The 260,888-nt window shown below is 39.9% G+C and overlaps 1 protein-coding gene and 1 pseudogene across 1 annotated transcript; one reads left to right on the forward strand and one right to left on the reverse strand.

The window, feature by feature from the left end:
* Positions 1–50,762: 50,762 nt before the first annotated feature.
* Positions 50,763–221,512, forward strand: LOC121520480 (cadherin-6-like). The gene is made up of 12 exons (XM_041803944.1): positions 50,763–50,875; positions 116,439–116,748; positions 139,058–139,352; positions 139,457–139,576; positions 141,642–141,815; positions 166,270–166,457; positions 170,334–170,584; positions 180,644–180,780; positions 185,517–185,638; positions 205,693–205,810; positions 209,086–209,337; positions 220,092–221,512. Exons 2-12 carry the CDS (start codon positions 116,530–116,532, stop codon positions 220,637–220,639), a joined length of 2,424 nt encoding a protein of 807 aa, XP_041659878.1. The 5' UTR covers positions 50,763–50,875; positions 116,439–116,529; the 3' UTR covers positions 220,640–221,512.
* On the reverse strand, positions 60,443–60,967 carry LOC121520261 (annotated as a pseudogene).
* Positions 221,513–260,888: the final 39,376 nt, after the last annotated feature.

The raw sequence follows: 260,888 nt of genomic DNA on the forward strand, positions 1-260,888 counted from the left end.
TGGTGCCTGATCATAAATTAATTTATACATCAGACTCATATTTAACCTTGCGAAGCAGATGAATTTGTGAATTGTAATTGTAAAATCTGTATCCTTTTCATTTAGAATTGCTTATGAAAGTTACCATTTCCATGCCAATAAAGCCTTTGAATTGAATTGAATTGAAAATGTGACCTGTGATGCTATCATTCTGATATCAGAGTTGCATGAATATAGCGGCCTATTCAGCATATTTTCAGTTTTGATTGCTCATATTGTGCATTTGTTCATGAGTTTAGAAAAAGGCTGGTATAATAGTTAAACCGCACTAAGTAATGAGACGGATGTGAGTAGAAATAATCAGAGCCATCAAATGGTAAATTAAGCAGAGTAGCTTTTTGTGTTAATCAACATTAATCCAGTAAATTTACTTAATGAATCTGCAATTTTATTACTGTAAGAATTTATATTTAATCAAGGCCTTTTTAGTTTAAAATATGATGATTGTGTCAAAGACTTTTTAAACACTTCTACTTTAGCAGGGATGTGGTTTACACTCACGTCTGACTACAAATCTAAGCAGAGTGAAAGCACACCATTAGATGTGTCTATGAGATTTACTAAACTGCACTATATTGCCAAAAGTATTTGCTCACCTGCCTTGACTCGCATATGAGCTTAAGTGACATCTAATTCTTAATCTATAGGGTTTAATATGACGTCGGTCCACCCTTTGTAGCTATAACAGCTTCAACTCTACTGGGAAGACTTTCCACAACTTTATGGATTGTGTTTATGGGAATTTTGACCATTCTTCTAGAAGCGCATTTGTGAGGTCACACACTGATTTTGGACGAGAAGGCCTGGCTCTCAGTCTCCGCTCTAATTCGTCCCAAAGGTGTTTTATCAGGTTGAGGTCAGGACTCTGTGCAGGCCAGTCAAGTCCATCCACACCAAACTCTATCATCCATGTCTTTATGTACCTTGCTTTGTGCACTGGTGCACAGTCATGTTGGAACAGGAAGGGGCCATCCCCAAACTGTTCCCACAAAGTTGGGAACATGGGATTGTCCAAAATCTCTTGGTATGCTGAAGCATTCAGAGTTCCTTTCACTGGAACTAAGGGGCCAAGCCCAGCTCCTGAAAAACAAGCCTACACCATAATGCCCCCTCCACCAAACTTTACACTTGGCACAACGCTTACACATCTGGAAGGAACTATCAATGTGCAACAGCAGAGAGAGGATTTAGAGCAACATATGCTCCCATCCAGACAACGTCTCTTTTGGGGAAGGTCTTGACTATTTCGGCAAGACAATGCTAAAGCACATCCGTCACAATGGGGGCCAATGTCTGATCAGGGGACCTTGCATTATAGATTCCAGTTTCTATTGAAAAGACTGCTCAGGTAAACAACAGAGGTGGACGGAGTGCAATGGTCCTTTACTACACAGTGGACTGATTCAGAGGGACCGTACCAAAACAATGGCTATTTTCTTTGTAAGGAAACACACACACACACAAAACACATGAAATAAATGTCATCATCCCCTCGCCCTTGCCTGCTGTGACTTTTAATGAACATTTCCTGCTGCCTTGACACATCACCCCGACTTCACATAGAAATCTTACCGAGAGAGCTGGCAGGAAAAAATCTGGGTAAAGTCTGTTTATTGATAAAGACCACCAACTGAAATTTACCAAACAGATTTAACTTGGGCTGCACATGTTGTTACTTAAATTAGAAGATTTGACATTAGTATTTTCTGTGCCCTTTTTTCTTTGTGTATTTCTTTCAGCTTTCTGGGCCCTAGCCAATCACAGGCTTGTCTAAAGTTTTCTTTTGAGTGAAGCTTCATAATCCAATTTGTCATTTTTCCAGTAGGAACACCAAACAAACAGCTCATGATTAATAAATCTGGAGTAGGAACAATACCTCCACAGCCCAAAGTCTCTGACTGATGGATTAAATGAATTAGCGAGTGGTTGAACTGGCTGGACTCAAAGGACTTCCCCAGATTACATGATTGAGCAGGAGCAGAGCATTAACCTCGGTAACCTTACCAGCAGCAGCCAGGGGAATGTGAACAGGAGCTAGGCGGGTGGGTTTGTCACCAGTGAGTCAGTCCATGTGAATCAGAAAATCTCTCTTTAGACCATGCATGAGCAGGGACGTATAGCTGTTTAGAGCATGTGGACACCTGCTTTGGTGCAATACAGCCTCCTTCATAATGTAAACCTCTTTTCTTAAAACAGAATCATTTTATTGGTAATTAACAGTGTGAATGGGCACAGAGAACTAATTGATGGGGAAAGACTTCATGGCTAGCCAAAATGTTCACAAATATCAGGAAAAAAAGTCGACGAAACTGAGAAAACTTTAATGGAAAAGGGTAGAATATTTGTGAAAAGAGACAAGAATGGGCTGAAGTGGCAGAGAGAAGTGGGAGAGTTTGGCAAAAAGCAGCAAATATGGGATATAAGCAAACATGAACCAGAATAGGTATGGGGGGGGGGGGGTTAAATGTGGCCAAAAGGTTTCATAAATTGACAAAAAATGGGTTAAAAGTAACAAAAATAAGTAGCTACAATTGGCTACAAAGAGTGGGCGAAAAGCAGAACACTATGGCGAGATGTCACAAAATGGGCAAAAGAGCAAAAATGGGTTAAAAGTGGAAAAAAGAAGTAGCTTAAATGGGCCACAACTGGCAAAAAGGTGGCAAATAATGGGCAAGATTGATAAAATGGGGGCAAAAATTAAAAAAAAAAAGAATTGGTAAGAAAAAAAAAGTAGCAGAAATTGGTTAAAAGTAGAAAAAACAAGCGGCAAAACGGGGAGAAAAGGGGTAGAATTTAACTAAAAGTCAAATTAGGGAAAATAAAAAAATTTGGAAAAGGTGCCAAAAAGTGGGTAAAATGGGTTTAATGTGCTAAAATAAAGTTGCAAAAATGGGCCACAATTGGGAAAAAGGGGCAAAAAAAGATTTATAAAGTGGTAAAAATTGGTTAAATGTAAGAAGCAGCAGGACGCACAGCCTAGTGGTCTAAGGCGCTACCCACATATGGGGGTGGCCTGTGGCCCTTTGCCGCATGTCTCTCCCTTCTACTCTCTCTCCTTCCTGACGCTATCCTAAATAAAGGTACAAAAAAGCCGAAAAAATAAATCTTAAAAAAAAAGGAAGAAGTAGCTGTAATTGGCTAAAAGCAGACATGGGTCAAAAGTGGGCAAAAACATGGGTTAAAAACAGGTAAACAGTGGAGAACAAGGGCAACAAGTAACAAAAAAATGTTAAAAATCTCAAAAATGGCAAAAGAAGTGTCTTAAATGAGCCACAACTGACAAACCAGTGGCAAATAATGGAAAAGAAAGATAAAAATAGTTCCAAAACATCGCAAACTCGAAAAAAATAGCACAAAATGGGTTACAAGTAGCAACAGCAAGTTGCAAAATTGGGCAACAATGAGATGAAAAATTGGATTTAAAGCTAAAATAGGGAAAATAACAGAAAATTTGCAAAGGCTGCCAAAAAGGAGGGAAAAGTGGGTGTAAAGTGCAAAAATACAGTAAAGTTGCAAAATTGAGCAAAAAGGAGATGAAAGTTAAAATAGGGAAAGTAGCAGAAAATTGGCAAAAGAAATACCAAAAAAAGGACAAATGTGGGTTTAATGTGGCCAAAAAGTTTCATAAAGTGGCAAAAATGGGTTAAAGTAGCAAAAAAAAGTAGCTACAATGGAGTAAAAGTAGCAAACATGGGTTGGAAGCAGGTAAAAAGTGGAAAGCAAGGGCAAAAAGTAACAAAAATGTGTGAAAAGTTGCAAAAGCAGCCTAAAAAAAAGGGAGCTTCATTTTGCCACAGTTGTCAAAAAGTTTGCAAAAGATGGAATAAATGTGTAAAATGGGGCCTAAAAGTGGAAAAATTGGCAGCAAAGATGGGCTACAAGTAGCAAAAACAAGTGGAAGAGATGGGGTTATAGCAACAGGTATGGGTTAAAGGCAACAGAACTGGTTAAAAGTAGCAAAAAGAAGAGGAAAGATGGGTCAAAAAGATGTCTAATAATAGGTTGACACACTTGTCAGCTCCATATGAAGTTAGCCAGAAGGCTAGCCGCTATGCTACAAATCCAACACACACATCTCTGTCTCCGGTCTGAAACAGAGGCCAAAGAATGAAATGTCAGGGTTAGAGGAGGGACAGAGTCAGCAGGAGGGTGAGTAACCCTCGACTGCGGGGCGTCACAGAGGGGGGAGACTGCAGGGGAGGAAGGGAAAGAGAAAGGATGGTAGGGGGTTAATAAGGGGGTGTGAATGGGGATTAACCCCCCTGCTGGATTTAAAGCTGTACACCTGAAAGGATGCACGTACTCTTAATGACACATCGACCACATTCTTGTTTCAGTTCTCAGGAATTTCAATCTTTTCACTTTATATTAGACGTCATAAACCCCCCCATCCCCCTCCTCTGTGTCACGCTTGTCTGAGTGAGAGGATTTCCCAAAGATGGACAAGACGGATAAAAAGGGAGGATTCTCCTCAGCTGCTCTGTGAAAATTCATCATCACCTTGTGAATAGTATCAGCTGGCAGTCACTGAAATGTGGCAGACAGCCCCGTGTTTGGTGGCAGGCAGGATGGGATTTTGAATCTTTGTTTTTGTTTGAGAGATGCCCCTCGGCTGGCTTTCAGTGCCAAAACATCCTCTCTGGCTTCTCCTGTAGAGCGACTGTGAGATAATCTGAGCTTGGCAGGGCTGAGTGCCCACTGATGATTAAATCCCAAATACAGGGCAATCAGATTAATGCCTTAAATAATGCCATTAATACCAGATTATGAAGTGATACGTCAGGATGTGAGTAAACAATGACATTTCCTGATGATGCAATGAAACACAAATGACTCTTTGTTGATTTTGTTGATGTCAGACTAGAGATGTATTTAGATGGAGATTAGGCCGACAACAGGATCTGGTAGAGGGGCTGGAAAAAAATGGATTCACGTCAGATTCATGAATCATATTGATTCAAAACAGCCAAAAATATTATTTGTTTCCTAAGTCAGCTTCTAAGAGAAAGTTAGATAACTAGGAGGCAGACACATCTGGCTGCAGATGCCGTGATTAACTGACAAAAATGGTTGATTTTTGTAAATATTTTCTGATGAAAATTCTTTTGAAGTGTCTTTAGATGGAGCTCAGAGAAGACTCTCTCTTTCTTTCTCTCTTTCACAGTCAGCAGTGTGGACGCTGCAACCCTCCTCCACTCCAGCCACCTCCATTCAGTTCACAAGCATGTAGTCCATATCCTCCTGTCTTCTGCACAGAGCCTGGGTCTGTTGAAGGCTGTGTGGGCCGTGTGGTAAGGTAGGTGAGATGATGTCTCCGTGTTGGCATGGTGGGTGGAGACAGCCAGCATGCTGGTGATCACTGTTTAGCCCTCTGGATGAAACACTGACAAAGGGAGTCCCCACTTGACAACCCTGATGAAGTTCTGGTTTCTTGCTACCCGTTGGTCTGCATGGTTGTCTTGTAAAAAGGCAAATAGTAATGGTGTAGGGATTTCTTCGAGTATCTTGAGTTTATTCAGAATCTCATCTCATCCTGCATACCACAGTCTCCTACTCCAAGCCCCTTAACTGGTTCCTGGTCCAGCTTCTCAGAAGTCTTCTCCTTATCTGATCCTAAATCCCTCATCAACACCACCACCAGGGTCTCGACTCAACTGGGGGGTTTCCTACTCCTGCAGTCTGCACCACAACCCCTTCAAATACATGAAGTCATCAGGATGGAACCTAGACTTTCACTTTTTTCATTTAATTTGTAAAATAATTTATTGTTAAACTTGTTTAAAGTCTCTCCTGATTAGAATGCATTTCTTTAGTGAAAAAACATTAACCTCTTTCCTAAATTCTCTCCTTTTTTGGCCTTTTTGTCACACAAATATGTGTTTGATCATCAAACAAATTACAACATTAGACAACCTGAATAAACACAGAATAATAATAATAATATCTTGAATGTATATAGCGCCTTTCAAAAAACCCAAGGACGCTTTACAGGAACACATAGACATGGACAAACTAAGTGAGGGGTAGGATGAGTGTAAGGGCTGGTTTAGTGAAGACTGTATGCTGTGGTGAACAGGTGGTGCTTGAGACATTTTTTGAAAATGTCCAGAGATGGAGCGCTGCGAATGTCTGCAGGAAGAGTGTTCCAGAGGGTGGGAGCTGCAGCACTGAAGGCTCTGTCTCCATAGGTTCGGATTTTGGTTTTGGGCATGGAAAGTAGGCCGGTGTATAAAGCATAAATGAGTGTTTCAGCCACAGAATCAGGGAGTGATGGTCGGAGTCTGGAGATGTTCTTGAGATGATAGAAGGCAGATTTGGTGACAGACTTTATGTGGGACTGGAAGGAGAGGGTGGAGTCCAGGATGACGCCAAGGTTTCGGACCTTGGAGGACGGACAGATGGAGGTCCCGTCCACATCGAGCATGAGATCTCCAACCTTCTGCAGCAGCGCTTTGGGGGCCACCACCATGAGCTCTGTTTTATTGCTGTTGATTTTGAGTTGGTTAGAGGTCATCCAGGCTTTGATGTCGTGGAGGCAGTTTACCAGGGAGTGGGGAGTGGATGGGTTGGTGCTGAGATAGAGTTGAGTGTCGTCTGCATAAAGGAGGCAGTTTTTAAATGATGGTTTCATTTGTTAAGGGAATAGTCATCCAAACCTACCTGGCTCTATGTGAAAAAAGTCATTGCCCCCCTAAACCTTATAACTCCATTACAACCTTCATTTAGTTTTTGTAAGAGGTGGACCTGCTGGTGTGTTTGGATCATTGTCCTGCTGCATAAACCAAGTGCTTGATCTTGAGGTCATGAACAGATGGCCAAATATTCTCCATCAGGATTTTCTGGAAGAGAGCAGAATTCATGGTTCAGTGGTCCAGGTCTTGAAGCTGCAAAGCAGCCCCAGACCGTCCCACTACCACCGCCATGTCTGACTGTTGGTATGATGTTCTTTTGATCAAATGCTTTAGTTTCAAAAGTTCTATTTCAGAAGTTCAACTTTGAAAGTTCACTAAATATTTTTCCCAAAGTCTCTGGGATCACCAGGATGTTTTGGCAAATGTGAAACGAGCTTTGGTGCTTTTTTCAGTCAGCGGTGGTTTTGGTTTTGGAACTCTTCCATGGATGTTATTTTTCCCAGTCTCTCTCTAATTCATCGTCCTTTGTCTAGGTTATTCTGTGATTTTATTTTGCACTAGGTTTTTAATTTACTTTTTACATTTTCATCCCAGTTTTATATCTCTGTGTTTTTATTTCTTTCTTGTTTTGACAATGTGCCCTGTGGGTTATGATGATGTTGGGGTTAAAATGCTGGCAGAGTTTTTCATGGGTTCTTCTGTTGTTGGGATTTTGTCTTTCTCGTTGTGTTCTTCTGCTTATGTTATAATGCTTTTTCCTATTTTTGATTCTGCTTATTGTCAAAGCACTTTGTAAACCTCTGTTTTAAAGGTGTTTTAAAAATGAAGTTATTACTATTATTATTACTGTTAGTAGTAGTAGTAGTAGTAGTAGTAGTATTGTTGTTGTTGCTGTTATCATTATTGAACCATGAATTCTGATCTTAAATGATTCAAGTGACACCTGCAGTTCTTCAGATGTTGTTCTGGGTTCTCTTCTGACCTCCTGGATGCGTCGTCGTTGTACTCTTGGAGTTATTTTGGTAGGCCTGCCACTCCAGGGAAGGTTCACCAATGTTACAGATTTTCTCCATTTGTGGATAATGGCTCTCACCTTGGTTGGCTCCAGTCCCAAAGCCTTATAAATGTCTTTGTAGCCTTTTCAAGACTGATTGATGTCCATGACTTTGTCTCTCATCTGTTCTCTTAGATGACACCATGATATGTTTCTTTTTGAGATCTTTGAGCCTACTTCACTTTGCCTGGCAGGATCTATTTAAGGGATTTCTGGTTTTGACAGGTCTGGTAGTGATCAGGCCTGGATGTGGCCAGTGACATAAAAGTTTAATCCCAGTTAATTCATGATTTGACAAGTGGGAAATTACTTTTTGACATAGAGCCGGGTAGGTTTGGACGGCTTTTCCCTTAACAAATTAAATCACCAGTGGCATTTTGTCCAATATTGGAATTTTTTTGGCGATTTCAGGCATTTAAATGTGACAAATATGCAAAAATTCCTTACTGTGTACAACTATTTTTGTTTGTCTGAAACATTCTTATATGTAATGATGTCTGTCTTGGCCAGAGGTTTTCAATCTCAACAAGGTTTTACCTGTTCAAATTAAGGTTAATAAGCCAGTTTGAGCACAGAAAACCCTGTGCTGGTATTTTCCTCCAGTGCACCCGCTCCTCCTTTCGCGGTTCAAACATGCAGCGGGGGTGTGTTGGTCGTGGCTCGTTAGCCATGCTGCTAACATTAGCAGTGTCAGCTCTAATAGTCAGTAATGTTTAACTAACCCACATACTTACAGAACACATCAGAGTTAGGACTCTTGCATGCTTTAAATTATGCTTTTCCCTTCGTTCATTTCATTTTTTCTTCATAAATGGTTCAAATGTGCTCAATTTAATTATTTAAAATAATCTATATGAAGCCATGTGCAGGTTCTTCTGCTCTCTGGACCCCCTACCTTGCTGTCTCCTTACCCTCCAGCCTTCTCATCTTCCTCATCACCCCCATAGCCCCCCACCCCCACCCCGCATGACACCCCGCAGTCGTCCCTCTCCACAGTCCCCACCCCCCTGCTGACTTTGTCCCTCCTCTAACCATGTTCATTTTGTTCTTTGGTCTTCTTTTAATCAATTTGGTTTTGATTTTAAAATCTCCTTCTTCCGCATGTTATAGTATTGATCCATGAGATTGCTAGGTTTAGCAGACATTGTACAGTCAATATTCTGACAATAACGACCGCACACACAAAATTAATCAATGAAAATAAAAGGATGACTCTTCCCACTCTGCACACTGTCCATCATTGCATCATTTATTTACATTTTTAAGATTCAGGAAAGTGCAAGCTCCTCTTTCAAACCTCCAGGAAACTAAAGCTTGATTTATACATCTGCGACGGAGCTGCCATTGGTGGCCCTCTGAGTTATGTCTACAGGCATACTGTGTGTACTTTGCTGTGAGATAGGTGGCTTCAGACAGTGGCACAAGTGGTCAAATCGACACCCAAAAAACCCCACCTGTGAGGCTGCGTGTCTGTATTTCCCAGTGCTGTGTTGAGAGGACCAACAGGGAGGTGGTGCAGAAATGAACCCAGCTGTCTCTCATTCTTATCCACGTTTTTGATCAGTGCGTCCTGTACTTGTCAATGCAAATATTTGCATCATGACAAAGAACAGCACTGTAAATTCATGCAGCATTTTCCTGCATTTTGAGCAGTAGAATTGCAAGAATTGAATATCTTTTGCATGATTTCTACAGTCTTGTGCCAAGATCCAGTCCTTGTTCGTACATCTCAGATGTACGAGTGAGACATCAGTTCAAACTCACTTTAAGCAGCCAGACAGTTGCAGTGGAGAACTCTCTTCTGACTGTGAGTCAAGGCATCCTGGCACATATTTGACCCCAGCTCAGATATGAGGAGGAGGCGGGGCTCTTTGCTCAGTGAGTGTATGGGTCATCTCGGCTCTGCTCAGTCATACGGAGCAAGCAGAAAAACTGAATTGAATTCGTGCCATTTAGTGTCACAAAACGACTCCCTTGGGTTACATTTTTTTTACCCATCCCAACTCTGCTCTGATGTTTCATCTCTTGTCTTCTTTGAAGTGCAATCAACCGATGTTCATATTTATCAGCTCCAAATCCAACATGTTCAGTTTCAGTTACCATGGTTTGCTCTAAACCAGTGGTTCTCAACCTTGGGGTCGGAACCCCCTTCAGGGTCGCAAGACACTGAGGAGGGGTCCCCAGATTCCCTAAAAAATAATAAGAATATTTTTTAAATTACACTGTTGCCACTTTACATCAATTTTAACCCATTTTCATCAATTTTCCCATCAACTTTAACACATTTTTACTATTTAACACCTATTGTTGTCATTTTAAACCCCTACCTCCAATTTTTTCTGCCTGTTTTTGCCACTTCTAAACCAATTCTCACAACTTAAGCCTAATGTTGCCTCTGTTGACCCATTAATGCCACTATTAACCCCTTTTTACCACTTTTTCATACCCAGTTTTTCCCATTTCAGCCACATTTCACTATCTGATATGTCATTTTTTTGCAATTGAATTTGATTGCAATTGATTTCTTTTTTGTTGCCATTTTTATGTAATTGTTCCCACTTCGAACCCATTTCTGCTACTTTTAAAATCCCAATTTCACTACTTTTTTACACCTTTTCCTTCCCATTATTAACCCATTTTTATCCCATTTAATTCTTTTTTTTTCAACAAAAGGGATTTACATTGTTGAGAAGGCTATTTACTACACAAATGATTAAAAAGGATTTTTGTTTGTTTGATAAGAGTGGGTATTTTGTTAGGTTAATTAAAAAATATGGCTATCACAGCATAGCTTTACAGTGGACCATGGTGTTGGTGACCTCCATGTGCCCCCAGTTTGGCTGGGTGCCAGAAAGCTCTCCCATTTATCCTACTTATGGACGGCCTTGTCTGCAGATGACTATCATGATTGTTCATGGCTGTGTTCAACCACCTTCAAGTACAGTGGGGGTCCTCGGTCTCTGGTACCTTTATTTTGGGGGTCGGGGGCTGAAGAGGTTGAGAACCACGGCTCTAAACAAACAAGCAGGAAATGTGAGCAGAGTAAAGTTTGAGGGGAAAAGTGAGGAGCAACGTGGATACACTCACTGGCCACATTATTAGGTACACCTTGCTAGTGCTGGGTTGGACTTTTTTGCCTCCAGGATTGCTTTAACTCTTTGTGGCAAAGCTTCAACAAGGTTTTGGGAACATTCCTCAGAGTTTGTTCCATATTGACATGATGGCATCATACTTTTGTTGCACATCCCTGATGCGAATCTCCTGTTCCACCACATGCCAAAGATGCTCTATTGCAGTGTTATTCAACCCTGATCAACCAAAGAGCCAAATTGTTGAAAATACTTTTGCAAGAGCCACAATCTAAGAGGTGAAAATGGGTTAAAGTGGCAATAAGAATAAGTTAAAGTGGCAAAAATGGGTGGCAAGAGGCAAAATAGGCATAAATTGCAAAAAATGGGTAAAAAATGGGGAGAAAAACTGGCAAAAATGGATGGAAAAATGAGTTACAGGTGGCAAAAATGGTGTAAAAGTGGGAAAAACATGGCAAAAAATGGGTGAAAAGTGACTAACTTGGGCAAAGAGCAGCAAAAGTGACAAAAACTAGATAAAAGTGGCATTCAATGTCAAAAGGCAGCTTAAATGGGCAAGAAGTGGCAAAGACTGCTGAAAATGGGGGGGGGGGGGGCAAAAAGTGGCAAAAATAAGTGGCAAAATGGATTTTTAAGGCAGAAAAATTGATTTAAAGTGTCAAAAACAACAAACAAAATTGGAAACAAAATTGCAAATAAGGACAATGGAAATATACAGACAAACAAATGAAAGTTGACTTTTAAAAAAAGCTGCACACAAGTAGGAAACAAACTAATTAATGTAGCTTGCAATGAATAATTTCTGAGGTCAAAGTTGACCTTTTTTAAGGTTTTCTGTGTAAAAAATATTTCAAACGAAGACATAAAAGAGCCATAAATCATCACAAAAGAGCCAGATGTTGTGTATTGCTGATCTAGTGGGTTGAGATCTGGTGGCTGTGGAGGCCACTGGAGCAAGGTAAACTCATTGTCATGTGCAAGAAACTAGTTTGAGATGGTTTGAGTTTTCTGACATGGTGAATTATCCTTCTGGAAGTAGGACAAGTAGGCACCAACAGCCATGCCAGCTTCAAAGTCACTTAAATCCCCTTTCTTCCCCATTCTGATGCTCGGTTTGGACTTCACATCTACATGCCTGACTGCACTGAGTTGCTGCCATGTGATTGGCTGATGTGTAGGTGTACCTAATAAAGTGACTGTTGAGTGTATATGGTAGTTACAATGGTGTAGGCCAGGTCAGGTATGGGAGGATATGCTGTTTCTGCACTTAACTGCACCCCATCTCTCCAGGTATCCTCCCAGATGACCTTTCTACAATGCATGCGTCCTCCCCCAACGTCTGGGCCCGCCCAGGTCCTGGGCACCGGGTATGCATTGAGCTGGACCAGGCGTGGGAAAGCAGCTGACCCTTCCTGTCCCAGCTCTCCTGAGCATGTCAGTATAAGAATCACAGTCTTGCCATTACTACCCAAAAATGTGCCAAAGGGAAGCTATTACAAAGAAGTCCAGCAGGCATCTCTGGCCATCAGTCAGCATCAGGGCCTCACAAGAGTACAGAAAGACCGGAAGGACCAAGGACCCAAAGACTCTGACTTTCATCCACGTGCTCCGATTCCAGTTTCAGGGTCGCGAACCCACACCACAGTTAGCTGCCCCTGTTACCCATCCCATTATCCAGTCCATACAGGTACTGAAGAGCAGAGGAGCTGAGATGCACCTCTGCCTCACCTCAGAATCAACTGGGAAGAAATCTGAGCCACCACACTTCACAGCACCAGAATAAAGGACAGACATCAGCCGAATGAGCACACGTAGGATCCCTGCCGAGTCGCTGCAACCTTCAATTGAACTCCTGAAAGCGCTCTGTGAGTGCCAGGATGCGGTCTACTGTAGAGGTGTGAGGCCTGACTGCTCAGGCCGCTAAGCGTAGGTCACTTAATGTAGGAGCATAAACCGGACTTCACTCTGTAAATGATGATGACTCCAGAAGGCAGCCTCTTTTAATCTCAGTCACCTCCTCTCTGCTGTGGCCCAACTGATTTAGTCCCCATGGATCTGAGGATACAAACCTCATGTCTAGCAGAATTAAAGTGTCTGCAACAGGTGACCTCTGATCATGAGCCCTCATGCTATTTTTGTTATCAGAGATGCAGACTCTTAGTTCCTGTTTGGAAGATAATTCCTCATGGATTGTCCTGTCTGGAAGAGCCCCGTTTCATATCAGCACTGATATCCTGTGAGGAGTTTTTCAGTTGACAACACCAGCCTTTTAAATGTTTACTTATATATTTGGGAGCCATTACTGTTGTAGTGAAGTAGTGAAATGCAACTTTAAACTAAAACTACAACAGCCGACCCTGCTGACTGTGCTCTGAGCAGCATACATTTATCTTACAGCTCCATTGGCTGTGAGCACAAAGAGAGGAGTGTTATTCAAAGACGAGGGGGATGGCAGTGTCCATCTGTAGAGTCAGAGGGGGGTCTCTAATCTCCGTCTCTGAACCCCCCCTCACCACAGTGCTGGACACAGGATGTACTGTAAGGGGGGTGGGGGGGCCTCCTCCAAAGGCTCAGTGTTTTTATGAGGGTTTAAGGATCAGGGAGGAAGTGCTTTGGGACGTCTGATTGGTTGGCAGAGAACAGCCACATTGGTGGAAACGTCTGCAGCACCGTCTCCGTTGGCAGTTTTGTTTTGTTTATCATCAACAGAGCGAGCCTCTGCTGATCTGAAGGGACAGACAGGGGCTTTTTATTTCTGTTACGAGGTGGGGTTAGTGAGGTCATTTAGTTTATTATTAGATTCATCAGATTCATTAGATTGAGTTTGAGTCTAACTGTAAATATATGTTCAGGATAAAAACACCGAAAACTGAGATTCTGTTCCATCATTTTACAGCTTTTAGAACAAATTTGCCATTAAAACGTGATATTTCTAGGATAAATTAACATTTCATCTATTATGTTTTTTTCTCCTGTTTCGTGGAACTTTTACTGAAAATGCATCCTTTATGATGACAGCACTATATGTGCCAACCTCTGCACTTTATTCATCTGCAGAGACCAGTGTGTTCCAGTTTCTTCTTTAGATTTGCACGAAACAAAGAGTCCATTCAGTCATCTCTTAGACGTCTAAGGTCTTTTTCTGAGAACACCAACCCCCACCTGAGGAGGAGCTGAAGCCTAAAGACTCTGATCTTGTATTTCATTGTATGAAGGATGCATCTTTTTCTGATAGCAGGATCTATGTCGAGCAAATGTCTCAATGAGACAAGAGTAAGTGTTTGAAGTGTACATCTACTATCAGGTACTTGTGTTAATAAATATGACATGATTAAATTAGCATGTTTGGGGTTTACTTCCAGTTGCTTTACATCCACTTCTGAACATCTAAAGCGCAGTGCATTTGGAAAGTACTTAGCGCCTGATGCTACCGTCATTTACATTAATTTTACATTAATCTACACTCAGCACCCCATAATGAAATAGTAAACAGAATTTTAGAAATTTTGTCAAATCTATTGGAACAAAGTTCCAGAATGACAACCACCGATTTGGGCCTTATGGCGGAGTGGCTAGACAGTAGTGGCCTTTCCTCCAGGAAGCCAAGGGAAGCACGGCTTCCCCAGTTTTTTCAGACCGTGACTGTTATTGTAACAATTTTCTTTGACAGTGTCAGTGACTTTTCTTTCTTTTTACTCCTTTCTCATCTTCTCTGTTTATCATTTCCCTCTCGGCCTAGAATAGCGCCCCTCTAGATGTGACAGGGTCAATGTGAAACTGTGCTAGCAGTGAGTGAGTTTGCTCTTTACTATCTCAGGGGAAGCCAGAGGAAGTTGGCATTCCTTCTTGAGAAAAAAGGAACAGAAAATTAGCCAGTCAGATAGGGATGGGAATTGAGAACTGGCTCCAATTGGTTCAGTCCATCTACATCATTTAAATTGAATCTTAATGGTTCCCTTATCAATGCCTTACTTCCATTTGCCTTAAAAATATGGTCTCGTGATACAAGAACGGAGAAGTCGCGGACATAGAACAGGCTGAAACGCCTTGACCCAGATGCTGTCCGGACTAATCAAAGTCATTTGAGGAGAACTAGCTATGGGCGGGGTTTAGTTGTACTGTGAGCAACAGCAACTTGGATGCTACTCGCTGTTAGTTCGGTGGAGTATAGTGGCAGTTTTATCAAAACTGGACCCATTTCTTTGTACACTAAAGAGCAAGAAACAGCACTGAAAGATGTTTCCGCCTTTCTGCCGACCTGCTTCGGCATTAGTTTGCAAGAGTTAAGGGGGAAAGAGAGCGGGGGATGTAGTGTGGGTTTCTATAATGGGACCTAGTGGAACGGTTAGCTCGGCTGTAGCATTGGTAAAGGCAGTTTCATCAGAACTGGACCACATTTCTTTATCAAAACAAGAGCAAAGAGCCACACTGTAAGCTCCTGTTGACAAGGAAGATGTTTTTGCTCATCTACCAACCCGCCACAGCGTTCAATCTGCAACATATAAACTACAGTAGCATTTACCAGTAGGTGTGTTGCAGAGCTGTGCATGCATGCTTTTACGTCATGTTTCATCACTCCAATTGGCCTGTGATGAATGTGACTGAGAGAATGTTTGTCCAATCATCTCCTGAGATTTTTTTGAAAGTCCTGCCCTTCCTCAGTGCCTTGATAGCTAGCTTTCTCAGATGAATATGAACTATGGATATACAAAACGGGTGATATTTGGCTGTGTGGATAATTTTACATGCAGTCATGGTGCTTTATAGCAACTTTTCTGGATTAACCTGCATGTGATAATAGTCTTACTGAAATAGATATTATACTATTGTGGTTGTGTGCAGAAATGAGCAGTTTCACTTGAAGTTGGGTGAACTGATGAGATTGAGGTTGTTTAGCCCCAGTAGGTGGGGTTGGCTATTTCTTGTCATTTAAGTTAAAATCCTTGTATTTTCTGTCTTGTTTGGAGTTTGTCAAGCTCTGAAATGAGTTTGTGTTTTTGATCACTTTCACTAACTTGCTGACAAGAAAAGACAGACAGCAAGAGAGTTTGCATGTCATCATGGTGTCATAAGTTGCAATAAGAGTCACAAGCCTAAGTTGATATTTGACTATTTATTGTGTTTTACCGCTTTCTTTATTCTCTTGCCCTGTGTTTGTGTTTATTCCTTTCTCCTGAGACTGGCATTTGTAGAAGTCATACTTCCTGCAGTTTGCCAAACACTCTGCTACCCTCTGATAGACTCAGAGTTACACTAGCAGCACGTGTCGGCGCCGCCCCAGCGTCAGTGCCTCATTAAAGCTGCTCAGGTGCAGGGTCACAAAGCCAGGTCATGTTGAGCTGTCCAGACCAGCCATGAACATGGGTTTACATGGGTCACTGCACCGCAGACTGACAGGTTTTAAACTAATACGTGACGTTTACCCCCCTCAGACCGGAGACCTCTGAGTCCCTGAGCTGACAGTTCCACTCAGACGGCTTCTGACTGGTCTCTTAATGACTTTTTAGGTTTGGTTTGGATCTAAACCACCACACATAACATTTTCATATTCAGCCAACAACATGCAAGGTGGCTTTATTGGCAGGTTTAACCCTTGTGTGGTACTCAGGTCTGCTGGAATGTTCTGAATGTTTGATAAAGGAACAATGACAGCATATTTAATTTCATCAACCTCAGACTTACTGGTATCGACTCATTTTCTGTGAAGAACATTCAGAGGAACTTATTTTTATTTTTAATTGATGCACACTGGAGAACTCCCTCTCTTAAAAGTCTACGCTCAGTTTCCCATCATGACAAAATGACAAAGACATTGTTGGGAATGTTTTGAAAATAACAACCTGAAATATCACATTGACATAAGTATTCAGACTTCCAGATGTCCCTCCTTATGTCTAATAGTCCTGCATTTTCATTACTTTTTACCCATCCTGCAAATTGAGACGGCATTCTGTATAGTGATTGACAGGCTCCAGCTTCAAGTGCACATTTTAAATCTGGCATTCATCAAATGGCTGTGTGGAGAAAGCAGGACATGGGCATAGGCGATTAAGGCGTTGGCCTAGGGTGCCATGCTGATGAGGGGGTGCCGTTGTGAGCCTTGAACAGCCTCACTTTGCTGCAATAAAATTCTCCTGTCTTTTTTGGGTTAAAACAAAAGCAACTTTGGTCAGCGGTTGCCATGGTAGCTGGTTGTAATCTAGCTGCGTGCATACCACCACCTGCTGTACCAGACTGAGTAGATACACATGTGGGACCAGGCACGGATCGATGTGTGGTTAGAATCAATCAGGACTAATGTGAAAGTACCCAAAGTCATTACAGACAACCTTGGTGCATTGGTATCCCATAATGTCCCACTTGAACATAGTCTTGTCCCACACCTGGTGAGTTGGGATGGTCACCCTAATCCAGACCCTCTTTAACAACAACTGAAGCTCAGGTTCCTTAACCTTGCAAAGCAGATGGATTCGCCCATTTACGTTGTTCTCACTGGCAAATCCATCTTGCAAAGCTCCTGTCTGAACCGTTTGGGCCCGGTTAGAAAGTGACAGGATCAATTAGCGACAAAGGGCAGTACTTTCAGGTGCGGTGGACTTGTGATGTAAGCAAGCAGCAACAAGAGGCTGGTGCAATTATGGTGGAAGACATTAGCATGGATGCTGCTTAAGCGCCAGTTCTATCAGAACTTTATGACCTTTCTTCGTTAAAAGAAGAACAAAGAACAGCATTGAGTTGTTTTCTTTTCAAAAACGACCAAAGTCATATACTGTCACGTCTTTGATGGTTCATATTATGAATTTCTATATAGAGTTTACACCTCGGTATTAGCTATGTTGCGTGTTTCTTGCTCTGATTGGCTTGTAAAGATGTGACAGACAGAACATCCATCCAATCACCCTCCGAGTTTTTCCATCCATTTCTCTGGATCATTGCTGAGATGTTTCTACACCTTGATTGGAGTCCAGCTGTGGTAATTAAATTGATTGGACATGATTTGTAAAGGCACACACCTCTCTATAGAAGGCCTCACAGCTGACAATGCATAGCAGAGCAAAAGCCAAGCCATGAGGTCAAAGGAACTGCCTGCAGAGCTCAGAGACAGGACTTTCTTGTTAGGCACAGATTCTTCTGCTGCACTGAAAGTTCCCAAGAGCACAGTGGTCTCCATAATTCTCAAACCAGGACTCTTCCAAAAGCTGGTGTTCAGCCAGACTGAGACACTGGGGGAGAAGGGCCTTGGTAAGAGAGGTGACCAAGAAACCGGTGATCACTCTGACTGGGCTCCAGAGATCCTGTGTGGAGATGGGATTAGATTAATGAGAATGAAAATGATTCTTTTTTTGGACTTTTCTATTCCAACATGACTGTGCCCCAGTGCACAAAGCAAGGATTATAAAGACATGGTTTGATAAGTTTGGAAGATCTTGACTGGCACAGAGTCCTGACCTCAACCCCATCGTGCACCTTTGGGATGAACTGGAATGGCAATCTCAAGCCAGAACTTCTCATCCACCATCAGTGCCTGCCCTCATAAAAGCTCTCAGAAACACTGAAATCTCGTGGAAAGCCTTCGAAGAAGAATGGAGGCTGTCATAACTGCAAAAGGGGACCAACTCCATATTAAAATACATTTATTTGAATATAATGTTACAACAGTTAATGCTGGTGTAATGGTCAGGAGTCTGAATACTTTTGTCCATGTAGCGTATGAACAGTAGGGACAAATAACAGTGAACACTAATGTTTTTTCACCTGCAGAATATTCTGGATCAAACAATCTTGATAAAAGTGTCTATTATCTGTAAGCTGTTGTTTATTTCCTCCAGGAGAATCAGTTTAAAGGCTGAGTCATGAAATTAATCCTGTTGTTCCATTCAAAAATGTGAGTTTGTAAAAATCTCACTGTTTCTCCCAGAAGAATCACAGACGAGGTCCGGAAGCACAGAGATGGTCTTGTTTCGTCCTCTTTTCCACAGCCTCAGGCAGCCCAGCCCCTCTGGACTCTGTGTACAGGGGGGGAATCTCTCAGGACATCAGAGGGCTCCAGGATGCTCCTCACAGTGATTAGCTGTGCTCAGCCAGCTCCACAGAGAGCCACTCAGACACAGACAGAGTCAGGCAGACTGGCAGGCCCACTTGTCACAGGCTTAGCTAAAGAACTGACAAGTGTGTGTTGGTGTGTAGTCTGTCTATATCCCACATGTTTTTATGTTCAGAACTCATTCTGTCTCTGTGTTTCTGCTACATTCGTTTGGTGTATGCAGGCTTGTCTGAGCAGCAGGGGTCTGTTGGCGTTCACTAATCTGCAGCCTGAGCGGGATCTCAGCATGCCGACTGATGCTGACAGTTGTGATAAACGTCTCCAGATCACGGTCCAACATTTCAAACATTACCACATAGGATGCCACCTCTATACCACCTCTTATGGGGGAGCCCACTTATGATGGGGGCTTGGCCAGAGGGGGGGTTTGTGCCTCAATGAGAGGCCTTAAGTCTGCTTTACACTCCCGTGTCAAATCTACCCCATAGCTGTGATAGAGATCCATGTAGTCCTGAACCCTAGACAGGGGCCTACACATGCAGCCAGTGCACCAAGACCCCCCCAGAGTTGGCTGGGCCCTCCCCAGTTTTGATTTGTTGATGATATCAGTGTGTGTTTGTGTGTGTGTGTGTTTTAGATCAGTAGCATTGGTACTAGCATCCTGGCTAACAGCTCCCTCATTTTGGAGCTGAAAAGTGTGCTGATCAATTATTGGGTTCTGATGTTAGAATGATTATTTGTGATGCCTTTTAACCACTTTCACCATTTTTTTCTATCCTTTATTGCCACATATTTTAGCCACTTTAACCAATTTTTGCTGCTTTTTGCCCTTTTTGACATTTTATCATTTTTTCTGCCACATTTTAATCATTTTTTTGCCCATAAATACAAACTTCTTGCAACTTTTGTCTACTTTAGCTGCTGTTTGCAATTGTTTTCCGTTGTTGCAGTTTTATGTTGCTTCTAAACAATTATTACCACCTTTCTGCCATCTTTCCCACTTTTTTATGTGCCACACTTTGATCCTATTTCTGCCTTTCTGCCCTTTTCCCAACCATTTCTTTCCCTTTTTTTAACCACTTTTGCCTCTTTTTTGCCCAATACTGCAACATCTTATTTCAACTTTTTGCCTATTGTAGCTGCTTTTTGCCATTGTTTTCCACTTTTGCAATTTTATGCTGCTTTTCAAAGAAAATTTTCACCTTTTTTTCCCACTTTTTTTCCCATCAATTTCTTTCCTTTTTTTAACCACTTTTGCCCCTTTTTTGCCCAACACTGCTACATCTTATTGCAACTTTTTGCCTACTTTAGCTGCTTTTTTGCCAGTTTTAGTCAGTTTTACAGATTTTTGCTACTTCTTCTTGCCACTTTCTGCTCATTTTTTGCCCATTTTATCCCAATTTTTCCTCTTTCACCCATTTCTGCCACTTTTTAAACTGTTTTCTTGCCAAAACTGCAGCATCTTTTTTTTTTACTTTTTGCCTACTTTAGTTTCTTTTTTCCACTTTTTGTAAATTTTTGCCATTTTATGCTGTTTTTAACCATTTTATTTCCACTTTTTTAATTCTTCCACTTAAATTCCATTTTTGCCCTTTTTCCACCCATTTTTAGACACTTTCACCCCTTTTTGCAAATAATGCAACCTTTTTTTTTGCAACTTTTTGCCTACTTTTGCTGCCTTTTGCCAGTTTCTGTCCATATATGCCACTCTCTGCCCATTGCTTGACACTTTTTGCCATTTTTTGCCACTTCTTCTTATTATGATTATCATGTTTAATAACACTTATTATTATTATAATTAAAAATAATAATAATAATAATTATTATTATTATTGAAATAATATTTTTTTAAAAAATAATAATTGTTATTGTTGAAATAATAATAGAAATAATAATAACAACAACAATAATATTAGTAATAAATAATAATAATAATAATAATAATAACAACACCAATATAAATAAAAATAATAATAATAATAATCAACATTATTTTATTAATTATATTATGATTATTAATATTGTTTTATTATTATTATTATTATTATTATTATTATTATTATATATGTACTTTAAAAAGGTAAATGGACTTGAGCTTGTATAGCATTTCTCTAGTCATCTGACCACTCAAAGTACTTTTGCACTACAGGTCACCACCTACCCTAATCCCATTTAATTCATCCATACCCATTTAAAAACCACCGACGGCACAGTGGCAGCAAACTGGGGTAAAGTATCTTGCACCAGGACTCATCAACATGTGACTGCAGGACCTGGAGATCAAACTCACAGCCCTCGGGTTGCGAGACGACCGACTCTACCAACTGATCCACGGTCGCCCAGTTTGTGTGTTGTTTGATTGGAGCGTCTTTTCTCCTTAGTGCTCTACCTCAGACACCATGAATTAAGGATGCAAGCTTGATTGCATTGTTTTGCATCAGTATTTTATAAAGAGAGTATATTTTGAAAACAATTGCATGATATTTTTATTCATTATAGGAAAAAAAAAGCATAATTGAAGTGAAATAACAGCACAAATCCCAAACATGTCTTCACAATTGTGAATTTGGCAGGTCAAATGAAATCAGGCTGGCACCCAAATGAAGACCAGTTGGGAGCCAAAAGGGCAGCTCTTCTCGGTGATCCATGCCAAAAGACCAGGATCACCAAAAAGAGCCAGAATTCCCACCACTCATTCCTAGGGAATACCAGCCCCAACAGTTGAATTTCACACATTATCATTGTAATGACCCCTCCACTCACACACACACACACTGTAGCTATTAAGCCACCCCAAAATTCCAAAACCTTGCTTTAAAGGGAGCTCCTGTCTTATGAAGAGGATCTGAGGTCCTCCTCCTCCACAGTTCATTCCGTGTGAGTACATTTGTATCAGATGAGTCTTTCCTTTGCTGCAGCTGTCAATAAACTGGATGCTTTATTTCCTCTCTCTGTGTAACATCAAAGGAAGTCAAAGCTCTGTGTCTGACGTGAAATCAGCCTTTATGTCGACAACGTCTTAGTCTTTTTTACAAGGCCCACACAAATCCCTGCAAGAGGATATTCAGCTGTTTGGTGAATTAGTCCAAATCACTGACTACACACAGCTACACAGAGCATCATCCACAGGAAGCTGGAGGTGTCGGAACACCACTGCGCTGTCAGCTGCTTCTTATCGTTCACTGCTAGGGCTTTCACAGTTGCTCAGAACTCCTGTAAGCTTGCTGAAGTTCAACATTTCACTCTGACCATGTATTCTATTGGAATGCAGCAGATATTCTAAATGGGACAGGATGTTATTTGTTGTACCCAGCACACAAATGGTGCAGATTTTAACACCCTTGTTCATGATTTGAGCTCCCCAAAGATGCCATTGCAGGGCTGATACTGCTGGAATAGTTCAGAGGTTTGTTCAGAAATATTGATATTGTGAGTACAGAAAGATGGATGACTGAAAATACCCTCCATGAGAATGAAAAAATGATGGAGTGGCTGTATGTGCACAACAGTTTAAAGAGTTAGATGACAAGGGAGAAGAAGAACTTTTTAAAAAATTAATAAAATGTAGTGCAATCCATAAAATGAATGGAGCAGAAAATCTGCATAAAATTTGCATTTGACATTTTGTGAGTGAGGCAGAAATAAGCCTTTAGTCAGTGTTAAACAGACTAAATAGACTTTGTTAATGGGCCTTGAGCAGCACAAAGGAGAACCCCACTGAGAAGGTTACACATAGCAGAAGAAATGAGCTGTTATAAATGTCAGTGTTGAGACAACAGACACTTTTTAACCTGGTATTAAAGTTTGACTCTGGATATCTCACCTGGGCTGTGAAAGTACATCTTAGATTCCTATCAGCTCATTAAGACCATATTTGGATGAGGTCTGGTTTGAACTGCGGGGTCATTCAGACCATTTATTTTCAAGAATTAATGTTCCACTTTGGGTATTTGGATTCTAAGCGACTCAAATTAAGTGGGGGTCCATACAAGGCATCAATAATACTGTATAGGCCAGATCTACTAAGATCCCAATTTGCATGTACTGATTTGCGTGCGCAAGCTAGAATTTTGCGTTTGGGGTTGGACTGCAGTTTGCGGGTGATTTACTAAGAGTGAATGCGCAAATGACAAGAGGTGCAAACATGTTGGAGACATGCCTATTTAAATTAGGGTTTTGCGTGTTTCATGGTTTGCAGCATGAGAGCTGAACACGCAAAAATGAAATTTGGCCTTACAGAATTAGAGGACTTGATGGATGAAGGCAAACACTGAGCTACAGCAAAGAAGCCCTCGGGGAGCCGGGGGTTATGCTTCCTGGATTTGGTTGAGATCGTCTTGTTTTTGTATTTTTTACCTAGTATACCAGTAATTACCGGTTATCGCATATTTTTGTTTTTTGGGTTTTTTTTTTTTTTTTTTTGCTGTGTGGATTTATTGTGTTTTTCTTTCCTGAGGAGACTGGTGGATTATAGACTTTTGCCTTTGCGTTTACATGAGTCATAGACATTTAAAGCACATGACGTTAGCTTATGTTCTGGGGAGGTGTTAATTAAATGGGAAGTACTTTAAAGTCATTACGTTCTCATGAGAGATTTATTGATTTTATTTGTTCAGAATTGTTGTTTAGTGCATTTTGATATATTCTTTACTTTTAAAGGTTTTCTATTTTCCTTAAACCCCCCCCCCCCCCCCCCCGTGTGTGTTTAACGCTAGCTTGAGAAAACTTAAGTGTTACAACTTCACACAGAACATCAGAAAAATGGGATTGGGAGATCCCAGCTGTGATAACTACTGTACGCTGGAATTACCCAGATGCAAAAAAAAAAAAAAAATGTAAACTTGGAGGACTTTTGTCATTGCAGGTATTGCGTGTGTGGCGCCCTGGTTATTTGTATCAGTAAGATAAAGCCCAGAATTGTTGCTCATCAGTTTCTGTTATCATATTGGTCCCCCCCTCTATAATTTTTCTGGTTAAATTTCATTTATTTAGATGCTTTTTGTCACTTTAAACAGGATAAACTCACCTGCTTGAGTCTAATGTACCTTCAGGGCGATATCCGTTTTGGCCAGTAGGTGTCAGTAGTCGCACTGTTTTGTTGTCAACTGACGCTGCTCTCCTGGCTTAGCAGGAAGTAAGCTCAGTTGTATTGCATTAGACAGTCTGTAAGGAAGCATTAGACGCCGGTTCTCAAACAAGACTGTCCTTCTGTTATGTTTGCAGTTATCAAGGCTGTAAATAAAGACCACCTTTTCTTATGGACCCACATTGCCATCATTCAGTGTGCGTAACACGTGACTCCTCCTCGTGGCTGGCTCCAAATCTGCTCTGAGTTCCTCCAGCGGCTCCAAAATGGCAGGGCTGGATAGGCGATATGTTTTAATGACTGGTTCATCATTCATTCAAAAAAGTTCACACAAGGGTGAAAAATGCGTTCTCTGCGTCTCCTTCTTGCCACAATAACCGCAGCCATGAGTGCGCAATTACGCATACAAACTGTTTGTACCTCCCTTTGAGACATGTTAAATATAGACACAGTTTCTACGAGCTAAATTGTTTTCAGGTTTGATAAATCACTTTGCGTGTGCTCAAATATATTTACATTTTCTCCTCCCAGCACACGCACAATTGCGTGTAAACGCCCCATATTGCATATTTATTGTGGCGAAGGTACTAACTGGATGCAGCGTTTGAAAGACAAACCCCTTAGCGAGCACTTTTAGTAAATCAGTTTGTACTTTTTTTTTTTGCGTGTGCAATGAGTTTGCACACGTTATTATACACGCAAACCTTTAGTAGATCTGGCCCTATGTCCTCAATGACGACCTGAAAATGGACTTTGTCTCTTCTCAGGCACAGAGCCAGGCAGCTGCATTCTGCTCATAAGGTCAATATTCAGATTGTAACATTTTTAAAATCTGAGAGGATGGGCTCCTCAGATGACTGCAGATGAGGGCGTGGCTTAAGATTGTTCAATAGACACGCCCACACCATCCTGGAGCAGATTTTACTGCCTCATTTTTCATGATTTTGAAGCTTTTTTTTTTTTTCAAAACTCAGAGATGTTTAGTTGACCGAAATTTGATTTAGGAGTTCATAACACAATGACCTATCATACAAAAAACCTAAATACAGATTTATTTTCACTTTACAGGGTCTTTAAGACTGGCAGAAATGTTGCAAAAATGGCCAGATAAAGTGGTGAAAGGAGGTTAGAAATGTCAAAATGGGTGATAAGTGTCAAAATGGGTTGTGGATTAGCACGATGTGACAAAAACTTGCAAGGAAAAGTTGTGAACAGAGGTTAAAGTGTTGCGAAAAATAGGTAAAAAGTTGAAAAAAAGGTCTAAGGGTATCAACAAGGGGTTAAAGTGGCAAAAATGGTGCCAAAAAGTAAAGAAAATGGTTTAAAACGTAGCAAAATTTGATACAAGACTGACACAAAGGGATAAAACATGCAGGAAAAGTGGTTTAAAAGGGGTGAAAGCATGGCATAAATTGGGTTAAAAGGGCCAGACGGGGCAAAAGTCATCCAAATAGATTAAAAGTGGGAGAATTATAGCAAATATACCCTGGCAAAGTAGTGAAAGGGTGTTAAAGAGTGACACACAGAGGCAATAATTGGCAGGAAAGTTGCCAAAAAGGAGTTAAAGACTGGCAAAACTGGGTTTAAAAAAATGAGTCAATTTTCCAAATCACAAGTGGGAAGTGCCCATTCTCTGGGATTCTCAGGGGTCCAGCCAATTCTGGAGGCAGGCCTGTCTCCTTATGGCCTGCTGCATTATTGATAATAAGGATAGATCCCACTGGTAATGTTTAAAAATGTCCTGTGTTTAGAAAGACGATACAAATAGGAATAGTGATAAATAAACTGCTGCTGTAGCTGTATCCACACTCATCTCTTCAGCTGCCATTGTTTACAGGCTTGCAGTTTCTTCAGCCAAGCTGAACTCTAAGTTTTTGCCTCTTTCTCCTTAAATGATGCTGACTGGTCCAGTCACTCTCAGAAGTTTCAGACTGCAGCTTTGCAGGATGGAGCCGGCTGATGATGGATTGGCATTTGGACAATCCATTGGCTTTGCAACTTTAAATAACATGCTAGCGTAGTGACAATCAGACATGCAGGCACTGGCAGCTCCCCCCTATTGGCTCCAACCAGTGACGTCTCTGTGACATTCATACTGAGGGTTAAGCTGTCACAGCGCATAAATATTCCACCTTGAATTGGTAGCCTGAATAGACCAATTGTTACAACATCTTACATGCTATATCCTTATTTCAGAATTTACACATTGTTTTGTTTTAACACCATCTTATTATTCCTGCAGAGGAGGAAGTGAGGAACAGCCTCTCTTGGTGCCTGAACGGAGAAATGGTTATTAATGGATACTCCCAGTGTTACAACTCATGCAAAAGAAACTGAAACGATGCCATCATGCAGTAAAACGTCCACCCCCGTGTTTATATAGCCTCAGAAAGAACCCAAATGAAAAGCTAATTTTCCCTCCGCATCCTTCACCCTCATTCAGTCAGAGCTCCCGGTTTTCACTTTGTCTTGGCAAGGCGCAGTAAACAGCACTGCCAGAGCCAGCCAGCCAATATGGTGTAACTGATTTAAGGCGGATTAGAGATTCCTGCGCTAAGCCCGAGAGAATCCTCTCAAATATTCACAGACGGACTGAATTAGTGAAAGAAACAATGGCCATTTTCAATGCATCTTATGTAAAATGTTTGCGTCCTGTGATATTTGCAGCCATTGTAGGTGGCTGACTTTAAGTCTCAAGAACATATGACATGATTATATTTTAAATCCGCTTTAATCCATACAATTCTTTATGAAATTTGAACAAGAACATGATTTAAAAATACACATCACTGGTTTGTCACAAAAAATAAATCCTCTCTGTTTACCTCAAGCAAGAAGTTTATACGCTGTGACTTTAACTAATTCCTGGAAAAGCTTTGGGCTCAAAGGAAGGGAAATTACTCCAAGTTTACAACTGTCAAATATGCTCAGCAGTATCCTGTTTTCCTCATGCAAGTAATCACTGAAAGCTTTAAACACTGCTGATGAATATGGAGATGGATGAAAAAAGAAGCATCGTTTATAGCTGCAGCATCCTTTACACCTTCACCTCAGACGAACATTCCAGACAGGAGAAGGGTGAATTTAAGAAATCATGATCCATAAAAACACTGAGGGCCGACACTTCTGCAGAAACACTCTTTAGTTGGGATGGAATCACATGCAAAGACTGAATACATGTTTTCTATTATTTTCTTACCAATAAACAATTCAATATTTTTTTTTTTTTCTAAGGCACCAAACCTGCAGTAAAGATCTCAGAGTGAGCCGACATGTTTAGAGACTTAAATCCATACAGACTGAGGAAAGAAGACAGGCTCTCAGTGTGCCAGGCCCTGCAGCAGTCTGAGCCTATAGTAGCATCACTGGAGCTGGTCCAAGTCTGAGTCAGCCCTAACTAGAAGCTTCTTTAAAAAAAAAGTAAAATAAGATGTATAATATAAATGATTAAAGTAGAGACATTTCTGCCTCAAGGACGCTGACTGCAAAATAAATCAACCGAAAGAAGCCTGATAACTGAAGGCTTGCCTCCCGTACTGTTTTTAGAGATTTACACCAACCACAGGTGAGCCAGGTAACTGGGAGAGTAATGTTCTACTGGGTGGGGAAGCTAAGGCTTGTATTTTAAACTTACTATGCTGAAATTATGAATCTTTACATAACATATTATACCCAAAAATCTTTTTAATTTAACTGATCTCAGAAATGTACCAGAGAACTCCAAAGACCAAAGATTTGCAATGAAACCAGCTGAAAGGGACTGAAATCGCCCTGAGACACCCTAAATGTCTGTCAGTTTACACCGCTGCAAATGAGGGAGACAATGCTTCCTTTTCATTTATCTATTTATTTTTATTTTAATGGTGAGAAATAACAAGACAGTCAAGTGATATTCTAGTAGTACATGAAAGACAGTGAGAGATGAAGTGGGGGAGAAAAAGAAGTAAATTAAAAAATATATATTTACAGTGCTTAACAAATTTATTAGACTACCTGTCATATTTGTCTCAGAGACCATCCAGCATCATGAAGTGCTTTAATGTGGACTCTTTCATTTTCAGTGAGCTCTCCACGTTTTACCATTTTGAACAGGAATGAGGGATTTCAAACTGAATTCACCCAAATTTGAGCCGGCTCCCTGGGCTTCTCTGAGAAGTCAGAAATGAATCAAGCATAACATTCAACCACTAAAACTCATTTTTCTGTTCAGGAATGCAAGTAAATAACTATAATTTGACATATTAATCAAGAAATATTAAAAATTGGGGGCTCGTCCGGGATTGTTGTAATAAACCTGATTTTAGCAGGTATTTGAGTTGGTCGCTTTAAAATCTTGAAAATTGGTGTGCTGCATGAATCATGGAGTTTAGTGTGGAGTCATTTGTGGATAACCCCACTTGGGAGGCACTTAACCTATGTAAAAAGGCTGATCTGTTGCAAATTGCTGGCCAGTTTGGCATCACAGTAAAGGCAGGCAGCAGAAAGGAAGACATTAAACAAGCTGTGGTTTCTTGTTTGTTGGAGAAGCAAATTCTCCTCGATGACTCTGAGGCCAAATCAGAGCGTGGTGATGAAGAAGGTGAAACTGACCCTGCTGAGGATGTTTCATTGAAACGATTAGAAATGAAGTTCAAGCTGGAACAAGTGAAATTAGTACATAAAAGAATGGAATACCAAGAAAGAGAGAGTGAAAGGCAGAAAGAGAAGGACATACGGTTAAAAGAAGTTGAACTTGAAGAGCTGCGAATAAAGTGGACTCAACAGTTCATGTCTGAAGATTTTGATCTTGCTAGTAATAGCAGACTTGTACCACCATTTAATGAAAAAGAGGTGGATGAATATTTCACACTTTTTGAGCGGGTTGCCGACTCATTAAAATGGCCCGAGGAGTTCAGGCCTTTGTTACTCCAAAGTGTGTTGGTAGGTAAAGCTCAAAGTGTTTATGCTTCTTTGTCTGTAGCTCAAAGTTCTGATTTTAAAACCGTGAAGGAGGCCATTCTCCGAGCCTATGAGTTGGTGCCAGAGGCATACAGGCAACAATTTAGAAAATTAAAAAAAGGTGAGACACAAACTCATGTCGAGTTTGCACAAGAACAACAGAGTTTGTTTGAGCGTTGGTGTAAATCACAAGAAGTGAAGGATTTAGATGATTTAAAAAATCTCATTCTGCTAGAGCAGTTCAAGCGTTGTGATGAGAGAATTACAACGTATCTCAATGAACATAAAGATGTAACTCTTGAAAAAGCTGCTGTGCCAGCTGACGAGTATATACTCACTCATAAATTGACATTTCCGCCAAAGTCACCAAACACCAACATCAAACGTACAAAATCCCCAATCACCCCTTTTCCAGGATCTACTATAACTTCAGAGTCAACCGCTCCAAGCCAAGTAGAATGTTACTACTGCCACAACAAAGGTCACATTGTTCGTGACTGTCCAGTCTTGCAAAAGAAAAATGAGAAACCCAAAACAGTCGCCTTGCTGGGAAGAGACAAAATCAGTGAAGCTTTGTTTGAGAAATTTGAATCTGTCAGAGAAGATGTGCCAGAGGAGTTTAAGCCCTTTACCTCAGAGGGATTTGTGTCTCTGCCTGGAGATAATGCTAAAAAGCAACCTGTGATGATACTGCGTGAGACGGCAGCGTCACAGCCAATCTTGTTGAGGGGTGTGTTGTCTTTAACTGAAGAAATGAAAAGTGGAAACAGTGCTCTACTGCGGGGGGTAGAGATGAACTGGTTTAGAGAACCATTGTTTAGTGTAAATTTGGATTCTAGCATTGTTAAAGGTTCTGTTGAAGTTGTGATTAGAGATGGGTTTTCCTGTGGAGGGAATCTCATTCCTCCTAGGAAATGACTTGGCAGGTGACAAAGTCACAAGTCATCTACCAAACCCTATTGTGTCGGAGGTACCTAAAATTGAAGAAAAGGAAGGGTTGGTGGAGTCACACCCTGAGGTTGTGTCTTGTGTTGACACTCGTGCTATGCCTAAGAGAAAGGCTGGTAGCACACATTCTGAAGATGTCAGAGATCACACTTTGGTTGATTCAACAATATACAAATTATGATAATAATAGGATATAATAGGATAAATAAAGACTGCATCTTTTTTATACTACAATGACTCACAGAGTCACTTAATTTAAAGCATTTTTTCTGAGTTTAATGCACGTACTGGCCATGAAAATGTTTCTTGAATTTCCTTTGGGATCAATAAATCTAACCATCCATCCATCCATCTAATGCAAAATAAATATGTCTCTAAAAGAAGTACAATATTTCACATTTGCTTCCCTGTATCATTATCACCTTAATTATGCCTGAGATCAGACTGTTGAACTCAGTTGCTCCTTACTGATTCATTCATGATCACCATTGTTAGGTCCCCATTCTATGGCACAGTGTCATTACACCCTCATAAAGTGGCAGCAAAAAATCACAGCACATGTAAACACAAAATGCTGTGCTAGCTCAGTGTTGTTAAAGCTAAGAGATAGTAGAGTTGACAGGCTGAGGTTTCCATGAAAAGGCTAAGCAGAAATAAGTTGTAAACTTGTGACACGTGTTTCGCTCCACAGCCAAGGTCAAGCTCTACGGCATGCTCGCAGACTACCGGCAGTTCTCAGGCCCTTGGGACGTCCACATGCACGACCAGTGGCTTGTGGCAACCCTACTACACGCCCCAGACGGTACCCTAGGCCAAGCTAACCCACCACGTCCACCCCTTATTTGCCTAAAGGAGTGGACTGTGTTATTTTTCCAACAAACTATTGTCCCATTCACCTTGTAATATGCAAGGACATCCAGAGCATGACCAGGGTTGTGTCAATCCTCTGTCCAATGAGATGATACCCTCAGGGTGCCACATTTTTGCCTCACTCCAGTCCTCGATTTTTGGCGCAAACAGGCTTTAAAGTTCTGCGTAGTACTGTAGATGTGAAAATTCAAAGCATGATTTTATCTAAAAAAGTATTCTACTGTTAATAAATTGTTGACGTTTACAGCCTTTCAAAACAAGATGTCTATGCATTTTGCTGGTTGCAACATCCTGAAACCAGCTGTCTGGATTTTCCATATCAGACGGCTGAGACAGACCTGCAACAGCCTGGTTCAGGTCACAACAGTCTCCTGTTCTACAACAGTCTGAAACAGTCATGAATCTTTGGTCTGAATTGGGCATAAGAGTAAACTTCAGCTGGCCTCTGTATGGAAAGTGTAACAATTTACTATGGTGATAGCATAATGTGGCCGAGGCTGAGCCACAATAGAGTAATCAAGTCAAACTTCAACTGTGGTATTCATTTATTTCCTTGAGTGATAATGACTAAATTCTTCTACTAGATATGTAAAAATGAAATAAATCTGAATGTTTTAATTTAACCATTTTTGATGATAAAATAACGAATCCCCAAAATGCTGAAGGCTCTTCTCTGATCATAAGTTGTTTTAGTGTTCTCAGTATCTCTGAGAGGCAGAGCTGCTCATGAGGCAGAAGTAATGTCAGTGTGGAAGTCAGAGCACTTATTCAGAGTGCAAGTGATTCAACTGGCAGGCCAGACGGCAGAAATAGAATTCTAATCAAAATATAGATAACATGTGGAAATGGAGGGAGCCGCGGTATGTCTCTGTGATTTCTTCGTTTTCTTATCAGAGCCAACTTTATCGCCAAGCTGTGTTTGAAAGTTTTACAGGAATCTTACCATCGTTCCAGACTCTGCTGGCCCACAGTAGAGAGGTTCAGTTCACACTCAGAGATTCAGGCTCATGCATGGACTCCTTCTACTGCTCCTGTGGCTGTGATATAAAGGCTCAGAGACGGTTTGTTTCAGGGCGGTCCATCCATCCACGGTGTTTTGAACACAATAGCTCATGAGCTCTTTTTCATCAAACTTTGCACAAATGTCTGCTCTGATTCAGTGATGAACTGATTCGATTTGGATGTCAAAGGTTAAGGTCATTGGACCTCAGGCTCATCCACTGCAAGATTTCCATGAATCAGAGCTGGACCTACCACTGTACCCCCATGTGGTTTTGTCTCAAAAACAAACAAAAAAAGGCCAAAACTACAAGGTCATCTTAAACCTGAGCACTGTATTTGTTTGGAAGATTTTAAAACCAGGAGTAAGGAGCATTTGACTGGTGGATGCATGTTTACATGTTTACATGTTGGTCTGTTGTTATATGTTTGGAACTTTTCCCTTGTTTGATCAGATATTTGTCTCTCAGTGGGAATACTCCTGGTTAAATGAAAAATAAGAAATTATTCAGACTTGGTTTGAACTTCAGCATGCCTAAATGAATTGCGATGCCGCCATTTGATCGGCTGATTAGATATTTGTGTCAACAAGCAACTGAACAGGCGTACCTAATAAAGTGGCCAGGTGGGTATATGTGCTTCTGTGTGTTTTGTGAGGAGTATGAAGAGCACAATAAGGAACAAGCTACTTTACATGGCCCATGAGACTTCAAAAAACCCGCAACATTTTTGATTTTTTTGTTTGGGCACGGCAGCGCAGGGGTTAGCGCTGTTGCCTCACAGGAAGAAGGTCCGTGGTTCGCTTCCTGGTCAGGGCTTTTCTGTGTGGAGTTTGTATGTTCTCCTCACCACCAAAAACATGCTCATTAGGTCAATTGGTGGCTCTAAATTGGCCGTAGGTGTGAGTGTGAGCATGCCTGGTTGTCTGTCTCTATGTGTCAGCCCTGAGATTGACTGGCGACCAGTCCAGGTGTACCCCACCTCTCCCCCAGTGACAGCTGGGATAGGCTCCACGTGACCCCAAACTGGATAGGCAGTGACGAGAATGGATGGATGGATGGATGGAAAAAAGCAAAAACCTGGGATGATTTAGTTGTTTGTAGTCATATGATCCTAATGCAAATGTCAGACATGAGCAGGATGTGAAGGACACTGGTAATGAATCAATGAGGATGGAGGAAGCGCATTAAAGCTCTACAGCACAGGTGTCAAACTCAAGGCCTGGGGGCCAAATCCGGCCCGTGGAACAATTATATCCGGCCCGTAAGATCATTTCATATTTGTATAATAACTGGCCTACCAGTATGAGGTCTGCAGGTTTCCTCCAGTATAAGTTGTTAAACCATACAAATCTGAAAAAGTAAAGAATGTGGGGAAAGAAATTAATTTGTGTTTATTTCAGATTTTCAATTTTGCATCTCAGGATTACGACTATCTTGTGATTTTGACTTTACATTTCATGCTTTGACCTTTTCAACTCATTATTTGGTATTTATTTGTCACATTTTCATCTTTTAGATTCCCACTGTTAAATTTTAAGTCAGATTTTTACCTTTTCTACTCCTTACTTTGGCTTTTTATCCCATATTTTGACTTTTAAAAACATGATTTCAATTTTATTTTCATATTTTGAAATTTTGAATTGATAATTTTTACTTTTTATATAATATTTTGACCTTTTACACTCCAAATTTTGAATTTGAATGATATTTTTAAACTTTTTTAGTCATCATTTTGAATTCTAGCTCATATTTTGACATTTGCAACTCCTAATTTTTGGCTTTTTAATCCCATATTTTGAACTATCAGACTCACAATTTAAAATTTTAAGTCATATTTTGACTTTTAAAATGATTTCAAATTTGAACTCATACGTTCACATTTCAAACTTCTGATTTCAACTTTCTCCTTGTATATTTGCTCTTTTAAAACATTATTTTTCTATTTTTTATATCGTGTTCTGATCTTTTGAACTAATAAATTGAAATTTTTATCTCAGATTGGAGCCTTTAAACTTATCATTTTAACTTTTATTAATTTCCAAATGATTTATCATCAGTGCTGTCTTTTCATATTTTATTATGAGTGAAAATGAGGTTGAGAGTTTATTGTTAAATGTTGACCCTGTTAGGCCCTCAGGTTAGACCTAAATCCAGAATCCGGCCCCTGCTGTGATTGAGTCTGACACCCCTGCTCTAAATGGCTTTGCTCACTGCAGTTATCATCTGGAAATTTCTACATGCATTGGCTATGATCCCTATACTTTATAAAAATGTGAATTTTCTCATGGGTTAACCAATTTGCCTGGTGTGTAGGTGACCAATATCACAGGTGACTTAACCCTGAAGACAACACGTCAAGCCAGGTGAAGGAGACAGGAGTCTCAAAGAGCCTTGCTGTTAGCTAAGAGGCTAGCTGAACCACTCTAACAGCTTTTCTTTCAAATTTTTATCACAAACATAACCTTGCAAAGTAGATGGATACGCCTGTTTCCTTGTTTTTCACTGGCGAATCCGTCTTGCAAAGCTCCCATCTGAACCATTTGGTTCAGTTAGAAAGTGACTGGACCAATCAGTGACGAGGGGCAGTACTTTCAGATGCAGCACAGTCATGACGTAAACAAGCAGCAGCAAGAGCTGGTGCAGTTATGGAGGAAGAGATTAGCATGGATGCTGCTAAAGTGCCAGTTTTATCAGAACTTAACAACATTTCTTTGTTAATAGAAGAACAAAGAACAGCACTGAGTTGTTTTCTTTTCAACAACGACAAAAGTCGAGTACTGACATGTCTACAGTCGCCATGTTTCACTTTATTCCTCAGTAGCTGTGCACACGCAGCTTGATGGCGGCTACGTCATGTGTTTTGTTGCTCTGATTGGCCCATACAGATGTGACAGACAGAACATTCACCCAATCATACTCTGAGTTTTTTTTTTTTCAAAGCCTCTGCCTTTTCTCAAACATTTCCCATTGAAGCTTTTCCAGATCTGGCATGTCAGGTTAGGGTCAAACTAATTTGGCAAAATATAAGAAAATTCTGGAGGACAATCCTATTCAGAGGACTGTTGCTCAGGAGAAGATTTGTTTTCCAGTAAGGCAATAAGCTAAAGCGTTAAATGAAAGCTACACAGAAATGGTCCAAAGACAACAAGGTGAATGTTCTGGAGAGGCCAAGTCAAAGCCAAGACCTCAATACAGTAGAGAATTTGTGCCTGGACTTGAAATAGCTGTTCACGTCTGATCCCTGTGCAACCTGACAGAGCTTGAGCATTTTTGCTAAGAGCCTCTTACCTATGCAAAAATCCCTTTCTTCTCCCTTCGCTGTGATGCAAACAACCTATTGTGATTGGTTGGTTGTTACAGCTGAGGGTAGGGAGGGCAATGGAGGTGACTTACGGTAAATGATAATTGCTGATAAATCTCTTATTTTCTAAAGTAGGACTTAAGAAAACAAGGGAAAATAAATAAAAACCTTAAAGAGACTAAAAAGCTGCATGCAGCTCTGGAGTTACAGGTTGATTGGCTCGAGTATAGTGAAAAGTGAACGGAGAGGGTTAATTTGGGTTGAACACTCCCAGAGACAGTGAATTTACCATTGTGTGAGGTGTGTTGTGACAATTTGCAAACTTTCCCCTGGTGTCAAGACAGAACAATCATTTTCAGTTCTGCAAAACCTCCATTTACAAAAATTGTTTTATTCCTGCCAGAGTTAAATTATTTCACCGATTTTTCAAGGATCTTGTCTCTTGGTTTCCCAAGAGAATTTCAAACACTCACATTGTTTCCCTAGCCTCTTTGTTTCCTGCTGTTTTGTATTTCCAGTTTTCTGTGTGATAGCGTACCACTCAGTGGCCTTTAGTATTTGATGAAGGTTGAGCTGAATAATTGCCCGATTCACCACAGCTTGATTCAGACATTTGGAAAAATGTCAAAAAAAGGAACTTGTCCTTCTAGTTGGGGAGCATGTGCACATTTTAAGTTTTGATATTCATAAAAGACTCAAAGAGAAGATTTCAACTTTAGATGGCCCCAAATTAAAATGATTTAAATCATCTTTCTGAAGAAGGAGCATCACGGCAGCAGTGTGCAAACTCTGAAGGCTCTTCCCTTTGAGAGGATGAACTCCCACCAAGAAATGGACTAACAGCATCATCAAACCTGTCACCAGTGCACTTAAAGTGGTATCAACATCAAACTGAAAGGATCCTGTGAGGGCTGCAGGTGCATTAAAGCTGCAGGACAGACGGCTGCTAAAGAGCTGAAATGGATGAGAGCTGTGGATCTATAACTGCCGAGGACTGTGTAGACTCAAGTGGCACTTCACTGGAAACTGCACACATAAAGGTCATTGAGTATGTTCGACAATGGACTGAAATATGGTCGCTTTTACACAGCATGGCTGCTTTCACTGTGCCAGCAAGGATATATGATTGAAACAGGAGAAAGAGATGGAGTAGTGTGTGTCAGTCTTGTTTCTATCTTAAAAAATAAATCTCTTCTTCTTCACTGACAGGATCAGATTGCTGCTATATTCCTGTTTTTATTTAATTTTTAAAGAGCTAAAATATCCCTCCTACCTCTGTGCTAGGAGGCTAGTGGTGCATCTTTAACCGCTTTTCTCCCAAACTACATTTTAACCCCTCTGGTACCCCTTGTGCCAGAAATGCACACTTAGTTGATATATATATATATATATATATATATATATTTTTTTTTTTTTTTTTTTTTGTTAAATGTGTCCTCTTTCACAGTTAATATTACCATGTGTTGTATTTTTTGTTCATTTTTGCATAATTTTCAAAATTCTGTCCCAGCCACAACAATCAGCCCAGCATAAATAAAGTAGACTTCTTTTATAGCATTAATATCCCTGTTGTGCAAAAAATCCCCATTGAAACCCATTCAAACCACTTCTTTTGATCTATACACCATTAAGACATGAATCATGCATTTTCTGGTTTCTGGGCTTCATTTGAGAGTTGGGGCTTTTACATTTGCACCTGGACCATTTTTTTATCCTGTGATCACTTTTACCATATGTGGGCGAGGGCAGAAAATACATGTTTTTTTCCACCAGATTTCAGTGTTATACTGCCCTTTGCTCCCCTTCTCACTAACTCTCTGAGGTTTTGTTTAAGTGCAGATCAGTGTGTGAGTCTCTGAGTGTGTCTGCGCAAGAATCAAAAAATAAGTTATCTAATTTTCATGTTGTAACTTGCAAAAAATCATTTTTTGTGTATTTGCATCTAAAAATGCAGTGACATGATCAATGAAACATGGCATTTAGAGGGTTAAAAAAATAAAATGAATGAGTATTTGACATTTATGATTAGGGCTGACTTTAAATTAGAAAAATATAATTCAATAACAGTATAACAATTTTGAAATGTATGATATTTATAACATGATTTAAAGGTGTGCTTTTTTGTGCAGAAGGGTGAAAAACGTGAGTATTTTAGAACAAAAAATAATAATGCATTTTAAACAATGTTGCTACTAATCAATGACATATGCCAACTTGCAATCATCCATAAATAAATTTTTCACTTTCAGTGTAGTATCTTGAAAAAAATCTATTTCTGTTTTTTTTTCATCAAAAAAATGTTGTTTGTTTACATTACAAACCTGGCAAATAAAGGGTTAAAAGATATGACAATTATTGAGTACTTGGTATTTTTGTTAATGGCACAAGTTGATGAAACAAGGAAAAAAAATTAAACAATTAAAAATAAACTAGTATAACTTTTATTTACAGTAATAACCCCCATGTGCATTTTTTGCAGACTAGGAGGAAAATGAGGCAGCAATTTGTAGGGATACCAGAGGGTTAAAGGAAACAATGAGGAACTATGTGGCAATCAAAGTGACTAGTAAGGCTGGACGGATGGAAGTAAGCCATGCTCTTTACTTACTGGTGGACTACTGTGATCACATCAGCTGTTTCATGCCCCGTCCACACGGAGACAAATTCAGGTGTATACGCAAAAGTTTTTTGTCGTATCGGCGTTTCATCCACATGGAAACGGCGTTTTGGGTGACTGTAAACGATACTTTTTGAAAACGGGTCCTAGCGTGCATTGATCCATAAACGACTACCGTTTCGTCTCCGTTGTGGATGGTTATCCGTATCTTTCTTGAACGGTTACGTCACATATTGGAGCTCTCTTATGGCACCTGCGCGGGTCCGACCAAAACAATAATGGCTGATTACAGGGTTGTGTTCGTGCTGCAGAAGCTACTGAGCTTGTTATGGCTTTTACAGCAAAATCTGATGCTCCTATATCACCACAGCGAAACGCACACACCATATGTTCTTAAATCCAAAGTGGAGAACAACCAGAAGGGCAACGAGAAGAAAGTTTGTGTCAGTTTTCTGTCATGTTCTTCTTCTCTTTTGGTGCATTTCCATGGCAGCAATACAGCGCCATGTACAGGCTTGGCATATGCACTACAGTGTGTTTGCTCGTTTTCAGTGGTTCTGTGGTTATGCGGATATTTCCTAAAACAGTCCCGTCTTTACGGAGAACTTTTTCAAAACGAAATGGCAATATATTGTTTTCATCGCCGTGTGGACAGGGCGTCAGTGTCATTCAATGTGTGGCTGTAACCCTGTTCATACATTGCACTGACAGGGATTTCTATTGGTTTTGGGCAGCAGATACCAAGCGGTAGTCCTTAATGCTTTGTGTGGACGTACCTCTTTATGTACTGAAATGATGAGGTGTTCTGAGATGACTGCCACATCCACCAGGGAACAAAGCAGGCTTTATCTGTGTTTAAAAGCCTCACTTGTAGTGATGGGAATTTTAGGTGATCCTAATCATTTGGCTCTGCTCAGTGAGTAGAGATTTTGGCTCCCAAATGCCTCCTCATTTGGTCCCTCTTTTCTCTAAATGAACACTCCATAAATCATAAATATGATATATAGATATAAAATGCACATATTTTTATTTGCCTTTTACACTGTATTTATTTTTATTCTTTCAAATTAAGAGATATAATATTTTAATTAGCATTTTTTTTTGTTTGCCTCTTTTTTGAAAGGGATCTGGCAACAGACTGTACATCTCTGATGGCCACTGAGACGCCATATAACTAAGAATAGAAATATATATTAAAGATTTTGAAACTAAATCGGATTAAACTTCCATTTGGTGATGGGATAAGGATTAGGACACCAACAATTAAATGTTACAAACCCGACCTGCACAACCTGATTAAAAAAAACGCTGAATAAAGCTGAGTAAACAGTCTGCTTAGAGCAGGGCTGTAAAACTCAAGGCCAAATACGGCCCGTGGTGTAGTTATACCCGGCCCATCAGATCATATGATATTTTTATTAGAACTGGCCCACCAGTATGAGGTCTGCAGATGTCCTCCAGTATAAAAATGTAAACTAAACCTCGATGATTGAAAATATCCTTGTTGAGTCGTAAACATTAAAAAAAGTAAGCAGTAAGAATAGTTTGAGAAAAGGGGGGAAAGAACTTTGTGTTGTGTCTATATTTTCAATTTTGCATCTTATAGTTATGACTAAAAGTTATGGTTTTGACTTTTTATTTCATAATTTAACCCTTACATCTCTTAACTTTGACTTTTATCTTGTATTTTTACCTTTGAGATTCATAATTTTAAAGTTTAGATCCTATTTTGACCTTTTTAAAGTCATGATTTTGACTTTTATCTCATGTTTTGAACTTTTTCAACCCCTAACTTTAACTTTTATTTCATTTTTTTTTGCCTTTTAAACTCACGAGTTTTAATTCTATTTCATATTCTGACATTTGAAAGTCATGATTTCAATGTTTACCTGATATTTTGACTTTTAAAAGTCATGATTTTGAATTTTATCTCAGTTTTTGACTTTTAAAATTTCATGGTTTAAGTAATTTATCTCATATTTTGCCTTTTAAAAACATTATTTTGACTTTAAAGGTCATGTTTTTACCTTTTAAACTCTTTATCTCAGATTTTGAGTTTTTTTACTTATTGTGTTCACCTTTTAAACGCAAAATCATTTATAATCAGTGCCAATTTTTTTTACCACCATAATTATTTACTGGTGAAAATAAGGTTGACATTTTATGGTTAGATATTGACCCTGCAAGGCCCTCAGGTTAGGCCCCCGCTGTGACTCAGTTTGACAGCCCTGATGAAGAGTATGGACTTATAGACGTGAAGTCACTTATATGGATGTCAAAAGCACATTGTTGATGCAAAGAGGTCCAGTATGCATGAACATCAACCATACAGAATCTCTGTATGCAGTCTGAACTTAATCAAACAATTTCTGTGCTGAGGTGCCTTCATGCAGCATCAAGAATCACCACTTGGTATCCAATTACCCAGCACAGGTATTAATGCTGGTGGAAAAAGGGTCATTGACTTGAGGCTCACATAATGACATTTACACATAGGTGGTAAAAGTGAGTCTGAGATTATCTGCTAATTAACTTCATCATCTATTTTCGGACCCGTTTTCTTTGAGCAGAAGAAATGACACGTACGTGCTGCCTCCAAAGATGTCTCCTCATGTGTGAAGTGTTTTAGAAAAACAACATGAAACACATCATCATCATCCTCAGCGTGAGTGACCGAGTGTAAAGAGCGCCATGAACTCTTCTGTGTGTGTCAGTGATGAGCTCCCGTCTGCAGGGAGACGTTCTTAAAGCCGACTCCTCTGATTTAAGTTTCTTACTTCCAGAAGGGGTTTGGGGAGAGATTAAAGAGGAAATATGGGTCAGGCTCCTAAAAACACTGGGTCCTGGTGGGCAGAGCTAATTTCACTGTGTAGTAGGGATTAATGCTGTATCTGTTAACTCATAATGACTGTACAGGAAGCCGGAGCCACACTCATTGAAAGAGGATAGGTTCCCTTATTTCACTGCAGATAGAGTGCTGTACATATTTTTCACACTTAAATGTTTCAACTCATCAAGTAAGATGTAATATTAGACAACGACAACCTGAGTAAATACAAAAATGATGATTTCATTCATTAAACCTACCGCCAAGGAGGAATTTCGTCCCACTCGTCTTTGCAGAATTGTTTTAATTCAGCCCCATTGGAGGGTTTTCCAGCATGAACATCCTGTTTTAGGCCACACCATAGCATCTCAGTCAGATTTAAGTCTGGACTTGGACCAGGCCACTCCAAAACCTTCATTTAGTGTTTATAGGACCTGGACTTTCTGGTGTGCTAGGGATAATTTTCCTGCTGCAGAACCCAAGCGTGCTTGAGCTTAAAGTCACAAACTGATAGTCGGACATTCTCTTTCAGGATTTTCTGGCAGATAGCTGAATTCATGGTTCCATTATTTATGACAAGAGGTCCAGGACCTGAAGCAGCAAAGCAGCCCAAGACCATCACACTACCACCACCATGTTTGACTGTTGGCATGATGTTCGTTTTATCAAATGTAGCTGAACGCACACCTACGAAAAAGTTCAACTTTTGTCTCATTAGTCCACAGAATATTTTCCCAAAATCTTGAGGATCATCGGGATGATTTTAGTCAAACGTGAGTTGAGCTTTTGTGTCCTTTTAGGCAGTGGGTTTGGTCTTGGAACTCTCTCATGGATGCCATTTTTGCCCAGTCTCTTTCTTATTGTTGAATCGTGAATACTGACCTTAACTGAGTCAAGTGAGGCCTAAAGCTCTTTAGACGTTGTTCTGGGCTCTTTTGTGACCTCCTGTTCTTGGAGTAATTTTGGTTGGCCAGGTTCGACACTGTTCTAAGTTTTCTCCATTTGTGAATAATGGCTCTCACTGTGGTTGGCTGGAGTCCAGAGCCTTAGAAATGTCTTTGTAACTGTTTCCAGATTAATAGATATCAGTGGTTTTGTATTTCATCTGTTGAATTTCTTTAGATGGTGCCATGATGGGTTAAAAAAAAATCTTTTAGCTTACTTCACTTTGTCAGACTGTGGTAGGTCGACTGGGTAGCATTTCCAAAACATGCCCTCATCCACAGCTGATCTGGTGGTCCTACATTTACCTCCTACATTTGGTGGTCTTAGCCCAAACCACCCCAGCCCTTAGGGTTTCTGATAGTATATACTGACGTTTAAAAACAGAGCAGCCTGATCGTAAAAATCAGTTTTAATAAACCTCACACCACAGGAAAATCTGGAACAATAATGTTTAGAACCATCAGATGGTCGGCACTTTGCTAACTTCAGTCTGAAGGGGCTCAAATTCGGCATGATTATTTTGGAGTATGCACCCTGCATAATTGAACAAGGTTCCTCTGATTCATTCATTCCCAAAGCAGTTTTTTTTTTTCAGTGTCACACTCTCTTTAAAGTGGTCTGTTTGGATCAGCTGTTTGGATCTGTGGCACAGAAATAAGACAACATTAAAAGCAGAAGGAAACTCAAGGTAAAAAAAAAACACTTGTTTTGTCAGTTGAGTCTGGTGCCTTTGAGGAGAGATCTAAAATACATCTGTTTCTATATGGATCATCTAATATTTTTGGACTCTAAAAATCACACTCTAAGCCTGTCAGTGTAAGAACCACAAGAACAAGGATTATTCTGCAGTCATTATAGCCTGAGAGAGAAAAGGGGGAGTCAGCCACTGATAATACCCGTACAGCAAAAACACTTGGATTAACCACCAGACAACTGGCCTTAAAACAACCATCAGATTGATCACGAGAGCAAAGTCCTGTAGTCCAGTACAGTGGGTCCCAAAGTGGGGGTCGGGACCCCCAGGGGGGTCGCAAGACAGTGAAGGGGGGTCGCAGCATGCTTTCTATAAATCAAAGGGAAATTTGATCCGAATTAAAATCATACATTTTATCTATTATTTTAAAAAATATTGTTAAAATGGATTCAAATTAAGATCCAATTGCAGTTACTAAGTGATGTTTGTGCTTAAATGCAAGTAAAAGTTACAGAAACTACTCAAAATGCATGTTTTGTACATGATGCTGTGAGCAATATCGAGCATTTTATCCCCCTCAAGGGAATATGGGGATCCTCGATCTCTGACATCGTTTTTTTGGGGGGGTCATGGGCTGAAAAGTCTGGGTACCCCTGGTCTAGTATACTTTGAAAGCTGTTCTAGAGAAAAGCTGTCATGAACATGGATCTAGCCATTAATCTTTAGTTTAAGAGAGTCCTTTTTATTTCATCAGCTTTAATTAATAAGGCCATTATGATTGGCTACGCTGCAGCTTGGCGAGAATACCTGAGTCTTTTGGCCTTGAAAACAATTACTTAGACTCTTAGACTCACCTTCCAAAGTGGATGGATTTACCATATTTCATCTTGCAAAGCTCCAGTCTGCACCGTTCGGTCTGGCCAATCAGCACGGAGGAGAACAAGGCTGTAGCTCAGGTGGGGTTAAGTTGTGGGGTTAAGGTGTGGCTTCAGCCCTCAGATCACATGATTCCTTTAAATGAACTTCACCTGTGTCAGTGTTTTGTACACGCCCTGATGAAGACCCTGTGCGGTCCAAAACCGGTCAGCTTTCTATGTGACTTTTAATTTTTATTAGATATGCCCTGAAATAATAAAGGCTTTTTACTTAAATCTTTTACTCAAGCGAGTGTGCCTGAAGATTGCCCTGGTGGCTTCTCCCTTTTTTTCGACTACACTCGTCACTCTTCAAGAGCACCTGGCTTCAATCTGGAGTTTACTACACAACGAGAGCACACGGTTTATCTCTCCCTTTTTGGGGGTTAAGTTGTACTGGAAGTGGCTGCCACCAATGTAGCATCTAGCCTGGATGTAGCTTTAGTATAGCAGCAGTTTTGTAAGAAACTGCCACATTTCTTTAAGAAATAAATAGCTAAATAGCTTTTAACCACATAAATCGCAGCCTCTTTCCTTTTTGTTCCTTCTTGAAGATAGCCGCTGTGCCATTTCTATTCAAGCCTGGAACCTGTGACTGTTCAGGCTTTTTAAAGATTAAATCCAGACCAGTATGCCCTCTACTGGATGTCTTTTAATCCATTTTGGATCGCATCACTTTTGTATTTCACAATGCTTTGTGATGGGTGTTGACAACCAATGGCAGGCCATTCCATCTTTCCCTCACGCTTTGTCGAATTGCACACGTCTATACTCTCATACCACGCAGTATCCATCCATCCAGCCATCTTCTTCTGCTTATCCGAGGTCAGATCACAGGGAAGCAGCCTAAGCAGGGAAGCCCAGACTTCCCTCTCCCCTGGCCACTTCGTCCAGCTCTTCCCAGGAGATCCTAAGGCGTTCCCACTAGGGCTGCAGGAGCTGCAGTACCTCCTTAGACAGGTATTTTGAATGTAATTCATCTGTCAAAAGAGAGAACACAACATAAGTAGAGTTAAAGATAAATTTGATTAATTGTCTCATTATTATTTAAATTTTTATTGATATCGTGATAATATCATTATCATGACATTTTTTGCCCACAGTAATCATGAAGTGAAAATCTGATATCGTGACAGCCTTAGTTCCCACCTGGGAGTCACAGTCTCTCCCAGTGTGTCCTGGGTCTTCCCCGGGCCTCACCAGGGAGGTGCCCAGATGCCAGAGCCACCTCATCTGGCTCCTCTCAACACAGAGGAACAGCGGCTCTACTCCCAGTCCCTCCTGGAAGGCCGAGCTTCTCACCCTACTCTAAGGGAAAGACCAGACACCCTGCGGAGGAAACTCATCTCAGCCGCCATGCAGTAGACAGCCTAAATAAGTCATAATGAAGAGGATGAGAGACAGAGAGCCTGTGATGTGGCCCTCTGTGTCTCTGTAGACAGAAAATGCTTTGAGTAATGACTCAAATACATATAAGGAAAAATTGTACTTGTATTTTTTGTGAATATGTGAATATTTTGTCATTTTGTTTTGGTCACAGAATGATTATTTTTTTTATTTTTTGTTCCCAAAGGAATGGGAGAACAAGTCTGTGCTAAAAAGTATTTCTGCTATTCGCATGGGATTAGTATTAGGGACCTCTGGCAATTTGTAATAATTGTGCAGGACATCTGTCTTTTTTAAATATGAAACAGTCTGGTGTGGCAGGTTCATCTTAGGCTGCAATTCCACCTAAAGGTCTGGATGAGTTATTTTTAATTCTTATGTAAAAGTTGGGAATGTTAAATGCTGAATTGGACAGCTTGCTTTCCTTAACCTTGAGCAGTTCTGGTTTGATTTAAATGACAACTAAATTCAAGATGATGATTACCGAGTGTGGAGTGATGGATCGTTTGCAGGTGAGTCGGTGCTTATACGTGAACAAAGGGAGTAACAATAGGTCTCCAGTTTGAGAGATGGTTTTTCTCATCTATTCTTGTGGTTGTTTCAGACATAGATAGGTGAGGAGATTCAAATGAAGAGCCGTTAGAGAGCTGAAAGACTGACTGTTATCACTGAGCTTAGCTGAATGATCCAGATCTCTGAAATGAGCAGCAATTTCCTTCATCGGGAGCAACGGTGGATGGACATTGGCTGTGAAAATGCAAGCAAGATCAGGGTGCCAAGTTGTGCCAAACTGCACTGAACTGCTCAGTGGAAACACACCACAGGATTACTCAGGTACAACCTGGACTGTGTGCATGCTGCCTTCTATAACAAATGCAGAGCTCCAGAATCCCCCAGAGAGCAGACCTGCTCACTGAGTCAAATGGCTTTGTCAATATAAGGTGCAAGCAGTCCTCTACTGAACTCTCCAAGCACTCAGTGAGAACCCGGATTGCCAGGATGCGGTCTACTGTAGACCTCTTAGGTGTAAGCCTGGACTCTTCAGGCTGCTGGTGTTGGAGCAGCATATTGTGGATCCTTTTACTGGTACATTGTGTGGACAAAAGTGTTTCGCCACACCTGTTAACTTTTGAATTCAGGTGTTCCAATCCACACAGTCTCCATTTGCAAACATTTGTGATCCTAAACAGGTCGTTCTGAAGAGCTCAAGTGTGCCACTGTGATGATGCCACCTTTGCAATAAGACAGTTCACAAAATTTCATCCCTGCTGGATATTCAACAGTCAACTGTAAATGATATTATCAGAAAGTTGAAGTGTGTAGGAACAACAGCAATGCACCCACAAAATTTTAAGCCATTACATTTCCCACCAAAATTTTTATATTGGATTTTTTTTTATTCTCTGTAATATGTGGGAATGATAAACTATTTCAATTTGGGCATATTCCCCCTCTAATTCTAAAATTATACTTTAGACATAAGACGCCACTTGCAGTTGGTTTGATCCACTGCAGAAGCTCCTGGACTCTCAGTGACGCTGACAACAGACACAGCTGTGTGGGTGAAGAGCAAACTACAGAGCATCAAGTTTTGCTTTTAAACATGTAAATATGAACTGTGACAAATCATACATCATTATGCACATGTCAAAGACATTTATTCAGTTGGTTTACTCCTCTGCCTTGGGATTTGGTACGTTCTTTTAATTTCCTGTTTAATACTGATAAAGCAAGCTCAGTGAATCCTAAAGTCAGAGTTCTAGCAGGTCATTCATTCAGGCCTAGCCACAGATTGGGCTGAGCCCCTGACAAACCCAGAGAACAGCTGTGATTTATAGCATTGATGCTAGCATGCGTCCTGGCTAACAGTTACCTCATTTTAGAGCTGAAAAGTCTGTTAAGGTGGAGTTTGATGTTGAAATTATTTATTTTTCACTTTTTGACCCCTTTATTAACTCACTGAGTGCCAATTACTTACATATACGTCATTTGAAAACACAAAGTGTTTTTCCGGCTGATGGCACAAGGGGGAGCTCTCACGCTCCCTGTGAGTAATTTTGGGGCTTCTGGGATACGTAGTCGGAACACTACAGTCGGAAGTGACAGTAGAACAAGCATCAGAGGTGGAGACCCTGGCGTCAAAGAGCAGAGCGATCGTTACGGAGGTAATCTAAGCTAAAAGTTCTAACTTAGACGCTGGAAGAAACTTTAAACTTTTGCCTGAGAAATCGCTTACTCACTGAAACTGACACTGAACTTAACGACAGTGAATCCAGGGGTCGGCGCTTTCATTGATCTGCCCTCAGCTGGCAAAGAGGCTAAAGAATGCCGCGAGGTTCACCCCCTGTGAGTCGGAGAAATAAGGTAGCCTCTCGCCAGCTGGATGCATACAGCGACAAGCAGGAGAGGACATGGGTGTATGGGGGGGTCCAGTGGAGGCCGTCCAGTTCCAGAGTGTGAATGGCATCACAGTGACTGGAAGCATTGTTATTTATTTTACAATAAAATAACATTTGTAATACAATTTTCAGATGTCTTTTATGTTATTGAAGGCAAATTTATAACATTCAAATCACTGTTCTGCTTGACAGACTCTCTTTCACAAAAATGACCTTTTCTCAGCTTTCTAGAGAAAAAGTGGTCTTTTTGGTGAAACTAGCCTCTATTCAACTTCAGATAAGCCAAGAACGGAACAAGATACAAACAAATGTTTTTTTCCATGATGAAATGGAGTTTCTTCTTTCATTTGAGCCATTTGGTGTTTTCAGAATCATAGTACAAAATATTCTGTGGGTCTTCAATGATGACTCGAAATGGCCAAAAAACCCTGGCACAAGCCACTTTCTATTTTATAAAAGGGCTGGCACTCAATGAGTTAACCATTTTTCCACCCATATTCACCACTTTCATATACCAATTTTCATCAATTTTGTGCACCTTTACCAATTTTTGCCACATTTCAACCCCTCTTCTTCACTTCTTCCCCACCCATTTTGCAACTTAAAACACACTCCTGCTTCTTTTTGAATCCCATCTCCCTGCCTTTTCTGCCCACTTTTAGAATAGAATAAAATAGAACATCTTTATTGTCATTGTACAAGTACAGTAAAATGAAAATTGCTGTCCTTTTCTTGCCAGTTTGATTAATTTTTTGTCACTTTTTAAACTCTTTCCACTTTTTTTCTGTCTGTGTTTGGCTAGAAATACTAGAAAGAACTAAAAATCTGTACAAAAAAACCTTAACAGCTTAATGCTCCTTTTTGAGATCAAAATAAAGATCTCTCCGTCAAACTGAAATCATGAACTTAGATATAGATAAACATTTCTTAAAAAAAAAAATCATTAACGTATTTTTTAATGGCAGGTAAACATGGAGGACTAATAATGATGACAACAGGATGATGGCGTTAACATCAGGTGCCAGATGAAGTCAGTTTGATTTTGGTATTTGATCAGGTTGACTTGATAATAGTAAGTTTATTTATATAGCACCTTTCAAGAACGGCAAAGTCACAAAGTGCTTTACAAAGAGATAAAAGAAACGCAGGCAATTAATGCAAAGGTACAATAAGAGAATACACATTACACAAAAGGAGATTAAGTGAAGTCAGACCAAACAAGTAGGTCTTAAGTTGCTTTTTAAAGGAATCAACAGTGTCTACTGATCTTAAACCCAATGGAAGAGGGTTCCAAAGAGTTGGAGTAATGACCTTAAATGCACAGTCTCCTTTGGAAAAATGTATTGAAGAAAGAGGACGAAATAAACACATTAGAAAAGCACATCATTACAGACGTATTTGCACACATACGTCTTATTTGAGAGCTGCATGGCGCAGAGGTTAGCGCTGTTACCACACAGTAAGATGGTTCCTGGTTCACACCTGGCCAGGGCCTTTCTTTGTGGAGTTTGCATGTTCTCCTCATGCATGAGTGGGTTCTCTCCGGGTTCTCCGGCTTCCTCCCACCACCAGAAACACTCACAGTAGGTTAACTGGTGACTCTAAATTGGCTGTAAATGTGAGTGTGAGCGTGACTGGTTGTCTGTCTCTATATGTTAACCCTGTGATTGACTGGCGACCAGTCCAGGGTGAATCCAGTGACAGCCGGGATAGGCTCCAGCCCCCCCCCCATGGGAGAAGCGGTACAGAAAACGGATGGACATCTTATGTTACTCACTTTTCCTGAGATAGCGTGGAAACTTTTGTAATTTCTATAAGAATTTTCTTTTTATCTCAGGTTTCTGTAGATCTGGTTTTTGGGGGACCCACTTTTAGGTCCCGACCCACCAGTTGATAACCACTGCTCTAGACCCCCACTCTAAGAATTGTTGCTTGCTCATTAATGCTCTACAGCACAGGTGTCAAACTCAAGGCCCGGGGGCCAAATCCGGCCTGTGAAACATTTATATCTGGCCCACAAGATCATATTTGTATAATAACTGGCCTACCAGTATGATGTCTGCAGGTTTCCTCCAGTATAAGTTAAGCCATACAAATCTGAAAAAGTAAAGAGAAAGAAAGATTTCATAAAAAGTCAAGAATGTGGGGAAAGAAATTCATTTGTGTTTATTTCATATTTTCAATTTTGCATCTAAAGATTACGACTCTAACTTGTGATTTTGACTTTACATTTCATGCTTTGACCTTTTCAACTCATTATTTGGACTTTATTTATAACATTTTTATCTTTTAGATTCCCAATTTTAAATTTTAAGTTACATTTTAACCTTTTCTACTCCTTACTTTGGCTTTTTATCCCATATTTTGACTTTTAAAAACATGATTTCAATTTTTTTTTCTCAGATTTTGACATTTTAAATTCATAATTTTTACTTTTTATATTATATTTTCACCTTTTACACTCCAAATTTTGAATTTAAATGATATTTTTCACTTTTTTAGTCACCATTTTGAATTTAGCTCATATTTTGACATTCACAACTCCTTATTTTTGTCTTTTTAATCCCATATTTTGAACTATCAGACACACAATATAAAATTTTAAGTCATATTTTGACTTTTAACCTCATGACATTTACTTTTCATATCATATATTGACCTTTTACACTCCAAATTTTGAATTTAAATGATATTTTTAATTTTTTAGTCATCATTTTGAATTCTAGCTCATATTTTGACATTTGCAACTCCTTATTTTTGGCTTTTTAATCCCTTATTTTGAACTATCAGACTCAAAATTTAAAATTTTATGTCTTATTTTGACTTTTAAAATGATTTCGAATTTAATCTCCTATTTTGACGTTTCAAACTTCTGATTTCATCTTTCTCCTTGTATATTTGCTCTTTTAAAACATTATTTTTCTATTTTTAATACCATGTTCTGATCTTTTGAACTAATAAATTGGAATTTTTATCTCAGATTGGAGCCTTTAAACTTATCATTTTAACTTTTTTGAATTTCCAAATGATTTATTATCAGTGCTGGGTTTTTTTTCATGTTTTATTCCTGGTGAAAATGAGGTTGAGAGTTTATTATTAAATGTTGACCCTGTTAGGGCCTCAGGTTAGACCTAAATCCAGAATCCGGCCCCTGCTGTGATTGAGTCTGACACCCCTGCTCTACAGAATGAGTGGACACACAGAAACTCTCCAGATTCTTGTGGAGAGCCCCACATGAAAAGTGGAGGCTGTTATAGCTGCAAAAGGCAGGGTCCCTGTTGGTGAACAGGTCAGGTGGCTGAATACTTTTGTCCATATAATGTTTTTCTGAATCATTCACGACACTGAGACAGCTTTTATATATTTTAGCGCAACCTCTCCCTCGTGAGAGCACTGATTCAGCAGTATAGATGGAACCATTTTAAAGTGTTTTAGCACAGACACTGGGACAAAATAACAATACCTGACCCCATGTGAGGACAGGATTATTTTTGAAAACCTCCATTTTAAAAATATCTGCCTTTGTGTGGTCTAGGCCTCAGACTTGTAGGAGATTTGGAGCTTATTGTGAGATCGTATGGAGCTGTGATCACTAAGGATAAGCCATCTTAATTATCCGGAATAATTCTTCTCTGCTCCACCTTTAGAGAAGTAAAAGAAATGTCCACCTTCAGCCCTGACACCTGTAGGCTGCTCATTAAAGCCTATCAGACATAGACTGTTCCACCATGGTGTGGGTTTCATGTGCTGAAGCCTAAAGAAGGCAGAGTTCTCCTTTAAGAGAGCACTCAGCTGGATCCTGATTGAAATGTCTCCAGTTTGGACGTGTGTGTCCCTTTAATCATCGCCGGCATTGTAATGACCAATCAGCAGCCATTTCAACTCTTCAATTTGTTGATTTGGTGAGTGGGGGGTTGGCGGAGAGAGGGAGGGAAGGAGGGCGTGCTCGGCAACGGCACAGAGACAGAGAGAGAGAGAGGGAGAGAGAGAGAGAGAGAGAGGCAGAGCGGAGCAGTGTGAGGACAGGAGAGAGCGCACAGACTCGGGGCGCAGCAGCAGCTCGTCTCCGGCTCCATCACCAGCTCTCAGCGGTAAGTGGTACCATCTCAGCGCGGCTTTTTTTCTCTCCTTGTGGGTGGTTTATTCTCCAGAAAACAACCTAAAAAAAAGCTGCATCTACATTTAAACATTTTCTGCCTCTTTTTGGATGTTGTTTCACTGGTTGGAGCTGCGTAATTGAACGCGTTCTCCGCCTGTGAGTGGCACTATGTGGACGCGGGGCACGGAGTTTGGCTGTTTTGCGGTAAAAGTGTTGGGAAATTGTGTTTTCTTTGAAACTTTTCTTTAAATCACGTCTTGTGGAAACTCTAGACTGTATTCAACATCATTCTTCCTCGGCGCCCTCTTCATTATTCCGTGGACGATGTGTGGAAGTTGCGGAGCGCAGTGTTGTTTCCACGTACGGAGGAACTTGTGTGGAAGTTATCATGTTTGAGTGAAATGAGAAATATTTACGTGTACATCTCACCTTTTTAGTGATGAATGCGGCTGTTTGTGTGTAGAGGATGCGTCTGAAACTTATTGTTGGGTCGAATAGAGACCTGGATGCCGAACAAACGAGGCTTCTGTGCGTAAAACAGCTCTACTTTCAGGCATGTGTGATAAGAATTGGAGATGTGTTCTTTCGCGTCATTGTCGGGGGATTTTCTCCCAAGTAAAATGTATTTTTATTATTATTTCACTGAATGTGACGGATGTGGTAAACTTGGTGTAGTGTGGGAGTCCTGACGGAGTTGAATCATTAATGTCAGGATGCTGCTTCGTATTTGAGAGAGAGAGAGACTCGGTGAGTGATGCTGATCCGCTTCGACTCATTTTCTCCTCTCTCTCGCTCTGTCTCTCTCTCTCGCTTGTCCTCTCATATAAATTGCTCATCATTTCACATTAGCAGTCTTTACGTTCAGGTCAGTCTCTTCTGGTTTATTTTAATTGTTTTAAATGTCTGTTGGTTTGATGATCTACTGTAACAGCCAGTCTCTTTGCTGCACAACTGTTGTGTGATTAGGGGTAGACTGAAAGGTGATTGTGCACAGTGGAAAAGAGAGGGTGTATATTGCATGGTGATGGTGCGCATTAAAAGGTTATGTTGAAGATTGAAAGGTAATGGTGCACAGTGAAAGGTGACGGTGCAGATTAGAAGGTGATGGTGCACAGTGAAAGGTGATGGTGAAGAGTGAAAGGTGACGGTGCAGATTAGAAGGTGATGGTGCACAGTGAAAGGTGATGGTGCAGATTGGAAGGTGATGGTGCAGATTGAAAGGTGATGGTGCAGATTGGAAGGTGATGGTGCAGATTAGAAGGTGATGGTGCAGATTGGAAGGTGATGGTGCACAGTGAAGGGTGATGGTGCACAGTGAAGGGTGATGGTGCAGATTGAAAGGTGATGGTGCAGATTGGAAGGTGATGGTGCAGATTAGAAGGTGATGGTGCAGATTGGAAGGTGATGGTGCAGATTGAAAGGTGATGGTGCAGATTGGAAGGTGATGGTGCAGATTAGAAGGTGATGGTGCAGATTGGAAGGTGATGGTGCACAGTGAAGGGTGATGGTGCAGATTGGAAGGTGATGGTGCAGATTGGAAGGTGATGGTGCAGATTGGAAGGTGATGGTGCAGATTGGAAGGTGATGGTGCAGATTAGAAGGTGATGGTGCAGACTGGAAGGTGATGGTGCAGTTATTTTGACAGTACAGTTTTGCCTGGTGTGTGTTTGATTTGACCTCCTAGCTCTGCCTGAAGGGGAGGGGTTGGTATCCAACATAGAGCTGATTATAATAACAGTCATTTTTTCATATTGTTAGTATTTCAGAGATTAATTGCTGGTGTTTAGAGTTCATTTAAATGGTTTACTTGAAACCTCAACATTAATGGATGTTAAAACTAACAGCAGGGTAATTTTTTTCAGTTAAGTGAAGGAAGCTTACCACAGATGTAAGATACTCTCATACAAGTTTAATTCTTAAATTTTATATCCTCTAAATCTTACTGATATTTCTGTGCAACAACCATGACCTAGATAGGTGAGGGTGGCGGCCAGAGTCAAGCGTGACACATGTCGGCAGATGTGCTTTGCTTCGACGGCAATGGTCAAGCTCAACGCCATTCCTTATGTTTGGGCCTTGGTGAGACACCCTGAGATCGCCACTGGTTTTTGGGCCCTTGGGACACCCACATCTTGACCAAGAGCTGAAGGCAAACCTCCTACCTGCCTAGATGGTACCTTATGCCAGTGGTTCCCTACTATTTTTCCTTGGTGCCCCCTCTATCTGTATCTAATAAATAGTTTCATTAACAAAAGGAAAAAGTCAACATGTTATTTTTACTTCCTAGTCTGAATCCCGATCGGACAGGGCCTTTCCGTTTGGAGTTCTCCCCGTGCATGCTTGGGTTCTCTCTGGGCACTCTGCCTTCCTCCCACAGACCAGACATGCTTGTTAGGTTAATTCTCTGACTCTAAATTGAACGTGGGTGTAAGTGTGAGCGTGCCAGGTTGTTTGTCTCTATATGTCAGCCCTGTGACTGACTGTCAGCCAGTCCAGGACAAACCCTGACTTTCACTCAATGGCTTCCAGTCTCAAGACCCCAGACAGCATGAGTGGAGTAAATAATGTATAGATCAATGTCATTCTTTCCAAGAGTCAGTTAAATGAACTATTCAATAAGTGTTTTATCATGACTGCAGTTCATATGTGCATAACCTTGAAGTAGACAAAGCCTCGTATCCGCTCTGTGATGTTTGGATCCAAGGTGCTAGGCCATGTTTACCCACCACATCCACACCTTACTCCACGCTAAAGGTGTCAACTTTGTTATTTTTTCACAAGATTATTTTCCCATGTCCCTGGTAATATGCAAGGACATCCGCCTTACATGTCTTACTTCAGCCTCTTTTTTTGGAAGCAGAAAAATTCAAAACGTTTTTTTTTTTTTTGTCACTGTTATGGGACACGTCTTCCTATGGGGGCCAAAGCAAACTACTCTCCCTGCTGAGTATTTACTGAATAATGAATTGATGTCTTGGTTTCATTGTTAAATTTGTCGTAATGAGGGAGAAAAGCTGTTCAAAGAGGCCTTCCAGTTTTGTGCTGCAAGTGAACCATAGATGAAGTGAAACCAATCAATTGATGTAATTATGACAAAAGCAAAATTTCATTTTAGAATAACATATTCTACAGGATGTCAGGAGAACTGTTAAACCCAAAAAATACTTTTCAGCCCAAAAAGGAAGAAACTTTTAGCCACTACTGATCCTATGTACCTGTTGATATTAATAAATCACACAGGGGACGGGCCCATTCACTTGGATGTTCAGGGGCCTGGCCATTTCTTTGGGCGGGCCTGTGTAGGTTGTGCAACTCCAGCTGGGCAAGGAGGGATTTCTGCACAAACAAGATCCCATGTTTCGTGCTGTGCACCAACGGTTGAAAATGTGATAATAGAAACATTCTCAAACTACTTTTGGGTGCTGATAATGTTGGCACATTCAAAAAGAGAGTAAAAAGAGAAAGAGAAAGAGGAACAGGGGGCATGACTCGCTTTTGGTTGGAGTCTGGTTTAGTGCAGCACAGTTTGTCACGGTTTCCTCAGCTGATGTCTGTCCAGCCTCGCTCGTTGTGTTGGGAAATCAATCTCCTTTTAAGAGATCTGGATCATTTGGCTCAGTACAGTAGAGTTGGTTGTTTGGCTCCTTATTTGGTGCCAGTTTATCTTTTTAAATGTTGATTTAAAATGGAGGAAATAGTGCTGGCTCTCAAAAGGGGGGCTAGCTACCGCGATTCACGTCAAGGAGCCGTTTCATAGCACAGGCTCGTTCTTGAACGGCACATCATTACTTGGTTGCCTACAACACGAGGTTTATTTGGCTTAAAGTGTATCAGTGTTTCCATTAAAATCATGTTTTTGTCAAAAGAAGGCCTTTTTCATATGTGAGAGGGGCTCAGCTAGCCTCTTAGCCCCTCAAGACTTGACCGCCCTCATCTGGCGACCCTAGACACATGACGGTCTGCAGGACTGAGTAATTTGTGATACTGATTGCCACCATGGCAGGTAAATAAGGATCATAGCCAGTGTATTTTGGAATCTTTTGCTGATAACAGCAGCATGCATGTCCACCTAAAGGACTGTCAGTCATTCCTAACGACTGTTCCTCACTTCCTGCCCTCATCTGGATCACATGACTGCAAATGACCTACATGTTGTTGAAATGTTTTCATCTGCCAAAGGGGTAGAAAGTTTGAGAACCACTGCCGATGAAGTCTGAAGCTCATTTATTCTAAATCTCACTCCATAATTAATTTCTAAATGCTCTTGAGAAAAAGCCTCCCAGTCCTTTGTTTTGACTTTTCTTACTTATAAAGTCAGTTTAATGTGCTAATTTCAGGCTGTTAAATCTCTCAGTGAAATAACAGGATTACATTTTCTGAATGCATTAACTTGTTTGACAACAAAACATCAAAATTGTCCCAGCAAATCCCGAGGCTTTAGCTGTTAAGTTGTTAAATTAATCTGGCTCTTTACTGCAGAATAGTTTAAAGTTTATCTGTGGAAACCCGGGACAGCCCTCTGGAATTTAAAGCCCCGCTGCTCACTCAGACCGCTCGCTGAGATCCATTGATTTATACTTTGTAGGTTTCTGGGGTTTTCCCAGCATGCATTGAAGGGTCTCAGAAATGTACTGCTTCCATCATTATTACGAGTCGGTCGTCACATGCATTCCTCGCTGACTCAGACGTGACCTCTGCGCTGTAAACCTACGTCTATCAGAGAGAGACGGCACATCCTGATTTATCCGAATGATTAGTCCTGTTTTCTGCTAATAATACTCTCCCTCCTCCAGCAGCAGCAGTTTATAGTTAACACACTCAGAGACGTCTGAATGTTCTAGCCTTAAAGCAGGAATAAGCACTTGTTGTTTCCTCGTTAACACTCCCAGTCTGCTCGCTCTGTCGGCGCTGACACTGACCCGCCGTGTCCGTGTGTACCAGGATGTATTGTTTGTCCCTCTATGCTCGACTCTGTCTTTACAATAGGAGACTTTGTTTCTTTAAGCTGAAGAGTTGTGAGGGAAACACGCCCCCGGGTGGTCCTGACCCTCACCTTCACTGTCTTTAATCCTGAGCTAATCAGAACGGGTCAGAGGTGGAGCCTGCTGGAGGAACGTGGTGATAACGGCGCTGTTTGAACTCTGACTGCTGACTGAGGAGAGCAAAATGTGGAAAAATGAATTATCAGCTTAGAAAAGCTTTAATTTAAGAAGACTTTATTGCCTTTATGGCCTGTGATAAACATGCACTGGTTACTTACAGTTTAGGAGTTCAGCTAAAGGGAAAATTACTGATGCAGCCAATAGGATCCTTTCATATTCCTCCAGATTTAACACCTTCCTTATTTGTTTTGTTCCAATATTGATGATTATTTATGGTATAAAATACCCAACTTTGGAGAAGTATTTTCATTTATGCAGCTGCTGTGTCTTGTTCAGGGTCCATATTGTTTGTTGTGCAGCGTGGCATGGAGGCGATCAGCCTGTGGTACTGCTGAGGTCTTATGAGGCTTTGATAGCGCCCTTAATGTCTCTCCTCTTCCTCTTCCCCTGAAGATCACAGAAACATGTTTTATAACTCTGTTTCTTCTCTTCGCCCTTTAACTTCAACTGTAGTATTAAGTTTCATTTCTCTCCTGCTGAGGCGTATCAAACTGGAATGGAGGTTGAAACCAAACTGGGCCAAAATGATAGTCACGATTTTTAATCACAATAACTTTTTTGACTTTTTGTGTTAAAAAGCTTGTAAAACATCAACCCTGTGGTGCACAGTCCAGCTCTATACATCCTTTTTTTCAGGACAACCTGAGCTTTAAGAATATATCTACTACAGTAATGTCACTTGAATTGTAGAAAAGTTACAGGACTCTAAAGACAAAGAAAAAAAAACAAATCTGATTTTGAAACTCACAGATTCTTATTGATAACACAGTTAACAATAGTGACTAAGACTTTTCTTTGGACAGACTTGTTCTCACATCTCTTGGGGACAAAACAGTGAAAAAATAAATATTCTGTGGCTAACGGTTTTCAAAAATATGTACATATATACAAGGAAAAACTCCATGCGCTTTTTTTGCAGTTAGATTCATTTGTGCTATTCCTCAAAGCAGTAGAGACAAAAATGGTCAACTACCCTTCCCACAATGCATTGCATGTCAACAAACATGGTGCGGTGTACTGAAGAAAGCCAAAGTACATGATCGAAAATGGATCAAAAATGGTTGAAAAGACGCTCATTATCGGATGTAACGCTGTGGATTTAATCTCCACAGACTCTGAAAAGTCACTGAAGTCCAGGGCTCACTACAATAGCGTCCTTTAGGGCCTTGGTTCCCAACCTGGGGTCCGGGACCCCCCAGGGGGGGCGCCAAAGATCTCAAGGGGGGGTGCGAGGCTTTGTCTGCTTTGAGGCTGCCAAAAATAGATGTGCAAATATTGACTACAACCATGATAAAACAATTAGTAAGTAGTTTATGCAAGGTCTTTAGATAATAAAAGCATTCATAGACCTCTTTTTAGTGTTTTATCATTGAAACAATTCAAATCTTTGTTGATTTTTGGTGTCAGTGTGTCACTTTTTCTTCACTCTTGGGTCCTGGGGGGGCTCCACTTTTCTTAGGTGCATGTAGGGGGGGGCTTCAAGGAAAAATGGTTGGGAAACACTGCTTTAGGGCAACGGAGAGCAATGGTCAGCTTTCAGGGGCAGAAGAGTAAGTGTCTATGACTTATGGTTGAAAAGTTATCAACGTCTTTATAAACTGTATTACTTATTGTTGTATACGTCAACGCTGTCTTTAGAGACCCCAGATTGTCGACCAAGTTCCAGGCTCACTAGAAAATGTTCTGTAAGAGTTACAAATGTATGGAAGACATGATAAGAAAGGCACAACAGAGAGCTTTCATAGAAAAAACATGTTAGTGCCTACGCCTTAGGGTTAAAAAGTTACCACGCAATTTACAAAGAGGTGCGCCTGCGGCACGTTAGCTGTGATTGAAACACCCGAAATAAAGAGTTAACAAGTGTGGCCAAATACTTCTGTCCATATAATGTATGTTTTTGCACCAGTGATCTGATGAAATGATCACAGAAATCACAAGACTCAACGGCAGTCTCAATAAGCAAAGACAGAGTTGATTTTTGGGTTTTGAAAAATGCAGAACCACGGGGAGCAGGTGGCCTAGTGGTCAAAGGCGCTCCCCATGTACGCGGTCGGCTGGGGTTCGAATCCAGCCTGAGGCCCTTTATCACATATCTCACCCCCACTCATGACCCTGTTTCTGACTCTATCCACTGCCCTTCTCTATCTAATACAGGCACAAAAAATGCCCAAAAATAAATAAATAAATAAATAAATAAATAAAAGCAGAACCAGGTCCTTACAGATCTAGGTTTGACAGTCATCCCTAGTTTTCAGGAGCAGCTTCACATGTCCAGCAGGAGAGAACTGGTACAGTAAAATAATGTTACATCACAGTTAAAGTTAGTCAAAACTTTATAGATTTTTAGGTTTTGGAAAATGCAGAACCGAATCCTAATGGATCCTGATCTCCATCCCACAGTGATGATGGTTTTACAGAAATCGATGTTGGGCAGAAATAATATCAGCGATGGTATTCACGGCGGCTTACTGCCCACTACTTTCACCAGTAATGAAAAGACGTTGATAGTAAAACATTTAATTAAACTCTTCAGTGGGAAGAACATTTGCTTTCTGAGCGTCCACACGTCTGTGTTTATTTTAAATGATTTCAAACACATTTATATTTTCAGGAAGAATCTATGCAGCGAGAGAGATGTGAATAATATAAGCTCACAGAGTGGGAAGATACAATCAAAACACATCCAAGATAACCAGAAGAGACATTTGATGAAGGCCTCAGAGGAAGCCAAGCAGGCTGGACGAGATGTCAGAGGATACAGATGTATAGTTTATTAGTAACCTTCACTCTCCGCTCTGCTCTGAGTCACTTTCAGCTCATTCACGTCGTTTGTTAACAGTGAAAAGTTCACAGAGATAACCTGCAGCCGTTAGCGCACGATCACCTCTGAGATCAGTGGAGCCATCATCAGTGACGGAGGACGAGGGGAGCTTTTCTCCTCACTGGAGGCGTCCTCTCTCTCCCTCTCTCTCTCTCAGCTGAAAACAAACAAACAGGCCGCTGCTGCAGCCGTTAAAGAGAGGAGAGATAAAGCTTATAATCCCCTGTATCCTCCAAACTCATGATGATCTAAGTATAGAAATGCTCCAGAGATGACCAGAAAAGCCTGAATGAACAAATATTTTAGTGTCATCTTAAATTAGGCCACAAACACGCCTAATGTTGTTTGTTTTTGAGCTGACTGCGGTTTGGCTGTTAACAGTGATCTCATGTATTTGTTTTATTTTTGTCTCTTGCTCTCAAATGATTCAGTTTGGTGTCGCAAACATGAGCTAACACACATTATTTTTTTGAATTTCTATTAATGTTTCGAAAGATAGACCTTTACTGTCATTGCAGAGCATGAATAAGGTGCAAGGAAGTTGGGTGGCTACCCCTGTCGGTGCATACGGCTGAGAAAGCAGACATAAATGAAGAATTAAAACTACACAATAGACAACAATTACAACGATTAAATAAGAGCACACAAGAAGACAAAAAGACATGGTATTGCACTTGCACCAACACTGCACATTGCACAGAACCCCATGGATCTTGCACATGACCCGTGCCGCTGTTTTTTTGTTCACTTTCGTGTTAATTGTGCCTATGGCTCTGACATAAAAACAGTTTTTGTGCCTGTTTGTCCATGCTTTAGTGGAAGTAAAAAGGCCTTCCAGAGGGTTCCAGCAGGTGGTGTTCAGGGTGGGATTGTTCATTAGTGATGGGAATTCCAGCTCTTTTCAGTGATCTGGATCATTTGGCTCGGTTCAGCAAAAAGAGTCGGCTCTTTAGGCTCCCAAATGGCTCTTCATTCGAGTACTAGTTTGGCTTCATTAGACCTGCCAATTTTTGCATTATTATAACATATGATGTATATTTGGGCAGGTATTTTACTCCAACTATAATAAATTTTAAAATTGCTGAAAATGTCATGTAATTATTATTGAAAATGTACGGTCTTCCCGAAACACCTTGCAGGTTAGATGAAATCTGCTCATTGGCTGGGCTGTATGACACACCTGAAATAAAACATTAATGTTACACCATCAAACACAGGTCCTTAATGCATGGTGTGCCTGTGGTAGAGGATAAAATATCATCCTTACTAGTCAATCAAATAACACGCACACACAATCTATATTTAAATTAAATTGGTAATAGTAAGAATGATATGAAATGGCTCCAAAACAGGATCCGGCTCTTATCGTTCACGTAAAAGAGCCAGCTCTTTGAACCAGCTCGTTCACCAATGACCCATCACTCAAGTTAAATCAGCAGAAACAAGCTACAACAGCGCTTAACAGGAAGTACTCGTATGAGGACATGGGACGTTTTGCTGATGAAGAATAACGAAATAGAGCATTGGCAGATTTTGGAAAGAAAGCGACTGTCCACTAACTGTTTCACATAATTATCTAGTGTATGATGTTCTTGTGTTTCAAATACATGGGCCAGACGTGGCCATCGAACAGGCCGGGTGGATCTGGCACCCTGTAGTTCCTAGAGCACCTCCTCTTTTTGCTTTCTTTATACGGGATGGAAATAAAGTAACGTTGGTTCAGTACGTTGATCAAAGGTTCATAGGTGTAAAGCAGAAAGCCTTCCACAATAAAGATGTGAGTCTCCTCCTCCTTAGTGTCAGACGTTGGGCCGATCTCAGCGTCCAGGGTGTTAATAACGCCATGAGATTTCTCAAACTTCAAAGGGTTATCCAACCATGCGTAGATCGTACACATCATGGTGTCCATGTCCAGCACATTGACGACTTGAAGAAGTCATCCTGATGGACCACACAACAGTTGGCCAGGTTTTCGATCAGTCTGTTGGTGAGGGTGGTTTTCCCTCCATTGGTTACGCCGCCGATGCCGATGATGTACTGCATGATTTCAGAGCTCGTTAGAAAGTTGCCGAGAGTTCAAAACGTTAATAAAACTGGTCAGAGATCGGAATGATCAGACTGGAAGAAAGCTTAAAAGGAGAAAATGCAGCAGGAAACATCAACTACTCAATTCCTCCACAGCACTTGAGTTGAGTGAGTAAGGGTGCAGGTTCCTCTATCTATTTCAAAGTCTCCCTATATTTCTCACCAAATTATTCTTTAGGTTCGTGGAAAGGCTTATATCAAACTTTATATGGAATAAAAAAAAAAAAAAAGGCATACGGAAATGTATACTGCAGAGACCTTCACTTCACGGTGGTCTGGCACTTCCTAATATCCTTTATTATTATTAAGCAGCAAATATAAGAACTTTGATGTACTGGATGAGAAATTTAAACGCCTTAGATACACATATGTGGCTTACCTTAGAAAATACATCCTGCAGGTGCAGCTTTATTATGAGCTGAACTCCCGCTGGTTAAACCCTTAACAAAGAAATGTCATCAGTTGTTGATAAATTGGTGCTCTAGCAGCATCCATGCTAATGTTTTCTGCCATAATTGCACCGGCCTCTTGTTGCTGCCTGCTTACTTCATGGCTCTGCCACCCGACAGTACTGCCCCTCATCGCTGATTGGTCCTGTCACTTTCTAACCGGGCCCAAACGGTTCAGATGGGAGCTTTGCAAGATGGATTCGCCGGTGAGAAACACGAATAAATGCTTACTGCATTTGGTACAAATTTGTCTGCACTGATTTTTATTTTTAAGGGAGCAATTTCTAAGTCTGTTGTTGCATCAGTTGGTAGAATTGCAGAAAAATGCTACACAAGCTCAAGTCCATAGACTAATGCCCAAGTAAAGGTGCATTACACAGTTTTAACTGTTACGATTTTTCTACAATGCAAGGCAGTGGATCAAGTTGCATCAATTATACCTCACATCTACACTGCATACCCGTATTTAAGCTAGCCAATGAGCAACCGTGCCATATCAACCCCTCCTTTTTCATACGTGGCACAGCTACAGGTGTAGGTCTGGATTTTTGTTTTTTGGGGTTCAAACATGCATGTGCTTCCTATAGACAGCCTCATTAAAGATCACCCTTCTTCATAGATATTTGTCGTATTAATTGAAACAAAATGCTGAGAACAGAAACATCATTAGAACAAACGACTGATTTGATAGGGATGACGCTTTTTACTTTTAATGTTCAGAGAGAAGTTTTGTGGTGTCTAATATAAGAGTCTGATCGCTGTAGACCTCAGGGAGGATAAATCCTGCCATGATGATGTTAAAAAGTTGTAAAACAGAGTTATGGAGCTAGAAGGTGTCAGGAATGATCAATCTGAAGATGGGATCAGAAAAGCTAACGAGCTGATGATTGAATCAGGAGACAGCGCTCCAGAAGCAGACGCATCAGGGGATTATTTTGGCTTGTTCACAAGACTTCAGAGACTTTTTTAGCTCTTAAATCTTCAATCTTTAAAATGTGAGATCACATTATGTCTTTCATTAGCTGGTGATTAGCAGCAGCTTTGTACTCGGAGCTCTGAAACCCCTCTCTCTTCATGTTGAAATCTTTCATCATCCGAGAGAACGCGCTGAACTGAAGGAGGCTTGTTTTTAGAGAAGCAACAGGGTCCAACTGTGGGGTTGCTTTTATTACGGTTAAAATGGGGCAAAATAAGAAACAAACAATCTGCGAGCTCATTCTAAGACTGACAGAGAAGGCTTATGACATTATCTGGGTCACCAAATCCTCTTTTTACTTCATTTTAGAGTAAAAAGAACAGGTTTAAAAAAGCTTCTTCTGTTTTAATTGCATGTTAACAGTTCCTGCACTACTGATGCATCAATATTTTCAAGTTTTTGTGCTTTTTTTAAAAAGTATTTTACACAAGTCCTGGCATGGCGAATACGCTGACATAACTGTGTGCAATCAGCATGCCCATCATGTAAATAAATAAATAAATAAATAAAGGCTCTTACCTCTGTAATGGGAAGTAAAGTAGTTTTCTTTTTTAAATGGGAAACAATAATTAGAAAGTTAGTTTTTTTGTTTTACTAAGCTAAGTTTGATATTATGGTTTTGCAATAAAATCTTGCAAGCATTGCTTACTGAATTTCAGATTGCCCATGTGACCATTTGACCATTTTTGCCTCTTTAACCCAACTATTTGCCATTCTCTAACTCCTTTAAACCAATTTTCTTGCCTGTCTTATCCCTCCTTTTTCCATTTTTGCCCCTTTTTGTCTATTTTTGCCACTTTTCATTACTTTTGTCACCATTTTTGACACTTTTCACATATTTTTGATATACTTTTTGCCCTTTTTCCTTTGACACTAATGGTTTACCACATTTTAACCTCTTCTCACCACGTTTCCTGCAAGTTTTTGTCCCTTTGTGCCCCACCACAACCCATTTGGATCTTATCGCCCATTTTTGCCTCTCTCTAACCCTTTTTCACCACTTTATCTGCCCATTTTTGCCAGTCTTAACACATTTTTTTTTTATATTTATTATTAATGGCTGACAAGTGAATTTCTGTAAAAACAGATAAAATGTGAAGTCATTCTAAAACTATTTGAATATTAATTGCTTTTGGAGTGGATTTAACAGCTGCAGACATTTAAAGCCAAAAGATACTCTTAAAACCACATCTTCTTTTCCTGCTTTTCTGAGTTTAATGAACTTCTGGGGGCCAGACAGGAAGCTTTGGAGGGCCTTCGGGCTAGCAGTCGATGATCAGTGACATATGATATACCCTATATAGACAAAAGTATTTGGCCACATCCATTTACTCTTAGAATTAAGGTGTTTCAATGAGACCTGTTCCCACGTGTATAAAATCAAGCACCAATCCATGCAGTCTCCACTGGCAAACATCTGTGATCCTAAATCCTTCTGAAGAGCTCAGTGACTTCAAGCAGAGCACTGTGATGGATGCTGCCTTTGCAATGAGACAGTCTGTGAAGTTTCAGCCCCTGTAAGTGTAGGTGATAGTAGAAAGTGGAAGTGTTTAGGAATAACAGCCTCACAGAGCGGGGTCAACGACTGCTAAGGTGCATGGAACTTCCACTGCCAAGTGTTGAATGGAGTGGTGTGAAGCAGACCGACACTGGCCTGTGCTTTAGCATACCAAGAGATTCTGGGCAATGCTATGCCTCCAACTTTGTGGCAACAGTTTGAGGAAGGCCCTTTTCTATTCCAACATGACTGTGCTGCAGTGCATAAAACAAGGCTTATAAAGACATAGTTTGTGTTCTGACCTCAACCCTGTCAATCACCTTTGGGATGAACTGCAGTGCATGACTTCATAAATGCTCTACAGAGTGAATGGGCACAAATTCGCACAGGAACACTTCAAAGGGTTGTTGAAAGTTACAAGAAGAGTGGAGGCTGTTAGAGCTGCAGAAGGGGGCCAAATGCATGTTAAAGTACATGCATCTGAACAATGTCATTACAGTCCCAGTAGGTGTAAAGGACAGGTGTCCGAACACATTTGCCCATAATCAGCAAAATGCTGCATAGCGGCCCTGATAAGATAATAATTTGTCAAGCCCTAGTTTATTGTACTGTACTGCCCTTTTAACACTTCAACAGGTGTTTGAATTGTAAAAAGACCAGGGCTGTCAAGACTAAAGACTTTAATTGCATTAATCTTCAAATTTCTGTGGTTATTTGTAAATCTTAGAATTTTTTTTAAATCACATTTTTAATGCCACTATTTTGAATTCAAAACCTATTTTGTTTCATTTTAAATTTTCCTATTTTCTTATTGATTCCCTGTTTGGAACCAGACCTACGTTTCCAAGGAGAAATGAACTGTTAACAGATTGTAAAGCAACTAAAGGAATAGTAAAAAATATATATTTTTAATAACACAATGTGCAGATGTCTTGATTTATCCACAGAGCTGTTTGTGAGTTTTTAAAGTGAAATGAGACTTTAAGGAGCAGTGGTAGATTATTTTACAAGCGGCAACCTCCGGTCCTGAAAAATGAAGCCGATGCCGAAGTGCAAAAAATTGCTATACCGTGAGTGTCCACTTGAGACTGCCTGCAGGAAAACCGTCTGCACACATGTTAAACAGCCGGTTTTGACACTAAAAATAAACTGGTTTACAGCCTGGTTCAAAACACCAAACGTGTCTCATTAGCTAGGGTCTTATTGTGCTCCCACTGTACGGGGGGTGAATTTTTTTGTACCACGATGGTTTGGATTATATTTAGGATAAACCTCACTTCACGGTGATTGGCACGTCTCATTTGATTGACAGATAGCTCGGCAGGCAGAGGCTCCGTTTCTGTCAACTGGAATGCTACCTAGCAGGCTGACAGGAAGTCGCACTTAGTGGGCGGGCCATTAGGTTGATCTAAAGTTCGGTTGAGACCGCGATGTCAGTATGGAAGCATCCACGAATGGGCTTCAAAGCCGTTTGAGTCCACCTATTGTAAGCTGACTGACGTCACACGGGGTTTGTCCAATTCTTTCTACAGTCTATGTTATTTTACATCTCCATGGCTGCTGACGCTGCAGAAAAGGACAAAAAAGCACGAGATTATTCACTATTTTAATAATGAGTGTAATAATGATCAACCTTGATGAATTTCAGTTCATGTAATTCATCCTGACGGCTTAGAAATTGCGTTAAACTTCATAAATGATGACTTTTTAAACCCAAGAAATCCTAAAATTTAATGTAAACTAAACAGTGATGTCTTAAATTGACCAGAAAACAGAAACAGATTGTTGTAATATATGGAAGGAAACGATTTTTTAAAAATATAAAAGGTCAAATGATAAATAAAAACAAAAATGTCATGTCTTATGAGGAAAGACTCCCTAATCCATGCTGTAAAGCCTTTAACTGATCTGATCTCTCATTGGATGAAAAGTGAAGCTGTCTCCACATGATTATAAGAGTTCAGGCAGACGAAGATAACTTCAGTTTAATTTAAAAGTCTGGTTCATTCGACCAGAAAGAGATTAATGACGTTATCAGCAGTGTCTCATTTCAGAGGTGAGTCATGAAACTACTCTGTGAAGTCATGACAACGCACGCGCTCAATGTAAGCTCATCCCGCCCCTCCTCCACCAATCAAGGAGCATGATTCACCGTCTAAACTCAGCAGACCCTCTGACACTTTCATTAAAGGAGCTCTGGATGCTAATGAAGCTCTGACACTCTCTGTGTGCTAATTCACACCTGACAGTGGGCTCTGTGTGCGCCGCTGTCTGCAGTGTTTGTGGAGGGTGATAACACTCAATGTGTTTACATCATGTTAAGGAGAAAGTTGATGCTTTGTGTTAGGCAGACTAAAACGGAGTTTGCACTAAGTCAGCAAGTGGAGCAGCATGTATGTGTGGAAAAAAAAAACTTTAGGCTGCAGGCAGCGCTGGCCGGGCCTTCGCTTCTTCCCGTCAGAGTTTGGCTCATGTCAGGGTCATGGCATTGCTGCTGCGGCCGTGTCTGTCTGACACAGGAAGGTTAAACACAACATGAAGAGAGAGAGAGAGCACACAGGGAAAAGTGTTAAAACTCAGGAAAGTGGTGTGTTTTGTTGCTTTCAGCGTGTGGACAGACGAAGGCTTGCTAACTTGTCTGATTGTTTAGACAAGTCAAGAAGGTTCAATAGTAACTAGCTGAAAGAGCAACCTACTGAAGCAGAGTCAGACATCTATCCATCGATACATTGATTTCCTCCTGGCGCTTGTAAACTGGGACAAGGACAGCAGTCCAATTAAGCAGTCTAATTGAGCTCTTACCTCAGCCTGACGTTTCCGTACATGTAAATGTTCTCGCTGACTCTGTCCAGAGGATTCAGCTGAGTAGATATAGCAGCAGCACCGTGTCTGAGGTAGAGATGCTTCAGAGCTTTTTTACAGACATCTAAAGTTGTCAGCCTTTTGGAGAAAACTCCAGCCGTCTAAGGGGAAACTAAAACTTGGCCCCCCTGGCGGATTTTGCAAAGTGAGGTACAAGATGACATCTGGAGCATCCAACACTTCAACACCTGCAATCTGGTAAAATGTCGATAAAATGTATGAGCGCTTGGAGGTTGTTTCAGGCACTGACGTTGTCTCTAACTTTTTATTAGATTCCTATGATGTTAAACCACAGCTGGAGGGAGCTGGTCATGGAAGCACCAGCGGTGTCCAAACTCTGGCCCGGGGGCCAATTTTTGTCCACTTTTGATTGGCCCACTGCAAATTTTGAAAATAAATTAAAATATGTCTCACATCAGAATATAACGCATTGCTTGACTGTATTGTATTTCTTACTTTCAATACTGTGCTACCATGTTAATTCTGTAAACAAACATTTTGACAAGAAGAATTTATTGATTTTTTTTTTTTTTTAATTTGTGACTAAACTAAGACGACGCTGTAAATGATAGACATATTGGCAACCAGAACAACAATGTTATCTTGAGTTTTAATGCCCTGTTTAGTTACTGCAGCAAATCGCAGCACCAGTGGTGTTCCAGGTGCGCCGCCAGTGGTAGCCAGGGCCAACCAGGGCTCCCTGAAAATCTTAACATTAATTGGCTATTTCGAGGTCAACCACTAACTAGCACACTGAGTCACTAAGAATGTCTTAATCTACATTTGACTGGTTTCTAACTTTAACATCCTTAAGGTCCGGTGTATGACAGTGGCCCAACCATTCTTATATATTTCTGTATCCTCTTAAGACCCTGAGTCCACATATGAGGACGTTACATTTTGGCTTCTCTACTTTAAAGTAAACATTTTTGGTATTGGAATTGATGAGGTAATTGTACAAAACAATGTCCAAGTTTAAGGTATTTGCTTGAAATGCTGGGACAATTTGCTGTTTGGATATTTTAGGGAATTTTCTTGGAAGTTATCAAGTTTTTTATGGAAATTAAGGATATATTGTATGTTTTGGAATGTTTTATTTTTGTTTGTTTTTTTGTTTTGCATTTTAAGGGGAATATGGGAAATTTATTACCAAATTTTGGGGGAAAGTGGATTGGGAATTTGGGTTTTGGGATTGTCCTTTGAAATTTTCAGTTTTTTTCTTTTTGGTGTTTCCATCATTTTAATGGAATTTTGGGGAATGTTTTTGAACATTTCTAGAATTTGCCAAGAAATTTAAAGGGGGAATTTGCTTTTATATTCGGCGAATTTGCTTGAATTTTTTCATGAATTTGCCAAGAAATTTTGGGGGAAATTTTTATTGGAATTTTAAGGCTTTATGAGGTAGTTTCCCTGAAAGATTTGGGGACTATCTAAAGGAATATTTGGGTATATTTTGGGTTTATTTTATGGAAGTTGCTTTGGTTTTGGAAGGGAGTATTTTCAGATCATGGAAGGTGAAATATATTTCTTTGACCTGAAATTTGTGACAAAATATTTATGCTATGCATGTAAAGTACCCATTTTTTCAGAATAGTCTATTAAAAAAAATCCTACCTTCATTTTTGTACATTTTTATTATTTAATATGAGAATGACAAAAACCCTTAAATGCAACACTTCATATCCAATGTGCAATATGAGTCAAAATCATCAGAATTAGATATTCCTAAAGAATTTTTCAGCCCTTGTTTAGGAATATAAGAGAGTTAAAAAATAATCACATATCAAATCTAATCGCAATATTAGAGAAAAAAATTGCAATTAGATTTTTTTCCATAATCATTCAGCTCTACTTGCAAATACATGCCGACAAAAGCCTGTACCAGTGGGATTTTTTTAATACTGTACAACCTGGCAAAATTTGAGGAGGGTATGACGGTATTAAAAATAAATATGGCCCAGTCCCAGGTGTGGACAAATCTCAGCAAAGATAGAAATAAAAGCCAAAAAAATCTTAAAACACTGCTGCTATAAATGTAAAATGTAAGGAAAAGTGAGTCAGAGTTTGTTAGTCGGGCTATTTTATGGGTTCAATCCCAGAGTTCAAGTAATTAAGTGAGTAGTCTGCTGTTCGGCTGACAGCTTGTGCTCGGAAAGTTTTGGTCTTTGTGAGTATTTTCCATGGAAAACATTTTTCCATCCTCACGTTCCTGGTGTTTGGCTTTTGTGACCTCCATCAGTCCAGATGAACACGCCGCGCTCAGATTGGAGGACCGCTTCCTCTCACCGTTCCTGTTAGAGACAGTCGGCGGCGGTTTGCTGTCGCTGCACGTTCAGCAGCCGATCACTGCGTGTGACTCCAAGCAGCTTTTAACACTCCGCACAAGCGTTCACATCACATGAGCAGTTTTCCTCTGACAGGTGTTCAGCCGCATCTCTCTGGAAGGATCCTGTGAATCTCTGGCTGTTTGAAGCAGCGTCAGCCTCCCTCCTCTCTGACAGCTCCTCCAATTACTGCTCCGCAGCCCACTGTGTTGTGTTTGCAAAAACAGAAAGTCGTGTTCATCAAAGCCGGGTCAGAGAGAAGGAAGAGACGTGGCAGCTTCTCCGTTCTGACTGATATCAGATTAGAGGTGTTTTTTGATCCTGCAGCAACCGGCGAGATTTCTAATTAGTGTCTGATAGAGAAGCGGAGGTAACAAAGAGGAGGACTCGGAGGAAAACACGGACCACAGACAGGGAGAGGCAGGGAAACCGTTCTGATCCAAGATGAAAAATAAGACCCCAAACAGGAGAAATTTTAGTTTTTGATTTTACGATGGCGCCCACGGGTTAATGTTGTTCTAGAATATTTCAGGAATGCATATGTGGCATTAAAATAACAAATACTCTCCTAGTATCAGCCAAGGCTGCAGTTAAACTGCTGAAAACTACTCATAATATCCATGGTCACCATCAGCATTTACCTGGCTCTCAAAGGAAGCTCATCAAAATTAAAAAATGTGTCCAATTTTTCATTTTGAGAGCTGTTGGGTTTTGAAGAGCTCTAAAAAGTTTGTAGCTTCAATACAAATGTAAAATTTAGGAATTTTTATGTAACAGGATTGACTTCTCTTCCTTTCATCAGCATGCTCAGTATGATAGAAATGAGTCATGTAGTCTAATTCTGGTCAAACTTTTGTCTGTTTGACTCCAAAGGGTGATAGTTAAACTCCAAATTCAGTGACGATGAATCTAGAGATGCCCGTATAGAATGGGAAATAATCATTATTGACTGATTTATATTTTGGTATGGTTGGTAAATGATATTCGTCCTTTGGCGTTGTGCCTTTAGGATACACCTCATTTATCAAACCTGTGTTGAAGCCAGCACAGATTTGGGTGTAGAAATCGTCTTACGAAAAGGTCCATGTGTGATTTATGAAACATGCACATCAAAATTTAAGAAATATTGCTTTTATTTTGTGAAAAACTAATAAAAAACCAGCTATGACACCTCAGTTTCAGGTATTTTTACTCATGTGATGTGATTGGGGCAGTGTTAATTTCATCGATTCAAACTATGACTGAAAATGTTCATCGACAGCCTTTTTTTCCATGACAAAAACTAGACTAAGACTAACAAAAATAGATCTGTGACGACTAAAACTGACAAAAAATATGTTCAGTTTTCGTCAAGATGACTAAAATTAAGCTAAAATGTAATGTAGTTTTCGTAGGACATTCAAAATCCATGATATTTATCCACTGTGGATAAATCTGTCAAAATACAATACAGCTGTAGCTATTCTGCCTCTCAGCTGTAGAAAGCAGGGACTCCAGGTTTACCAGGGTGCAGAGAACACAGTACCACGACTTGGTACCAGATTAAGGCAAGAAAATAAATGCTTGGACTAAAAGCAATGACTAAAGTGTGAGGACTTTTTATGGACTTGAAATCTATTCTCTACATTTTTCCATCCACAACATAATAGATTGACGATCACTTGGAAGCTGCAGCAAAAAAAAAAAAAAAATAAAGAAGATGCTATGGAGCCAAATTTGTGCCTCTGGATTGGTGTAAACTCGTTAAACTAGACTTTTCTTTTAGGCATTCCTTAAAAAAACTGCGATATATTTATGCGAACGTTGTCTGTCGACAGTATCATATTTTTAATTCACACTGCAGCTGTTACTGAAATAACAAGCAGCCTTTTTACGTGTAGAGACGCTGGACTGTTGATTTTGGCTCCAGAAAATATCGACCAAAGCGGAGATGAGAATGCACTAAAAATATGGTTTCTATTTTTAAGGGTTTCATGGCTTTTTCATCCACAATAATGTGGGAAACCATTTGGTGGTGACGATGGAATGAAAGTAAACAGTTCTCTTTATGTGTTTAAAGTCGGTGAAAGTGGAGGTGTGAGGATCTGACAGCTCACCTATGATAACTCTGAAGCTTTAAAGACATGAAGAGGAGGATCTTTGAGCCTTTTAACCCACGTGTTTACCTCATCTCGTCTCTCGGGCTGTGAAAAGCACAAAGACAAACGCGCTGAAAGGGTCTTGTTTGTTTGCTCTGAAGTGCTCCTCATCAGCTCGCTTTGTCTGCGTTAAAAGGCGGCGGGAGGAGACGGAGTGGACGTGCGGCTCTGATGGACTCCCTCACACATTAATCAGTGCTGTTGTTAATCGTGTTTCTCAGCGTGAGTCTGCAGGAGAGCAGCTGGATGGTCAGGCAGAGCAGAGAAAATGTTAAATTGTTTGATTTCATTCCTTTTGGTTCAGATCAGATGGAACAGGAAAAAGTGTTGTGAACATTAAACAGACTACGTTTCAAAGAAATCTTTTATTACTGAGCTGTGGAAGTCTGTTTCCACCATCCTCTAGCCTTTCTTTCATCTTCACTGTTTTCTGTTTTATGATTGATTACCAGAAGATTAACTAATGCAGCGTCTGATCTTTAATAAAACCTCAAATCTCGAGTCTTAGTGGGGTTTAGGGCAGAACATCAGGACTTTCTTTGTCTGTTATCATGTTTGTTGTTGATAATGCTATTATTAAGTTACAGTGGCTCTCATTTATCAATGTGAAGAAACCAGCACAGATTCGAAATCATCAGATCAAATCAAGACAAGGTCCATGTGTGATTTAGGATCTGGCCAATCACAAGGATCGTATAGATCCGTAGTTCTCAACTAGTGGGTTGGGACCCAAAAGACATGACCAGAAAATATATTAGGTGCTTGTATTTTGAAGGAAGTGTCTCTATATATTTGTTTTATTACATCCTTAACTGGGTCCCAGTTTGTTGTTCAGGAGGTGGTGTTGGTTTATTCATGGTTCAGCCGGCCTCACCCCCAGACTTTACAACACGGAGGTACATAATAAGGCAAAAAAGACTGCTCCTTTTGTTATTTTGTCAATTTCCCAGACATTTTAGCAGAAGAAATGAAATATTTGTTGTTTTTCAGCCTGAAAAGTGACATTAATGTGAGTTGAAAACACAGCATGTAGAAGGTAATCACTGCTGCTGTTAGCAGCATTGTTGCAGATTCAGCATCAGAGTTACTGGCATGGATTTAACCTTTAAATGCCCCGGATAGTCCCCAAAGTTCCAGGCCTGCTACAGAACGTACCTATAGGGCTACAGTGGCATGGAGAGCTTCAATAAAAAGGCAGAAGGGTCAGCTGCAAGAGGAAGAAAGTAAGTGGCTGTGACTTATGGTTCAAAAGTTATGATCTTTTTGAAACCTGTCTTCTTCTTGTATATGACAGCATCAGTCTCAGGGTTAAAACTCAACAATTAAAAAAAGTGTTTTAGCTCATAAAAGAAGCAATACTGAAACCAAAGGAGAGCAGTTGGACCCCAGCCTGACACTGTCCTGCACTGAAAAGAGATTATTATTGATTTAAGTGATTATATGCATTATTAGGACCCTATGAAATCTGCTTTACTTTTTGCTAAATTTCAAAAGTCCCTTTTTTCTTTTTTAATCTTTTGGAACTTTAGAGAGAGTGTGCTATTAAAGTTAGTAAAATAATGACTAGTTTGGATAACCTCAATATAAACCAATGATACCTGGAGCAACAGGGAGATATTTCAAACATTATAAGACATTCATTTAAAATTGTGAGAGTTTGAGTAGATCGATAATAACACTAACCTTGCAAAGCAGATGGATTCGCCCATTTCCGTGTTTCTCACTGGTGAATCCATCTTGCAGAGCTCCCGTCTGAACCATCTGGCCCTGTTAGAAAGTAACAGGACCATCAACGACATGGGGCAGTACTTTCAAGCGTGGCAGAGTCATGACGTAAGCAAGCAGCAACAAGAGGCCGGTGCATCTATGGCGGAAGAGTTTAGTGTGGATGCTGCTAAAGCTCCAGTTTTATCAGAACTTGACGACATTTCTTCATTAAAAGAAGAACAAAGAACAGCAGTGAGTTGTTTTCTTTTCAAAAATGACAAAAGTTGTGTACTGACATGTCTACAGTTGCCATGGTTCGCGTTATGTAGTTCTCTGTGGAGTTTAATGCTCGTATGGGCTTACCTCGGTAGCGTCTACGTCACGTGTTTTGTTGCTCTGATTGGCCTATAAAGATGTGACAGACAAAACGTTCATCCAATCATCCTCTGAGTTGTTTTTCAAAGGCTCTGCCCTTTCCCAAATGATTTCTATTGACAGTTTTCCACATCCATCTGGTGTGTCAGGTTATAAAGACACTGGGTCCTGGCTGATTAACGTAAATGAGGAAGTCCCTCTACTAGTGTTGCAGTACTGGAGACTGGTCTGAAGTCCACATTTTGATTGTCCTGGTCTTGTCTTGGACTCAGGAGCATTTTTACTCAGTCTTGTCTCGATCTTGGACTGGATGGACTCTGTATCTCCACTAGGGCTGGGCAATTAATCACAAATTAGATTAAATCACAGTATGGCCTGCTGCAATTTACAAACCACAAAAGTTGTAATATTTCTTTAACTTGAAGATTGTCAAAATACCAGTTTAATTATCTTTTGCAGCAGAGATTTTATGCACATAATGCAAACATTCATGGTTTTGATGAATAAAATTTCCTGCTTAACTAATGTACATGTTTTTCTTAATCAAATGAGGTTGGCATAAAAAAGATTATCCCTTCAATATAGCAATTGATATCAAATGCAATATGAGCCAAAATAATCAAAATTACATATTCATTTTAAGTCACTTTTCCCAAGTATATGATATCTAATTATTGTGTACATAATAATTTAGAATGATTTATTGCTTGTATTTATTGAAAAATATATAAAATAAGGAACCTAAAAATAATTGCATATTAAATTGCAATGCTGGGGGAAAAAATTGTACTTAGATTATTTTTGCAAATTGTTCAGCCCTATTTTCCATCTAGACTGGTCAATACCAGCACTGGTCTGCTATCCTTGACTTCATTAATGTGATAATAAGGAGCAGCACTTGCTAAAATGACAATGGTGACTTTTAATTTGATTTTAAAGGTACAGAGTCAGCCTGTTACTTAAACTTGTCTTTACTCTCACAATGACAGACATGACAGTGATGCTGCATGTTTAACTCCCAGCTGTCTCCTCCTCTTCTCTCTCTCTTTCTCCACGCTGTCTCTCTGCCTCATATCAACCCTGTAGGTTAAATCCAGACACATATTGGCTCATTAACCAAACAGGTGGTGGAGGAAAACAGGGAATTATGACTGACAATCATATGAACATTGTAAAGCCCATGGGCCTTCTGAAAAATTTGGAGTCCAGCTCGAGTCTGAAGTCTTTGAGGTGTGTTTACAAGTTAGCCAGAAGTCACCGCATTTATTACAAAATGGATCTACAGTTTTACTTGGCGGAGAAGTCTCTGCTCAAAAGATACTCTGTGTTAGTCAAGCAGCATGCTTTGACTTTCCAGCGAGAACATAGCTAGAAACCCTCATATGGATAGATACATGTATGACAGTTTATACTGAAAACAATGGAATTATTTCAGAGGTAATTAACCCATAGTGGCATGAATCTGAATGTGAGGGTGCAGCAACTGTTAAGCTATAGAGGAGGTAGCTGGGGTGGAGGAGGTGAAGCTTTGCCAGCAGCAGCGTGGTGCGTCAGCATTAATGCAAGCAGGGATTAGTGAGAAGTATGTCACATTTAAATACACCACTGTGTTGAGAAAGAGCTGTGATTGGCTGTGGGAGCTGGGAGGCAATGCTTGGTATCAGCTGACTATCAGCTGACCGAGGCTGGGGGTATGACTTCAACCAATTAGATAGAATAAACTAGGGCAGAGCAATGGAAGAAATAAAAGTGCAATTATTGTTGCTCATATTGCAAATTTGTTATGAGTTGCTTTATTCTAAGGCAGGGGTGTCAAACTCAATCACAGCAGGGGCCGGATTCTGGATTTAGGTCTAACCTGAGGGCCTAACAGGGTCAAGATTTAACAATAAACTGTCAACCTCATTTTCACCCGTAATAAAATATGAAAAAAACAGCACTGATAATAAATCATTTGGAAATTCAAAAAAGTTACCATGATAAGTTTAAAGGCTCCAATCTGAGATAAAAATTCCAATTTATTAGTTCAAAAGATCAGAACACAATATTGAAAATAGAAAAATGTTTTTAAAGAGCAAATATACAAGGAGAAAGTTGAAATCAGAAGTTTGAAACGTCGAAATATGAGATCAAATTTGAAACGATTTTAAAAGTCAAAATATGACATAAAATTTTAAATTGTGAGTCTGATAGTTCAAAATAAGGGATTAAAAAGTCAAAAGTTAGGAGTTGCAAGTGTCAAAATATGAGCTAGAATTAAAAATGATGACTAAAAAGGTTAAAAAATAACATTTGAATTCATAATTTGGAGTGTAAAGGTCAAAATATGAGATCAAAAGTAAATATCATGAGTTTAAAAGTAAAGATATGACTTAAAATTTTAAATTGTGAGTCTGATAGGTCAAAATATAGGATTAAAAAGCCACAAATTAGGATTTGCAAATGTCAGAATATGAGCTAGAACTTAAAATGATGACTAAAAAAATTAAAAATATCATTTAAATTCAAAATTTGGAGTATAAAAGGTCAAAATATAAGATCAAAAGTAAAAATGATGAATTTAAAATGTTAAAATATGAGAAAAAAAATTGAAATCATGTTTTTAAAAGTCAAAATATGGGATTAAAAGCCAAAGTAAGGAGTTGAAAAGGTTAAAATCTGACTTAAAATATAAAATTTGGAATCTAAAAGATAAAAATGTGACAAAGAAAGTCCAAATAATGAGTTGAAAAGGTCAAAGCATGAAATGTAAAGTCAAAATCACAAGTTAGAGTCGTAATCTTGGGATGCAAAATTGAAAATATGAAATAAACACAAATGAATTTCTTTCCCCACATTCTTGACTTTTTATGAACTCTTTCTTTCTCGTTACTTTTTCAGATTTGTATGGCTTAACTTATACTGGAGGTAATCTGCAGAGTTCATACTGGTGGGCCAGTTATAATACAAATATGATATGATCTTGCGGGCCAGATACAAATGTTCCACAGGCCGGATTTGGCCCCCGGGCCTTGAGTTTGACACCTGTGTTCTAAGGGATTTTCATTTTTATGTCACTGGCCTGCCCACAATCCCCTCAAGTACCAGAAAAACCCATCCCCCAGTTTTTCTATTTATCAGAAAATGTGAGCTAAAACAAGCCGTTCTCAGATTTTTCTCTCATGATGTCATGTGGGGAGTTAGCCCCACCCCCATGTGCGGTTGGCTCTGCCTGCTTGGTGAAAAGTTCCATCCTCCACTCCTGATTTGGTTTAAGTTTAGGACCACCACAAACAATTATCTTAGTAACTGGTTAATCAGCTGATAACTTTACTTCTAACTCTTAATCCAAAAACAGAAGTTACAGACTGAAGATGAATATTTGAGATATCAGCAGTCAGACTGTAGCAGCTGTTTGTGTTCAGAGTTTCAGGAAGTTTCTTTAGGAGGGCTGTGAGTTTGTCTGAGTTCACAACAAGTCTTTAATCCTTGAAGGCGGACACATAAAGCCGAGTGCTCTCCACTCACTGTGGCTTCACTAAAGAGAACATCCACTGTATACCCCTCTGTTAGATAACTCTGTGTAGTGGTCTCCTCTTTTAGACACCACCCACCGCCCGGCCTCTGAGCCGTGCTCTCTCTGATCTTCAGTCCTTTTTTTTTTTTTTTTCCCACTGGCTGTCTTCAGGGTCACAGGAGGATGCAGGCTATCCCAGCATGCACTGGGTGAGAGGTGGGGTAGGAAGCGGTATATATGATGAGATAAAGGATGTGCCATCAGCTGCTGCAGATCATTCAGAGGAGTGTGACTGATCAGAGGAGTAATCTTATCAGCAGACAAGACGTTTGTTCTTCTGAGAGATAAAACCTGACAGAGGTCAGCTGATATGATCACATGACTGCTCGTTTATTGTACTTTTAATCTGCTGTTTAGTTCTGCAAACGACAGTCAGTCATAAAGGTTGTTTGACCAGAGAGTGGGACCAAAGAAGAGCTCAGCACCACCATATCTCCAATGCCTTTATGGTTTGTTTTGATTCTTGCTGTGTTGTCTGGCATGGCTGGTGACATTTAGTTACAAACAATATGTTTATTTTTAAGCTTTATGAAGAAATGTGTCGCTCCATGGAGGGAGAAAAACGTGCACCTCTTTCCGCGGTTTTTCCTCCCCCACAATTCATGGTTCCATCAATTATGGCAAGTGGTCCAGGTCCTGAAGCTGCATCACATCACACTACCACCATCATGTTTAGCTGTTCTTTTAGTGAAATGCTAGTTAGTTGTACTCCAGATGTAACGGGATGTTCACCTTCCAAAACTTTTGTCTGGTCAGTCCACAGAACATTTCCCAGAAGGGTTTGGGGATCATCAGGATGTTTTTAGTTAAATGTGAGACTCTCCCATGGATACCATTTACTGCTCAGTCTCTTTCTTATTCTTGAATCATGAACTCTGACCTTAACTGAGGCCAGTGAGGCCTGCAGGTCTTTAGATGTGGTTCTGGGTTCTTTTGTGACCTCCTGGATGAGTCATTGATGTGCTCTTGGAGTCATTTTGGTAGGCCGGCCACTGGCAAGGTTCAACACTGTTTCAGGCAGGGTCGGGCAATTAATTGAAAATTGGATTAAATCGCAATATGGCCTGCTGCAATTTTAAAATTGCAGAAATTGTAATAATAATTTAACCTTAAATTTTCATTTAAATAATGGTTTAAAACTTTTTCTTTTTTTTTTTTTTTTTTTTTTTGCTGCGGAGATGTTATGCATAAGCATTCAAGACCCATTTTTGTAGACTAGTCTACAAAAAAATTGTACTTCATTTTTGTACATTTTTCTGATTAAATATGAGGATGACATAAAAATTATTATTCCTGTCAATTCAATAATTCATATCCAATTTGCAATATGGGTCAAAATTTTCACAGATATTTTTTTCAAAATTGTTCAGCCCTTGTTTAATCAAATATTGTGTTGATTATAATATATAATGATCTATTGCTTGTGTTTGTAGGAAAATACGTAAGATGAGGAACTTAAGGAATGGTCACATATCAAATCGCAATTGCAATATTGAGAAAAAAAATTGCAATTAGATTATTTTCCCAAATCGTTCAGCCCTAGTTTCAAGTTTTCTCCATTTGTGGATAATAGCTCTCATCGTATTTCGACATAGTTCCAAAGCCTTAGAAATGTCTTGGTAACCCCTTCCAGACTGATAGATGTCAATAACTTTCTCATTTGTTTTGGATATCTTAAGTTGGCACCATGATATTTTGGGTTTGAGCTTATTTTACTTCGTCAGGCAGGTTCTATTTAAGTGGTTTCTTGATGGTAGTAATCAGGCCAGGGCATGGCTGCTGAAATTGACCTTAGCTTAACAAAAACTGTGGTTTATCACGGTTGATTCATTATTCAGCAAGGGGGTCAATCTTTTTTTTAGGGCCAGGTAGGTCTGGATGGCTTTTTTGCCTTAATAAATTAGATCATCATTAAAACTGCATTTTCTGTTTACTCAGGTTGTCTAATTTTAAAATTAGTCAGAAACATATAACATATAAGTGTGAAAACATGCAAAAAATAAGAAATCAGGAAGGGGGTTTTGATGTTTTCACAGCTCTATCTGTCCGAAAGGAAAATACTGCAGTGTCAGATTGTTTCCCAGTGTTGTTCAGGCCTCGTATCGACCAATGAGAGTGAAGAAGCTCCCGTTGAGCAGAATAGAGCAGCTTTATTCTACATCATTTGGATGATATAGACTTCGTCACATCCACCCCCTCACTCATGTTTGAATCTTCCTGTATTTTCGCTGCTGTGTTCTCACATCAGCTCACATCGCCTTAATGTGTAAATTTTTCCGAGAGGCTGGCTGGAAAACGACGGTGTAAAGTGGAAGTGAAAATAAGATTTCAGTGTTCACACATGCAGCTCACGCTGATCATTTGGGAAACTTTCAGGAATTTTTTTTGCATGTGTTATAGCACCATTAAAACTTGTATGAAGGCAGGGAACCTCAAAAACGGAGCTGATTAGTGGATATGATGCTGTATTATGGGAGCTCGTCCTTCCTGTGATTATTTCTGAGGCCGAGAGCTTCATATCGGTCACTTCTGGATGTGACACAGAAACGAGTGGCCTGGAAGCACGAGCCTCCTCAACATAAATATTTGATGGAGGTTTCTGGAACAAGTGGAGTTTTCTCACCAGACTCCTAAAGTGTGTCTGACGGGATTCTTCCTTTGTAGAGGAGATTAAGATAAGAAGAACACTGATCCTCACAGTGAGAAGGACGATTGAACGTATAGAAACAGCCTGAAATGAGAGTGCAGCACGTTCAGAACAAAGTAAGGAAATTATACGGGATTATTAGACTTATTTAGGATGATAATTCAACTGGAGGACTCTGTTTAAACCCAGCCTCGTGTTGTCTGTATGTTCTTCCTGACACATAAAGTCTATTTAAGACTTAATTTCAGGGTCTCAGTGACTTCTAGTGCTCCACTTAAATCTTTCAACCTGAAGCACTTTTCAGGGCAACTGGTCAGATCAAAGTCTGACCATGAAAGCGTCTCTGACTCGGTCAGATACTTGATTAAGTGTCTGACATCATTACAGAGAGGATCCTTACACAGATGGGCCCTTTTTTAAAACACTTGTTTTAACCAGACAGACATGAAATCCCTCTGCAAATCCACCAGACTCCTTTTGACAAGACTAGTAATTTTAACCATGCAGAACACGGGAGTCACTGGACAACACTGCAAGTTTGCATGCTTTTTGAGTTTGTGCAGATAGTTTGCAATGGTGGGAAATCTGTCCATTAATCACCATTACAACAGTGCATATTTGCACATTTGCAATTTAAGGCCATAAAAAGTCTGATTTTTTCCAGTGAGAGATCTTAGATTTTAGCAGGCACTTTGAGTAAGACATGTCACATGCTATCTTAGTTTTCTAGCCATCCTTGTATGATTTTAATCATCTCCCCCCATAAATTGTTGCATAAATATTCTCCATAATTCAGGGACTTCAGTGACCCCTCTCTGATTCTGTCTGACTCCCTGTGATTTAATTAACTTGGTTCTGTTGTGAAACACTAGTCCAGCCCTCTAACATCTGGGCTACCAGATGGGCTTCTGAAAAATCCTTGCAGCCCACTCTTGTCAGTTCAAGTCCTAAAAAGTGTTTTTTTAAAGCATGTAGGAACCCTAAGTAGGGGTGGACATGCTCCTGACAACTGACTGTGCATGCATTGACCCAAAGACAGTCGTCCAGTTGAACGTCCTCATCCTCACTGAGCTAGCCCGACTGAGCTGAGCATGCAAACGTACTGACGCTGTCTCACAGTGAACAATGTGTGTGAAACAGTGGACAATGGTCTGAGAAAAAGAGTCAATACCGAGTCTCCTTCCCCTCCTGTAAACACTCACACTAACACAGAGGTCAAAGTGACGGGGCAGGCCGCCGCTCATTTACATAGTAATGCTCTGCTTCATTCCAGTGGAGAGTGACAACAAGCATTGTGTGAGTCAGTGTGTTCCCGCTGTTTCCCGGCTCTGTCAGGGCCGTAAAACTGGGCTCTCATGATAAAGCGTCCTTGTGAAGGAAAGCAGTGCAAACACAGAAACACTACAACGCTCCATAAACACTCTCACACACAAAGAAAACACACTAAAGCTTTAACGCACTGACTCTAAAGAGTGTTCAGAGTTTTACTGCAGCACTGGTTTTCTTTACTGGAATAACCCCCTTGTTCTTTTGTCAGGGTAAATCCTGGCGCGACAACTTTTTTATAACATGTCCAGCAGTGTCCCAACATCTCTGACCTATAGAGGATCAGAGTTTAGAGAAATGTTTTTGCACCAACCCTCAGCACATCTGTGTAACTAGAACAAGAGAAAGTCAGACAACAATAAGAGTTCGATAAACATCAAGAATCAGAACCAGAAGTCAAGAAGCAGAGGATGAACAAAGAAGACATGATCATCGATCAGCTGTGCCAAACCTCTGCCATCATTAGATCTCTGTTCTTTTATACTCATAGTGTTGATTGTTAGAGCTCTGTCCAGTCTTAGCTCATAAAACTTAAATAAATACAAACAGCTGATCATGTCAAGCTAAGTGAGGACCAGGCAGAGGTTGTGAAGCCACCATTATAAGTCTTTGTGCATCTTGTAGTGATTTCAGCCTGTTTATATGATGCATTAACGAGGATTTATTTCTGATTTTGGCTTTTGGATGCCATGTAAAGCTTTGTGTGGATGCACCTTAATGTGTAGAGAAAATGGTTTGATGTGTGATAGCTCAGACTGCATACAGAGGGGGTCTGGGATGTCTTCATCTGGACTGAATTGGTTGTAAACTGTAGACAGAACAAAAATGGCACAAATAGAGCTAATACAAAGAAGCACAAGGACTTTATTTGCAAAAATGTACATATTATTGAGGATTTTTGTCACAGAATGATTGTTTTTCCCTTTTTGGTCCACATTTGTACAAAAACGTTGTGCATAAAAATCTTTGACTGTTAATTTCCCTGTAGTTTTTTATGTTGTCTTTATATTTATGACTTCTTAAAAATTCATGTGACATTGCTGCGGCACACATCATCTTAAAATCTGAGTTGTCCCATGGTTTTACAAGCTTTTTAAAACAAAGAGTCCAGGTGAGAGAAAACTGTTAAAAGCAGCTTAGGGCTCAGGGGGTTGAACAATTTCTCTCATTTTTACTAGTAAACAATAGCATGACCTTATTTACGTCTGTCCAGCCTTGCTCTGAGCTCTTTTAAGAGATCTGGATTATTTTTCTCAGCTCAGTAATAAAAGCTGGTCTTTTGGCTCTAAAAAGAATTCTTAGTTTGGTGCCGTTTTGGCTTTTTATGCCTTTAAAGCAACAACAGAACTAGAGAGAAAGGATACCAACTCTCAGAGTGAAGCCTGACAGGCTTTTAGACCCTGCTCATCTTTGAATGCCACATCATGATTCTCTTGCAACGTGTCATTTTGACTTCTTGAGTTTCAATTGACACTGAACTCTTTGACTTTTTGCAAAGCAGTCTAGGGTCTATATGACAACTTAAGGGAGAAAAGCTGCTAAAAAGGCACCCACAGCCTCTTATTAATGCAATCAGGGGCAAAAAAGGGTACTGATTACCCGGGCCCACAGTAGGGAGGGGCCCTTGGGAAGCCTGCAATGAAAAGTGTATTTTGATTAATTTTTCTTAGTAATTATTAAATCAAAAGTGACTGAAGCAGTGATCCTGAATGCTCATTTAAGCTGCCCTGTGCAGATAAATGCCACTTATTTCCCATTTTGCCACTCTTTGATGCTTTTTGCCCATTTAAGTCACTTTTCACTCATTTTTTGGCCACGTTTTTGCCAATTTTTGCCACAGTTAATTCATTTTTTGGTCACTTCCCACCCATTTTTGTTACTTTCTGCCCTTTTATGCCACTTTTCCTTCCCATTTTTGCCACCTTTTCCCTCAATGTTTGCCGCTTTGAGCCCATTTTTGCTACCTTTAACTTATCTTAATTTCCACTTTTCTCCACTTAGATTGTGGCTCTTGCAAATGCATTTTTCAACAATTTGGCTCTTTGGTTGAGCAGGGTTGAGAATCACTAGACTAAATGAATCCATCAACAGACTGAAATTCGCATAAAATAGAGTAAAATACAATTCTGCTCCTGCCTTAAAAATGTCCAAATGGTATAATCAAGCGCTGCGAAATATTGCAAGTAAATCTAATTTGACCATAGTAAAAACGTTGCTGACAAATTGGGAAATAATTTTTCAAAAATACATTAAAATGCATAGATATTTGTAAAAAAGACTCAATGTTGCTTGTCTCACCGGTCAAGGGGGGTCCTGTGTGAATTCTTTTTGGGGGCCCAAAATCCCTAGCTACACCCCTGAATGTAGCGCAATGTGGAATGTTTTGGCGAAGTCGTCCCACCTCTGATCCGCCATCAGAGGAGTAAATTTGGACATTTCTGTACTGTTTTATTTTTTCACTATTTCAGTACAAATGAGTTCTTCAGCTGCTTCTCTTCTGCTTCCAGTCATTTTCTGTTATTATGTGCTACAATGTGTTAAAAATCATAAGTGGCCTTAGCTGTTGGATGGTGGAGTAGTTATTTATTAGAATTCTTTTCCTTCCCTGGTCAGGGCTAAGGTATTTCTGCATCCTTGAAGAGATCTTACTACAGTAGTGAGAGTTATCAGAGGAAAAACTCATGAAACTATGATAAGACACTTTGAGAAAGTTAATGTGGGTTTGTGGGTCATTGTTTTAAAGTCTCGGTTTCTCTTCGTACACATTTAAACACAAAGCAGAGTTTATCTACTGAAACTGGGTCAGCTGAGCTGTCATAAGTCTCAGTTTTAGAGGCCCTGGAGTGGTGTGGATGCAGGGCATGAATATAAAGTCTGTAATGTAATTTAAAAACCGTGTTCGTGTCGATGACGAGGAGAAGACGAGGACAGGGTCGGTTCTCCTGCAGAGTTACATCTCTGGAAGCTTCATGAGTTTGAAGAACCTGACTAAAGCAGTGAGATCTGACTGATCTGGTCCTCTTTAAGACTCCATTTGAACATTTTGGCTCTTTTTCAGTGATAGACAACCTCAGTTTCAGATTAAATATCATCTAAACGAGCTTCTTCCTGTCCTATCTTCATGACGTCAGCTCACAGGATTTCAGGTCACTGGTTTCCTAAGTGCCTCCTGCTGTGTTTGGGCTCTGCTGCTGATGTGTCAGGTCTCCCTCGGCCCCCCCTTGCCCCCTTCCTTCCCCCTCCGTCTCCTCACCCGATCCTCACCCAGCCGCTCCCCAAGCCCTCTCTGTGCTTACATAACATCACAAATCCCAAAGTACCATCTGGTACCAACAACGCCATCCATCACTAATTGTTGTTGATTCACAGAGCAGCTATCATTAGTGCTCTCTCTCTCTCTATCACTGAGAAATGTATTCCTATGAGGGCCTTTTGAATCTGAAACTACAGAAGATTCAGAACAGAAACACAGCAAACATGTAAAACTCCAACAAAGCCAAACAGACTCTCAGGCTGCAGTATGTTGAGGTTTTAGGAGCTAACGGCATATCTTTAAACTAAATATGGGTACAACGTTGTTACTCATTCAGACCTTTCTTAAAATTACAGTATGCACCGAAAAAATAGTACTCCTATGTTTTACACAGTACTGTGCAGAATTTTAAGGCATCTTTGGGCAAAGCTGAGGCTGAAGTAATGGTGAGTAAGCTGCCTGCTCTGGATGTCTTTGCATATTACCAGGGGCATGGGAAAATAAATGACAAAGTCCACACCTTTAGGGCGGTTAAGGGGTGGATGTGGCAGGTTAGCACAGTCCAGGGTGCTGTCTGGGTAGATAGAAGGGCTGCCATGAACCCCTGGTCATGCTGTTGATGTCCAGAAAACTGCCATTGGTCTCTGTGTGTATCCCCAGGGGGTGAAAAGACCTGGACCAAATAGATGCCATCAAGCTTGACTTTAGCTGCCAAGACATGTATGTCAACATGTGTCAAGCTTGACTCTGGTTGTCCTCCTCTCTAAAACTTATCCACATAACTGTATATCTTTAGTTGAGCTCTGAGAATACCTCAAATGTTTCCTAAAATTTTCAAAACCAGAATAATTCTAGATTTTTTCCCGATAATGAACATCTTTTATCCATATTCCAGTCATTCCTGCAGCTGATGCCATCTGCCACATTGTCATCCCAAAATGCATTGTGACCGGGAGGTGACAACCAATGGCAGGCTGTTTTATCGTCACATCATGCTTTGCCATGCACCGCGTGAGCAAACACTTTTAAACTGGAGAAGAGAGCCTGAATGACTCATAATGGAGAGAAAGAGACACAGAGAGGCCGTGTTGTGTCCCTTTATGTCACTGCGGACAGTAACTGCTTAGAATAATGGCTCAAATTCCCTAAAGTGCAAGGAGATTTTTGTAAAAATGTGAAGATTTTGAAGATTTTTTTTCCACTTTATGGTCACCAAGGAATGGGAGAACAAGTTTGTGCGAAAAACAACCCTAAAGTTTGTTGTTTATTGCACAATTTTTTTTTTTTTTTTTTTTGTCTTTATAGTAAAAAAAAAAAAAAATACACATATTCTTATAGCCCAGGTTGTCTGAAGAAGATAATTTTTAGAGCTTGACTGTGCGCCACAGGGTTGATGTTTTACAAGCTTTTTAAGACAAAAAGTCCAGGAGAGACAAAATGGTTAAAAACAGCATAGAGCTTAGAGGCTTAATACAAACACTACAGTAAAAGAGTAGACTGAAAGTTTGTGCATGATTTCAGATTGTTTTTTAAGCTATCAGAAGCAATGGTTCTAGGGAACTGCAATGGATTGTGGTATGTGTTGTTCCTTCACCGTCTTGAAAAATCCACACACACTCTTGCATTTGCGTTTTATAAATTTTCTAATGTTGCTTTACCATTGATTCAGATGATGCATGGTCCAGGGTGCTCAGGTAGCTGGTTGGCTCTTTTCTTGGGTTAAAAAATTGATGTAAAGGTTTTATGAAATTCCTATGCAGGAATTGAAAGGAGATAATTTTGTCCAGGACCAGAGCTGGATCTCATTTTAAAGTGTATAATGCTCGTGCTGTGACCACCATTATCATCAATCAACAGCATAAAAAATCCAGATAACTATCGCATCTCGACATTTAGCTGAAAAACATGTAAAGAACTGATTTTTGGCCCATATCCGTTCAGCTCTAACACATTTCATCATCTATTATCTCCCCTTTGTTCAGATTAAAGCAGCTAAGGTTGTGGCATGCTTTGTGTGTATTTTGTGTGTTAGTGTTTATTTGTGCGTGTCTGGGGGGATTAGACCGGTCGGGAGTTTGTAATTGCTGGGAGCGGGTCACCCGATGAGTGTGTGTCTATGTGTGTGTGCGTTGGGGTCAAACATAGGGGGCAGGGATTACATGACCCCCAATGTACACGTCCTGTTGTGCGCTCGTTGAACCGTTATGCTCCACTAAAAGCCTGCTGGGTAATGTCCTGGCTATAATGCACCAGAGCTTTAGATTAAAGCTGCAGGACATTTAGTTTGCATGCAGTTAAGATATTAATGTTCATTTACTCATATTGTCCAAACTAAATACCACAGATGTAGGTCACTCTATGGTTCACAGATGAGAGCTACTGCATGCACCCCCACCCCCTCATATGTTTGTTCCGTACCAGATGGGGTCAGGCGGGAAAACGTGGGTCTGCACATTTTCAAGATAATATTTGTGTTTTTATCTTGTGTTTAAAAGTAGAGTGACTCAAAACAGAGATGAGTAAGATCAGATCTAAACCTCACCTCGCTCCTGCAGCTTCCTTTGATATGGTGCAGGTCGACTGGTTCTTTTCTGTAACCTCGCTGTCTCACTGTGAGCGATCCATCAGAAAGTTCACTGGTTTCTAAAACACCAGCTGACCTCTGAGCCGCTGAGCTCAGCATGGTGACGGGGTTTCCTTCAGTGATGTGTCTTTTGTGAATGAGCAGGCTCTTACAGACGGCTTTTTATATGTGAACGGAGGGAGACAGATCTTCTTTGAGGATTTTTGTTGTAGTGCAATGGACAGAATAAAGGGATGATGATCGCTCTACAGTAGGGACACCACACACTGACGACTGGGGTGTCTTACAGCACAGCCAGTGAGTAGGGTTAGTCCAGAGATGGGGCATTTTGGAGAATATTTAGTAAATTAGGCACAATTTAGGTCAAATACATACAAAATCTTCAATCATAAGTCCAGATATTGCATCATTAGGCTTATTTCAAAACCAAATGTCACCAAATCAAGAGCCGTTGGTCCAGTTATTCTCTGACAAGCAAATCAGACTGACAAGATGGATTGGCCTGGAGACAGACATGAAATCTGGACAATGTTTCTGATTTGAAGGGTCATGTATGAATGTGCACAATCAAGTTTTTCAATCTGATTTTACGCAGAACTTTACTGCTGTGTTGGGTGAGCCGATGTAGAAATGGACAGGGAAATATTCCGAGAAATTCACCGTGAGTTTGGGAGTGGACGATGGCATTTATGTCCTACAACCAGCGTGGATGAAACCATATTTTTATTGGGCATTTTTTGGAGAGGACTGGGCAGTGGATAGATGGAAACCAGTGAGAGAGGACTTGGAAAGGCTCCACAGGTCAGACTCAAACATGCACCACAGACTTTGAAGACAAGCTTCCATACTGGTTTGTTGATGCCATCAATACATGGGGCGACATACACTATGTTGCAAAAAGTATTCACTCATCCGTCCAAAAAATTGAAATCAGGTGTTCCAGTCACTTATTTTTTTTACTATTTTTTTTACTGTTGGCTCAGGATGCTCCTACAAGTGTTAGGAGCTGCAGTAGCTGCTGCCAGCACATGCACTGCCATCTTAAATTGCTGCTTCGCCCAACCCCTCTCCTCTACATAGGCACAATCTCTGACTTTAAGGTGCATATGTGAACAAGCTGCTGATTTTACGTACTTTAAGTCAGTTAAATCTGTTGTTTGGTTTGCACAGTGATTCAAAAGAGATCGGTCCAGCTCCTTTTAGATTCTCTGTGTTAAAATTCATCGATTACTTTAGCCGAGTAAAGAAGAAACTCCCTCACACTTCATAGTCGCCTACATCAGAAATAAAATCAAGAAGCCTCACTTGTGCTGCACTGTTGCTTTTGTGCCTGCAGGTTGTTTCTTCTGCAGTCTGCAGCCGGTTTGATGTAGTGCTGGATGCGCCGCAGAAACTGCCACTGCTGCTCCGTCACTCTAGCAGAGATGGTGTTCAATATGTGGGGCTTTAGAATGACACAGTGGGGATCGGATGAAAAGTTGCAAAGCAGCAAAAAAAAAATCAGTTTAATGTTAAAGATTTAAAAGGAAGAGAAAACTGTCCTGTTGTTTTCAGTATTAAAACTTGGACTCGTTGTACCAAAGCGCCAGAGCACCAAGGGCCATCCTGCTTAAAAAGTCTCCTGGTCATTTATATTCATTGACTTTTGTGTTACCCTTGCAGATTTTAAAGCACATTTCAGCTCCGACTGAAAGCATGACTCCAGCCCTTGAATGTCTGATTTCTACCGCTTGTTTGTTTCTGTGTTCAACTCATCAAGTTCGCCCAAGGCGTTTTAAAGGACAGAGAAAATGCATCCTGAGGAGGAAATCACATAAAGCCATCATGAATGTAGTCTGTGAGTGCAGTGTAGGCGGCTGTATTAATCTTTGGATGCTCTTAATTGAAGGTTTTTGTCTGAAAACAGCACTCTTTTGCTTCTGCCTTCTACAGTTATTGTTGTCTGCACAAAAGCTGTGAATTTGTCAAAGTCTGGGAAATACTGCTGGCACAAAAACATGAATTCTAAATGTGTTCTCTTCAGTAATCATGAGTTGTAGGAATATTGTGTTGGATCCAAATTGCCAATTAAAAACCCAAAGCCCCATAATAATAAAGACACAAGCAACAGAACAGATCGAGGCTCTTACATCTGCAAAAGTAACATTTTCTGTCAACAGTGGCTTTAGGAGAGGGATGTAATGGCAGCTTTTATTGTAAAAAAGCTTCATTATCTGTGACGTAAAGGTCCGTCTCTGCAAGGATCCTTCCTGAGATTAGGTCCGGCACTTAAAGGTTCCAGCTGGTGCTTGTTCACTATCATTAGAAGGTTGTACATGACATCCCTGTTCTGCCTTACCTGCAGATGGTAATTTGCAGCATTTGAATGGTGCCAACTATTGGAGGCTGTGTCAGAGGCACAATGAGCAGCCTGTCCATAATGTTGTGTGAGTATGCCTTAAGTCTGACTCATACTTCTTTGTCGAGTCTACACCATGCTGTTGTGAGCTCTACATAGCAGTGCACTGGTGAGTCCATGCCGTGTTGCAATACCCCCCTAACTGCTTGTCTGCAGCACAGATTCTATGCTAGTCAAATTTTCGGTTCCCGATCCTGTCAGTTTTTCTGCCTGTTTGTGCACTGGGAACCATGTCAGCTGAAGCCAAATCAGTCATGTTGGAGTTAAAGCTGAAGAAAGAAGAATTAAAAAGAAGAAGCATTTGAGGAGATGGGATGCAAGTCTGCTGTTTCAGCTGATTCAGAGGACAGGGGGAGTTTTTGCACTTGTTTGGCCTCAGAGAGAGTTATAGATGTGGTAATGCTCTTCCAGCTTGTAGATTTGATTAACTCGTTCACCATCATCATTTAGTTCCTAAATTCAGATTGTTTAAATCAGGTCTGTCTGAATAAACGCTAACCCGGTTCATAGAACCGAAGGTGTGCCTCAAGGTTGAGTTTTGGGGACGCTCCATATATTCTGGTCCAGAGGGTGCTGTGAAGCGTGGTGACTCCACCTCTGACTTCTTCCCGGTTGATTCTGGGGTGAGGAAAGGTTGAGAGCATGGAAGTTTCATAGCAGTTCACCTTTTAGGAGCGTAATCCACAGCCACTACAGCAACCACAGACTTGGACTTGTGCATGGGGTGATGGGTTCGCTGTGTGGCGTCCCCGTAATCTGAGCATGGTCCTTCTGGTCTTGCTATACTCTTGTGAGACCTGGATGCTGACTGATGGCCAGAGGAGAGGGCTGAACTCCTTTGTGACAACTTCCCTTCTGCATATTTATAACCTACCATAGAACAAGTCAGCCAGAGCATATCTTTTTATATTTTAATGCTGTAGTGCCATTTTTTTGGAGTGTTTGAGTTAGCTACCAGCAATACAACCCTTACAACCCAAACTGTAATATGTTTGTTATAAGTCCATAGTAACAAATTAAATCGCTCAAAAGTGCAAAAGAAAAAAAAAACAAAACAAGAAATTGTTCTCAGTTTGCAAAAAGACAGCATCTTTTTAGAAAATAAAATATTCACAGTAGTGCAATCAAATCTCTAAGTGTGCCGGATACTTCTGAGCATACATGTGTTTGCAGAAGACCATGCTAAAACAACAATAAGTGTGACTCGTGACCTGCAAGAAGACAACACATTTATAGCCCGGATTATATTGTATTATATTGTTTTTGATGTGGGCAATTTTTTCTACATTTCTGCAAAAGAAGGAAGGATATTTCTAGAAGGAAACAGTACTGTGGAACACATTGAATGTGTGATATGTTAGTGTTACTCAGCTACCTGATTCAGGAATGGCAACTGCACTTTTATGGGCTTCTGGCGCTTTCCCCAGGCCTGATCCAGCTCACTGCACACTGGGTGCCCCAGGACCCAGTGGGCTGGTCCAGACGCCGGGAGGGGGCAGCTGGGAGAGACGGGGCATGGGCCCGGCACAGGCCTGGTTGACGTAGCGACCCATATGCTCCCATACCTGACCCGGTTATTCTCTGTATCAGTGGTATTCAGAATGTTAACAATGCAAATTTCCATTTTTGTTCTCAGGATCTTTTTTTTTTTCTGTCTGTCCCAAAGGTCAGAACTGAACTGGGAAAAAAGGCGCTGCTTCCATTTGCTTGGAGTTTTTTACAAAAAAAGGTCGAAACTCAATGAACTGATCTCATTGGACACTTTAAAGAGGAAGTTAAAGACTCATCTGACTGCAGATGCTTTGACTAATGTGGTTATTTTGGCCAAAATTTGCTTTTTTTTTATTTTCTTGATGCATTTAGACTACACATCTTGTCTTGGCCTTTGAAAGAGATATTTTTAATCTGAATGAGGTTTTTCCTGGTTAATAAAAACATAAAATAAATCATCTGCAGCCATTTATCTCAAGCCAGAGTTTACTGAAAATGCCTGTAGAGTCAGGGTGTGGCTGTCATGTGATGCTGCGATACGTCCTATTTTCTCACTATCTAAGATTGCTCCACGTTGACGTTATTTACAGACTCAGTGGTCTGATGCTAAACAAAGCTCTGCATGCTGCACTCATGTGAAATCATAATTAATGATCATTTTATGCTGCTCAGGCTTGTAAAATTAACGCTCTCGTAGACATCATGTCGCTTTTCTGAGCAGCAGACGATCGGTGAGGGAAAGAAAGCGAGAGAGAGCGAGATATGAAACAGAACTTTGACACGGGTAAACGTCAGCTCTTCAAGGATTTATGACTGTCTTCTCTCTGCTGAGTCACGTCTACTTTCAATAATATTTCTAAATGACACTAAAAACACTGACAAAACAAAAAAAACAAAGACAGGGTAGAGCTGAATGAGCATGTCTGCTCTGAAAGCTTTCAAACTGTCTTAAAAACCACAATCAAACTGTTTGTGATGATATAAACCAGACTGCTGTCTGCTCTCTTATTAAAAGTCATATCCACCCTCTCTTTTCTCTCTACCAGTATGAAAGAACAATATTTCCTCTCTGTCATCAAATAGAAAGGATTCTTTTACAGAGAAGTTTAAAAACAGTGTTCTGAAATGTGTCTTTAAATACACAGGATCATATTTTAACAACAGATGATAAAAGCTGCACACTTTGGCTCATAAATCATCTACAATGACTGATGAGTGTCCACAGGTGAACAAAAGTCTCTCTGGATGACTGTGTCAGAGAAAGTTCCTGCATTTTCCGATAGAAAAGTCAAGAATAAAGGAGCGTAAAAGAAGGGAGAACAGTTCAAACCATATTTACATCAACAAACTAAAACTGTAATCCTGGCTGCCCCTGCCGTCACCTCCTGAGACCTGAGCTTTTGTTTGGAATGTATTTTTAGTTTCTCCCACTTATTTGGGATTAGTAGGACCCGATAAATTAAAAACCTCAGCCTTGTCTTTGAACAGGAATTATTATTTTTTTTTTAGCAAAAACAATGTCTGCAAATCTTCTGGAGGTCCTGCTCCTGCAGAAAATACAGACCTGGATCAGTTTTAGAGCAGATGTTGGACTGCTGTTGGAGACCTTCAGTCAGAAATGGTGTCAGTCACTGAGAGAGGGGGGGTTCTTCTTATTTAGACGATTGACCACAACAATTTCTTTAAGCCAAGCACAAACAAATTTACGCTGAAAATTCTGGATTTCTTGGAATTGTAAATTTCCATAATCCACACCGATTCCCTGGAATTTCAAAGAAATGACTTAATATTTCTGAGAAATTTCTTAGATTACATATTTTAGTTTCCCATAGAAAGTACCCAAAATAATTCAAATGTTCCCCAAATGTTTTATCATATAGCCTAAACATTGCAATAAAAATTTCCCCAAAAATTCCATGTTATTTCACACAAATTCCTCAAAGATTCAAATAATTTTCCCCTACATTTAAAACCAGATTTCCAAGGATGTAAAAACAAGAATAATACATTCAACAAAATTCCTCAAACATTCATACAAATTTCCTTAAATTCTTACATAAATTCCTGAAAATTTAAAACGGTACCTAAAAATTCCCCCAAAAGTTTACCATGAAAATGCCTTGAAATATCCCCAAACATCCAAATAAATTTACAAAATTTACATGTAAATACCAAGAAATTCAAAGCAAATTAAAAAAAGAAAATCCAATAATTTCCAAAATAAGCAAAGATTTTTCCCATGAAAATACCTAAAACTCCAAATCAGATAATAAAAAATATAAATACATATGACAGAATATCATGAAATTGATCTACACAAATTTACTAAATTACCTCAAAACTTACAGTTTAATTTATCAAAACTCAATGAAATTACCGAAACAATTTCACAAAAAAAAAACTGCAAATAAACCCCCCCAAATTTCATGAAAGTTCCCCCAAACACCCATACAAATTCCCTCAAATTTCCATCAAGATATCATGGAATTCGGGGGACATTCTCGCTCAAATTTCCTAAAATATTTACAGATTATTTTCCCACATATCCAAGAAAATTCCTTCAATTTAAGAATAGATTCCCCCAAAATCCCCTTTTACATTCCCTAAAATACTTCTCCCAAAATGTCATGATAGTGCCTGAAAATTTCCAAACAAATTCCCCAAACATCCAAACAAATTCCCCAAATCCCAATAAAAATGCCAAAAACATTCAGAGCCCCCCCCCCCAAATACCAATTCCCTGAAAATACAAATCATGTTGCCCCAAATTTAAAGAAAAATACCCCAAAATTTCACAAATGATGGACAATCCCCCCCAAACATCCATTAATTTCCTTTAAATTTTCCTGAAATTTCTTGAAAACTTCAAATAGATCCCCAAAAATTCTTGGAAATACTTCACCATATCACCCAAAATATCAAAGTGAATGACCTTAAATTTCCACATAAATTCCTGAAGATTTTGTGGCACATTCTTCAAGTTATTTACCTACACATCAAAGGGACTTTTGGACATTTTTCTCAAAAATTGTAATAGAAGGTAGGAAATCCAGAATGTCACGTCCTCATGTACATGCAGGGTGTTTGGAGGCTAAAGGCTGTTCATGAGGAGAATCAGAAACAATCCACCATCATCCATCCTTCTAAAAAAGAAAGAAAAATTAAATTTCCCTCTTAAACTGTTGTAGCTACTTCTTCCAAGCATTTGGCAGAGTACAAAGATGCCATGGCAGACTCCAAATGTGTGAAAAGGAAATAGGGCTGATGTTTAAAAATACACGAGTTGTGCTCCGAGGTTTGGCCCAAGTCAAGCAGTAAATGTAAACCTATTTGTGTGTATCTCCCCTCTTAAAACCGTTTTGATGTTCCTCTTTGTTAGCATAAGTGTGAAGCAGACACTACCCAGGCACTAAAATGTTTCTCCTCTGTCAGTTTCATGAACCTGGAATGGCGTTTCTCTTCTCAAACCTCTTTGTTCTCTCAATAAAAACCGAGACAGCGTTACTCAAACCCCTGAGAGTTTTAGGTCATAGCTGCAGGACTCTGCACTGCCCTCAGTGGCTTATTACCACTTTATTTAAAGAAAGACGAGACGCTTGATTCTGTATTCTTGGTTGTATTCTGAAACATCAGAGGCGGGCGTGGTGATGATACCAGTTTTGATCACAGCAGGAGCGTTATGTGGCGTGATGGATGGCCTTCAGACCACACGCTGCCTTTCTTTTTCTTCTGTCTTTTTGTTCAGCGTTTCTGTGAGCAGGCACTGATGTGTTGGAGTTTTGATCTCTGCTTAGTTAATGAAATCCATAAAGCCTGCTGGATTGATGAAGTGAATGCTGAGTGGAAGACGCTGCTGCTGTTGTAATCAGAAAGTTAAAGGTTTCCGTTTTTTACCTGCAGCTTTTTAACTAAACTGGCAGACGTTGTGAACATGCTTTCTGCTACCGTGTGGATTTATGTGGAGGCAAGTGAAAGGCTCTAATCAATACGCCGCTATCAATAGAGAAGAAAACAGTATGACACATCTCCCTTTACTCTTTTTGCTTTGGTTGTGTCCAGCTGAGACTTGCATTAATGGGGCTCCAATGTGATGTAATTCGCCCTTTGGCTGTTTCATTGGAGGTCAGCGGTTCACGTGTGAGTATAAATGTCATCAGCTGAAAGCATTTCAACATTTGACTTTGTACTCCAGCTAACAGGCAACGTTTAAATCCTGTTTAACACCATAGAGCACGCTTTTAAACAGCATTAATGATGTAAATAATCAATTTAACATGCAGAAATAGGCACCATGCTGGTACCACTTACTGTAATGTTACAAACAGAATTTGCATTTTAACTGATTCTTGTCTTAACAATTAACTGTGTGCTTGCATAAGCAGTAAATTGAGGCTCATTATCTAAGCTTAATAAGGCTTTTTAGATAAGGCTACCTTCCTTATACAACCGCTAGAGGAAAATTCTGGATTTCCTGGAATTGTACATTTCCACAATCCACACAGATTCCCTGGAACTTCAAAGAAATGACCTAAAATTTCAGAGAAATTTCTTAGGTTACATATTTTTATAGTATACCATAAAAAATACCTAAGTTAATTTAAATGTTCCCCAAATGTTTCATCATATAAAAAAATCATCATACCCAAAAATTCCACGTTATTTCCTAAAATTTTTCAAGTTCCCCAAAGTTTCAAAAATTTTTTCCCTGAAATCCCAAAAACATAAAAGAAAATAAAAAGAAATGCATTCAACAAAATTTCATGAAATAATGTAAAATTCCCAAAACATCCATGAAAATTTATTTAAATTACCATTAAAATTCCTGAAAATTAAAGACAGTTCCCTAAAATTTTCCCCAAAATTTACCATGAAATTGCCTTCCAATCCAAACAAATCCCCCCACAAATTCCAAAAAAATGTATAAATATTTTACCTAAATTTACCAAATTAACCAAATTTCTATGAAAATACCAAAAAATTTCAAAAGCAAATTTCAAAGCACCCCCCCCCCCCCCCCAAGATATCTATGAGTCCATGAAAATACCTAACACGTTCAAATCAGATTTAAAAAAAAAGCATATCCCAAAATTTCATGAGAATGATCCAAACAAATTCCCTTAAATTTCTATTAAAAATTTTATTGGAAGTTTTCCCCTAAATTCCCCCCAAATTTACATTTTAATTTCTTAAATTTCAATTGTGTGTGAATGGTTAAGGATGCTTTTGGGTGGAAATAGCTTATACTCACTGTTTTTCAAAGCCAAAGAAGGATACTGGAACAGATGTTTTTGAAGGATACTACATCACTGGCTGCTGTTGGAGGACTGTTCCTGTATCAAGGAGCCTCAAAAGTCTTCCAAGGACAGAGTCCCTCTGTATCTTCCTTGCAGGAAGGATACCGAAGGACTGAATTCAGTATAACAGGTGTGGCCTGTTAATATAGCATATATGCCTCTCATACCTAGTCACTATAGATCCTTCCTTAGGTTAACTGTGTTAACAAGTTAGCAGGCAGTAAACTACAGTAGTGTTTAAAAGGAAGTAGAACTTGAGTATCTTTGGGAAAGTGAAAGTAAGTAGGCAAAACTGCCTACTGTGCAGATCTGAGGTCACACAAACAGGAAACATCTGTTGGTATTCGCTCTGGACAGGACCTGGACATTTACTAAGAAGGCTTTTAACAACTACCCCTTCCAGTTATGAATTACAAATTGTTGCATGAGTTTGTTGATTCAGCCTAAAATAAGGAAGTATAGGATTTGTACAGTTTCTCCCTGCTGAATTGCAATAAGCTACACTGGTCATCAAATTAGTGCTTCTTAAGTAATGTGTTTGTCCGGTGTAGTTCCATAAAGGTTGTTCTAGCCAACACAGTTCAAAGGTTCTTGTGGCTACTTTTCTAAATGGCTAAAACTTTACCTAGCAACCATGTCAAGCACACAGAGCCCTGGCTGCAGTAGTTAGAGGCTAGGCATCTCATTGCCATGAGCCTGAAGAGTTTTCCATTGATCCTGGCTGAGTAACCACAGCAGGCTATTGATAATTCAGACCAGAGAGATGGAGCGCTGGCGCAGTAGCAACTGTTTAGGGGTAAACCGGAATCTAACAAGTAGAGAGACATGGCAGAATGGGATATGATGTGCCTGAGCCCTGACCTGTCATCATTTCAATCCATAAAAAGAGCCTTTTGTCATGTTGTGAAGGAGTATCTGCAGGACTGTGAAAAAGGATTTGTCTTCTCAGTGATTTCTTTTTTGTTTTTTGCATATTTGTCGCACTTAAATCTTTCAGAGCATCAAAAAAATCTCAATGTTTAATCATGAAATTTCCACATTTTTTGGAAAGTTGACTTCAGTTTCACTAGCCACTCCCAGGCCTGATTACTACCAGACCTGTTGAATCCAGACATCCCTTAAATAGAACCTGAAAAAGGGAAGTAGGCTAAAAGATCGCAAAAGCTACATTGACATCTGTCTTCCCGAAAAGGGTTACAAAGACATTTCTAAGGCTTTAGGACTCCAGTGAACCAAAGTGAGAGCTATTGTCCACAAATGGGGAAAACTTGGAACAGTGGTGAACCTTCCCAGGAGTGGTGGGTCTACAAGAATTACAAACAACATCTAAAGACCTGCAGGCCTCACTTGATTCAGTTAAGGTCATGATTCAATAATAAGAAAGAGACCGGGCAAAAATGGAATCCATGGGAGGGGCTTGTCCAACATTTAACTAAAAACATCCTGACGATTCCCAAGATTTTTGAGACATTATCCTGTGGACTGACCAGACAATGGTTTTGAAAGGAATGCCTCCTGATAGACCTGGAATAAAATTAACAGCACAAACATAATGAAGGTTTTAGAGTGGCCTAGTCAAACCCTGCACTTTAATCTGACTGAGATGCTGTGGCATGACCTTAAACAGGCCGTTCATGCTGGAAAACCCTCCAGTGTGGCTGAATTAGAACAATTCTGCAAAGAAGAGCGAGGCAAATTCCTCCAAAGTACTGTGAAAGATGCATCGCCAGCTATTGCTTGCAGTTGTTGCCGCTTAGGGTGGAACAACCAGTCATTAGGTTTAGGGGGCAATGACTTTTTCACATAGAGCCAGGTAGGTTTGGATGGCTTTTTCCCTTACTAAATGAAATCATCAGTAATGAGTAAACTGTGTTTTGTCTTTACTTCTTTTTCACAGTTCCTCAAACAGCAGCACGTTCACTAGAAAGACTTTCGAACAAATCATTTGAACTCTCCCCTGAAGTGTATCAACGTAAAGTCTCGATGACACAGAACAGGAGCGCCGTCCCCGAGCAAAGCTTCTGTAAACGCAGCAGAAGCAACTTTGCTTTAGTAATAAATGTACGGTCAGAGGATGATTGGGAAAGTGCTGCCTCAGTGCTAAAAAAGCAGCTGCTGTGAGTCCGTTTGAAGTCGAGGCAGAGCAAGGAGCATCGACTCGCATGACTCCTTCTCCACAGCCCTCAGATCTGAGGCTCGCTGAATATATTTGGGGAGAATTCACAAAGTTAGAGGGATGAATAAAGCATGAATGGATAAGAGTACATGCTGTGGAACGCCAGCAGACAGTCGGACTCAGAATAATAACAGTCGGGGGGGCAGAGCTGTGCTATTGTTGGCCAATAAGTCAAGATCTCCATGAGTCCATCGGTTTGGTCCACTGTGAACTCCTCCAAAAGATGAGGACTTTAGTGATGCCCTCTTCATTCAGCAGCATGCCGGCATAACTTAACACGTTAAATATAGATACTAATCCCATGCTGTATCTAATATTCTAGCATTTTTTTCAATCAAGCAATAAGAAATATACTGAGGTGCACATTTTTGCAAACATGTTTAATGTTGATCCACAGTAATCTAACACTCTGTTTAGACTATGAACTTCAGGGATTTATGTCTGATAGTTCAGACTGCTTACAGTCTGGACTGGATCAGTTGTGTAGACCAGTATGTTGTTGGCCTCTTAGCAAAAATGCCCACCAGCATGCAGAGACACTGATTTTTGGGGGAAACAACACCCTGTCCATGCAAATTGGCCTTAGGCATCTAATGATGAGGACAGTAATAGCACAGCATTAATAGAGTCAAGATAAACCCACTTTCTGCAAGAGCTGGTGGAACCACGCTGCCGTTTTGTGGCGCCCAAACTTTCCAGAGATCAGGAAACAATTCCACCTCTGTATGATTTAGACATAAATGACGATAAATGATGTATAAAGGTTGGTTAAAATCTTTCAAGGACCCTGCATGTACATATGAGGACATTACACTTTGGCTTCCCTACAATATAATAATTTCTGCTATTAGCGTTCTTGAGATAAAATGTCTAGAATGTCCATTTAAGTAATTTGCTTAAAATGTTAGAAGGATTTGCATTGAATTTTTTTTAGTAATTTTCATGGAAATTGTAGGGGATTTCTTTGGGTGTTTTGGGGGATTTGGTGGTATTTTTCAAGCAAGTTCAAGGAAGTTTTGACGTTATGTTTGTATATTCTGGAGAGTTTCCTAGAAGGTTTAGGGGAAAAGTTGAAAAAAAAAATTTTTTTTTGGAATTTTGGAAATTTGTTTTGATGTTTGGGGGAATTTGCTTACAACTCTTAAGATATTTCTCATGGAAATTTTGAGAATTTATTTGTTAATTTTTGGGAATTAGGGTGGATTTTCTTTTGTTGGGTTGTCGTCTTTTGAAATTCCCTGGGAAAGTTCAGGGAATTTGAGTATTTGTGTGGATGTTTGAGGGGTTTGCTGGTATTTTCAAGTCAGTTCGGGAAAATTTTGTATATTTTTGAGACTTTCATAGAAGTTTGGGGGAAATTTGCTTCTTTTTTTTTTTTTTTTTTGCATTTAAATGGGATATGGGAAAATTGTTTTGATGTTAGGAGGGATTTGCTTTATTTTTTATATTTTCATGAATATTTAATACATTTATTTTATTTTTAAAATATGACTGTGAATATGGGGGGTCCTTTAAAAATTTCATGAATTTTCATGGAAATGAAAGCAAATTTGTTTAGGTGTTTGGTGAAATTTGTTGAGAAATTTTAAGGCATTTTCATGGAAATTTGGGAAATTAATATGTAAATGCTTGGAAATTTAATTGGGGGATTTTTTTTGGAGGCGTCACCTGAAAAATTGAAGAATTTTAAGCAAATTTCAGGAGATTTGATGACATGTTAGGGGAGATTTTAAAAATGTATTTGTTAATTTTGTGAAATTTGGGTGATTTTTTTGTAGGGGTGGGGTCCATTTTATGGAAATTTCCAGGAATTTCTTTGGATGTTTGAGGAACAATTGTGTCATCTTCATACAATATTGGGGAATGTATTGATACAATGTTTTGGAATTTGAAAGAAATGAAGGAAAATTAGCTTGAAAATTTTAGGACTTTACATAGAATTTGGGAGGAATTTTAATACAAATGTTTAGGCGTTATGATCATGTTTCTCCACCCAGGTCTCAGGAGGTTATTAATATGTCACTGCTAATACTAAGCCTTAGACAAGGGTTAAATCAGCCTGAGACTCACGTCTACTTATTTATTCATCAGTAGCATCATCATGACAAAGCTGTGGTTGTTTTCCTCAGGCTTCCTACATTCAGAGAGGAAACTTCATCAGGGTGGTGCTTAAGTGAACACTAAATATTGCCTTCACTAAAATGGACTGTCTGTTAGTCTGGACTTTGAACATGGATTGTTAGAATCCCGGCGGAATGTTCAGCCTCATCTGAGGAGAATTAAGATTACCTGTCTTTATCCCTTATGTATGCTTAAAAATAAACTTAAGGCATGAGAATGAAATAAGCCTCAATTATAAGGTGTTGCCGGTGTTTTGGAGGCAAAATTAAGTCAAAATAGTTGAACTCCACTGTTACGCAATGAGTGAGGTTCACCGACAGGTAGCATGGGAATAACTGGGCCAGTTTATTTTCAGGCAGATCCATTTCCTGTCCAAAAGGAGCATTTCTCGTTTTTTCATTTTGGTCACAAAAATAGTCTATTTGTCCTCAGCTAGCCACGGATGAATGCTAGTTAGTGAGTGACATCAAACAGTTTTCAAAAACACTCTATATGTGTTTAATTTATTAACATGTAGAGGATTTTTGTTTCCTTGTTATTTCGCTTGTGTGGCTCACCTTAAGATGTTTCATTTTAATATGAGAGGTTATCATGCATATCATGCACTCATCAACATGTTCATGGATCATCTACTGGATTAGGAATCTCTAGGAAACTAGGGGCCCCCAAACTGCATTTTGCATAGGGCCCCCACAAAGCTAGAAACGGCCCTGTTTAATAGCTACCTTGGCAGTCTTAGGGACAATGTTTGTTTTGTTTGACCGGGGTGATTTGAGATTTTGTGAATTGCTGGTCTAAAAACCCAATAAAGTGTCTTGCCCCACTTTTAAGGCAAAGACTGTAAGCTTTTGAGAGCCACTCTGAATGGCTACTTCCGAGTCGTGGACACTCCAAATGTAGGGTTTCATCTGAGGGGGATTGGGAGAGAGTGGAGAAATATTTACATGCCATAAAAGCAGAGAGAGAAAACAGAGATGTCTCCACCCCACTGAGATTTATTTTAAAGGAGCACTATGTGGGCTTCTCATAATCATAACCCAATTCTGATGTTTACATCCCACAAAGATAAAAACTGGGTTAGAGGGTGGCTCTGAGTGCTGTGTGAGTATTGACAGACTGACTGACTGCTGTGTGGATCAGGAAGACGTGGACGTATCGACTGTGATGGCTCCCTTAACAACATCAGTGTATGAAACAGAATGATTCATGGCCGTGTCACACAGATCACTAAAAAGTTTCTGTAAAAGTTCCTGGAAAAACTCGCCGCAAAGTGTCTAAAGTCAAGGTGCAGCTCTGCAGCTCGTTTATGGTTTATTCATAATGAGACTTCACACTCCCAAGGACCAGGCACCGGACTCTCTGACGGCTCTTTGTGTGTGTGGAGGGAGAGACAGCGAGCCGGTTTAAAGTGGACAGGCGGTGTGGATGCTGTTGGCTGCCTTCAGATGGCTGCTCTATTCTGATGGAAAGGGGTGGCTGGGTTTGTACTTGTCTGTCACACACATACACAGTCACTCACGCACACGCACACATGCACACAAGCTGCTCGGTGGCTGACATTCTCCTTTTTTCACCTCTAATTGGTCCTCTGGGAGTTGTCAGAGGTCTCAGCGGCTGTCTGCAAGGTGGCTACGTACACACACATGGGCTACACACAGAGTCATGCATCAGGAGGATGTGGAGATGGAAGCGACAGAGGAGGAGGAGGAGGGGCCGTGATTGTCACCTGAAGGTCATGGACATTTATCAGTGTTTGTAAAGAGGAAACATGGCCGGCCTGAGCTGCAGATTTTAACTGCTGCAGACCGTTCTGTTAATCCTGCCTGCTTCTATAACACTCTCAGTGTTTGACAATGGAGCTCAACAGTGGGGTACTGCAAGTAAAAATCCCATCCGCTTTCTCCGTAGTGGGTTGATTTTTAGCTATAGTGTCAGAACCATCCAAGGGAGGCTTACAGTGGTCTACCTCAGGGTGAAATGGTGGATTATGCTCCTGTAGAGCACACAAGCTCATATCATATCAACTTGAATTAAAGAAAAGCATTGTTTATTTATGAGTTAGTGGGAAAGAATGACACTACCCACAATCTTAGAGTGTCAAAGCAACATCTCTGATTGGTGAGACCCACATGTAGCTGCTGTAGAACTCGAGAGTGTGCTTCCAGGAGATTGCTTCCAAAAATGCCACAACTCTAGAGTGTCAAAGCGATGTCTCTGATTGGCTGAGTCTTCGGTAACCATTGAAATAGCTATTTTGAATGGTTGTTGCCTGGTGAAGAATGCAGCTTTTCCGTTAATTTTAGCATCTTGTACATTTGCCTTTTTCTCCATGTTTAGTTTTTGCACCCAGTGAAATATTATTGATGAATATTCATGTAGCTTGGCTCTTGCATTCAAACCCTTGTGATAAGGATTTTGTGAAATCTTTATGGAGGATTTGACTGGTGACTTGCTGAAGTTCCAAAAAGCTTCAAGCTTCTGAGTTTTCATTGATAAAAACTAGACTGAAATAATGATAACTCCGGCTTCCTCCCACCACCAACCACATTCTCGTTAGGTTAACTGGTGACTTGGGATGTTCCAGTACCAGTTTTTCCTTCCTGATACAATTCCGATACCAAGGTGTTGGGTATCAGTCGATACCTAGTACTGATCCGATACCAGTGTGAACTTTCTGGACTCCCTGTGCAGACTAGCAAATTATTTTGGACCTATATTTGACTCAACAAATAGAATCTTTATGTACAGCATCTCTGTGACCCTAAAGTTTTATTTCTGCTGATTATTGAGTTTTACTGCTAAATATTAAAATAACAATAATACAGGGGGCTGCATCACAGGCTCTATCTCTCTCTCCATGACGTGATTACAGAACAGCCATCAACTGGCTGACAGAGCCTCACAAAGAAAAAACAATATGACTGTTAGCATTCAAGCTAGTGGTAATAAATGATTGTAATTCGATTAAAATGGATAAAGAGTTCAATATAGGGTTTACTGGTGTGGACTTAAAGTCCCCAAAAGTCACACAAATCACAGACTTGCTGAAAATGCTGCTGCAAGGGATTCAAAGGCATCAACAGAGTCAACAGGAAGTCACAATGGCTAGCTTCAAGAGGAAAAACAAGTAAGAGGCAGCGATTTATGGTTTTAAAGTTATTCAAATTTTGATATACTGTGTCACTTATTGTCGTGTCCGACAGCGCCGGTCTGGAAGGCATTTTAACAGTTACATTCAGAGGAAAACTTTCACACAGACACCATTCTTTGCTACTTCAGTGGGTCCTTTGGTTCTTCTTCAGTGATCCATAAATGGTAGCCCTGCATGCAGGTTTTCTGGCAGCAAAGAAGAATTGATTTCTGGTTTATAGTGCTAACATTTAGCATGGCTAAACAAAGCAAAATATAAAGCAAAACCAAACAGTATCAGATCCATGCATAAACTTGTGTACTCGCCGATACCAATACCTGCATTTTAAGCAGTATCGGACGTATTTCCGATACTGGTATTGGAATCGTAACAACCCTGTTGGTGACTCTAAATTGGCAGTTGGTGAGAGTGCCTGGTTGTTTGTCTCTGCATATCAGCTATGTGATTGACTGGCGACCATTCCAGGGTGTGCTCCACCTCTCGCCCAGTGACAGCTGGGATAGGCTCTAGTCCCCTGTGACCCCCAATGGGTTAAGCAGTATAGAAAATGGATGGATGGATGGAAGGATGGATGGATGGATGGATGGATGTGTTGCTCCTCCTCAAAACAAGAAATAGGACATGCAAATGCAAAACAAACCACCAGCCAGTACATAACAGGATGGAGATAAATCTCATGGATTGAGACATAGGAAGTCCTTCACTGTCAATTTTTCAAATTTGTTTCCACGGTGATTTAGAAATATATTCTAAGTTTGAGTGCATAAGGTATTGTTAGGTATGTTAATTTAAAAAAAAATGCTTCCTCAGTTAAAACCAGATCGCTAATTCTGTAAGCCTGTATTATACATTATGTGTTAGCATCATGCTAACAAACTAAGATGATCCATTGCATCCCACACAAACATGCATGCCACTGTACATGCCATATCTAAACTACATGTAACAATATTATTAACAATATAAACACTAGTTTAGCTACTACACTGCACTACTAAAGGTATGTCCATATATGATTTAAAAATTTAAGCAATATTAGCATTGCATTTTAGTCATCACAATGGACTGTGGGATGTGTAGTTGCTTCACTCCGAGAAAAAAAAAAAAAACGATGCAGTCTTGTAATTTGCCAGTTTATAATCCTGTTATTGTATCAAATTTGATGTTAGCTATGACAGGTTTTTTTTCTTGGGCAGCTGGTTTCCTGTTTCCAGGATTTAAAATACTAAAATAAGGCTTTTCTGAAATGTTAATGGAGGATTTGAATGGGGAAAAAGTTGGTGATTACAGTTAAGCTCTGTATGAGTTCATACAGCCTATTCAGCTCAGAAGGCCATTGAATATTCTGGCTCTACTCCTTTCTTTTTCTTTCTTTGTCAGCTCAGTTTTCTTCTCCCCTCATAGCTCTGGAAAGGCTCATTAAGCTTCAGTTTTGGACAGATGTCTTTTAAAATGAGCTGTAGAATGATGATTGACAGCTCTACCTTTAACTCAGACATCTCCGTGAAGGCTCTCTGCACCAGATTGGACCAATGAATCGCTTGCATGGTTGTTGAAGGCTGAAAAAAAAGTGGCAGTTGTCGTTGAATCTTGAGATTTCTAACAAAACTATTCATGCATGTTCGTCTGTAGTGTAGAGTGAGGCGAGGCAAGAAAGCTTCATTTATACGGCACATTTTAACAGAGGAAACTGAACGTGTCTCAGGGGCATAGACTAGCGATCAGAGTGGCATTAGGATGAAAATTAGGGATAAATCAAATGTATCTTGTTTATTTTTAAACTAGACACAGCTATCATTGGTCCTGCTTATGTTTTGCATTTATGAAGCCTTTTAGGCCTTTATTTTTTAAGTTTCTGCACTTTAATACATGCATATGTGTTATAACAAAAATATCTACAACACTTGAGTCAGTCAACTCATGCTTGTAGTTGTTCAAACATTTAATACAGCAGCCCAACATGTTTGTGCTTGGCATCAGGCTCCGACCTCATCCCTCCTTTCAGATTTATTTTACATGCAGAATTGAAGGAGTGATGAGAGGATGTCTAACACTCCTCCTGTGCAATACTGATTCAAAGCAGAGCTGGCAATAGCAGAGCAGAGGTAGAGACAGAAAATCTTGCAGCCTAAATAGACGGCCAAATTTGGAGTGATAGGAGTATGATGCATGTCAGGTGTGAAATCAGCACAGCTTGAGTTGTCTGCCTGAACTAGCTTGCAGGCTTCACTCCATTAACACTACGCCTTCAGTGACAACCTGATAACAGAACTTATTCAGCCTCTTCTTATGCCAAAAAAAGCCCATACATCATTTCTACATCTCACTTACTGTGGTTTGGTGTCGCTACATGCTGTGTTCAGTGAAGCTGCTGCTGATAATAATATATTAGCCACAAGCTAGGAGACTAGCGCTCTAATCATTTTACTTCCTATTTTGGGGTTGAATCATTGTCAGTGGTGACGTGTGGGGAGCTTTCTATTCTAATGTGGGACAAGGCCAGCATGCAAGCATTTTGGAAGCCTTTACTTCTTATCATGCACACCAAAATGAAAACTAGGCAGTGACACAGCTGTTACACAGCAACCATGCACCCAGTCTGAAACAGCCTTGAGGCCTTCTATGATATGATACAATACAACACTTTATAATGCAAAAAAAAAAAAAAGACAGGACACAAAATGATGTTACAATGCAATATGATAAGATACGATACACCAGGGTATGGTACCACCCATCCAAATAATTGAAATCAGGTGTTCCAATCACTTTAAGGCCACAGGTGTATAAAATCAAGCACCTAGGCATGCAGACTGTTTCTACAAACATTTGTGAAAGAATGGGTCGCTCTCAGGAGCTCAGTGAATTCCAGCGTGGTACTGTGATAGGATGCCACCTGTGCAACAAGTGAAGTGGTGAAATTTCCTCGCCCCTAAATATTCCAAGGTCAACTGTCAGTGGTATTATAACAAAGTGGAAGTGATTGGGAATGACAGCAACTCAGCCACGAAGTGGTAGGCCATGTTAAATGAGCTGGGTCAGTGAATGCTGAGGAGCATAGTGCGCAGTGGTTGCCAACTTTCTGCAAAGTCAATTGCAACAGACCTCCAAAGTTCATGTGGCCTCAGATTAGCCGAAGAACAGTGTGAAGAGAGCTTCATGGAATGGGTTTCTATGGCCGAGCAGCTGCATCCAAGCCATACATCACCAAGTGCAAAGCGTCAGATGCAGTGGTGTAAAGCATGCCACCACTGGACTCTAGAGCAGTGGAGACGTGTTCTCTGGAGTGACGAATCTTGCTTCTCCATCTGGCAATCCGATGGACGGGTCTGGGTTTGGCGGTTGCAGGGAGAACAGTACTTGTCTGACTGCACTGTGCCAAGTATAAAGTTTGGTGGAGGGGGGATTTTGGTGTGGGCTTGTTTTTCAGGAGCTGGGCTTGGCCCCTTAGTTCCAGTGAAAGGAACTCTGAATGCTTCAGCATACCAAGAGATTTTGGACAATTCCATGCTCCCAACTTTGTGGGAACAGTTTGGGGATGGCCCCTTCCTGTTCCAACATGACTGTGCACCAGTGCACAAAGCAAGGTCCATAAAGACATGGATGAGAGAGTTTGGTGTGGATGGACTTGACTGGCCTGCACAGAGTCCTGACCTCAACCTGATAGAACACCTTTGGGATGAATTAGAGCGGAGACTGAGAGCCAGGCCTTCTTGTCCAACATCAGTGTGTGACCTCACAAATGCACTTCTGAAACAATGGTGAAAAATTTCCATAAACACACTCCTATACCTTGTGGAAAGCCTTACAAGCAATACATCATTACATATCATAACCAACACAATTATAGGGTAGATGAATTAAACTAGGGATGAAAGATTTGGAAAATAATATATAATTGCGATTTTGGCTCATGTAGTAAATTTGCAGATAGTGACAAGTGACAGAGAAAAATTTCCCTTCACTTGGCAGAAACCTGGAGGCAAACCTTCCAAATGAAAATGTTTTAAAAAAAAAAGTTTTTCCAGGCTTTAAAAAACCCATTTTGATATGGAACATGATGGGTCATTTTGTTGGTAGTGAAAGACACTGAAAATGGAGTATTACTCACACAGGTTATCAGAATGTCTTGTAACATCACTTAGATGGTCATGAAACTTTTCAAACATGTTTGATATTCTCTTAAATAAACCAAAGCCAACCTAAGATGAACTTGATTAATATTTCTTTGTTAAAAGCTCCTGGATGGGAACTCAGACGGCGTCTAAACCCTGTGCGGCGTTGTCTCTGCGTGACGATTATCTGCAGTATCAGCTTTGTTTACTCTCAGTCTGTGTGATGGCTGCATTTGTACAGTTAAGCTCTCTGAGCAGATGGAGCTCAAGATCAACTGCTGATAGAATTAAACAACTCTTAGGAGTCCCATTGATATTTGTACAGAGACGCTCTGTCGACATGTTTCAGAGCTGCTGGGGATCACGGACCAATCACAGCACAGTATTTAAAAGTGTCTTTATCAAGCTGAGGGAGCCCGGCGGGGAACAGGAGGCATAATCTGAACTGTTGGTGGAGCTACTCTCAAATCCAACACTTTGCTTCGCTGCATTATTACTTAAACATTTGTTTACTCAACAAAACAATGAAGGCAACACTAGTGTGATGGTAAACCTAACTCACTACTCCCTGCAAACCACAAACAAGTGTTAGTAGAAGCATTATCGTGATTAATGCTGGATGGAAGCATAGGTAAAGGGCTGCCTGCCGGGCATCGCTGCCTGCCACACCTTCAACGGTGCTTTTAAGGTTATCAGTCAGGGACCACCATTTATTGATGAGCTGCTCCATTAACCCCAGAACATCTCCTGGTGGTGGATCAATAATAGGAACGTCTCCTTACAGCCCCCTGCAGCTGTCCCTAGGACCCTTATCTTCCCCATTGAGCTAGAAGCTTCCTTGCTTCCTCTCTAGAAGCTTCCTGATCTTTGATTTACTGGGTCTGGGATCTTTAACTCCCACTCTTCTCTGTGCACAAGATTGAATTTTTTCTGATATCCAATACACCAGTGCCTCCAAACTCATTTCAGCCAATGCCAGTACCCATACCAATATACTGTGCCTGTTAAAAGCATGCAGCCTCTTGGATGTTTTACCCTTTTACTGATTTCATAAATCAATCATGGTCAATATAATTTGGCTTTTTTTCACAACATTACAATGAAAACTATGTTGGATTTAGGTCTGGGCTTTGGCTCGGCCACTCCAGAACATCCACCTTGTTGTCTTAAAACATTTCTGTGCAGTTTGCTCTGTATGCTTTGGGTTGTTTTCTTGCTGGAAAATAAATCTCATCCCAAGCTGCAATTCTCTTGCAGACTGAATAAGACTGTCCTCCAGGATTTTCCTACATTTGCCCTCAGTCATTCCTCCCTCTACCTTTACAAGCCTTCCAGGGCCAGCTGCAGAGAAGCATCCCTACAGCATGATGCTGCCACCACCGTGCTTCACAGTGGGGATGGTGTGTTTGTGGTGATGTGCAGTGATTGTGTCTTTTCTCATGGCCGAAAAGGACCATTTTGGTCTCGTTAAACCAAAGAACTTTCTTTCACTTGACCATGGAGTCTCTCATATGCCTTATGGTGAACTCTAGTCCAGATTTAGTCTGAGTTTCTTCAACAGTGGCTTTCTCTTTGCCACTCTCCCATAAAGCTTTGACCGGTGAAGAACCCAGCCAACAGCTGTTGTATGCAGAGTCTCTCCCAGTTTGTACCTCCTTCAGAGTAGTCGTAGGTGTCTTGATGGCCTCTCTCACTAGTCTCCTTCTTGCACGGTCACTCAGTTTGTGAGGACGGTCTTTTCTAGGCAGATTCACACATGTACTATATTTCTTCCTTTTGTTGATGATGGATTTAACATAACTTCTTTTCCCTGACTTCTACTTTCAATAACCTTTTCTCTGAGTTGCTTGGAGTGTTCCTTTGTTTTTTTATGGTGTAATGGTAGCCAGGAATATTGATTAACCAGTGACTGGAGCTTCCAGACACAGGTATCTTTATACTACAATCACTTGAGATACATTACACGAACTCAGGTGATCCTCATTTCACTAATTGTGAGACTACTAGCACCAATTGGCTGGACCTCTGTGAAATTAGGTCAGTCAATTTAAAGGGGGTGAATATTTGTGCAGGCCTTTTTTGTCATATTACTTAATTGGCATTACTTTCTATAAATCAGTTTTACTTTGACATTTTTTTTTTTGTTATTTATTTATTCATTTATTCTTTTTTTTTGGGGGGGGGGGGGTTATATTGATCAGAATCCTTTGCATATGCGCTGTAAATCCCCCCTAATGGCCACATTTTTATTTTAGATTGATTTAAATTTTATGCATATATTTCTACAAAACTGGAAAATATACAATTAAAAACTATTTTAAAATACATATTTTTTTGGGAGGCATCTCACAACACCTAAACTTTAAAGTGTGTTTTAAGAAAAAAAGTTTCTTTTTTCATCCTCAAATCTTAAATCATGCTCAAAGGACTGAATTTTTAGTTATGTAAAACATATTCAAATATTGGCATCGGCTAAAATGAGTCTGTAAATATCGGCATATAAAATATCGGAAAAAATCCAATATCATGCATCCCTATTCGTGGCTATATCTAAAGGTAACTACTACTGTAACTATAATTACCTTGATATGAGGGACTTTGACCTTGCTTTTGGGACTAGGGTCATCTACAAGGGCTATGTGCATAATCCAATTCTATCTTGATACTATTGACCCCTTACTTACTTTTAAAATAAGATTTTAATCATTATATAATCACTAAAAGTCATCTTAGGAGTCTACCTTATATTTGATGCTAATTTATAATGACTTTATCTTGATGCTCCTAGGAGCACAAGCCCCAGGCAGTGGCCTACTTTCCCTAATCGTGAAACCACCTATGGTTATTCTGATAAGCAAAGTCCTGATTGTGCACGTGAATAAGGCTTCTCTGTACCGGACAAACATCATAAATAAACAGATTTCAGACACTTCAAGGCTTTCCTTTCACGCACTGCAGACACAGATGTCTGATATTTGGATCTTGGGAATTAAAAACATAAGAAAATGTCAGAGGTGGATGTTTTTATATCAGTGTGTTTCCTAATGATGAGAAAAGTCTTAATTTTAAAGATGAATCATCAGACATGAGAGTGAATCTGCAGTGATTTTTGGAGCTGGTTTCTTCAGGGCTTGGACTGAGGCCAGTTCAACTGTGCTTCAAGTATATTTGGTGACTTTATACTCACACACTCACGCAGCAGAGTAACGAGGCGGTGGGGGAAATCCTCTTTGAACCGGAAAACTTGAAGGCTCCAGCCTCTCTCACCACACGATAATGGAGCTGTGCGGCTCGTTAAAAAGGCGAGTGAAGGCGTCAAGCCAGAATCAATCAGTCTCCTGCGAGTTCTCCACCTGATTCTGTTAAAGCCTTTTCATAAAGAACAGACTTAATGCAGCAGCGGGCAGAGAGAGAGACAGAGCACATCAATAACTGAGTGAATATTAAGGAATGAGGTGGTCTGATCGAGCCTTGGTCGTGCTGCTGCAGCTGTCAGCGCGGTCACTCTGAGATGGCTCATGCTTCAAAGTCACTGTTGCATATCAGGGCTGCACCCTAGTGCTAAAAACGTGAACTGATGCGCGGATAATCCTTTAAATGAAGGTCTGCAGGGTTGGTGCACGACGAGCGAGGTGACTTTATTAGTCTAGTGGCTTCATGATGACGCCTTGATGAGGCCCCTCCCTGCTGTGTCAGACACAAGTCTTCAAAAAGTGACAAAGATCTGGTGTGAACAGTGTTTGCATGCAGTTTGGACAGAATAAACTGGGTTACATTTGTATGTAAAGTAGCTGAGATAAAGGAGAACATTATTTGTGCTTGTAGCAGTGAGACACTGACAGAGCGCTGCGTGGGAAGATAAAAGCACATTTCCTTTCAGAGGAGTAATTGCTGTGTAAGCGTTCCTTCCTGATCCTTCTATGTGGATGCGAATAGATTTATTGATCCAGTGCAGTTTTTAAGAGCACAAAGGCTGTTTTTTTTTGGTTCTGTTTTTTTTTAGAGGCTACATCCATGAAGTCAGTGGTCAATCCGATTTTAACAGAAACATTTATCCGGAGCCAAGACAATTATTCTGCCTGCAGAGATGCACACAGGAGGAAGCAGATGTGCTCACTCTGTGCAGAGAACAATCTTTGTTTATGAATCTTTAAACTTTAAAAATAAATTTTGGTATTAGGATGTAATTACAGATTTGGAAGGGCTCCAGGTGGCGGTAGTGAAACAGGCTGCAAAGGCAGAAATGTTTTCTGTCCAGGCTCACTAAAGTTTTCAGTAGAAAGAAAAATTGTTGTGGTAGTCTGACTAAGGCTCCCTTAACACTAGATGGCTTTAAGCCTGCTTTTAGGTCCGCTTTGCCCCCTCCCATTAACATAGGGGCAAGACCAAATCTCAGGGCTGTCAGAAACCATTATGGTCCAAATAATCCTCAAGTGTGTGGTGTCAGCACATCAGAGCCTCCCTGATCAAGCATGTTTGATTTTCATGATTCCAGATCAGACCAAGGAGGGGGTATCCAAAGTATGTCTAATGAATCCATGAAAGCTTCAGGAGCATCTGTATGACAGTGTGTTTTAGAAGAGCATGCAAGTGTTGGACATCATGTTGCAGTGCAAAGCATAACTATCCACACCACATCATTAAAAGTGTCTTCTCCTGCCCTGATTATTTTCAGTTTCCCCTCATAAATACTGTGACATCTATATCTAGAGCAGTGTTACTCAACCCTGCTCAACCAAAGAGCCAAATAGTTGAAAAATACCTTTGCAAGAGCCATAATCTAAGTGGTGAAGCAAAAACAGCTTGAAGTAAAATAACAATAAGTTAAAGGTGGCAAAAATGGTCAAAAAGCAACAAAAATGGGTGAAAAGAGTGAGGATGGGTAGGAAAAGCGGAAAAGGGGTCAGAAAATAGCAAAAAGTGGGTGAGAAGTGACAAAAAAATGAGTTATAGGTGACATGAAATGGTCCAAATGTGGCAAAAGTGACATAAATGGGCCAAAAACAGTCAAGAGTGGCAAAAATGGGCAACAAATAGAAAACAAGTGGTTTTTTAGTAGCAAAAGGTAGCTTGAATGGGTGAACAATGGCTACAAAAATGGTGAAAAAGGGCAAAAATGGGACAAAAGTGGCAACAAGAAGTGGCTAAATCGGCAAGCACTAGGAAAAAAGGGTGAAAAAAGGGTGAAAATTGGGAGAAAAAATGGTGAAATGGGGCAAAAAATTGGATAAAAGTGGCAAAAAAAAAAATTGTCAAAATGGGTGAAAAAGTAAGAAAAAGGTATATTGAATGGCAAAGGTAGCTTAAATGGGTGAAAAGTGGCAAAAAATGGTGAAAAAAGGGCAAAAAAGTTTCCCTTTTTTAAGATTTTCTGGGGGAATAATATTTAAAATGAAGACATAAAAGAGCCACAAATAATCACAAAAGAGCCACATGTGGCTCCAGAGCTGCATGTTGAGTATCGCCGATCTAGAGAGAGAGAGCATGTGATGCATTGTGCCAACAAATAAGTACTGTTTGTTTTTGTTTGTTTTTTTTTAGATTTATTTTGGGCCTTTATTAGATAGAGGAGGACAATGGAAAGACTAGGAAACATGGACAAGAGTGGGTAAAGACATGTTCAAAAGGCTACAGGCCGACTGATGGCTCAGACGAGGAGACAGAAAGGAACCTATCAGTGTTCAGCATGAAAAGAAGTGATTTTCTTCTGGCGAGATTATAAATTGGGGTAAAGTGAAGTGAATGAGTACTTTGCGGTAAAGTTTGCTCTCCTGGTGTCACATTTACATCCAGCTCAGCGATGACTGAAGGCTGGAAATGAGGAGCAGGATAAGCTTTAATTTGGAGATTTAAATGCTTTGTGATGTAGGAAAGATGAAAGAGAAAAATGCTCTGTAAATGAGGCTTAAACCTTTCTGCCTGGTTGAACCAAAAAGGATTAAGTCAGACAGGATCAAGATTTGCCTGTCAGAACCTGATGATTGAACATTTACATCGGGACTGAACCCAAAGAGAATATCGATAGATGAAATGTTGGACCAGCAAATTACACAGGTATTTAGATCAGGATTATGTTGTGTTGCATCCACAAGTTTGGGCAAATTAACTCACATCCTTTAATGTTTGCAGGAAATGGCTCATTACTTTCTCCTCTCTGAATAAGTTCCCAGTAAGCACTGCTGCCTTTACACGCTGTTGTTTGATGTATGGATAAAAAGTCCTCAGAGCAGTTCTTCGTATTCAACTCTGAAGTGGAGCTGATGTGAAGGACAGCAGGAAGAGAAGAGGCATTCACTGTTATCTTCATCATCACAGTCAAAGTCGATCGGCCTGTGAATATTTTACATTGTGTCAGCACTCACCTTAATGAAAGGCTCCTTCCAGCCACTTAACATGGAGGTTTCTGAGCCTCGACTGTATCTTTACACGCTTTTTCTCCTGCAGCCTTCTGCAGCCTTTTCATGGATCCGTCTTTGTTGTGTTAATGTGAAATGATAGCCGACTGCTTTTGTTCGACATCCTTTAAATGCCACGCACACATAAATCTTTGTTTATGACAGACGGCAGCCTACGTAAAGCAAAGAGAGAAGATTCAGCTTGGTTATGTTTAAGTGTTTAAGTGTATCTTTAAAAACTTTCCCTTTCACATGTTTGACATGAGTTTTCTGAATGTTTAAAAGGACCTTATGGTGCTTTAACTTTATCTGTTTGTGAGCTGATGTCATAAAAATAGATGGTCAACCCAAAATACAGATGCCCTGATTGGTCATTATCAGCCATTTTCACTTAGAGTGGTTTCACATTAGGGACCTTAGTCCAGATCCGGGAACACTTTCCCCCTCAGTCTGGTTTATTTCATCAGTGTGAACAAAAGTGTACTATACATGGATGATGTGTCCAAGTTCACTGGAAGAGGTGATCTCAGTTATGGTTTAGGTCTACTTGGGCATGGTACGGGGGCCATGTGAACACAACTATGCTTGCAGATTCAGACCAATATTACAGCTTATATTACAGCCAATATGGCCAATATTTACAGCTAATATAGGCCAATACTTACAGCTGATATTGCCAATATTTACAGCTGATACAGGCTGATAATTACAGCCAATATGGCCAGTATATACAGCCAATACAGGCCAAAACTTAAAGCAGTGTAAGCAGAAACTAACAGCTAATGCAGGCCAGTATTTATGGCCAATATTAACAGCCAATATGGCCAGTATCTACAGCTAATATAGGGCAATACTTAGAGCTGATATTCTCAGTATTTACAGCCGATACAGGCTGATAATTACAGCCAATAATGGCCAAAACTTACAGCAGTATAAACAGATACTAACCACTAATGTATGCCAGTATTTATAGCCAATATTAGCAGTCAGTATGGCCAGTATTTACAGCTAATATAGGCCAATATTTACAGCTAATATTGGCAATATTTACAGCTAATATAGGCTGATATTGATAGCCAGTTGAGGTTAATATCAACAGCTGATATGGCCCATATTTACTGCCAATAAAGGCAAAAACATTCAGTGGTATAAGCAGATACTAACAGCTGACATAGGCCAGTGTTTATGGCCAATATTAACAGTAATTATGACCAATATTTACAGCTAATATAGGCTGATATTTACAGCCAATTGAAGTTAATATCAACACCTGATATGGCCAATATTTACAGCCAATAGAGTAAATATTTATGGCCAATATGGCAAAAATTTTACAACCAAAATGGCCAGTATTGACAGCCAATATATGCTTATATTTACAGCTTAAATAGGTCAATGTTACAGCCAGTCCAGGTCAGTATTTACAGCTTATAGTGGACATTATTACAGCTGATACAAGCGATCAGTTAAAGCTTATATAGGCAGATACCTACAGCTGATATAGGCCAGTGTTTACGGCCAATACTGACCAATATTAACAGTTTATTTTGCCAGTATTTACAGACAATTTACAACCAAAATGACCAATATTTATAGCCAATATAGGCTTTTATTTACACCATATATAGGTTGATGTTACAGCCAATCTAGGTCAGTATTTACAGCAAATAGTGGTCAGTATTACAGCTGATATGTGTCAATAATTACAGCTGATATAGGCCACTATTTACAACTCGTATAGGCTGACATTTACGGCAAATATTGTTCAATATTTACTGCTGATATAGGCAGATATATTTTCAGCTGATTTATGGCTTGTAAAAATATCACAGAAATGATCATATCAGTCAGTACCAATATCATGCCTACAAGATTGTGCATCCCTAACCTCCAACTGAAGCAGCTCAGAGGATGAAATGCCCATCTAAGCAGGTACAAGGTGTTTTTGAATGAGAATGGAGGATTTAGAATTCACTTTACAATTCTACTTGCAGAGTAGTAGCTGCTACTTCAGCATGTTTGCGTTCACATGTGAACCCATGAAAGGATACTTGGACTACCACTCAGGCACGAGTGCAGTGTGCTTGCCCAAAACTGTGATATTCCCCCAGTTTTACACCAAAAGAACATCAGCTTCTACCATTAACTACATTTTCACTTTAGACAGCGTTATCAATATCCACCCTGATTTTTGCAATGGCTGCATCTCTACCCCCAGAGCTTTGGCTTGCATGGCGCCCCAGTGCTTGTGTTCATGATGACCAAATGAACCAGACTTTGGGGTACAAGTGCACTTGGATCCAGACCTGGGTCCTTCATGTGAAAAAGCCTGAACATAAAAATAAAGTGTTTCCCACTGCTGCACTTGTTCGATGATCTCTCTTCTAAAAATGCATCTTGGGGTTCAAAAGGCTGAGAATTCAAGTGACCTTCTGTTTCTGTTAATATGTAAATAAAGGCTTTGTTTGTGTCTTTATGTTTATCACAGATCTATCTGCATACATTTACAAATCAATCATATTTAAAAACCCTCTGTACTCCCACATCAAACAGTTTGGGTGCCAAGAAAGCGCCCTTAGAGTTCAGTGTCATTATTGTGGATCTGACATGTTTGAATTCATGTTCTCATCCAGGATTCTCTCTCTTTTCAGATCCTTTCACACGTCGATCAAACCCTGAAGGACTATGACCCCGAACTTGAGGTGATCCGTCTGGAAGATCTGTGAGCTGTACGTCAGAAACATGAGGACTACTTTACAGGTTGTGGTGTGGCTCTGTGTGGGCCTGTCGGTGGATTCTTTGTCACTGAATGGACGGAGGATAGAGTCAGGACGAGGAGAGGGGCCCGAGGTGGCCCTCAGAGGAGAGAAGCTGCTCAAACGAGTGAGACGAGGTTGGATGTGGAACCAGTTTTTCCTGCAGGAGGAGTACACGGGCAGTGACTACCAGTACATTGGGAAGGTAAGAGCTGGGACACTGCTGAAGTTCATGACATTTAGATGAAAAAAATTCCTTTATTACAGTAATGCTGGCTTTTTGACAGACATTACTAGGTTTAAAAAACTGTGAATAAAATCATGAGAGCTTTGCTAGAGTTGTGGCGAGCTCCTTGTAGTGTAGGACAGTGATAAAGCTCTATCAGAGGTGATTTAAGGCGGTCTTTTTCTCATCTTGGCATTATAAAGAAATCATGTGTTTTATATTATCACCAGTCTTTAATTCTGTAAATTTTGTAGTTTAGTCATGTGACCATTGTGGATAAGGGTCAGCCAATAATGATTTTTTTTCAAGCGAAATACTGATGCAGATTATTCATAGTCCATGGATCTGATAACTGGTTTCATGAATCAGATGCATTTATAGTAAAAATGGGTAATTAGTAAGTTAAAGTCATTCAGGGGTTAGATTTCTAACATACAACTTTTTAAACTCAGATTTTTTTTTCATAAATTTACGAGAAAAAAAACTTCATTTTTGTGTTTAAAAAAAAATTATATTTACAAAGAGAATATCTAAATTAAAGAACTGTTGAAGTCATAAATTTCTACTTTTTCAACTTGCAATCTTTGAGTTTGTAAAGTCGTAAATTTATGACATTATTTTGTCATATGAGCTCATGAATCAGATCTAAAAACACTGGTTGAAATGCCCGGGTTTACAGAAATGTCTCTTCTATATCCAGATACTCATAGTAATGTGATAATTCTGGACTAAAATCACAAATATTTCCTTATTGATTAGTTACAGTGAAAGGTATAATGTTATCAGGAACTCCACTTCAGTATTTGTGCAAAGAAAATGGCTTCATCTGGTATGACTTTCTACCATGCAGTCGGCGTTATCCTACAGTTTTCAATCTCAAAATGTTGCTTTTCTTCATCAAAGATGCCGTGTTACCCTATGACCATCTAACATGTGGCTTATGCCAGAGGATGAAAGGTTATGTTAATGTTGTTATGAGATTAAGTTGAAATTGACCACATGCTATGCACTTCCTTTTCCTGCTTGGATTGATCTGCTCTATGTGGATCAAAATGTTTAGGCAGTGGCTGCTGCATACGCATCACTGAACAGACAGAATATGTGGAATTTGAGGGTCAGTGGAGCCAGTTGGTAAATGAAACTCCAGCTACAAACATCTTTTACAACAAGAAAAGCTGTCACTGTTTTTCTTTGCTCTTTTTTTAATATAGAAACGTTGTTCAGCTCTGATCAAACTGGTTCTATAGCTGCATCCACTCTAATCACTTCATCATCCATCGTTGTTTAGAGGCTTGCAGTCACTTCTAAACCCTGAATGTACCTGCTGCCTCTTCCTCTTTAAATGATGCTGATTCATCCGGTTGTTCTCAGAAACAGCTCTATGGCCATGTATGACTTCACAACGAGGAATATGACTCTGGTTAGCTTTGCTCTCAGTACTCAAGAACGGTCTTCAAGACCACATTTTGAATGTCTTTGTCTTGTCTCAGACTGAGTGGACTCAGGATTTTCCATCAAGACCGGTCAAGACCAGCAGTGATCTGCTATTCTTCAACTTCATTAATGTGTTAATAAGGAGAAGCACTCGCTAAAACAACAAATAGCCACACCTGCAAAATCTCAGACATCAGTCTATCTATTTCTGACAAATCTAGATAAACATCTCATTTACAGATATTTAAAATGATTAATGACTTGTCAATGGCTTTTAAATACATACAAGGATTTATTTATGGCAAATAGTTAGTTGAACAAATTTGTTAAGATTTTTGAATTAAGATTCAAATATGTACAAGCTCTTGTAAAGTATTTTTCTAGTGAGTCTGTGTGCATCGCTAGTGAGGTTGCAAGATGTGCAAGGGGTGCAAGAATGCTGACTAGACATGATCAGAGTATAAAATATGCAGGGATGTATGCAGATGTACATGAGGGAGATGAGACAAAGATCAGTTACTAGAACTAGTGAAAATGTGCAGATGAGGAGATGCATTTTACCACTGCGAGTTTTCTCAGTTACAGTAAAGCAGTGCAAAATTAAAGAAACAGGGCTAAGATATTTGTTCTCCTGACCCTGGACCAGTATAAGTCCTGGAACGAGGGAAGGTCCATCCCTATAGTTCGATCTGCAGACCTGATTATCTGTCGCAGTCTGTTCCTGTCCTGGGATAAACGGTGGGATGGTGATGGATGTGCAGGGAACAGACTGTAAGCTGTTAGCTTTGTTGGATGGATCCACCTGATGACAGCATGGGATCTTGATAATCCATCTGCTTTGCAAGGCTATAAAATATAGACCTGTTGCCCTGTTTTGTTGTTTATCATTTTCAGATGATCAATCTGATTAAATGATTTGTCAGATAACCTAATTTTGTAAGAGCACACACTGTAGGAGATTTTGAGGCTCCCTCCCAGAGCGTGACACCAGAGAGAGCTAATCAATAATTTAAATGATCAGTGGGTCACAGCGCTGTGAGTCAGAGAGCTGGTAGAGCTGCAGCCTATATTAAAGCTGTAAATATGACTTTTAAAAATCACGTGTAATGTGGCGTTAGGTGCTGCAGAGTTAACAAAGGTTACGTGGGGATTCTGGGCACTACCAGCTGCTGTATGAAACACCAGGAGTTTCTCGCTCAGGCCTATTAGCGAGGTTCGCACACAGAGCGGCGTGATGAGAGCCGAGCTGCTGTTTGATCAGCAGCCAGATGCCGGGAGGTGTTGTGCTGCTCCGTATGAGGCCTGCTGTCTGACAGCAGCACAAAACAAAGTCAGCTCTGTAACAAACAGCTCTTCTTCGTGACGGAGGTAAACACGCCGGATCAGCACACTCTCCCTCCCTGCTGGGGTGTTGCCGTCGCGGCGGGGGGGCTGCTGGCTGCTTCTGATATGCTGCAGTGACGGCGGGGTGGTTCATTGAAAGATCACTGGAGCAAGATCATGGTTAGAGAACATTCATACGTGTTTTTTTCCTCATACCATGTAGACTCTAAAAATCAATGGATAAAATCTATCCTGATGCAATTTGTGCTCGTTGAGTCACAGAGCTGCAGCTCAGGAAGCTTCACCTGCAGACGCTCTCGGCTTGACATCCTCCTCTCACATGGAGGAACAACAAAGAAACAACTCCAGGCTGGTTTCATCAGTCCCATCCGTGTTTGGGAGAAAAACATCTGGAAAGAAAAAGAAATAATTTAAGTCAAGCATGAGCCTTTAAATTTATACAGTGCAAGCTTATCTAAGTCAATAAAACAGAGTAAATGATGACAATGAATTAGCATATTTGATAAATAAACACTCAAAAAATTAATGACCCAAAACAGCCAAATCAGAGAAATGATTTCTAAACACCAGGGGCCCAATTTTGACGCTGTAAAGTGCGTTGTCTGAAGAGTGTGGCACACAGCGATTATCTTGCCTAGTGAGCCTGCCTGTAGCTTCTTTTTAGCCTGGTGTCTTTTTATGTGCACATTTTCCTTATTTATTTAAATCCATTTAACCAAGAAATCCACATTTAGATAAGGAATCTTATTTACAAGAGCATCTCAGCCAAACAGGCAGCAGCACAGAGACACACACATCCAAAAACAGAGCAGATTACAAACACAGATCAATGAAATCCTCAGTCACGGAGCAGAGAAGTCATCAGTTAGATCTACAACGTTGACAGTTTTGAGCTGGAGAGATCCTAAACATGGGTTCACATTTTCCACACTTACACCACCAGGTAACTCAGGATTTCTCCTGCTCAAAACTTTCCAGTGAAGTTTCTCTGCTCTCTCTTTCAGCCCGCCGACTCTCCATCTGTAGAAGTTCTTCTTCGGTGAACTCCGGTTCATACAAATATCCTTTCGTATCCTGAGTCAACGGCACATAATCATCACTCTAATCGAAATCACTCGTATTGCCTTTGTTTTAGCTTGGTGTGGTGTTAGTATTCCTGTAGAAGCCTGCAGACTCACACAGCTGATCAGAGGATAACAGGACACAAAGGCGAAAGGAGACAAAAAGACAAAAGCTGCATTGTAAATTAGTGCCTGTGACAGAGGGGTATTTTGTGGGATGAATAAATCGCTTTGTATGTTTTAGACGCACCGTTTCTTGTCCCATTTTTACGTTAAACTCATTAAACTACACGGATAAAACGTACCCATCTACAGCCACTATGCCAAGAAGCCCCTGACTGCAGTGTGCAGTTTAGGCGGTGCTCAATGTTCGGCGTATGACTCCACCCATCTCAACGTTCCATAAACCAACATACAATACAACTTCATTTGAATTGCAACTGCTTTTTTACCCTGTCTCCTGCTCTACTCCTGACTTGTAATTTCTCCCGGTTATCCCCCTATTTTTAAGTGTGGTTCTGTCATCTCTTATATTTTTCTAGTCAAAACTTTATATCCAAACCTCAAAAACATCCACCCCTCTCCCTGTAGTTGGTTTGATCCAAAGACACTGCATGAGATCCCCTCTGACTGCAGGTTACAAAGACACGTGTGTTACTTGTTGCTGAAGAGTTTATTAGAATATCAGCTCTTTGTCAAAAATGTGTCAACATGATATGTGATGTTATAGTGGTTGGTTAAAGAGTTTATTCATCCTGTGGTTTAGCCCTGTTCTCGCTATCTAACATAAGTTCGGACATGCTTTGACGTAGCATCCTCTAATATTCATAAGGAGACTAAACAGGTCAATGAAATGATTTGGCTCGAAAAATTAAAAATGAGCCAAAATACACATCTTTATGCAGTTTCATGCCAGTCGCATCGACAGAACACAAACTGGTTCAAGAATTACCGTACACAATGCAAAGAATGTGCCTAGGTATACGTAAGGGTTAATGCAAGTTAGAACTGTGTTTGGTCAACATGTCTTGATTTGGGACAACACCCAGAAAACAGTCAAAATCAAGCACTTATATTTAAGACAGATCACAGTGGCAGTCACTTGACGATTAAAAATATTTATCATTATTTAAGTGACTAGTAATTTTGGTTTATCTAGATAAATGGCATTTCTATTCCAGAGTATTATCATCAAATCCATGGTATAAATACAAATGCAATTATTTTTCTTCAGTTTCATTTACCTCACATCCTAGTAAATGTCACCCTGGATCTCTGACATTTCTCACCACCGTCAGATACTGCAGGGGAGTGTTTAGAAAAAGTTAGTGATATTTATGAGCTGTAGGATCGGATATCGTTGTCCCACCGCTGCTCTGGAGAGAGACAGCAGGAGACAGCAGCCTGGTGGAGGTCTGGTAGCAGAATCAGAGATGTGGGACACATGCGGACTCCAGAAAACATCTCTGAAACACTCCGCCTTGGTAAAACGTCCTCAGGCTTCGTCAGCTCGTGTTAGGAGGAAGCACGGAGGTGTAGCAGCCCCGCAGACTGACAGATCAAATCAGACTGAACACTGCTGGAGAGAAAAGGCAGAGAGGATCAAAAAGAAGGAGGGAGGGAGGGAGATGAGAGGAGGAGAGCGGAGGAAACGTAGGTTTTGTACTGAACAGAAAAGGTGTTGTTAAAGGAAAGTTGAGAAGAGGAGGAGGACAGGGAGAACAAAAGAACAGCAAGACAAGAGAGGAAGGAGAAGTCAGCTGGATGGAGACAGAGAGGAGCGGGGCAGCGGGCGTACTCTGACACGTAAGGAGGACAGAAAAGTGAGGATGAGCTGAGTTTTCCTGCACAGATGAACACAAACAGCTGACACACATTCACTGTCGCCTGAAGCTGCAGAAGCGACACAGAAAAGATGCAGCAAATAGAGACGTTAATTAATGTTTCAGTTCTTCAATAATGCATGAAACAGGCCAGCATGATGAACTCGGTGGTTCTCTTTGGATCCCAGTCAAGTGCTGCTGTGAAGAAGTTGTCAGCAGAAGATCGGCTTTTGTGTGGCAGTAGGGACAAAATACTCGCAGGGATTCATCACAATAAACAGTTACAGTGACACAACAGGTCTGTGTTTGGAGGATCTGTTCATAAGTCAGTGATAGTTTGAATATGGCTGAACACTGATGCTGGAAAATGTGGTAGATGAACCCAGAGTCAACCTGAATTTCATCATCTGAATCTGTTTTTCTGCATCAGAGCTAGTAATGCAGAAAGAGACAGACTGTTGCTTTGCAATCTGAGTCACAGAGTGATCCTTGCAGAGACGATTCAGATTCAGTCATGGTTCGGTTTGTACCTTGGTCTGGGTCATGGTTTACCTTAACAAGAACAAAAGCAACAGGAAGTCTTGGATGAATGTTTCTAGAGTTTTGATTATTCTGAACAGGGATGGGAATCAAGAACTGGTTCCAACTGGCTCAATCCATCTACATCAGGGGTGTCAAATGCAAGGCCCTGGGGCCAAATCCGGCCTGTTGAACAATTACATCTGGCCTGCGAGATCATAGCATATTGGTGTTATAACTGGCCCACCAGTATGAGGTCTGCAGATTTCCTCCAGTAAAATAATGTCAACTTCAACTTGATTATTAAAAATATCCTTGTTAAGCCATAAAAATCTGAGAAGTAAAGAGTAAAAAAGATTTCATGAAAAGTAAAAAATGTGTTTTTATTTCATATTTTATGTTTTGCATCTCAAGATTAAGACTCAGACTAATCAATTTGACATTTTATTTCATACTTTGACCTTTTCTACTCAGAATTTGGACTTTATACGTCACATTTTATCTTTTAGATTCCCAATTTTAAATTTTAAGTCATATTTTAACCTTTTCAACTCCTTACTTTGTTCTTTTTAATCCCGAATTTTGACTTTTAAACTCATGATTTCAAGTTTTTTCTTATATTTTGACATTTGGAATTATTAATTTTACATATTTTCACCTTTTGGACTCCCAATTTTAATTTAAGTCATATTTTAACTTTTTAAGTCATTATTTTGAATTCTAGCACATATTTTGACATTATCACCCCCATATTTTGGCTTTTTAATCCCATATTTTTACCTGTCAGACTCGCAATTTAGAATTTGATCTCATATTTTGACCTTTCAGTCTTGTGTTTTTAACTTTCTACTCATATGTTTGCTCTTTAAAAACATTATTTTTCTATTTTTAACCCCTTAAAGCTTTTTTACTCAAATAATAGCCAGAAAATTATCTTTTTTTGTAACTGAAGTATTTATTTAACCCTCTACCCAAATCCAAAAAAAGAAAAAAAATTACATAAATTTTTTTTTGTATCACATTTGATACATTTAGGTGTTTTTGGCAACCGATAATCCACTGTAGGGCTTTTTTTATAATTTATCTGCCTGTATTAAAAAATATTTTTAAAATATTAATCATTTTGATGAGATAGAGTTCCCATAAAAGTGTGTATCAAATATGATACAACAGGCATTTAAGGGTTAATATTGTGTTCTGATCATTTGAACTAATAAGTTGATATTTTTATATCAGGTTTGGACCCTGTTAGGCTCTCAGGTTCGACCTTAATCCAGAATCAGGGACCTGCTGTGATTGAGTTTGACACCCCTGATCTACATCATTCACATGTAATCTTAACAATTCCCTTATGGATGCCATATTTCTACATGCCTTGAAAAGAATTAACTGAGACATTTCCAACAAAAACTTTATTTTTTGTATATTTTAGCATGTTCTCCTCACAAACACTTAATGTTTAACATTTTTAGTCATTTAAACTGTCTATTAGAGCCAGTGATTAAAGGGTGCTTGTCACTGACTCTCACTAAAGGCATACATCTGGCTCAGTGTTCAGAGAAAAGAGTCGTTAACAGTGAAACCCTATATAGTCTACTTTCTCCAAAAATGAAATTCACAGGGAGGAATTGATAAAGGATTGCATTGATAAGCAAAATTGATAATGGCATCAATGTCAATAAAATCATGTCATTTGCCATCCCTTATTTTGAGTCTAACCATGCAAAGCAGATACGTTAGCTGTAGCTATGGTATAGTGGCAGCTTCATCAGATTTAAAAATTCTCCCAGCAGGCTTTGGCATGAGTTTGCAGCAGTTCCAGGTAGGGCTGAATTTGGGAAAATTGCTTATTTTTTCCAGTATTGAAATTGTATCAATATGTGATTATTTTTTAAGTATGCATTTTCAACAAGCACAAGCGATAAATCATTTTATTTTTAATCCAGAAAAATATTAAATAGATTAAACTGGGGCTGAAGGCCAAAAAATATCTTCTGCAATTATTTAAACTAATTTTGAAATTTTTATGTGAATTGCATTGCATAAAAATATAATGATGTGGGGGTGGCATGGTGCGGGGGTTAGCGCTGTTGCCTCACAGCAAGAGGTCCCTGGTTTGCTTCCCCGTCATGGCCTTTCTGTGCAGAGTTTGCATGTTCTCCCTGCGCATGTGTGGGTTCTCTCAGGGTACTCCGGCTTCCTCCCACAACCAAAAAGACGTGCTCATTAGGTTAATTGGTGGCTCTAAATTGGCTGTAGGTGTGAGTGTAAGCATGCTGAGGTCAAAGGTTCTCATGAGCCCGATGGGTCAGTTCAGGGCTTTTGCCGTTTTCTGGTTGCCATGGTTGGTGTGAGCATGCCTGGTTGTTTGTCTCTATATGTCAGCCCTGTGATTGACTGGCGACCAATCCAGGGTGTACCCCGCCTCCTGCCCAATGATTGCAGGGATAGGCTCCAGCCGGAGTACTTTTCATTAGACTGACAGCAGAAGGAGGAGGTTTTGGTCCTGATGGACCCCAGCCTCCTGCCAGAGGGGAGGGCCTCAAAAAGTCCATGTCCAGGGTGCAATTTTACCTGCATGCTTTAGAGACATACAGGCGGTGGAGAGATCACCCTCTCTGCAGAGTGGATGATACGCTGTAGCCTGTTCCTCTCCCTCATGGCTGCACACACTGTACCAGACAGTTATTGACAAACTGAGGGTGGATTCGAGGATGGCGGTGTAGAAGTGCATGATCATTGTCTTTGGCAGGTTGAATTTCTTCAGCTGCTGCAGGAAGTGCAACTTCTGCTGGGTTTTTTTGATGCGGAAGCGAATGTTCAGCTGGGTAATGAGGGTCCCCAGCAGGTGGAAAGGAAACTGAGGAGTCCTGGGGGTTATGGGTGCATGCTGTTTTTACATTAGTTGTTTTCTAGCTGTTAGCAAACAGAAGCATTACCACTACCTGAATTTGGGTGTGGATACCATGTGGAGATCCTTTTTTTTTCATTCAGATGCATGGAACCATGACACCCAAACAGATACTGTTGCAGCCTTTAATTCTAGTGTTCATCGCTGCTAAACAGAAATATCGTCAGCACTATTCTCTGATCCCGTGGGTCATTTTCCTGTATCTCCCAGGCCGTATTTCTACTTTAATTGTTTATTCATCCGCAGCATTGCTGACTTGTTTTGCATGTTACCCTGTCAGTTCTGCATGCTTTCTTTTATTCCTGGGCTTGGAAATAAACATTTGACTGAAGCATTTCTGTGTGAGGATGCTAAAAGCCCCAGATGAGCTGGAGGCAAACTTTTCCAATTTCTAAAACGAGTTTGGAAGCTGATCATAAATGTTCATAAAGCTCTGATATGTCGCTGTTTTTCTGCATGCATTGAAGAAAGAGCTTTGGGTTCTTCCTATAAGTGTGGTAATAATAAAAACAGTCCACAGAGGGAGAGAATGCAGGACACAGTTTGAGGAAGGACACATTAAGGTTATTGTGAGCTCAGGGATCAGATTTTTTGGAGTACCCCAGTTATGTCTTATCTGTGTTAATATATTCCTGGAGACCTGGAGAGACCTGGATGAGCCACCAAAAACTGGGGTATTGGAGCCATGTGGCCCCGTTTTCTGTAAACTCCTCCATTAGCGCTAACAGGTGTGGAGGAAAATGCCCCAAAATAGATTCACATTCAAAACTGTCCACAATTAAACTGAGCGAGTAGTGTTGGCACGAGATTAACCCCTCAGCTCCTCCTCTTGTGCTGGCTTGCTGTGGAGTGAGATACTGATTTCCTCAATGCCTCTGACCTTATAAGGACAGCATAAAGTGGAATTATGGGAGTTTGGTGGCTAATCATCCTGAATAGTCAAGGTTCGGATGCTTTTATACAACGGATATGTGAGAATACATCAGTCTAAGTCAGGGGTGAAAAACTCAATCACAGCAGGGGCCAGATTCTGGATTCAGGTATAATCTGAGGGCCTAACAGGGTCACCTTTTTAACCATCCTCTAAGCAGTAGAGACACAACTTGTCGACTGCCCCTCCCACAATGCATTGCATGTCAACAAACATGGCGCCGCCCACTGAAGACAGTCAAAGTACATGATCGAAAATGGATCAAAAATGGTTAAAAAGACGCTCATTATCGGATGTAAGGCTGTGGATTTAACTCCAAAGACCCTGAAAAATCACCTAAGTTCTGGGCTCTCTACACTGGTGTCCTTTAGGGCTACAGAGACTTCAATGGTAGCAAACGAACAGCAAAACTGTCAGCTTTCAGAGGAAAAAGGAGTAAGTGTCTATCGCATACGGTTCAAAAGTTATCAATGTTTTAATTAACTGTGTCTCTTAGTGTTGTATACAACAGCGCTGTCCTAGCCTGGAGCCAAGTTCCAGGCTCTCTAGAAAATGTTTGCAGGGGCATGCAGGACGGAGTAATATGTGGCACTGATTGCCCCCATTACAGGTAAATTGTATAGAATTTGTGTAGAAAAAAATCACTTCTTTGCAAAGTGTATGTTGGATCGTTCTAAAGATAACTGCAGCACTCAGCTCCTTTTAGAGTTGTAAAGTACTACTTTTCCTCCATTCCCATCCATTCTTAGTGGTTGATCCCACTTCATGAGCTTCACATGGGTCCATTGTCATGAACAATATCTCAGGATTGCTTTAAAGGATTTTACTGGAGCTTTGTGCTACAACAGATGTACAAAAATATCCTTCCTAACTGTACTACCACTGCCCAGAAATTGTGGACCTGGTGGAGACATATAACCACCAGGGCAGCTCTGCTAAATTTCCGTCTTGCTTTTTACTCATTTTAATGCCTTTTTCTGTTTTTTTTTTTTTTTTGCGTAATGCTCAGTACATTACAGGCTGTTAGAACAATCACAGGTCCTTCTAAATTACACCAAAAACTGCACACTAGAACATGCACTTTTTTTTTTCGAAACTGTGCACCCAAAATCAAAGTACCATCCAAACCATTACCTCTGTGAACTGTGACACCACTGATCCTAAATAATATGATTTATATTGATTGATCAGTTTCAGGAGCAGTATTCCAACCCTCAATTTGAGTTGCAACGGGGAGTAATGTTATGAATTACAGGAGCAGCTTCTCAGTGACTCTCGCCCAGCTTTGTGCAGCGTTATCGGCACATCTGTTCAACAAGCTGTTCAACATTAGAGCGTCTGAAGTTTCCAAAATAATCCCTTCACAAAGTGGAGGGAAAAAAGGGTTTAACAGAAGAGGAAGAGCAGGAAAAATGGATGATGTGAATTACACCAAATGGACATTTTTTCATTTCACATCGCTAGTTTCTGAAGATTTTGATCTCACTCAGGGATGTTCAAAGCAGCTGTTGTTGTCCTGGTTTGAGTGATGCAGCCATGATGAAGGGTGACCCCGCCCCTCCACTCTGCTGATCCACCCTCAGAGTTTTCTATGTGGGTTTGGTTTAGAGCCGACATTGATTTTAACTGTAATTGATTTGAGCGGTTAATGCTTACTGTTAAACATTTCAGTGTTGATTTTAACACTCAAAGTGTAACTTTACCATTCAGTGTTAATCTAACTCTGTAGAGCAAGCTCTGCCCACTGCCATTTCGAATCTGGGGGGCAGAGTTTTCCCATAGTGCCTTTGTGCAGAGTGTTTAGATGTGTTTAGATGTTGCCTGTTGTACATTGATCACTTATAGGATTCATCTGCACATTTTTTTCGGTGAATTTTGTTGTTTTTTGATGTTTAAACAACCACCCGAATGGTTGCTATGGTAGCTTCTTTCTCCTCCATGGCAGGTTTCTAAACCAGCTATGTGCATACCGCCACCTACTGTATCAGACTGAGTATACGCAAGTGGGTCCAGGCACGGATCAATGTTGCTAGTGTGAAAGCACATTGATTGATGCTGACCTATCCTGAGATTTCAGTCTGCGTTGCCCCTTTAAAGCAGATCACACTTGGGGCACCACCAAGGAAGCGAGGCCCTACAGTAGTAGTCAGTAAACTGGTATCAATACCCTTTCTGGTAAAATTTCATCCATGGTATAGATTTTTGCAGCACTGTCTTTTAACACTTTTATTATGGTTCACTAGAGACATAAAAAATGCCTGCATTGGCCTAACAAAGTGATTTGTTACAGACAGCAGCTCAGTCTGAGTTATCAGCATGTTTCACTCTGAACTGCCAAACAAAAAAGTCAGATCCGAGGAAAAGAACTGAAATGAGCATCAAGGCCTGAGGTGTGATTGCACCAAAGTGGGGGTACTTTTCAGTGCGGATGTTACTCCCAGCACAGCCAGTACCTTTTTTCTTCTAGCTGACAGTTACAGGTACCACATTTTGGTTTGATTTGATGCACAGTTCCTGTATGCTTTTAGCTCCTGCTCCACATCAGTGATATGATAAAATGACATCAAGTCATAGAACCTGTGAGACTATACACCGGATTCCAAATTATTATGCAAATGATATTTTTCTCTGATTTACCCAAATAGTCAATGCAAATGACAGTCAGAATATTTTTCAAGTCATCAACTGTTAGAGAATCATTAAATGTTTTTGAACAAACCTCCCAGTGATGACTATTATTTTTCTAAAATAAAAAACCTCAAAATGCACTGCTCCACATTATTATGCACAGCAGAGTTTCAGAACATTTTATAGGTTGTAAAGAACTGAAAATGGTCATTTGTTGAATTTGCAGCATTAGGAGGTCGTATTTACTGAAATCAAAGCTATTTCAATCAAAAACATCTTAACAGGCAAAGTTACACCTTAACATCGGAGCCCTTCTTTGATATCACCTTCACATTTTTTTGAGTTTTTGGAGAGTTTCTGCTTGAATTTATTTCCAAGATGTCAGAATATCCTCCCAGAGCTGCTGTTTTGATGTGAACTGCCTCCCGCCCTCATAGATCTTTAGCTTGAGGATGCTCCAAAGGTTCTCAACAGGGTTGAGGTCAGGGGAGGATGGGGGCCACACCATGAGTTTCTCTCCTTTTATGCCTATAGCAGCCAGTGACACAGAGGTATTCTTTGCAGCATGAGATGGTGCATTGTCATGCATGAAGATCATTTTGCTACAGAGGGCACTGTTCTTCTTTTTGTGCCATGGAAGAAAGTGGTCAGTCAGAAACTCTATACACTTTGCAGAAGAGTTCATCTTCACATGTTCAGGGATCCTAAAGGGGCCTACCAACTCTGCCCCCATGATTCCAGTCCAAAACATGACTCCGCCCCCTCCTTGCTGATGTCACAGCCTTATTGGGACATGGTGGCCATCCACCAACCATCCACTACTCCTCCATCTGGACCATCCAGGGTTGCACGGCACTCATCAGTAAACAAGATTGTTTGAAAATGAGTCTTCATGTATTTCTGGGCCCACTGCAACCGCTTCTGCTTGTGAGCATTGGTTAGGGGGGGCTGAGGTTTATGCACGACTGCAAGCCTCTGGAGGATCCTACACCTTGAGGTTGGTGGGACTCCAGAGGCACCAGCAGCATCAAATACCTGTTTGCTGCTTTGTAATGGTATTTTATTGGCTGCTCTCTTAATGTGATGAATTTGTCTGGCAGAAACCTTCCTCATTATGCCTTTATCTGCACAAACCTGTCTGTGCTCTGAATCAGCCACAAATTTCTTCACAGTACGATGATCACGCTTAGGTTTTCTGAAATATCGAACGTTTTCATACCTTGTCCAAGGCATTGCACTGATTGAAACTTTTCAGCAGCAGAGAGATATTTTATATTTCTCATATTGCTTGAAACCTGTGGCCTGCTTAATAATGTGGAACAGTCTTCTTGAGTAGTTTTCCTTTGATTGGGCTCACCTTGCAAACTAGTTATGACAGGTGCCTGATTTCAGTGATCCAAAGAGCCCTGAGACACAACACCATCCATGAGTTTCATTGAAAAACAAAAAAATGGAATGTTTATGACTCTCAAATCCGTTGTATAGCAGTATGGAGTTTGAAAATACAGAACTGGCTCTTTTCAGTCCTGGGTTTTGACCTCCATCCCCAGTGAAGAAATGTTGATATATTATTGGGATATAATTTGGCAGTTCATACTTAAACTGACTGCCTTCTCTGTGCTTTTCTGTGTTTGACTTCCTGTTATGGTCAAATGCTCTGTCTAGCTTGACCCCTGCTAGAAATGGCTCCGTTTGAAAGTATTGACCCAGTGCATAGACCTAGAAAGAGTTGTGTATAGGTTCTTCTAGCATGTGTTGAGGGGAAGCAAGCATTGAGTAGAAAGGGTGCAGCTATCTCAGAACGCTGCATCAATGGACCCTGGAGAAATTCCTTTACTTCTCACTCACCCTCCCTCTTTTCCAGCTCTGTCAACATGTCAAAACACATACATTTCCTGGTTTCAAAGATGAGAGAGTGACGTCAAACATGCTGAAGCGGAGGCTTAAATAGTATTACACAAACTAAAGGGTGATGTCAGGACAACTACATCCTCACCGACACCGGCCGCGGTCAAACGAGGACGTGCTCTTTAAGATTTAGGGCTCTCTGGCAATCTGAAATCAACATTGTTTTATAAGAGGACTGTGTTTTTATCCTCATAACACACAACTACACAGCTTTACTTTGAAGGGAAAAAGTCTTTGGACTGTTTCAAAAATGCACCAGCAAACATCTTTTGTTTAAAAGACGAGAAACACTCTGTCTTACAATGTCACTGATTTGTTTTGTGCTTTTAAAGGAGTGTTTCTTTTTCAGCGCTCTGTCCAGATTTCATCATTTTTAGTAAAGACAGTAAAAATACTCCGTCAGAGAGACTCCATGGTTTAACAGCCATTATTTCTATACTCAGAAACTGTCAGGGTGTTTTGTCAGATCAAACGTTTAGCATGTAGAACTGGCAGTTCTCCTGAGCACACCTGAATTTAGCTACATTTCAAAGGGGCTTCTGCATTGTAATGACATCAATAGCTTATGCAGACCTTGGATTTAGCTGTTTTTTTTTTTTTTTTTTCTCTGTTCAGAGGAACAGGACTTCTGTGGGAACAGAGATATTAAGTTGAAAGGAAAATCCTCTCATTGACAACCCAGCAAAACTCCAACAGGCCAAGTCTGCAGATTTGGATGTTTTTTGAAGAGAGAGGAGAAGAAGAGGCTGAGAGTCAGCACTCTTGTTTCTCATTGGTATGTGCGGGAAAAGTGGGTTTTAAAGAGGAGAGAGCTCAGGCGCTGACCCGCTCTCTGAATTATTGGTTATGATAAGAGGACGTGCTGTGGTGGCTGTGCTGCAGAGCACGCTCCTTTCTCTTTTTTTAACAAAGGCCCTCTGCAGATTCCTCCTCATTTAAAGTCACATAGGATATCTGAGGCCGATACAAGGCTGATTTATTTCTACTTTGGCATGAAGAAAACAACATGTTAGTGCTTTTTCTACATTATTAAACGATGATTATTTGATCCCAGATGACTGATTGGCGTGCTCATGAAGTGCATTCAGATACAGATGTTTTCAGCTGCAGTATCACACGGCTCCATGAGGAGATGTTTTATCTGCCGGGTACTTCAGAATGATAGACAAACATCTTGACTTTCTTCTAGAGCTGGTCACACATCCATTAATGTGTAGCCTAAATCAGTGGTTCTCAAATGGTGTGGCAAGTCTAGGTGTGCCTTGGGAATTTGTACAACCTTACGCTGTTAGTACAAATTTATGGCAAGTAGTGAAATCAGGCCTGCGCACAGATCTGGCTGGGCCCCTGAACAAAAAAAACAAAACAGAGAATGGGGCCTGCCCAGGTGTGATTTACTGATATCAGTGCATGTGTGTTGGATCAGCAGCATTTTGTCAATTTTTCATCTCTTTTTACCTCTTTTTACCAATTGTTTGCAACTTTTAATCATTTTTTTTACCACTGTTTTGTCACTTTAAACCTATTCTCTGGGCACTTTCTTTGCCAGTTTTACTATATTTGGGTCATTTTTTGCCAAATTTTTCATCACTTTCAATTCCTTATAACCGCCTTTTTGCAACTTTGAACCCACTATTGCAACGTTGTGCCAATTTCACCTATTTTTGCCTTTGTTTAGACACTTTTTTCCCCCATTTTTGCCATATTTTTTAGTCCTTTTACTACCTTTGCCAAGTCTTTTTACCTAATTGACACTTTCAACACATTTTTGCTACTGTTAACCCATCTTTTGGACACTTTTTGCCAGTTTTTGCCCATTTTTCACTTTGTTTCACCATTTTTGCCCGATTCTGCCATGTTTTTGCATCACTTTTAACAATGTAAATATGGTGCGCCTCAAGATTTTGGCTTAACCTTTGGTGTGCCTCGGGCAATCATGCTACATTTTTTAACTTGAAAAGCAATCATTCAAACCATTCATTTCATTTCACCTAAATACGATCAGAAGATGTTGGCCTTGTGTACTATAGAGAGCTAAGTGCAGATTCAGCCAAAATGCTCCAGATGCTTTTACTGTGAAATTTCACCTTCATAAAGCCACTTACATTCAGAGCTCCACTTGGCCCGCTTTCAGGAATTCCATAGAGCATTGATCATCAACTGGTGGCTGAGGGTCAGCTCCACTGGATCACACGCCCGCTCATCCAGCCGATGTCTGCCCTTTATTCTGTTACAGAGTTTTGTAAAGTGTGATGGCTCCATCTCTGACTTGTTCGGGGTGCATCTTAGCCCTCTACGCTCTTCAGTACCTGTATGGACTGGATAATGGGGCAGGTACCAGGGGCAGCGAACTATGGAGTGTCATATGGCAATGTACAGACAGTAGATGTTCTTGTGGGGGGTCTCAACTTGCTGAGTGAGGAGGATAAAGCATTGGGGATGCCTTGGATGCTGCCATCGAATCTGTGTCTGTGAATGGTGAGAGCGTGGAAGTTGTAGAGCAGTTCACCTATTTTGGCATCAATCGATCTGCTGACTGGGAGCTGGTTTGAATTACAGACTTGGACTCAGGCATAGGGCAATGGATTCCCTGAGCAAGACAGTGTGGCTTTCCCGGTATCTGTGCTTGCAGGAGTAAGTCGAATTCTTTGGCCTTGGCCTTGGTCTCACTGTACTCTCTTGAGGCCTGAACATTGACTGATGGCCAGAGGTTCCAGCTGGACTCCTTTGTAACAACTTCTCTTCAACGTGTCTTTGGGTAATATTTGCAAGGCAGCGTGTCTAATGCTGATGCGCTCAGGAGAGCGAAGATCGGAAGGGTCAGCTGCCTGATACGAAACAACAGCTGCACTTTCACAGGCATCTGGTATGCTTTCCCGGGCCTGATCCAACTCCCCACATACTGGGTGCCCAGGACCCAATGGGCTGGTCCAGATGCTGGGGGTGACCGGGTGTATCGTGGAGGGGGCAGCTGGGAGAATACCTGGAGAGATGGGGGCATGGCGCTGGAGGCCTGGAGGATGATCACCAGAAATTTACACATAGGACGACTGCTCCATACACCAAAGCACCACAGGTTTGCTCCAACCGAAGGCGAGCGACCTCGCTCACTGGAAGCATGTCTAGAGCCCTGCGCTGGGGATCATGGGAGAACTGCAACTGCAAGGAATAGTATGTCAACAGCGGATGATTTTACCTTTTGGGCCCAATTTATCATCTATTCTGGTAGAAGTCCATGATATTATTGCTTCATCCATTGATGAGTACATTAGGAAGCTAAAAGATTAACATTTGCTCAAAAGATCTGTGGTTTTATGTAAAATTCTTTGGCTAAATGTCCTCAAAAGTAAACTTTTCCTCGTCAATCTTTTTTTCTCTTGGTGACCCTTTGCTCTCGCTGCAGGATGAGTATCTTGAACAAAGCGGAGCAAGGTGGCGCTCCGGGGACGTGCCGCTGCCGGACTGGAGCGATGGCTGTGGAAATGCTCTGATAGACTAGAAAGGAAGTGATGTGCTCCGTAGTACGATTTGCCGGCAGATTGTGGCGCAGTCACTGCTTGTGTAAATTGGAGGTTAGGAGTGCCAAACCAGCATATGCTCCTATACCTGACCTGATTTCACAACTTGGCCTTTTGGTTGTGTTTTTCTGTGCAGAAACCTCTTCTTGCCCCTCATCAGGAATTCTCTGCTGCAGCTTAATGTCATCTGCAGATAACCTGTTCCAGCCTTGTCTTTTTTTTTTTCTTTACAGGAGGCAACTGAAATTCACAGGCCATAGGATTAGATATTTTATGGATGCAGTGTGCACAGTGAGTGTGCTAGGATAGTTTTGCATTCTTGTGTAATTGTTCTGCAACTTTATATAGTTTTATATGATGATCAGTCTTTCAGAGGAGAAAATAAAGTGTAACTTTATAACATATAAAGCTTAAAACTTCTACTGTTAATCTGTTTGATAGAGGTGTAAACAGACTGTTCACATTGCAGTGGGAATTTTTGCTTTTCACCCACAGCAGGAAGACGGATAAACTGTTGATTGAGACAACAAAATGTTGCAGCAAGCAACACTTTCAGCTCATGTGATGGCACCTACACTGTCTGGTGCTGTCAAGAAACACAACCCAAAAGTCATGTGTCTGCGCCATGATTTAAAAAAATAATAGTTGTGATAATGTACCTGTGTGGAATGTAATCAAAAAGATTATCCCAACTTCATGCCTGCCTGTGGGAAACCAGAGCAGATTTCATCATACAGCGAATCCATCATGAAACAGGTAGAATCAGGTTTTCTAAAAGAAAATATTAAACCTCACATAAATCTATCCAGGGCCTGGGAGAGTGGCTCACACCTTACGCATACACAGACAGACTCAGAATCAAAGGCTTCACCCTCACACCTGGCCTGGAGCTGGAGGAATGAAGGCATGAGAGGTGAACGCGGAGCCACGGGAGGGTGGGGGGAGACAGACACGGACGAGGGAGGGGGAGGGAGAGAGGTCATCTCTACAGGTATGAGAGGAAGAGCAGCAGATCTCGGTGCAGATCCGATAGATGTGGACTCCTTCAGGCACAACACAAACTCTGCTTTTCTGCTCCGCGTTCATCCTTCTGAAGTTCTTCCTTTTGTCTCTCGGCCTCAAGCTCTCTCTCCCTCTCTCTCTCTTTGTTCGCCCTCTCTCTCTGTCTTTGCTCTCCTTTGCAGCCGTCTTATATAAACCTGTCACTCTGATCCACTCAACTGTCCGCCCTTTTTCCCTCCCTCCATGTACCATCAAAGGCTCCTAACAAACAAACAAACATGGAAACTATAGCAGGGAGTTTAAATTTAAACAGTCTGAAGTGAACCGGAAAACTTCTGCAATAGAAAGAGTCCTGCTGGAACAATAGAAACTTACTTTGAGTGCTAAAGCTCAGGGGGACGGTATGGGCCAGAAAAGTTGGGATATCTGATATAAAAACTACAGGAGTGTGAAAAAGTCTTTGCTCTCTTCCTGGTGTCTTATTTTTTGCCTATTTGTTACACTTTAATGTTTCAGATCATCAAACTAATGATAATATTGGATATAATAACCTGAGTAAATACAAAATGCAGCTTTAAATGATGATTGCTTTTGTTAAATCATGAATTATTTTGATATACCACATTTTTTTGAAAGCTGAGTTCAATTTCACTATCGGACACCAAGGCTTGATTTGTTGAATCCAGAAATGCCTTAAATAGAACCTGTCTGACTAAGAGAAGTAGACTTAAAGAGCTCAAAAAGCAACACATGATGGAGTTATCTAAAGTAATTCTAGAACAGGTGAGAAAGAATTTATCATCTATCAGTCTGGAAAGGGTTGCAAAGCCATCTCCAAGGCTTTGGGACACCAGCTAACCATTGTCTACAAATGGGGAAAACTTGGAACTGTGGTGAACCTTCCCAGGAGTGGCCGGCCCACCAAAATGACTCCAAGAGCATATCAACAACTAATGCAGCTAGTCCCAAAAGAACCCAAACCATATCTAAAGACCTGCAGGCCTCACTTGACTCAGTTAAGGTCAGAGTTCATGACTCAGGAATAAGAAAGAGACTGGGCAAAAATGGAACCCATAGGAGACTTCCAAGGCCAAAACCACTGCTGACAATAAAAGACCACAAAGGCTCATCTCACATTTGGCAAAAAATATCTCAATGATCCCCAAGACTTCTGGGAAAATATTCTGTGGGCTGGCGAGATAAAAGTTGAGCCTTTTGGAAGATGTGTATCCTGTTACATCTGGACTAAAACTAAAGCCAGGTATATACTGTGCAATTTGATGCTGACTCTATGAGAGTTGTAGTGGGGCCCAGCTCACACTTGCAACTGAATCACTTAGGATACACAACCGTTGCACACAACTTGTACACTCAAGGTCTGATGGTCCTGCATGACCTTAGTGCTCACACTGTACGAGCAAAGTCGGGACAGACTTTGCCAAAAATCTATGCAGTTTCCTTTGAAAAAGTCTCTCACACTGAGGTTAAAGTTGCATCTAGTGATATCCTCTCCCTCTGTCTCCTTCTATCTCACTCCCTATTACACACACACAGCATCGCCATCCATGTCAGCTGGAGGTCCATGGGTTGGAATATTTCCTGCTCATTTACTCCCTTTATTACAGCAGGGGTGTGGGGGGCATTAGAAGGTCATTCCTGTTGTTGTCATGTTGCTTTAAGATGCAGTCAGACGGCTTATAAAGGAAAAAAATGCCTCAAAGTTGAGGGTTCTGCTTATGGTTCTGTCATTATCAAACATGTCAGAAATCTATCCGACCAGTCAGGAGCACCTTGTCGGACCGTAGTTGGGTCGTGGTCACGACCTGACTCAAAGGCTGCGTTCACACTGCAGTTAAAAGTGACCTGAATCTGATTTCTTTGCTCACATGTGACTCGTATCTGATTTTTTTCTGACAGTGTGAACAGTGCAAGTCAGACTGAATCAGAATCAGGCCACTTTCAAATGTGGTTCTAAATCAGATATGTATCTGATCTTTTGGAAAATGACTGCAGTGTGACCAGGCAAACAAAAAAATCAGATCTGAGAAAAGGTCAGAATTAAGCATTCAGACCTGCACTGTGAACATGGCCAAAGTCAACTTCCATGCGAGTCATGCAACTCAAAATTCTTGTCTGAATCAGATGTAATTGCATGCCTGTCTTTACACAGCATTTAATCTGAAGTACATCATACCGACATTCAAACATGGTGGTGGTATTGTGTTGGTCTGGGCTTGCCTGGCTGCTGCAGGACCTGGACCACTTGATGTAATTCATGGAACCATGAATTTGGTCCAGAAGATCCTAAAGAATGTCCCGCTGTTAGTTCATAACCTCAAGTTTAAGAGCACTTGGGTTATATAGCAGGACAATGATCCTAAACACACCAGTAAGTCCATGTCTGAATGGGTTGAAAAACAAAATGAAGGTTTTGGAGTGGTCTAGTCAAAGTCTGGACTTAAATCTGAGATGTGGTGGCAAGACCTTAAACAGGCTTAAACACGCCTCTTGTTGCTGCCAAGAATGGAAAGACCAGTTTTTAGGTTTAGGGGGCAATGACTTTTTCACACAGGGCCAGATAGGTTTGGATGGCTTTTTTCCCTTAATAAATGAAACTATCATTTAAAACCAGCATTTTATATTTATGCAGGTTATCTTTGTCTAATATAAAAATTGGTTTGCTGATCTGAAACATTTAAGTGCAACAGAAAGGGGGAAAAACTTTGCACAGCACTGTACCTTTGTGCCTATTTCTAGGGGATGAGGGATGTACATCATTTTGTAGTTTGGGTTCATGTGTTTGGTTTTTGGTGTGTTGATTTGAAACAAGAAGGGCCTTGATTTCAGGAACAGTTTTCATGTAGAAATGTCCAAGTTTGACAAAACAAGATTTTAGGGATTTGAAGTTTCTGATGAAAGTCAAAGACAGAGTTAATGATGATCGCTTTCAAACATTCAGCACCTCCTCTACATTAATGCACAAACTGCTATTTATATATACTTATATAACTGATCACAAAGGGACGGGATGAGCTTTTTCTTTTTATTATTTAAATGAATTCAGTCAGAGACACAGAGGAAAGACTTTAGTATAGCAGATACTTCTATTACCTTAAAGACAGATGTGCATGCTTACCTTGACTGGAAGAAATGTACTCTTTGATAGATGAACTAATCAGGCATTTCCATGTTTTTGTGTTCATCCACAGCTCCAGTCGGACCAGGACCACGGGAATGGTGTGGTGAAGTACGTCCTGTCTGGGGAGGGAGCCGGCACCATCTTTGTTATTGATGAGAATAACGGCGACCTGCATGCCACGCGCCGCCTGGACCGAGAGGAGAAGTCTTTCTACATCCTCAAAGCCACGGTGGTCAACAAACGGACGGGAATCAAGCTGGAGCCAGAGACCGAGTTCACAATCAAACTACACGACATCAACGACAACGAACCGCAGTTTGCCCAAGAGGTTTACACCGGGAGCGTGCCTGAGAGGTCGGATATCGGTAAGGACGGAACATCTCACTGTGCCTTGACTTTAATAGATAACGGAAGCCTCCAAGGGGTAAACCTGATGTTGTGATAATAAGGATTTTAATGTGTCTCTCAGGTACGTCAGTCATCCAGGTGACAGCTACAGACGCCGATGACAGTATGTACGGAAACAGTGCCAAACTGGTGTACAGCATCAGCCAAGGGCATCCATACTTCTCTGTGGACCCAAACACTGGTATGTTTGACAGAATAGTCCTTTAATTTCATTGCTGTACTGAAGAACGTGTAATAGTTATCACTCACAGTAAAAAGTAAAAACACTCCCAGATATAGTTAAAAATAAATCTACACAAAGCTTGATCCTAAGCAGCATATCACAGCCATTCAGGGAATAAAATTAAATAAAAAAATAAATAAGAGGATCTGCTGATTTTGGGAGCATAAAACCAAATGTATGCATTAAAAAAAAAACAATAATTAACAAGGTAAAACGCTGAAATGTCCTAGTTTCAAAAGTGAAAAAATACAAATTTTCAGCTTTAAAGTCATATATATTCAACTTCAAGAAGTCATGAATTAACCAACTCAAATTTTTTACATTTAAAAAGTCAAATGTACACGTGAACAAATGTACTCTAAAAAAATCTGAAATTAACAAGAAAACAACCCTGAAATTTTCTAGTTTAAAAATTCATAAATTAACAAGAAAAAAACATTAAAATGTTCAACCCAAAAAAAACTCATAAATGTATGAGAAAAACTTTCAAAAAGTTTAAGTTTAAAAAGTCAAATGTACATTAATAAAACCTTAACATTTTTGTTTAAAAGTCATTAGTTAACGAGAAAAAAAAAAACAAAATTTTCAGATTTTGAAAAGTCATTAATGTATAGAAAAAAATCTTGAAATTTTCTTCTTCAAAAAGTCGCATATGTTTGAGAATAAACTCAAAATTTTCAAGTTTAAAAAATCATATCTACTTGAAAAAAACATTACATTTTCTACTCAAAACATCACACAATAACAAGGAAGAACTAAAGATATTCAAGTTTAAAAAGTCATAAATTAACAAGAAAAAACCTTGAAATGTTCAACCTAAAAAAAAATCATAAATGTGTGAGAAAAACCTGAAATTTTCAAGTTAAAAAAGTCATAATTTAACAAGAATAAAACTTGAATTATTCAACCTAAAAAACTCATGAATGTGTGAGAAAAAACCTTAACATTTTCATTTAAAGTCATTAGTTAACGAGAGAAAACTCAAAATTTTCTGGTTTGAAAAGGCATTAATGTATAAGAAAAAACCTTCAAATTTTCCATTTCAGAAAGTGCCATATGTTTAAGAAAAACCTCAAAATTTTCAAGTTAGAAAAGTCAAATGTACTTGAAAAAAATAGGACATTTTCTGCATAAAACATCATACAATCACAAGGAAGAACTAAAGACTTTTTAAAGAAGTTTGAAAAAGTCATAAATATCAGAGAAAAACATTTTTAAGTTTCTAGCTTGAAAGGTTTTGACTTGAAAAGACAAAAAATAGTTTGAAAAGTCATAATTTTACAAGAAAAAAAAAACATTTTTTCAGGTTTTAAAAGTCGAATGTAGAAGGAAAAAACCCTCAAAATGTTCTTCCTAAAAAAGTCATAAATTAATAAGAAAAAAAATTAAAATCTATAAGTTTTAAAAGTTTTAAACTAATAAAGACTCAAAATATTCAAGACTAAATAATCATAGATATATGCGAAAACATCTCACAGGTTTTAAGTTTAAAAATTATGCATTTTAAGGAAAAAAAACTTGACATTTTCAAGTTTAAAAAGATTTTTACAAGAACATCAACATAAAAAGGTGTCCAACTTGAAAAAAAAAAAACGGGCCTATTTCAGCAAAATACTGTACAGATTAGACATCACTCTAGTGTCACTTCAGAGATATCAAATTATTCTACAGATCATAATGACTCTGATTATTTTAATCCTGTAACACTTATTTATGGGAAAACTTGCTAAATACAACTTAATAAATGCAATAATTACATCAAAACAGATGGTGTGTTCTGACCATCAGCCTGAGCTGATCTGATGTTACTAATGATTACTGTTGCTAGTATTGTGTTAGTTCTGATCTCTGACTTACGTTTATGTTAACCTCATTGGGTGTTACCATATTTGTAGTTTACATCCCACACACCAGGAAGTTGTATATGGCTTCAACTTTAAGTGTGGCATGTTGTTAGAGTTTGGCTGATGATGAACACGAATCAGCATGTTAAAAGTAAATGTTGTCCTATTGTTTTGTACAGGAGTGATCCGGACCGCCCTGGGTCCTGGAGACATGGACCGTGAGCAGAGGGAGCACTACCAGGTGGTGATCGAGGCTAAAGACATGGCCGGACAGAGAGGAGGCCTCACCGGCTCAACCGTGGTCAACATCACCCTCACGGACGTCAACGACAACCCGCCCCGATTCACCAAGAGTAAGAGAGCAGCACGGACACAAACGCACACAGAGACTGAGTTCAGAGGCAGGGCGGGAAAGCTGCTGTTGTTTTTGTCATATCTTGTTAAATATGAATAATCTTTGCTGAAGAATGAAATGCTGGCAGTCAGAGAGGGTAAAGTTTCTGATTTCAGTTAACATCGGCTGTTAACTTTAAATTGAACATCAGGAAGTGGAAAATGAATTACTCAAATGTCACAGAGTTTAAGTCCACAAATCAAACGTCCCCTCAGGAATAAATAAGAAGTTGCATCTAAATAACATTCCTCACTTTTAATGAGAAAAAAACTGTTTTATTGATTATTTTCAGGGTAATAAAATTTGCCAACAGTGCTGGAAATGTTCAGAGTGTGAAGCAACTGTTAGTTTTAATTTCACCGAATGCACCCCCCCCCCAAACTGGTTTCCTTCAGTGAACATTTCAAAGTGAATCAGAGAATTTCTCCTCGCTGATTTGACTGAATCAGAACTTTCTGCTCTCTGACAGCTGCAGAGAGCGTTTGAAGTCGTGCGAGTTCATCAGTCAGTTTGCTGTCAGTCTAAACTTCACACAACAGAAACAGGAATCTTCACTCGATACGATGAAGCTTAAGATGCCGTCATTAGATCTGAGCACTCGAAGCAAAATCAGAGAGAGAAGAGATGAGCCTGACCTGAGCTGTGGGGTCGTGTTTATGGTGTGCTCAGGCCAAATCTGTGTGGAGTATTTACTGAAAAACACACGCATGTTTGCATCAGTTGAAAAATTGTTGTGACATTGGAGTTTGAAAAGTTGTGTCTTCTTGTAGACAGATTTGAAAAGTTTTTTGAACACAGCATCCTTTTGACCTCTGCTACTATAAATCAGGCTGCATTTGGGTTTATAATGCTGAGGTATGACAGATTAAAACAGACTTTAATGTGACTTGTTAGACTCAGTGTCTGACTGTCTCTCAGGGTAGACATGGAGATTGTAGTTTATTTCCATCATAGACATCCTGCTGATTCTAGATAACTGGGACCTGTCTGAAAATTGGTGGTGGCTTTTCCCATCATGCCCTTGGGTTTAGATGTGTTTAGATGTCACGTGTTGTACAGTGACAACTGCTGAGCTTCCTTTTCTCATGTCTCTGGTGTAATTTGGTTGTTTTTAATATTAAGCACTTCTGCACCATGAGTGAAGTTATCCACTGCTTGTGGCAGGGTGTGGCGTACAAGAAAGGGTGGTGTGCTGATTTTCATCAGTGAGTGTTTTTCAACTCTGTATTTGTCTCTTAAAGACCCTTTAAAATGAAAATGAATCTGTACTAAAACGTGTAACTTCATGAAATTAAGCTTCGACCTTATGATCAAAGTGCAGGTGCCTGGCTCTGTGCCAGAGAAGAGACTAAAGTTGAATCTCAATTCTCCCCCTAACTCTTTGGGCGCCAGAGTTTTTTCAAGAAAATATTCAATTTTGATGTCAAGATTTCAAAAGGCTGTAGCTTGAAAATGGTTAGAGATAAAGGCATACTGTAAAAGAGAAAAATCCTCAGTATGACCCAAACTTTGTGATGGGAGTAAATTCACTCATCTAATTTGCATATTTTGACATCACCAGGCAGACTCCACCGCCATTGGCTGTGTGTTTTCTCCCACGGCTTCTAACATGGCTGCCCCTACCTCCGCAGTGTTTTTACATTCCCTACCTCCATCACTATTCGATGGAGGTTGATCACCCCGATACCCCAACCACGTCCCCTCCCTCCTTGGCCACAGTGAGGCAAAGCGGCCTCAGTATGTGCTGCTTGTGGACTATCATGGCGCACGGACATGCTGCCGGTGCTTACAGACGCTCCATCAGTCTCAGCCATGGTTTCACTGGATGACTGAACGTCATGTCAGAGGATGAATATTCCCCTTTTCCTCCCGGCATTGTGAGTTTTCTTGCTACAATTCGCTCTCTTTCTCTCCGTTGTGCTCCGACTACAACCCCCGCCTCCTCGTCTCCTCGAGTGGGGGCGGGTCTTTCAAAACTCTCTCTCTCCAAAATTTTGAATAGAAACACACCCACAAGTGCTGCTGGGATTGAAGTTACTCATGTCCGCCATCTCCTAGTGTAAAGTAGTAACAACATTAAGCACCATATTTGCAGCTAGAGCCTGTTTAATTCAGCAATGTTGCTTGTCGCAATTTTGTGACTTTGGCACTTAAAGGGTTAACCCTCAATCTTACCCTCAAGCTCAACCCTCAGTCTTAACTTGTCCCTCAAAACCAAGTGTAAGGGCCATCTCGTGACTTAGCAATGGGACATCCTTTAATAGCAGTTATGATTTCAGACTGTAGAGGGCAGTAATGCGCCAAAACTGCGTAGTCTGTCGATTCAGAGGAAGAAGAACAAGAACGTAGAAGAGGAGGCTCACAATCGTAAAAAACAAAAGTAAATGTCACTCTACAAAAAGGCAAATAATCCATAAAATAACACTAAACTAATATATTGGAGTGGGTTTTGTAATTTTTAGATCTCTATTAACAAAGGAATTTACATTTGTAGCTCGATTTCTTCCCCGCCATCTTTCTTTGAGTGATAACCCACAATACCAAGGGAGCTCCAGGAACATCTCAAAATTAAAGGAGATAAAGCCCTCAAACTCGCCCCTCAATTCAACTCTCGGGGAATTGGGACAGCCCTCACACTTTGCCCGAATGCGCATTTTGAGACTGAGGGTTAAGGGGAGAATTGGGATTCAGCCAAATTCCATTTTCTGGCTCAAATCAAATCTCTGTTACGGTTTAAATGATCTATAGACCACTGTGGCTGATAGATTTGGCAAATTTACTTCACAGTGAACAGAAAAACAGCATTTAACTGACTAAGTGAAGGTAGTGACATCAGCTTACATCAGACAGTACTGAGATGAACTGCTCTGTAATTTTATATTGTAGTGTTAAAGGGACGGGGTCATTCCCCACTGTGGGCTCATGACATCACGAGCACACATATTGCCCCAGCCCACATAAAACCTAGCCAGGAAAGACGTGAAAAACTTTCAAACGGTCTTGATCCAGAATTCAGTCACATGTAAATCTTAGTGTTTTCACATGTTTACAGCAACCATATTCCAGCATATCTAGTGTGTTTTTGGATTTCACTTTACGGGGAGATCTTCTACCACAAGATCTCACAAGACTAAAATATCACAAGATTTCTTGTCAAGGTGAAAAATGTCTCATGAACAGGCTGCCGTGAAGTGGTAGTAAAGAAACAGAGCAGAGCTGAAACTCCATCACGTTTGAAAGAGCGCTGACCTACCCTCGCCCGTCCCCACATGTACTCATTCCACCTGCATATTACTCAGAAACTAAGGAAAATAAATCATGTGTAAATTAAATCTGCTGTTGCTAAATGTGTGCGCAGTCACAGAGAGGATATAGTATTCAATTAGTGCATAATTACATGTAGATTCTCACACAGAGATAGCTTGCAAAGTGAAGATGCTTCTCAACTTTAGCTCCTCTCCTCTCCTGCAGACTCTGTTTATCTCACTCTGTCTGTGTCACTCATCAGGTGTTGGCTTCATGTCACAGCAATCAGAAACTTGGCGTGAGTGACATAACTGCCATTTTTGCAAAGCAGTTAACCTTTAAACTCTGCCATAGAGTGCTTTTGTTTGCTCCAGAAACTCGAGATATTGGCGCTAATGAATGTGCAATGTGGTTACATCTATTAGTGTGAAGCCCTCTTACTCCACATGCATTATTTACTAAAAGCACTCACCAAATAAGAGTATGTCTACAAGTCATTTTTTAAGATGTTTTTTCTGGGCTTATCATGCCTTAATTGATAGAGGAGGACAGTGGACAGAATGGGAAACAGGGATAAGAGAGCTGGGGAGAGCCATGCAGGAAGGGGCCACAGGCAGAATTCAAACCTGGACCGACCGCATACATGTGGTGCGCGTTAAACCACGAGGCCACCTGCACCCAAGTCTACAAGTCATTTAAACAAGGAATACAAAGTCCGTGCCCTCAACTCAACCTGATAGACATGTGTGTGAAAGAAGTAATTCCCCTGAGTTATAAATGAAAACAGCTCAGCTATCCTCATATCTTTTATTAAATCATCTTTAATATGCCCCATCAATGGCCAGTTTATTAGGTACACCTTGCTGGTTTGGAGTTGAACCCCGTTTTGCTTTCAGATCTGCCTTAATTCTTCTTGGCATAATTTCAACAAGATGTTGGACTCATTCCTCAGAGATTTTGGTCCATGTTGACATGATAGTATCATGTAGTGCTCATCTGCTTCACAGTTTCAGGTGTGGTGCATTCAGAGATGGTATTCTGCATACCTTGCCTGTAACACATGATTATTTGAGTTAGGCCTGGGCGATAAGATCTAAATATCCAATCACAGTATTTTTCTTGCCCTTTATGATAACGTTATTATATTAGGGTATTACATAAATAAAAATAGAAAACACATTTACATGCATATACAGATGCTGCAAACCCTCTCCTCCTCCTCTTAAAACAAACCGATGATGGCATTCTGAATTCTGAGGTGAATCAAGCCACTATTAACTATACCATATTTCCTATTGGTAGTATTCACAATAAAAGCAATCAAGAAATTATAACAGCTGGTGATTTTTATTTTGAAGAAATCAGCGGTGGTACCAGCGACTTTGTGCAGCTGCAGTGCTTACAGCTGCATCTCTTACTCTGTTTAACTGTTTAACAACTCGTTTTTTGAACTCAGCATGGAATTGCATTCACCGAGTCACGAGTTTAAACACACTTTCAAACTGTTGTTGAAGCCGAACCACTGCAGCACTGGGATAAAAAACAGACAGGGCTTGCGTTAAAGCCCCAGACAGGCTGACAGATACTTTCTGCAAAGCTAGCACAGTCGCTAAGCAAGCTGCTGTAGCATCAGATGTGCAAACTACAACTTGAGGCAGACATTTAAACCGGTAATGACGGTGTTGCAGAAATCCATTCTGAGGCAGAAATTTTACCGGTGATGGTATTCATACCTGTTCAACGCCCACCACTTATTTGAGTTACCGTTGCCTTTCTGTTATCTTGAACCAGTCTGCCCTTCCTCTTCTGACCTCTCAGAGAAATCAGCAGTTTACCGATTGGTCCGTCTTTCAAAGTGACTTAAATCCCCTTTCTCTTCATTCTGATGCTCGGCTTCAACTTCAGCAAGTCGTCTCGACCACACCTACATGCCTAGATGCATTGAGCTGCAGCCATGTGATTGGCTGATCAGCTATTTGTGTAGACAAGCAATTGATTAGGTGTACCTAATAAAGTGGCCAGTGAGTGTATGTTGTTGTAAGTAATTATTATTTGGTTCACCCATGACCTGATTTAAAACAGCTGATCTGGGCGAGGAAGATTTTAATTTTTCATATCAAAATGATTGGAACGAGCGTGGAAACTTTACAGAGTTATAGTGTAATAGTTTATTTTAGATTATAATAACCACGGCATGACATTTTAATTGTGCATTGGTGTGTGTTTCAGTATCTATCGTTGTTGTATACTTGTAGTAATGAATGGTTTAGGTTAAACCTAGACTTAGAACATGACACATTAGTGTACCTTGTCACCATTTGGAACCACTGTTCTGAGATTTCTGATACAGAAATTAAAGATTACTGAGAGCAGAGAGCAGAGGAAGGGATCAGAGATTAGGGGCATGTACTGCTGCACACGTTACTGTCATAGATCAGTAACTGTTGACACGTCAGAGACAGAAACAGACTTCTGAACGTTCAGTACAGACTCCATAAGTCATTGTGTCCGTCTCAGCGGGAGCAGCGTTCCCTCTCAGCGTGTCGATCTGTTCACAGCACAGCTCTTTTCCTCTGCAGTAACCAATCCCTGCTTCCTCCAGCTGTGTTTGTCCTTCCAGAGGAATTAAACCGAGTAACATTAATTCTTCCCGAAAGCCTTCTTAATTAATTAAACTTAATTAATCTTTAATCACAGGAGCAGTCTCACTGTAAACATGAGGGTTTGTACCCTGCTGTGTTTCATTAGTCAGTAGGAGACACTCTGATGTACTGTTTCTTAATTATATATTTTATATCCATATTTAATCTCAGAATTTGGACATGCACTGCTTCTGAGCTCCAGCTTCATGTTATTTTGTTTTGGTTATCCAGTGACTTCTTTTGTGGTGAATCCGTTTATCATCAAGTCAGTGAGAAGTCACAGAAACACTTCCAGACTGCGTGGAAAGACTTAAACTGTGTGTTTTGTTCGACCAAAATCCCATAATTCAAAGCTTCTCGATAAACAGGGCAAAGTGGTGCATAATTCAGTTTAAGAAGCTGGATCAGTCAATATATGACATTTTTATGCCTCTCTTCTGGCAGTAGCCTGGGCTGAGGCATGATGTATTCAGGTTGTTGTCCCGTCCGTTTCTGCAAGCAGATTTTGAGATAACTGTAAAAGGTTTGACTGTTTTTTGTCAAAGTTTGTAGAAATATCTGATTTGACTCAAGGATGAACTCATTACATTTTAGACGTACATGGTGAGAAATCATGGAGGTCAGAGTTTGAGTCATGTTCATGCTTTTTTCTCTTGTTCGTGAATGCAACATCTCAAGGACGGTTTATAGATTTTCACAAAGTTTCACTCAAATTATCCAGTCTAACTGAAGAATATACTTGCTTCAGTTTGGAGATGAAACCTCAAAGGACGAGATCATTAGACCTAATATTCATCGCTTGTTTTAGACTACGATAGAGAAAGATCATAGTTAAGGGGTGTTGGTCAAACCTTCCACTAATGTCCACTCTGACTAAAGCAGGGGTGTCAAACTCAAGGCCTGAGGGCCATATCCGGCCTGCAAGATCATAGCATATTTGTATTATAACTGGCCCACCAGAGGTCTGCAGATTTTCTCCAGTATAGTAATGTAGTTTGATTATTTAAAATATCCCTGTTAAGCCAAAAAAAAATCTGAAAAAGTAAAGAGTAAGAACGATTTCATAAAAAGTCAAGAATTTGGAGAAAGAAATTAATTTGTTTTTATTTTATATTTTCAGTTTTGCATCTCAGATTATGACTCAAACTCGTGATTTTGACTTTTCATTTCATACTTGGACCTTTTCAGCTCATACTTTGGACTTCATATGTCACATTTTTATCTTTTAGATTCCCAGTTTTGAATTTTAAGTCATACTTTGACCTTTTCAACTCCTTACTTTGGCTTTTAAATCCCATAGTTGGACTTTTAAACTTGTGATTTCAAATTTTTCTCATATTTTGACATTTGAAAGTAATACTTTTTACTTTTTATATCATATTTTGACCTTTCAGACTCCCGACTTTAAATTTCAGTCATATTTTTAACTTTATAAGTCATTATTTTGAGTTCTAGCTCATATTTTGACATTTTCAACTCCAAATTTTGGCTTTTTAATCCCATATTTTTTGCCTGACAGACTCACAATTTAGAATTTTAAGTCATATTTTGACTTTTAAACTCATGATCTTTTGTTTGTTTTCATATTTTGACATTTCAAACGTATGTTTTCAACTTCTTACTTGTATTTCCTCTTTAAAAACATTATGTTTCTATTTCTAATATTGTGTTCTGAGCCTTTGAACTAATATGTTGATATTTTTTATCTCAGATTTTGTTCCTTTAAACTTATTATTGTTACTTTTTGTGAATTTCCAAATGATTTATCATCAGTGTTGTTGATATTTTCATATTCTACTTCTGGTGAAAATGAGGTTGACAGTTATGGTTAAATGTTGACCCTGTTAGGCCCTCAGGTTAGACCTAAATCCAGAGTGAGGCCCCTGCTGAGATTGAGTTTGACACCCCTGGACTAAAGGGTGAACTCATCACATTTGGAGGTACATGATCATAAACCATGGTAGTCATCGTTCCAAGCTGAAAGTCATTAGACTTCATGTCCACCCCTTGCTTGGAAGAATGCTGCAAAACTTTTTGTTTTTTGCAGTGATCTCTCTTTACATGGTCTCTTGTCCTCATGTTTATCCCTTGCTTGACAGCACGATATCTCAAGAATGCCTTGAGGGATGTTTGTTAACCTGTTGACACTGTGACTAGAGCAGAGGTTCCCAAACTTTTTTCCCTGGAGCCCCCAGGTTTGTATCTAAGAAAAGCCAAAGGACCTCCAAAGACCCACATGAAATAAAAAGTGGTAGATTGCAGTCAAAAATCATCATCAATTTTTGTTTTTTCATGAACAAAAACCTGAAGAAAACAGGTCCAAGCACAGAGGCTTGTACAAACAATTTCAGTGAAGTTTTGCTGTGATATTAGTCAATATATGCCAAACCTAACTTTAGGGTTAGGAGCAGACAACCTAAGAGCAGACAAAGCCTCGCTTGCCCCTCAATTTTCCCTCATCAATCAACCAAAACCAAGAGGAGGTGGGAATTACAATACCAGATTTGTCAGCAGTTACAGCAGAGAATACTGTGATTTGACTCATATTTCCAGGACGGGTTCCTTCACATTATTTTCATGTTTTCTTAGTTGTGGGTGCTGCCAGCAAAAACATGGCAGCTGTGGACACAGACCATTAAGAAAGTAAGATTTCCCACCTACACAGAAACCATGTCTTCTTGGCCAACCACAGTGCTTTCACTGCCCACCATCTTTATACCTCACAGGGACATAAAATCCCCAGGTGTTGGTTCGAGTTAGGCTGATCAATTAGAAATTAACCATCAAACTGTCGTTGATAAATTCAGCTTCAGCATTATGCTGCTGCCTTATTTATTTCAGACTCTCAGTGGCTCTAACAGAGTCATTTTTTATCCTTTAGTGGAGGACTGTTAGAACAGTCATTAGACTTTAATGACCTTTTCACTGAGACTTTCACTGTGGAGACTACAAGAGCATCATGCTACTTATCGCCATGGCAACAGCACCACTGTGGTCACTAGGAATACATCAAAAAGTTAATTTATGGATTTATAAATGTCATTAATCAGAGCCAATGTTCATGCTATGTAAAAGGAAGCTTGTCCTTTTTTCCATCTAATATTCATGACTTTTCCTATTTTTTTTTCTTAAACATGGGCCTCATTTTAAAAGACCCCGCTGGCACAAAGCGGCATGGTGTGCAGCTGCCTTTGCTCTTTTTATCCCCTTTTCTGTCCATTTTGCCACTTCTTTTGCCATTTCAATATTTGTTTGCCAGTTTTCCCAATTGCTTCCACCTTTTGCAAATTACTTCAACTTTTTTTGCCAGCTATATCCCATTTTTCCTTGTTTTTGTCCATTTTACCTTTTTGCCACTTTCATGCAAATTTCAACCAATTTTGCCACTTTTACGCCACTTTTCATGTCCCTTTTACCCTTTTTCAACTGTTTGGCTATTCAGACACTTTTGGCCCACTTCGTTTTTTGACCTCTTATGGCGAACTGTACTCAATTTTTCTTTTCTCTACTGCGGCTCTTGCCACTTTTTTGCCATTTCCAACCCAGTTCTGGCCAGTTTTATCACTTTACAAAAATTTCCATCCCCTTTTTGCCACTTTTAACCAGTATTTGCTGCCTTTGTCTCTTCCTGTCAAAAATTTAACCCAATATTCACCTTTTAAATGCAGATTTTATGCTATTTTTTTGTACATTTTTTTTCTGTTTTTTGACCATTTTTACCTTTTTTTGTAATGTTTTTTTTTCCAACTGTAATCTACTTTTCCTTGTTTTTTGCCTATTTTTCTCATTTTTGCCATCTTTTTTGCCATTTCCAACACATTTTTGCCACTTTATGCCTATTTTTGCTACTCTACTTTACTCCTATGTTGACCCTTGTTACACAATTGGCCACTTTATGTTGCCACCTTTATCCAATTTTGTTGCTTTTCTCTCTTTTTTGGCCTACTTTTATCCTCCTTTTCATCTTTACCTGCCAGTCGTCTGATATTTTTAACCATTTCTTTCTGCTTTTTGACCATTTTGGCCACTTTTTTCCTATTTCTGCAACTTCTTTCTGCCAATTGCAACCAGGTTTACTCATCATTCCTTGCCATTTTAGCATTTTTCCCACTTTTCTGCCATTTCCAACCCATCTATGCCAATGTTTTATGGCACATTTCTTCCACGTTAATCCATTTGTGCCACTTCTTGGCCATTTTTACTTCTTAACAGGATTATTTCATTATTTTGGTTTAAAACTGCCTTTTTTTCTGTTTTATTTTTTGGGCACCATGACATCTGTGCACATTATGGCTTAGCTTTTAAGTCTGAAATTATAACATTACATTACAAAGAAAAGGTCATTCTTTTCTAAGAAAACCAGTTTTGATTTTGAAAAAGCCTTTATAGCACTGCAGAATAAATAAATAAAATTCATTTTAGTTGCTTTGAGAAGAGTGGTTATTATTCAGGTAAAATTTTAGCTGTCAAGATTAACGTTAGAATGGACCATGTTTTTACTAGCCTCCATGGGCCCCAGACCCCCCCCCAACTGAAAGATTCATGCAACAACTCCCAGTACAACCATGCATGTATCAAGCAACCCGATTGATAAATTAATTAAGCTACATCCAGTCAAATGTTGACGGACAGAGCCCATATCATTTTGCACTGTGAGCTTAAGACAGGAAGTTTAACCTAAAATTTCCATGTGGTCTGTCTGCGTAGCATTCAATTTGCAGCATGCAACCTGGAGCAAATCCCAGCCAATCTTTCAGTCAAGCTTTTTCAAGCATGCATCAAGCTCAGTAGAGCAGGAAGTTATACAGGGAGATGCACTGAGCATTCGGTCACTTCCAAAATAAAACGGCATGTGCAGACTGCCAACTATTCACCCTGACACTAAATGAATATCACATGAAAACAGGGAGTAAATGAGCGGCAAATCAACCTCAGACTAAGTGACATGTTGTTTGTATGTCTGACCTGGAAGCGTATCTAATGTGAGATCACGCACCGTCAGTTGAAACCAAAACCTTGGCATGGATGGTCTGGTTAAGCTGCCAAACTAGGACCCTAAAAGGTTTAACAAAAAGTGTAGGTCTTTTTAGTGAATTGCATCAGTCTGCAGCCATGAAAACTTTTTATTCTAGTGTCTGACAACAAAACAAAAAGCATCCTAACAGAGACATTATGTAACTGAAAGAAATGCTTTTCATAAAAGCCAGAATTCACATTTCACTTTAATTCTCCTTTTAAGCCAGACTCAGTGGACGAAAGCAGCACTTTTCCTCTTAGAGCAGCGTCACTGACTGTGCGACTTGATTGTTTTAATGATACGTTTTGATCAGACATAAGGCCTTTTAACCAACAATCTGCATACAATGGCACCTCCTCCGTCCGTGTAACCCTGCTCAAAGTCTGCCTTTTATGAACTTGATTGCTCTGAATGCCCCCCCCCCCCCAAAAAAAAAACAAGTACAGATCTGACATCATGTTCCCTGTGTCTCTGGGTAAAAGATGTTGCAGCTGAACTTTTTAAATGTCACTGTTAGTGTAGACAGGATGAGGGCGAGGCAGGCACACTCTACCCCGAGGCCTCTCAGCCTCTTCAGAGGTTTACTGTGTGGCAATTAGCTCGTGGTAATTCGATGAAATATACATTTGTTTGGGATAGTCTCAACTAATTCACATCGTAACCTGAAGTGACAAGCACCTCAAGGTTGCCTCTGCACTTTGATTTAACTTTCAGTGTCTCTTTGGCTTTAATGCTTTAGTTGATATTAAGCTCATGCGACATATTCAACACGCTTAATCAAATCACTGCAAATGATTTTTAATATCTGCAAAGCCTGTCGGGTTATGAATTAACTTCAAGTCACAGGATCATGTCATAGTGCATGTCTTGTAGTTTTTGTTAGTCTGCAGAGGTGGGCACACTTAGCCAAAGATCTAACAGTTCATGATGTTAAATTGGATTGCAATTAATTAGTAAATACCGTTAAAACAGACTAGGAAACATTAACAGCACTATTTTCAGCTTTTGCAATGCCAGAAGATCTGCATATGCATCCAACTGCATCATGTAAATATACTTACATGTTTGTTACTGGAGTTCCCCACTAGAGGGCACAGCAGAGAGCTCAGGCTGTATACAGCTATCTAATGTGTGAGATGTAAACTACAAACAGGAAGACATCCAAAGAGGGTCCTATGATGTTAACTCTGAGGTCAGAGCTAACATGATATTACCATCTATAATCAAATCAGCACAGACTGATGACTGGTGGTCAGATCGAACAATCTGCACTATGCTTCTACAATATTTATAACCATGCACAGACATAACATCACAATCACACCATCCTCTCTGTGAAGCACAAAGGCGGCAGCATCATGCAGTGGGGATGCTTCTCAGCAGCCGGCCCTGCAGGCTTGTGAAGGTAGAGGATAAAATGATTACAGCAAAATATAAGAGAATCCTGGAGGACAATCTTATTCAATCTGCGGCCTGGGAGAAGATTTATTTTCCAGCAAGACAATGATTTGAGGCATAAGGAGAAAGCTCCACAAAAATGGTTTGAAGTCGACAATATTGGGACATGATTATATTGACCATGATTAATGTATAAAACCGCTAACGTCAACCTGATCGCTCAACCACTGGCCTCCAAAAAACTTAACAAGAAGCTCTACAAATGCGTCAAAAAGGCAGCCAGAGTAAAAAATATTCACAGAGGAGTCAAAGAGGTCCAGAAGTTCATCAAGGGGGTGAATACTTTTTATAGGCTCTGTGTATCTCCAATTTCCACATACTCCACTTGCAACACACACTACAGATAAGATAGCTCCCTTTCTAGTCAATCTTTGCACTTTCACTGCCCGTGCTCCACTTAGTCTGCAGCACGTTCCAGAAATGCCAGTCTACTCCACTTTACTGGAGATATGCGCCAGGTCTATTTTCAGTGCCAGCCACTGCCAAACCACACTAATTCACATAGAGCAGATCCATCCAAATAGTTGGAAACATACACAAAGCATTCAGTCAAACTTCAGAATACAATAAAGCGCATGGATTCACACTGTCTCATCCTGTGGCACAAGCTACAAGTAATCAGGTCAGTGAGCCACAGAGCTACGATGCCATTGAGGAGGAAAAGTTAACTTTTGATGTCAGAATTTTAAATGAAACCACAGATTCTTTGTAGAAAACATTAACCTTTTAACTTCATAGTGTACTCATCCATGGTAGAAGCAAAAAAATAATGTCAAAATAAGCAGCAACAACAAAAACAAACAAGCCGAGACTGCTTGGAAGAGGTGGTGTTAGCTCGCTTTCAATCAAACTCCATAGTGGTAAGTGTGCAGCGAGAACACAATCGACCCAGCAGCTAAAACAAATAACACGTACTCTTATCACTCACTGCTTGTCTGTGATGCCCTAGTTACAACATGTTGAAAGCAGTAATTATTCTGTCATTATAATAGAAAAAAAGCTCATCAGATGTCTCTAAGGAGAACTAAACATTCACCAAGACTGACAGATACATCAGATGAAATAGATGCACATTCAACCGTAACATCGGCAGAGCACTGAAAGCCCTGCTCGTGCTGATTTACTGTAGAAGAGTTCAGATAATGATGTTCTGATTCACAAGTTTGTTAACTTCTATATAAACCTAGCACAAAGCATCAGGACATTAGTGTTTATTAGATTATTTCTTTCTTGTAGCAATGCTACTTGGCTATAATCTTATACCGATGAAAGTCTGTTTATTTTCCTGAATGGTGCCACATTTGTAAGAAACATGCATTTGTGGGATGAGCAGCAGAGCTGAGGATGTGTGAAAAGTTTGCCAAATCTTTCCTGCCAGTGCAAAAAGCTTATTCTGCCACTGACTCTTGTTTCGTGGACTGCATGATTGAAGTCTGAAGAGATGAGATATATTGGAAATTTAACAGTTTAACAAACCACAACAGCAACAACAGCCTGGCTCCTCCTCCTCCTCATGCTGGTAACCAGCCTAGTCACACACTGCTGTGGAATGGCATCCCATTCTTCACCAAATCATTTGTTGCAAGTCAGCCAATGTGGTTGTGTTGGTCACTCCGTGTGGTCAGGACTGCTGGTGGGCCATTCCATCCTCTCCCCTCCCAAATTCTGGAGGTAGTCTCTGATAAACCGCACTCTGTGGGGCCGAACGTTGTCATCGAGGAGGATAGAGTTCAGTCCAGGACTGTGGAGATACGGGATTGCAACTGATTAAAGAAACTCATCTCGATACCTCTCTCCATTGAGTTTTCCTCCAATGATGACAAGCCTCGTTTTTCCAGTGAAGGAGATGCCGCCCAACACCATCACACTGCCTTCACCAAAAGATGTTATGCCACATACTCAGCTCTGCTGCTTATCCCACAAATGCACGTTCCTTACAAATGTGGCTCCATTTAAAAGGGAAATAAACAGGCTTTCCAACCGTATAAGATTTATTACCAAGAAGCACTGCAAAGAAATAATGGCACTAAACATTTGACAAATGCTAATGAAGCATTTGACCTACTCCACTGCTTTCAGCCAACCCCCACCTCATTCTTCTGGTATGTTAACTGGCATTCATCGCCCCTGCTTGCACTCAGTATCCCTGCTTCAGTCTTCCTTTAGCTCAGGTTGGGAAGTGTCTGCTCTCTTTTCATATCTAGTCTTCTATTTTTGTTCACCCCACCCTCAAAGTGACCATCAGACTGAATTCAAGATCCAGCATGAAGTGAAAACGCCTCTTACCTCAGCATCAGCGTACTCCTGCTTTCTTTATGACTTTTAGAATGAAGATAAACTTTCTTTTTGCCTGGTTCAATGACCCTGACTAAGTTTCTGTTACTCTAATGATTTTAACTTTTGTGTTATTGTTTTTTCTTTTTTTTTATGTTCTGCTCTCTGCATATCTGCAGGCATGTCTTGTCTTACTGCCATCAGCTCATTCTCACTGACAGAGGAGCAAACCTTAAGTGCAAGCAGCCGACATTTCGTGCGAGGGCAGGCTGTGTTAACAGAAAGCATAACGAATCTGCACGTGAAATCAATAAGTCATGCTCTCATATTGAAAGACCATGCTGTTAAATAAATAAATAAGTGAAATAAATAATTGCAGAAGCAGAATAAGTTAGTTTCTGTGTCTCACGACAAGTTCTAATTAGGCTGTGTTGAGTTTGGTTGTCTGCTCTGTATCTGATCGAGTTTAGAATTGATAAAAAAAAAAAAAAAAACAATGCAAAGAAGAGACAAGAACAGAAGGTCGGGGGGGGCTGGATTTCAATTTTGCCTTCAGGCTTCATAGCAATCATTAAATCTGTGAGTGTTCTGTTATGTTGCATTTAGATGGAGGCAGAAATCTCAGATGGACATCCCACAATATAAGCGAACAACAGAATTCACAAACAGCAGACATGTTCAGATCTCACTGCAGGTTTCAACCTTTAGGTTGTCTGTTCGGACCAGTTTTAAACATGTGTGATAATGAATATATTTCTTTAATCTAAGTGTCTAAAAATGACATGAAAAGCTCCCTACTGCAGATTTTTGAAAATCCACTTCATAATCTGTCAATGCATTAACAGCGATAAAACAAGGCCTAAAATAAATCACATGAATGCATGTTTTAAAGTCCCTTTTAGCACACCTCAGTGAAGCCACTGTAGCATCTCTGCAGCCACAGTGATGTACGACTAAACTCACTGACATCTCAGTGTCATCTGGGCCTTATAATATCAAACCTTTATCTTTTTACTTTTGTCTCATATCTTTTCCCTTTTTGTGGTTAGGTTTATGCCAAAGTATTTTATCCATGTGAAGTGTTCTTTATAGAATAAAAGCCGGTCTGTATTAGGGCTGGGCAATTAATCATAAATTGGATTAAATCACAATATGACCTGCTGCAATTTTCAAGTAGCAGAAGATGGAATATTTCTGAAATTTGTGTCAAAATACCAGTTTAGAATTTTTTGCAGCAGCAGCAGCAGCAGCAGCAGAGATGTTATGCATTACATACACTATACTGACAAAAGTATTAACTCACCCATCATAATAACTGAAATCAGGTGCAGAGTCAATCGCTTCAGACTCCCAAACATGTGACCTTTAGATTAGCTCAAGAACAGTGCGTAGAGAGCTTCATGGAATGGGTTTCTATGGCCGAGCAGCTGCATCCAAGCCATACATCACCAAGTGTAATACAAAGCGTCGGATGCAGTGGTGTAAAGCACGCCACCACTGGACTCTACAGTGGAGATGTGTTCTCTGGAGTGATGAATCACGCTTCTTTGTCTGGTAATCTGATGGACGAGTCTGGGTTTGGCGGTTGCCAGGAGAACGGTACTTGTCTGACTGCATTGTGCCAAGTGTAAAGTTTGGTGGAGGGGGGATTATGGTGTGGGCTTGTTTTTCAGGAGCTGGGCTTGGCCCCTTACTTCCAGTGAAAGGAACTCTGAATGCTTCAGCATACCAAGAGATTTTGGGAAACTCCATGCTCCCAACTCTGTGGGAACAGTTTGGGGATGGCCCCTTCCTGTTCCAACATGACTGTGCACCAGTGCACAAAGCAAGGTCCATAAAGACATGGATGAGAGAGTTTGGTGTGGATGAACTTGACTGGCCTGCACAGAGTCCTGACCTCAACCTGATAGAACACCTTTGGGATGAATTAGAGCGGAGACTGAGAGCCAGGCCTTCTCGTCCAACATCAGTGTGTGACCTCACAAATGCACTTCTGGAAGAATGGTGAAAAATTCCCATAAACACGCTCCTAAACCTTGTGGAAAGCTTTCTCAGAAGAGTTGAAGTTTTTATAGCTGCAAAGGGTGGACCGACGTCATATTAAACCCTATGGATTAAGAATGGGATGTCACTTAAGTTCATATGCAAGTCAAGGCAGGTGAATGAATACTTTTGGCAATATAGTGTAGTTCAGACCTAAAACTCAAGTCCTTAAAACACCCAATTTAAAGTTTGTCGATAAACAAACGAACAATTTTCAGTCCTTACACTTTAAAATGTGAGGAATGGTGATGAATAAAGGTGAAGACTGTTGTAAGCCTGTTCTACATTTTAAACTCAAAATGTGTGATTTAAACTCATATTTTGACCTTTTGAACTTGTGATTTAGACTTTCTGGATCATATATTTACTTTAAAAAACAGTATTTCAACTTTTAATCATGTGTTTTTACCATTTGAATCTCTTTGAGCTCTTTAACTTATCATTTTGACTTTTTTAATCTCAAAAGGTTTTTATCACTGGTGAAAATGATTAGACATTTGTGGTGAAATGTTGATCAGGTTAGGCCCTCAGGTTAGATCTAAATTCAGAATCCAGCCCATGCTGTGATTGAGTTTGACATCCCTGGTCTATTGTGAATAAGATATGGGTTTATGAGATTTGACGATCATTGCTTTCTGTTTTTATTTACTTTTTACACAGCATCCCAACTTTTCTGGAAATGGGGTTATAGTTTATATTAGCCTTCCCAGCCTCCCTTTTCATGGTCTTTTTTTATCGAGCATTTTTGACTACATCTTACATGAAAAGAGCTCTATAAATAGAGCTGATAAATTTCCTTGTTTTGTTTGAGAGTTTGCTCATATGTCCTCTTCTAAATTTAGTCTTAAAATGATGATTTAGATCATGTGAATGATAGCTGAAGTGGGTGTTATGAGCTCTAAGGGCTTCGTCCTTTATCCCTGATACAGCAGAAGTTTTCAGAGTGGGAGGAAAAAGAAAATTGTTTGTCCAGGATGTTTCATTGTCATTGTTTCTGGATGTCAAGACAACATTTCTGCTGTTACTGTGACTCACCAGCTCAGCTCAAACATCTGTCACTACCAGTTTGTTGCGGTGACAGTCTCACTTTAGTCGATGCTTTCTGACAGTCGAAGTTTGAGCGGAGCAACAGCTGCTGCGAACATGGCGGCTTTCCATCAGAGGGCTCTAACAGCAAATGGAAGCGTGTGCGCACACGTGTGTTTTAGTGTGTCCATCAGCAGCTTTTCAGCGCCCGTAGCAGTGTTCAAGTAGTCAGTAAATTGCTGCTCCGCTGGCCTCGATCACATCACTCATTCTCTTGTCTAATCCTTGTGAATTGACATGAAGGCAGGACTTCCTCCCCGCCGCTCGCAGCCTTCTAATTGTTTTTCCTTCTCTCTGCCTCGTTCGATCACAGTCACTGTATCACTTTCTCCCTCCTCCTCCTCCTCCTCACCCAGCATTAGCACCCACTCACCCACGGTTTCCCTCTGTTGTGCAGAGTGCAGAACAAGATCAGCCCCAGGTCGCTGAACAGATTGCATGTGGCATTACCATTCTGTTAAAGTCGCCACAATTAACACACAAATACACACGTTTAAGTTTCCGTCGCTGTGAGGACAACTCGGCCTTTCTTTACTTTATGTTTCCGATTGGCTAACACAAACTGAGTAGCAGAGCGCACAAACACGGTCACACAAACCTCGGCCAGCACATGTCAATTCATTTCACTTCACAGCAGGACTCCAATCAGTGCTCTTGGTGTCAGAGCCAAGAGGCAACACAATCTCCAACCAGCCAGAAAGAAAACGGAGCGAAAATGAAATCTGCTGCTCCTCTATGTACCTCTGGGCTCTCCCACTTGTTTGTTGCAGTATTTTTCTAAAAGATAGGTGTGTGAATAGACTACCAAAAGACCAAGGATAGGACAAAATAGAGCTTTTTTTGTGGTTACAATGTGCATATGGTGTTTGTTTGCAGTGTTTGCATGGAGCTACAAACAGGAGTGCTTTTTTCTTTAACGGAACTGCAAATGTGGCAGTCTTCTTTGTAGCACAGTGGTTAGTATTTTACTCTGTTGGCTCAGTCCTCTATGTCTTAAATTCACCCTTCATTAACTGCAAGTTGCTGGTCAGAGAGGTCACCTCATTACTTTTTACCATATGAAATTATGCAGATTGGCAGGAATTGTTGGTCTCTGGAGGTAGACTATACTTGTAATTTTAGGGGCGCTGAAATGGTTCTTCAAAGAAGTAAATTGTGATGCACCTTCTGTAAAAAGCACCAGTACCAATATTTTAAATTTCAGTGTAGCCCATGGCGGATGCAGATTTTGATGTGACACTCCCACAATGCTGACATTTTCCCTCATCTTTGACCTTGAAAACAGATCAGAGTTTGCCCACTCTGAGTGAGTAAGTCTGTCGGGAACTGAGTGAGTGACGCTTTTGTATGAGCCGTATACTACAAGGTTGCGTTTGCTTGGACTGAATGCTGTCACTAATGGCTGCCTCCACTGTGTTAACTAAGCTCGAGTGAACACCATTTATGTAGGGAAAGATGTTTTTACTCCTCTGCTGAGCTGCTTTGGCATGACTATGTGATAGTTGAAGGGGAAAAGGGTAACTTGTTAACCTGACACGCCTGACACGAAAGCTTCAATAGGAAACGTTTGAGAAAAGACAGAGGCTTTGAAAAAAAAGCTCGGAGGGTGATTGGACGAACGCTCTGTCTGTCACATCTCTACGGGCCAATCAGAGCAACAAAACACGTGACGTAGCTGCTATCGAGCTTCGCGTCCGCACCTACTGAGGAATAACGCGAAACATGGTGACTATAGACATGTAAGTACTCGCCAAGGAGGTTATGTGATCGGGTGGGTTTGTTCGTTTGTTCATTTGTTTGTTAGAAACATAACTCAGGAAGTTATGGACGGACTTTCATGAAATTTTCAGGAAATGTCAGAAATGGCATAAGGAAAAACTGAATAGATTTTGGGACTGATCCGGATCACAGTCTGGATCCAGGAATTTTTTAAAGGATTCTGTACTATTGGGAGATAAGGCTAATGGCGGAGGTCTGCGCTGTTACCACTTTACACCAGGAGATGGCGGACATGAGTAACTTATTTAAAGTTTTGGAGTTTATAGAGTTTGTAAGACACACGCGTTGAGGAGACGAGTCAGAGCGTAACAGAGAGAAAGACAGCGAATTGTAGTGAGAATATTCACAATGCTGGGAGGAATAGAGGAATATTCACCCTCTACCATGACTTCCAGTCGTCCGGTGAGACCATGGGTGCTTCCACCATGACAGTCCACACATAGTGAAGCCAGTGCTTTCCCTCACCCTATCTCCACCCCACCAGGGAGGGAATATTCGAGGAATTACATTTTGGAAGTGATCCAGATCACCATCTGGATCCAGGAATGTTTTTAAAGGATTCTTCACTATTGGGCGATAGGGTTGATGGTGGAGGTCTGCGCTCTCTGAGTGCTTTTCTAGTTTGTTGGTTTGGTTTCCTTCTATATTGAATTCGATTTGGCCACCTCTGGTGCACTTCCTGTGTTTAGGTCTGGTTTTCCCTTGTTGGTTTGTAATAATTTGGCCACATTTGTTGCTTGGTGTGGTTCTGTTTGGCTTGGTGTCTCTTTTTAAAGGTTTTTTTTTTTTTTTTTTTTTACTTGGTTGGTTTCAGTTTTAGTTGGTTTCTGTTTTTCAGATGACATGTCTCCTTTTTAGTTGGTTTTGTGTTTGGATAGTTAAGTTTGATATTTTTTTGGTTTTGGTTAAATGTTTGTTTTTCATTTCAGTGTGTTTTGGTTCCTGCTGGTTTGGTTGATAAATGATTATGTTTCATGTGTTGCTTTAGATTGTTTTGCTTCTGTTTGGCTTAGTTTAGTGTGATGGGTTTGGGTTTGGGTTTGTGATTTTTTTAGTTTTGTCCATCAGTTCCGTTTAATATGGTTTGATTTGATTTTGGAGGTGTTTATTGTTTTGTATAGAGCGTATAGTTGAAGTTTTTTTTTTTTTTTTTTTTTTTTTTTACAGCTGTACATGTATCCTGATCCAGAGGCATAAACAGATGAACAGCACGTACAACATCATACATGTTGTTTGATGGTGACTGCTGGCTCGGTTCCAAAGCATCTCTTGCATCTTTCTTGATAATAGATACTGTGTACACTCATCCACCATAACACACTCACAGTATGGAAAAACACACACTTAAACACACAATGGATAAATTCACCAAAACAGTGGCAGGTTGAGCTCAGTGTAGCTGCCAGGGAGTACGACACCTGCTGTGTCACAGCAGCAAATGATTACACACTTAAGTGGTTTATGTACACCAGCAGATCTGTGTGTGTTTGTGTGTGTTTGTGCACATATGCTTCATCTCACACACCCTGAATAACGGAAGAGTCTTGATGTGAAACAGCCTCAGGTCCAGATAGCAGAAAGACGTCTCATTTGAATTCACGGTGTGGTCTTTGTGTGCTCCGTCTCCTTTCAGGGACTCGAACAAGCTGCTTTTTTTTTTTTTCTCTCTTCACATAGACTCGAACTGTTAGCAGAGGCCTCCTCGTTTCTGATGACAAAAACACGGAGCTAGCACTTATTCCAGGGAACAAAAGAAATCACACCGACAAAAATACATTTTAATGCCTTTTTTAATGATAGTCAGCAGTGGGGAGGGGAGACATTGTCTCGGCTCCTCGCCTCCATCAGCGTTTACACGAGTCTCTCTGCTTCTTTTGTTCTTCCTGTCTACCTGTCTCATCTTCGTTATGAAGTTTTAAAACAACACAGAAATGAGTCTTGACTCAGCAGTTATCCTGTCATGGGACTGTAAGGAAGAGACAAACTTTTCCACTTATTTGATTTCATCCTCTCTGGTTGGTCTGAAACAGTCAGTGTACCCAATCCATCTCTGACGCACACATCATGAAAGAGAGGAGTGTTCAGGATCAATCCAGTCAGTGATTCTCCTATGGTGGTGACGTCTGGCCGCTATGTTAAGTCTCTTAGGCTGTTTTCACATTAGATGCCATTATTTCCTACTGTCTCCAGGCATGATTGCTTCCCCTCTGTTCTCCCCTGCTGGTTCTGTTTCACATTAGACACGTCCTTTCATGACCAAACACGCTTTCATATAAACACAGTCCTTTATAGTGGGTGGCTGTACCCATGTAGATGGTTGGAGAGGAAAGAAGCAGCAGCCATGGCAACTAGTGGCCTCATCAACTGGGTGACATTTATTTATGCTCCAATGGAGTCCAATGGAATCCTCTTCTTACTTCATCTACCATGCAGCCCAGAGGATGAAATGGGCCCATGGTTCAGTGCCAATGAAAATTATTCATCCCCTTGGATGTTTTACCCTTTTACTGATTTTATAAATCAGTCATGGTCAATAGAATTTGGCTTTTTTTTTTTTTTTTTGACAAACAAAGCCATCTTTCTACAAAGTGATGTCAATCCAATAACTATGTAATGTAAAATAAGTAACTGCATAATGTGATGCACCTTAGTCTGCAATCACAGCACTGGGTCTATGTGCATAGGCTTGCACATTTGGAAACTACAGTTTTACTCCATTCTTCTCTGTTAAACTGCTCAAGCTCTGTCAGGTTTCACGGGGATCAGGCGTGAACAGCTAAACATTCACCTTGTTGTGTTTTAACCATTTCTGCATAGGTTTCACTGTATGCTTTGGCTCATTGTCTTGCCAGACAAATAAATCTTCTCTCAAGCCGTTGTTCCCTGGCAGACTGAATTAGATTGTCCTCAAGGGTTTTCCTATATATGCAGCATTCATTTTACCCTCTACTTTTGCAAGCCTTCCAGGACCAGCTGCTGAGAAGCATCACCACAGCATGATGCTGCCACCAGCATGCTTCACAGTGAGGATTGTGTGTTTGTGGTGATGTGTAGGGTTTGCATCTTGTCTGATGGCCTAAAAGCACCATTTTGTTTTCATCAAACTAAAAAACTATTCTGCTTGGCTATGGTGTCTCCCTCATGCCTTTGTTGAACTCTAGTCCAAATTTGATATGAATTTTCTCCAACAGTGGCTTTTTCTTTGCCACTTTTCCCTAAAACTTTGACTGGTGAAGACCTTTTCACCCTTGGTGATAGGTCCATAGACCGATGATTTTTGGGCCCTTGGGCCATCCACAGCATGTCCAGGGGCTTGTGGCAACCCTACTACCTGCCCAGACAGTACCTTAGGCCAGGCCTATTCAATTAGCGGCCCGGGGGCCACATGCGGCTCAGGCCCAACCTCCAAGTGGCTCAGCCTCTGGATGCAGAGGACAACCTGTTTTGCAAGTTTTCATAAATTCCCACAGTATTTCAGACCTTGAATGCAACACTCTGCGTAGCCTAGCAACAGTCTACCTACAATGCACTGGGTTGCTTTGAAGCGTGGCTAGCAATGCTGACAGAAGGAGCCCCAAGATACTGAGTATAAAACATTTCCTTTTCAACTGTAGCTACAACTGCAAATGTAGTTTTTATGCACTTTAAGACATGCCTGGGTAACATATGACCATTGTTATTATTTACAGAATTTAATTTAATTTTTAAATTCTATTTATTTTATTTTATTTTATTCAAATGAAAAAAGCATTTATACTACCTCAAGTTATGTTTAAATACAGCTCTGTTGTTGTGTATTTATGCACTTTTTCATTTGATTTTGTCATATTGCCAAATTTAAAAGGGAGACTATGGATAAAATGTGCATATTTTTCATCAAATTCATCTATATTGGTTCCAAGTTTTGACATTTTCAGCTTCTTACTGGGCGCCAAACATGTCTGGCCCGCCTAGGTTTCTTGATTTTAAAATTTGGCCCAGTTGAATTTGTAATTGAATAGCCCTGGCCTAGGCCATGCTGCACTCTAAAGGGGAGAACTTTGTTAGTTTTTCAACAGATTATTTTCCAATCCCTCTGGTGCTATGCAAAGGCATCCAGAACACAGCCTGGGTTGTGTCAATCTTCCTTTTTGTCCAGTGGTGCCCTCAGGCAGGCTTACTTGCCATTACAGTTCTTGTTTTAGCCATGCCTTAACATTTCACACAGCACTGTAAAACATTGGAATAGTCTCTTTTTAAAAATTAATATAGATATTTCAGTGGAGAAATTCTACATATTGTATTTTTAATGTCATTACCAAGCAGAAGTTTCTTGTTTTCTTTTCAAAATAAAAGCAGCTTTTTAATTCTAACAGGAAGTAAAGTACCCTTAGCTTATGGCAGTACAAATTACAAAGAAAAGCATAGCAAGGAACATTTTCTCGAAGAAAATGTCTGAGCTTGACTTTGAACTTTATCTGGTTACTCACACAGAGAAAGCAACTAAATGTGAAGTCAGTGGGCTTTGGTGAGTCATTTTGTACATGCACTCCTGCATGCTTCATGTTTAACAGTGTTAAACAGTGTATTTGCTCTGTCCTAGCTGTAAGTCATGGTTTCAGACCACACTGGTGTAGCAGTGCAGCACTAATTTTAATAATCAATCAACTAGTCAACATCATGAAATACATCTGTGATTGAGTCCCTATAAATTACACTGGAAGGAATGGACTTAAAAATGCAAAATATCTACATTTAAATGTGATTAACCATCAAATTCTGGGGTTAATCATGATCAAAGAGTGACTCATTAATAGGCAGGCTTTTTTGTAAAGGAAGTTCAGGCTTGCATCGTTAACCTGAGTGTTTAATGTTTTCTTTCTCCCCAGGTATTTACCAGTTCAGAGTCCCTGAGTCATCAAAGCCCGGTGCTCCAGTTGGGAGAATCAGAGCCACGGACAGAGACATTGGGAAGAACGCCGAGATGTATTTCACCATCGTCAGCGGAGACGGCATGGACATGTTTGACATCGCCACGGATAAAGACACTCAGGAAGGCGTCATCACCGTCAGCAAGGTGAGACACAGAAGGCAAAGAGTGTTACCTGTGTTTATAAACCAAATAGTCTCTAAAAACTGAAAGGTTTCAGAATATCACCGTGATATAATAGACAGGAAGGTAAATGAAAGAGCAAAGTGAATGTAAGTGCACCGAAAAGTTCAAAATACTACTACGTAAAGTGAAATCTGATGAGACTGTGTGTTAATTATCTTGATATTCCTCTCACAGCTTTGGTAAAACCAAATTAATTCTAAAGCAATGATTCAGCAGATCCCACACTTTCTGCTCATAAGGACCCTGCCCACGTAGTCTGTTTTGCACGTACTGTTAAATATGCAAAGCCTGGGCATGCTTGACAGATGAAAGAAACCAAATTAAACTTATTCATCTTTACCTTCACAACCCCCCGTCCCAGCCTCTGCAGCAGGCGCTAATACGCAGGACTGAAGCTTTTTATGCTGCGGGATTTTGAAAAATGAATCACAGTGTCCTCACAGAGTGCCTGTTTACTGATGTGGAGTAACAATTGATATTTAGAAACTCCTTTGTTCATGTCTGGAAGCTCTGACAAAGAAGTAATGATATTTTGTCAGCAGGATACGAGCTGAGGAAAATATCTGTGATTCTCTTAAAGAAGAAAAGACAGCACGTGTCGAGCTGCAGAAGTAAATCTGAAGCTTTGTTGCATTGTTGTAGAGAAACAAATTTCATCAGCGATTTCACTTTAGAAAAGAACTATCATCATTTGTCATTAGATTGAATCTATCAGCAGCTTTATTCCATGTTTTTATTAATCTTAGAGCTTCCTGTGCAACAGCATGTTCTGTTCTTTTCTCTCTTTTGTCATTCAGACTCTCAGCAGCTCAATTAAATGAAGACATGTTATTACCATGTACAAACCCTCCCTCTTTGCCCCATTGGCTGGATGCATATTTAATGATTTTAGAACCAATTTGTCCACCTAAAAACTTTATGTGGAGAGGAAGAATTTGTCTTTTTGCAAGTTAAGATGCACAAGATTATTATTATTTTGTAGCTCCAGTTCATGGCTGCTGCATTGACAGAATGCTCATGTAGCAGTGAACTGATAGCACTGAGAGCATCTCACAGGAACAGCTTGGTTAAAGACCCTGTAAAGTGAAAATAAATCTGTATTTAGGTTTGTTGTATGACAGATCACTGTTATGGTCAAATTTCAGTCAAATAAAACATCTCACAGTTTAGAAAATCACGCTTCAAAATCATGAAAAACGAGGCAGTAAATCTGCTCCACGATGTGGGCGTGTCTGTTGAATGAGCTGAAGCCACGCCCACTCAGGAGAAAAACGATCCTCTCAAATTAAAAATGTTACAATCTGACGTGAGGAAAGCACTAGCACCACTAGCCTGCCTCTTGACCCTTTTTCTGGCTCAAATCTCTGTTATCATGCTTTAAATGCTCTGTAGGCCACTGTGGCTGATAGATTTGGCACATTTACCTCACAATGAACAAAAAAACAGCATTTAACTGACTGTTAACTTTCAGCAAAGGCAGTGACATCAGCTAACAACAGACTGGACTGAGATGAACTGCTCTGTGATTTTTATATTGTAGTGTTAGAGGGGCGGGGTCATTCCCTATTGTGGGCTTGTGACATCACAAGCCCACATATTGGCCCCGCCCACATGAAACCAAGCCATGAAAGAATCCAAAATTCAGTCACATGTAGATCTCAGTGTTTTTACATGTTTACAGCAACTATATTCCAACATATCTAGTGTGTTAGACACAAATTATGGATTTCACTTCACAGGGTCTTTAAGCTTTATTTTGATCTAGAAATTGGGGTAAAGTTGCATCCTAGACTGGGTGAGGTTGTTCTCGCATACGACCAAAGCATTCATATTTGATGATATTCAGCACAGGGATGCGGACGCTAAACTGCTTAGATGATTTAAGCTGCTGCTAAATTCAATCTGAAAACCAACTTCACCCCATTTACCAACAGCTGCAGATAAATAGTACTCAATTATAACTGCTTTCTGAGTGTTTTCTAAACTTCAGACTAAAGGTTTTTATGTAGAGATGCATGATCCTATCGGCCTGATATCGGTATTGGCAGATAAAAGGCAATCATCAGTATCAGCAGATCGGTATTGAATTTCTGCTGATATTTAAAACTGATATTTTGGCTGTGATTATTGGCATATACCAACTTTAAATTCTGGCCAGTTGTACTAATGAGTTTGTAAAGTTTTTGACTGAACCAACAGACCTACACCAGTTGAGGTCTTTTCTTTGTTCATGTTCAGTCTTTAATCTTCAAAGTGTTTTTAAATGCTTAGGTTTGTTTCTTTCTTCACCCTTATACATTTAAATGTACGGTTGCCCTGAAGGCCAATAGGAATAGATATTTCAAAAGCGCAAAATATATTTCACAAAACACAAATAAATTTCACAAAACACAAATAAATTTCACAGAAAACAATAAATTTCACAGAACTGAAATAAATTTCACATAACAAAAAAAACTTCACGGAACAAAAATAAATTTCACAAAACACAAATAAATTTCACATAACAAAAAAAACTTCACGGAACAAAAAAAAACTTCACGGAAAAAAAATAAATTTCACAAAACAAAAATAAATTTCACAGAACACAAATACATTTCACAAAACACAAACATATTTCCCAGAGCATGAATATATTTCATGGAGCACGAAATAAATTTCACTGAGTACGAAATATATTTCATGAAACCGGAAAAGGTAGGACCCTGGTACTTGTCTCTGATTGGACGAAACCCAGGTCATGTCTTGTTTCCAGTGGATACCAGAATAGCTGATCTAGTGCGAAATTTAGTGTTAAAGTGTTTACTAGGATGGAAGAGGACTTTCAGCTGATTTAAGGCATTAACAAGGGACATACATATTGTGTGATTCTTGAAATGTGTGTTAAACCAAAATCTAAATCTTTTTTTGTTTTGTTTTGGGGTTTTTTTGTTTTTTTGTTTTTCACAGATTTAAGGCTTGCACAGATTTGTTGGCAACATTTTTAAAAGGCAGTAGAACTGAAAAGTAGCAGGGATAAAAACACAAAAAAGATACTCTTGCCACCCAATATCAGACAAGTTTTTATTTTTGATCATCAACAATTTCAAGCAAAGTCCTACACAATCTTTTAATCGCAAAAATTTGTTGGCAACAATTTGGAAAGTAGGCAGAACTGGCTTGGAACTTGAAGGTCTTGTTCTCCTGTAATGGGCATTTTATTGATCTAATCATCAAAACTTGTTGGCACACTCCTGCAAGCTGCTAAATTGTGGAAATTTATAGCAACTTTTGGAAAATGGATGCAACTGGCAGTGGGCTAAGGCAAGCAAAACAAAAATAGAATTTCTTGACTCAATTTTGGCTGAAATTTATTTTGAAATATCAAAATATGTTGTGCAAACTCCTGCAAACCATTGTAACTTGCACAAGTACGTTGACAGTTGTAGGTTCATGAAATGCAGGATGTCTTGAATCTCCCTCAGAATTAATAAAGCAGCTATTTGTTTATCTTACTGTTAAATTGGTTGCATTGGTATACAGGACTGAATGCATTGGAATGGAATAACATAGATGACACTGAGCATGTATGTAGCACCCTCTGCCATCAGAGTGTGAATGGGTGGGTGTGAGATGTCCTGTAAAAGCTTTTTGAGAAGTCATACAAGTCAAAGTCCACTGACCAAGTATGACAGACAAAAAGCCACAGAAATTCCCATAAATTCACAGCCATCGTGTGATGGCCATATAATAAAAACTTGTCTGCAGGTCTCTTGTTGGTTGTACCAGCATATACAGTTAAGGTATCCTCAGAATCACCCTCTTTAACCACTGCCGTTTGTCCCTGTGGTTCTGCAGCCTTTGGACTTTGAGAAGAAGCCGTCCTACACTGTGGAGATCCAGGTCCAGAACACACAGCTGGACCCTCGCTTCATGTCGGGGGGCACTAAAGACATGGCCACGGTCCGGATCGGCGTGGAGGATGTGGACGAGCCACCGATGTTTGACAAAGCAAGCTACCTGATGGAGGTGAAGGAAGACGCGGCAGTGGGCGTGGCCGTGGGCTCAGTCAGCGCCATAGACCCCGATGGAGCTCGAAGCATGGTCAAGTAAGGGAAAAGCTCAGTCTGAGTACTTTTACTTCAACTGATCTCGGACACAAGCTAAGATCTCAACAGGCTGGCTACACACCAGACAATTTCAAATATTAACTGACTTTAAAAACATCTTTTAACATTATAATCCTCCACTACATTAAACATTATAATATTAATTGAGCTCAGGGCACAGTTGTGTTCACTGTACACCGAAATAGAAATTATCTCTACCTTTTATAAGGAAATTTGTTGTTTTTCTATTTTTAAAACTAGCAGGTAAACTCCTGCACACTGCCTTTAGTGGTCTTATTTGTTGGCAACATCTGTAAAAGTAGCTGGAATAGAGAAACCCACATAAAACTTGTTTTTATGACTCTTTTATCACTTTATTGTTTTAATCATCAAAAATTGCATGCAAAATCCTGCACTCTGTCTCAATTGCACAACTTCTGGTGTGGAGCTGGCAGAGAGTAAGGTTTGCAACCTGAAATAGAAGTTTTTGGCACATTGTATTAGGCAATTTTTTGCTTTTCTGTTATCAAAAATTTAAGGTGAACTTCTGCATAGTTTGTAATTGTACAAACTTGTTGTCAACATTTGGAAAAGGCAGGGAAACTGAAAAGTAGCAAGGGACATAATAAAAACTAGAAAAGCACTCTGAGAGCGCAGACCTCCGCCATTAGCCCTATCTCCCAATAGTGAAGAATCCTTAAAAAAATTCCTGGATCCGTCCCCATGTGCCCCCCACCACGGCATTCGCCGATTACTCCCTCCCTGGTGGGGTGAACACGTGGTGAGGCAAAGCACTGGCTTCACTATGGGTGGACTGTCATGGCAGAAGCATTGCCTGCTGGTGCCAACAGATGCACTGACAGTCTGGCCCATGGTCTCACTGGATGACTGGAAGTCATGGCAGAGGGGGAATATTCCTCTATTCCTCCCAGCATTGTGAGTATTCTCGCTACAATTTGCTGTCTTTCTCGCTGTTATGCTTTAACTCGTCTCCTCGACCGAGCGTGCGTCTTTCAAAGTCTATAAACTCCAAAACGTTAAATAGAAACACACCCAAAAATGCTGCTGGGATTGAAGTTACTCATGTCCGCCATCTCCTGGTGTAAAGTGGTAACAGTGCCGACCTCTGCCATTAGCCCTATCTCCCAATAGTACAGAATCCTTTAAAAAATTGCTGGATCCAGACGGTGATCCGGATCACTCCCAAAATCTAATCAGTTCTTCCTTATGCCATTTCTGCTATTTCCTGAAAATTTCATCAAAATCCCTCCTTAACTTTTTGAGTTTGTTCATGCTAACAAACGAACAAACGAACAAACCCACCCGATCACATAACCTGCTTGGCGGAGGTAAAAAAGTGCTTGAAACCCAATATGAGACAAGTTATTATTATTAAGCAATCAACAGTTTCACACAGACTCCTGCATGCTGTTTAAATTGCACAAACTTGTTGCAGTATTTTGGAAAGTAAGTAGAACTAGGAACAAGGAAAACCTAAATAAAAAATTACAAACTTGCACTCTTATACAGAGCAATTTATTGTTTTTAATCATAAAACAAAATGCATGCAAACTTCTGCACACTGTCTAAATTGCACAACTGCTGGTATGGAAGTTGCATGCACTGTTTAAACTGCACAAATTTGTTGGCAACATTTGGAAAAGTTGTTTGAACTGACTTGTAACAAGGAAAATCAAAAGTTGTTGTTCTCTTATATAGGGCACTTTGTTGTTTTTATCATCAAAAATTGCATCCAGACTGTCAAAATTGCACAAATATGTTGATAACATTATGAAACATAGGTATTTTTCATTCTAATTTTGCCTTTTTAAATATTTGTGGTGTTTATTGCCTCTCTTTTACTTACTTTTTAAAACATCAGTCCCCTTGGTCTCAGGTTGTGTTGCTGGGTTCCAGTGTTGGCTGGGTTCTCATGGGTTCTTTTGATGATATCCTAGTTCTTTTGGTAACTTAGGATGTCTCAGTTCCAGTGATGTTTTAGGTTGTCTTAGTTTGGTGTTGTCATGGGATATATAAGCTCTCATTATGTCTAATAATGTCTCAGGTTGTTGGCGTAATAATATTTTTTGGGTTTATTTGTAGGTTGGATTTGGATCTTGTTTTGGTTGTCTTGCCTTGAGTGTTCTCTTGACGTTGTTTTGCTGTCTTTATCTCTTGTGTGGGTTCTGTTGCTTTATTTTTCTGCATGTCAAAGCACTTTGTAAACCCTTGTTTTTAAAGGTGCTATACTATATACTATACTATATAATAAAAGTAAAAGTAAAAGTTATTAAAACTGGCAAGGAGCGAAGGAACCCAAAACATAAATGGAATTTCTTGACTCATTTTTGGCCAAAATGTGTTTTAGAAATCAAAAATTGCATGCAAACTCCTGCAACCCATCTTAACTTGCACAAACAAAGTTGATTTTTTGGAGAAGTTTGTGAAAGTGGCAGGGAACTAAGTATACTCTATCGAAACAAAAGTTATTGATTGGGGATATAATTGTTGTAACTGTTAAAAAATGTGGGCAAAATACTGCTGACTGTCAAAATTGCGTACTGCATTGGGAACATTTGGAAAAGTGGGCATAACTAAAAAGGAAAAGTAAAACCAAAAAAGAAAATTTGAATTCTTGCCCTTTTATAAAGGTCAGTGTGTTGTTTTAATCATCAGAAAGGGCATATAATGTCCTGCAAACCGTCAATACTGCACAAATATTTCAGCAACATTTTTGAAATGTCTGAAACTGACAAGGAGCTAAAGGCAGCCAAAACTTGACTCAATTTAAGTCAAAATTTGCTTTTAAACATCAAATATTGCATGTGAACTATCTTAACTTGCACAACTACGTTGACAACTTGACAAGTAGAGAAGTTCATGGAAGGACATAAATAAATATATAAATAAATAGAAGTTATTGATACATTATATAATTGGTATCTAATTGTTTTTATAGCTAAAAAAAATTTGGGAGAAGTCCTGCATACTGTTTAAACTGCATATTGCATTGGCAACATTTGGAAAAGTGGGCAGAACTGACAAGGAGCTGGGGCAACTGAAACAAAAATAGAAGATCTTGACTCTTAATATAATATAGAGTGCTTAACAAATTTATTAGACCACCTGTCATATTTGTCTCAGAGACCATCCAGCATCATGAAGTGCTTTAATGCGGACTCTTTCATTTTCAGTTATCTCCACGTTTTACCATTTTGAACAGGAATGAGGGATTTCAAACTGAATTCACCCAAATTTGAGCCGGCTCACTGGGCTTCTCTGAGAAGTCAAATTCATCAAGCATAACATTCAACCACTAAAACTAATTTTTCTGTTCAGGAATGCAAGTAAGTAACTATAATTTGACATATCAATCAAGAAACATTAATGTGCTTTACTATTTTTTCAGTTTTTTTTTGTAAATCAGTAAATTTGAAAATTCATGGATAACAATAATAATTATATTTTAGCATTAAAAATATCATTTGGGTTAAAGAGCCTCTACATATTGGTGTATTAACCATAGCAGAAACATAAAAAATGATTTTGGTAATTACTAATGCTGTTAATTTAGGGCAGCTGTGGCATAAACCTTACTTTGGTTAGGGTTAAGGTGGTCTAATAAATTTGTTAAGCACTGTATATTTAGTTTTTAATTGTAAAACATCCATGCAAACTCCTAGACGCTGTCTAAATTGCACACTGAGTCTTTCGTTTGGTGAAAGGTTTGTTTACTCTCAAGGATTTCCTGTCATATCAAAAAGTGGAGCCAGACTTAAGGGGTCAAGTGTACTCATATCCAAGCCCAGGTCCCTGAAGTGAAACCATCCTCAATGAAAACTGGCTGATAATGCTCAGTTCCTGATCAACTAGGGCATCTGTCCCTGGATTTATGACGCTAGCTCTCAAACAGACAAAGTTTGATAACCTTGAATAACTTGTCCCATTAAAGACGGAGAACTTATGTCAAACATGTTTGAGAGTTCTGTTAAACGCTCACATAATCAAGCTGTCTCCTCTGTTGACGCTCATAAACAAAGATGTATAAAAAGGACAGATAAAGGACAAAACATAAACATGCACAAACTTTGGATTCGTTCCAATTTCACGTTTATCTTTTAACTTTCCTTTTTAAAATTGCCAGGTTGAAGCACAAAGAGAGTAATACCCAAATTGATAACAATTCAGTTTTAAAGAGCCTTTAAACCTTCAAATGTTCAGGATTTTGTTGCATTTCAATCAGACATTCAAGCAGGCATGAAAAACAAGAGGCTGGTTTATGCAGTGCAGAGTTGTAATATTTAAAAACACTTCCATCTTCAGATTCTCCACTTCTGTTTTAAAAATCTCAGCAAAACTTCAGTGAAGTCGGTTGAAGTTTGACTTAAAATGAGCCTGAGCTCTCCAAAGACTCCAGATGAGATCCTATAGGAGTCTGAGAGGGAACAGAGGAGAAATATGAAGAGCTGGTGGGTTCGAGGTGTACAGTAATCAGTGTTAAAATGATAAACCAAGCCATCAGAATGAAAACTGCTGAGTCTATCTACAACAAAAAGCTGCACCTCCAGGCTTCATTTAAAGTGCCTGGCTGCAGTGCTGTTCATTATTGAGACTCTGCATTAGGATTGTTTGAGCTCTGCTGCTCTCCTGTTGGTAATTGTCCATTACTCAAACGTCTCCAGAACATCCTGGGAATTTCCTGATGTTTACGAAATAACCGTCCTAAAGCCCTCTGTAATTTGCTCTGCTGCAGTGGGTATTGATCAGGAGGTACAAGAGTGTTCAAATGAGTTCAAACTTTCCCGAAGGCCAATTTAAGTCAAAAACAAGGAAGAGGACGGAGCAAAGGACCCACACAGAGCAGAGCTGGGCAGCATATCCAGTTTATATTGATTTATCTGTGTATTATCAGAGGAAATGAATTCATTTTAATGAATGCTGTATCAAAACGGACCAAAATTTAAGGATCTTTCGTCATATTTTCAACCAAAGAAGAGAAAGAGCACAGCCTAAACTGCACCAATATGATGGCAACATTTGGAGAAGTTGTTGGAACTGACTAGTCACAAGGAAAACTGGCGTGGAGCTAAGGCGCCCAAAACATAAATAGAATTTCTTTACTCATTTTTGGCCAAAGTTTGTTTTTTAGTATCAAAAACTGCATGCAAACTCCTGCACAATTTTTGCTGGCAACATTACCAAAAGGCTCAACTTGCTAAGATCAAGTAAAACCAAACCAAAGTTGGCATTCCTATCCTAAATATAAGTCAATTTATTGTTTTAATCTTTGAAATTGGCATGCAAAGTTCTGCCAACTGTCCAAATTGCACAAATATGTTGGCAACATTTCGAAAAATGGGTAAAACTGACATGGAGCTAAGGCATCCAAAACATAAATAGAATTTCCTGACTCATTTTTGGCCAAAATTTGTTTCAGACATCAGAAATTGCATGCAGACTCTTCCAACCATCTTAACTTGCACGAAAAAGTTGACAACTTTTAGAGAAGTTTATAAAAGTGTCAGGGGAGCTAATCAATCTAAGCAGAAACTGAAGTTCATGATACCTAATATTGGGGATTGAATTTTTATAATTGTTAAAGATTGCATGCAAAATCCCACATACTGTTGAAACTATGCACATTTTGTTGCCAACATTTGGAGAAGGCAGCTCACCTGGGTAGAAACAAGTAAAACCAGAACAATACTGACATTGTTGCCCTTATATATAGTAGGATGTATAAGTAGGGTGGACAATTAATCGCAAATTAGATGAAATCGCAATATGGCCTGCTGCAATTTTCAAATCGCAGAAGTTGCAATATTTCTTTAACTTGAAATGTGTCAAAATACCAGTTTAATAAATCATTCTTTTGCAGCAGTGGAGATTTTATGCACATTATGCAAACATTCAAGTGTCATTTTTTATAATGGATTACAAAAATCCTTCTTTTTGTGTTTTATGTATGTTTTTCTTAATTGAAATGCGTGACATAAAAATGCACTTAAACAAAGCAAATGACATCACATTTGCAATACAAGCAAAAATAGTTAGCTCATTCTATCTAAAACTGATGAAGCCTAGTGTTACTTCACGAAAGTCATACCTCAGCTGGTAGTCAGCCTCACCTCCCCCACCCTAGCCTCCTCCTTTATAGCTTAAAGCTTGTTGAACCTCCATTCAGATTCATGCTGCTAAATGCTTTGGAAATAAGTGTATTGTTTTCAATACACATGGTCTTATTTATGGAATTATTTATTGCTTGAACTTGTTGAAAAATACATAAGATTAACCCAAGAATAATTATATGATCATAATTTAGCTATAGCTAGTCCTGCATACTGTTTAAATTGCATATTGCATTAGCAATACTTGGAAAAGGGGGCAGAACTGACAAGGAGCTGGGGCAACTGAAACAAAAATTGAGGATCTTGGCATCTGGTATTGGGCAACTTCTTGTTTTAGTTGTAAAACACCCGTGCAAAATCCTATGCACTGTCTAAACTGCACACAAATGTGTGCTTTTTAAGAGGGGGTTAAATTTAAAAGTTGAAGAACTTTGTTTTTTGGCTAAGACTCCTTCATTCAGAGCTATCTGACTGCTATTCTAAAAATTGCCAATCTATTTGCGCATGTTTTAGACTTTGTGCACATGTGCTCTGGTAAAATCTGACTGAATATTATTAGGTTTGTGTTTGTTTTGATCCCACCCATCATTAAAATAATTTTTATCATTCTGAAACACAAGGGGGTTTGAAAAAGGATTTTGTACAACTGAGACTGTGTAGGAGTTTGGTTGCATTTTTTATCATTAAAATTGCCCAATATTGGGCTTCTAGGACTTCTGTTTTTGTTGCCATTGCATCAAACAGGCCTCTGTCTGGTTTGATATTTACTAGAATCCTATCAGAGTTTGAAACTCTGGTATTGTGATAACTTCATGGACAAATCTCCAGACATGTACCATGTATCAGCATCTGAGCTAAGTATATTGAGATCTGAATTTTGGTCCCTATTGCTCTGCCCTAGAACAAATGATCAAAAATGTAGTTAAGACGGAGGAGGCTGAGGATGAGCTGAGGAGAGACGGGTGAATGGATGTGTGACAGCAGTACGGCGCTCAGACTGGAGCTGAGCCCTTATGTCTCCACATTTAAAGCAGCCAACTGATGAGGAACATATTCCAATTAAAATGAGCACAGGAGCATGGAGTGCTCTTAAAATTAAGTGTCATAGGGGCCACACACACACAAACACCATCCCAATTATCTGTGCGTTTGGGCTTTTGTTACTGTGACTGTATCATCTATTATTTTTCTGTCGAGTGCTTTCTAATCATGATGGAGCTTGCGTGCTCTCAGACAATATTTGCTTTCATATTCATCCATCTCCTTATGGAAATCAATCATGGAGATTGAATGGGCATAATTAAGAGCTGATAATAGTATGATGCTATATTGTGGCCTTGATCCAGGCTGCCAGCGTTCATATGCAGCTCCTGTTCACGCAGCAGTTTGCCTCCTCTTTGACAGGCAGCGGCGGCGGCAGAGCACTTCCATTATCTGTGGAGTGCTGCGAAGCTGTGAATAGCTGCATTCAGCAACTAGTTCAAAAATAGAGATTGCTCTGTGCGCAGTCTGCAGACAGTGGGAAGAGATTTTCAAGTAGCTCTGATGTTTTGAAAAGGCTACGGTGAGATTGAAAAGGAGGAGAGGGCAGAATACAGCAGCTTCCAGCCATCACAATTATCTGATTTGACTTGTTACAGTAGAAACACTCGCTGTTATCCAACTTGACAGAGCACAACTTTTTCCCCCTTATTTTACCATTCCTCTCAACAGCAGTTAACATGTTTGTACCGTGTTGAGTTTCAGAATCACAGGTTTATGTTTGAATCTGTCGGCTAGGCTTAAGTAGAACTAGTTTGTTTGTTTGTGCAAAGGGAAAAACTGATTCAAAAGAGTCCAACTGATTGATTATGTGTGCAGATTTTGGTTTAAACCATTGACAAAGGAAGACATTTTTACGCAGGAGCCTCCAGCTGAGGTTGACATTGGTTAATGCTGGTGACGAGAAGCAGTAGCAGAGTTAGTTACTGTGATTTTTACTTAAACAATGAGGTTATTCTTGATTTTCTTCCACCATCAGACCTGCCAACAGTTTTAGCTGGGACTGGCAAACCCAGAGGATTGGCTCACCCCAGTTATTGATAGGAATAATGTAAAAGTGTTGGGTCAGTAGCATTGGTGCTAGCATCCTGGCTAACAGTTTCCTGATTTTGGAGATGAAAAGTGTGTCAAGCTATTATGGGGTTCTGATGCTGAAATGTTTCATTTGTGCCCCTAAAAAAAGTTTTAACAAATTTTGCCATTTTAATTTGCCACTTTTCATTAATGTTGCACATTTTTAACCCATTTTGCCTTTTTTTTACTTTTGTTGCCACATTTAAACCCCTTTTCACCAGTTTTTCTGTCTCTTTTTGCTTCTTTTAACCCATTTTTACCATTTCCTTTTATCTGATTTCATCACCTTTTCTGTCTATTTTTTATTTAATACTATTCTGCCACTTACTATACCCTTCTTACTGTGTTTTCTCCCAAGTTTTGCCTCTTTTAACCTATTCTGCAACTTTTAGAACTTTCCACCACTTTTTCTGCCCATTTTGATCACTATTATCCCATTTCAACACTTTTCACGCATTTCCATTTCTGACACATTTCTGCAACTGATGACCAGTGTTTGCAACTTTTCATCCAATTTCACCATGTATTCTGTCTCTTTTTTATTTTAAGCCATTTTTCCTCTTCATTAAGCCTTTTCTAAAACTTTTTCTTCACCCCTTTTGCTACTTTCAAAGCAAAGTGACAATTTTTTTTGTCACTTTCTAAATCCCCCTTTACTATCTTTTCTGCCAATTATTCAACTTTTATACATTTTTGCCACTTTTTAAAATAGCCACCACTTTTCTGCCCATTTCTCTGCCTCTTTTAATCCATTTTAACACTTTTTAAAATCCTATTTCACCATCCTTTCTACCAGTGTTTACATTTTTATACTATTTTTCCATCTTTTAATCCTTTCCCACCACTCTTTCTGACCCTTTTTGCTTCTTTTAACCTATTCTGCAATATATAGAACTCTTTCCACCACTTTCACTGACTGTTTCCATCACTATTACCCCATTTCAACACTTTTGATTCCTTGCCATTTTTGATTTGCATCTGTTAACCAGTTTTTACAACTTTTCATCCTATTTCACCGTGTATTCTGTCTTTTCTTTCTAATTTCAAGCATTTTTCCCACTTTTTTAAGCTTTTTTTAGAAGCTATTTGCTTGCTTAGGTACTTTTAACCCTTTCTCACCACCTTTGCGACTTTTTAAACCATTTTTGCCACTTTCTAAATCCCTTTTACTATCTTTTCTGCCAATTATTTAATTTTTATAAAATTCTGCAACTTTTTAAAATAACCACCATGTTTCTGCCCATTTTTGCCTCTTTTAACCCATTTTAACACTTTTTCTATTTCGCCATATTTTTTGTCCATTTTTTAAAATTATTTTTTATACTATTTTACCACTTTATAAACCCTTCCCACCATGTTTTCAGCCCTATTTTGCTTCTTTCAACCTATTATGCAACTATAAAACTCTTTTCACTACTTTTTCTGCCATTTTGGTCGAATCTGGCCTGAGGCCCTTCACCGCATGTCTCTCCCCGCTCCCTTCCCTGTTTCCGACTCTAGCCACTGTCCTCTCCTCTATCAAATAAAGGCACAAAATGCACAAAAATAAACCTTAAAAAAAAACAACAACAACAAAAAAAAAGACATTAAAATTTGGTTATTCTAGCTTCACTTTACAAAGGACCATGATTTTGCTGTCTTCCACTGGCCCGCAGTTTCCCCCCTTTTGAGCCGTCTTGCCCACCATATCATGTTCATCTCCACAGATTGAGAGAAATCAATCATCCTGGCAAACACAGTATCTCCCTGGTGATATTTAAGTGTTCCTGTTTTAACTTTTAGCCCCGTCTCACCTTCTTGTTGTCTCTTGTCTCAGGTACTCGATTGACCGCCGCACTGACATGGACCGCCTGTTTAACATCCACCCTGGTAACGGATCCGTGTTCCTACTCCGGACCCTGGACAGAGAAGAGAGCGCCTGGCACAACATCTCCGTCATCGCTTCTGAGTTCAGTAAGTCCAGCGGAGCCAAGTATTTACACAGATGCTGGGATGTATTGATGATGTATGGAGCCAGACGGAGCGTCTGCTACCACAACACATCAATCACAGGCACTTAAATTGTATAACACTAAATATAGTATCAGAGACTGGCTGAGCGGGAAACCATCAGGGGAGCAGGTGTTATTCTTCTTTTGAGAGGATTTTAGAGCCATGTAGATAGTTAGAGTCAAGGTTTTCAGTTATCTGCATCATACATAACAATATCTACCGTGTTTGATTTAGCTCATTATAAAAGCAGCTTAAAATCTAACCAGGAATGAAGTTCCACTTTCTAAAGTGCAGTTTTTAATACTCTGTACAGAGAAAGAGTAATTTCTTTCACTGATTTACTGCAAAAGATATAGAACTCTTAAGATGGCCACACACTAAGTGGTTTTGAAATCTTAGACCATTTATGAATGTGGACGACCAAAGACAACAGGATAGTTTCAAACAACTATGGTTGCAAGATGTGCAAAAGGTGTGAGGGCGCTGACTAGACATGATCAGAGAGTAAAAGATGCAAGAATGTAGGCTCTGTACTGGAGCAACAGTAGAGCCATGAGACAAAGTGCAGAATATTTAACATTATGCATCACAGTAACTCTGGGACTGTTGATTGGTTATCAGAGTGACTCTGTGACTGTTGATTGGTCATCAGAGTTACTCTGTGACTGTTGATTGGTCATCAGAGTTACTCTGTGACTGTTGATTGGTTATCAGAGTGACTCTGTGACTGTTGATTGGTTATCAGAGTGACTTAGTGACTGTTGATTGGTCATCAGAGTGACTGTGACTGTTGATTGGTCATCAGAGTTACTCTGTGACTGTTGATTGGTTATCAGAGTTACTCTGTGACTGTTGACTGGTTATCAGAGTGACTCTGTGATTGTTGATTAGCCACCGGAGTGACTCTGTGACTGTTGTGGGGCCACCAGAGTGACTCTGTGACTGTTGATTGGTCATCAGAGTGACTTATTGACTGTTGATTGGTTATCAGAGTGACTCTGTGACTGTTGATTGGATATCAGAGTGACTCTGTGACTGTTGATTGGTTATCAGAGTGACTTATTGACTGTTGATTGGTTATCAGAGTGACTTAGTGACTGTTGATTGGATATCAGAGTGACTCTGTGACTGTAGATTAGCCACCGGAGTGACTTATTGACTGTTGATTAGCCACCAGAGTGACTCTGTGACTGTTGATTGGTTATCAGAGTGACTTATTGACTGTTGATTGGTTATCAGAGTGACTCTGCGACTGTTGATTGGTTATCAGAGTGACTTAGTGACTGTTGATTGGATATCAGAGTGACTCTGTGACTGTTGATTGGTCATCAGAGTGACTCTGTGACTGTTGATTAGCCACCGGAGTGACTCTGTAACTGTCGATTGGTCATCAGAGTGACTCTGTGACTGTTGGTCGGTCATCAGAGTGACTGCCTGGGGGAAGAAACCATTTCTGTTTGGTGTTGTTTTGGCTTGCAGTTCTCGTAATGCGTACCAAAGGGGAGGAATTTAAACAGTTTGTGTCCGAGGCATTTGGGGTCTGCAGCAATGTTACCTGATCTTGCTTGAAATTGTATTTCTCGGGCTATCTTTACTAGACCAGCATTAGCGTTTAGCTTGGCTGCATAGCAGAACGACATTCTCAACATAACACTATGCTAATGTTACTAGCAATAGGATGTTAGTAAGTGTACTAAAGTAATGTGGGGTAATTTGGGCTGGATTACTGGTGTGCTCAACCAGAATGAAATCCAAAAGATCTTTTTTCATGATTAATCCTTGGATGAAGAAGCAGGGTGAATGAAACTTCCTTGATGGTCATAAGGTTCTCTTGCAAACAAGCATGTTGAAGCAACCAATCCAAGGTCACCATTGAACTGTGATGCCTAAGACTTGGTCCAGGTGGGAGTTTGACAATTAGATGTAGTCAGCAATAGATATGAGAGGGTGCTCTGTGATTGGTGGGTCAACAAACCAATTAGAGCACCATCAAAGGGTCAGTAATGTTGGAGCATAGCTGAATATTTGGTGTTGAGATGTCTCACTGATTATCAGCAGTAAGTGAAGGAACAAAAATAAAACGACCACACAGAGATGGTGAGATGTTAAATCTGGCCGTGTTGAAGAGAATCTAAGCTTAAGCGTCCACTTACGGATGATTCATGCAAAAATTCAAACAGTCTGTTTGAAGTTGCCTGTAGCGAGCCCGTCTGTGTGTATCAATCCCACCCACACACTCTCTGCATGTGTGTGCTTGTATGTGAGTTTATATGCGTTTGTGAGTTTGCAGAGATAAGAGTTTGTGTCCTGCTGAGAGACATTTTTGCTGTTTGAAAAACATTTAAGAAAAGAGTTTAATAGTTATTTTTTTACACATTTTATATTCAGAACTCGGTGTCTTGAAGAGGCATGACAAACACACATACATGGGCAGTGTTGTCATAATAACGGGTCTTTGTATGTGTTGATAAATCTCATTGTAAGGGTCTCAAATCAGTGTAATGGTTAATAGTTTAAATTGTATAAACTGTTAGATATGAGTGATTTTTCTCAGTTTTGATAATTTTTACAAAGTGTGCAGGTTAAAATGCACAACAAATGTAAACAACAGCCTACTTTTTCTTCTGGGGCTGATTTGATGTTCACTTCAATATTATTATGGTAATATTTTGCTTTAACAATGGATAAGTACATTGGGAAGCTAAAGGTGTATGTCTTTTGGAAAGGACTTGTGGCCTTGTATAAAATTTTGTTATTTTCATACTCAAAATGTAATTTTTCATTGTCCATGGCATCGTGTTAATCTTGCAAAGCAGATGGATTTTCCAGTCTGTCATCAGGCAAATCCATCCTAAAAAGCTCCGATCCACACCGTCTGTGCCGACTGAACACTTTTTGGACCAATCAGCATAATTTGAGGAGAACGAGGCTGTAGCTATGGGCGGGATTTAATTGTACTGGAAGCTGCTTGCAATGGTCGCAATTAGCATGTAGCATTAAGCTCAGATGTACCGTCAGTTTTATCAGAATTGCGCCAACAAAAAGTAAATTTAGTTTCAGTCAAGGAGACAAAAAAATTAGACTAGAATGTTATTGCTGGACCATCTGATATTAAGATATCTCTCCACTTTCCATACAAAGTATTTCAGTATTTTTACCAGTGCCTTTTTTACTTACATCTATGTTTACAACTTGGCTGATTGAATTTCAACTTGCAAAGCCAATGGATTGGTAAGATTTCATGTCTGTCATCAGGCAGATCCATCCTGCAAAGCTCCAATATGAAACAGCTGTGCCAAGTCTGACCAATCAGCATCATTTAAGGAGAAGCAGTATCTACAGGCAGGGTTTAGTTGTATTGCAAGCTGGTAGCAATGACTGCTAGTGAAGCTATTAGCTCAGATGTAGCGACAGGGTCTATCAGATCTGGATTGCATTTCTTTATTGAAAGAGGTGCAAAGAACCTCACTGAAAGCTTCTCTTTACAGATGAGATGTGTTTGCACTTCTCCCAACCGGCCTCGGTTTGAGTTTTATCCACCAACATGCTCCAGCATTTATAAACTATGACAGCACCTGCCTTTAAGGTCACAGCCTCACCAGAATTTGTTGCAAAGTCCTGCCCTTCCAAAACACTTTTTTTGGGAGGTTTCCCAGATTAAACTGTCATCTGGCTTGCCAGGTTCATTACAGAGGATTTTTTTAGACATTTTCTAACTGCTTCACCTGCACAACACAGGACTATTGCTGACATAAAGCGCCCTGATGTTTTTGAGAATGTTGCATGTGTGGATTGGACTATTTTTGGAAGCAGAAGAGGAAAACCTCTATTTTCAAAAATACCCACCTATATAGACGATCATCAGTCTGTACCTGGGGTTTTATTTTGACCTGATGTTCTGCACGTTCTCTTTTGTGTCTTCCTGTTTGGGCCTATCGGCTCCGTGAAGATTGGTCCGTGGAAACAAGCTAGACTCAGCCCGTATCTGAAGCGGAGCAGAGTAGCATGATGCTTCAGGTACCCACAAAGACAGCCTGTAGCGCTGCCTTGGACACCTGCTTAGAAAAGCACTCCAGATTGCATTGTGCAAACAGAATGTTGCATGTATGGACTTTGTGGATATTGTGGATTAAAGTAACTGAGCACAAAGCTGAGTGAAATGTCAAAACTATTTTAAAGTTTATCCAAAATAGATGTGCCAGACACTGAGGATTTCTCTTAAATCCTTGGTAAAACAGAGAAACCTTTACAAAATAACTCAAGTAACGTTTTTTGTGAGCTTTTAAAATAAATCTTTTATTTTTTCCTTATGTAAGGTTCATTTCTATCAGAATAGCTCAGTGCCGCTGATGCTCAGGTGTGAAATGAAGCCTGATTGGTTTCCTGGGTTGAACTGAGTCGTGCTGGGAAAATTACGTGGCTCAAAAACCCAAAAATTCAAACACAGGCTTAAAGAATATGTCAGAGCTTATGCAATCACTTATTTTTACTTCTTTTCCTTGTTCTCATATTTTATATTTTATGCCTGTGTCTTCTCTTGTAAGATCCTCACATGGTGCCCTTAAGCAAGGCAGTGACTGCTCAGCGGTGGCCTTCACTTAAGTGCTTGAGCTTGTTGGAGGAAACAGCTCACAGTGTGACGGCGGAGGGGGGGTTTAGTTTCCCAGCATGAACTCTTCCCTGTGTTTGCCTTGCAGATAATCCTCGTCAGAGCAGCCATGTTCCCGTCTACATCCGCCTGCTCGACATCAACGACAACGCCCCCACCTTCGCCACAGTGTACGAGACATTCGTGTGTGAGAGGGCGAAGGCCGGACAGGTATGCTTCATCACCTCTCTGTTGAATTTTATAATCTGTTCTCCTTAATAGAGGAGGAGTGGGATTGTTGGATTTTTTTTTAATCATACCAGTTATATTGTCTTATTCTTACTTGCATTTTTACCAGGTCTGGAAAAGTCCCTTTAAAACTCAAAAGGTTCCTAGAGCTTATTGTTGTCTATGGAGCTGCAAACACTAGGAGATTATTCCACCAGTGAACATATAAAGCGACAGTAGTTTCAAACCCTATTTTTCATGCATAAATGAAGCAATGACAACATCAATACTGAAGGAAAACACATGATCTATTAGAGTGAATCAGTGCTGCAAGCCCCAACCCAAAAGGCTTGTACTTTTGAAAAGGAAAGAAAAGCGATACTGTTTAGGTGTGCCTAAAAATGTCCATTTTTTAGACCCTGATTCTGTTATCAGAAACCAAAAGAATTCCTCCAGATCCCCCACTTTGGTTAAAAGAGTCATCTTTTATCTAGATTTGTTAAAAGGTGACATACAGTTGGCTAAATGCACTCCGCTCTATTCAAGCTGCTCTTGCGTGCCTACTCTTTGCCGCTTTTTGCAAGCTGCTTTTGGCAAGCTCTACATGAGATCGACGTGGCTGTCAGTCAACACACTCCTGCTTACCGTGCTGCTTGTTTGTCATTTCCCATTCACGATGAGGATCCGTGGCAGGCCGACCAGTGCCCAGGTTTCTGGGGTAAACAATAATACAATTCCATCAGGAGCCTCTCACCGAGAACTTGACACAATACTCACGGAAACGTCCATATCTGACCATCAACTGCAGATTATTGATAAAGGAAAGTACAGCACCAACAACTCCGCTGACGCCCTGGCAACAGGGCTCATGTTCCAGCCCCAACTTAAAACATAATTCCACCAGATGCGTTTTTGGTCCATTATTAGAGCAACGGCACTACGTCATGGGTCCTGCAGTCCGGAGCCCTCAACAGCAGATACGCTTTTTTTATTTTTCCCAGATGCCAGAATGACCGCTGCACATACATTTAGCGCAGAGATTGAGCAAAGCAGAAATTTTTGCCGAAACCAAATTAAAATATCTGGTTAAATCTCAACAACAGCTGTGTTGACTCCAGACAAATGTCAAACACTTCATTACTTTCACAAAATGTCATAACCAGCGGTGCATAGTCCAGCAGTACTGCCCTGTGCTATGCATTAAAAACACGGTCAGTAGGTGTTGACGCATGGCGAAGCATGCAGTCAAACTACAGTGCAGCCATGACAGACCCAGTGGAAGTTCTGGTATCAGCCTTAGCCACCATTCAGTCGTCACTCGCCATTATGAACTCCAGGATCCAAGTCCTCGAGTACGCTCCAGCTTTCTCTTCAGCTACAATGCTGCCGCATTTGTCTACGTCAGAGAATGATGACGCCACTCAACAAGCCTAGAAGACGTCTTCATCAAGCTGAGAACTCTGCATTTTCCACCAGCCCAACAGGACAGATCCTTGCAGGTAAATGATTTTAACCTGGGAAGCTCACAGTTAAGCTACATGTGCATGTTTTGGCTGAGTTGTGTCGGTGATGCAAAAGACGGTGACTCATGCCTGCAAAACAGCCTCTTGAGCAACATTTCTGTGGCTATTCAGAAAGGTTATGTGGAAGCTTTGAAGTTTGCCTCGCCTTGCCTTGCATTTCCTGCAGAACTGAACTAAATTTTATGTAGCCAGTGTAGCATATTGGGAATGTCTTTTGCAAATATAACTTAAAACCCTCTTCAAACTGCCATGTATATCCAGTCAGTGGTGTAGCACAAAGAATGGGGCCTCCCCAGGTGTGATTTATTGATATCAGTGCATGTGTGTTGGATCGGCAGCATTTTTGTCAATTTTTCATCACCTTCTACCTCTTTTTACCAATTGTTTGCAACTTTTAATCTTTTTTTACCACTGTTTTGCTACTTTTAACCCATTTTTGCCACACTATGCCAATTTTCACCCATTTTTTGCCTTTGTTTGGCCACTTTTCTGCCCTATTTTGCCATATTTTTCTTCCCTTTTAACCTATTTTTACTCACTTTTTTGCCATTGGTCACCCATTATTGCAACCTTTTTGACATTTTCACTAGTTTTTGCCACTTTGAACCCATTTCTGGCCAATTTTTTTTTTTTTTTTTTTTTTTTTTTTTTTTGCCAGTTTGCTATAGTTGGGACATTTTTGCCAACTTTTTATTCACTTTCAATCCCTTATGACCACCTTTTTGCAACTTTGAACCCATTATTGCAACATTGTGCCAGTCTCGCCTATTTTTGCCTTTGTTCGGACACTTTTTCCCCCATTTTTGCCACATTTTTTCATCACTTCTAAGCAATTTTTACTACCTTTCCCAATTCTTTTTACCTTATTGACACTTTCAACACATTTTTGCCACTGTTAACCCATCTTTTGGACACTTTTTGCCAATTTTCTACTTTTTTTCACCACTTTTTGCCATGTTTTTGGATCACTTTTAACAATATGAATATGGTGCGCCTTTAGATTTTGGCTTAACCTTTTGTGTGCCTCGAGCAAAAAAAGTTTGAAAACCACTGGATTAGGCTATACCCATATTAAACCTGCGCTAATAGACTTTTAGCCCATTAACCCAAAGTAATAAGAATTGTCTAATAGTAAACTCAAGCACTTTCAGCCATAGTTGGTGGGCCAGTAGCAATTGTAATGTGCTCCTCTTTGATTGTTATTTTCATGACAGTGTCAACTTCCTTAAGCCTGAGTTTAGCAACCATGTGCAAATAACAAGCTAATTTTTCAACTAAATGTGCAACATGTCAAACATGTCTCCTCTTTAACACAGAGGGGTCTGATTGGGAGTTCATTTAGACCTCATATGTTCACATTAAGTCGAGGCTCTATATAGCAGCATGCAGGTAAAATGATTCTGTTTTGGCCTTTTTGAGAATCATTTATGTAACATGAAATTGCTGGATGTTTTCATGAGCTTTATTCAGATGTTTTCATGGTGCTCTACAATTCCTTATCTAGTATTCAACTGGGTTACTCACTCCTGTAGTTCATATTCTTGGCTTGAATATCAAACTGCAGAATCTCTGTCCTGATCTGAATTTCAGAAATTTCTCCACCTGTGCCCCGATGCCATGCCATCCAGCCTGCACTGCATCCCATTCAATCAAACAATGCTACATTGAGTGCGGCTCCTTGCTTTTCGCTGTATGTTCTCTGGCTTGGCTGATTCCACATGGAAGTTGTATGACTCAGCGTGGTTTGATTTCACCTCCTTTTGTGCCACCTTCTCTGTCGCTGTTTTGCACGTCAGTCTATCCACCATAAGCGCTAAACGGTAAAAATGCAGCCCTCCTCGATTAAATGACTCATTGCAGGTATTCAATTTCACATCCATCCATAAAACAGCCTGCTTGAAAATCCATCCATCCATCTTCTGCTTAAGCAAGAGAAACTACAAAGCCATGATATTGATACCACTTCTGCACAAGTTAATCACTAAGTAGAGGGCAGAGTTCTTAGGCCTTATACTGATTTATTATTAGAAACTGTGTACATCTGTTCTGATCTCTGAAACTAATTCTGCCTTTTGCCCTCTGTCGTCCATGAGAAGCCAACCCCAAGCCAGCAGACATGAGCCTCTCTTTGCCGTGGAGGAGGGTAGCTGAAGTCCAGAGCTTGGTTTGCCCCCATCTTCGCGCCCCCTCTCCCACCAGATTGCTTCACTGCTCATTTCTCTCACATAGGAACAGCAACAACTGCTTCTTCAATAGCTCAGAGCTTTGACCCGTTGGTCATCATCTGCCTACGAACTTGGTTGGAGGCTCATGCTATATTAGATGCTCAAAAAGCAATGAGTGCCCTTTAATCTGCTTGCTGCAAATAAATGATTCAGCATGATTTCTTGGACCCTTGAGTCTTAGTTTCCTTGAACACACACCACCATTTCACATTCAGGCTGCTCATGGTGAGTCCACCTAGAGGAGACAATACTCAACACATTTCTTTCTCTCATGCTGCTCTTCGAAAGGTTTTAAAATATTAAATGCACAATATGTTAAATTTCACCACCAGGGGGCTCTCAATAAAAACAATAACTGTGTAGCTAAAAACTTTAACAGTGCACTTGGGGCCTGCTTGATTCTAGAACCCCAGCAAAGACTTGAAAGTGTCTTAAAAAGAGAGATACTCCCCGGCTAAATTACAATTTACTGACTCTTAGGGGGCTTTCACACCTACGTCATTTGGTCCGAACCAAAATGATAGGTGTGAAACCTCCCTTGGACCGTGGTTAAACAGCCGGACCTTGGTCCAGCCAAAAGAGGTGGTCTGGTCTGGTTCATGCCCAGTGTGAAAGCATTATTTATATGCTTCAGATGCTTCAGATGCTTGAAATGTATGCTTCAATCAAAGTAATGTTTAAAAAAACTTAAAATGTAGATCTGCACATGACTACACTGGAATTGGGCACGTTCATGCTTCAACCACTTTCAGGTACAGTGGTGGTCCCTGGTCTCTGGCATCTGTATTTTGGGGGTTGTGGGCTGAAAAGTTTGAGAGCCCCAATCCAAACAAACATAATGAAAATCATGCATTAAACTTAGGCCAAAAAATACCTAAGTTTAACACAAATAACAAAAGCCCTCAGCTCCAGATTTTGAGTTAGCTCTAAGATAGTTTGTTGGCACATTCGCTGCTACCATAACTTAGCCGCTAACAATAGCCAAATACCATCCTCCACTGAAAACACCAATGGTCCAAAAAGAAACAAAAAAAAAATGCCAGTGCTCTGTTAACTAGACACCACCTTAAAACTCTAATTTACAAATGATATTAAGTCTTACAGTCAGTTGTCCAATATTAGTCTTCATAAACTGATGATCTCAATTGTAACCTCCACTAAAACAGAAAAATCCATCTATCACTGTCTATTTGGAGTAGGCCTGGAGAAAGACAAAAGTAGACTGTCATGTCCTCTCGTTGTTGATTAGCTTGGACGTCCCAAGCATGAACACCCAGTCACAGGGAACAGAGATGGTGCTCTCGTCGTCAGCCATAACAAGCCAAGCCTTTCTGCGTGACATGATTCTGTGTTGAATGCAGCTGCTCTTCATCTAAGATTGGTCAAAGGTAGATTTATCCACTCATCAGAGTCCACTTCTGCTAGGCCCAGGCCCGTTCTTGTCCCAACAGCCGCATCTATGTTCAGTTATCTGCAGTTCCCTTTGTTTGAGCTTCTTTATTGCATACAGCAATGGCTAACTTAAAATCCTATCATATCATTGATTTCCCTGCATATCAGGATCTCTAAAGTTCTCCAGAGACAGGCTTTGTTTGAGGTCATCCACGTTGATCACATGAATAGTCAGGGGATGGGTCTCTCAAAACTCTCTCTCTCTCAAAGACTTTGAACAGAAACACAAGCTGCTGGGATTAAGGTTACTCATGTCCACCATCTCCTAGTGTAAAGTAGTAACAACATTAGGCACCATATTTGCTGCTATAGCCTGTTTAATTCAGCAATGTTGCTTGTCGCAATTTTGCGACTTTGGCGCTTAAAGGGTTAGTATTTTAATCTGCCGGTCATCCACCTGTGAAACCGGCCAAAATCATTAAGTGCCAGCTAACAGAAATTCTGTGTACCCTGCTTAACCTAGTTTAACATGTCCATGATTTCATACGTGTGTTTGTATTGCATTGACTGATGATGATGGTGGCATGAAGGAGTGGCTGAGCATGTTTTATCCCTCCTGCTCTCTCCCTGTTGTCACGGTGCTGCTCTAGAGACAATTTTGAAATGGCAGCATAAATTTACTTAGGCTGAAACTCGGGGGTTTAGTTACCCTTTAGATGAAGCAATGCCCATGAGCATGCTCTTAATGGTTTATTTAATTGTAAATGGGACCATAATTTACCAAGTGAACATCAATCTGCAGTGAATAAGCCTTCAAACTAGATTGAGAGCACAAATTTTCAAAACTAGAGAATTAGCAGTATTAAGTGACAGCTGATATAATCGGTTATTTTAAGCAGCAGAGGACTCAGTCGGAGCTGTTTGAAGCATTTTCTCTCCTCATAAACATGAAGGGAAAAGAGGAATGAAAGACTGAGCAGAGCTGTTTCACCCTCAGAGATTTACAAATCCAAGTCTCTTACCTGGAACTGGATCCAAACCCCATCAGGGCCTGACTGCAGGCGTCTGTGCCTCTGGTGTCTCCACTTTCATTACACCCTGTTTAAACAGAGATTATTCCCTCAGCAGTCACATGATGAGTTTTACTGCAGCTGCTGTGAATCAGTGGAGGAGACGCTAATTATCAGTTCACCTCAGCCAGCCAAGGCTTAGTGTGAGAGGAGCAGCATGGACAAAAATATACTGTATGTCCTTTATTATCCCACAAGAAACATAGGCTTAAATTTAAAGAGAACCCTGCAAATGAAGATGTTTGAACCTATGGAGCTACATTCATGTATTTTATACATATGTTTTACAAAGATATACACTAGATTATACACTTTGGAGACATTAAGATGATGAATTCACCTTTAGGCTGCTGTTTTTGTGTTATTCATGTTTAGTAGTGATGTCAGATGGCTGCTCTGCTCGTCCTGTGAAGTTTCATCCTTAAGAGTATAAATCTGATCGCTGTTTTAGTGAAGAGAAAAATAAGGAGGACCTTAATTTAATGTAGATCAAGGTGAGAACGATGTGGGAAGAAGAACAAGGCGGTCATATGACATCAATACCCAGAGTGCATTTCTCAATTTGCACAAAAATGTTGAAATCTTGTGTTTCTTCATATATAGAAAAGGCACATGTTAATTTAAAAAGTCAACATGTATTTTCCTTTAAAGCCAGAGATAAGACACTGATCTATAAACAGAAACCAATTGGTTATGTCATCTTTCTTACTTTGATAATTCAAGTTTTAATCCCTGCATCTGTATCATGCACACATCATCTCATCCTGTGATATTTAAAGGTCAGATTTGCTGAATCAGCTGCCCAACTGTGATGTTTGTCTGTGCATGTGGCTTAGAGGAGGACTCAGTCAGCGAGTGGATGTCCCAACGGTGTTACACTTCCAACAAAAAAAAAAAAAAATGCAAGTAAAATAATTTCATAAGATTGTAATTTTTTTCGATTTTATAAATCGATCATGGTAAATATTTAAAAAAGAAAAAACATTTCTACAAAGTAATGTTAATGGAATCAAAATGTGGATGTAAAATAAGTGACTACATAAATATTTATCTTCTTCAAGTCAGTATTTAGTAGAGTCACCTATGGCTGCAATCACAGCACTGAGTCTGAGTGAATAGGTCTCAATCAGGCTTAAACATCTGGATACTCAAATGTGCTTCATTCTTCTTTGCAGAACTGCTCAAGCTCTGTTTTGCAGCATTCATTTTACAAGCCTTTCAAGGCTGGCTGCTGAGAAGCATCCCCGCAGCATGATGGTGCCACCACCATGCTTTACAGTTGGGATAAGAGTGTCTGTGGTGATGTGCAGCGTTTGGTGTCCACCCAACGTACTTCAGACCAAAGAACTTTCTTCCACTTGACCATGGAGTCTCCCACATGCTTTTTTTAGTGAACTCTGGTCCTGATTTAACTTGAGTTTTTTTTCAACAGTATCTTTCTCTTTGCCACTCTCCCATAAAACTTTGATTGGAGAAGACCTGGGCAACACTTATTATATGCAGTCTCTCCCATCTCAGCTGCTGAAGCTTGTAACTCCTTCAGAGTAGTCATAGGTGTCTTGGTGGCCTCTCTCATTAGCCTCCTTTTTGCACGCTCACTCAGTTTGTGAGGACGGTCTGATCTAGGCAGATTTGCACATGTGCCATATTCTTTCCATTCCTTGTTGATGGATTTAACTGAACTCTAGCGGATGTTCAGTTCCTTGGAATTTATTTTGTGTCCATCCCCTGACTTTTCAATAACGTTATCTTGGTGTGTTCTTTTGTCTTCATGGTGTAATGGTGTAAAATTCAGTGCTTGACAAATTTATTAGACCACCACCCAAAGTAAGGTTTATGCAACAGCTGCCCTAAATTAACAGCATTGGTAATTACCAAAATCATTTTTTATGTTTCTGCAATGGTTAATACACCAATATGTAGAAGCTCTTTAACCCAAATGATATTTTTAATGCTAAAATATAATTATTATTGTTATTCATTAATTTTCAAATTTACTGATTCACAAAAAAACTGAAAAAATGGTAAAGCACATTATTATTTCTTTATTAATATGTCAAATTATAGTTATTTACTTGCATTCCTGAACAGAAAAATTAGTTTTAGTAAATCCAGAAAGTTCATTTTGTCTTCTTATTCTGAATAATCTACTTGGGTTTCTTTTTTAAGACAATTAATTGTAGGAGATGTTTTTACCTTGACATGTTTTGACTGTCATCTGCAGTCTTCCTCAGAAGCGTCAGCTGACCGCTGTGACGTGTCCTTATAGGCTGTTCTTCTGTAATTGTCTGAAAAAATAAACCCAAGTAGATTAATTAGTTTTAGTGGTTGAATGTTATGCTTGATTAATTTTTGACTTCTCAGAGAAGCCCCGTGACCTGGCTGAAATTTGGATATAAAAAGGTGAATGCAGTTTGAAATTCCTCATTCCTGTTCAAAATGGTAAAACGTGGAGAGCTCACTGAAAATGAAAGAGTCCGCATTAAAGCACTTCATGATGCTGGATGGTCTCTGAGACAAATATGACAGGTGGTCTAATAGGTTTGTTAATCACTGTATGTTAGGGTTTAACACTTTTATAGGCACTGTAGATGCCTAAAATCAATGCCACTCCAAGTGATGCTGATTCATCTCTCTCTTGTTCTACTCAAGCCCTAAAGAAGGTTGCCATGTCTTTGCTCCTAAAATCTTTTTCCAGGAAAAATCAGAGCCAAGTGATGTCAAAGTTAGCATGAGCTGTCTTGAAATGCCTTCTGAAGTTGCACACCGATATGCACGCATTGCAGAGTAAGCACACAGGCCTTGCACAAACTGGAAAACACATCCTGCTCTGTCATTCACTGTTTAACTGTCTGTTCTCTGCATCTGCTTTTTGTTTTTAAAAGTAGAGGAAACAATCTGTCTAGTTTACTAGCTTTTATACTTGTAAGAACATGTCCACAGGTGCTGAAATGTGAACCCTGAGAGACCGGAGTGTGGAACAGTAATGAGAGGATATGTTTAAACTATGGCTATACTTAAAGGGCTGCTAAAATGAAAGTCCCAGGGCCTGCAATTGAAGTAGGAACAAAATGTGAGGAATTAGCAGTAATATCCATGTTTGAAAGTACTCTCTCCTAGAGCATACTAAAATTAGCACTAGGAGCTAAGATGATGTTAAAAGGGTGAAGTCTGTAAGCAGTATAAAATCTTATGAGCAGATCCAGCATCAGCCCATGTTGTCTGCCCATCTTAGAATTGGCAGGAGTCTTTGGAGCAGCTGCGGCCAGGCAGGAGTCAACAAAACTTTATTTACCTCCAGGATTTTTCCTGCAAGAATTTCAGACCAAATAGAGAGCGTTTTCCTCACACATCATATCGGCTAGCTTGTAAATGTCCCCATGTAAACTCAGACAAAACAACAAGGTAACAAATAGCCCACAATTCAGACCAGGACTAACAGAGGTCAAAAACAACCTCAGCTGATTGTTATAACCCATCAAAGATTCCTTCAAACCACACCGATAAAAGTGTCCATCTTTCTGCAAATCCACCCGGTGCATTTAAAATATCCTGAGATTTATTGTGCATCCTCTTTTTTTTTATCTTTAAAGCTTCACTTACGATCAAAATTTGGCATCATTGTCATATCAGCTAGCGTTGCCAGCCTAATTTGTATCAATTGTCAGTCTGTTAATTAGACTGCTTCTGTTTATCAACCAGCCAGACTTTATCTTTGCACTGAACTGTCGCCAAAATCCCTGACAATATTCTCAGTGTAATTAGAACTGATATAAATGATTGACAAATTTTGAAATAATACCCAAGGTTGGAGCCTGTTGTGATTTTTAAACAAAAACAAAGCCTGTGCGAATGTGCTTATTTGTACTTTGATGCATTAATTCTCCAGTTAGATAACATGAAGTCCTTAAGTTCTCAGCTAGAATAAAAAAAAGGTATTCATCTTAGCTCAAAAATGTTTATTTAAAGTAATGCAATCAGCTTCTTAAATCTTACACATTAGTTTACTCTGATCAAACTTCCTCCACAGAAGCAATTAGTTGTTTTTTCTTAACACAGTTACTCTCACATGCACACTCAGTGGTAGTGTGCGGATCGCTGCTGCTCTGTGACATTATTTCAGCGTGCCACACTGAACTCAAACAACCTCAGCTGCAGAACTAGAAGCAGCTGTGCGCCTGCCCCGAGCAGGTGGTCCTGTACTGTAGTCATTGTGCACTGATGCGCTTTTATGAATCACTTATGGGACACGCTGAACACAGGGGGCTAAAGTCAGCTGGTAATCTCCTGTTATGAAAAAAACACCAGTGTTTGCACGGAATCAGACATTACTACCACCCCAACCTTTAAACTGGGTTTGGTGAAAGTAGGCCAACAAGACACATTGGTATATTTGAAGAAGCCTTGAATTTAAAATGCTACAACCTTGGATATTTAGTAGTAATACTTTTAACTGCAGCTTATGTTTTACATGTTAAGGAATCTATGTCAATGGCTAGATTTAAGTGTTGGAGTACTTTTAAAAAAGGATCCCTGCAGAGAGATACCTTTAAAGCTAAACTAAAGATATGTATGGTGGCCTTGCTGCAACTGATAATGAATTGCTACATAGGACATCTGTGCAGCAATCCAGATGCAAAGCTGTCTGCAGAGTGAATGGCTCCAGTCAAACTTTGCAGTTGCACAGCACACGCTCTGGTCTGGGGCTGAACGATATATTGAACTTGCAATATGTAGTATTCAAGTTACCTGGTGCACATAACACTTTTGGATTACAGCCAAAATCACATCTGGGTTCCTTGACAAACCTGCATTTAAGTCTGTCTGAAATCATCATCAGAACTCAGAGAAGTGATCACTGTGCTGCAGAGTCTGTGAATCTTCTCCTGCTGCTTATGTGGTGATGCTGCTGTTACCACTACATTGGTATGAGCCTTCAGGTGAGAGGAGTCTGGCTGCAGATCTCTATAGTGGGGCATATGAGCTCATCAGTTACAGACCTTTGGGCTAACCCTAACCCAGAAGGCTGTTAGTGACATACTGACCCTTTTTGGGTTTTTCCTTAGGTTGTAGTGTGTTTCTTTTAAGTTCATCCCCTCCACTTTACCCTAACCTTAACCTTTAGGGTTCAGGTGCCTAACCCTAACCCTCCTTGTGTTTTCCTCAGTTTGTGGTGTGTTACTTTTAATTTCATCCCCCTTACCCTTACCCTGACCTTTAGGGTTCAGGTGCCTAATCCTAACCCTCCTTGTGTTATCCTGGGTTTCTGGTGTGTTAAATTTAGATTTCTCCTCCTTAGTAAATTGTTGATTTTTATTCATAAAATGATGCTGTTGTGAAAAATTGCCACTAACTGTAACCTCTGACAGTGAATGGGAAATCTACGTCACTCAGTATCTCACTCAGTCCGTTATTCTGGTTCCAGCTTCAGGTAATGTGAATCAGTTCCCACCCTTAAGGTCTTTACCCACTGAATCTGTTTTTTCAGACGCGCTTTTTTTTTTTTTTTTTTTTTTTTTTTTTTTAGATCAGTAATCTGAAAATACGTCACGCATTCGGACCTTGCACTCTGGATCCAATGCGTTTTTATTTGCCTTGGCCTCAAAAATTCGTAGAAGGTGGCAAATGGTTTGGTACTGCGAGCCTTTATCTCCGTCACTCCTTTAAAATCCTGCTGGATCCGTCCTGACAGAGAGCTTCATTCAGCACCTGCTCATGCATCATAGCGCTGAGCCATTTTGGAGAGATGGAGAGCAACTTTTTAATTCTGTCTCTGTTATGAGCTGTGAGTAGGCAACAAACATATGCCTTTATCTGTTATATTTCCATTACTGATAGAAAACGACGCTGTTTCAAGTGAGGTTTCAGGAGTGGGAGGAGAGGGAGAAGTTGGATGGGGGTGAATGAGCAAGAGAGAATAAAGTAACGGGCACTGATGTGAATCATCAATCACCCATCTATCTGTTATATTTCCATGGTTTATATCCACATAATAAATGAGCAAACTTTGGTGTTGGAAGTGAGGTTTCAGGGCGAGAGAGAATGAGTAGGGGTCCAGTGGGGGTGAGCAAGCAAGGAGGAAGCAGCAGGCACTGTTGTGGATCATCACTCACCCATTGAAATGACTTGGACTGATGCAAAATTTTGCATAAAATCGAAACTGTTCTGAAAAAAAATGACGGACGAAAATTTTGGCGTCAGTGTGCAACCTTGATTAGAACAACATGAGCTCAATTTTCTTTTTTTAGCGTGCGAAAAATTCGGATGAAATAATCGGACCCAGTGTGCAAAGGCCTTTAGATTGAGATCACCCCAAGGTGGAGGTCTGCAGCCAGATCTTGTTTCTAAGTTATGTGAGGCAGATCCTAGGTGAATTTATTGCCGCAACAAATGGCACCTCATCGAAAAAGGCACACCCAGGCACACGTTGCCAGATCCGACTGGCTTGTTCGATGGCCACGTCTGGCCCATGTGTTTTAAACACAAGAACATCAACTTCAGTGTGTGCCACAGCTTGTTATCTCACCAGTCCTTTCTTCTTCTCAAGCTTTCTTCTAACCATTTGCACTCATGGACTGGGGTATTTTATCCAAGAGAGAGAAAACCATAAAACTGTTTGGTATTCTCATCACATCTGTTTAAGAAAAATGTCGTAAAAGGCTACTCATGATGTATCGGGACCTTGAGGGGTCGTCCCGCTTCATAGAGGAAGATTTGACCTCTAAGCTTTGTAATTCTGTTTCAAGAGACAAGGGGGGCATCGATATAGACTGAGAAGAACAATCTGAGCCCATCAGCAATAGAAATAAGAACTTTTTCTGCATGTTCAAACAATCAAGTTTTGTTCTGTCACGCTCTGTAATCCATTGATTGAACTGTCTGATAGCAAACAACTTTATCTCTGTAAATATAAACATTATTGATTAATTTATCAGTCAAATTCTTAAGTCTGTTCACTCGACACTCTACATGTTGTAGTTGTAATTTCCTGTGGAACCTCTGATGATTCATCACATGCTGTACTGTATAGGACGCATCTAATGTGATTAAAGCACACAAGGCTTATAGATGCACTCACACAGTCCTGCAGCTGATTGGCTGAGCTCCCCGAGACCGCGCTCTCTTCTTTGAGGCTTTTTGAAAGCTAATCTGTCATGGACACTGACAGCAGCTTTCACACATGGAAAATTGTCTTAAAAAGGCTTTACAAGCACAAATATATCATGCATCTCATCTCATGCAACAATTAGTGGAATAGGAACACGAATCTGTATGTGTAATCACGTAGGGGGTTAAATATAACACGCAGGCACGTATCGTGATGACACTGTTGAGCACGGTGGCGCTCTGCCATGGCTCTCCTCACATCCCTGTCATCCTGCCATCCTTTCATCCTTTAATTCCTCTGCCCTTTCATCTGTCCATCAATGTTAATCATCAGTATTTGTTCAATGGATATCCTCGCCGCTTCCCTCAGGCTCCGGATTCGTTTCAGTGTTCGTCTGCTGGTGCGTGTGCGCGTGTTCGCATCTGTGTGAGTGTTATTGGCACAGATCTTTGTTAAAGCTGTTAATCTCCCAGTGAGTGTCTCCCATTCAATTAAAGAAGACTGTGGTTATAAAGTCAGAAACATACACAGACACCAGCTGAACATACTGCACAGCCCCTGTTCTCTATTCATATGAGTTCATTTCTGTTGTAAAGCTGCATTTATTGATTTTTCCATGATTAAAGTATGACAGGTAAAATCTGCTGCACACTCTGCAGACTTAAAACTACATTACCCTTCATTTAGAGTCTTGTATTCACTCTATTTTATTCTGTGCTGGTCTCTTTGTGCTTCTGAGGGAAAACAAAAGGATTAAAAATCTGCTTAATGCTAGCGGCTTTGCTCTGCTTGTGTTTTGTGCTGTATGGATGGACAGGCGGAAAGTGAAACTTATTTTTGTTTTTTACATAAAAACATCAGCTTGTTGCTACTCCATGCAAAGCTGAGGTAGCAGAGGTTGTGAGCAGTCAAAAGAATGAGCCATAATATACTACCTAGAGCTCAAGAAAAGAAGAGGAATCTTCTGTGCAGCTGAAAGTCAGTGATAACTTTTGGTCATTTTTGTTTGAGTTTTTAAACTGCTGATTGTTCCCAAGCCATTCTCTGCTGGTCTGAGCTTTGACCTGAAGCAGGTATGCATGGATGAATCTCTGGTTTGAGACGATACGTGCCCTGTCAACAGACATCGGCCTTACTGTGGCATGAATAGTTAAAAGTAGCCCCCCTTTGTCTGTTGTGTCCAATTGATTTAACACTGCCATCTGAGATATCTGACTGCTGAAATCAAATCAAAAGTCATCTATTGGGCAAACTGATCTGTTTTCATGGTCAAACATGAGAGAAAATATTGGCACAGTGAAGGGTTATCGATTTAAATTTTACCATTCAACAAAACTTCCTCAAGCAATGTTCCAGAAATCATCTAACCTGTGATATGATTTAGTCTGGTCAATAACAGACACAGAAAACTATTTTCATGAGATAATGATGAAATAGAACGATAAAACATCCTTTATCGACTCCCCTTATCCCCTTTAGGGTTGCACGGGTTGGAGCCAATCCCAGCTTCCACTGGGCCAGAGGTGGAGTTACATCCTGGACAGGGCTGACATACTTTCACTGGTTTTATAAATCAACTGTGGTCAATTTAATTTGGCTTTTTGACAAAAAAAGTGGCTGACCTGATTTAACACAAGTCAAGCCAAATGGTGCTTGTAGTCTCATAATTTGTGAAATGGGGATTACCTAAATCAGGGGTCAGCAACCTTTTAATTGAAAGAGCCATTTTTGCCCGTACCCACTTCCAAAAAATCTTTGAAGAGGCAAAAAACAGATTTTAACCTTACAGTGAAGGTGATGCAATCAATTAAAGACCCCATAAAGTGAAAATGAATCTGTATTTAGGTTTGTTGTAATGACAGGTCACTGTGTTATGAACCCCTAAACCAAATTTCAGTCAAATAACACATCTCAAAGTTTAGGAAATTAAGCTTCAAAACCAGAAGAAATTAGGCATTAAAGTCTGCTCCAGAATGGTGTGGGCGTGTCTTTTGAATGAGCTGAAGCCACGCCCACTCATGGGGAAATATGATCCTCTCAGATTTAAAAAATGTAACAATCTAAATATTTATCTTATGATCAGAGAGCAGCTGCCTGGCTCTGTGCCAGAGAAGAGAAAAAGTAAGTCAAATCTCTGTTATGATACCTTAAATGATCCATAGACCACTGTGGCTGATAGATTTGGCACATTTACCTCACAATGAACTAAAAACAACATTTAACTGACTGTTAACATTCAATAAAGGCTTTGACATCAGCTAACAACAGACTGGACTGAGATGAACTGCTCTGTGATTTTATATTGTAGTGTTAGAGGGGCAGGGTCATTCCCTACTTTGGGCTGGTGACATGATGAGCCCATATATATTTGCCCCGCCCACATTAAACCAAGCAACGAAAGATGTGAAAAACTTTTTCTAAATCCAGAAATCAGTCACATGTAGATCTCAGTGTTTTTACAACCATATTCCAACATATCTAGAGTGTAAAGACACAAATTTTTAATTTCACTTTACAGGATCTTTAAGTATCTATCAACATAACTGAGTTGGCATCTATTGATATGTTTGATCACACTGATGATTTCCCAGTTAGTCATGTTATTTTACTCTTACTTGGCATTTTAATCATAACTTTCATTTTGGTGCATGTTGGGATTTAGAACTACAGTAAAAACAATTGCGTACATGATTATTTTTATCTGTAAGTGCTTTATAGCCAGCAATTACTTGTTTTTATTCTTAATGATATCAATATAATCATGATCATTATTTGTTTATTCACCCACTTGTTACACTTACTGTCGGACAGAGTTAATGCAAGATATTTTAGTAGCCTTCTGTTCACATAGCCTACAGGAATGCAGTAGGAAAAATGCGTTTTGGCCAGTTCAATAAACAACAGCATCCGTGATCATTGGGTCATTAACAATCTGAAGGACAAACAAGAGCAATCACGATAATCGCTCCAAAAATCTACGAGAGTAGAAAGAGCTGTTTACAGCCTTTCTCCCTCCTTCACGCTCTATAAGAGGCAGATGTCAATCAGCACCATGGACAGCACCACAATAACACAAATGCCATTTTCAGCACAATCATCAACAATCTCATTTTTTACAATGCAAATGTCCACTTGTATACAGTTCCTTACATGCCAAAATATTTAAATCATCATCAAATTAACCAATCTTCACATGACAATGGTATCAGTTAAACAGTGTGTCTCTAGCTTTCAGGGTCAGTAATAAAGAAAAAAAAAAATCAACCTTATCAATCAGAGTTTGGTTTGTAGTTTAAAAAAAAAAAAAAAAGCTTTGCCAAACTCTAAAACATAAAGCTATAACACATGTCAAAGAATACACGGCTCATTTGCTGGATCATTTGAATTATGACCTATACTAAAGCTGCTGCTTTACACACTGGCAGGGTTCATTTTTAATACAAACCAATGCAGTTCCAGCCTTTTAGAGCTCAGTGGTCCGAGCACTAAAATTGTCCTTGGCATCAGCTGTTTTAGTAGCTGTGCCCTCGTCTTTATCACTTCTCTCATAAGCCCACTTCAGACCAAAGATTTGCAACAGGGCTGTTTCAGAATGTCACCGGCAAGCATTGCAGTTTTCTGAGCTGCTGCTTGAATCAAACCATCTGATGATGTTGCTGCAATCCAGGTTGGCAAATTGCAAAAAGCTAGCATTTTAGGGGTCTAGGGTCTTTAATGATATAACAGAGAGGACAGTCTAGACCAGCCCTCTTTGTAAAGTGCTATGAGAATTAACATCGATAAAGACTGTAGCATTAATAGAAGAGCAGCTCAGCCTCAGTGGATCCATGACAAGTTTACACTGAAGGAAAAAAAGTTTGAAGTCACCAAAGTAAATTAGAAATGCTTTGTGTGATCCAAACACTCATTATCCTTCCACATAAAGTTAAACACGTCGCATATACTGTCTTACTGTCACACTCTTCACACCTTTACAGGAGACAGCTTGTTTGTCTCTTTTAGTTAAAGAAAAGGTGACAAAAAGTAAACCAAAATGTCACAAGGATAGCAGCTCCTGCGGCTGATAATCGTGTAAGAGAGTCACATGTGAAAAACAATGACAGCAGAAAGGAGAGGTGTTGATTAACAGCAAAGAGAGTAGCGGCGTTTGGGGTTTAAGATAATTCACCTGCAAAAATCTTCGGCACATGACACCAGCTTGTTTAAAACAAAGAGGAAAACTTGGGAGCGCAGTGCAGTCGTCCTATGTGGAAATTGCGGGTTAGAGGTTTTCCTTCCTTCCTTTTAATTCACACATTCTTAAAAATGTCTTTGTCCACATAAAAACGAACCATACAAAGCAAACAGATAATCAATGCAACAGGTTCAAATGGACAAAAGGATACTGTAAAGGCCAGGCCTATGCTAGAGCTACAAATAAAGGCAAAGCACAATCTAGATCAATGCTGACCCCAGCTTTAAAACATACCACAGTGTTTTATTTTAACAAGATTGTTAACATACGATTTCTTGGCGTTCTTGTTGAGGAAAGTTTTGATTCTTGCAGCCGTTGCATGAACTGGTGAACAGTTTTGATTTTTCTAGGGTTTGTAATCTCTCCAGTGCTTCGGTCCAGCTGGAGAAACCATTCCTGTAAAGTGAAATCCATAATTTGTGTCTTAACACACTAGATATGTTGGAATATGGTTGCTGTAAACATTTGAAGACACTGAGATCTACATGTGACTGAATTTTGGATTTAGACCGTTAGAAAGTTTTTATCCTCTTTGCTGTCATGATTTCATGTGGGCGGGGCCAATATGTGGGCTGAATGACCCCACCCCTCAAACATTACAATATACAATCAAGGAGCAGTTCATCTCAGTACAGTCTGTTGTTAGCTGACATCACTGCCTTCATTGAAAGTTAACAGTCAGTTAAATTATGTTTTTTTGTTCATTTTGAGGTAAATGTGCCAAATGTGTCAGCTACAGATGGCTGCTAAATCATTAAAAGTATCATAACAGAGATTTGAGACAAGAAAACTGACTTTGTCTCTTTTTCTAAGGTCAACTAAAGGTCAGGAAGCAGGCTAATGGCATGAGTGCTTTCCTCAATTTAGATTGTAGTATTTCTTTAATTTGAAGGGATCGTATTTCTCCTGAGTGGGCATGGCTTCAGCTCATTCAACAGACACACCCGCACCATCCTGGAGCAGATTTTACTGCCTCATTTTTCATGATCTTGAAGAGATGTTTTATTGAACTGAAATTTGACCTGGGTGTTTGTAGTGCCACATTATGTAATAACACCACATTATGTAATAATGTAATACATTTTCAATTCATTATGTAATAACGACGCATTATGCAATAGTGTAATACATTTTTAATCCATTATGTAATAACGCCGCATTTTGTAAGCCACTAAGCGGTTAGGGTAAGGGTAAGGTAGTAGGGTATACCCTGGAGCCCACCATAAGTCCTAGGGTTAAAGTTAGGTGTCTTAGTCCTATGGTTAGGGTTATTATATAATGCGGCGTTATTACATAATGTGGTGCTACAGGGTTAATAAAACAGCGACCTGTCATACAACAAACCTAATTACAGATTTATTTTCACTTTACAGGGGCTTTAAGAAAGCTTTCAAAGACTCTTGATGGTGTGTTGTGGATGGGAGAGGGGCACCCATGTTTGTAGCTGTGGTGCAAACTTGCAAAATACCTTGTTTTTGCAGCATTGCACGCTATCCATGGACGTTTTCCTTTCCCGCTTGAAAAGTCCAACCCTTTTTTCATGCAACATCACTGCTGCTGCTGAAGTTGTCCACTGAAAAAGTCCTCTAGCCCTTTAGGCAGTTTATCTGACCTCATGCATGCATACACTTGCAAGATTGGCACACCTTGGTGTGACATTCTCTTGGGGTGCATGGACCCAAAGCACCTACAGAATCTGAAGAAGATACTAGAGTACTGACCTCATTAATAACTTTTCATAGCCTACTTTTGTGTTGGATAACATGTGCCTGATCTGTGTGTTCTCTCTGTATGAACTGCTGTGTTTCTTATTTATTCTCTTTGGCTGTAAAATGAATTGCACCTTTGGGATAATAACGTTTACTTATCCTTAACCTTGTCTTTTTAAAAGCACTACTTTTGTGATTCTCCTTCTATCGTTGATAGTGTTAAGAACTCCCAACACACAGTACAGCTACATCATTTGAAGCTCAAAATATATTTTTAAACAAAGGAAGAAACTGCAAAAAAATCCACTTGATGGTAAAAAATAAACCCCCCTTATTCAGGCTACAGGCTCATTTAGACATGATCTGCTCTTTTTAATATGGAAACAAAGAAGGAGAATATGTTTCAATGAGACATCCTGAATTAAACAGAGCAGTTTTTAATGTTTACTTTTGATCAAACAGCTCCATTAATTCTCAAGTTTCTAGTTTCAAGAATGAACTCCTTCAGCAACATAAATCAAGTCTCAGAAACGAGCTGTGATGTGAGCATCCTCAAGAAAATCAGAAAATAAAATAAAACTGCTGGGTCTGAAGGAAATCTTGTAGGAGATTAAATAAACATTTATTTCTTGGTTATATTCCTCTGATCTGACTTTTTGTAGCGCATGGTTTATTTATCCTGGACAGCAGTGATGCCGAGCTTATTGGAGCAGACACCGAGAGCAGCTGTATACGTGTGTGTGTTTCCGCTCTCTGATTCTGGGTGTTGATGTTAATGTGTGTTTGTGTCTCACAGAGGATTCAGACGGTGAGTGCGGTGGATGCAGATGAGCCTTCATCAGGACATAAGTTCTTCTTCAGCCTGGCTCCTGACGGGACACAGCGCAGCAACTTCACTGTCCGAGACAACGGAGGTGAGATTCATACAAACTGACCTGGATTTACTTCATCTCCCTTTTTGATGAGGGATTTCCCCTTTTTCAGAACAGAAATGAAGTAACATTAATAATAAATCGAGCAGTATTGTTAATTATTTAAAATGTTTTCAGGGGCTGAATTTCACATTTAATCACATTTACAATTCAATGTTTTTCATTTAAATCTGTATTAACAAAGTGATTCAATTTTTGGTGCATGCAGGAGTGCATGTACAAAATGACAATGCAATGTGCCATGTTTGCACTTTCAGAAGTTAATATTTACTTGCTTTTCATGGCCATGATTGCAAAATGCATTGACAATGCATTTTTGCAATTAGATACCCAGTGACTGCACATTAGTACACTGCCTATTAAAGGTGTTCACCCCCTTGGATTGATATCATTTAGATTTTTGACAAAATAAGTTACAAAAACACTTCTTTAATTTCAAAGTAAATACCACTCAAAGCAAAAAATGCTGGGGATGCATACAAAACAATCTCCAAAGCACTGAATGTCTCCTGGAGTTCATTTAAATCCATCATTAGGAAATGGAAGGACTGTGGCACAAGTGTAGATCTGCCTAGATCAGGTCGTCCTCACAAACTGAGAGACTGTGCAAGAAGGAGACTAGTGAGAGAGGCCAGCAAGACACCTATGACTACTCTAAGGGAGTTACAAGCTTCAGCAGCTGAGATCAGAGAGTTTGCCAAAAGGCATGTAGGAGTCTCCATGGTAAAGTGGAAGAAAGTTCTGTGGTTTGATTAGAACTAAATAGTGCCTTTTGACCATCAGACAAGACACATCATCCTCTCTGTGAAGGACAGTAGTTGCAGCATCATGCTGTGGGGATGCTTCTTGGCAGCTAGCCCTGGAATGCTTGAAAAGGTACAGGGAAAAAATGAATAAATATGGGAGGACAATCTTATCCAATCTGAAAGAGAACTATGGCTTGAGAAAGGATTTTTTAAGAAGACAATGACTCAAAACATACAGCAATGGTTACACAGAAATGGTTTAGAGACAGCAAGGTGAATGGAGTGACTGAGTCAAAGCCCAGACCTCAAAAAAAAAAAAAAAAAAAAAAAAAGTTTGTGGCTGGACGATTTATAAAACCAGTAAAAGGGTAAAACAATTAAGGGAGTAAATACTTGGCACTGTATGTCCACACAGTCAGTCATGGCCTAAAATCTGAGCTCATTTTCTACTCACTTGAATTAGCCATGAGCTAAAAGGCTAGTAGCACCTGTTTTACAGCTTTTCTCCCTTGTTTTTCCACAAACGTGCCTTTAAAGGACATGATGATGTACTTTTTAGCGAATAAATGGGGTTGGATTAAAATGACAACTCAGAGTGATTAGAGCTACCTCCGATTTTAGAGGTGGTTTCCTTTTTACATTATTTTTGTTATTTTTATGACATGAAAAGGGGTAAACGGTGCCAGTTGAAGAGTGATTTGGGAGCCCAAGACCAGTTCCTTATTACTGAGCTGAGCAGGGGCGTAGCTAGGGATTTTGGGCCCCTAGAAAGAATAACACAGGGCCCCCCTTAACCGGCCAGCAAAGCAACAAATGTTGCATAATTTTTACAGATATCTATGCATTTGAATGTATTTTTGAACCATCATTTCGCCATTTATGAGCGACATTTTTACCATGGTTAAACTGAATTCAGTTCCATTATTTCACAGCACTGGACTATCCCATTTGTACATTTTTAAGGGTGGATCAGAGGACCCCGAGTAATTCATTTTACTCTATTTAAGACAAATTTCAGTTTGTGGAGTGATTCATTCAGTCGCTTTTGATTCAAAAATGACACTAATTGCTAAAAATGAATAAATAAAAACACTCTTTACATTGCAGGCTTCTCAGGGGCCCTTCCCTACTGTAGGCCTGGGTAAGCAGTACCCTTTTAACCCCCCATGGACCTGAGCTCTAGCTACTACCCACACATGCCAGCACAGTATGAGGATCACTTCTTCCTCATTTATGCTTCCGTGCAATTCTAGTGAGACATCACTGCCTGCCGTAAAAATCACAGTTTGAAACTGTCGTGTGATGCCCTGCTGTCATCTAACACAGACATTTTCAAGTTTTTCCACTATATGAGAAAAAAATATTTCACAGCATCTGTTAATTACTGAAGTGTTTTTTAAACAGACCCGTTGCCACAAGTGTGTCAAATCAACCAGTCTCAATTCACAAACATTTGTGAAACTAAATATGTCGTTCTGAAGAGCTCAGTGACTTCAAGCGTGGTGCTGTGATGGAGGCCACCTTTGCAATGTCATTCCTGTTGGATATTCCACAGCCAACTGTAAGTGATAATATTAGACAGTGGAAGAGTTTAGGAACAACAGCAACTCACTTATAAAGTGGAGGACCAAGTAAAGTTACAGAGCAGAGTCAACGACTGCTAAGGCACATGGTGCATAAAAGTAATCTGCTAATTCCATAGCTGTAGAGTTCTGAACTTCCACTGGCATTAATGTCAGCAAAATAACTGTGCATGGAAGGGTTTTGCTGCGTGCAAGCCACACATCACCAAGTCCAACACCAAGAGCCTTGAGTGGTGTAAAGCACACAGACACTGGACTAGGGAGCAGTGGAAACATGTTCTGTGGAGTGCCCAGTAACACATCACTGTTTGGCAGTCAGATGGGTGAATCTGGGTTTAGTGGATGCTGGGAGAAAGCTTCCTGACTGACTGTATTGAGAAGTTTGTTGGTGGAGGGATAACGGTACGGGGCTGTATTTCAGGGTTTGGGCTAGATCTCTTATCTCCAGTGAAGACCAATCTTAATGCTTCAGCATACCAAGACATTTTGGGTAATGCTATGCTTCTAACTGTGTGGCAACAGTTTGGGGAAGGCCCTTTCTAGTCCAACATGACTGTGCCGAGTGCACAAAGCAAGGACTATAAAGACATGGTTAAGTTCAGCGTGGAAGAACTTGACTGGCCTGCACAGGGCCCTGACCTCAACCCCATTTGGAAACTGGAACGGAGACTGCAAGCCATGCCTTCTCATACAACATCAGTGCCAGAACGAATGGGAAAAAAATTCCCACAGAAACACTCCAAGTTGTAATGGGAAATGTAATGGCCTTTACTCTTTTTGACCAAATCATCTGTTAGTTATAACCCCATTCAGTTTCAATCAGGCTACAAGGCCTGCCTTTAGACCTGGTTGTCACAGTTTATCTCCAGTTTCTTTGTCAGACTGCAGATGTGTATTGTGATATTCTAACTGGTTTTTCTCCCCTCAGATAACACAGCCGGCATCCTGACACGGCGATCCAGCTACAGCCGCCTCCACCAGAGCGTCTACCTGGTTCCCGTGGTGATCACTGATGGAGACTACCCCATGCAGAGCAGCACCGGCACCCTGACTGTGCGCGTGTGCACGTGTGACCGCGACGGCAACATGGAAGCGTGTAACGCCGAAGCTCAGGGAAGCTCACCAGGACTCAGTACCGGGGCTCTCATCGCCATCCTGCTGTGTGCCATCATACTGCTCAGTGAGTGAATGATAATAAAATGGCAGTCATAACTGTACTTTGGCCCCGTCACCGCAGCAGCATCAGCAGAAGTGACTCCTCCTTAACCTCCATCTGACAAAGAAAGCATGGTACAGTGCATCTTTTTAGACCTGTGCACTGCAGAATACACATCAGATTTACAGTAATACATCATGTGAAAAGCTGACTGACTGAAAGTGCTGCAGTTTTGTGCTTTCATGTCTGTCTGAAGCAGAGAGGCCACTTAAAGGTCCCTCTTTGTCTCATCACCCTTACAGTTAAGATAACTTAAGATAACCCAGTAGTTTCCCTTCCATTTTTCTTCATACATCCATTTTGCCTTCCATTTCTCTCTGGGGAACTTCTGACAAGGACATTCTCCTTGTTAGTTTAAAGTTTCACCCTAAAGGTGCCCATTTACAAGGGCTGCACTCCTGGTGATGCAGAATCGGGTCCTGATCATGGTGTTTTTTGGTGCAGTTCTTCCCCCACTCTCTCTCCCCATATCTCTTACGCTCTCTGATCAAATAATGGCAAAAAACGCTCTGCAGTGATGAATCATTGGCATAGAAATCATTGAAACAAATCAGGCTCTGGTGCCTTAAAAATGAAGGTAGAGATCAGCTGATTCAGGCTGCATAATGACACCTGCATGGGCTGGCTCCATGTGCAGCTGTAGCTCAATTCTCTCCGTAAACACAGGAATTTTTGTTAAAAACTCAAATCTCTGTCTCCACCTCCGTCCTCCTCCCTCTTAACACATCCTTCCCCTGACTCCATAAGCCCTTCCCAACCCTTTAACCCAGGTGTGATGTTCATTTAACCTAGCAAACCCGCTGCAGTATTGGTTTTTAAATTAAGGTGTAGGGCAGTGTTACTCAACCCTGCTCAACCAAAGAGCTGAAATGTTGAAAAATACATTTGCAAGAGCCACAATCTCACTGGTGAAAAGTGGCAATTAAAAATAAGTTAAAGGTGGCAAAAGTGGTCAAAAAGCAGCAAACACTGGGAGAAACATGGCAAAAATGGGCAGAATGTGGCAAAAATGGGTGGGAAGAGGCCAAAAAATAAGTTAAAGCTGGAAAAAAATTGTCAAAAAGTGGCAAAAATCTGAGGTGGGAAAATGGGTAAAAAATGTCATTTAATTGCAAAGGCAGCTTAAATGGGCAAGAAGTGGCAAAAAGGGGCAAACGCTGGGGGTGAAGTGGCAACAAAAGGGCAGAATGTGGCAAAAATGGGTGAGAAATGTCAAAAAAAAAATGTGTTACAGAATTACAGAATGCAAAATTGGTCCAAAGTGGCAAAAATGTGGCAAAAAATGAGTGAAAAGTGACTAATATGGGCAAAAATCAAAAAAGATGGAAAATGGGAATTAAGTGGGATTTAACTTCAAAAGGCAGCTTAATGGGGGAGAAGTGGCTAAATAGGCAAAAGGGGGCAAAAAAATTGAAAAAGCAGGATAAAAGTGTCAAAAATTGTTGAAGAGTGACAAAAAGAAGTGGCAAAAATGGGCAAAAAGCAGCAAACACTAGGAGAAAAGTGGCAACAAAGGGGAGAAAGTGTCAAAAATGGGTGAGAACTGGTAAAAAAATGAGTTACAGGTGGCAAAAATGGTCCAAAAGTGGTAAAACCATGGCGAAAAAATGAGTGAAAAGTGACTTAAATGGGCAAAAATCAGCAAAAAGGTGGGAAAAATGAGCAAAATGCATCAAAGAGTGGCAAAATGGGAAATAGGTGGCATTTAATTGCAAAAGGCAGCTTAAATTGGGAAAAAGTGGCTTAAAAGGCGACAAAGGACAAAAGATTGCGAAATCAAGATAAAAGTGGCAAAATTAAGTGTCAAAAATGGGAAATTATGTTTCAAATTATGACATGAAAGAGTCACAAATCATCACAAAAGAGTCACGTGTGGCTCCAGAGCCACATGTTGAGTATCACTGGTCTAGGGTGTACCCGTCTTGCCCAGTGAGAGCCCTTGAACTCCGGGCCCTTGTGGATTAAACCAGCAGCTGTAGGCAGACAAATGTGTTAGAAACCACAGGCAGACTTGATAGATCTTCAGGATCAACCGCCACACAGAAACTGTGACTTATTTTCTTTTGGTTTGTCTTCACATGGACATAAATCATAAGAGTTGGCACAGTTTTTACTGCTCTGTGTTTCACTTTGTGCACTCGGTATAATTTGAGTCCAGAAGTCAGACATAGGAGATAAGGCTGGCTTTATTTACACCCAGTTGGTGCACTGGACTCCTGGTCTGCATGGAAGCACACAGTGATTCAGAGTTGAAAAAGACAAGATAGAGATAGGGAGCGCACAGCTGTGCACAAAGATAAGAGACAAAACTTTAATTCATCATCTGTTCTAATGCAACACAGTTTACTAATGAAGTGTGTGAACAACACTGCAGACAGGAGTCTGTTGACAGACTGATGACTCCAGACAGCTCAAATGTGTGTTGACTGCATTTATATGTCTGCATGTCTGCTCGTTATTCTCACTGCTTTGATTATTGTTAACCACAAACCCTTTACACTGCTAATCCTAAACATTCAAACATGTTTTTGTGCAGCACAGAGCAGAACATCACCATAAAGAAACATTTCTTAGCATCTCCACCTAAAAGTGGCATCCAGCATCCCAGCATTTGTGATGTATTTATTTATTTATGATAATATGTTCTATCGACGCGGCAGATTTATGTGAAAACATATGTAAAGGCCCCCTAAGTGGCTGTTATTACAGCTGTCAAATCACAACTGAATGACAATAACAGACTTTGATAATGACATGAATGGCATGCAGCATGCATGATGACGCCTTTTTCTTTTCTGTAAAGCCGAGCAGCGTCGGTTCAGGCGCTCTGCTCGTCACAATCAGAGTCTGTATGGAAATGAATGCATCTCATCTGTCGCCACATCCCCACTTATCCTCTTATTCAGGCAGCGGTCACAGTCCAGTGGGCTGCTGGGAAAATGAATACATATTTATGGCTGTGAAAGTGCAGTCATTGCAGACTTAGTGGACACACACCAGGGACGCTGAGGTTGCTCGGAGAAAGTCTAGTCACTGGAAGCTGCAGCCCATCCATAGTTTCTGCTGTAGTTTTTAACAGATGTGAAAGATTTTCAGGGAAAATATTACAGTCTGATTAAACAATGTTTCCCCAGAACAAAGCTTTACAATCTAGTGTAGCATTTGTCAAAGCTAGGCCTGGTTTTAAATCAATTTGACTGGAGCTTACTGCTTGACTTTAAGAGTCTTTACAAGGGATCTTATGGAATCAGGCTGTAAGGGAACCCCGGTAATGAGCACAAAATTGCATGTGCATTCCAACGTAGTGCAGTTTTGGAAGTTGTGCATGTTGCAGGGGAATATGATCACAAACAGTTGGTCAGCATTGTGTCTGGTTTGACAATAGCCATAAAGGCCTTAATCAAGACATAGAATCTAAATTACACATTGAAGATGAGGTAAAACCAGTGTTACAGTCCCGGTCCAAGCTGTCCTGCAGGGTTTAAGTGGAGGCTGCTGGAGGCGTACAGCTTGCACCTTCTTTTATTCTGCCTTTTTCTCTTCCTTGCTACAATAGAGCTCAACAGCATGGCGGGAAGTAAAATTTCCTTTCATTTTCTCCATAGTTGATCCGATTAATAGCCAGGACATCAGAAATGTGACCAAAGCTGGTAAAAACTCACAAGTGCAAGTTGTCCAAGGTCATTTTTGAGTTTTTTACACATTATGAAAGTGTAGATTCCAAGCTTTCAAATAGTGTATCATACACCTTAATCTGAGCATATTTTACAAAGATATGCTCATTTGAATGTTAACTTCTAGTTCCTGTTTGTTCTAAGAAAACCAGGCTCAAAGTTTCAGGACTTTTCATACCTTCAGGCAGGCCAGGTAATGGGCGTGCACAACAGGGCTTCATTTACACAAAGTCCACCCAGTACAAGCTTCTGAATCGGACTGGTGACACTCATCAAAATATTCCCATTATTCATCAAACTTTCACTGTCGAGTGATCCTGAAGTCGTCCCAAGTCTGTTGATAATTCTTGCCGCTTCTTCATCGTCTCTTCTACTTTTCTTCTCTGCAGGGTGCATCTTGAGGCTTGTTGATAAAGGTGATAACTAGAAACAGCTGTATTTATGTGCCAGGAGAGGGGTGGCGTTTGAGCCATACGTTGTTTGTTATTGTTCATCTCAATGGGCGAAACTGGGAGCAATAGCAGGCTGAGTGGCCAATTATCACCCAGCAGTTTCGCTTTACCCTCCCCTCAATCTCCCTGCAGAAACTCCGAAAACAAGGCATTTTAAAACACAAAATTAACGCTTTTAAATATCACATTTGCATTACTTTTTCATTGAATGAGTTGTTTAAATGTTTGACTTGCATAAAATGAGAAAAAAAAACAAAAAATGATCATTTTGAAGAAAACAACTTTGTATACATTTTTCTCAACCACCGGAATGCTAACTTGCAGGAACTTTATCTGGCTTCGGTCACAAGTATCCAAGTTGGACTTACTATGAGCTGCCTGGGTTAGAAACGATGGTAGTGGTTGTGTGCAGATGACATCAAGACAGCAGAGAGCTCCAGATGGGGGGCAGGAAGTGATTTTTGTATAGAGATGCCAAAGGAATGTTCTCAGGCCTGCCTACAGAATTTTAATGGCCACTGAAAAACTGGAAACTGGAGACTGGAACGGGCCCTCCCCAGTTGTGAATTAATTATACTATCAATGAGTGTTGGATCAGTAGCGTTGGTGTGAACATCTGGACTAACAGTTACCTCATCTTGGAGCTGAAAAATGTGGGAAGAATTAAGTTCTGATATTTATTAGTGCCACTTTTCACCAATTTTTGCGACTTATTTTGGGCACTTTAATCCCATTTTTGCCTGTCCACCTATTTTTGCCACTTTTCACCCAGCTTTTTTGTTTGTCACCACTTTTTTTTATCACTTTTAACATATTTTTGCCACTTTATTCCCATTAATGCCACTGTTTACCCATTTTTGTCACTTAACATCCATCTGTGCCACTTTTAACACATTTTTTTCTGTTTGCAACCCTTTTTTTCCACTTTTTAGCTCTGTTATCAAATTTTTGACACTTCTCTTTGGCACTTTAATCCCATTTTGCCATTTATCCAACTATTTATTCTCATTTTTTTGTAATTATGCACTCCTTTTTGCTACTGTTATTGCCGCTTGTAACCCATTTCTACCATTTTCCGTCAATTTTTCCACTCTCTGCTACTTTATATTCCATTTTACTACTTCTTTTTGGCACTTTAATTCCATTTTTGCATTTTGACACCCATTTTTGCCACTTTTAACAAATTTATGCTGCTATTCACCTTTACTTGCAACTTTATTGCCACTTTTTGCCCATGTCGCAACTTCTTTATGCCACTTCAAATCCATTTTTGCTGTTTTTTGTGTCATTTTTTGTCCTCTTTTCACAAATATCAAATTATTTTCCATTAAAGCTGTCTCAGTTTCTTCATCTTTTTAATTTTCTGGCATCCTGGAGTTTGTGCACATCATGGCTCAGCTATGAAGTCTCACATTACTTTCTTAATCATTTAGTCCTGTGTGCCCGACCATACTGTTTACAATAAAAAAGTAATTCTCTTTTGACCTCCGGCTATGTGATCGGGTGGGTTTGTTCATTTGTCATTTGTTAGCAACATAACTCAAAAAGTTGTGGACAGATTTTGATGAAATTTTCAGGAAATGGATTCTGTACTATTGGGAGATAGGGCTAATGGCGGTGTTCTGTGCTGTTACCACTTTACACCAGGAGGTGGCGGACATGAGTAACTTCAATCCCAGCAGCATTTTTGGTGTTTCTATTCAAAGTTTTGGAGTTTATAGACTTTGAAAGACGCACGCCTGGTTGAGGAGACGAGTCGGAGTGTAACAGAGAGAAAGACAGCAAATTGTAGTGAGATTATTCACAATGCTGGGAGGAATAGAGGAATATTCACCCTCTGCCATGACTTCCAGTCGTCCAGTGAGACCATGGGCCAGACTGTCAGTACATCTGTTGGCACCGGCAGGCAATGCTTCCACCGTGACAGTCCACCCATAGCGAAGCCAATGCTTTGCCTCGCCACATGTCCACCCCACCAGGGAGGGAGTAATCGGCAGATGCCATGGTGGGGGGGCACATGGGGACGGATCCAGGGATTTTTTTAAAGGATTCTTCACTATTGGGAGATAGGGCTAATGGCGGAGGTGTGCGCTCTCCGAGTGCTTTTCTAGTTTTAAAAGGGGTTTTACTTAATTAATGAAATAATGTTTTTGTTGCTCTGATAAGAGTGGTTATTATTCAGGTTAAAAAATATATTGTTATCATTGCTTAACTTTACAATGGATCAGAAAGCCCTCCCCTTTAACCCCCATTATGGGCAGCCTTGGTTGGGCTATTTACAGCTCTGCCAACCATTCAGATTGTGACAAAAACAATCTTAAGCCACTTTTGCGTACCAAAAGTTGTGATACATTCAGGGCAAAAAGTTTGGTCTATGGTTTGGTCGCCTATGGTCTATTTCCACCAACCAGTTCCATTCAGTTTAATTCATTTTGTCATGGTTTGGCAAATTAAACCCTGATCTCGTCATGCTTGTGTTTCCACATCTGATGTCCTAGTCTCCTCTAGACTCTAGTCTCCCTTCATCTGACTTGACTTTTAGTGGGAGGTCTTCAGGACTAAGTCAAGGGTGATATCGATCACAACTGCAGCGTGTAGGTCCATCTAAAGCCCCATCTATCCCATGCAGCTAGCTAAGCAAAGCCATCCCTGCAACATTGATAAGAAACAATGATGGAAACACAATACCTTTACATGTGCAATATATAGTGTAATATGTCATTACACAATTCTGTACAAACTCTGTATTTATATCACTGGCTGATAAGATGCAGTACAGCGCTACACTATAAGACGCAGTCTAATCAATTCCCATTCAGTACAATAAAGCCTCCAAGCATGCTATAGCTGATAGAAAAAAGAGAGCTTTTACAAACTCTGAAGTGTTATCGTCATGCTCAACATTTTTGTTACAAGTTTACAAGACCTAATGAGATAGTTTTGGCTCCCAAAGTGTAGCATTAAGGCAGCTTTAAAGAGCCAAACATGCTGGATCTGTCTGACAGCGTGTATCACAGAGACTTGGTTGGAGTCCATGCTGCACAGTTCAGCCAGTACAGAAGAACTTTGAAATCTGATCAACTATACATAAGTTTATTGTACATGTCAGCACTCTTTGCTGTGAATTCTCCTCTTTGGTGTTCATTCCAGTCCATGGATTTTGAAGGAATATTGAAGCAGTATGCACTGAAGATCACTCTGAGATCATCTAAAAACTGTGTTCTGTTGTACAGCATGTCTGAATCTGTTTCATCTGAGGAGTACTACAGCAAAAGCCCTATTTTTAATGGTACAATGTGTTGCATAAAGCCCGTGCTGCACTGACGGCATACCACTAAACCAATGTAAGAACCAAGAACCCAAAAAGTTTGGACGTTGAGTTAAATGTAAATTAAAACAGAATACAGCGATCTGAAAAAAATATTTCATCCTACATTCAAATAAAAACAGCACAAAAACAAGATATTTTATCCTCAAATTAAAATTTATTTTTTTATAGAAACACACAATCACTTTGAATTTGATGCCTGTAACACATTCCAAAAAAGTTGAAACAGGAGCTTATTTTCAACTGTGTTACATCACTTTTTCTAACAACACTCTGAGACTGAAGTCACTAATTGTTGAAGTAGTGAAAGTGGAATTGTTTCCCATTCTTCCTTGACTAACATCTTAAATTTCTTAGTAGTGGAGGTTTTCCGATCTTGTATGTTGTGTTTCATAATGCACCATCTGGACTGCACTCAGGCCACTCTAGGCCCCGCCCTCTTTTACTGTGAAGCCATGCTGTTGTAACTCATGCAGAATGTGTCTCAGCATGGTCTTGCTGAAGTAACCCAGGACATCCCTGAAGAAGAGGTGTGGATGGAAGCAGGTGTTGCTCCAAAACCTGTGTGTACCTCTCAGTAGCTGCATTCACAGATGTGCAAGTGACCCATGTCATGGACACTAATACACCCCCACACCACGGTAGATATTGGCTTTTGAACTTTTGAGTGATAACACTCTGGATGGTCCTTCTCCTCTTCAAAAAAATTCTGGACCGGACTCATGCATAGTTGAGTCCTGGATGCATTACCTTTTTGTTGATATTTTAAAGCAATCATGGTCAAACTAACTTGGCCTTTTTGACAAAAATAAATAATTAAATGAGAAAAAATCTTCTTTGATCTCAAAGTGAACATAGATTTCTACAAAGTAAAGTCAATTAAATAAAAATGAAAAATGAATTACTGCATAAATATTCACTACCTTCAAGTCAGTATTAATAAGCTGCACCTTTGGCTGCAATCACTGCACAGAGTCTGTGTGGATAGCTCCAATCAAGCTTACACATCTGGACACTCACAGGGATCAGGCATGAACAGCACTTACGAAGTCCAGCCACAAATTCTCTATTGGATTGAGGTCTGGGCTTTGACTCGTCCACTCCAGAACATTCACCTTGTTGTCTTTTAAACATTTCTGTGTAGCTTTCCCTAGATGCTTCGGCTCATTGTCTTGCTGGAAAATAAATCTTCTCTCAAGCTGTAGTTCTCTTGCAGACTGAATTTTATTTTTCTTATATTTTGCTGCATTCATTTTTTCTGCAATCTTTACAAGCCTTTCAGGGCTGGCTGCTGAGAAGCATCCCCACAGCATGATGCTGCCACCAGCGTGCTTCACAGTGAGAATGGTGCATTTGTGGTGTTGTCAGTGTTTGGTGTCTTGTCTGATGGCCAAAAAGCACTATTTTGGTCTCATCAGACCAAAGAACTTTCTTCCACTTGACCATGGAGTCTTCTGCATGCCTTTTGGAGAACTCTTGTCCAGATTTAATCTGAGTTTTCTTTAACAGGGTCCTTTTTTATGCCACTTTCCCATAAAGCTTTGACCAGTAAAGAACCCGGCCAACAGCTGTCGTCTGCAGAGTCTCTTCCGTCTCTACTGCTGAAGCTTGGAACTCCTTCAGAGTAGTCATAGGTGTCTTGGTGGCCTCTTTTTTTAAATCCATCCCCTGACTTATACCTTTCAGTAACCTTTTCTCTGAATTGCTTGGAGTGTTCTTTATTCTTCATGGTGTAATGGTAGCCAGGAATACTGATTAAGTAGTGACTGGACCTTTTCAGGCACAGTTGTCTTTATACGACAGTCACTTGAGCCATGTTCACTGCTCTCATTTCACTAATTGTGAGACTACTAGCACAAATTGGCTGGACCTTTGTTGAATTAGAGCAGTCACTTTAAAGCGGGTGAATATATATGCAGCCACTCGTATATTTTTATTATATCAACATTACTTTGTAGAAAGGAGGGAATACTCTTTATAGGCATTGCAACTTGCACAGATAAATTCATACATGTCTTATACCAAAGAAGAGCCCACATGGAAGCCTATTCTTTCAGGCTGATTGTGAATCACAAGAAACATGTTAATCACAGAGCCTTCAGCTGCACTATTTCAATGCTGCTGATATGCATATGAATGTATCATTTTAACCATGCTAATTTTGTTCCCTCTCTGCTCTGCTGTTGTTCATCTCTCTCTCGACATGTCTGGATCTTCGCTGTGGCCGTATTATCTGATGTCCCCTCACAGCTCTCCGTCCTCTGCAGACATTTTCGGCTGTGATTTGCAGTGCAACTGTGTTCACATTATCTCGTCTCTCAGTTCAACGACCCCGGCTCCACCTCTGCTCTTTCTTGTTGCCGCTGCACTCGTTCTTGATTTAAATGCAAACTGGCCTGCTTGAGCTTAGCCAATCAAATGTTCTGCATGATTTCTTATGGATGAGTCCACTCTGAAATCAAAGGCTGCTGTCCTTTCTGTCCTCAAACCAACATTTCCCTCTGACTGTGAAGTAGCTACACTTTGTTTAGAGAGAATCAAGCAGAGATTAAATCTTCACACTTCACTTCTTCATCTTAGCATTATCAGATGTTTCTCTGAGTTTTTGAGTTTAAAAGAACGTTTGATACAAAATGAATTGCAGCATGTAAACTAGGCAAAACAGCCAACTTTACTCTGCTCCTACATTGTAAATTCTTCTCACTCGAACGTAGCTAATGCACCTTAAAGGGCATTTAAGCTCTCTTTCGCTGTCATGTCTGCCACTATGATCCCATGCAAATAAGAACCCCCACCTCTGACCAAGCTTTCACCTGCACGCTCTATATCTGTGTTTCCATAATAGCAAAGTCATTATCATAACTCCCCGCTCCTTTAAGTGCTAAGCTGGTGTCTACCTTTTCAAGGATAGTGAGGTCGGAGTTCATGCAGTGTCAAATATCAACCCTATACATATTCTGATTTACATAATCCATTCGAAGGGAGTCAGGCTGGCTACACACAAAGCAATTTCAATATTTTAACTGCAATTGAAAACGTGGGATACATATATTTATATATATATATTAAAAAAAGAGGAAAAATTAGACTTAATCACAATACACTCTTTGCCCTCACCACTTAGCCTTACCTTTTGCACATTCACGTCTAGGGGTAGGGTGTCCCTTGGGTGTGTACATTGAAATGCTTGGGCTTTATAGCTCTCAGGAGTTGCTGTCAATGTTAAATATCTAATCCAAATCTCTTGGATCTTGTCTCTCACAGTGATCGTTGTTCTCTTCACGGCTTTGAAGCGGCAGAGGAAGCAGGAGCCTCTCATCATCTCCAAGGAGGACGTCCGGGACAACGTGGTGAGCTACAACGACGAGGGCGGCGGCGAGGAGGACACCCAGGCCTTCGACATTGGAGCACTGCGTCACCCGGACACTGCCGCCGCCTTAGAGGAGTCTGCCAAACAGAGGCGTGACATCATCCCCTCTGACACTCTGCTGTACCCACCACACCGCCGCCCCGCCCCCGCCGCCACCAACCTCATGATGCCACCAGTTGGCATGGCATCACGGGACAACGGGGACGTACGTGAGTTTATCAATCAGAGGGTGCTGGAGAATGACTGTAACCCGACAGCACCGCCATACGACTCACTGGCTACATACGCCTATGAGGGGGCGGGATCGGTGGCCGAGTCACTGAGCTCGCTGGGTTCAGCATCGTCTGAGGCCGAGCAGGACTACAACTACTTAAGTGATTGGGGGCCCAGATTCAGGAAACTAGCCGATCTGTACGGGGCGGAGGACAGCGACTTCTCCTAACAGAGACACAAACACGCTCGCCTCCACGTCAGAGACTGAAACACTGCAGGGCCGAGCACAGCATTGACAACAAACGTGAGGACTGAACGGTGCTGATGAGCTTTAAGAAAACGTCAAAAACATGACAAACAGGAGATGAGCTGGCTTATTAAAATAGTTTCAATCAGACTCTTGAGGTCGCCAACTCACTGCACAACGATCAGTTGTGATATCCGGTTTATGGTCTTCAAGTGTCTACATGGACTCATTTCACAAGCCCTGAACTTGGACACTTTGGGTCCACAGTAATAGTCCCTCAAGTTCCTAGTCTCCAAACACAAGTGGAAGCTAAATGACACAAGAGGGGGTACAAAATTAAGCAGTCTGAAGTGCATAATGTTAGGAATCCCTAAAAACAAGCCTGTCTGGACAGGTGTAGATTTTTAATGTGACACACCAACATTTTTAACAAATCAACTACATTGGATATACTTCACATCCATCTGTTTGAGGAGGAAAAAAAAAAACTCAAAATACCTCTAAGCGTGATTGGATGAATATTCTGTCATATTCCTTATAAACCAATCAGAGCACCAAAATAAATAGAGTAGTAGGCGTGCACCACCGAAGGAAGCAAACTACATAACCTTATCTCCTTGGGATCATTGTTAATTATCAGTGGAGCCAGTTGGTAAATAAAACTCTTGCTGAAGCCAATCAGGAGAAAAAACAATCGTTCCACAAAGACCTTTCAGTGTGGTGTCAGAGTGAACTTAGATTGGTAGTGGTTTTCAAACTTTTTCGCCCAAGGCACACCTAAGGTGAAGCCAAGATCTCAAGGCACACCATAATCATATCAATACAAAATAGGCTTTTTAAATAATATAACAGTCAGGGTGGCCCATAAGGGGAGAGAAAGGGGAAAGGTTTCTGGGGCCCAGCCAACTGGGGGTGGCAAAAGTGAGCAAAAGGCAGCCAAAAATGGTTAAAAGTGATGAAAAAAACATGGCAAAAAAAAAATTGGGCAAAAAGTGGCAAGACAGAGTCAAAAATGGTAACAGTTGGCATAAGGGGCAAAAAATGGCTTAAAAATAGGAAAAAAATGTTGAAAGTGTCAAAACGTGACAAAAAATAGGTTACATGTGGCCGAAAAAGGGGTTAATGTTGTTAAAAAAAAAAAAAAAAAAAAAAGGGGTAAAATGGGTTAAAAGTGATTCAAAAAATGGGCAACTTGGGGCAAAAAAGTGGCCAAACAAAGGCAAAGTCAGCAGAAATTGGCAAGAAGGTGGCAAAAAAATAGGTTTGAAAGTGTCAAAAAGGTGGCAATTTAGGTTAAAAGTGGCAAAAGGGGTAAAAGTTGCTAAAAGGGGTTATAAAGGGGTTAAAAATTATGACCAAAAATTGGCAAAAAATGTCCAAATAATAGTAAAAGTAGGCAAAAACTGGCAAAAATGGGTTAAATGTGGCAAAAAGTTCCAAAAAAGTAGCAAAAATGGGTCAAAAGTATTTTTCAAAGTTGCAAAATTGCTAGAAAAAGCAGCAAAAATGGTTTAAGTTATCAAAATAATTGGTGAAATGTCAAGAAAAATTGGTTAACTTGGTTGAAAGTAGCATGAATTACTAACTTCAACACCAATTTCAACTTAATAATAGCTTGCCAAATGAAGTAACTGTTGGCCAAGATGCTAGCACCAATTCTACTGATCCAACACACATACACTGATATCATCAATAAATCACAACTTGGAAAGGAGCATTCTCTGGGTTTTGTTCAGGGGCCAAGCCAGATCCCCAAGCCACACCTTGACTTGCCTCATGACACACTAGTGTGCCTTGTCACACCATTTGAGAACCACTGACTTAGATTAAAGTATCAAGGCTAACCGCTACACTGGTGGCAGCCATTGCTATCAGTTTATACAATGGCTCCTGGTGGAGGGATCAGTTTGGATGTAGCCACAGTGGCAAATCATCAGAAGTGGACCATATTTCTTTATCAAAACAAGAGAAAAATCCAAAGAATTGCACAGAAAGCCTTTCACTGAGGAAAAGATGCTTTTACTTGTAAGCAGGTGTACACAGTGGCTACCAACTTTCAGTAGAAAGCCACTGAAAGCTTCTCTAAGCAGAGGAGATGATGCATGTCTCCTACATGAACCCTACCACTGACAACCTTCGCTGTTCAAACACTATGGCACCGCTAGCCTGAATAGCTCTGGCTATAACCTGAGCTGTGCCTGCCTACTGCCTCATTTTGTCTTGTCGTTCTGATTGGCCTGTCATGAATGTGACAGACAGAATGTTAGTCCAATCACCTTCTGAGAACTGTTGGAAAGCCCTGCCCTCCCGAATTGCTTTGTATGGTAGGTTTTCCCAGATGGATGTGAAATATATCCATACAGTAGATGTACAGAACAGCTTATCTGGTTTGTTAGGTTAGCAGCAAGGCAGTAGTCATTAAGAACAATAACAGTGGCCACTAGTGGCGAGTTGCTGCATTACAGTTTAGACAGAGTGTTTGGCCAGGAGTGTGGGTCGGAATTGATGAAAAAAAAAATTGTTTAACAGAATCGTAAGTCTGGTGCCAACTGCAGGGATTGAAATGTAAACATATAGCCAGCTAATCAAGCTGAAACCATAGCCCAGCTCAAATGTGCATTTAAACGTAGGGACTCTAAGAGGCAACACCTTAGCACCAATGCTTGTTTTTAGGGAGTCAAAGTCAACAATGGAGGGGGATTAATACATTTTACATTCAGTCAACTATCAGTTCAGAGTTTCTGCTCCTTTTGGGTTCGGGTCATCATTGAAGACACTTGAAGACTTGTTTCCAAGTCATCTCCAAAATGCAGTAAAAGAATCTAATGTCAGACTTTGGGAACTAAACTGGATCTCATGGATGTAGAAATGTAAATCAACCAGCACAATGATGGAGGCCAAAAATCTTTGTTTCCTTGCAAAGACTCATTTCAGGCCTAAATGCAGTTTTGAATCAAATCTGAGGAGTTTTTTTTGTATCAAGAGTTGGAGTTTTGCTACCTACAGGCTTTGCTTTAAAATCTCCTTGGTGACCAAAAAAAGCTTGCAACGTTATTTCCTGGATGGATGGACGTGTTTGTAACCGGGGCTGTCGACAAAAGCTCGCTCTCTTAGTTCATGGGTGGACCATGCACTAGCTTCTGCAGATATAAAGTGTGTGGTAAAGACTGATTTTTTTTGTTTGTTTTGTTTTTTTTGTTTTTGACTAAGTGCCCTTCTGCTGCCCTTCGCGCTGAACCGTGGACGCCTGCGGGGGCTAATGACTCTCACATGATTGCTTTTTGTCTTTCTTGCTGTCTTGTACAAAGGACCATTCCAGAGGAGCTGTTCGGTTAAAAATCGCCTTCTTCGGGACACAGAGTAAAAAGAGAACAACTCACATGCAAAATGCACTGACTTCTTTCTGTTTTTGCAGGTTTTATTTGGGGGAGGGGAGGTTGGGATTTTTTGTGCTGTACACAAAAAGAAGATCTGTATATTCATGGCTTCATTTCTAGGATTTTAGCTATTAAATGTATATTGTGTCAGAAACGTGGTTGAACTGGGTTTTACTGGATGCATACTGAGTTTTTTAAGTCTTTGATTTCATCAGCGTTTTTTTTTTTTAACAACAAACACATTCAGACGATTTTAAAATGAAAAGTTATCACTGAGAACATGCTTCAAATTCATATGTAGAAGCCTTTGAGGAAGGGCTGTCAAATATTTAAGCAATGCAGATCAAAATTTGGTGACACTTTAGTACAGGGTACACAAAAGCAGCACAGTAATGGAAAGCCATCTACTATGATGCTTGACTTATGCTCATTTATGCCCGTTAACTTGCTGTTTACCCTGGTTAACCAGCTGTTACTTATCTATTAATTCCCAGGTTAACTAGCTATATGCTACTTACAATTGCCATTGTTAACTGGCAGTTAGAAACTTATTCATTCCCAAGTTGATGTGCTGTTACACTCTGTCCTAACAGCATGCAATGTGACCAAGCATCAGCGAAAAATCAGCATGATTATACTGACTCCAACTGATGAGAGCTGTCCATCTAGGTTCTTTGCACAAGCAATGCTGGCACCAGTCTTCTCTGGGTGAAAACATTCCACATAAATGGATGGGAGCAAATAGGAAAGACTGGGTGCTTTATGATTTAAAGGCTTAAAATACAAAAAAAAAAAAAAACTGTAGAAGTAAATGGTTAATAGGGCCCTAAATCCATTTGCTGGTGGACCTTGTTTGTGAATAAAACTCATGTCGAGGCTTGTCAGAAAAAAATGCAAAAATAGCATCTTCTCTGCAAAGAAAAGCTTGCAGTGTGGCTCATTTCTCCCGTTTTGATAAAAGATATCATCCAGTTCTGATTAAACTGCTGCTATACTATGGCAACATTCCCGAGCAGAGCTTTTAGGCATGTTTTGGCAAAAAAATTGCAGCTGAAGTAAGTTGTAGATGTGGCGACTAAGGCACCACTGGGTAGGAAGGAGGATTGACACACCCCCAGTAGTGCTCTGGATGTCCTTGCATATTACCAGGGGCATGAGAGAAAGATCTGTTGAAAAAATGACAAAGTCCACAACTTTAGGGGTGGATGTGGCAAGTAAGCAAGGCCACAGGTACAGTCTAGGTGGGTAGTAGGGTTGCCACATGCCCCTAGTCATGCTGTGAATGTCTAACCTTGCAAAGCAGATGGATTCACCCGTTTCTGTGTTTCTCACTGGCGAATCCATCTTGCAAAGATCCCATCTGAATCATTTGAGCCTGGTTAGAAAGTGACAGAACCAATCAGCGTTGAGGGGCAGTACTTTCAGGTGTGTCGGAGTCGACATGTAAGCAAGCAGCAAGAAGAGGCTGGTGCAATAATGGTGGAAGAGCACCATAGGTGTATCAGAACTTGATGACATTTCTTCGTCCAAAGAAGAACAAAGAACAGGGCTGAGTTGTTTTCTTTTCAAAAAAGACAAAAGCCATGTACTGACATGTCTACAGTCGCCATGGTTTGTGTTACGCAGTTCTCTATGGAGGTAACTCTTCGGTAGCTGCTAAGACATCACATGTTTTGTCGCTCTGATTGGCCCATAAAGATGTGACAGACAGAACATTCATCCAATCACCTTTCGAGTGTTTTTTCAAAGGCTCTACCTTTTCCAGATGGCTGTATGAAACAAATTCATCTGGCATGTCAGGTTAGTGAATGTCCCAAAGGCCTGAAAACCACGGGTCTCTGGGTGTTTTACCAGATAAATGAGATGCCATTGAGCTTGGCCTTGGCACCTCATGCCCTACATGCATAAAACTTTTGCACACAACTGTACATCCAAGCCAATAGCTACACCAGATGTAGCCATTGCAGTAAATAGCAATTTACAGTACAACTAAATTGCGCCCATTATTTTTACAAACACATGCCGAAACAGGTCTGTAGAGGGGCATAACGTCTTTAAGTCTTAAAAATTTTCAGTGCTGTCGTTACTCCTTGTTTGATAACACTTAGATGACTGTAGCTTCATTAGAGCTACATCTGAGCCAAATGCTATACCATCAGCAGCCATTGTTATCAGCTACCAGTACAACTAAACCTGATCCTTAGCTACTGCCTTGTTTTCCTCAAATGATGCTGATTGGTCAAGTCCATTTTAAAACCTGTTCAACCGTTTCAGCTTGAATCTTTGCAAGATCGTATCTGGACAAATGCAATGCAATAGCATTAAATCGCTATGTTTTTACCACTGTTTTCTAATCTACCACCATTCTGTTTAGGGTTGTTTTCACCCAAAGAGGGGTGGGGTCACTCTGAGTGTCCTGACAGCCTGCAAGCAATCAAGAGTGATCCAGGCGATCTTTGCCCATGTAGCTTGATCATATTGGATAAAAAAACAAGGAAAGAAGGAGATGACAAGACACCAGGAGTGTCTGGCAGGAATAGTTCCTTGACACTATTTCACTTTCCTCACTCTTCAGAGCTTATTAGCTTTTTTACAAAGTGGAGATAGTTTTGCAGAAATCATTTTCACATCCATGTTTAATTTTTTAAGTATTCAAAAGTATTCAGCTCACTGCTTCCACATGCTTATCAATGCAGAGCCCCACACTTCTGTTTCACCATTTTCTAAGTAAAAGTGACAGGTGGGATACCGATTGCAGGGAAAACTGGAATCTACATAGCAGAGATTTAAATGTAGAGTGGACAGCAGGCATGCAATGACACTTTCGTACTGTTAGGACATGATCTCTTGTTAACTAGCAGATCCTTCCTGAGCATCCTCCCTATTTTTGTGTACCTTACTTTAAAGTGTTACCACATTCTGTTTCTTGGTAATACACTGACTCTGCTACAGTCTCATCTGGTCAACTTGCAAATTTAGTAGACGCCAAATAGGTTAAAGTCACCCGTTTGTTTGGATGAAGGCAACCACATCAGTTTTATAAAGATTTATCAGCTAAGGCCTCGGCTCGATGTTTCATTTAAACAAGCTGCAGGTGAAAGAACACTGACCTGAAAAGTGACAGCCCTCCTTAAACACCTTTTACACCAGGAGCTTTTTTTCTGAGCTTTATATTATCTCTGATATACCCAAAGGCATCCATCTATCTGAGATAATGATGAAACATCAGATGTTTTTTTCTGTTTGGTTCAGTCCACTGCTGTGTCTCATTGTTTAAAGGAACCATCAGTGGAGGGCTGCACATTTAGTATTTTCTATGACAGTATTAAGAGTGAGGTCCTGATAAAAACAGGGCAGGTGATAATCAATATTCAAAGCTGATTTATTGATAAAGACTTTTCCTTTATTGGATATCAGAGTCTGTTTGGTTCCAGTCAAAGCTTCAGTTTGTTCCAGCGCTGTTTTGTGACATTCAACTGCTTGAAAGGCTTCGATTTAAAATGTCCACATATGTTTCTTTTTTCTGTTTTGTACCAAATCTTTATAGTACACAATGCTGACATTCTTGAAGGGGGTAAAAAATCAAAATGCCGTCCAGCTTCACTGTTTTGTAATGTATTTTTGGAGGTGTGAAACACACTGTGGGCAGTCTACCGTCCGTACATGATGTACATGATGTATTATCCTGTTGTTTAATTTTGTCAAAATAAACTTTTACAGTGAATTCTTTTTTAATGTATTTATTTGTTGGTTTTTGTCTTTGTTTCATGTCTGTCCACTCAGTAAGAACATCATTTTTAAAGGTTTATATTGTTTAGTTTTACTACAAACCTGGTTTCAAAGATCCATCACCCTGGTTGTTACACTCTCTAAAATGTCAATTGAACAGAATGCAATGACTGTCAAATAAACCCATGGCACAGGCCATGTTTTCCACATTCTTAGAGACTAGTTGCTGGAGTTTTTGGAGAGGAAAGTTGTTCCATTCTTGTCTAATGTAGGATTCCAGCCACTCAACAGTCCTGGGTCTTCTTTGTCAGATTTTTCCTTTCATGATGCTCCTAATTGGTGAAAGGTCTGGTCTGTAGTCAGGCCAGTTCAGCACCCAGACTCTTCGACTGTGAAGCCATGCTGTTGTGATGGATGTGGTTTAGCATTATCTTGCTGAAATAGTCAAGGCCTTCCCTAAAGAGATGTTGTCTGAATGGGAGCATATGTTGCTCTAAAACCTCTCTCTACTTTTCAGCATTGATTTTTCATTTCCAGATGTGTAAGCTGTCCAAGCCATAGGCACTAATGCAACCGCATACCATCAGATGTAGATTTTGGAACTGTGCACTGAGAAAAAGCTGGTCCCTTCTCCCTTTGGTCCACAAGTGTCTGTTGAACCTGTTGGAAAAAAAACATTATTTGCATTCATTTGTATTTATAAATTTGAGTTAGTTACCACTAATTTAAAATTAAGACCACAAAATGATTAAAGGGGAAAACATCCAACAAAGTCAAAAAAGAGGGCTCCAGGTCAGAGCAGAGTTCTTGCATTTTTCATCTTTTATATCTGAGTTTTATAAAAGTAGAAAGAAAGGCACCTCTCATACCCACTGCACAAATGATTGGGCTTTGTTTGACTTTCAATTAAAGAGAATAAGTCTGCAACGAGTGAGCAATGATACAAATGCCAGAGCATTTGCCTGCAAGCTTATAAGATTACAGTTTTGGGGGTGGTATTCCAAAAATGGCTGTGTGGAAATCAGGAGCAATTTTCTGCTTACACAGAAGAGAACACATCAAAAACATGTTCCCACTAGATATTTAAGGAGGGGCACTTCCAGAATGTTTGTCCTACTGAGGCTGGTCTTACACCTCGAGCTGCCTGGAACATATTCCAGCTCATGAAATCTCCTTAGGCCAGCCACACACTACAGGATTTTAATCCAGATTCGAGGCAAGATTCGCCTCCTCGATGATCAAGTGGAGCCTCATTGCAAACACCATTTGTCTTAATAATCCTCGTGTGTGTCAGCATGATGGTTTTGCAGCTCCAAGTTGCGTCATAAACTCCCAAACCCTGAATTGTAAATATCAAATGTGTTTGATATTTCTTTCTGTGCGGAGTTTGCATGTTCTCCACATGCATGCACGGGTTCTCTCCGGGTACTCTGGCTCTCCTACCACCACCAAAAACATGCTCAATAGGTTGATTGGTGACTCTAAATTGGACGTGTGAGTGTGAGCGTGCCTGGTTGTCTGTCTCTATATGTCAGCCCTGCAATTGACTGCAACCAGTCCAGGGTGTACCCCGCCTCTCGCCCAATGACAGCTGGGATAGGCTCCGGCCCCCCGTGACCCCGAATGGGATAAGCAGTATAGGAAATGGATGGATGGAACATGTTTGAAGTAAACAGATACAGCAACCTACACTCTAAAAAAAGGATTTAAATGTTTGTTGAAATTATGCAATGTTTTTGCTTCAATCTAATCATGTTTTGTGTACTTTTTTGGGCTATTTTAACTTGAAACTGTGAGTTGCTCCTTTAACGTAGAACTATGAGCTCAGGTAAAGTACACCAGGGTTGCCTGGGTGTTGCATAATCTGCAGCATTTTCCCAGAATGACACTTTTGCATCATGCCATCAAGCCTTTTGTAGCACTGTCCCTACTTTTTTGGGGTGTGTTGCTGCCATCATGTTTCAACTTAGCTAATATTTTCATGAAATTGTAAAATATCTCAGTTTGGACATCTGATGGATTTATGAGATTCACCAATTATTGCATTCTGTTTTTATTTACATTTTACACAGCGTCCCAACTTTTTTGGAATTGGGGTTGTAAAAACTTGATTGTACAAATTATCTTGAAAAACCTCAACATTACATATTTCTATTTAAATAACATGGCTTTGTAGAAATCTACGTTCACTTTGGCATTAAAGAGCGTGTTTTGTTTTGAGGTTTTTTTGTCTAAAAAGCCAAATTAAATCAATCATAATTGATTTATATAATGGATAAAAGGGATATATACTTTATAGGCTCTCTGTGTTGGCCTCATTTCATACCAATATATGAGCAGAATCAGACTGAGAGTCAACAGGTGATAGAGTAATGACTTCGAACACTTGGCAGTGTTGTTAGAGAGATGATGGAGGATATTGATCATGAATTTGTCTTCAGTAGTTTAGCTGCTGCTGATACAGCTTCCTAAAGTGCTGCAGGAATCACTGTATTTATTCACATCACTGAAGTTTGAAAATGTTACACCATGATGAGAGTATTGATCTTATCCTACATTACTGTGTGTACCTAGTGCATGCTGGGAAGGGCCCTTGACTAGACAGCTTCTCTACAACATGAATTCAATGAGAGTTTATGCTCTGCTCATAGGAGTTATTTCTGCTGCAGTCATGTTACATGATGCATAAATTTCTTCTGGTTGGAGAGATCTGCAGCTGGACTGAATGAGATCTGTATTCAAGGAAAACACGAGCAGTCACCAAAGCCAAAAAATCTACAAAAACAATGCAAATACTTCCATGCATGCATGTTTTCCAGTACAGTTCCTCTACTTTCACCCCACTGAGCTGTGATCCTCTCTACTCTTGACACAGTTTGTTCTCTGTAGCATCTGTGTCGATTTGTTGCGACAGGCTGTAACCTTTTCACTTTACAATAGTGGTTTCAAAGTCTTCTTCATCAGCTTCATTGAAAGGGATGCACCTCTAGAAGCAATCAGCGTGACTGTATTTAAATGTCACCTGTAATGACTGAAACAATCAAGCTTATTCATGATGAATGCAAGAGGACAGCCAGAGGAATTCAAGGTGCCATTCTATGTCATCCCTCCAATAAAACAGATTTCTTTGTTATTCTAACATCCATTTCATCAATTAATCAATAATTCAAACTGTATTCAAGTCGCTGTTTTGATTTATTAAAGATTAATGTGGTAAAAGTTTAATCACTGACCTTTTAAAGTCTGGTTAAAGATGGCTTATTGCCATTATGTGATCACTGTTTTCTTCATTAAAACTACGGAAGTCAGCGAAAGGAAATATTTATCTCTAACAGTGGAGTGTTTATTTGCAGTTCATCGTCTCTCTCATATCACTAATGAGCTGCAAGTCGAACAGATCAGGGCAGACTTCAGTTTTTAGTTCCCTAGAAAGGAGAGAACTAACGACAGAACAGATAGAGAATAAAACAGATGATTTTATTACACAAATACAGTAGCTAAAAACATTGATTAAATATCATTCAACTAATGAGCAAGTTCATATTTAGACTCATGTCAGGTCAGGTAGGTATGGAGGCCCATTTCTGCCTCTAAAAAAAGACAAATGTGGAAGTTAGGCAATTACAATAAAAGAATCCTAAGTTATAATTATGAGAAAAGAAGTCACAATTGTGAGATAAGTCATAAATATGAGATAAAAAGAAATAAACATGAGATAAAAAGTCAAAATTATGAGCTTAAAAGTCAAAATAATGAGATAAAAGTCAAAATTATGAGCTTAAAAGTCAAAATAATGAGATAAAAGTCAAATTTATGAGATTAAAAGTCAAAATAATGGGATAAAATTCAAAATAATGAGATAAAAGTCAAAATAACCAGATAAAAAGCCAAAAATAATGAGATAAAGAGTCAAAATTATGAGATTAAAAGCCAAGATTTTAAGATTTAAAAAAAAATCAAAAATATGAGATAAAAAGCCAAAATTGTGAGATAAAAAGTCTAAAATGTAAAATAAAAAGAAATTTTTTGTATGAAAAGTCATAATTATGACATAAAATGTTTAAATTATTAGAGCAAAAAGTAAAAATTATAAAGATCTAAGGATTTTTATATAATATGTTTGATTTTTTATCTCATAACTATGACTTAAAATCTCGTACTCATTATCTCATAATTTTGACTTTTAATCAAATATTTTAAATTGTTTTCTCATAATTTTTACCTCATAATTTTGACTTTTTGTCTCTTAATTATGACTAATTTGCCCCTTTTAACCCATTTTTGTTACTTGTCACCCATTTTTCCAGTTGGTTTTACCAAAACTTGCCACTTGTCCCTGTTTTTGCAGCTTTTGCCATTTTTTACAACTTTTGGCAGTTTTTTCCCATTTGTGCCACTAAATTTTGCCACATTTAACACATTTTTGCAGGGTTTTTTTTGGGGGGGGGGTTGTTGTTTTTTTTGTTTTTTTTTGCAAAATTTTGTCTTTGTGCATTTGCACACTGGCGAATTTTGGCACTTCTGGATTGCAACAGTCAAGAAACCAACTGCAAACATATTCTGTGGTCGTACATTTTTGCAACAAGATGAATGTGGCTCTCTTTTTATAATTTTTCTGTCTTTTTTGGCTGACAATCAAATAGGCGAGACCTCGATTCTCTAGATTCTTATCAGGCGAGTGGGATGCGTCGTTATGCAGGCAGTCTGAAAGCCCTGACTTGTTAACTGAAAATCAAGCCGCGTCAAGTCCAAGATGTATGTTTTGTTGCCCTGATTGGCCCATAAGTTCAGCCTTTCCCAAACATAGTCTACGTGGTGTTGATCAGATGATGTGGACTCTGTCTCTTTTCATGGATGTGTAAAACAGTCTATCTTGTGAGTCAGGTTTGTTTACACATGCAGCTTGCTCCTAAAATTCTAGTAAGTTTTAGGAGTTTTGTGCTGAGATATGCTGAATACTAAAAACAAAGAAGAGAGGGAATAGTGAGAGAAACAGTGGAGCCAGGCTGATTCTTTTTTGGCCTCCTACTATCCGTCCCTGTTATGCACGGCTGCTTATCACAGCATCCTGAGATTTGATGGCTTAAGACAAAACATGGCTCTGCCTCTTTGTTGGCACAAATTTTTAACAATATTTTCTTGAAAAATGGGCCAGTTGACATGAATTTTTAACCACACATGACGATGTTTTTTGTCAGTAATTGAAACAGAGAAATAGCCGACATAGTTAGATAAAACAGGGCATGATTAAAGATTCACACTTTCTATTCCGGGCTGAACTCAGACAGACGGAGAGCGGAGAAGTTTCTGAGACATCCATCGTGTTCAGACGGAGTTTTGAACGGAAGGCAGCTGGACTCTTTTTATAACTCGACTGGACAGAATTTAAACCTTTAACCCTGCTCTGCAGCATCCTTTTCTCCTCCACCATCTGTCTGCACACACTCAGGACGCTGTGAGTGTGGTTAGCCACTGGCAGCATTAGTGATGACAGCTGTAACTTTCCCATGCTACCAGAACACCATGTGCCTCCATTAGTGCCTCATATTTTTTTCACTGTTAATCTTTGATGGGGCTGTCATGTAAGGAGATAAAAAATGCCTGTCAAACTCACTAACCCCACCTCCGCACACACAAATGCAGACAGAGCATATTTTCAGAAATTCACTCAAAGATTGACTCCACAATGTATGACTCCATCTCTTTAAGGCAATATTGGACATATACAAACTTACAGAGACACTCAGAGATGCTGCAGGAGGACCAGAGATCTTTATTTTAGTCTAGCATGAAAAAAAGAGAAGCAAACCCAGAGAAACTAACAAGAGTTCAGCTCCTGAATACCAGCACAGCAGGCCAGGAAGGAGTGACAGGGTTTATAGATTATAGATGTCGTCCAGGTGGGAGGAGAGACATCGGTCACAGAGGGCTAATGGAACAAGGCACTGGTGGAGTCAGAGGGGGTCCAGTCCATAATATCATCAATAGATTCAGAGAATCTTGAGAAATCTCTGTGAGCGAGGGGCAGAGCCAAAGGTCGGTATTGGATACCTTTACCCGCGACGTACCGCATTAAAAACAGCCGTGACTCTGGGCAGGAAATTAGGGATGAGACGAGATCTCGGGCCTTAGCAGCAAACTTCGTTTTATAATTCCTCCACTAGTCTTTGTCCGTACAGAATAACACCACTGATGCACTGGTTTGTTGTATATGCAGGCCTGCTGGCAGATTTGACTGGGCCCCTGAAAAACCCAGAGAATGAGTCCTCCCCAGGTCAGTAGCTGGATCAGTAGCGATGGAGCTAGCATCCTGCCTAATAGTTACCTCATTTTGAGCTGAAAAAGCAGTTATCATCGTATTCTGATGTTGCAATTATATCTGTGCTACCTTTTAACCACGTTTCACCATGTTTTCTGCCCATTTTTGCCACTTCCTATTGCTTGTTTTTGGTTGCCACTTGTAACCCATTTTGCAACTTTATAACATTTTTACAACTTTTTTGCTTCATTTGACCCATCTGTGCAACTCATTTTTGACATTTAAACCAACTTTTGCAGCTTTTTGCCACTTGTAACCCATGTTTTGTTGCTTGTTTTGGCAGTTTTTTCACGTCTAGCTAATGTTTTATACTTGTCCCTTTTATCGCCACTTTTAACCCTTTTTTGTTTTGGTTTGTTTTTTTTTTTTTTTGTTTGCAGCTTTTTGCCCTTTTTGCCACTTTTAACCCATTTTTTGCTGCATGTTGCCAGAATTATTGCCAGTTTTTTCACATTTAAATAATGTTAGCCACTTGTCCCTTTTCTTGCCCCATTTAACCAATTTGTGCAGCTTTTCTTGGTTACATTTATCCTATTTTTTGCCATTTTTAATCCATTTATGCTACTTGTCACATCTTTTTGCCACGTTTAAGCAATGCTTGCCACTTACCCCAATTTCTGCGGCTTTTGCTGTTTTATCCAACTTTTGGCTGTTTTTTTTCCTTTAGCACCACTTAACTTTGTCAAATTTAACAATTTTGCAGGGTTTTTGCAAAATTGCCTCATTCACCCATATTTGCCACATGTCACCTGTTTTTTTTCTGCTTTAAAACCATTTTTGCCTCTTTTTACCCTTTTTGCCACTTTTTGGCCACTGTAAACCAATTTTTGCTACCTGTTACGCAGTTTTGCCAGTTCTTTTTTTCACGTTTAACCTACGCTTGCCACTTGTCCCTATTTTTACATTTTTTTACTGTTTTTATGCCATTTTGGCTGTGTTTTTACCCATTTCCATCATGAAATTTTGTCACATTTAACCCACTTTTGCAAGGTTTTTTGCAAAACCCATTTTTTGCCACTTTGCACTTCATGAAACTTTCTTTTCTTGCCCTTTTGACACAATGTTGCCAATATATCTGCCCTTTTTAACCCATTTGTGCTACTTGTCATCTATTTTTGCCAGTTTTTTTTTTTTTTTTTTTTTTTTTTTTTACCAATGCTTCCCACTTGACCCAATTTTTTCAGCTTTTTGCCTTTTTTTGCAACTTTTGGAAGTTTTTTTCCCCATTCATGCCACTAAACTTTGGCACATTTAACACATTGTCATCCCTTTTTTCTACTTTTAACCTCCCATTTTTGCAACTTTTTTGCCACTATGAACCCATTTTTCACCCTTGATGCTTTTGTGACCTTTTTTTTTTTGCCACTTTTGTACTTTATGAATTTCCAATGCTTGCCACTTGTCAGCCATTTCTGCAGCTTTATGCCGCTTTTTGCAACTTTTGGCTTTTTTTTCCCCAATTAGCACCACTAAACTTTGCCACATTTAACACATTTTTGCAGGTTTTGGTTGCCTCTTTTCACACATATTTGCCACTTGTCAACTGTTTTTTTTCTGCATTTCTGCAACATTCAACCAATTTTGTCAACTTTTTTTTTCACTTTAACCCCTTTTATTTCTTCTTCTTTTTTCTTTTTTTTTACTTTTTTTGCCATGTTTTGTCACTTAAAACCCATTGGTGCCATCTCTTGTTGCCACTTTAAATCATTTTTGCCACTTTTGGCCTTATTTGTTTCTTTTCTCAATATTCAATCTTTTCCCATTAAAGTTTTCTCAGTTTCTTTGACTTTATTTTCTGTCCTCCTGATTTTTTTGTATATTGTAAACGGTTTAGTCTAGTCTGGACATCCACATTATTAACATCACCAATTACAAGCTAATTCTGATATAAGAAAAGTGGTTTGCTTTTTGAAGAAAGGCTATAATTCAGTACAGTTTTACAGATGCTTTGCTGTCCTCCATGAGCTCAAAATTTAGCTTAACCCCAGAAAGCTCTCCCCTTTCTCCCGGCTTATGGGTGGCCTTAAATATATATGTGTGGATCAGTCTTTATGTGCTCATTAAACTGACAGGACCTGCTGCATAACATCAGCTAGTAATGAGAAAGACAAAGTCTGTGTTTCCCAAAGCTCCAGGAGAGGTACAGCTTCCCTTAAAAAGTACCACTCAGAATACCAGATAATCAGCTTTACTTGGCAGGTTTACTGTTTTACTTAAAGGCAAAAAACACCTGTGGATGGACAGAAATCCTTCAAATACTGGGTTCAGGTGTTGAAACAATCTTGTCGGTGTTACATGAACTCAGATGAATGTCACCTCCACATCTCCCTCTGACTCTGCTTGTTTTCATTGATGGGCACATTATCAGAAACCAAACGCTGGTCTTGTGTCTGCACACCTGTACTGAAGCTGTTGCTCTGAGGTAGGTGGTTCAGTTTGAGTCTGGCCTTTGAATGCCATTCCCCACTGTCTGGATCCGGTTTCCGACTCTATCCACTACTTTCCTATCTGAATAAAGGCATAACAAGCCCCAAAATAAATCCCCAAAATAAAGAAACCATGTGCTGTTTGTTGTCTGAGGGGTATGCTGAGATTTAAAAAGAAGAGAAATATTATGAGCAGCTTTGAGCAGAGAGGAATGAGAAGCACGCTGGAGGGGAAGCAGAGGTTTATAAAAAGGTATATTATAAGAAGTGGATTTAGAGCAGATGATGAAATGTAGAATTAAAGTAGCTCCAGACGGCAGAGAGAGAGAAATAACATCTCTAATCTGTATGTTAAATTCTAAATATTTAATCAGATACGCTGTAATTAATTAGGTTAATAATATTTGCCGATGATTAAAAGATTATCCTCTGCTTTGATTATCTTAAACTCTGAACATAAACACGATTAGATTTTCTAATTAAACTCTGCCTCCCTCCTCTTCCTTGAAGGGAAAAGCATGATGAATGATTTAAGTCTGTGATCTTTCCCTAATGCCTGGTATTCTCTGTTTAACTTCAGAAACACAGCTGTAAGTCAGGCTCCTTGAACTTTAAACGTCTCTAATAGAGAGCTAGAGTCAAACAGCAGCAGAAAAATGAGGTTTGTTTGCAGAGCTCTGGTCGTGTAGAAGCTCTGTCTTCAAATTTCTGTTTGATTTTTTTACATTTATGTGACAATTTGGCTGTTAAATGAGAGAACAGTTGGTCCAAAGTCAACCCCTCTTTAAGTATTTATTTGTGAATTTGACCTTTAGATGCCAGCACAGCTCAAACAATTATATTAAACAGGTTATATTAAACCCTATGGGTTAAGAACGGGATGTCAATTAAGTTCATATGCAAATCAAGGCAGGTGAGCAAATACTTTTGGGAATATAGTGTAGTTCAGTCCTGAAAACACACAATATAAAGTTTGGGGATAAACAAATGAACAATTTTCAGTCCTTTAAACACTTTTAAATGTGAGGAATGATGATGAGTAAGGGAAGACTGTTGTAAGCCTGTTGGTCCAGCCTGAAATTCCTCTAACTTATTTGTTTGTACAGTCAATACCTAAAGCTGATATTTACAGATTTTTATAGCTAAAACATCATTTCAAATATTGGCAGAAATGTTCTTTTCTGCTGATACCAATATGCCAAGAATATCCTGCTTCTCTACTAAGAGAAAACCAAGGAAAACTGTCTTATATTGGTTTTAGGAACATGACCATTAGCAGCGAGTTTAATTCCACTCCATCACCATGAACAAATATATGAATGACGTGACAAAGGCTCCTTCCCTTCAGATCATAAGAGGAGAAGACGTAGAGAGAAAGAGAGAGGGAGAAGAGAAGGAAGAGGTCAGGCACTGTTAAGTGCTTTTAGGAGATGGAGAAGTGGTGTTTCAGGTGTGTGCGTTCCAGGTGTGTTGGTGTGTTTCAGGGGTGCAGCCTGTCTTAATGGATTCTAGTGGAGCTGCCAGGAGAGCGGACTTGAAGAGGCTCAGATTAGAGAGTTCCTCTGTGAGTGTGAAACAGAGGAGAGAGGTGGAGAAGAACAGAGAAGCATGTGTTACTGCAGAGAAATGCTCTGCCAGCTCACATCAGCGTTTACATTCTCATGATGACTGTTTACAGCTCACAGGAAAATAGGAGACATATACCTGGAATACATCACTACTTAATAACACAGTTCAATGATGAAGAATTATCTATAAACCTAGAATAATATTATTATTAGGGATGTTACTGGGGAGGCTGCTGATGGCTGCTGATTGCATTTATACTGGACAATATTGCAATTTGGGATTACAATAGAATCCTTAAAAAGTCTCATGAGTCTACTCACTCTGTTATAAAAATGTAGAGAATAATGAAAGTGTTTGTTTCTCAATCCAAAGCATACAAATATTAAGTAGCTTTGATAAAAATTCAGTCCCTGATGGTCCCAGTCTTACTAGGCTCTTGTGAGGCCTGGACGCTGACCAATGACAGACATTTTGGCTGGTAATATTTTTATCTTCTGGATAAGTGCTGGCTAATGGAAACGCTGTGGCTGTAATGTGTTTGTGTAACTACTCCTAAGACCTTAAAGAGACGACAGGGTCAGACCAGAAGCTCCTCTGCTGTAAGGGTAACTAACTGTTTTCGTCAGTGGAGTCTGATGGCTTTTAGGAGGATGATGTTATGGTAGTCTCCGGTAAAAGAAAGCTCCTTACCCTTAAAAAAAGTCACTTTGCCCCTGAAGGAGAAAGCTGTTTGAACCTTCCAGTCATTTAGGCACCAAAGTATCTTAAAAAAAAGAAAGAAACAAGTTCCCCTTTAAAAGAAAGCCATTCTTCTCCCGCTCTAACACACCTCCTGCTCTGTTCCAGTAACACATCGATTAAGAGGCCAGCTGAAGGCTTGTGTCGGTCAGAGGCAGAGTGGTCTGCGTCTAAAAATAGGACGTTTAGACGCCACTCTGAGCTGATCAATACAACACTCTGAGTAAAACGCTCTCCACATCCACCGATGAGATTCTCACTTCGTCCCTGCCACATAAAAGACCCCTCTGCTGTCAGACAGACGACTGAGCGGAGTTATTTTAGTGCCCTCTTTGCTTAAATTAAAGATAAATAGACAAAATGTGTAGAGAGCTGCCGCTGACGTTAAACATCAGGGTTTGTTTTCTGCTCTCATGTCTAAGCTCACAATCTGATTCTGAAGCAGAGAAATGAGATCTGAGCTTCGTAATGGGATAAGATGATCTATTTATGCCCAAACAGCAGCTCATCACACGGGTTTTATTCAGTGCTGTGCTCTCTGATGATGAGCAGGGTCTACTCTACATTTGTGGCATATTTCTCAATGCCACATATGACTAAAAGCCTCAAATATACCAGTCAAAAAAGTGTGTGCACCCAGGCAGTTGGGTTATAATGAAATTCAAACAACCCATGAATCAGATCTTTATAATAATGAATGACAATATGACTGAAAATAACTACACAAAACCTTGCTAGGCTACTGCCAGTCAGACAAACCTCCTCCAGGCCTAGTCTTTCAGTTACACACCAGATAGACTGTTTAATATCTCCATTGCATGGATATGTTTCACATTCATCTGGGAAAGCTCCCATAGAAAGCGTTTGGGAAGGGCAGGACTTTCCGAATATTCTGCAAAGGTGATTGGAAGAATTCTGTGTCCGTCACATTCATGATGGTCCAATCAGAGCAACAAGACAAAATGACATTGTATGCATGCGCTACTCTTGAGCTGACAGACTACTGCTGCTGTAGGCAAGCTTTCATTGTGACTCTTTGCTCTTGTTTTTATAAGAAATGTGGACCAGTTTAGCTTAAACTGCAGCTTTCCTACAGCTACATCTGAGCTCATAGCTACAGTGACAGCAGCCACACTGGAAAACCCACCCATAACGATTACAAAACCTATGCCGAAGTAGACCCGGAGAACAGCAAAACACCTTTTCTGTCATGGCAGACTTGAAGTGTTGCTCTCTGCTCTTGTTTTAATGAAGACATGTTTGGGGCTTTTCCACTACGGCTTTTGGCCGAGCCGAGCCAAACCAAGCCGTGCTGATTTGCATTTCCATCACCAGTTTAGCCGTGCCGAGCCGCACTCAAATAAAGCAGGCCAGCCCCGCCTTCAAGCACGCCGTGCTGACGTCAAAACGCTTCGCAGGGTCCGATTTGCTGGAGGGATATACCCTCTCTGCTACTGATAACACCTCCATAATCAACTTTCATCCTACAGGGAGACGGGGGAGATACATTTTACCCCTGCCTCTGCTCCAGCTGTCCATAACTCTGTTCCAGCGGTGTCAGCATCCACTTTATGACTCAGAAGTCCGTCTTTAATCCATGAACTGGCACTATTGAAGCATGCTGTTCTCACTGCTACAAACTCATACCAAAGCAGGTTGGCAGAAGAGCAAAAACATCTTTCATGTCATTAAATCTTTTAGTGTTCATTCATACAGAATTGTGGTAACCTGACACGCCGGATAAACCATTCACTGGGAAAGGGCAAAGCCTTTGAAAAAAACTGGGAGGATAATTGAGTGAATGTTCGGTCTGCCACAACTTTATGGGCCAATCAGAGCAACAGAACACGTCTCATCCCCCATTTGACATTTCCTCAGAGATTCTTCATGGGGTTCAGGTCAGACTAATCAAGCACAGTAACACCATGGACAGCAGACCGATTCTGGTAGTTCTGGCTTCAGGTAGACAGGTGCCAAGTCCTGCTGGAAAAGGAAATCTGTATCTCCATGAAGCTTCTCAGCAGATGGAAGCATGAAGGTCTCTAACGGCTGACAGCATTGACTCTGGATTTGATAAAGACCAGTGGACCAACAGCAGCAGATGACATGACACCTCAAACCTCACTGACTGTGGAGACTGGAAACACTGGACTTCCAGCACCTTGGATTCTGGGCCTCTCTGATTTTCCTCCAGACTCTGGGACCAAATTAAATTCAAAAGGACATAGACCACTGAGCAACAGTCCAGATCTTTTTCTCCTTAGTCCAGATAAGACTCTTATGACATCTGTGGTTCAGGACTGGCTTGACACCAAGAACATGACACTTGTAGTCCATCTCCGGGCCTAGGAAAAAGACAAATGTCAAGTCATGTATTCTGTTTTTAAAAAATGTAATATCGAGTCTTGTCTTGTGAGTTAAGTGTCTCATCACACCCCTAGTCTAGCGATGACTGATGACATAACAGGAGCGTGACAGTTCATCAGGAAGATTTCATCACCCCTAATAACTCTGCTTGAAGAAGCAAGAATGCACTAGAGTCAATCGGTGGAGGTAAAAGTCCTCTTTGTCATCCCTTCTCCTCAGCATGTTAACTTCAGATTCTTGATTCCTTTACCTCATTGCAGCTGCTGTTTGCTAATACACTTCAGGGGGACAGAGACAGTGTGCACAGCATCTGTTAGTTTGTCTACATGGAAGAGAACAGGAAATAGTCTCCTTTAGATCCATATATTTCATCAGAAGAGAAGAGGAGAACTCTGATTCAGAAAGGAAGCTCACAACAGAACCAATAAATGTAATATATTCAAGTGAGTTCTCCATTAAAGTAATCGATTATTTAATTTAGCACAAAGAGCAGATTCTCCATGTGACAGCTTATTGCTCCTAAAACAAATGAATTTAATCTCCATCTAATGTTTTTCATTTCCTGCGTCTGTTCCTCTTTGATTAACTACAAACGCTTTCTTCTCCCCGACCTCGTTCTTCCTCCTGGGCCTCGTTCATGAAACCTTTATTCAGCAGGAGGAGAAGAGTCAGCACAAACACTGACCTGATTTTATGAATGGAAACCGGTTGTATAACAGGAGCAAACAGTATCAATCTACTTACAAATTTATGACTCTGACTCTGAATTCACTGATCCTCAAAGTTCTTATAGTGCTGATGGGATGCACAGTTTCTTTTGATCAGTGAGAGGAGGACGATAACAAAACCAAGGACTTATAGAATGGAGTCAACTATAGCTTTAGGTGTCTGGACTTTTCTGAAATGTCTACAATCTATTTCTTGTCCTACTTTTAATTTGACCCTTTTTGTACAAGTATCTGTACATTCCTTACATTTCTTTAATTAAAGGCTTCTTACTTTATCTTTAACCTAGGGTAACCCTGTAATCACTGTAAATGAGGACACTTTATTTTTGATGCCAATTAAATACCACAGTGATTTAATCACCCTGGGATACTGTATTACTACCCAACCTTAAAGCCCTTAGGCATCCCTTTAAACTACTACACGCATATATCCTTAGGGGACATTTTCGGCACCTACTTTAAATGCTAAAATTCATTATTCATATTATTTTTAAAACTTTTTTTTCTGTTATCGCTTCCAGCTCTGATCATGATATAGCAAATAACACCAAACAAGAGTCAATGGGAGAATCAGCTGTTTGGCATTGGCAGAGAAGATTTGGCACATTTTTCATGGGCGCAACCCACACACTCAGCTCTGCTGCTCATCCCACAAATGCATGATCCTTACAAATGTGGCATCATTTAAAAGGGTAATAAACAGGCTTTCCAACAGTATAAGACTTACTACCATGAAGCATTGTTACAACAAAGAAATAATGTACCAAACGCAAATTGCCTTACTTTTTGTTTAAAGTTTAGTTATTATCAAAGGTGGTGATAAGTCATCTATTACCACCAAAATTGAGTTTGATGCATCGTTATTTTTTGTGCAGTGTCCAGAAATTGCAGGAAATTATGCAAAAGGATGGACCCCTAGGAAAAATTATGATTATATATTCATAATTTTTTTTGTTTTTTAATTAATTGATTGACTTCTTGTAATCATCTCCAGCTCTAAACATGAAGATCATTTGAAATACATAATTCTCTAAACTTTTGACTTCCTGTTTGGAGATTTCTGATCAATGGGTATTGATGCTGTTTGGCAGCACCAGCACAAAACATAGACCTGCAGTGTGTCCCCATTGAATTAAATTGGAATGGCGTTTCAGAGATGCAATTTCTCATAACTATCACGCAAAAACCAAGTTTATATTCATATCGACACCCACAGACATTTTCTATTTCATTTCTTTATGCCTTTATTTCACAGAGCTATAACAAATCCCACTGTAAGTGTGTCTTTTAAGTGCCCTACGGATACACCCTTGGCCCTAAAATTATAATGGCGCCATCTAGTGGTTAGAAGTAAAAACTACAAGTCTAAGGGCCCCCTTCAAAATTGCATCACGGATAGCGGCCTAACAGTGATACATGGTATTGCAAATTTGCAGTCAAAAAAAGCAATTATAATGGGTTTAAATGGGCAAGTTTTGTCCCCAAGGGATGTATACCTGAGAATTTTCCCTGTGCACATGTTTATGAGCTCTCTAGTGTTTTCCTATGTTCATGTGTGTACTTTGTATTAAGGTTTTTCTAGTTTGTACTTGTCGGGTTTTTTTTAGTTAGTTTTCTTCCCCTGTGTTGGCATTGCATTGTTTCATGTTTAGTTTAACTCCCTGTGTTTGTATTTTTTTCTTTTCTCCACTCCTAGTGTCTCTTCCTGGTCCAGTGTTCTTGTGTAATGTGAAGTTTCCTGTTTTATTTTGTAGTTGCCTTCCCTTGTGTGTTTTTCTTCCTGCCTGAGTTTCCCTCCTCTGTGATTACCCTCTCTAGTTTCACCTGGGTCTCGTTAACCACACCTGTCTCTCCTTGTGCAATCACTCGCTGTGTATTTAGGTTCATGTGTTTCTCCCTGTACTTTGTCAGATGTCCTATGTCTTCCCAGTGTGATCCTCAGTGTTTCTCCTCATCCCTTTCCTTGTGCCTCCTGTTCAATTTATCTTTAAATGGACTTTGTTTCAGTAAGTTTTATTCGGTAGACTTTTTTCCCCTTATGGTTTCTTAGTTTAGGTTTTTCCTTCTGTTTGGAGTTAGGCCATTTTTTGGATTTGCCTTTTTGTTGGAAATAAATCATTTTGAGTTGTCTGCACTCGGGTCCTCCTTAAAACTTTTTATGCACTGTGACAAAAAAAAATCAGAAAAAAGTCAGAATTCTGAAAAAAAAATCAAATTCAGGAAAAAAAATCTGAATTATGAAAAATGTCAGAATTATGAAAAAGAGTCAGATTTCTGGGGGAAAAAAAGTCCGAAGTTTTTTTTTTTTTAAAAAAGATAAAAATTCTGGAAAAAAATCAGAATTATGAAAAAAAAATGTCAGAACTAAAAAAAAAAATTCTGGAAAAAAAAGTAAGAATTCTGGAAAAACGTAAGAATTCTGAAAAAAGTAAGAATTCTGAAAAAAGTAAGAATTCTGAAAAAAGTCAGAATTCTGAAAAAAGTACGACTTATGAAAAAGTCAGAATTCTGAGAGTGTCAGAATTCTGGAAAAAGTAAGAATTCTGAAAAAAATTCAGAATTCTGGAAAAAGTCAGAATTCTGAAGAAAAAAAACAGATTTGAAAAAAAAAAATAGAATTTCCAAAAAAGTCAGAATTCTGGAAAAAGTCAGAATCCTGAAAAAAAAAAAAAAAAAAAACAGATTAAAAAAAAAATAGAATATCCAAAAAAGTCAGAATTCTGAAACAAAAGCAAGAAATCTGAGATTTAAGCCAGAATAGAAATATCACATATCACACATGTCACATAGTTTGGCCTAAGGTCAGCGTTTGTTAACATGGCTGATTTCAGTGGATAAAGTTGTAAAACGGTGCATCCGTGCATCCCTAGTATCAGTACTTTCTTAACTTTTCCACAGATTGTAAGAAAACCGTGATAATACTGATAATTGTGATACTTCAGGTCACTGTAGTCGTGATGTGAGATGTTAATGTAACTCTAGCTGTGACCACGTCCTTGACTGAGTTCTGTAGGTAATATGCGGCTGTCAAACGCTAAAGGAGCAGGAATGTTTGAGAGTTTCTGTTCTGTCAGCGTTGGACTCATTACTGAGGATAAACAGACCAGGTCTGTGCCCACACTTCTCTGTGTTTGCAGGCTCTGATCCGGTTTCCCCCGCTGTCGTCCTGCTCCTCTAAGATGTGTGACAGTCTGCTGTGTGGACGAGGCTGCTGCTCTGTGATCCGCTGGCTAACACGCTCACACATCCAATGTGTGTGTTCACAGCTGTGTGCGTAGCCACATAGAAAATTGGCTCTGATCAGCCAGGCCTGCAAAGGTTTAGGAGCGGAGATGTGTCCAGAGTGCTGTGCTGCAGGCTGTCTGTCACCAACCAGGCCCAACTTTATTGATCTGTGGCATTATCTCTCTCGCTCCACTTGACATTTGTGGGCACGGCCGAGTGTGAAACACAAAAACTTGAGCTGACAGATACACACACAAGAAGGGTAACACTAAAAGAGAACGACACACACTTATCCTCTGCTCTCATGCTTCTAAAAGAACTCAGATAAGGACGCTGCCCTCACTCACTTTCATGTTAGTCACTGCATAATGCAAAGCCTTGATTCTACACTCACACACAGACTCACAGCATACGTGCACACAAACACGTGCACACCCAAACATGCACACTTTCCTCCCCCTCACACTTCCAGCAGCCTGTGTGGGCGCCGCTGCCTGAAGCTGTTTGTGAATCCTCGGGCTGCTCCGTCCAAAAGTCTCTCCTCCCTCTGACTGCTGCTGCCTCCAACACACTGACAGCACACCCAGAGATGCAAACACACAAACAGGAAGGTTTTCACACTCATCTTCATATGGGGAATGTCACCTTAAGGTTCTATCTGGAATTTCTTCATTTTATTTGATATATTTATCATAAATGTCCAAATAACATGGTGCTTTTTATTCACTGAGCCGCTCAGGACATTCAGTCCTCTTGTGTCGCTCACTGAGCAGGAACAGCCGTCAAACTGAGCAGCTTAAAGCTTTGGCAGACCAAGAGCACAGAACAGTTCAGCCTTATGTTCATGGGTGGTTTTACCATGAGGCAAAGGTAGGGAACTGCCAGGGGTCTCATGCTCCAAAGGGTTTAAGATTTTCTTATTATCGGTGTGCATCACAACATAAAGACTGCATCTAAAATTGCCTTCAATGATAATGAATGAGCAGTGCATTCAGGAGGTATTCAGACCCCCTTCACGTTTTTGTTGGTTGTTTTGTTTGCAGAATCACGCTGCAATCGTTTAACCCTTAGGGCAGTGCTTCTCAACCTTTTCCCCCAAAATGAAGGTGCCAGAGCCTGGGGACCCCCACTGTACCTGGAGGTGGTTGAACACAGCCATGCATATTCAAGAGCAGCCATGTGCAGACAAGGCTGCCCTTGAATATGCCCATGGAGGTTGGCAGAACCATGGTCCATTTTGAAGTTAAGGTGTAAAAAACATATTTTATATTTGGCCTGAAAAGTAACCTCTCTTATTAAAGAAACAAATATCTTTTTTAATTCATTTACGTGGTGAAAAGCCTTCTTTAGATGAAAATAACTTTTTTTAAAAACATAATTAAAATGGGTTAAAAATTGCTAAAATTGGTTATAATGGCAAAAAATGGCAGAAAAGGTGGTGAAATTAGATTTCTAAAGAATATATTTCGGTTGAAATGGCAAAAACGGGCACAAAAAATGGTAAGAGGGGATTAGCAAGTGGCCAAATGGCTTTTAAGTGCAAAAAATTGCTGGAAATTAGGTAGAATAGGATGAAAATTTGATATAAACTGGCAAAAATTGATTAACTGTGGTTAAAATGAGCAAAAAGGGTTGTAAAGACTGGTTGATAGAGGCAATAATGGGTAAACAGATTCAACAATAGGCAGACAGTGACATGAATTGGTTTAGAAGTGGCAAAAACAGGGAGAAAAAAGTGATGGAAAGGCTTTTAAATGGACAAAAATGGATTTTAAGAGGCTAAAATGTTCTTAAATTGGTGTTAAAAAGTGATGAAAAAGGGTTGACATTTGGTAAAATTGGTGTAAAGCGGCAACAGTGTAATTTAAAAAATATTCTCAGTTCTTTTAAGGCATCTGGTGACCCCCTTTCATCGTCTCACGACCCCCAAGAGGATCCTGAGCCCAAGGTTGGGAACCACTGCCTTAGAGGACTTGTCATTCTTAATTACCTCCGCCAAGGAGGTTGTGTGATCGGGTGGGTTTGTTTGTTTGTTCGTTTGTTTGTCTGGATCCAGGAATTTTTTTAATGATTCTGTACTATTGGGAGATAGGGTTAATGGTGGAGGTCTGCGCTGTTACCATTTTACACCAGGAGATGGCGGACATGAGTAACTTCATTCCCAGCAGCAGTTTTGGGTGTGTTTCTATACAAAATTTTGAAGTTTATAGAGTTTAAAAGAAGCCCGTCTGCACTCTCCAAGGGCTTTTCTAGTTTTTTTATGATTTTGGCTGTGTTCATGTATGTGGCGTAGTTTTGATTTATCTTGTTATTTCTCACTCAGCTCCTTCAATAAGTCTAAAATACAATATTTACAACTGGAGTTACACTTAAGCTGTTAAGTGCAAAAAATGCCCAATTGAAACACATTAAGACTGCAATTTCTGGTCTCACTTCCATTTAAACATCATATAGTGGGTCCCAAAGTGGGGGTCAGGACACGAGATGGTGAAGGAATGGGTTGCTGAATGCTTTCCATAAAACAAGGAGAAAATTTCATATGATTCAAAATCAGAAATTTTATATATTATTTTAAAAAATGTTGCTAAAATGAGTTCAAATTAAAATCTAAATGAAATTTAGTTGTTCAGTGATATTTGCGCTTAAATGCAAGTAAAAGTTACAAATACTTCCTAAGATGCAAGTTTTATCCATGATGCTTTGTGCAGTATTTCTCGCTTTATTCCCCTTCAAGGGATGATGGGGGTCCCCGATCTCTGACACTACTGGCGGGTCACAGGCTGAAACTATGGGAACCTCTGGCATAATAAATGCATTTTATTTAAACCTGGGTGTCAATCTGGGCTTTTGGAATTTTTCATTTTCTCCACCAGATGGCATCATTTGACCATATTTGGCATACGCAGAGAAATCATGCTAATCATGCAAAAAATTATAATGCATAGTGTTGCTGCTAATCATTCACATATCCTAGGCTGCAATAAATCAACACATAAAATTTACTTTGCATGGTAGTTGTTGAAAATAATTCATTTTTTGTGTGTTTTTATAACATGGTGGAATCATGACAAAAACTGTCATTATTAAAATCTTTTAAAGTTAATGAATATTTTATATCAATAATTAGAGTTGTAGGTGAAAAAATAGCTCAATGAAAAAAGAATAAAATATTAAAGGGATATTTCAGGATTTTTTAAGTTGGGTCGTATGAGGTGGTTGGCTATAGTAGTGGTGTTAGCCTCCAGTGATTTCTGTGAACGTTGATCCTGTGGTTATTACGAGCTCAGAGAGATCCGGGGCATAGCTATACATGGGAAAGTTTCATCCAGGTAGTTTAACAAGTTTTATGTAAAAATAGGCCAAGAAATTATGTTGGCTCACCTGTACACTGTGTCAAAAACATACAAAGCCATTCATTTCCTCCAAAAAAGAAAAATGCTCTGTGACAAGCACTAATTTATGATGCAGCCTTTGGCATTTTGTCTCCTTCCGCTGTGTGCTAATCTTCTGATCAGCTGTGTGGGTCTGCAGGCTTCTGCAGGGATAATAACACCACACCAAGCTAAAATAAAGATTATTAGCCCCGCCCAAATAAATCCAGCCAGGAAATAGGTAAAAACCTGTGTAACAGTCTAAATTCAAAATTCCATCACATTTAGATCTCAGTGTTTTCACACGTTTACAGCAACTATATTCCAACATATTTGTGTTAAGACACACATTTTTTGATTTCACTTTACAGGATCTTTAAACTGAGGGGGCAGAAAATGTATCCGATCACGCCCCCTCATGGCGCCAGTTCTTCTACAAGTCAGTTACAAAAACGGTGCATGGCCTGCAGTAAGTCTGCCTTTCAGTGTGTCGACTCTACTGTCATTCTACAGCCTTTGCAGCCAATAATGTGTAACTCTGCAGCATGATAACACATCCATCAGCATAAAAACCTCTGCAGCTCTTTGATATTCTCACAGTCTAACCATGAACCAAACAGCAGCAGACAGTTTTCTGTAAAGGCTCAGCCTTACACTGACTGAAGCGGCTGTAAACGGACATCTACTTTGAATCATTAGAACAAACAAATCTGCTGTCCTGCAGGACTCCATGATAATATGGTGGAAACTTTTTTTTTTTTTTTCTGGAATCATCTTCTGCATTATGATGAGCCTAATTAAACACAAAGTGACCCACACAGAGCTGTGCAGACACGCTTAAAGAAGCACTTCACATTACGGTCTGTGTGGAAGAAGAAAACGGCGTCTAAACAGGGGCCAGAGCCTGACCTTGTGTTCTTTTCTGCTTTCACTGGCTGCTGTTTTCCTTTGACTCATGACAACTCGGGCAAATTAAAACATAATTAAACACAACACCGACATGCACGAGGTGTTGCACAATCAGTCAGAGTCGATCGTAATAATATGGCACCATAATAAACAATCAGAGAGGACGTCGGAGTAATTAGATCTTTATATTCCAGGCCTGATCCTCCTGACCCTGAGTGCAGTTCATTAACTTATAATGAGAGCGAGAGCGTCCTCATGGAGCCTGCAGCGATACAAACACACAACAAACTGTCCACTGTTTGCTGTTAATTACCTACGCCGTGTCATAACCAAGCAAACTGTTACCGGCCATGGTGATATAAATGTCTCAAACATCCTCACAGTGTTGGTCAGAGAAAGCAGCTCTGATGACACCAGGCTCTCTGCTCCTGACTGGCTGCAGGGAGTTCAGGTTGTCTATGTACAGTTGAAACCAGAAGTTTACATACACTATATAAAAAGGCACATAAACTTTTTTTTCTCACCATCTAACATTAAATCAGATGAAACTTTTCCTGTTTTTGGTCAATTAGGATTACCAAAATTATTTCTATTTGCTAAATGCCAGAATAATGAGAGCGATAATTTTTTAGACATTTTTTTATTGTTTTCTTGAGAGTCAGAAGTTTACATACACTAAGATTACTATGCCTTTAAACAATTTGGGAAAGCCCAGATGATGATGTCATGTCTTTGGAAGCCTCTGATAGGTTTATTGACAACATTTGAGTTAATTAGAGGCACACCTGTGGATGTATTTTAAGGCACACCTGAAACACACTGCTTCTTTGTGTAACATCATGGGAAAATCAAAAGAAATCAGCCAAGATATCAGGAAGAGAATTGTGGACTTGCACAAGTCTGGTTCATCCTTGGGTGCAATTTCCAGATGCCTGAAGGTGCCACGTTCATCTATTTAAACAATTATACGCAAGTATAAACACCATGGGTATGTCCAGCCATCATACCGCTCAGGAAGGAGACGGGTTCTGTGTCCCAGAGATGAACGTACTTTGGTCCGAAAAGTGCATCTCAACCCAAGAACAAAAGCAAAAGACCTTGTGAAGATGCTGGCTGAAGCTGGTAAGAGTGTGTCATTATCAACAGTCAAACGAGTCCTGTACCGACATGGGCTGAAAGGCCACTCTCCCAGGAAGAAGCCATTACTCCAAAAGAAACATAAAAAAGCCAGATTACAGTTTGCAAATGCACACAGGGACAAAGACCTTAATTTTTGGAGACATGTTCTGTGGTCTGACAAAACTAAAATTGAACTTTTTGGCCATAATGACCATTGTTACATTTGGAGAAAAAAGGGGGAAGCTTGCAAACCTGAGAAAACCATCCCAACTGTGAAACATGGGGGTGGCTGCATCATGTTGTGGGGTTGTTTTGCTGCAGGAGGGACTGGTGCACTTCACAAAATAGATGGCATCATGAGGAAAGACATTATGTGGAAATACTGAAGCAACATCTCAAGACATCAGCCAGGAAGTTAAAGCTTGGGTGCAAATGGGTTTTCCAAATGGACAATGACCCTAAGCATACTGCCAAACTGGTTACAAAGTGGCTTAAGGATAACAAAGTCAATGTTTTGGAGTGGCCATCACAAAGTCCTGATCTCAATCTCATTGAAAATTTATGGGCAGAGCTGAAAAGGCATGTGCGAGCAAGGCGGGCTACAAACTTGGCTCAGTTACACCAGTTCTGCCAGGAGGAATGGGCCAAAATTCCTGCAAACTATTGTGAGAAGCTTGTGGAAGCATATCCAAAATGTTTGACCCAGGTCATACAGTTTAAAGGCAATGCTACCAAATACTAATGAAATGTATGTAAACTTCTGACTCTCAAGAAAATAATAAAAAAATGTCTAAAAAATGATCGCTCTCATTATTCTGGCATTTAGCAAATAGAAATAATTTTGGTAATCCTAATTGACCAAAAACAGGAAAAGTTTCATCTGATTTAATGTTAGACGGTGAGAAAAAAAAGTTTATGTGCCTTTTTATATAGTGTATGTAAACTTCTGGTTTCAACTGGATGTCCAGTGCTCATAAGAAATATTCACCCCCTTGGATGTTTTACCCTTTTACTGATTTTATAAATCAATCATGGTCAATACAATTTTGGCTTTTTGGGCAAAGTGAAAACAGATTTCTACAAAGTAATGTCAATTACGTAAAAATACATAATACAACGATTTACAATTTAAAGTGACTGACCTAATTGAACAGAGGTCCAGCCAATTGGTGCTACTAGTCTTACAGTTAGTGAAATGGGATTTACCTGAGTGCAGTAAATGTGTCTTAAGTAATTGCAGTATAAAGACACCTGACTCTGAAAGTCCAGTCAGTGGTTCATCAGTATTCCTGGCTACCATTACGCCATGAAGACAAAAGAACACTCTGAGCAACTAAGAGACAATGTTACTGAAAAGTAGAAGCCAGGGGTTGGATACAAAACATTCCCAAGGCTCTGAACATCCCTCAGAGTTCATTTAAATTAGTGATGCTCAACCCCTAGCTCTTTAGCCACATGTGGCTCTTTTATGTCTTAATTTGAAATATTATTGCCCCGAAAAACCTTAGAAAGGAAACTTTGACATCAAAAATTATCCGTTGTGAGTCACTTTAATCAGTATGTTTCCCACACTTATACATTAGGCTGAATTTGTCAAACTTAATTGTCAACCTTTATTTTTTTTTTCTGTATATTTCCATCGCCCTTAATTGCAATCTTTCGTCACTTTAATTCAATTTTTACTGCTTTTACCCCATTGTTGCCACTTCTTTTGTCACTTTTTACAACTTTTATCCAGATTTTGCCCAATTTTGACATTTTTATCCTGCCTTTTGCAATTTTTTGCCCCTGTTTTTGCTTTTTACACCTGATACACCTGAAGTGTGTGAAGGAGCGGTATCGCAGGTCTTTCCTTGCAGTGTCCAAATGTGCAAGCCTGATTTAGTAGGTGAAATCTACTAAACACCGACTTGAAGGGGGTGAATATTTTTGCAGTCACTTATTTTACATCATATATCTTATCAAACTGACATTATTTGCAGAAATCTGTTTTCACTTTGGCATTTAAGATAATTTTGCTAAAACAGTAAAAATATATTGACCAAGATTGAGGAGCTGTAGCTACAGTGGTTGAGGATTTGAGGACAGCTGCACATGAGTGCTGCAGCTCTGCTCTCTACAGAGTCGCTGTTTGATTTCATTTTCTAGCACTCTTCTGTTTATTTGTTTGTTTAACATGGAGTGATGACAATAAAATATTCTGTTTAGGCTCTGAATTTGACGTATTTAATATTCAGATTGAGCTGGATGCCTGTGTGTGGGTGTGTGTGTGTGTATGTGGGGGGGGGGGGGGCTGTACAGACAGTGAAAACACAACTTTAGAACTTGTGAAAATAGACTTTTATTCGCTGACTGCACTGAGATTGGATCATGATTTATGGATCAAATAGTTTGTGGTGATTCCTCTGATGTTGGTCAGCCGCTGTGTCTGACTTCAGGCTGGATGTTGTTCCCTGATAGACAGGTTGATTCAGCTACATGGGGCTTGTTTTTCATCGTTTGTGGACTGCTGAAAAGAAGCCAACTTAAAAAACACGGTTGATTGTGTCATCAGTGACTGATGTTAGTGTTTGTGGTACTCTGAGTAGTTTAGACGGCATTTCAAGAGACAGAAAAGTTTAGAAACATGTTTTGATGTATTAACTTGCCTTGTTTTGGTCTGCCGTGCCTCTGTAATTCTTTTTTTTTTTTTTCAAATGAAAATCACCAGGAAAACATGAAGACACTGTAAAGCAGTCCTGTCCTGGCATTGGCGGCAGCTGCAGACCTGAAAACTTCACCATCGAATGACGTATACATAGAACATACATAGTAGCAGGATGGGCTCCATAAACCAATGGTTTGGGGTCAGGACCCCCATGGAGACCACAAGACACTGAGAGGGGGTTGCAAGATGCCCTAAAAAACACTAAGAATTTATTTAAATTACGGTGTTGCCACTTTTTACCCAGTTTGCTAAATCTTCACCCGTTTTCATCACTTTTTCCCACCAATTTTGCCAATTTTTCCACATTTTTGCCACTTAAAACCTATTTTTCCCATTTCATCCCTTTACAACACTTTTTTTCTGCCTGTTTTTGCCACTTCTAAACCAAATCTTTCTACTTCGCACCTGTTGTTGCCTCTGTTAAACCAGTATTGCCTCTATTAACCACTTTTTACCACATTTTACACCCATTGCAACCACATTTCACTATTTGATATGCTATTTTTTCCAGTTTAACCCATTTCCGCCATTTTTGCCAATTTTTCTGTCTTAGTTAACCCTTTTTGCCAGGTTATATCAATTTTCATCCCATTTCACCAAATTTTCCACCCAACCTTTGCGAATTTAAAGTCATTTTAGTGACTTTTTGATTCCCTTCATCACTATTTATGCCTGTTTTTGCCACTTTAACCATTTTTTTCACTTTTTGCTTATTTTTTCCCAATTTTATCACATTTTTTCCACTTCTAACCAATTTCTGCTACTTTTAAAATCCAATTTAACCACATTTTCCACCAATTCTTGCCATCATTAACCTATTCCAGCCATGTTTAACCCATTTTATTTCTATTTTTAACCAAAGGGGTTTGAACCCATTTTTAAGAAAGCTATATACCCCACAAATGAATAAAAAATATACTTGCTTCAGTGGTAAGAGGCGTTATTTTTCAGGTTAAAGCTCTTCCCTTTTTCCCCCCGGGGTGACCTTGTGTGCACATGACTATTCTAGATTTTGCATGGCTGTGTTCAACCACCTTCAGGTACAGTGGGGGTCCCTAGTCTCTTGCACCTTTATTTTGGGGGTCCTCGGCTGAGAGGGTTGAGAACCACTGCCTTCAACAAATGTCGACTCGAGTATTTCATGGTTGTCTCTTCTTTCTTCCTCTTGTGAGCCAACATCATCATGAAAACTAGAATTACAAAACATCACTGAAGGTGAATAATTATTGACAGAGACAGCTGACGTAATATGAATGATGTCTTACAGTACGTACAGTGGCAGTGTGGGAGTATTTGCCTTCCTGCTGACATACATATCAATAAAAGATGTTGTAATTAAATCATCCGTGCTGCAGCGTTTCACCTCCTCTGTTTGGATTGAGCTGAATGAACGTGACATATCAGAGAAGTGTGACGTTGACTGGAACAGATCCTGTTTTATTTTGAAAGACAACGCTCTGTGGTTCGTCTCTCTAACCGGGGGTGACAGCACATGGCGAACCAGCCGAGCTCTCCATTCACCCTCTCCTTCTGAACTCAAACACCCTACGATACATGGTTAGAAAAAAATGATTCAGGAATTTTCAAATCTATGTCGCTCTATTCACTCTCAATCTAATGCAATCAGTGAAGGCGAGCGTATCCCTGCTTTCATCCTTTTGATCATAAGAAAAACAATTTACACATTTTAGAGGAGTGTGAAACGAAGGCAGGATAAAGGACGAGGGCGAGAGACAGAGAGAGGGAGAAACACTGCTGTGTTAGCGAACATGAAACGCACCGAGCACATTTCATTAAAGCCATCCATCATAGATGTAGCAGCACACAGAGCTGCATGTTTCTAACAGCCTCTCTGCTCTCTGAGTCGGTTTTCTGTAGAGTGTGATTGAATTTGGTTCACAGAATAAACAAAGGCTTCAGAACTGGAAAGGAAAAATATCAACACTCTCCATAGACACAGACTCTAGCGCAGTGAGAAGATCACAGATACATCAAATAAACGCCTCTAAAGTGAGTCTTCATTACTGTGCTTTCATTTAATTCAAAAATAAAGTTATTATCCAGGTAACAGACTATGTTATTGTTAGAATTAGCCGGGCCCCTGTGGGGGGGCCCTCCACAGGAGTGATTTATTCACAATGTCGGTGCATGTGTGTTGAACCATTAGCATTTGTGCTAGCATCCTGGCTAACAGTTATCTCATTTTGGGGCTGAAAAGCGTGTCAAGCTGTTATTGGGTCTGATGTCAAAAATGTGAAATGGTGCCACTTTTTAGCACCTTTTTAAAACCTTTTCCATCCAGTTTGCCACTTAAAAATCCTTTCCCTACATTTTTTTGCCACTTTTAACTCACTATGACCGCATCTTGACAGTTTTTCATCCATTTTTGCCACTTTTAACTGATTTTGCCACTATGGATGTGTTCAACCCATTTTTTTCCACTTTCTGCCACTTTGAATCAGATTCTGTCACTTTTTGCAACTTTCAACCCATTTTTACAACTTTTATCCCAGGTTCAGTATGTTTTGTGGGTTTTTTTTGTGATTTACTGTACCTACACACAGTAACAAGAAGACAGAACAAAAACAGACAACAAAAAATTAATCAAGTCAACAAAACAAATAAACAAACAAACAAATGGTAAAAAAAAGAAATGAGTAAATAAAAACAAGAACAGACGTTATTATGGCATTGGTGTTGAATAATTTGTGGTGTGGTAAGGTGTCCTGGCATTACATATTATTCTAATGGGATGGGCTAACTAGACAGCTAATTAAATCAGGAATAATAATTAAAAAGAACAAACATAATAACAGTGATAGCTGACAAAGAGTAACTGTAAATTAAATGATGAATAAAATGTTAAAAATCATAATAATATTATGTGTACTTGTGTACACGTATACCCATAATTACACCTATAGGTGTATATCCATACAGACTTGCACCCAGGTTCAATTTTAACTCAGTTCCCCGACTTAAAGGGGACATGTTTTACCCTTTAAAGACAAGTTTATATCGGTCTAAGACGCCCCGAAAACATGCCTGTGAATTTTGTTGCTGAAAAAAACACTCCAGTGTTGGATTTTTGTATGTCTAAAAAAAACCCCCATGTGTTTCAGCCCTGCTCAGAACGAGCTGTTACTGTGTTTGTGGCTTTAAATGTTAATGAGCTGTCTGACTCCACCCATGACCACGCCCCTCTCAGTAAATGGATGTGGCTCTCCTGATGTTGCAATGCATTTAGTGGACACTTTATCCAGTTAAGGACTTTGCCCAAGGGCCCAAACTGGACATGGATTATGCACTTTTAGTTTTCTTTCAGTTGTCTCTGGACTCTATTGTCATTCCCTCTACCTGGAAATCCTCTACAGTGGTAAAAAAAAAAAAAAAAAAAAAAAAAAATTCTAACCCTGAACAACCAAATATCTTTAGACTGGTAGCCCTGACATCATTAATCATGAAATCTTTGGAGAAAATAGTGAAAAATCTTGTGCTTTCAACTGTAGAGGGTACACTTGATCCACTCCAATTTTCTTATCAGACAGGGAGAGGTGTGGAGGATGCTAAATTTTTATCTTAAATTACTTTTATAAACATTTGGAAAAGCCCTATGCTCATGCACGTCTCTTGTTTGCTGATTTTTCATCAGCCTTTAACACCATGCAGCCTCACCTTTTAACAGAGCGAATGATCAATGATTTTAACTTGCCTCATCAGTTAGTCCTGTGGATTATCATCTTTCTGACGGACAGATCTCAGGGGGTGTCTGTAAATGGCCATTTATCAGACTCCATTACTACCTCCACAGGCTCACCACAAGGGTGTGTCCTTTCCCCCCTCCTCTTTATCATGTACACTGATGCTTGGAGGAGCACTCAGGAGGGCAGCTACCTTGTTACATTTCTGGATGACACAGCTTTGCTGTCCCTCCTTCGAGGTCCAGTGTCAGATCCTGGAAAGGCTCTACCTGATTTTATTTCCTGGTGTGATGAGAATTTTTTAGATTTAAATGCTTCTAAAACTAAGGAGCTGATCTTTGTCTTCAGATGTCAGAGAGAAACCATTGAGGAGTGCACCATTCATGATGAAAAAGTTGAGATTGTAGGGTCATACAAATATTTGGGCGCATATTTGGACGATCAACTTAAATTTGATGTGAACACTGAGACTATTGTCAAGAAGGGGCAACAGAGAATTTATCTTTTGCGGAAACTGAATTCTTTTTCAGTCAGTCCTGTTATTCAGTGTCGTTTCTATCAGTCTTTTATTGAGTGTCTTCTTGGTTTTTCTTTCATCTGCTGGTTTCACGGTCTATCAGTGAAGGACAGAAACAGTCTGAGCAAAGTTGTTAATGTCTGTTCTGAAATCATTGGTGTTAAACAGAAAGATTTAAATTCCTTTTGTACCAGCAGATCCTTCATAAGGCTGAGTGTTTTCTGGCCTCTCCTGGTCATATAATTATCTGTGAATTTTCTCTATTGCCATCAGGACATGGTTATGTTTTACATGTGTGTAGAACTAGCCGCCATTTAAAATAATTTATTCCATGTGCAGTCAGATAATTGAATGCTCCTTGGGATCTTATGTATATCTCTTTCAGTCTTTTATCCTGCAAGTCTCTTTTAAGCCTAAAGGCTGGCTCAGACTAAACGATTCTTTTGGTTGTTCATGATGGCACCATGTCAGACTATGCGACTTAAGTCTTGTCCCGTCTTGGCCGACAGCCTGGCCACACTACAAGAGTGGTCTGGACCGCTCAGCGTCTGCTGACGTCACCACTGTCTCTGCGACTGAGTGCAAGTTCACAGGTTGTCGGGGGGCGGGCCAAAGAGTGTCAATCACTCTACAACAGAAGCGCTCTATGTGATTGTAGTCTTTTTACTCAAAATAAAAAAGGAAAATAAGAAACAATTATGGATAGGATTATGGATAATAAGTATTGATGTATCAAAAGGAGGAGAATATGGACTGGCTCTCCTTCACATAGAACTTAAGGTATGCATGTGATAATGTCAATAAACTAAAACGTATACATTAGTTTAAGGGAATTAAAGGGGATTAAAGTTGTAAATCTTGTAAATTATGATACAAAGATAATGAGCAAAAGTTCTCCTGTTGTTAGATGTCAGGATTCACGTCATTAATGTCAGGTCAGGGTGTCAAACTAGACGACGATGTACGAAAAATTCTGACATGCTAGTCTTGTTGAATCGTGGTTGTGAGGAATCGTAAGGAGTCTTGGACGCATCGTTAATCATGTCACACTACAAAACGGTTTGTCGTTCCCGACTCTCAAAATTGGACCTGAGTTTCGATGACGAGCTGTGACATCACAGTCGGGCTTAAATCTGGCTGAATTCATGTAGTCTGAGCCCGCCTTAAGTTATACCAGTATTCACTTTTTTTAGGTCTTATTGTGTATTTTAGCTTACACTTACTGTTGCTGTCTTTGTCACTGTGTTTTTATCCATGTTTTTATGCACAAGCTGCTCTGAACCAATTGCCCCTTGAGGGATTAATAAAGTTGTTTAACTGAATTGCACTGACTGGGATTTGAGCCATCAATCTCCCAGGCCAAAGTCTGCAGGCTAACCCACTGAGCTATCCAGCATCACAGATAGCAACTGAGAGGAAGATCAGTAGAGGAGGGCAGAACTTCCTTCCAAGTGGGGAGGGCCAACCAAACCTTTCTGAAAGGTGGAGAAAGAGAGGGTGGGGGACTGTGGACAGGCCAGAGGCACATATTTTTTGTAAGAAAACCTGAAAAAGTGTGTTTTTTTATCACCACTTTAAATTTATTATGCCACTTTTAATCAATTTGTCAATTTTTTTTGCAACTTTTTCCTTTTTGGAAAATTTTTGCACATTTTTACCTCTTTTACCACCCACTTATTAACACTTTTAATGCATGTTTGCCACTTTCTGCTGTCTTTTATCCAATTCTGCCACTTTTTGCAACTTTCAACCCATTTTCAAAACCTTTTTAGCCACTTTTCACACATTTATTGCAACCTTTTACACATTTTTGCTACTTTTAGCCACTTTAACCAATTTATGTTGCTTAATGCAACTTTTAACCTACTTCTTACTTGAACCTAATTTTCAACTCATGTTTGCCACCTTTCTTGCAAAATATAATTTTACCTTAAACCTCTTTTTGCAACTTTTTGCCAACACTTTTGAAGCTTTTTTGCCTTTTTTGACAATTCTAACCAATTTATTTGCAATGTTCCACCCATTTTCATCTTTTTTTTCTTTTTGCTACTTTCAACACCTTTTTTGCCACTTAACCACTTTTTTCCAGTTTTTTGCAACTTTAACACAATTTCTTCCACTTCTTTGCCTCTTAAATAAAAGGTTTTCCCTCTTTTTTCATTTTAAACCTATTTTCACTACTTGTCAATTTTTTTTGTAGTTTCCCAATTATTTTTATTTTTTAACCTAAAGTTGTCTCAGTTTCTTGTAAATAATCTTTTCATTTTATACCTCTTTTTGAAACTTTTTGCAACCACTTTTGAAGCTTTTTTTTTTTTTTGCCATTTTTGACACTTTTAACCAATTTTTGCATTGTTCCACCCATTTTCATCATCATCATTCACAATTTTGTCGCATCTTAGCATGAAAACAAGGCCACAATTTGCAATGCAATCACTTTATGTAGAAAGTGTCATTATTATAGGCAGGCTGAGAAGGAATTATAAAACTATATTCTGTTTTCATTCACATTTTATCATCACAGTATCCCGGCTTTTTTGGAATTGAGGTTTGTAGAACCATAATAGAGACATTTGTACTTTTGTGTTACCTGACCCTTTAAAGCAGATTGAAATTGAAGTCGGTTAATGCAGAATACCCGTGCTCTGAATGTGTGGCTCTTCTTCTCTGTCTTTTCCATTTACTCCTTTCCTTCTCCTCCTTTCATCTGCTGCAAACTTCCTGCTGTGTTTTTGTTCGTCTTCTGTCTCCCCCCTACCTGAACCAAGCCCGCTGCTGTACTTTTTTAATCTTTTCTCCCTCTTTCTTCCTCGCCAACGTTCAGCCCTTTCGCTCCGTGCTGCTACCAGCACTCATCTCCCTGCTGTCATCTCCGATGGGCTGCGGTCCAAACCAAAGGCAGCGAGATCAAAGCGGGACGATGCTCTCAAAGGCCAGGAGATCAAAGTGAGGATATATGAGCAGACCATCTTCACACGCTGGAAACATCCCATCGCAGACGTACAGAAACACTGCATTACACTGCATTACACCGCAACAACTCATAGAGGAGGTCTCGACAGGTTGATGTATGTGTGATGTATTGATTAGACAAGTTAGTGGTAGCGTTTTATGGTCTATTTTCAGCATTTTTCCTCCTTAAGTGGACATTTCAAAAGTAAGGCCAAGGCAGAAGTGTACTAAACCTGCAGACATGGCCTCTGAGCATAGGCTTGTGTATATTTCAGTAGCCCTTGAGCAGTCATTTGAAGTAAATTTCCCCATTGGCCACAGTTATGGCAGACTGGGTGAGTGGGAGCTGTGTCTCAGCTGCATCATGGTTTGACCGGCCAAAGGCTTGCAAATGCTGGTGAACTGAAACTCTGATTTCATCTCAACAGAGTTGGGTCATGGGTGTGACCCAGCGAGTTATGCTATGTTTTTGATTCA

The sequence above is a fragment of the Cheilinus undulatus genome, linkage group 13, assembly GCF_018320785.1.
Source record: "Cheilinus undulatus linkage group 13, ASM1832078v1, whole genome shotgun sequence".
In the NCBI taxonomy this organism is placed as follows: domain Eukaryota; kingdom Metazoa; phylum Chordata; class Actinopteri; order Labriformes; family Labridae; genus Cheilinus; species Cheilinus undulatus.

Excerpts from the sequence above, each read along its gene's own strand:
- LOC121520480 (XM_041803944.1), top strand. The coding sequence starts at position 116,530 with ATGAGGACTACTTTACAGGTTGTGGTGTGGCTCTGTGTGGGCCTGTCG. Across the intron at positions 141,816-166,269 it reads CCCGCCCCGATTCACCAAGA|GTATTTACCAGTTCAGAGTC; the intron begins GTAAGAGAGCAG and ends CTTTCTCCCCAG. Across the intron at positions 205,811-209,085 it reads CACTGTCCGAGACAACGGAG|ATAACACAGCCGGCATCCTG; the intron begins GTGAGATTCATA and ends TTCTCCCCTCAG.